The 225823-nt window shown below is 33.9% G+C and overlaps 32 protein-coding genes and 1 non-coding gene across 53 annotated transcripts; 18 read left to right on the top strand and 15 right to left on the bottom strand.

The window, feature by feature from the left end:
* Positions 1-2658: 2658 nt before the first annotated feature.
* On the top strand, positions 2659-3851 carry LOC133672643 (protein SMALL AUXIN UP-REGULATED RNA 12). Its single transcript, XM_062093116.1, has one exon. The coding sequence runs from the start codon at positions 3269-3271 to the stop codon at positions 3581-3583; it is 315 nt and encodes a 104-aa protein (XP_061949100.1). The 5' UTR covers positions 2659-3268; the 3' UTR covers positions 3584-3851.
* A 5207-nt stretch (positions 3852-9058) lies between these two features.
* LOC133672641 (peptide methionine sulfoxide reductase A5) lies at positions 9059-11724 on the bottom strand. The gene is made up of 4 exons (XM_062093113.1): positions 11328-11724; positions 10648-10760; positions 10414-10558; positions 9059-9718 (listed from the first exon to the last, which is right to left on the bottom strand). Exons 1-4 carry the CDS (start codon positions 11628-11630, stop codon positions 9521-9523), a joined length of 759 nt encoding a protein of 252 aa, XP_061949097.1. The 5' UTR covers positions 11631-11724; the 3' UTR covers positions 9059-9520.
* A 2396-nt stretch (positions 11725-14120) lies between these two features.
* Positions 14121-16945, bottom strand: LOC133672640 (large ribosomal subunit protein uL2z). The gene is made up of 3 exons (XM_062093112.1): positions 16842-16945; positions 15240-15707; positions 14121-14628 (listed from the first exon to the last, which is right to left on the bottom strand). The coding sequence occupies exons 2-3, from the start codon at positions 15677-15679 to the stop codon at positions 14286-14288; spliced, it is 783 nt and encodes a 260-aa protein (XP_061949096.1). The 5' UTR covers positions 15680-15707; positions 16842-16945; the 3' UTR covers positions 14121-14285.
* A 3837-nt stretch (positions 16946-20782) lies between these two features.
* LOC133672639 (large ribosomal subunit protein uL2z) lies at positions 20783-22777 on the bottom strand. Its single transcript, XM_062093111.1, has 2 exons — positions 22227-22777; positions 20783-21288 (listed from the first exon to the last, which is right to left on the bottom strand). The coding sequence occupies exons 1-2, from the start codon at positions 22664-22666 to the stop codon at positions 20946-20948; spliced, it is 783 nt and encodes a 260-aa protein (XP_061949095.1). The 5' UTR covers positions 22667-22777; the 3' UTR covers positions 20783-20945.
* A 3978-nt stretch (positions 22778-26755) lies between these two features.
* Positions 26756-28463, bottom strand: LOC133672636 (aminotransferase ALD1, chloroplastic-like). The gene has a single exon (XM_062093107.1). The coding sequence runs from the start codon at positions 28426-28428 to the stop codon at positions 27106-27108; it is 1323 nt and encodes a 440-aa protein (XP_061949091.1). The 5' UTR covers positions 28429-28463; the 3' UTR covers positions 26756-27105.
* A 6665-nt stretch (positions 28464-35128) lies between these two features.
* Positions 35129-35629, top strand: LOC133672644 (histone H4). Its single transcript, XM_062093117.1, has one exon. The coding sequence runs from the start codon at positions 35182-35184 to the stop codon at positions 35491-35493; it is 312 nt and encodes a 103-aa protein (XP_061949101.1). The 5' UTR covers positions 35129-35181; the 3' UTR covers positions 35494-35629.
* A 643-nt stretch (positions 35630-36272) lies between these two features.
* Positions 36273-39975, top strand: LOC133672642 (peptidyl-prolyl cis-trans isomerase Pin1). The gene is made up of 2 exons (XM_062093115.1): positions 36273-36786; positions 39560-39975. The coding sequence occupies exons 1-2, from the start codon at positions 36543-36545 to the stop codon at positions 39682-39684; spliced, it is 369 nt and encodes a 122-aa protein (XP_061949099.1). The 5' UTR covers positions 36273-36542; the 3' UTR covers positions 39685-39975.
* Positions 39976-41544: 1569 nt separating this feature from the next.
* Positions 41545-42163, top strand: LOC133672495 (histone H4). The gene has a single exon (XM_062092932.1). It carries the CDS (start codon positions 41707-41709, stop codon positions 42016-42018), a length of 312 nt encoding a protein of 103 aa, XP_061948916.1. The 5' UTR covers positions 41545-41706; the 3' UTR covers positions 42019-42163.
* Positions 42164-43497: 1334 nt separating this feature from the next.
* Positions 43498-48013, bottom strand: LOC133672489 (zinc finger CCCH domain-containing protein 6-like). Of its 4 annotated transcripts, none has more exons than XM_062092920.1 (4): positions 47594-48013; positions 45377-45586; positions 45071-45195; positions 43498-44991 (listed from the first exon to the last, which is right to left on the bottom strand). In XM_062092920.1, exons 1-4 carry the CDS (start codon positions 47651-47653, stop codon positions 43713-43715), a joined length of 1674 nt encoding a protein of 557 aa, XP_061948904.1. In that variant the 5' UTR covers positions 47654-48013; the 3' UTR covers positions 43498-43712. The 4 variants fall into 4 exon arrangements, with proteins under 4 accessions (XP_061948904.1, XP_061948905.1, XP_061948906.1 ...); XM_062092921.1 differs by having other exon boundaries at positions 45377-47429; positions 47594-48012; XM_062092922.1 differs by having other exon boundaries at positions 45377-47031; positions 47594-48012.
* A 3591-nt stretch (positions 48014-51604) lies between these two features.
* Positions 51605-53187, bottom strand: LOC133672490 (UPF0481 protein At3g47200-like). Its single transcript, XM_062092925.1, has one exon. It carries the CDS (start codon positions 53017-53019, stop codon positions 51661-51663), a length of 1359 nt encoding a protein of 452 aa, XP_061948909.1. The 5' UTR covers positions 53020-53187; the 3' UTR covers positions 51605-51660.
* A 716-nt stretch (positions 53188-53903) lies between these two features.
* Positions 53904-55326, top strand: LOC133672491 (GDP-mannose 4,6 dehydratase 1). The gene has a single exon (XM_062092926.1). The coding sequence runs from the start codon at positions 54003-54005 to the stop codon at positions 55107-55109; it is 1107 nt and encodes a 368-aa protein (XP_061948910.1). The 5' UTR covers positions 53904-54002; the 3' UTR covers positions 55110-55326.
* Positions 55327-56539: 1213 nt separating this feature from the next.
* LOC133672492 (uncharacterized) lies at positions 56540-59282 on the bottom strand. Of its 3 annotated transcripts, none has more exons than XM_062092927.1 (6): positions 59024-59280; positions 58863-58946; positions 58680-58767; positions 58094-58182; positions 57265-57376; positions 56540-57063 (listed from the first exon to the last, which is right to left on the bottom strand). In XM_062092927.1, exons 1-6 carry the CDS (start codon positions 59057-59059, stop codon positions 56843-56845), a joined length of 630 nt encoding a protein of 209 aa, XP_061948911.1. In that variant the 5' UTR covers positions 59060-59280; the 3' UTR covers positions 56540-56842. The 3 variants fall into 3 exon arrangements, with proteins under 3 accessions (XP_061948911.1, XP_061948912.1, XP_061948913.1); XM_062092929.1 differs by having other exon boundaries at positions 56862-57049; positions 59024-59282; XM_062092928.1 differs by lacking the exons at positions 58680-58767; positions 58863-58946; positions 59024-59280 and adding an exon at positions 58412-58673.
* Positions 59283-62363: 3081 nt separating this feature from the next.
* LOC133672488 (uncharacterized) lies at positions 62364-69289 on the top strand. Its single transcript, XM_062092919.1, has 11 exons — positions 62364-62660; positions 62812-63767; positions 63836-63925; positions 64005-64469; positions 64879-64993; positions 65071-65223; positions 65349-65602; positions 65729-65843; positions 65945-65997; positions 66082-66159; positions 66243-69289. Exons 1-10 carry the CDS (start codon positions 62465-62467, stop codon positions 66142-66144), a joined length of 2460 nt encoding a protein of 819 aa, XP_061948903.1. The 5' UTR covers positions 62364-62464; the 3' UTR covers positions 66145-66159; positions 66243-69289.
* Positions 69290-71031: 1742 nt separating this feature from the next.
* On the top strand, positions 71032-72027 carry LOC133672493 (histone H1-like). The gene is made up of 2 exons (XM_062092930.1): positions 71032-71285; positions 71475-72027. Exons 1-2 carry the CDS (start codon positions 71112-71114, stop codon positions 71838-71840), a joined length of 540 nt encoding a protein of 179 aa, XP_061948914.1. The 5' UTR covers positions 71032-71111; the 3' UTR covers positions 71841-72027.
* A 2628-nt stretch (positions 72028-74655) lies between these two features.
* Positions 74656-76055, top strand: LOC133672494 (histone H3.3). Its single transcript, XM_062092931.1, has 5 exons — positions 74656-74788; positions 74891-74968; positions 75360-75436; positions 75539-75629; positions 75707-76055. The coding sequence occupies exons 2-5, from the start codon at positions 74897-74899 to the stop codon at positions 75875-75877; spliced, it is 411 nt and encodes a 136-aa protein (XP_061948915.1). The 5' UTR covers positions 74656-74788; positions 74891-74896; the 3' UTR covers positions 75878-76055.
* Positions 76056-84342: 8287 nt separating this feature from the next.
* LOC133672862 (NAC domain-containing protein 37-like) lies at positions 84343-88579 on the bottom strand. 5 transcript variants are annotated; one of them, XM_062093412.1, is made up of 4 exons: positions 88426-88579; positions 86410-86592; positions 85719-86056; positions 84343-85045 (listed from the first exon to the last, which is right to left on the bottom strand). In XM_062093412.1, the coding sequence occupies exons 2-4, from the start codon at positions 86573-86575 to the stop codon at positions 84446-84448; spliced, it is 1104 nt and encodes a 367-aa protein (XP_061949396.1). In that variant the 5' UTR covers positions 86576-86592; positions 88426-88579; the 3' UTR covers positions 84343-84445. The 5 variants fall into 5 exon arrangements, with proteins under 5 accessions (XP_061949396.1, XP_061949392.1, XP_061949394.1 ...); XM_062093408.1 differs by lacking the exon at positions 88426-88579 and adding an exon at positions 87429-87583; XM_062093410.1 differs by lacking the exon at positions 88426-88579 and adding an exon at positions 87429-87580 and having other exon boundaries at positions 85785-86056.
* Positions 88580-100232: 11653 nt separating this feature from the next.
* On the top strand, positions 100233-102507 carry LOC133673539 (V-type proton ATPase subunit c2-like). The gene is made up of 3 exons (XM_062094403.1): positions 100233-100390; positions 100489-100774; positions 102082-102507. Exons 1-3 carry the CDS (start codon positions 100312-100314, stop codon positions 102212-102214), a joined length of 498 nt encoding a protein of 165 aa, XP_061950387.1. The 5' UTR covers positions 100233-100311; the 3' UTR covers positions 102215-102507.
* Positions 102508-109035: 6528 nt separating this feature from the next.
* LOC133673159 (probable LRR receptor-like serine/threonine-protein kinase At4g36180) lies at positions 109036-113535 on the bottom strand. The gene has a single exon (XM_062093838.1). The coding sequence runs from the start codon at positions 113237-113239 to the stop codon at positions 109859-109861; it is 3381 nt and encodes a 1126-aa protein (XP_061949822.1). The 5' UTR covers positions 113240-113535; the 3' UTR covers positions 109036-109858.
* Positions 113536-124996: 11461 nt separating this feature from the next.
* Positions 124997-132378, bottom strand: LOC133673181 (kinesin-like protein KIN-7G). Of its 2 annotated transcripts, XM_062093875.1 has the most exons (15): positions 132229-132378; positions 131959-132041; positions 131092-131338; positions 130534-130623; positions 130313-130413; positions 130085-130198; positions 129927-130008; positions 129661-129728; positions 129501-129566; positions 129290-129414; positions 128353-128689; positions 127509-127607; positions 126418-127365; positions 125633-126045; positions 124997-125544 (listed from the first exon to the last, which is right to left on the bottom strand). In XM_062093875.1, the coding sequence occupies exons 3-15, from the start codon at positions 131321-131323 to the stop codon at positions 125217-125219; spliced, it is 3003 nt and encodes a 1000-aa protein (XP_061949859.1). In that variant the 5' UTR covers positions 131324-131338; positions 131959-132041; positions 132229-132378; the 3' UTR covers positions 124997-125216. The 2 variants fall into 2 exon arrangements, with proteins under 2 accessions (XP_061949859.1, XP_061949860.1); XM_062093876.1 differs by lacking the exons at positions 131959-132041; positions 132229-132378 and having other exon boundaries at positions 131092-131697.
* An 8309-nt stretch (positions 132379-140687) lies between these two features.
* Positions 140688-141837, top strand: LOC133672789 (glyoxylase I 4-like). Its single transcript, XM_062093319.1, has 3 exons — positions 140688-140930; positions 141037-141151; positions 141239-141837. Exons 1-3 carry the CDS (start codon positions 140761-140763, stop codon positions 141527-141529), a joined length of 576 nt encoding a protein of 191 aa, XP_061949303.1. The 5' UTR covers positions 140688-140760; the 3' UTR covers positions 141530-141837.
* Positions 141838-142299: 462 nt separating this feature from the next.
* Positions 142300-144716, top strand: LOC133672699 (B-box zinc finger protein 18-like). Its single transcript, XM_062093190.1, has 5 exons — positions 142300-142743; positions 143201-143297; positions 143424-143539; positions 143632-143874; positions 144281-144716. The coding sequence occupies exons 1-5, from the start codon at positions 142651-142653 to the stop codon at positions 144287-144289; spliced, it is 558 nt and encodes a 185-aa protein (XP_061949174.1). The 5' UTR covers positions 142300-142650; the 3' UTR covers positions 144290-144716.
* A 1167-nt stretch (positions 144717-145883) lies between these two features.
* On the top strand, positions 145884-151920 carry LOC133673104 (probable serine protease EDA2). Its single transcript, XM_062093753.1, has 12 exons — positions 145884-146150; positions 146572-146697; positions 146925-147080; positions 147674-147856; positions 148275-148391; positions 148520-148573; positions 148721-148792; positions 149980-150185; positions 150328-150422; positions 150758-150832; positions 151304-151387; positions 151614-151920. Exons 1-12 carry the CDS (start codon positions 145977-145979, stop codon positions 151727-151729), a joined length of 1458 nt encoding a protein of 485 aa, XP_061949737.1. The 5' UTR covers positions 145884-145976; the 3' UTR covers positions 151730-151920.
* A 508-nt stretch (positions 151921-152428) lies between these two features.
* Positions 152429-157685, top strand: LOC133673103 (probable serine protease EDA2). Of its 2 annotated transcripts, XM_062093752.1 has the most exons (13): positions 152429-152768; positions 153177-153302; positions 153522-153677; positions 154371-154553; positions 154731-154847; positions 154933-154986; positions 155067-155138; positions 155869-156074; positions 156211-156305; positions 156637-156711; positions 156946-157029; positions 157306-157404; positions 157502-157685. In XM_062093752.1, exons 1-13 carry the CDS (start codon positions 152580-152582, stop codon positions 157507-157509), a joined length of 1464 nt encoding a protein of 487 aa, XP_061949736.1. In that variant the 5' UTR covers positions 152429-152579; the 3' UTR covers positions 157510-157685. The 2 variants fall into 2 exon arrangements, with proteins under 2 accessions (XP_061949736.1, XP_061949735.1); XM_062093751.1 differs by having other exon boundaries at positions 152430-152768; positions 157306-157685.
* A 1307-nt stretch (positions 157686-158992) lies between these two features.
* Positions 158993-161132, bottom strand: LOC133673105 (fructose-bisphosphate aldolase 1, chloroplastic-like). Its single transcript, XM_062093754.1, has 6 exons — positions 160865-161132; positions 160305-160574; positions 160111-160220; positions 159905-159995; positions 159544-159813; positions 158993-159440 (listed from the first exon to the last, which is right to left on the bottom strand). The coding sequence occupies exons 1-6, from the start codon at positions 161033-161035 to the stop codon at positions 159162-159164; spliced, it is 1191 nt and encodes a 396-aa protein (XP_061949738.1). The 5' UTR covers positions 161036-161132; the 3' UTR covers positions 158993-159161.
* A 948-nt stretch (positions 161133-162080) lies between these two features.
* LOC133673106 (protein CHAPERONE-LIKE PROTEIN OF POR1, chloroplastic) lies at positions 162081-165152 on the bottom strand. Of its 3 annotated transcripts, none has more exons than XM_062093755.1 (5): positions 165002-165152; positions 164422-164568; positions 164218-164324; positions 162919-163372; positions 162081-162560 (listed from the first exon to the last, which is right to left on the bottom strand). In XM_062093755.1, the coding sequence occupies exons 2-5, from the start codon at positions 164559-164561 to the stop codon at positions 162404-162406; spliced, it is 858 nt and encodes a 285-aa protein (XP_061949739.1). In that variant the 5' UTR covers positions 164562-164568; positions 165002-165152; the 3' UTR covers positions 162081-162403. The 3 variants fall into 3 exon arrangements, with proteins under 3 accessions (XP_061949739.1, XP_061949741.1, XP_061949740.1); XM_062093757.1 differs by having other exon boundaries at positions 162919-163363; XM_062093756.1 differs by having other exon boundaries at positions 164422-164667; positions 165002-165146.
* Positions 165153-165252: 100 nt separating this feature from the next.
* On the bottom strand, positions 165253-165325 carry TRNAE-CUC (transfer RNA glutamic acid (anticodon CUC)). The gene has a single exon. It is a non-coding gene; the product is annotated as a tRNA-Glu (tRNA).
* A 2118-nt stretch (positions 165326-167443) lies between these two features.
* Positions 167444-169689, top strand: LOC133673473 (probable pectinesterase 53). Its single transcript, XM_062094310.1, has 4 exons — positions 167444-168277; positions 168389-168575; positions 168780-169222; positions 169416-169689. The coding sequence occupies exons 1-4, from the start codon at positions 167976-167978 to the stop codon at positions 169564-169566; spliced, it is 1083 nt and encodes a 360-aa protein (XP_061950294.1). The 5' UTR covers positions 167444-167975; the 3' UTR covers positions 169567-169689.
* Positions 169690-169752: 63 nt separating this feature from the next.
* Positions 169753-173873, bottom strand: LOC133673472 (PHAF1 protein At3g51130). 5 transcript variants are annotated; one of them, XR_009834993.1, is made up of 16 exons: positions 173584-173873; positions 173427-173509; positions 173262-173336; positions 173101-173168; positions 172919-173024; positions 172762-172822; positions 172502-172668; positions 172198-172260; positions 171922-171969; positions 171450-171563; positions 171254-171353; positions 171101-171153; positions 170738-170842; positions 170562-170624; positions 170385-170447; positions 169753-170031 (listed from the first exon to the last, which is right to left on the bottom strand). XR_009834993.1 is itself a non-coding variant. In XM_062094308.1 (15 exons), exons 1-14 carry the CDS (start codon positions 173702-173704, stop codon positions 170577-170579), a joined length of 1212 nt encoding a protein of 403 aa, XP_061950292.1. In that variant the 5' UTR covers positions 173705-173873; the 3' UTR covers positions 169753-170031; positions 170562-170576. The 5 variants fall into 5 exon arrangements, 2 of the variants coding, with proteins under 2 accessions (XP_061950292.1, XP_061950293.1); XR_009834994.1 differs by having other exon boundaries at positions 171101-171150; XR_009834995.1 differs by having other exon boundaries at positions 171101-171150; positions 171263-171353; positions 173584-173872.
* An 8371-nt stretch (positions 173874-182244) lies between these two features.
* On the top strand, positions 182245-191641 carry LOC133673172 (zinc finger CCCH domain-containing protein 44-like). The gene is made up of 10 exons (XM_062093863.1): positions 182245-182914; positions 183157-183236; positions 184302-184489; positions 184856-185786; positions 185918-186045; positions 187364-187423; positions 187507-187557; positions 187711-187781; positions 188440-188594; positions 188694-191641. Exons 1-10 carry the CDS (start codon positions 182466-182468, stop codon positions 191441-191443), a joined length of 4863 nt encoding a protein of 1620 aa, XP_061949847.1. The 5' UTR covers positions 182245-182465; the 3' UTR covers positions 191444-191641.
* Positions 191642-192293: 652 nt separating this feature from the next.
* LOC133673385 (uncharacterized) lies at positions 192294-197909 on the top strand. Of its 3 annotated transcripts, XR_009834974.1 has the most exons (16): positions 192294-192724; positions 192812-192893; positions 193397-193900; positions 194612-194777; positions 194889-195041; positions 195140-195237; positions 195345-195436; positions 195908-195978; positions 196088-196223; positions 196434-196493; positions 196664-196746; positions 196826-196902; positions 197017-197087; positions 197196-197253; positions 197345-197534; positions 197628-197909. XR_009834974.1 is itself a non-coding variant. In XM_062094146.1 (15 exons), exons 1-15 carry the CDS (start codon positions 192462-192464, stop codon positions 197474-197476), a joined length of 2046 nt encoding a protein of 681 aa, XP_061950130.1. In that variant the 5' UTR covers positions 192294-192461; the 3' UTR covers positions 197477-197909. The 3 variants fall into 3 exon arrangements, 1 of the variants encoding a protein (XP_061950130.1); XM_062094146.1 differs by having other exon boundaries at positions 197345-197909; XR_009834975.1 differs by lacking the exons at positions 196826-196902; positions 197017-197087; positions 197196-197253; positions 197345-197534; positions 197628-197909 and having other exon boundaries at positions 196088-196248; positions 196664-196742.
* Positions 197910-198567: 658 nt separating this feature from the next.
* On the top strand, positions 198568-202535 carry LOC133673267 (uncharacterized). Its single transcript, XM_062094011.1, has 5 exons — positions 198568-198990; positions 200440-200603; positions 200982-201051; positions 201818-201914; positions 201985-202535. The coding sequence occupies exons 1-5, from the start codon at positions 198738-198740 to the stop codon at positions 202103-202105; spliced, it is 705 nt and encodes a 234-aa protein (XP_061949995.1). The 5' UTR covers positions 198568-198737; the 3' UTR covers positions 202106-202535.
* Positions 202536-203445: 910 nt separating this feature from the next.
* On the top strand, positions 203446-206339 carry LOC133673265 (protein FMP32, mitochondrial-like). Of its 2 annotated transcripts, none has more exons than XM_062094009.1 (8): positions 203446-203659; positions 203763-204009; positions 204448-204579; positions 204770-204829; positions 205593-205669; positions 205751-205807; positions 205895-205961; positions 206050-206339. In XM_062094009.1, the coding sequence occupies exons 2-8, from the start codon at positions 203809-203811 to the stop codon at positions 206167-206169; spliced, it is 714 nt and encodes a 237-aa protein (XP_061949993.1). In that variant the 5' UTR covers positions 203446-203659; positions 203763-203808; the 3' UTR covers positions 206170-206339. The 2 variants fall into 2 exon arrangements, with proteins under 2 accessions (XP_061949993.1, XP_061949992.1); XM_062094008.1 differs by having other exon boundaries at positions 203447-203659; positions 203750-204009.
* A 4542-nt stretch (positions 206340-210881) lies between these two features.
* On the bottom strand, positions 210882-213051 carry LOC133673428 (cytochrome P450 84A1-like). Its single transcript, XM_062094227.1, has 2 exons — positions 212025-213051; positions 210882-211765 (listed from the first exon to the last, which is right to left on the bottom strand). The coding sequence occupies exons 1-2, from the start codon at positions 212946-212948 to the stop codon at positions 211145-211147; spliced, it is 1545 nt and encodes a 514-aa protein (XP_061950211.1). The 5' UTR covers positions 212949-213051; the 3' UTR covers positions 210882-211144.
* Between the last annotated feature and the right edge of the window lie 12772 nt (positions 213052-225823).

The following is a 225823-nucleotide window of genomic DNA, read 5'->3' as shown; positions in this document are numbered from 1 at the left end:
AACCTCCTCTGTTACCAATTGTTGTGCAAAACCCAAGCAAACCAAATAATTAAATAAAATAAAAGGGACACAAAATATAATGTGGTTCGGCAAAGCCTGCTCTACAAAACTCCACTGTCAAATATGGGGTTTTCAAGAACAAATTAAACACGCACAACCACCTCACTAGCCAAAACCCAGTTACATCCTAGAAATCGTTCACAAGAAAAAAAATACCACGTCGCTAATTCTTTTTGGTTGCCACCACAAACCATCAATATGGGAGGCACACAAACTAGTAACTACACATTCTATTTATACTAGCAACAAAGTCCTTCATTAGAAAAAGAAGTTTTTTTTATTATTATTATTTCAAGGAAAAATGCTTCAAGTCCAACTCCAAGGAGGAAAGTCACTTTTCCTAAACAAAATATATCAACACATTCCATTCTTGTTTAGGACACTACATCATGCAATTATCAATCCATTCTAAATCAACTCATCAAGTTAAGCCCCAACTCAACAAGGCTAACTTGTCAAATGGTTCAATAGGAATTTGTTCTCGGATGATTTTCAGTGGAAAGTTGCAAATGGCTGAAGTTGTCGTAGGCAACTGGGATGGTGTTGCATCACCTTAGTCCTTACTCCTTACTGATTTGTCTGTATTAAGTGTTCTGAAGGCAGGAGTGGCACACTAACATTCGAGGTCAAAAATAAATAAATTCAAAAGACAAGAGTAACATGACCTTCACATGGTAATCATTGGACAAGGTCGCCATTCACATAAAGAAAAATGTCCTCTTTTGATCACAATGATGGTATCTGCCTTTGAGTAACTAGGAGGGGCCATTCTCTGATTTGTATTTTTCGTATGCCAACTTATTTTCAGTCACAAAGGTTGACAGTTTACTCTGTCTAATCCAACATTCTAATATCTTTCATTTTCCTTCTGTATAAAGAAGTTTTGGCAACAGTAGCATCCCTGGTTGATTTCAGAAGATTAATAAGTAGTGCCTCTTAAATTAGTTTTTCGGCATGTGATGTTGGTGATGCACTTAGCACAAGTTTCTGTTTTGGGTATTGCTTGCCGTTGTTGGAATGTAGAAGAAAACAAGAGAGATGCAGTGAGAGCAGATAGAGGTAGGCTTCGCCCTTATGATGATCCTCAGAACGAACATGGGAGAGTAACTGGTGTCCGGTATGTTTAGCATTGTGGCCAAAACGTTATTTGTTTAAAATTTAAATGTTATTTATTTAAAAAAAAAATTTTGTTTAAATTTTTTTTTGGATTATTTTGATGTGCTACGTCGAAAACTAATTTTTTTTAATAAAAAAAACTCACTATTTTAATGTATTTATAAATAAAAAAACACTTTAAAATATAATTTTAAATAAACACAAAATCTATACCACACTCTTGAATAGACACGTAATCCCAACAAAGTAGTGGTGCTCAAAGTTTGGGAGGAATATAATGTCTGCAAGCTCCATTTCATATATGTGGCTGTGTGCTTATTATTGGGGTTATGAGTTCGGCAGGACACATGGGCAGTCCTAAAATTGTGAGAAATTTGTGGTACCTGGCAAGAGAAAGAGCCCGTCATGCTAAACATGTCTAAAATTTGGCAAATTTTGAAAAGCTGAGAATGACTTTAAATTCTCTTGGAAGGCTCGTCCATGCCATGGAAAGGCAAAAGGATATGGTTAGCTTGCGGGCACTGATGAGACTCTTTTCTCACTGGACTGAGCATGCATTCTGAGGTAATCTGGATGGAAATTTGTGGTTCAAGTAATTGTCCGAACCATCCAGCAAAAAAGCTTACCTCTTGTTCCTCGTATTAGTTCAGTCACTTTCTCAAATGCTTTTGAGGAAATCAGTAAGGTTTCGAACTTAAAATATCCTTTTCAATATAAATAGAAAAACTCTTCGAAATGGTTTTGGATTTTTGTATATGCATGCATGCGAAAATCTGTAGTGGATCGATGACTAGATGTTCGAAACATCATGTTCCATGGATTCTAGTTATAAGACCTACACCTGGTAAGTCATCTCGAGTTAGGTTTTAGATTTATCTCGAATTAGGATTTAAAAAGAAACTGTTTATTTTTATTAAAATAAATTTTTAAAGTTTTTTTTGTTTTTAAAATATGGTTGACTGAAATCAACTATCAACTTAATCTTTATTTAAAATGTGAGGTTATTTTTAAATGGGATGTTTGAGAGTATAGTAATGATTGTTTTTTAAGAAAACAATTCAGAAATATATTAAAATAATATTTTTTTTATTTTTTAAAAATTATTTTTGATATCATCACATTAAAATAAAATAAAATAAGAAAAAATAAATTAATTTAAAGTAAATTAAAAAATAAAAAATATTTTTTTTCAAAAATGTTTTTAAATGCAAAAAAATAAAAGGCTAGAAGCAAACATGTATATATATATATATATATATATATATATATATATATATATATATATATATATATATATAGAGGCATTGTCGGCATTGTCTTTACTTTTAACGGAAGGCCATAAAAAAAGCCACTGTGATTTTACTGTTGAACTTGTAGCAACATTTGGGCACCAGATAAAAGAACATTAATAAACTGGGAAAAGTCCATCCCTTTAATTCAATGTGTGGGGCTTTACTTGATCTGCTTGAAGGGACTCATGATCCCTTTCAGGAGGGCTCACTGGGTCAGTCGGCGTAATTCAAGCCCAGCCAAGTTAAATACTTGACACCATGAAATTCGAAATGGTGGACAAGAATGCATGCCATGCCTTGTAGGGTTGCTCAAAAGACATGGTAGATTCGCAGGCTTTAAAGGTTAACTCTTCTGTACATGGCTCAACAAAGAAAATTATCCCCAAGAGGCTAGCATATGTCGAAAAGAAAGAAAGAAAAGGTTTTGCAATCTTCGAATAGCGTCCAAGGAGGGAAGACTTGAAAACCTTGGAGGGGAAGATGGTCCCTTGATGTCCTTAGAAGAGGCTACAAGGTAGGGTAAACCACAATGGTTTGGATACTGCATGGCCTTTCTATACAGTATTCTGAAACACCTTCGGTCTGTTCTTCGTCCCCACATCACATGACATTGTTACTAAAAAAACAGGAAACAGCCATCTCTGCTTGTAATCTCTCCATAAATACCTCTCCTTCCCTTCAGTCCTTCCCCACCACCCTCCACACTTCTCTTCTCTTTAGCCTCTTTGTTCATCGTCACCGCCTGAATTTCTTCTCATCACCCAAAAAGTTGTAAAGCACAAGCTATCTGAACTCACCAAATGGCTATAAGAAAATCGAACAAGTCTCCTCAAACATCAGCTCTCAAACAAATTGTCAAAAGATGCTCAAGTTTTGGAAAGAAAAATGGCTGTGACCAAGATGGCCTGCCGGATGATGTACCGAAAGGCCATTTTGCGGTTTATGTAGGAGAGAACAGAAGCAGATACATTATCCCAATATCATGGTTGGATCGTCCTGAGTTTCAAAGCTTACTCCAAAGAGCTGAAGAGGAGTTCGGCTTTAAACATGGCATGGGCCTCACTATTCCTTGTGAAGAAGTAGTCTTTCGGTCTCTAACAGAGATGATAAGATAAAAGGAATTAAAATATTTGTGATTATCACAAGGCCCTGTTGGAAACATACTCCAGTTAAACATGTTGCCTTTTGGCTCCTGTCAGAGTTATATTTAACCTCCAGCTGCTATAACCCTGACGAAGAGACATTGTTTGACATAGTTAGGTGTCCATATTTGTTTTCATGTTTGGAGTTTTTCCTTTCAGAACAGTTTGTGTTATGTTATAACTCTGTACTATAATGAATGCCTTCTTGGTGGGGGGGCTAACCCTAGCTACCTTTCACATCTATCTCTCTCCCGTTCTGTTGATTTATCTTCTGCTAGCTCCAAGTTAATTTCAGCTTTATAAATTTTGTTGCTTGATCACATGGAACAATCAAGCTTGCAATTAGAGCAGCTGATCGTGGTATGCCTCAAATCTGCCATAAAAGCATAGTCATTGAACAAAGGCACAGGATGAGGTTTGAGCTTACTATAGCATGACATGAAAAAACATTTTCTAGAAATTATTAATGTAAAATCTTCTTTGTGTTAGCATCAATCATCGAAGCACTGAAGTTGACTATATATTATAGGGTGGCAAAGTACTGTACAATATTCGCTAGCGATAGCCAATAAGAGATGAAAAAACAAAAAGATTGATAGTTTCCTTTGTCATGAGGGCATCGAGCGTGCATAGTGCCTAAGTCTGATCATAAGTATGGTGTCAATGGTGTTGTTGATTGAAAAGCAGCCAGAAAGGCTGCCCTGTGTAGACAATTGGTTGGTTTTCTCCTCTCATCCCACACGGCACTTCTTTATTTGATGCAGCAGACCTCATTGTACCTCATTGTTGTAATTGCAACTTCATGTAATAAATCAAGATAATGTGATTAATTCTCTCTCTCTCTCTCTCTCTCTCTCTCTCTCTCTCTATATATATATATATATATATATATATATATATATATATATATATATATATATATATCAGTGGTCGTCTCTCTTTGATGAATGTGGAGCGAGGTTCTGTTCATTTGGAAATGAGGGCAATCTTTGGGGAGAGATTTAGTATTATTAAATTCTGTCGGTCTAGAAAGTTGATTCAAAAGTAATTTGGGTTAATTTTAAAAAATATAGATAAAAGTTGAACAGGTACTCTAATGACCTCGTAGGTCAATTATCGACTCAATCAATAAGATCAAAACCCTGTATGATTTTATTTAAAAAAATTTAAATTAATATCATTTTAACTTTTTAAAAATAAAAAATAATATTACTTTAATCTCAAATCAACTCAAATTATCCCATTTAATCTTTAATTTAAATCTTGAGCTGAATCAGCAGGGTTTAATATCTTAATTCCGAGCATGGAATTTCTTGTGTTGTTGACATGCATGTGTTTTATCAACCTATGACAAGTAGCTATCAAAATTTTAGGGAAGAAAAAAGTGTAGGAGTCAGTGAAAATTAATTTATCACCAGTGACTGCGTATATGACGCAATACTGTACATTATTTCTGCAAGCATATATTTACCATCTAATAATATATATATATATATATATATATATATATATATAAAAACCCTATTAAAAGATATGGTTTTGCATGTCATAAAAACTTGAATTTCCGTAATTCCACACAACTATATCTCCAAAATCAAATAGATTACAAAATGAAAAATAAAATAAAAGAAAGAAGTTGCTTGTTCGAGGTCAAAAAAACAGGAAAGCAAGCTAATAATTGAGGACACCAGCCAATGGATTGTTGTCGTTTTGATGACTTATAGGGGCTTGTTGTTCATATTTGACTTGAATCAGTTTCAATTTAATCAAAATAAAAACATTTTAGCATGAATTGGTTGTGATGTCTATCTTAATGCATAAAATTGATGCACATGCATGTGGGACTCAAGTGTCCTCCTCCTCCTCCTCCTCCTCCAGCTGCTGCTGCTTGTTCCAAGCCATTCCTAATTTCTTGTCTTCTTAAATCACCAGTATTTGATTGCCTAACCCACCTAGAAACGAAAACTTTATCTTGTTTTTGATTGATGGGCACGATCTGAATCAGAGAATCTAGACATTTCTGCTCAAAGTAATTGTTCGTAATTAGATGGTCCAAACAATTTCTGTGGTCTAAATAGCTTGGCATGTAAATCACTCGAAAACAACAGCAAAAAATGATTGATATGTTTAAGAATAATTTTGGCTGTCTATGATCAACAGGACTAGGAGAAAAGGATTAATAACAAACTAGGGTCCATTTGTTTTGCCTAAATTTATGAAATTTTTTTAAAATTTTCTCATATTTATTTTTCTTGAAATATTTTACAAGAAAACTAGTTAATGAAAAATATTTTATAGTCAACTTTTAAAATTAATTTATTTATTGAAAAATATTTCGAACTTATAAAATTTTATAAAATATTTTACAAATAGTAATTCGCTTACAATATCATCCAACTATTTCATTCATTATTTTTTTTTTCAAGCACTATCATCTTTTCCTCTAACACCACCATCTTTTTCTTCACTATCACCTTTTTTTTCATCACTGCTATAACCATTCTATCATCATCACCATCACAATCACCACCATCATCATTTTATCTACCACTAAAAATTATTTTATGTAAAAATAATGGAACATAAAATTATGGATGGCATAGAGTGGCTAATGCAAGTGAAAACAAAGTAATTAACACTAGAAGAAGCCATTTATTTCACATTATCCTCTCTTGAAGGATGTGATTGGATTGATATTGATAAGAGATAAATTAAAACTATTCATGATAAGTCTCAAAATATTCAAGTAGCTTAGAAACAAGGCTTATATATTTGGTAATCGATTGATCTCTTAGTTTAAGTAATTTAATTTATTCTTCTTAACCAAGGTGTATTGTAGCTTGATATGAAAAGTGTAGGTGATTGGTAGTTAGTAGCTAATAGCTAGTACCTAGTGGTGCCTAGTAAGCCAAGATAACTGGTAGCTGTTACCTGTAAAATATCTATTTTTTTAGATTTGTGAACTCTCAAATGCTTAAGTAAGTATCTTTTTAGAAATAAAAAATACAATTATATTTTATAAAGATGGACTCTGAAAATATATATATCAAAAATTTTGACAATAAAGAGATTGTGAACATGAAGTTTGAAAGATTTATTATGTATTTACAACTCATGAATCCTTTTATGAAGAAGAGGGACTAGAGTCACTAGAGTATAATTTCACTCTTATAATATTTTGAGTTGTATTCTACCTAAAATAATATATATTGAATTAGTATAAAATATTAGGATACAAGTGTAGAATCTTAGAAAAATTCTCAAATAAAAGTTGGGTTCTAGCAAGTTGCACGAGTTTATTAAAAAAAAAATAGGTTTATTTATGTTATTGAAAGAGAACCCATAGAGACGGGCACTTCCTCTAAAGTGAGATCATGGAGTGGGGCTCCTCGCCACAGACATAGCCAATTACTCCTATTTAAAAATTTGATGTGTCTTGAAAGAAGATTTTTCGGTGGTAGAATTGTGGATTGATTAAATGTGAATTCAAATAATTCTTTTCTACAAAGTAAAGGAAAACATCTCTTGAAAAATGCTTCTAGAATCATTCAGTTTTATTTTATATTGCATAAACAAAGATCAAAAGTATATTTGATTGAATCTCATTTATTAATGTTCATTTACATTCTGAGCAAATGACAAGTCGTATTCAATTGTTATGTTGTTAATAGCATCAATTCAAAAGTTGCTAGCATTTTCAATGTTATATCGTTATCAATAGATTCAATACCATTGATTTAAAAGTTTATAGCATTTTCAATTAAAATTAATAATGTCATATCTTTCAATTACAAGTAGGAATCTTTTTTGACTGAAGTGACAATATCCTCCACTCTATTACCTATCATAAAATAGCTTGTAGAACCCTTTAGGTATTGGCTAACTCTTTGTATTCTCAAGTTTGAGAGTGTTATTAAACTTCGATTAATTTATTTAATAGGTCGATATAGAATTAAATTTATTTAAAACATGATCTAAATTGAGTTTTAAAAAATTAGATTAATTTATCTAATTCATGGCATGAATCTTGAATTAAATTATAAATTAAGCAGGGTTTAATAATTTTAATTTGAGTATAACATGTTGTGTTGAGAGATTTTTATGTATGAGGCAATAGGAGAGTAGATTTCTCATATAAATATAACTTCATTTTGATTTACAAAAACTAGTTGAAGATAACCAAACATATAACCAAAGAAACAGCTTATGGAGATTTGTGGCTTAGGTCTTGCTTGCTCGAGTAAGACAAGTATACCTTCAAAAAGCAAAATATTAACAAATAAAATCCCAACATGATTGAGAACAGAACAGCTGTTATCTACAGCAGATTCATTCTTAGATGTTGTAGTTATCTTTCAAGGTTGCTCTCTGCCATTAATTGGTTTGACTTGAGTTCATGTAGAGAATCACCATGTTGGAAAGTGGGCAGGCTGACTATAGTTGTAGGACAAGCATGTTTGGTTTATGTGCTTAAAGAGTACTGTTCTCGACAATCCTTAGGGCTTCCCACACCACGCAAGTATTCCAACCTAACTCAGCATCCCAACAAATTTCCAAGAAAACTATCATGAGTGTCTCCGAGAACTCGATCTATGATATGGTCTTAGCTTGGTTCTAGTTCTTCGCTTGTTTGGTAACATTTATGCCATGCTGGGTTCACATTTTGTTCATATGTTTTAAGCGTTTTTTGTCTCGCATTTTATTTCTTGCTGGGTTCCTTCCTTAGCCTCCATGTGAGGTGTATTGTAGCTGTACTCTTGACTTCGAGGCAGTTCTTTTATGGCATTTTCGAGCTTAACCTCCTAGACCAACCGACCATCAATAAATTTATTAGATACATTTCTGACTTCCATTATCTGAAAGAATGAATTGTGCTTCTTGTTGTTCCGGGAAGAAAAACGCTGGCTGTTTCGTTATGATTTCTTGCATCAATGCAGTAAAGGACACGATGAGATTGGACTTCTGCCTGTCCAGATAACCTAAATAGGATAGACTGTGACCAGGAAATAGCAACTGATTGAGTGGGTGGCAGCAGATTTAATGGTTCGTAATGAATAGTAACTGAAATTATCCAAGGGGCTCGTTTAGCGGGTCAAATCTGGCTCACAAGAGAAAAGAGGAGCTTAGAGCTTTTGGCAGTGGGATTTCCTCCCACACCAGGCACCAGCAGTTTAGTTGCTTTACAGTATGCAACATCAAAGTTGAGCAAAACAAAACTACTGAAAAAAAAGGTAATGGAGAAACGAGTGTTCTTTAACGACTAGCTAGATGGGAGTCGGTTTCTTTATTACGGGGATAGGGGTTCAGAGACCAGAGGCCAAAGTTCAAGGGGTTAGTACGATATGAATCTGCATGCTAAAAACATTTCCTCCCAAAGAGAAATATGAGTTCTACAACATTTAGCTCATTCTACTATCAGAAAGAAATCTAATATGATGGCTCTCTCTATGAAATAAACAAACATGAACGCATCCATAGCTGGAAAAAAGGTAAACAGATCACAGCAAGATCTAAGACTCTGATGACATGATTTGACCAAATGCATATAGCAGTATTTCATATTCTGGCCAAATTCTCAACCTTTTTGTTTTTGTTTTGTTTCTCAACTATCCAAATGTGAAGAATAAATGTGAAACAGTATGACTTCAATCATAGGCAGCATATAAGATAATTCCTATTGAACAACAGAATATGCCTAGAGCTATTTGGGAATGGAACATTGATATTGTTTTAGTGAATCAAGAACAGGCCATATGTAGAATTACCCTGTCTATTTGCTTGTGCCATCCACAGCTCTGGATTCTCTATGCCCTGGCATGAACCAACCCCGCAAAAAGAATGCAATAGTGCATTGAGTACAGGAGCTTGTCAGCTGAAGCATACTGACTTGAAATCTACTCCAAAAGCCAGCTATACATCTCTCAGAACAGGCCAACCTTTTCTAAGAATGTCATTGATCTTTGCATTGATCTGCTTTTGAATGCGTGGAGGGCAGAGCTCTGCTGCATAGCCATTTAATTTTGCTGCCAAACTTGAATTCTCAAGGTCCGCTTCAGGCAAGTTTCCCATCAGCTGACGAATAAATGGATTCTGCTTGAGCTCAAATTTCTGCACATATCCAAACCTTTAAAGTTCATGGATCAACACACTAACTTGGATGGAATGTTTTTCAAAACAACATAAGAATTACAAAACAGAAGTTACAACTAAGAATCAAATATGAGTGTCTTTTCTTTCTCAATATATACTCTTGAATCTTGATTTTACACTGTCAGTTGATGCTATAGAACATTTTCTCAGTATAGACCAGAAATAGGAGTTTTCTCAGGCTTGTGTCGTATCTTCTGCCCCTGAAAACAGACATACTGAAGCCTTCTGCTTCTGCATCTAAAATCCCCAAAAGCATTACAAGTTCTTATGTGAGAGTTATAGGTACCCTGTTGAACTGCATGCTTAAGCACACTATACAAAGGTTATATACTAACCACTAGCAAATGCAATTTTAGACTGTTGATTAATTGCATCCTTCTATTATGCAGCAGGCAGATATCCCTGCAGTGAGCAACAAATTCATGGCCACAATTGTGGCTCTAGCACGACAACAACCATGACACAAACCAACACTATATTGTTTATTATGTGCTGCCACTGTCCAAAAATCTTATAGTACGCTTCAAACTTTCTGCCACAAATCTTTCCAGCATTTTCTAGAACTTCAACTACTACTGTGTATATCTAAACTAACAAATGCTTCAAAGCTGTCAGGGAAACCCACACATTTCACCATTAAAATAATACAAAACCTGATGTTCTGGCTCTGCAGGATAAAATGTTCCAAGCTGTTGAATTTGAGTAACCACAACACTGCTCCTCAACTTCAACTGCTCTCTTTCTTTGCTAACACCAGCCAATCTACGTTCTTCAGTTCCATTAGTGAAAATAACAGACCTGCACATTTATATTCACAACAATTAACCAGTAAAACAGTACTAATCCCATTAAACAAGAAAATGCTAGTGATAGTCATGACCATTTACCTATATTGATTACCCACATCAGGACCTTGCCCAAACACTTGCCTTGAATCATGACTAGCCCAAAATACCTCCAAGAGTTGACTGTAACTAATCACCTTCGGGTCATACTCTACCTATATAACACATTAACAAAAACCCACATCAAACAAATCGAGAAAACACAAAATTTCTTACACAGACTTGTTCCATGCAAACCAAACTAATCACATTCGGACCTATTATGCTATCCAATCATAACAATGCGGTCCACAACACCAACCAACTAAATGCTTTATTTTACACAGAATGACTCTATATAACAATTTTTCACTTCACATAAAATTAATCAAATTATAACAAAAAAGCATAGTTCCAAATAGCCCAATAAAGAGATTCGCGAAAAAACATAGTCAAATTGCATTGTTCTACACAGACCGAGTCTAAAATCTATATAAGCATTTTAAAAAAAAATTGTCCTACGCAGAATTAAATCAAGTTCTAACAAAAACCCACGATTCTATTTGCCCAAATGAATACATTTCAACAAGAAATTCTCTCATTATCAGTATATATATCAACACATAACAAAACTGCATTAGTCTACACAGGCTGAGTTAATAAAGCATTGTTTTCAAAAGAAATTGACTGGCAAAAAAATAAATACAATCAAAAGCAGATTTCCAACGTTTTTTTAAAGAGACCTGTACGGACTCTGCATGATCACCTAAACTTCGGTATACGGGGTTCAATTTGGATCCGCCACAATAACCAACAGTGGTCCGTACAACACCATTCAAGCAACCAAACACGGCTTCAGATCTCCAAAAACAACCGAGGGCGAAAACTGCTGTTTTTAATGGGTAATCGGGTGGCGGGTTTCTAATGGCGGTGGAAACATGATCCGGTATTCGAATGGACAGCGATTTATAGGGCAGTGAAATTGTTAGTAATAGAAGGGTTAGGAGATGGAGAAGGGTGGCACTATTGCTCTCTGCGCAAGCCATTTTTGGCGGTTTGTCTCAGGTGGAAAGATGGTGTTTTTCGGGTCGGTCAAGACGGGTTATACCTCCGAGTTCTTGAACTTCTGGTTTTGGATGCGTGCACTTTTTTTTTTGTTAGCTGACCATGTGGGCTCGATTGAATGTTTGGGCTTATTATGGAGCCCATTACATAATCAATTAAAAAAACTAAAAAGTTTGGGGATTGACAATGCATAATGTATCCTCTCATGCGCGTGTAGATGTATTGTTTATATTGTTTTTTTATTATTATTTTATTCTTATTAGATCAAATTATAAGTTAATTTGTTAGAGAAGAGTAAGATTGGAAAACGAGAGATAAAAATAAAAAAAAACCACATGGAGAATGAATATTTTTGTAAAGCTTGGGCAAAATATTTATTGTAATCATAAATATTATTTTACTGCAAAAATTAACACATTTAGGCCCGTTTATTTGCTGGAAAGTAGTTTTCTTCCGAAAAAGTGAATTATTTTATGATGTTTGGTAGAGTAATGGAAAATAAGTTGGAAAACATTTTCCAGTGTTTGGTTATGTCATGGAAAATGAGCTGAAAAATAACTTATTAATGTTTTATTTTTTTAAGTTTATTAAAATAATGAGGAGCAAATCTTTCAAATTAAAAAGTTGAATGAGAATGAAATTGAAAAAAAATATTAATAAATTATCTCAAATAAAATAAATAATAATCAAAATAATAGAGATCAAATCTAAAAAATAAAAGATGAAGAAATTAAAATAATAATAATTAACATTTCATAAATTATTTCAAATAAAATAAGTAACAATCAAAAGAATAAGGATCAAATTTGATAGATAAAAAATTTTAATAAAAAAATGATAAGGAAAAAGCAAATAACAATTATAAAAATAAGGATCAAAGTTAATATAAAAATTAAATTTCAAGAGATGAAATTGAAAAATAAATATTCAAAACAAAATATATATATAGCAATTAAAAATTTGAGGACCAAATTTAATATAATCAGCAAATAATATGACATTTTTAATTTTTTTCACAACTTCCAGAAAGTGTTTTCCTCCCAGATTTTTCCAGGAAAACACTTTCCTGAAAACCAAGCCAAATTTTTCTTTGACTGGAAAGTGTTTTCCGTTGACTAATTTTCCTAAAGACAAACAAACACAGAAAAGTTTGGAAAGTAATTTCCCGAAAACCACTTTTCAGGAAACAAACATGACCTTAAAGAGAATAACATTAATCTTACATTGTAATCATATTTAATTATAATAAAGTAGAAAGTCAAGTTTATGTCAATAATTATCATTATTTCTATCTTATTTTTTTCTAGTAATTATATAAAACAATCATAAACAAATCTTGACATAAATCTTCACATGGTGTCTTGTGTTCAGATAAAAATTTATAACTTGATAGCCCATGTTATCAATTTGAGAAAAACAAATTACAAATTACCAAGCTAATAAAAGGCAATGTTGTTATTCTAAGTCTGTTTGAGAACGTGGATATAGTTGTTTTTTATTTGGAAATGTATCAAAATAATATTTTTTTATTTTTTGAAAATTATTTTTGATATTAACACATTAAAATGATTTGAAAATACCAAAAAAATATTAATTTGAAGCAAATAAAAAAATTTCAAATTTTTTTAAAAATATTTTTGAAAAGCAAAAATAAACAAATAGCATGAAAAATTATTAAAAAAAAAAGCACATTAAAGAGCGGGAATAATGATAAAAGTGGAGGTAGCATCATTCTATAGTTTAATCAGCACAAAGATTTCGAAAGGATTCCTTTACTGCTAAGAGGGGGAAAATAGCTTAGGCATGACTTTTTATCTATGTTGCAGGAGCAACAAGAAGCTACGATCCCATCCACAAACATATTTGGAGATTAATTACACGGTGACCCAGTTCTTATCGATTCAAGATTTTAGAAGGATTGTTGCCTGTTAAACGTCTAGGCGTTCCTTCGGTTACAGCCAAACTTTCTGCAGGATTTCAAGCCTTCAAGCAGAATATTGATGCTAGAATTCATCAACATGCCCATGTTTTGCACAAGTCATTTAACAAAATCGTGCAATTAAACAAATTTGGAAGAAAGGCATGAGAAAGCATATGCTCGAAAGGACCTTAAAAACAAAAAAGGAAGAAGAGGCCTTCTCTTTTTCTTGCCTTCGTTCAAAGAACTTCTCTACATCAGGTATGGCTGTGTTAGGGGTTGAAGACCATCATTACAGGGTTACTGTTACCATGCCACCTCCACCACCACCAACAGATTTCGTTACTATACAGTTTTCCCTCGCAAAGGAAACAATGTCACAGGACAATTGCCACCATCGAACATTTACCCCATCGAGATTGAACATGCACAGACCTCAAGAAAATATTGTAAACAACCTGGTTGAGTTGCAGAGTAAAACTCTAGCCATATAGATGAGATAATACAGATTTGGAATGCATTCACGCAAGGCAGAGATAATTGAAAATCCAACTAGAGCACGAATTCAGAATATCTATTTTCTTAAAACAGTCAAAAACAAAAGACATCGGATACTTGAATATCCAAACAAAACTTTCTTTAGAAACATCCCAGGAAGTGCTGAAATAATCTAACAGGCAGTGACAATAACCAAAAACAATGACGCAAATGAAAATCATTAAACCTTGTCAGCCTTGGCGGCAGAGGCAGCAGCCTGTCCTCTAAGACGACCAGTTCTCCTAGCAGCAATGAGACCAACCTTTTGACCAGGAGGAGCATCACGCCTGACTGTGCTAGCATGACCGATATGTTGATGGTTACCACCACCATGAGGATGCTCAACTGGATTCATAGCCACACCACGCACCTTAGGCCAGCAGTTCCTCTTCACTCTGAACTTGTGGTAAGCATTACCAGCCTTCAGCATGGGCTTCTCGGTCCTTCCTCCACCGGCAACCTGTCCAATCATTCCACGGCAGCCACTTGGAACGATCTTCTTGGAGCCAGATGGGAGCTTGATCCTGCAAGGAATAATCCCAACATATAATTAGCAAAACTATCTTACATACAGAGATGCAAATATGCAAAACAATTCGACTACTGGCATGGTGGCATATATATGGCACCGATCTTGTCAAATTAACAAGATAATCAAAATCATAAAAATCTACCAGCATGAAAACAAAAACATGTGCTTTGCAAGATTAAAATCAAAATCATTAAAATCTACCAGCATGAATTATTTAACTCAGACCACTGCAGAGAAATGAAACATAGGCTACCAAGAAGCAATAAAGCTGAGCCAATTAATCAAAACACAACCATTCCACTCAAACCATACTTCTCAACCCAAGTTATAACTTTTACACAAACAGCTTCTCAATTCATTACAACAAAAATAACAAAAGCCCACTTCAGATCCAAAACATATTTATTATAAAACACTCTCAAGTACCTTCACACAAACAGCTTCTCAATTCATTACAACAAAAAAAACAAAAACCCAATTCAGATCCAAAGCATATTTATTATAAAACATTGTCAAACATCGAACCCAGCAATAAAATCACAAAATGAAACAAACACACGAAATAATTTAATAAAACAACTAAAGTAAAGGGTTGGGTGATACCTGGTGGTATCATTATCAGGATTGTGACTGATAACAATAGCATAATCACCAGAAGCTCTAGCAAAAACACCACGGTCTCCAACATGATGTTCCACGTTACAAACAACAGCTCCTTCAGGAACAGATCTCAAAGGCAAGACATTCCCAACCATCAAGTTAGCCTTCTTTCCACAGTATACAAACTGTCCAGTATACATACCCTCAGCAGCGACAAAAAGCTCCTTCTGCTTCTTATACCTAAAGGGATGTCTGAACGTAACTCGGGCTAATGGGGCACCACGACCCGGGTCATGAATGATTTCGGTGACAACACCTTTCAAGTAACCATTTCTTTCACCAAAGTCCAGAGACCTGAACCTTGCCGGACCCTTGCGATGGTGGGTGTGGGATTTGAAAACAGAGCCAGCTCCCTTACGCTGGGCACGAATTACACGACCCATTTGTGGTGGTTGTGTGTGGAGCAAGTAACTGAAAATAGGTGGCGTAGAGTGAATATGAGAAGAATATATAGGATTATTTAATGATCAATAAGTAAAGTAGTCTTTTACTACAAGTCATAAAATGATTTATATATTTATAATAAGCTTGATACCTCTTCATAACCCATCATTGGAGACTAGCTGAGTAAAAAATAATTCATATTGCCAAATTAAATTCTTTAAGTTTAAGAAATAAATTAATTCTGGTTTCACAATGGAGATTAATTTTAATTAAGATAAAAGATTTAATTTCACAGAATTCAAAACAAAAGTATGATTTCATCAAATGAGCATGCCTAATTAACGATACTAATTTAATTCCAAATGTGACAAACCCCCTTAATACCTACCTTAGCAATCATATTTACAATAAAACTTCAGATTTTTACAAGAAAAGAAACCATATAAACCCACAGATTATGTTTTTTCCTTGACATGCAACAGCCAACAGAAGCAGGAAAAAATTGTCAAAAAAGAGGAAACAGAGTAGAGGATCAAGATTCCTGCTTGTTTAATTTAAAATCATATTAAATTTGTAAAATTCTTCACAAATTAGCTGGTTTACAAAGAATGAATCACATAAACATATTGATCAACAAAAAAAATAAGAATAAAGAAGACCATAAATTATCCCAAGTCAGGAATCCCCGCCAACAGTGGATATCAATTATAGTACCATAAAAGTACCATAAAAATGACTAGGACTCCTTCTGGTCCCCATTCAAGTCTCAGTTTTTCTATCTTTTTTGCTCTGCTCTCTCTTCGACATACTGTATTATGTCGACCCAACCAGTTTTAACCATTCTTCGCAGAATCTTTTACCCAATCAGTTCATCCATTTTTTTCAAACAAAACATTAGCTTCGCCAAGAGATGTAAAAAAAGCTAAGTTGGGATATTTCAAAATTTCAGCGTAGTTGTTTTATATCTGAAATTTGAATGGATGCAAACATATGCAAATGGAGTTTTGAGTTCAAACTACATTACGGTAGTTTTTACGTGGACAGTAATGCGGATCTAAAATCCTAAAATATCTGGTCTTGGGTTAGCTAGGCATGGTGAAGAGATCTATGGCACTAGAATAGGCACTGTGGGGTTAATTGACAGACAGCGCAGATGCTTACCTGAATGGTGGAGGCAAGAGCAAGCCGCCGAAGGGGAAAGAGCGGGATGGCAGCGACAAGAGCTAAGAAACCCTAAACTCTTATTGTGTGTCTATATATATATATATATATATATATATAGAGAGAGAGAGAGAGAGAGAGAGAGAGAGCTGGGTATAAATATTATATTTTCAATGAATATTAATAAAAAGTGATAAAAGAATAAAAGATAAATACTGGAGGATTGAGATGCGTTTAGAAGTGTATTATTAATTATTTTTTAAAATATTTTTTATTTAAAAATATATTAAAATAATATTTTTTATTTTTTAAATTAACACATTAAAATAATATAAAATACCATTTAGAACCTAATTCAAAATTACAGCTTTTAAAAATTCAAAAAACTGATTTACATATATTTTAAAAATGTTTAACATGTTTTTTTAAATAAAATTATTTTCTTAATCTATATTGTAGATCTACTATTAGTTTTTTTAAATAAAATGTAATTGTTTTTTCCTTCTCTCTTTCTCTCCGTGAAACACCTTCTCTTAAATTCTAATTAGAACAGGCGAAGATAACTCGTTTTTATTGTTTTTTTAGATGAGATTTTTTCATCCTTTTATTTATTTTATATTATCAAGGCCTAGTCATTTCAAGTATAATTCTCTTTTTAAATGAAATGTTTATATCAATGGGATATTAAATATTTTAAATAAAGGTCTTGAGTTTATATTTATCATTTCAAAGGGGTTGACAACAAAGGGTAGTGTTGGGAGACTAGAATCTTTTATAGATGTAAACGGTATTGCTCTCTGTTCTCCAATTGATCTATGATAGCAAGAGATTTGTTTGCAGCATCTGTGATTCCTAGCCGTTCTTCAATCAAGTGTGTTTTTTAAAATAAAAAAAAACATTTTAACATGTTAATATTAAAAATGAATTATAAAAAATATTATTTTAATATATTTTAAATAAGAGATATTTTAAAAATAATCATTACCATGATTCTAAATATTATGTGATTTATGGTAGCAAAACATGTAATTTGAAATAAAAATCTTATTTTAAAAAACCTTGGTTTTAAAAGTTTAGAGGTTTTTTTTTTTTCATCACCAAAGCTTTGAAGATTTTTTTCTCATCTTTTTTTTCTTGTTAATTATATTATATTTTAAAAGGCATAAAAAAAACATTTTGCATATATTGTTAATATAGACTCATTATACTATAAATCACACTATAAACACAAAGTATATGCATTGTAGATGATATTGTAGCGCCATGGACACGCTATCTTTTTTGTGTCAAAAGTTGTTTGGCATGACTTTCTGCTAGACTCACCGATCTTGGGTTTGGCTGGACTGCCAAATATTTTTTATTTTTGTCTCTGTAGATTTTTTTTAATGTTTTTTTATTGATTTTTTTCATATGGAAAAGAACAAATAAATTGATGAGATTTTTTTATATTATAAAAAAATTAGACGATGATAATTTATTTTTTTTAGGTTGGGCGGGGTTGGGTTGAATTGCTTTTCTTTTAGCGTTGGGTCCTGCTGCTCTAAGGACCCAATAGCACGAATCTTGCTGCCCAACAAAACCCAAGTGTCTAACTGCCAGGAAAATCCAGTAGCGTTGGGTCGTGTTGCCCAATAGAATCCAGTAAGATTGGATCAGCAACATCCAATAACATAAAATCATGCTGCCATAATCTCAAACACACTATCTGATTTAATAGAGAGGAATTTGTTTGTCTACATGATTTGAAATAAAAATCTTATTTTAGAAAACCTTGTTAATTTAGAGGTTTAGAGGTTTCTTCTTCTTCTTTTTTCATCACCAAAGCTATGAATTTTTATTTGTATTTTTTTTAATAACATATGTTAGAAGTGTATTTTGTTTTGTATTGATTTAATATTTATAACAATATTTTATATATAGAAAAAATATCCAGCACGTATTTGATTTATTTTTTAAAATACAAACACCCCCCCCCCCCCAAAAAAAAAAAAAAAAACCAGATGCCCATAAATAGAAAAATGATTTTTCACGCACACCCAATATACATATTAGCACAGTGTCAATTTAGTAGCCACGTCAGCATATTTGATAGAATCGTTAAATAAAAATAGGACATTTAAATAGAAAAAATAAGAATACACGCACTAAATATATAATAACGAGAGCACGCAAAATTGGAAGTGAAAAATGCATGCATACTCGGGATACAGGTCAACATGCCACGTGTTAATTTAGTGGCCACGTTAGCATATTTGAAAGAATTTAATAAAAGTACTCGAATATGAAAAATCTAAAAGTTCAATCACGCAGCAAAAATATAAAAGTAGGATACTTAAATAGAAAAAATAAAAAATAACATACTAAATATTTAATAATTTCAAATAAATTGATATAAACTTGTATAGTAAATATACTGAATAAATTTCAAAATAATTTTTTATAAAATACTTTTTAGAACGCAATAAAACCACAGTTAAGGATTTGAGTTTATAAATATTGTTAATTTTTTTATCAATAATTTAGAAATATCGAAGTTCACATCTAAAAAACAATAACGCTAATTTTATATTATAAATAACAAAATAAAAGGTCACAAGCAATTTTTTAACTAATTATATAAAGCAAAACAAAAATTTTGGCATTATGTCTTATATTTAGATAAGAATTTGTAACCTGATAACACAAACCTTTTAAAAATACCAACACTATTGTTTAATTAGTCTTTTACTCTAAAGAAATATAAACACTAATTATGAAAAAAATATATAAACAAACACATTAAATAAAGATAAATTAATCCTTAAAAAGTATATAAAATGATAACAGCGGAATATAAAGTGGTAGCAATATCATTCTAGAAGTGCTGAGAATGTAATAAATATTATTTTTTAAAAGTAATTTTTATTTAAAAATATATTAAAATAATATATTTTATTTTTTAAAATTTATTTTTGATATTAATATATTAAAATAATTTAAAAATACAAAAAAAACTAATTTAAAGTGAAAATAAATTAAAAATAGCAAAACAATTGTTCAACCATCACATCAAATGATCCTTATATCTTCAGCCAGCACAAAGATTTCAAAAGGATTTCTTTACAGGGAACTGTTTAAGTGTGTTTAATAATGTGATAAAAATTATTTTTTAAAATATTTTTTATTTTACAAAAAATAAGAATAAGAATTTTCAAAAGTATAATCCAAAAGCAAACTCTTCCTTACTCTACCCGTGTTTGAGATTGTCACAAAAATTATTTTTTAAAATGTTATTTTTATGAAAATATATTAAAATAATTTTTTTATTTTTAAAAATTTATTTTGACACTATTATTCCAAAAATACAGGAAAACAACTCAAAATAGATACAAGGAAAATTGTTTTTTATTAAAGTTATAGTTGGACTGTGAAAACAACCATTCTTAAATCCAAGCTTGGCTATGTTGGCTCTTATTCTACATCTCCGTTTATTCAACAACACTTTTAAAATTTTTACTTTTATTTTTAAGATTCCTTTTATTTTTTTAAATTGTTTTAACATATCAATGTTAAAAATACCTTTTTTAATAAAAAGATTTTTTTAAAAGATTTTTTTAATATATATTTATAAGTAAATATAACAATTTAAAAAACAACATTCCAAATTCCCAAATAGACCCTACATCAGGTATGGCTGTGCTGAGGGTTGATAAGAGCAAGTGATTACTGTTTTTTCCTCAGTCATTTATGCTGGGGGAACTAAAAGAGATAGAAAACCACCATCGCAGGGTTGGGGTTACAGTTACCGTGCGGCAACCACAACCCACGGATATCACCGTACAGTGTTCCCTAGATGACCAGACCTCAAGAAAAAATTCTAATCAGACTGGTTGAGTTGCAGAGTGAAACTCTAGCAATAATTACATACGATAAGGTGCAAGGAAGAGAATTTAAAATCCAACTTGAGCATAAATTCAAAATATCTATTACTTAAAAAGTGGGAAACAAATGCCGTCTGAAACTTGAATATCCAAACAAAACTTTCTTTAGAAACATCCCAGGAAGTGCTGAAATAACCTAACAGGCAGTGACAATAACCAAAAACAATGACGCAGATGAAAATCATTAAACCTTGTCAGCCTTGGCGGCAGAGGCAGCAGCCTGTCCTCTAAGACGACCAGTTCTCCTAGCAGCAATGAGACCAACCTTTTGACCAGGAGGAGCATCACGCCTGACTGTGCTAGCATGACCGATATGTTGATGGTTACCACCACCATGAGGATGCTCAACAGGATTCATAGCCACACCACGCACCTTAGGCCAGCAGTTCCTCTTCACCCTGAACTTGTGGTAAGCATTACCAGCCTTCAGCATGGGCTTCTCGGTCCTTCCTCCACCTGCAACCTGTCCAATCATTCCACGGCAGCCACTTGGAACGATCTTCTTGGAGCCAGATGGGAGCTTGATCCTGCAAGGAATAATCCCAACATATAATTAGCAAAACCATCTTACATACAGAGAGGCAAATATGCTAAAAAATTCAACTACTGGCATGGTGGCATGCATCTGTGTCACCAATCTTGTCAAATTAACAAGATAATCAAAATCATACAAATCTACAAGCTCGAAAACAAAAACATGTCCTTTGCAAACAAAGGATAGTCATCATGGCAGAATTATTTAACTCAGACCACTGCAGCGAAATGAAACATAGGCTACCACGAAGTTCAAAACAACGAAAAAACTTGACATAAAAAACATTACATGTGCATCATTCCACTGATAAAACAATTCAAAACCAGCAATCAGAATACATTATTTCAAATCAATTAGATGCTGGATCTAAAAAACAAGTCATAAAATTGCATGTGTTCATCTTTGTAAGTCTGCAAGTAAAATCAGCAAGCTAAATTTTGAGGAAAAAGGTTCACCAGCGTCATGCAAAACCCATTACACTACACATAACCACATATTCAAATCCTTATACACTCTAATCACTACACAGCAATCCACGGACCAATAACAATACAAACATAACCTTTCAAGATGTAGAATACACTAGCAGTATAGCAAAAACAAAATAAACAATGATACAGTTTCATTTCGAAACCAGACAGATACTGCAAGTTCATAGGGAAAAAAATCAATTCTATTGTCAACAAAATATCTGAGCTAATTAATCAAAACACTAAACCATTCCCACTTTAACCATCTTTCTCAACCCAAGTTATAACCTTTACACAAGCAGCTTCTCAGTTCATTACAACCAAAAACACAAAAACCCAATTCAGATCCAAAACATATTTATTATCAAACATCGTCAAACTCAAACCCGGCAATAAAATCAGAAAATGAAACGAACCCACGAAATAATTTAAAAAAACAACTAAAGAGGTTGGGTAATACCTGGTGGTATCATTATCAGGATTGTGACTGATAACAATAGCATAATCCCCGGAAGCTCTAGCAAAAACACCACGGTCTCCAACATGATGTTCCACGTTACAAACAACAGCTCCTTCAGGAACAGATCTCAGAGGCAAGACATTCCCAACCATCAAGTTAGCCTTCTTTCCACAATACACAAACTGTCCAGTATACATACCCTCAGCAGCGACAAAAAGCTCCTTCTGCTTCTTATACCTAAAGGGATGTCTGAACGTAACTCGGGCTAATGGGGCACCACGACCCGGGTCATGAATGATTTCGGTGACAACACCTTTCAAGTAACCATTTCTTTCACCGAAGTCCAGAGACCTGAACCTTGCCGGACCCTTGCGATGGTGGGTGTGGGATTTGAAAACAGAGCCAGCTCCCTTACGCTGGGCACGAATTACGCGACCCATTCGTGGTGGTTGTGTGTGAAGTGAGCGGCTGCCGAAGTGTTAGAGTTAGAGACTCAAGAAATAAGGAATAGGGTTTACCAGAGGACATATAGGAGGATGGGTTAAAGCTTTAAGGGTGGTTGTGTTAGGGTTTTGAAATTGTAGCCATGAATTTGGGTTTGTGGGTATGGAAGAAAAGCCCATTTGAGTGGATTGGTCCATGATGAAAATAATTTCTTTTTTATTCATTTATTGAGTGGAGTGATAAAATTAATTTCATTAATTTTTAACTAAAGAAAAATTATTTAGTATAACTATACACTCCTCTCCCACGTAATTTTTTTTTAATAATGGGATCCATATTTAGGTGGGAGGGAAGAGCATGATATATCTAATAATTTCTCTATAAATATAAATAGCAAGGGATAGAGATAAATATAGAATTTGAAAATCTTGAAAAATGTATCATTGGATTTACATGTATTTTAAAACTATTTTATATATTTCACAAAATTTTTATCTATACTTTTTAATGCTCAATGATATTTTTAGAAATATATTCATCTCGATGCTGGTTTGGATTAGTTTGTCTCAGTTTTTCGGTTTGGCTCGGGTTTTTTTTATTTGACTCGATTTTTTGGGTTTGGGTTCGGTTCGGTTTTTTTTCCAGACTTATAAAACCAAAACCAACCGGTTGGTTTTTTAAAATTCTAATCAGTTTAATCGGGTTTTTTTAATTGTTTAATTTTTTTAGTTATTTTTTTCTAGTTTTCTCTATTTAATTAATTTTTTGATTTTTTTATTCATCCCTGAATGCTAGTGTCAGGAAGTTAAAGGAGGATCATGTCTTCTGGTGGGGCTATTTTTTTCAAATTACTTTCATTTTTTATTATATATAATTTTTTTAAAAAAAATTATCAATTGAGTGCTTTTAATTTTAAAAGCTAACAAATATCTACCTTGCATTCTTGGATAGCTTATATTTCACAGAGAATATTAGAGATTTGAGTCATTTGACGTTCTATATTTTTTATATGTGAGTGTCTCTACAACGTGAAATTTAAAAATTTTATAATCAAATGCATCTATTATATTTCCTCGTCAACTATATATTTTTTCATTAAATTGGCATGTGAGATCGATCTAATATATACGATAAGTGTGCATGATTATTTTTTATTTTATTTATAATCGAGTTTTTGTATTTTTATTTTTTAATTTGAGAGTACGTGATTTTATTTTTTATTCGAGGATTTGTATTTTTTAAAATTTACCAATTGAATATTTATAATTATAAAAGTTAACATGTGTACACTTTACTGTCTCTACGTCCTCTGTAGGTTATACTTCATAAATAAATAAAAAATAAAACTAAAATAACTAGTTAATTAATGATATTTTCATTAAATGTCCAATTGACATTATTGTGGGAGCATAATTGAATTGATGAGAAAATCAGAATAAAAAAAGAGGAAAAACAATATTGTCATGATGATGCTCGGTATGGATTTTTTTTTAATAAACTGACTCAGCCCTATTTAATTTTGTTTTTTAAAAGTGTTTTAAAAAAATTTTAATTTTTTTATTTTAAATTAATATTTTTTAATTTTTATATCATTTTGATGTGCTGATATCAAAAATATTATTTTAAAATATTATTTTAATATATTTTCAAATAAAAAATATTTTAAAAAACAATTATAATCACTTTCCAAACACAAACGCGTGAATGATCTATATCCATGTGTGTTGAGGTGTAAAAACAAGAAAAAATACATAGCTTTGCTGTGTAATAAATTCTTATTCTATAAAAATAATTAATTATGTTATTTTTTTGGAGGTTAGAGGTGGAGATTTGTGGGGATTGTGAGAAAACGAGGAAATTAATTTAATTTGAGCCTTTTTTTTTGGACAAGTTGCTTTTATTTTACTCAATTTTAACTTAAATAAATTATTATTTTGACTTGGTTGGATATGACCTACATAAGGACAGGAAGTCTACACCTGTTACCTTTTAAAATTAGAAGCATTCAATTGATAAAGTTTTGAAAGTCCAACTTGAACAAAAAATAACAATACTGAACTTTTTTTAATTAGAAGTGATTATTTTTAGTTTGATTTAGTTTTTATTAAAAAAAATAAATAAATAATTTTTTTTTAAAAAATTAAAACCAGTTCAAACCGACTGGTTTCAATTTGGTTTGATTTTTTAGAACAAAAAGCAGTTCAAACCTGTTTGGCTCAATTTTTTTTGTTTGGCTCAGTTTTTTGGTTTGGCTGGGTTTTTTTCTGGATTTTTTCGATTCAATTTGGTTTTTTCAGTTTTTTACTTATAAAACCGAAACCGAACCGAAACGGCTGATTTTTTTAAAATTTTAATCGATTTGTTTTACGATTTAGTTTTTTAAGTTATTTTTTTTATTTTTTCAATTTAATTAGTTTTTTTTACTTACCTCTAAATTCAAGCACGTGGACAGGAAAAAAACATTCAAATAGAAGAAAATAAAAATGCATTATTGAGAATTTTAAATTAAAAAATATATTTGAATAACAATATCCACGCATTATTAAATACACATTGAGAACTCAAACCTTTAAATTAAAATGAAATGTTCTTTAAAAAATAAAAAAAAATATTCTGTGTCGATAAAGGTGGGATACCCGGGCTTTGGCTCGGTTAATATTCAAATTTACTAAAAACATTCGGTGCGAGCTGAGTTTGGGATCAGCAAATAACCGGGTCGACTATACATCCTAGTACACAAACGAAGTGACGTGTACCGAGAAATCAAACGCAATGGTGTGGAGGCCGTAGAACGTGTGGCAGCAACAGGATCCGTACACGTGTAACAGACCCTTGCAAAGAGAGTTGAAAATTGAAAAATCAGGCACCCGTGAGTAAACGGCACACGTCACGAGGAAACCAGGGCAGAAATGGAAGAAAATATAAGAAGAGGATTAAGCAACCGTACTAACCAATATTGTCATTAAACATTAAATTATGACTTTATCAACTAATTGTCATAATTAAAACCGACTAATGTTGCGAGAACGGTAGAAGATGGAGGTTTTGATCACTTTATTTAATCAAAAATAAAAAATTAAAATTTTAACCGATTTAATTAGTTTGTTTTACAATTTAGTTTTTTAAATTATTTTTTTCCAGTTTTCTTAATTTAATTAGTTTTTTTATTCACCTCTAAATTCAAGCACTTGGACAGGAAAAAAAACATTCAAATAAAAGAAAATAAAAATGCAAGCTCTTATCTAGAAATAAAGGGAAAGTTCATGCACATTGGACACACGTGTTAGAAATAATCTGCAAGCTCACACGCACTGACGATAGCAAAAATAGAAGTAAGAACATGTAAATATAAAAATAAAAAATAAAAAACTCCATACACTAAATATGAAATAATTAATCTTTATTTGAAAAGTCAAATTAAATCAATTACTTTATTATCGATCTTTTTATTAAGTGTTCAATTGACATTATTCTGTGGGCCACAGTAAACTAGGTAAGAAAATTAAAATTAATAATAAAAAAAAACAAAAAGAAAGGAAAAACTATGTGCTTTGAAATTGTATTTATAAGCAATTAAATCCAAATTGTTATGAATCCAATTTTTTTTCTCTGGCCCGGTTGCCTTAAAGACAAAAATCAAGTTGTTGTTGGATTACTGTGTTGGTATAAAAACAAAGAAAATAAAAATAAAAATATATTTAGTTAAAAAAATAAATAGAAATTATATTTACGGAGTTGACAGAACATATAAGCAATGGTCTAAGGCCTTTACTTGATAAAAAAAACCCCATAAATAAATAAAATATATTTTAAAAAATAAAAATTATCCTTACTTAACAAAAGATCTCATATGTAAAGATTGCTCACCACTTCATTTGTTAAATATATAAAAAAATATTTCTTAAATATTTTAAAAAATCTATTTATAATTTTACCTAGATTCCTATGCATTTTTATTCGAGATATTAACCAAACGTTTAGCCGAGAATTTTCACAATTCACTAAAATAAAATTAAAAAAAAATTTAAAAAAAAAAGAAGAAGAAGGAAGAAGAACAAGAAGACAGGAGTAGAAGCCTCCTAACGAGAGGAAACTGATAGCGGAGTTTTCATTTCATCAAGAACAAGGCAGTACAGCAAAGATACAAAATCACTGCAAATCCTCGAAAACAAAAGATGATTATTCAAGAACGCAACTACATTTGTATCTCTATCCACCTGCGAAGCCATGAAATGAGCTGCCTTATTAATTCCCAGTTCTACAAACAAGGTGAAAAACAAGAACATTAATCAGCTGCCTGCATGATATAAAAGACTATAGAGTCTCTATATCCCATGCAAATGGAGGATTTCCGAGCCAATAATATGGTAAACTGAAAAAAAAGTGCTTTGATATTTATAGATAGACGAGGCAGAAACCATCGAGTTTTTCCTTTCTACAAATAAAGGTTTTCCAGCCTCCTCGCGGCTTTCAGGATACTCTCTCTGTGTCCAAAAGCACTAACTCTCATGAACTCTTCACCTGCTGGACCAAAACCAGAACCTGGAACAGTTATTATATGAGTCCTCTCCAGAATCTCAGTAAATACATCCCAAGATTTTGAACCAGGAAAATGTACCCAGAGGTAAGGAGCATTTTTACCACCATATACTTTTAGACCAAGAGAAGCAAAAGTGTTGAGCAGTATTTTTGCGTTCTCCTTGTAGTAGTCAGTAATGGAACACACAGCTGCGAAACCCTCTGGGGAAAGACATGCCAGTCCACCAACCTGAGATATGCTTGATGCTCCATTGAAGCAGGTGCATACAATGCGATTGAAGTCATTTATTACGGGAAAACCATTTGAGAAGGACAGTTCTTCAGGAACAACTGTCCAGCCAAGACGAATGCCTGTGAACCCTGCGAATTTAGAGAAAGATGAAACTTCAATCGCAACCTCTCTTGCCCCAGGAATTTCAAAGATCGACCGAGGAGAATCATCAGTGATATAGGCTGCGTAGGCAGAGTCAAAAATTATGATCGATCCATTCTCCTTACCAAACTTCACAAGTTGCTCCAACTGCTGTCGCGTTGCTGCATGTCCGGTGGGATTATTCGGAGAGCAAAAGAAAATTATATCAGATCGTGAAGTTTTAGCCAAGTCAGGAAAAAAGTTAGTCTGGGGAACACATTTCATGTACTCAATGTTCCCATACATCCGAGATTTATCTTCAAAATAACCAGCTTGACCAATTATGACACTTGAATCTACATAGGCTGGAAAGGATGGATCCTGCACGGCTATTGACACATTGGAACCGAGGAGCAGCTGAAGGCGAGTAATATCACACTGTGCGCCATCCGACACGAAAACTTCTGTTTCCTTTATCTGAACATCTTTGTAAAATGTTTCTGCAATAGCTTTCCTCAAGGCTTTGTTGCCCTGTTCAGCTCCATACCCTCTATAACCTTCTGCCGTCGAAAGTGAAAGTGCATAATTTGCCATGCTTGAAGCTATGATATCCGGTAGGGGCTCTGTGGTATCCCCAATTCCAAGGCTTATCAATTTTGCATCGGGATACTTCTCAATGTGTTGAACCTCACGCTTTGAGATCTCAGGAAACAGATAGCCACTACGTAACTTCTCCATGTTGACGTTGCGGGGTACCTTTGTATTGCCAGCAATTCCCTCCTTCTGGGTTTTCAAACTGGCCTGGATAATCCTAGGCCGCATGAAATCTCTACATAACATAGAATTTCCAGTTGAAGAATTGTACATTTTGGATTTTTTCCTCAGTACCAACTCTTTCAAAGTTTTCTCTCAGATGCGAAACAAGCAGTAGCATGAATACCACCCCTGCACATCGAGAAATATATAGACGCAAGCTGCTGTCATTCAGCACTAAAAAAAATGCGTCATAATCATGTCACCCTATACCTCAATTATTTTCAAGGTGGCCAATACAGAAATTTCCGCAACATTTAGTAATTTAGAGTGTGTTTGTTTGTTTTTTTTATGGTTGTGATTTAAGAAAAATAAGTTTTTAAAAAATTAGCTATGGTAGTTGAATTTAGATATGTATTTGATAAAAATTATGGTTGAAGTTTATGTGTGGTAAAAAACATGTATAAAATGTTTGGTAAAAGTGTGGTTGCGATTGCTTTTCAAAGTGTTTTTTACTTGGAAATATATCAAAATAATAATTTTTTTATTTTTTAAAAACTATTTTTGATATCAGCGCATCAAAATGATCTAAAAATACCAAAAATATATTAATTTGAAGCAAATAAAAAAATAAAAAATTTTAATTTTTTTTAAAAGCACTTTTAAAACGTAAAAACAAATAGGACTTTACGAAACTCAGTTAAAAAAGCATGTAAAAACTGTTGCACAAAAATTGCGTTTCAAACTCAATTTTTTAGTGGCCCCGCAGTACAAAACGCAATTTGATTTGTTATCAAACACCTTGTTGCGTTTGTTTTCACCGCAAACTCAAAAGCAAAAACATATGAAACCGTTCTGTTAAATATTTTAAAGAATAATATAAATCATAACTTAAAATTTTATCTAATAGCTCAAGCTTACGGGTTGGAATGATCCTTCAATTTAATATCATAGTCTTGTGACCAAGTGGTCATATTATGTCTATTATATTTGATAAGATTTAACACAGGTTAATTTAGATTTATGCAAGTTTCAAATCCAAATATTTTCATTTAACTTTTAAATTAGGATATTTATTTGATATGATATCAAAATTTATCTTAAATATTTAAGTTAAATATTTAAGTTGAAATGATTCCGTGACAAACAAATGTTGAACTAATCCATGCATTTAATCCATAATTGTATATTATCATCATATGACTCGTATAGCTTCCACTTATCCACCCAATTTCCTCCCCGTTTCCTTTTCACACTTTCCATTTGTGTCTTCATCTTTGACTTGTGTAATGCACGGACAATTAACCAAGTTTCAGTGGTATTTCCATTGATCATATAGTCTGTTCAATAAGGACAAGAACAATACCAGTTCAAACAAGTGTTTTTAATGATCGATCGATATTCAAGTTTTCTACTTTGTGAATCAGGGTGCCCCTTGTGCTTGCTTCTCAATCAGACTCGGATCCTTTAGACTTGTAACAGAAGATTCAGCCCTTGATCTTCACAATCGTGGACACAACTTATTACCATCAATTAGGCCAGTGGTATTGAGGTATCAAAGAGCCACTCAACCTAAAAGGTTAAGCTGGCAAGAGACCTCTAGCAATACTGATGACCGAGTTCAAAATTTCAAGTGCATGAAACCAACGAAATAAGCAGTACGACCACACTTATCCCATAACCTCTTTGACAAGTGAAGAGAGTATTAATTTCCTCTCTCAGGCATTTCGTCAAACAAATTGAAAATCACGAAGCAGGATCAACGCAGTCGAAACAGGCAAGTGAAATTACTTTCTCCAAAACATCTACCCCAAAATTCCAAAATCTTCAGAAGTTTCGCAGAATTTATGAGAGAAATTAACATTCATAAATTGAAAACACATATTGACAAATCAATGTTCAAGTACCTTCCAAGCAATTAATCATAATATGCTTAAAATTGACTAAAAGCTTGTCAAAATGTTTTCAAATAGAGCTAAAACTTAGAAAGCACACTCACCCAGAGAAGAAAATGACGGGAAAGTTGAGCACCCAGAAGCTGCAAAACAAACTTCAGTGAAAATGACTTATGCTGATATGAAAGATTGAAGAAACTGAGTAACCATTACATGTTCATGTTTATTGGGCAATAAACTAAGTAAACTCCTAACACTAACAGATAAAGAACAAAACTTCAACGTCAACAAACAAAATTAGTACTTAAACTTTACAAAATCTAAAGTCTTTCAGTGAGAAGACCTGGAGCTTAAAATATAAATATTATTAGAACTTAACAAAATCTATTATATAAAACGTGGAAAAATGTAAAGTCGATGCAGACCCTTTACCAGAAGTTCCATGCAGCGACGTGTTGTAGACTCCACTAGCTACTTTACTGTGCTGTACAACGGGTAAAATATTTTTAATTTTTATAAAAAAATATATATGTTTTTTTAATGTTCTTTTTAACAAATCAAAAAGTTTATGGATGCATAAATTAAATAAACTAAGAGTTATGTGTGTTAATAAATAAATAAAAAATTATTAATGATATTTAAAAACAAAACTTGAAAAATCAAGAGATAAATGTAGAATAAGATATTTTATCTTAAAAAATAGAATATTAAATTGATTGAATAAAATAAAAGAAAAAAATAAATAACATAAGGTTACACATATAATTAAAAATATTATATGAAAATAAATATTTTTTTATTTTCAAAAACATAATTTATCTATATAAAAGATAAAAACAAAACTATAGATGAATTATAAAAACTTCTTTGAAAATTAAACGCGTAACAAAAAAATCAATATTATTTAGAAGAGGCTCTCTGAATAAAATAAAAAAGATGAGGTTTTGTCAACTTTTTCAGTTTTTAGTTTTTTAATTGGTCACGTCACTTTATCTCTTTTCAATTGCATTCTTTAAAGTTATATCTTCATGGTAACCAGATTCAAAGCGCCTGGGTCTGGCAACCATGCTAGCAACAAATGACGCATCGCCTGTTTTGCTCAGATTCAACCACTGTGGTGGCCGAAAAATCAGGATAAGTGCTTTTTTGACTCAAAAATTGTTTTGCAACCCATTTTTTTTATCCAAAACACCCTAGAAACCATGACAAACCCATTCATAACCTTAAAAAATCGCTCAAAAACCAAACTCAATTCAAAACAAAAAATCAACTCGGGCTCATATTTGTTTTTTCATGAACTTTTAAAGTACAAAAGCACCTAATATGAACTCCCCGCATCAAATGAAACAATTTAACACAAAAATCTTTCATCTGGGTGGCCTAAATTGATCTAACAATAAGTTTTTTTTTCTATCGCTGGAATCCGGTGATCCCTCTCTCTCTTCTCTCATTTAGTGACCAAAAAATAACAAAAAGAAACATCTATCAAAATGTAATTGGAACAATTTTGAAGGACCGTAATTGTATAATTTGCATTATTATTTAAGTTGGAGGATTAAAGTGAATGTTTTTAAAACTTATTGTACGTCACTTATGTTTACCGTGTTTTTCATTTCATTTCTTTCTCTTTTAATCCCATCTTTTTATAAGAATTTGAAATCATTGCTACTTAAATAGACTTGATTGTCTAACACAAGTTTGATGAACAAACTTAAAAAACAAAATTGGAAGTAGTAGTATATAAGTAATCTTTTGTAAAGGTTGAAAATTCTAAAACTGAAGAGATATCCTTTTCTTCAATCTTGAGCGGGGAGCAGAAACCAGGGAAGTCAAGACACAGAACTTTGAATATGCTCTTGTCGGGCAACAGCAATTACGTACTATTTACTAATGTTATCGTCAAACTTGGAACTGAGAGCAGAAATCCAAAACAAAAACGTCATGGAGACTAGAAGGAAGCTAACCACCCGTCTTTAATTACCATTTCCATGCTCAGTTTTTTTTTTTTTCATGGCAGCTTGCTAGCTTGAGCTTGCAGATACTTCAGGGATAGCAAATTAACCGAACAAAGCTTTGAACTCGAAAATTTGTTAGCTTGGCTGGAGTTTTAACTTGTTGAAATTGAAACATAATAAATATTAAAGAATAATATAAATTATATTCTAAAATTTTACCAATAACTTAAACTATTGAGTTGAGATGATTCTTTAACATGTTAATTTTAACTTATTAAAATTGAAACATAATAAAATTCAAGACTTGAAGTGACATCCAAGCCGTGCGGTTCTAAATATTTTTCAGACACAGTTGATCTTGACATTCAACACACTATGTATGAAAATATAATAATTATTATAATTTAAAGTGTTTTTTATTTAAAAATATATCAAAATAATATTTTTTTAGTTTTAAATTATTTTTAACAACAATACATTAAAATAATTTAAAAACATAAAATAAATTAATTTTTTTTAAAAAATAAATTTTAAAATAAATAGTTATCCAGCCTGATCAGATAATTTGGGTTGGCGCCTAACTTATTTTGATTTTTTACCAACTAAATTGAGAAATACTTGTTTGGTATTAATATATTATTGTGATATAATTCTTGGCGTATTTAAATTATTTAAGCCGGAAGCATAACAAACGGGTCTTGAACTCCGGATGCCCAGAACCAGGTTCTAATATATATATATATATATATATATATAAGAAATTAAAAGAAAGAAAGAAATATAATATGGGTATCCGAATTTTTGTTCCGTTCCTCAAAATTATCTTAAAATTTCCCTCCACTACAAGAAATTAAAAGAAAGAAAGAATGCTGAGCTCTAAATAGATGACGAGATCATAGTATTTAAACTCGGTCCGGTGACGGGTCTGGTTGATGACCTGAATTTTAAGTTTTGATAGGGTCATCAGGTCTGTCGGGTCAATTTTTATTTAAAAAAAATTCAAAACAATGTCGTTTTAATAAAAAAACAAAAATCAACAGGTTGTAATCGGGTTTTGTCGGATCAACCGGGTCACCGGGTAACTTGTCGGGTAAGTTGAGTCACACCAGATCATGATTTTTCTTATTTTTTCATTAACTCAGCCTAATTTCAACTCTAAATTAATTGGGTTTTTGATTGACCCATCAAGCCGAGCCGGATTCCATGGATGAGATGATTTGTCGAAGAAGAATAATCAAGGGAATAGAGTATATATGAGGTGGAAAAACGTCATCTTGGCAGGTATATCTAAAGGTAACGTTTATATATGCATTCTGAAGGATTTTATATTAACGTGGTTGAAGAGAATTGCAGAGATATTTAAAACCTCATCCGGGTTTCGAGGCCATTTGTCATCGATTGACGAGATTAGTCTTCGTTTATCCTAATATTTTTTTTTTATATAATAACAGCAATAATTAAAATGAGATTTTTTTTAAAAAAACCAATAAGTAAGTGACCTGATTTTAACTGGGTTATATTGAGGCGATCTTGATTAACTTGAGTTTTTTTTTCAATTTTTTTAACTCAAGTCGATCCGGTCCCTAGATTAGCAGGTTGATATGGTTTTTAAAACAATGGTTGATGGACAGGGCAAAGCACGATTGGAAATTATATTTATACAATATAATAATTAGGGGTGAACAAAAAATATCGAAAAATCATAAAAAAATAACCGAAAAAACCGAACCATGAAAAAAAATCGATTAAACTGATTATAATTTTTAAAAAACCAATCGGTTCGGTTTTATAAGTCTGAAATAAAAAAAACCGAACTGAACCCAAACCAAAAAATAAAAAAAACCAAGTCAAACTGGAAAATCAAGCCAAACCAGTTTGAACTGGTTCTTGTTCTAAAATAACCAAACCGAAACCAGTCGATTTGAACCGGTTCTAATTTGATTTCGGTTTTTTTTAATAAAAACTAATTTAATTATTTTTTTAATAAAAAATAAATCAAACCAAACCAAAAATAATTATTCATATTATAATCATCAAGACATCCTTAATTACTTAAAAAAAAAGTAAAACATCGATACTAACCAATTCCAAGAAAGAGAGAAGTTAATGGATAATCCCAATAATGGACGTTGATAATGAGTATGAATTAATGGTGCAAACCTACAAATCAATCATTTATTGAAAAATAATTATTTTTTAATTAAAGTGGATAACTGTGAAAATCATTAACTGGTCTCCTATTCATCCATTAAAAATTATATTTAATCATCTAGATGGTGATTTAATAGTAAAAACTTGAGATTAAAAGATTTGCTCTTTCTATAATTTCAGGTTCGAACTCTGTAGTTGCTCATATGATGGCCACTAGAGGCTTACATGATCGTTAACTTTAGAATCCGTGGGATTAATCAAGATGCATGCAAGCTGGCCCGAACACCTACGTTAAACTAAAAAAAAAATTATATTTCAAATGATTCGTTTTCCAGACCATACGCGGTTTTCACATTAAATTGTTCATAATATTTAGCAGAATGGCCCGATCAAGAAATAAAATCTTTTTAATGATGTAATTGATATAAAAAGTACTTTTAAGTATACAAGTAAAATTATTCCAATAACTGGGGGATGAATTTAAAGTTTGCCCATAATCTCAATGCGTGACCTAAAAACCCTCTCATGGGCTCACTCCACGGTCCAATTACAAAACCCATAACATTTTCATGGTGTCGAGATTTAAGCGCCCTTCTTAATTTTTTGACTTGCCAAACGCGGCAAAGGCTAAAAAAAATCCACTTTCACTCCCCAAGAAAACCACGATCCCGCTCTCATCGTTTCCACCAATAACATTCAAGAATTTAAATCCAACAGCCCAAAACCCAAACCCCACGCCTCACACGGATCGCTACTTGATCCAACGGCCACCCTTCCACCTATCTCTCAATAAAACAGGCCACAGATCATTGCTTCCCAGATAAAAAAAAATCAAGAAATCTAGAGTGAAAAGAGGAGAGGAAAAAATGTCAGGGAGAGGCAAAGGAGGAAAGGGACTGGGAAAGGGAGGAGCCAAGAGGCATCGCAAGGTACTTCGAGATAACATTCAGGGCATCACCAAGCCTGCGATTCGTCGACTGGCTAGGCGTGGTGGAGTCAAGCGTATCAGTGGGCTTATCTATGAAGAAACCAGAGGTGTCCTCAAGATCTTCCTGGAGAATGTGATTCGTGATGCAGTCACCTACACAGAGCATGCTCGCCGCAAGACAGTGACTGCAATGGATGTTGTATATGCTTTGAAGAGACAGGGCCGTACTTTATATGGTTTTGGTGGTTGATTTAGTGATTCATGTACTGGGCTGATTGGGTTTTAGGTCTTTTAGATTTGGGTTGTGGATAGCTGTATCTCTTGCTACCCAAGTGTCTTGTATCTATGTTTTAATGCTTGAATGAATGGCTCTAAATTTGTGTTTCTGTTTCCCTTCTGCTTCTTATGATTCGCTTCAATTCTGCGAGCCCTCAATGTCTCGAAACAAGGTCGCGAGCCGATCTGTTTGGCTTCGTGATACATATGGGGAAGGAGGTCCTGCCAAGGGAGATTAAGCATATATTGGCCCGGATAAATCAGTGTGATTGAGCCAAAAACTTGGCTGAGCTCAAAAGGACAGAGACTAGTCTGTCCAGTGTTTGCTTAGACCCTGTTTGAATTTGATATTTTTTATTCCTTTTGATTTTGGATGTTAATATTAAAAATAAATAAATAAATCTTAAAAAATAAAAAACAATTTCTATTACACTTGCAAACACCATTTAATTTTTCTTATCGGAGCCGATACCGCATATTTTTCCTTTCCAATCATGGACAAGAGAATTCTGTCGACGACAATCAAATACAATCCACGGTCCAACCTAGTCCCAACTCGACATCCAAGAAATAGTATCATCGTAGGCCCAGCCCATGTACCACTAGACGGCCCATTTCCTCATTCACTACACTAATTTTACATTAAAGGAAACCTTTTATTTTTATAATAAATTAAGCTAGCTTATCAATTTATTAATTAACAGTATTTTATTAAAGTTAACCTAATTAACGTGTCTCAAAAGACATCCCTTACATTAGGCAAAAGCTAGAAGATAACCTATGACATCAAAGCCACAAGGCACTATAAACCCAAGACGGATATAAAGAGAAAAAACCCTACAAAGAAGAAAAAGCACTGCTCTCACACACAAAATCAAACTCAAAAGAGCAGCAAAAATAGATTCAGATCGAAAGAGAAAGAAAGATTCGATCTCACAAGAAGATCGAAACCGAGCACAACCATCCAAGCCAAAGCACAAAGAAACCCACAAAGAGAGTGAAAAGCACAAAAAGAGACCTAAAATGGCATCATCTGCATCAGGGACTCAAGTTCGAGCATCACACATCCTAATAAAACACGAGGGTTCAAGAAGGAAGGCATCATGGAAAGACCCAGAAGGTCGTGTGATCAAAAACACGACAAGGGATAGTGCTATTTCTGAACTCAAAGCAATTAGAGAGGATATTGTTTCTGGCAAAGCTAAGTTTGAGGATGTCGCTTCTAGAATCTCTGATTGTAGCTCTGCTAAACGTGGCGGCGATCTCGGTTAGTTCTTTTTCGTGGTTTTTTTTTTGTTTTTTTTTGCAAGATATTTTTTTGGGTTGCTTTACTTTTAGTTATTGAATGAATTGTAATTTGGAGATTTTAGCTCTTAGGGGTGTTGTGGTTAGATTAGGAAAGATTAAGGTGAGGTTTAGTCATTGTGATTTGTTGCTGAAACCTGTGTGATGCTTGCAATTAGTGTTGGAACTGAGTGGGGATGTTTCTTTGGCTTTAAGTTTGGAATATCTGTGTGTTGTTTGATGGGATATAAAATTTTTTGTTTCTATTGGGTATGTATGAAATGGGTAGTGGTTATTTTCTTGGTTAGTGCTAGTTGGTGAATTTGATTTTACTCGAAGATTAAGTACGGTGAGGTTATAGGAATTTAGTGTTCCGAGGTGAAAATTATTTGGTGGTGACATTAGTTACCGGGACCAATTTTTGTATTCTGCAGTCAGTGAAATTAGTTACTCGGGCCAATTTTGTGCTATGCTGTTATTAAAGTGCTTAACTCCTTGCTTTTGACGGTAGAAATGTTTGATATAGAAAATCAAGTCTCTACACCACTGATGTAATAGGTGGTAATTATGGATATGTTAAATGGCTGATAGTTGAATTTTGTGCTTGTATGTACCTTTGGTAAAGGCTGGATTAAGCAAGATGATCCAACACTTGTTCACTTGTGGAGCTACTATGATTCCTTTTGAGAAATTTGTTAATCGTTTTGCTTTATGACACACTCTTTATTAAAAATGAACATAATTTGAAACAAATTGAGTCAATATTCATGCACTTTTGTTCAAAGCATCCATGGGATTGCTTTTGCATCAACATAGTTGAGATAGCTAATGATGAGGCGATCAATTTAATAGATGATAATGAGGGAAGTACTTGATGAAATGTCTGGAAAGAGTACAATGCTTTCATTGTTGACCTTTATAGCTCATGCTTCGTGATTACTTTAAGGTGTCATCAAACCTACATGCGTTCTGCAGAATAGCATGTGCTTTGTATTTTGATTCTTTCTTTGCGTGATAATGGCTTATGTTGCTTAACATACTGGATAAATTCATGAACTGGTCTCCAGAGACCTATTTCTCAACATTTGCAAGCATTCCATGTTTTCATTCTTCCTTTTTCTCAAGTATCTGAACCTGGAGTTCACCTCTTTGGTGTTTTAATTCAATTACGTTATTGTTTTTATATGATGGTTTTGGAAAAATCAGGGAAAGGATTAAGAGAGAACCTTAAAGCAAAGAATATGTACTAGGTTCTTAATATATTTCTTTCAGGACATTTGATCTACTTTCTACTAAACTAGAACTCCGCTCAATCCCAAAAGAAATCTAAGCCTTAATACCAAATTAGTTCTGCATTTGTTGTGAGATGAGTGACATTAAGCTTGTGCATATGTGACAGAACATAGTAAAATAAAATTTGTTTACACTGACACTTTATAGGAGGCTGCATAAACAATTTCAAAGAAATTGAACCAAGAAGGCTGTTCTTCTGTTTGACTTACAGCATCTATGGAATTGCTGTTGCATTAACACATTTGAGATAACTAGATATGAACTTTTAAATTCAATAAATGAGAACAAGAATTGCTTGGTAATAGAAGTCTTCAAATACTATGATGCGTTTACAATGAGAGCATACCTCTAAGCTTGTTGCTTGTAGTTGCCTTTAAATTTTATTAAATGATGTATTTTTTGGGAACACATGCTCACCTCTTGATATGTTATGTAGCTCACAGTTTTAGATTGATAGATTCCTGGTTTAGCCATGATTAGTTAGGTGTGACCATGTTTTTTTTAGCCACATTTTCTTTCTCTTTCCTGCCTTCTAGGAGCAGAACCAGAAGTTCATCTCTGTTGTGGTAATTATGTGTTACCTTGCTCTTAGTACACCGTTGCTGTTGTCAGTATTAATTTGATTAGGTTAGGTTAATAAAATTTGTGTATTTGATAAACTATCTAGTGTACAAGGGTAAATGCCTCCTTTTGCCACTATACTCTTGTTTTTTGTAAGATTTTTGCCTGTGCACAAGTTTATTTGTATGGATTCTGTCCTTTTTACTTGTGATTCTGTTAAGGACTGTCTTTTTGTCTAATTCTGTTAGTTTGAGTGCCACATGGTGGTCAATCATTCACTGAACTATGAGAAAATGATGACGTGTGGAATTTTATAAAAGAGGCAAAAAAAAAAAAAAAGCAAAAAGAAAGAAAAGAACAAAAAGAAACATGTTTTCTTAAATTATTAGAACCTAATCCATAAAAAACAATTCAGTTTCTTCTTTTTAAACCAAAGAACGACCTTTAATTAAGACAGACGAGGAGTTCTACTAGATAATCAATGCATTTCTCCTCAGTCATCCATCTTCTACCAAACTCAAAGCTTTAACTCCACCCCGCCCAATTAAGCTTTTGTTCAGGTTTATGGTGGCTAGGTAACCACCAGTGTCCAAATGGATACAAGATCATCATATCAAATTTGTTGAAACCAGCTTGATGTATTTGCGACCTTAGCAACATGTGCGTGCGGGCATGTCTGATGAGAACAAAGCTAAGAGAGTTTTATACTTTGTCGGGAAGCCGCATAATCTTCAAGATGTGATCTTTGCTATATTATTGCCTCCTGGCCTTTGTAAACATAATTGCTGATATTTTAGTTTCAACTTAGATTCTGCCTGTTTTGGTTATATATAGTTTTATCTGTATCATCTCATCATCAAATGTATTGGTCTAAATAAAACTCCATGTTAATATTTCTACAGGGCCCTTTGGTCGAGGCCAGATGCAGAAGCCTTTTGAAGAGACTACCTTCTCTCTTAAGGTTGGTGAGATAAGTGACATAGTGGATACTGACAGTGGAGTTCACATCATCTTGAGGACTGGCTAATCATGCAGGGAGATCATGGCGTGTATTGAACAAATATTCGATGTACTTTGCAAACATAATCAAGCATTTACAGGATTGGTTTTGCTTTCATTTAATTCCACAATGATCACATAGTGGTCCTACCTGTTTGGTCATTCTTATTGTGTTGAATTGGTTCTTGACTCATTAAGGCATCATACCCTGACTCAGTTCAGGCTCGTGTGCTTGGGATTGTATTCCTTCTGAATGACTTCTGGGCGTGCTTTGGGTGAAATTTAACAGACTCTCTAATAATAGCTTCATTGGAATGAATGGATCCCACAAATAATTTTATATTTAACGAGCCGTTAGTTCATGCCCTGAGTAGAGGTTCTCAACAAGAAAGACATGGATAAATAGCAGTAAAAGATTGCAGTGGTTACAATAATTCTGGTCTTGTTTCTGTCGAAGGACCGCTTGGCCTTCCAATGCTAAATTATCACTTAAACGAGTCTTATTCTGCTGGTTATACTGTGCTTGTTAATCATCCTCTTGGCCCTCTATTGCTAAATTAACAATTCAGGGGTTATTATTATCGTGTAGAGCCTCTACTTATGTTTATAATGATGTGATTTTATTTTATTTTATTTAATTTTTGCAACGAAACTTAAAAGTTGATAGTGTACTAATAAATAATAATAATTTTTTATTGATTCAAATGAAAGGCTGAGACAGAAAGCTAAATAAAGATGTATATTAAGGCATTTGATATGGGAAGCTTTCTAATTTTTTAATTTAATTATATAATAATAAATTTGTTTTTTTAATTAAAAAATAATTTAAACTCGTTGAAAAAAATTATAGTATAATTATGCTACCACTATACCATGCACTATTTAAAAAAGCTACAAATAGAAGAAAAGAAACAAACGGGCTTAGTTCTGTATTGTTCGTTAACGTTTTTTCCTTTTTTTTAGGAAGTAAGACTAGCTTTCAACGACTTGCATGTTGAACTTCTCATTAAAAAAAAAAAACTCTATTTAAAATGCTACTTAGCTGAAATCACTAATTTTTTGAGTGTAAAAATACCTTCTTTTTTTTTAACAGCACAGTACGCTAGCATATAGTAGAATAAAAAGCATAATGAAGCTGAAAAAATGAAAATTTAAATGGAGTTTTTATTTTTATTTTTTTTCCTTTCATAACATGGTTTTAAAAACTGAAATAATAGTAAAAAATTTTTGAGAGGTATGACTTAATTGGTCAGGTTTTAAATTTGCTTCTTAGAGACTATCAGTTTGAGTCTCGTAAATCTCAGGGCTGCTGGAGGCTTATATAATTGTTAACTTCAGGAGACATGAGATTAGTTGATGTGCGCGCAAGCTAACCCAAATACTCACGTTAATAAAAAAAAATAAAGAAAAAAATTAACTTGAATTGGTACAATTAAAAATTTAAATTGACTTTTAACTCAGTTAAAACCATATAAAAAAATTAGTTTTTTTTATAATTTTTTTTCTTGATATTTAAATTAATCATCTTAATAAGCAATCCAATCCTTATCCTAAATCAAGTTTTAAAACGTCTCATTTAAGTGTCGGAACAGCACAATTGAACGAGGGGATGCTTACATAGATAATCTAAGGAGGCAAAACTCCACGCTGGCAATCCTATATCCTGTTTATCCCCGTATCCGTTAGATCGATTCGAACAAACGGTTATTACAAAAGCACCCGCTTGACGCGGATTAAACCATGGATAGAACATCATCCTACGGATGTTACAAAAAGAAGGCAGCCATGCTGGCAATCTCAGGCATCCTTTAAACCTCGTTAAAACATCCGTCAGATGATAACCAACCAACGGTGGATATTAAACCACCAAAAACTCAAATCTGCTCTCCGCCAAAACAACTGCCTCTTTCTGAAGAGCTCTGCCTCGTATAAATACCCGGCCAAACCTCTCTATGAAAATCACCATTCAAGCCCATAAAAAAAGAGAAAAGGCTCTGCCCTATTTGATTTTCCGAGAAAATACTCAAGTTTTGCAGGAAAGTTTGCGAGGATGTCGGGAAGAGGAAAGGGCGGAAAGGGGCTGGGAAAGGGAGGTGCAAAGAGGCACAGGAAGGTGTTGAGAGATAACATCCAAGGAATCACAAAGCCAGCAATTAGAAGGCTAGCAAGAAGAGGAGGTGTGAAGAGAATTAGTGGGCTGATTTACGAGGAAACTAGAGGGGTTTTGAAGATCTTCCTTGAGAACGTGATTCGTGATGCTGTTACTTATACAGAGCATGCCAGAAGAAAGACTGTCACCGCAATGGATGTTGTCTATGCTCTTAAGAGGCAAGGTCGTACTTTGTATGGGTTTGGGGGTTAGGATTTATCGGGTATTCTATTTTGCTTGTATTGATTTCCTTTGCTTAGGAATTTAGATATCTTCTATGGGCTGGAATTGAAAAATAGGATCTGTAATTGAAACAATTTGTCAATCCTGATTCAGCTGTTGCCATTTTAGGCCAAAATTGCTTGCTTCATTTTAATTCTTTTTGGACTTGATGCTACAAAAAGCTCCGATAAGTGGTTTCTTTTGAGATTTGAGAAATTGGGCTCCGAGGGTTTATGAGAAAGAATCAACAATTCTTTGGCCTGACATAAAAGAGTCATTGGTGTAGTGTAGTCAAGCTGCTCGATGTTTGGTCTGTGAATGGTTTTGATTGAAGAAGGTCCGGTGTGTTTGGGCATGGAGGGATACGCCCGCACGCCTTTCATTTTTTTTTTTGGTCTTTTTTGAGAAAAAATAATAGAAAAGGGGAAAAGGCAAAGAAGAGACCAGATGTTGACTTTCAGTTTGGAGAAGATTTAAGGGTTTGTTCATTAACACAACATTTTTCATTTTCAGTTTTTTTTTTTTATAAAGAATCAGAAAACAAGTTTATTTTTAATTTTTTTAATATTTTTCCAACCAAAGAAACTGGAAAAGATGTTCATATTACACTGTTTTTTATTTGGAAATAGAAATCATGGTGGTTTTTTTTTCCCCTCCCCATCTATTTTGATTTATGGGTTTTTGTTGTTTGGTGATTTTGCTAGTTAGGTTTTAATTTGTTTAGTTTTGATTTTGAGTTTGATACTAGATTTTGTAGTACGTGTTTAGTATTATTTTAGCTTTTATATGATTTAAAAAAATAAGTTTTAGGAAAAAATTGCGGTTTTAAAAATTATATGTTTATGATTTTAAAAAATATATGTTTAGCTAAAATTATTAATTATTATGTTATGAATTTTTATAAGTAAAATAAATAAAAAATATGTTTTTATAAAAAAATAAATTATTTTAACTTTTTATAAAACTAAAGTTTGAAAAACAATTATATCTAGTATAAAAAATATAAATTATTTAAATAATTAAATAATTTTTTCTATATAGTTCAATAAAAAATAGAAACTATTACAATATTAAATTTTTTTAGTATATTAGAGTCTTATTTGTTTTATAAAAAATAATTTTCTAAATTGTTATATATTTGTTTATTATTATGAAAGTTGATCAATGAAATTTTTTTTGTTTGGAGAAAAAATTAGCTTGTTTTTTAAGAATTTTATTTTATTTTATGGAAAATATTTTTAAAAAAGTAGGTCTTATAAATATAACCTTCAAACTCGGGTGTTTTTTTTTAATTAAAAAAAATATTCTTTTAAGAATTTTTTATTTTCACCCACAACCAATGTTATTTCAACATTTAAAAAAAAAAATAAAACTCAAGTAAAAACGCTAAATCTAGGCTTTGAGCCAAGTCGATCTCTCAATAGGTCTTATACCATGTACATGTCATAGATGCAGTGGTTGATGTGAGAATTAATTGCAAAACCCATCTGATTTGATAAATAAATAAATAAAGGAAAATCCATTTGGCGATGCCAGGCCATTAGCTCATTTTCTTTTCTTGACAAAACCAATACCTCTTACACCCACCCTGTACAACATCAACAGCAAAATCGTGATCAGAATTGATTTACCGGTTTAAGTTCTCGTGTTCATAGCTCTGGTCCAAGTTAATGCGAAGGGCCAGGTCAAGTCCTCCCGGCAGTGATTTCCCCACTAAATTTCATTCTCTTTGTGACTTGGAGCTTCGAATCACCACTACCAGTCTGAAACTGGAATGACATATCATGCTGGAAATGGCAATCAGAGCCATTCCGGCATCCCTTGGGAGTTTTAAAATATATGCAAGGCTTCTGAAACTTTGGCTTCAATTCTCTGTTTTTCGAGTTTTGTATCGATTCTGGGTTTTGAGTATGATTATAATAATGACTTCCATTATGGAATAGATTTCGATCCTTCATTTCTTTCTTTGCCGTTCCATGTTCCTTTATGAGGTTCTTAATGTAGCTCACATCCTTCACAAGGTTAGTTTTCTTTCCTGCTTGAGGAACACTGACGGGCTGTTTAGGCTTCTTAACTAGAGTGGATTTCACCAAATCAAACATTGGGTTGGAATGGATGTCTTTGAAATAAGATATTTGGGGTGTTTTTGATTCTGTAGGCACAAGGCTTGGTGTAGTTTGCATTGAATTAGACGCGGAAAACAAGTTCCCAACTGGTGGCCTAGGTGCTGAGACTTTGCCAGGTTCTTGAATGGGCACAGGAACTCCTAATCCAGTCGCTGGAACAGCATCCTGATTCATAGAGGTTCTAGTTACTGTCGTTTGTACCTGACTAAGTTGATGGTGCAATCTTCCATCATAAGGCATTGATGGAAAATGCACTGCGGGTTTTGGACAGGGTATGGGAATCTGACCCATTGGCTTTGACCAGGGCAACTCCTCACTAGGTAGGTGCTGCATGTTTCCATTAGCAGGGGATGGTGCTGAAACCATGGCAGGTTTTGCATACAATGGGGACCTGGAACTGGAAACTGGCCTAGATGTAACAGGAGGTGTTTGATTGCCACTGATAAGTTTGTCAACCATTTTTGGGTCGCTAAAGATTTTAACAAGTAGATCAGTGTCAATCAAGCCTCCCTGCTCCTTGCTTTTCATGATAGCAGTAACAGCAGCAGAAGCTGCTGTGATTGGATGAGTACCTGCATCAGGTAATCTTCCAAGTTCTGGTTTTTGACTTGCAGGTGGATTTAGAGCAGGGGTGTTGCACTTTGAAGAGTTCAGGATTCCAGATGACAATAAAACTGGAGGCAATGCTGGTGACAGGGAAGTTGTGGGGTTTTTTAGTGGTTCTGTCAAAGCAGCTGGCATTTCTGCAGCTTCCTCTTCTTCAACAGGAATGAGAGGGATAATTGGAGTGAGGCTATCATCATAATTTTCCTCTTCCACGTCTAAAGAAACAGCAGGGCTACACAGAAAAGAATGTGAGGCCTAGTCAGATGAAGATGCTTTACAGAATCTTGGTCTGCAAAAATAAGAAATTTTACCTGGGAGGAACAGAAGAAGGGCGTGGATAAACTGCTTCAAGAACTCTCATTTCCCTCAGTTTTTGAGCCTCTGACTCCTGGCTTTCTTCTCCATCCATGACACGCCAGTTGTAATTCACAACAAACTGTTTTCAGACGAGAAAAGCCAGCAGTTGGGGTTTTAATAATTCAATCACTTGACACCACATTCTACATCCTAAAGGTCTAATGACATTAAGTTATCACATCACGATGTCACCACATGGTGCATAAGAAACAGCATATTTATGCAAGTAGAAGGGAAAATAACCGAGAAAATCTGCTTACGTTTGGTGGGCACTTCCATTGAACCCTAGGAATGCAGGATAATTCCTTTATACATGGATTCAAAAAGCGAGTGCCTTCAAATCCAGGGGGAAGGTCATTCGAATCCTTACTGCTTGCAATCGGCAAAAGCCGTGATGCATTTTTCTGAAGAAGATCTCGGACTTGTCCTCCAACTTCTGAAGGACAATCCTCGGATAGAAACAGCCTCACCTATTAAACATCAGAAACAGGTCCATAACAAGAAATAAATACCCAGTAACATTTAGAAACCCTTACATTAACATAAAAGGGAATCATCTAGGGGCACTCAAAAAACTGAGAGCAAGATAAACTGCTTAAAAATTAGTTAGAAGACTGCAGACAGCTATCAACTCAATCAGCACAAGTAAAAACTAGGGCACCAGTAAATTCTCAAACGACTATGATATGACCTAGAAAAGAACACTGTCATGGTGAAAATCTAATTGTCAACAAAAGCATTATGGCAGTGTGAGCAAGCAACGTTCATACAAATCCAAACTAAATGAACCACCTAATAAAATCGCATTAGCAACATTAGAGGGTGCTTGGCAGTATAGTAGCGGTTGCTTTTAAAATAACATTTTGTGCCGAAATGCATGCCAATGATTTTTTTTATTTTTTAAAAATCATTTTTGACTTCAACACATCAAAACGATCCAAAACGTACAAACCATATTAAATTTTAGCTAAAAAAAATATATATATATTTTTGGGATCGCGGTTTGCACCGCGTTCCCAAACATATTCTAACTTGGTTCACAAGATCCTAAATACACACTACAAACCTGGCCGCCTTTTCACCCAAATCAACTCCTGCTATTTTGACAAATGAGCACACTCAACTATGAAAACATAAACATAAATGACTCAATGCATCAGACAATCAATTCCAGATTATATTGTTTGCAGTTCTTCTCTCATACTATAATTGAAAAATCATAGATCAGAAATCAAATTTCCAGCAACTAATCCACTTATATATTAAGAGCATTTTAAAAAGGTTCCACACCTCCAAATATTTCCAATGGTCCTATGAAGCATCTCAATGGTGCTTGCTAATGATCTACATGAAAATTCAATTCAGATTCAAATGGTGCAAATGAGTGAGCAATTTGTAGATCAAAGAAAGGACTTTGGTTAAGGACTTCAGACACAGTGCCCAACTACATCAATAATTGATGAGAGGAACAATATTTACCCCTCCAGATGCAAAAGGTAGTCTTCATCTCCACTTGCAACCTAAAATTATTGGTTTTATGGTACACTCTTCCCATGCACTACAAACTATCAGGACAGAAAGAGATTCTGATGCAATCATGCAAAACCAATTTCTACAAGGAGAAGTTTAGGACAACTGATTCTTACAGCCTATACCAAATTACAGACATGAACTTGTACATTGGAAAGGCCCTCCAAATGTGTTGATTATAATAATTTGACATTAGCTTACAGGAAACACCAATAGAATCCATTTTGAACTCAAAACTAAAACCTTATCAAACATGCCGTGATGAATCACTAAGCAAAAGAGCTGAAACATATATTCAAACCAAAGTACAGAAAAGGAGAGCTCGAGTATTTCCACATTCTCTTTTACCATTTCATCATGTTAAAGCTGACTGGATCATTGTCATCTGTCCGTGCCGAAGTGCAGAATAAGCATTTAATTTTAGGACGGATAAACAATCTGAGAGATCAAAAAAATAAATTCTTGTCTCCTAGAACAATTATTTACCTATCATCTTTGTTTCTTCCTAATAAGTCAAGTGTGTTTTATGGCTAGCAGGATTACTTAACTAACCATCCTCTCCTTTTCCAGTTCTTATGCATTTTTCTTCATTTCTTTTCAACAAAGTTTGTATCTTTTATCACATGAAAGACTACAATTAAAGCCATTTTTTTGGATTCTGACACAAGATTGTGTACTTCAACTGAGTGCTTGAAGGGGATATAGCATCAAAGAACAGTTCTTCAAGCAACTCCCTTCCTCTAATGCTGCAATCAGATCCACTACCCTTAATTCCTTCATGGGCTGTATCATCAGATCCCCATTAAAGCAGATCATTACCTCATTAATTAATTAAGATAACACTATTACACACATCCAGATATTAATCGCTTGCTGTATCAGATTTAAATTTGGACTCTTTGAGAAATGAAGGAAGAAAAAGATTAATAAAATAATTACAGGTATACCTGACAAAGATAAAGACCTGGTGCCCACGAAACCCTGTTTGATTTCCTCGATCGCTTCATATCACTAAATCTAAAATCCTTCTCTCTTCAAATCAAATCAAATTTTATCAACTATTTTTCGATTTCAGTAATAGTAACTGAAACAGTTTAATCAGATTTTTTTTTTCAGATTTCAAAAACAAATAGTCCAACACGTCGATATTTTTTTGAACAAATTCTCTGATGATTTTCGCGAAAGAAGAAGATATATATATATATAAGGAAGCGGGAGAGGGGGAGAGGGGGAGAGGGGATGGATGTAAGGAGGAATCAACCCGCCAGAGAGGACGATGCTAATCGGTCCGGGCTTGGGGCTTGGTCTGGACTAGCTTACTTTTTTTAACCTAATTAGATGGTAGACCAAGGCAAGTCTAGGATAACGGAGCAGCCAAGTTAACATAAATTAACTCTATTTTATTTTATTTTATTTTATTTTAAAAAATTAATAGGTTTTAATTGGTTTTTCTCGAACAGAACAAATTTTAAGACCATGTTACACTAGCCCCTTTTTTTATTATTATTATTATTAAAACCCTATTTATAACTATTTTCTTTTTGAAAGATTAGACATCGCATATAAAGTTGGCAAGTGGTGATGAGTTGGTGGCTAATAATTGGTCCACCTGTCTGCTCTTATCTATTCTTTTGTTTGATTTTGACTTTCCGAATTTATTAATAATCGCCACCTATCTTTATTCTAGGCTTACCCCACACGTCGGAATTTTATTCTTGCCTTGTTAATACTCAATTATGTGAAAGCTAATTACTCTTGTTAAACTAAGTATTATGATAATAATCGTATGTGAACCCCAACTTGAAGTTATGCTCTTGAGTTGACAGTCATTAAAGTATATTTTGGAGAGTTAATTATACTTTAATCTTTGTTGTTTATCAAAAGTAATCAATTGTTTCCATTGTAGCCTTGATTTAGTATTTTTATTCTTTTTTAAAAATTATATAAGTATCCAGTGATTGATTCGAGATTTATAAAACTTAAAACGGTAATTTATAAGAAACAAACTTAAAATCTAACTAGTTGAGTTGCATCCTTTAGAGCTAATTCAATCAAATTCTTATGATTTGAATAAGTAGTTTTTTCAAATTATTTTTCTTAATATTTTCTTTTTATTTTCCTAGTATAACTTAAAATCAAAATCAATTCAACATGGAAAAGGGTCAAGAGAATCACAATTACATTTTGATAATTATTTTTATATATTTTCTTTCCAATAAAGCTCCTTGACCGACCGGGTACATGAGCATTGAGTGAGGCGTCACTTGGGGGAGAATTTTCCTTAAACAAGGTCGTAATTGGAGGCCTAATTGTGATTTCCAACTTGGACGGTTCATTTCCGAGAGCTTTCTTAGACTGAAAAAATCATGCTAGACCATCAGAAGCCCAATCCCCGAGCCTGGAAATTTAACTTCAGGCCCTGCTGTGGCTGAGTTCTTGATCGGATTTGATGCTAATTTCTTCTAAGATTGAGATAGCAACACTGAATTATGTGTTTTCCTCGCATATGGAAAAGCTTATGGATATTTGAAGACCATGATTTATCATTAATTATGTATTGGGCCAGCTAATGAGCCTGACACTATAAACTGACTCAATCATCATGAGCCTATCACTATATTAGGTACAAGCATCATGAGACTGGCGCTGTGAGACTGGCATCCTCCCAGGCGCAACAATTCCTTGAACTTTTTTTTTCTAAAAAATGTGTATAGTGCTTTGAATATTCACAATATTACATTAAACATATGGTACGGATTGAAGCAATCGAGATGTGAAAGAATCGAGGATCAAATGATTTTAGTTACCATATACATCCATGCTAATTACCATGATAAATAAAGAGGAATTTGAACGTTCTACATCCAAAGTTAAAGAATCAAGTCGATAATTTACGATCTGTCTTCCTCCACCTTGACAACCCCTCCTCCCCCTTGTACGGTCCTTATTTTGAAACGCTCAAGCTTTCGTGACAATTTTTTTATTGTTGATCCTTCAACACTGCGCCGTGAGCTTGAATCCACCTTCAAGTCTCTTGACACGTCTCTATGAACATCAAACTTCTCTAAATTCACCTTGTTTTTGAAACGCTCAAGCTTACGTGACAATTTTTCTACTGTTGATCCTTCTTCACTGCGCCGTGAGCTTGAATCCATCTTAAAGTCTCTTGACACGTCTCTGTGAACATCAAACTTCTCTAAATTCAACTGGTTTTTGATTTTCTGAGGAAGTTTTTCATACAGTTCCAAGATGGCTCCCCAGAGTTCCTCCCGTGTTTCTTTTTCTTCACGGGCCTCCATTGTGGTTGCAGGTGCATGCTGGTCTGCTGATCTCTCTTCAGGACCGCAAGTTTGTCGTCCCATAGTGTCTGAAATCACAGTACTGAATGAGGTTTGATCAGGCTGTGATGAGTAGTACTGCTGGTAGTAGCTGTTAGAGGGTCTTGCTGGCCGAGGAAAATCAATCGTCTTGTATGGTGTGATTGGAAGGTATTGGGATGGCCCTGCTAGCATATATACTGCATGGTAAGGGGTTCTGATTCCTAGTAGGACCCGGTCGGCATTTCATTGGTCAACGTTTTTAACTCTGAAATAGAGTGAAATAATCAAACAAGAAGAAATGGTCATCATATTTTTAATTCAGTTTGACTTTTAATTTTTTGAAAATAATACTTGAAACAATGAATTTTAGAGTGGCTCATAACTGAGACCGAGTCATAGACCGAACCTATTTCGTACAAAAATGAGGGATTGAAGTGGTGATCTTGCCTAAGTTTCTTCATTACATTTCTTTAGACAGTCTTTATGACTTTTCTCCTGCAGTGAAGTGGCACCGGCTTACAACGGGAATTCGTTGGGCGACAGCAGAACCTTGAAGAGTCAATGAACTTAATTGAAGACCTCCTGCCTATCACGTAACATATGATCGATCAGTACTATTTCTTTTTTTTTTTTTTTTTTTTTTGTACTATTTCTTATTTATTCATATCGATGGACCTAATTGCTAGCATTTTATCCCATGTGATTGCTGCCACGTACAGTCGAAACCATTTATTTACAAAAAGAAGTTGTTTGTGCTGATATGAAAAGTAAGATGTCTCTGATTGATTTTTTAATTCCGGCTTCAATGATTACGACACAGGTTTTGAAGATGCTGATATTGCAGTTGTGGTGGTTTTTTTTTTAAATAAAATATTTATAAATTATATTTTTAACAGTTAAAAAATATGTTTTTTATCCAAACATACACTTAACTTAATTTTATTTATTTTAATATATCACAACAACATTGTTTTTATTACATAAACAATCAATGAGCTGCAAATGATTTTTTTAATTTTTTTAAATCTAGATCCAAAATATATGTGGCCAGATTTTAATACTATGGTAAAGTAAAAAGCCATTAAAAGTAATGTGAAAAAAATAAAAGTGCACAACTCTTTAACCATGTGGGTTAAGTGCTATCTGGTTTGATTTTATGTTAAGTTATTAAATTTAATTTAATTCTTAACTCGGTTTAAGATTTTATATATAAATTAATTGAGTTATTTAAATGATATCATTTTATTTTAAAAAAAATAATTGAAACAATATTATTTGTTTTAAAAATAATTCTTAAATGTTTTATTCCAAGTTAATCTTTAAAACTTGACCGAAATATCTCTTTGAACCAAGACTAATAACTATGATTTTATATTTTTAAGTGGTGTAATTTAATTAATCAGGTTTTAAATTTACTTCTTAAAATTTATAAGTTTGAATCTCATAAATTTTAAAATTATTAAAAATTTATATAATTATTAATTTTAAATTTCATAGACACGGTAAAAAAAATTTTGATTTTATGAATTATGCTGAAAGATCAACTTGAACGTCGTGGCGGAGCCCTTGTGATCATTGACCTTTCAGTGAAATAGTTGGAATAAGAAAAAGAAAACAAAAAACTTTACAATGTATCAATTATAATAATGTATCCTCTTTAAGCTACCAGAGGATTTATGTTATACATAGAGGGTTTATGTTTTGTAAGTGCCATAAACAGTGTAGAAGGTTTGAGCCACTGTAAGGAGCAGGATAATCAAGGCAGCCATTGCTGATATAAAAGACCAAGGAGTGCTAAAATAAGTAAACTTGAAGCTTGCCCACTGCAAATGCCATCTGTTCTTGTAGTATTGGTGAACATCACTGAACATCTCGGACAAATAACACCTTTCGATATCAAATGCTACTTCCTTGCCCAAATCATTGACGAATCTTGCAACTTCTGAATCAGTGCCAAAGTAATTCTCAATAATATTGCAGTCACACAGATACTCTACGTCTTTAATGGTGTTGATCAGGCAGTCTAGAAGAGTTGCATAGGTCGTGAAATGAATGGAAGAACCACTGTGACACTGCTCGAATGCTACACAGTTAAGCAAAAAAGAACTCATGGTATCATCAATGGTTATGGTAGGCATTTCTATCACCCCGTTCTTGAATTTCACCACCAAGAAACTATCCGCAGGATACCCTTGACGGAGCTTAATTCCAGCACGGCGAAGTTTGGATACAGATTGGATCATGGGAGTCGATGTGTCCACGCAGCGTGGCTGGGCTTGCTCAGAATCTATGAAACTTGAACGAACTAAATCAAGTAGATGTTTGGCTTTGCCATTATTATGCCTAGCAATAATATAATCTGGTCTTTGCAATGCATTATTGAAGAAATCCAAAGCAAGCTTGCTCAAAGAAGGGCCAGATTCTTCTCCAGGCGTTCTTGTTATCTCAAATAAACACTCAAGAACAAAGAAAGGAATTTGGTTCTCAAGTCTAAGTAAGTCCCTGTAAAAAAATGGTATGATCCACGCCACGGTAACAATGGGATCGTCGGCCTCAAATCCAACTATTTCTCCAACTTTACGAAACAATTCTATAATAAAAACACCATCAAGAACCATCATTTCAACAAATTCACAAGTGTCAAGATGGATAATTTGCGAGTAACACTCTCTTGCCTTCATTTCTAGCGGCTGTATCGCCCTCAACAAGACTTCTAAGTCCAAACCGTTGTTCTGTGTCCTGGAGAGCATAGACCCTAAATACCCCCACTTGTGCTCTTCAATCATCCTAAGATGCGCCTCACCATGATGATAAGGCCCTATTGAGACTATATGAGGTTGGTAGGACTTACCGTTGATATCAATGAATCTTTGGGGGACTTTAAAGATGCAACATGAACTGTTAGCGGCTGCTTTTGTCAGTAACCGTGGTGGATCGGAGATTTTTTGGCGCATCAAGTTCAGGCGATACTTGTTCACCCCCCAGATTTTTGTGGCATGATTGGCTTCTTCATCTTCTACCGAGTTGCTTCCCAGTTCACTAGTCTCGATCATGATTTCCTTGGGTCAATGGTCTAGAAAGTTACAAGACATGTGCAACTGATTTCCTTTCTTGACCTTGAGAACTGAGAAGATGGAGGCAAGGCAATCACAGGCGATTGCGTGGGGACAGGCTAGCAACAGCCAGATATTGACAAATATCAATACGGATTGGGAAAACCTCAAAAATGTACCTCAGCTATTGGGTTAGTATCAATTTGGCCCCTATATAATTTATATTTAGAAAATATTGTGCTTGATAACTTTATATTTTCTATTTAATTTATGAATCTCTGTATAATTATTTATTAGGATTCTAAACTTGAATTTTTAAACTTTTGTGTGATAACCTCTTTAATAAAATTCCATGTTATTTATTTTTTTTCTTTTTATATAGTTTTTACATGTGTCATTTCTTAACCAATAAAATAACTCCTTAGAATTAAATGTGTTGAAAATAAATAGTTTTAAATGTATAATCTTTCCCCCTTTTTATTATTATTATTGTTGGTGTTATTAAAATATTTTCATACTAATTTACACAATAAGTATCCTAAATAAATATAATTATTATTTTAAAAATTATAACAATTAACAAAATACATCACAATTACTCACGGAAACATTAGTTATTTAGCAAATATATTAGGTTGTCAATGAAATATTATATTGGAAAAATACTCAGTCTTCATATAATTATATATTTTATTTAAAAAAAAAAACATTTCTTCACATCGTGCAAACCAGAACACAACACCGCATCTCACCAATAATCCCACCGCTTCCATCATCAAGCCCAAAACCGTCAATTCAGCTCAAAATATCGACACCTCACCATCCACTGCATTGGTACTCATTTTCCACCTTCCTTATATTGACCACTCTACCCTGCTCCAGCATCCTCTACCTCCCGCTATATTAAACCCCTCCATCAGCAGGCCAAATCTATAGGCTCGCATTATATCAAAAACCCATCAACTCCATCTGACCGTCCATCAATGGCATCCGAATCAAACCAACCCGGATCCGACTCCACTACTCCTGCTAACGGCGAAATCACACCCAAAATCGCCCTGATCACCGGTATAACCGGCCAAGATGGTTCTTATCTTACCGAATTCCTCCTGAACAAAGGCTATGAAGTTCACGGCTTGATCCGTCGGTCATCCAATTTCAATACGCAGCGGATTAACCATATTTATATCGATCCACACAATGCTCATAAGGCCCGAATGAAACTCCACTATGCAGATCTAAGCGACGCGTCGTCTCTCCGTCGTTGGCTCGACACCATCAACCCCGACGAAGTCTATAACCTGGCGGCCCAATCACACGTGGCTGTCTCTTTCGAAATCCCTGATTACACGGCGGATGTCGTCGCCACTGGAGCCCTCCGCCTTCTTGAGGCGGTGAGATCTCATATTGCCGCGACAGGGCGGAGCCATATCAAGTATTACCAAGCGGGATCTTCGGAGATGTTTGGATCTACGCCGCCTCCGCAATCAGAGACCACCCCGTTTCATCCAAGATCCCCATACGCGGCGTCAAAATGCGCGGCGCATTGGTATACTGTCAATTACAGGGAAGCATATGGGTTGTATGCTTGCAATGGGATTCTTTTCAACCATGAATCTCCACGTCGGGGAGAGAATTTTGTGACCCGAAAGATTACGAGAGCTGTTGGGAGAATTAAGGTGGGGTTGCAGAATAAGCTGTTTTTAGGGAATTTGCAGGCGTCGAGGGATTGGGGTTTCGCAGGGGATTACGTGGAAGCAATGTGGATGATGTTGCAGCAGGAAAAGCCTGATGATTACGTGGTTGCGACGGAGGAGTCGCATACGGTGGAGGAGTTTTTGGATGTGGCATTTGGATATGTTGGATTGAATTGGAAGGATCATGTTGTGATTGATAAGAGGTATTTTAGGCCTGCTGAAGTGGATAATTTGAAAGGGGATTCGAGTAAGACGAGGAAAGTGCTTGGTTGGAAGCCTAAAGTTGGGTTTGAGCAATTGGTGAAGATGATGGTTGATGAAGATATTGATTTAGCCAAGAGGGAGAAGGTTCTTGTTGATGCTGGCTATATGGATGCCCAGCAACAACCTTGAACTGATACATCCGGTGCTCTCCTCTGGTTCAGAAATTAAGTTATGGAGTGAATGTCCCCGCTTTGAATTGTTAGTCATAATATTTTTTTCATGCATTTCAAGTTTATAGGAGGATTTTTAATTTATGCGTTCCTTATTTTTCCTTCTTCATAATTCGTGAATTGAATGTGAGATCAAATCATATCAGAATTGAAATTGGATCTTGAGTTTTGTGCAATTAACTACAAAACGCAGAAGTCCTATTATTGCTTGCAATTACACACTTACTGCCTGTATGGTAGTGCGACCAACCGAGTGACTGGACATGCTACCAAACAATGAACATAAACTAGAGATGCAAAGTGTTTGGTTGAATAGAAATAAACAATTTGTTAATAAGCACGAAAAGATATATATCCTTTGTCTTTACTGTCTTCATTTCTTCTGCTTGAGAGATAACCAAGGTTGCAAGACTTCCATACTGGTGCTTTCTGAACTGATTGGCACTTGATGCATGTTTGGTCTTGCCATGAGGACGTGTTTGTGGTTCAAGTTCAACATGAACACTCAATGCTGATATCATTGCTCTTGTAAAGTAAAATCTTGCCTTTTTCAGGAAAATTATGTGTTATGACGAGCAGACTGTTTGATAATCTGTCAATTTTGCCTCTATAAAATGGAAATGAAAGAGAACTGGTGGTGGGGTTGGGGAATTGTTTTTAAACCCAACTCGGGTTCATCAAGGGTAAATCTCGGGTTTCGAATCGAATTATGGGCTAACTGATTCAGCTTTTTTATTGACATAATTTTGAAAATATTAATTTAAAAATCAACAAGTTTTTCTGTATCACCAGTTAATCGGGTTAGGGTTAGGTAGCTGAACTAGACACCAAGATATAGGTTTTAAAATAGTGGATTGGGGTGGCTAGTGTGCTGTCCTTTCCTTAATTATGCTCGTGATTGTGGCTTGCATTTTGAGACCTGCATTGTTCCAGTGCAAGTTCATTCTGTAACTGTTTGTGTCGGCAGGCAGCAGCTTGCACATTGCAAAGTGCAAACGTGTGTGTTGAGAAATGTAGTGTGTTTCTCAAAATTTTAAATTTATTTTTTATTTAAAATAAAAAATATATATTTTTAAATCATTTTGATGTTTTAATATTAAAAATATTTTTTTAAAATAAAAAAAAATTTATATATTTCATGCTGTCAACCATTCGGATGGAACACGCTGGCTCCTATGCCCATTGCATCACCATTAAATTAAGAGCTGTCTTGTTGCCTGTCCTCTATTTTAAAAAAATTAAGACACCAGTTCCATAATTTTATGTTTTTTTTAATGTTTTTCATAATTTTAATATACTAATCTAAAAAAATATTGTAATATATTTTCAAATAAAAAACTCATTTAAAAAAACACCCATCACCACAATTAAAAACATGTACATCGGACCTGGTTTAAAAGGAAACATCACAGGCAGCAGATCTGAACTCATGTCGGTGCGGTACAATCTTTACGTTTTACAACAATAATAAAACAAACTGTCTACTTCAGCATGTCAATACTTTCAGTAACTCGACGAGGAATCTATCTTTGATAGGATGGCATAAAAAAGAAACACAGCTTGTTGCCTGTCCTTTTCTACTACGTTGCTTGTTAGCAATGGGGGCAAATTTCGATCTCAAGGGAGATTATGGGTTAAACAATGACTAAATACAAGGGAAAGATAAAAAGGTGAAAAGAGAACGTAAAACAGTTAGTCTGACTTGGCTTCATTTGAAGGTGGATTGGATTTTAGGACAGATGATGAGCTAGATCTGATCTCTGAGTCAACTGCGGCAGTTGCAAATGGCTTAACAGATGAACGAAGAGATTCTGGCCCCTCTGTAGCAATTCTCTTGCACAACGCATCACAATTACTCATAACCTCAGTCAACCTCCCTTTCAGCTCCCCAATCTCCACCTGCAGAGAATGAACTGCATGTGTTGTCCCAAGTAAATAAAGTTGATCAAAGATGCAGTTAAAATAAGAAACTGAGATCAGTTCTAGTGGCTTCATCAAACTGTAGTGAGCAGAAAGGCAAACACTACTGAGAGACAATCAATTCTCTGATAATTTATGTATCTGGTTCCATAATCCGTCAGTAATCCATTTCCATTTGGTATGTTGTGAAGTACCTTCTGATAGATGCTGTGAAGAAGTCTTCATTGCTGACACAGAGTAGTTAAGCCTTTGAAGAAGTTTAATTGCCAAAGCATCTGCCACTTCTATCTTATTTTCCATCTCCTCCTGCAATAGTTTTCACCAAATCAAAGTTGGTAAAAGAGATAGAAGTTTTCCAGGTGAAAGCATACCCCTAAAAGGATTTGAAACATCAACATACTATGGCTGTTGTTGCACTCTAGTTCAGACAATCTGGTTAAGAATCAGTGGTTCCACATATTCATGGGCAAAAAAGGGGTAACAGTTCAAATGGTTCATCAGTTATGTCTTTTTTGATATAGAACCATGTTGTTTAAAGTCTTTGAACCTGATATATTAAAGAATCGGGTCATCCAGAATTGAGTGTATATGAAGTAAAACCAAATCATCTGGTTTCTTTTAACAGCAGATTGGACATTTCATGTTTCTATCATGTATAGCTGGCTACTTTCCACTGATGCCTCACCAAAACCTAAACATAAGCATTGAAGAGTCGCAACCACTAAGTAAAAAATTCATTTACATATGGTCCTAGCCTATAAACAAGTTTTTTACAGATCCTATATGAAATTTATCATCATCTATGGACCATGTCCATGAGGGAAGTGTACATCCTAGTAATAAAATTCAACCTGAATCTTAACTTATATCAAAAACTGCATCAGAGAAAAAACTGAAAATCAACATAGAATCCACTGAGAACCCGCGACCACAAGATCATATGATCCATCCCACGCCTTTACAATTTAACTTCATTTTATAAACTGGTCTTCTACTCATAGTAGTTCTTGATGACAGACAAACCTGTTTCTTGCTTATCTGCTGAACCTTCCCCTCTTGCCAATCACGATATATTGAGATGAGCTCCAATAACACATTTGGATTTACAGTTGCTGCATTGACCATTATAAACAACACCCATGCAAATACCAAATGAAAAGATTAGCCTTTCTCAAACAAAATTAAAAGGGATGGGAAAGAGACAACAAATAACATTGCAAAATTACACCTCTGAACAATATACATCACATTAAAAACCACATCAAACAGCTACCATTCAGCCTGGCATCGCATTAATTTCATTCTAAACAAAACGTTTAGGAGAGAAAAAAAGCACCAAACCTGCGATTCTTTTCTTTTCTCTATCTGGACCATGGATAATGAAAAGAACCCTCGAATGTTTGAAGTTAAGAACATTCACACACATTCGAAAGCTAGTTACTTTTCTGTTTCATCAGTAGATATCTTTGTTCAAATCATTCTTCACTCACTGAGTAAAGAGAGCGGATTAATTTACGTTCATCTAACATTCTAACTTCTATTCAAAGCTTCAACGCAGAAAGTCTACTGCAAGAAGGAAATAGAGAGATAAAGCAAGTCCAAGACTCACCAGGAGCTGAAGAAGACGATGCCTTCCTCACCAAAATGTCATTCAAGCTACCCTCTTCCTTTGGAGTTGAAGTTAATATTGGCCTTGTCTGAAGTTTTTTTAAAAAAAAAACTAATTTTTTTGAACAAAAAGATAGTGTATGTCTCCAAATTGGGATTATTTAAAGGATAATAAAAAGCTTACAATTTTGAGGGATTTGAGCTTCTCCAAAATGGGATCCAAAGCTTCTGATCTCTCAGTGACAGTAGTGATTTCGTCTGTCATTTTCTTTACACCGTACAACAAGCAAATTATTCAACAGTGACAAATTTATTGTAAACGATTACTGAAATTAGAAAAATTACCTGTGAACTTGAAAGACTAGATTCTGAGGCACCCATGTTACTTTACTTCTTCAATTCTTTTCTTCAGAAGAACGTTTGCGCGTGTATTTCAATCGCCACCGAGCACTAATGGTTCGACACGGCCGGGGAATCGCAGAAGGGGCCGGTACTCGTCAGTCTGGGACTCCTGGTTGTCGTTGCGGGTTGAAATGACGGATTTTAGTTTAGTAGCATTTCGATCTCTCAGGTACGATAAGTTTTTCATATTAAGGTTGTTTAGATATTAAAATATCATATAGGGGTTAATTTAGAGGGTGATCGGAAGCGTAGGATTAATTATTTCTTAAAGTATTTTTTATTTTAAAATATATTAAAATAATATATTTTTATTTTAAAAAAATTATTTTTAATATTAACACATCAAAATAATCTAAAAATATTAATAAAATATTAATTATAAATAAAATAAAAATTAAAAAAATTCAATTTTTATTTTAAAACACTTCGAAATATAATACCAAACACATCTTTAATGATTAAGGTATGTGTTTTATCAATTATTATAATTTTAATCTCAAGTGAAATTATGAAAAATAAAATTAGTATAAAATTTTTAAGCCCTACCTGGATTGAATAAATAAATGGATTTACAGTGCACGAAAATTAATTTATAATATACCCCCAACACCTAAATAAAAACAATATCAAGCATTAATATTACTTTCATATTTGGAATCATTACCCAGCTTGACTAAAGGTTTTGTTTTTTTTAATTTAGCCTCTCAGTTTTTTCCACTTCCTCATATTTTTTTTTAATTTCATTTTTATATTTATTTTAATAACAGGTTATCTTTATACAAATTAAGTTAATTGAATGACAATAGTGTCGAGGCAATTTCTATATTATTTAATTTTAAACTTAAGTTAAGTAAATAGTTGGAGTAAAAAGTTATTTTCTATCAATTTTATTTTTATTTTCTTAATTTTATTTGCAAATCTTTTTTACTGGTTTGTTAGGTTACTTTTAAATCGGTTAAGTTGACTGGATTATGTCGCGACAATTCTCATAAATTTTAATTTTAAATTTATCCTAAGCAATAAGTCGAGTCAAAATGTTTTTTTATGTCAATTTCATTATTTTTTCTCATCTTATTCTTGTATGTGTTTTTATTGAAGTATGCTTTTAAACTATTTATATCGATTGAGTTGCGTTAAAGCAACTCCAACACTATCTAATTTAAAACCTGATCTAAATAAAGAGTCGGATGGTAAGATTTTAAAGTTAATCTATTAAACAAAGTTTAATAAAAATAACATATAATTTTTTACAAATATTTTTTTGTTGCATTTAAAAAGATTTTAGTTTGATCCATAACATAGCAGGGGCTAAGCTAATATATATACATATGGGAATGGGTATGCAAGTATATGCTCGTGCATGGTAATTTTTTTCATTTCACCTTGTAACATTAAATTTTGAATGACAAACACAATTATTAATTAGATGATAATTAGCTCTCTAACCCGCACCATGTTGTAGTCCAATTTTTTTTTCTAATTGTAAAAAATATAAAGATGCTAGGAAAGCTAAAATCCGATGCATACTAGACAATATATTTTTAAAAATATTAAGATAATAACATACCATATGACATATATTTTTAAAAAATAAAACAATGATATACTGAATCGACTTACAACTCAGTTTATAAGACTATGATAATTTCATATAACATAAATCGAACCAAATTAGAAAGCTGGATCTTAATCAATCAAATATTAAACGATAAAAATTAAAAAAATATTCAATTTTTTTTAAAAAAACTCAAAAAAACAACTCAAGTAAACTTAAAAAAAGGGTCAAACTCACAACTCAAGTTGTGAAAACGGGATCTCCTCATTGAAAACAAAAAAAAATACAAAGACCAGTTACTAACCAACCCATTATTCAAGTATAAATTAAAAAAAAAACAACAAAAAAATTCGAGCTAGACTAATTTGTTAATTCACAACTTGAATAATGAATTACGATAACTTTTTTTTAAAAAATTAAGCAAAAATTTATTTTATCATGCCATAATCTTTTAAAAAAATTATTGATGTATATTTTTTTTTAAAAAAAATATTTGGCTTTAATTTCATTAAAATGAAGTAAAAAAAAATGAAGGAAAACCCCTAAAAAAGGAACCAAGATTGTAGGCCTAGTGAGCCAATTCTTGGGCCTAATGCAAGGATATAGACATTTGGACTTGAAGGCATACACATTCTGGCTTGTAAGGGCAGACCCACACATCTCCCATTTAAATCTTCTCATTTGCCTAACCATTTTTTTTTATATATAAACGATGTAAATAGTTTACATCTCCAGGGTTACTAGAAAATCAAGGATAGAGTTTTTCAACCTTGAAAATTTATTTTTAATTTTTTTTTATCTAAAAACACATTCAAAACAATTTAGATACGCATATAAACTCCTTAATGCCTTGAAACAAAGCAAAATATTTGTTCGAAAACAAAAACTTAAGTTAAAATCCGAAATATTCAAAATATTCAAGAGGTGATGTTTATTTCTTCCAATAATTTTTAAGGTGAAATAACATTAAAATTAAATTTTTATTGTCAAATAGAACATATGGACACCAAGATCAACTTTTTTTTATGATTAGAATCGATAATAATATCAATTTTCTCTCTTTATTATTGGAACCCAACTAATTTTTTTTCTCTTTTTTTTTTTACTAGGAACTAAAAAATAAAAATAAAAATGAAGCTTTCACCAAAGTTAAATCTCAATAATTTTAGGGACTTAAAAAGACATCACTGAAAAATTATAAGAATTAAAATGAATTTTTTTATGCGAACTATAAACCTTCCATCCATTTCAACTGTAATTTTCACTTCAATCATCTCTTATAATATTCATGTATAATGTACAAAGGTTAGCATAATGCAAGAATTAAAACAGCCCAGACCCACCACAAATCCAGGCCATTATTCTTCATTTTTATCCTTGTCATGGCTAAAAATAGTGTTTTATATTATAGTAATTGTTATTTTTTAAAATACTTTTATTTAAAAATATATTAAAAATATATTTTTATTTTTTTAATATTAACATATTAAAATGATTTAAAACACAAAATTAATTAAAATAATACTTTTTTTAAAAAAACCTTTCTGAACAATAAAAACAAAGACACAGCAAACTTAAAAGTCAACCCGGTGTAGAAAAAAAAATTTACTGTAACCAAGCTTGATTTTAAATATACCGCTGCCAAATTGAACGTCAAGGCCGGGCCGGGTTTTGTAAGTGATCTATCTACCTGTCTAATATAATTCCTCAAGCCCCTAATTTTTATTTTTAAGAAAATTGTAAAATCAATCAAATGAAGAAAATTAACCAATCTTAATATTCATAAATTCAAAGCCGATATTCTCCTTCCTCTCACAGGGTGTGTCAACATGAAAACTACAAAACCAGCCGCAATTAAAAAGACGCCGGTGGGAAGGAAACCTGCCGCTGTCAAAGCCGCTCCTGATTCTGCCACCGAGGAATCACCGGTTCCAAAAACCCCACCCAACGCCAAGCAGACACAAAATAGCGACATGACACCGTCGCCAATTGCCGGTTCTGCATCAAAACTTGAACAATCATCAGGTAACAATAACTATTCCATTCTTTCATGCAAATAAATAATTAATTGTAGTGTTATTTTTATGCAACCAGCTTGATATTCTTAATTAGGTTTTTTGAAGTTTCTTGTCTTGTGATGTGATTTATTGAGGTTTGCTATTTTCTTTATTATTAGTTGATGGAACAAATATAGAAACGGATGTGAGTATGGTAACACTGGAAACTACAAAACCTCTTCCGATTAAAAAGAAGGTTGTGAGGAGAGTGGTGAAGGTAGTGAAGAAAACCCCTGCTAATGCAAAAGCTCTTTTGGAGCAAACCCCGACAACTGTGGTTGCTGCGAAGTCTAAGGTTGAAGAAAGGGAAAAGGAGGAGGAACTTGCTGCTGATAATGTTGGAGAATCTATAAAGAAGAAAGGAGTTGCAATGGGAGTGGAAGAATCTAAGGTTGAAAGTGTTGCTGTTTCTGTAAAGGAGGAGGAAAGTGTGGAAGAACCTGTGGTCGATTCTAGGAAGGAGGTTGAAGCGGTTAATGATAGGGTTGGGGAGTCTGTTAAAAGGGAACGAACTGTGGTGGATATTCCTGCTGATGAGGTTGTGGAAGTATCTAAGAATGAAGAACCTAACAGAGTGGGGAAGGGGGTTAATGAGGGTGAGAAGAAAGACGTGGACGATGAAGTGGAGGCCAGAAATGAGGCTGTTATGATGGAAGGAAGTATGGAGGAACAAGTTCGAAGAGAAGAGACTCAACATGAGCAAGATGAGTATGGTGGTGATGACGGGTATGAGGAGTATGGAGATAGAGTGGACTTTGAAGATCCTGTTGAGGATGACTTTGAAGATCCAGATGAGCCTGTTGAAGAAGCTGATGCAATGGAAGAGGAACGCAGGGAACTAACAGCTGTTGCAAAGGAGCGTAAGATTAAGAAAGAATATGAGATATTTGTTGGTGGATTGGATAGGGATGCTACAGAGGAGGATTTGAGAAAGGTTTTTGAGAAGATTGGTGAAGTAGTTGAAGTTCGATTGCACAAAAATCTTTCAACAAATAGGAATAAGGGATATGCATTTGTGAAATTTGCAAACAAGGGGCATGTTAAACGCGCTTTGTCTGAAATGAAAAACCCTGTGGTATGTATCACCCCATAGTTTTGGCTTATATTTTATGAGTATCATATTAACTCCTCAACTGTTCACAGATTCGTGGAAAGCGATGTGGGACAGCACCAAGCGAGGACAATGATACATTGTTCTTGGGCAATATATGCAACACATGGACAAAGGAAGCTGTGAGCATCTAATAATTAATTGTAATTGCTGCTTGTTTTTAGATTTTTTCAATGATTTATATATAACGTGGGTTGGCAGATAAGACAAAAGTTGAAGGATTATGGCGTTGAAGGTGTTGAGAACATCACTGTTGTACCCGATGCTCAACATGAAGGGAGAAGTCGTGGTTTTGCATTTCTTGAGTTTGCTTGTCATACTGATGCAATGCTTGCTTACAAGCGGCTTCAGAAGCCTGATGTTGTATTTGGTCATCCAGAGAGAACTGCCAAAGTGGCATTTTCTGAACCTATACGTGAGCCTGACCCTGAAATTATGGCCCAGGTGAAGACTATATTTCTTGATGGCCTTCCTCCTCACTGGGATGAAGATCATGTTAGGGAGTGCGTGAAAGGTTATGGGGAGATTGTACGAATTGTCCTGGCACGGAATATGTCAACTGCCAAGAGAAAGGATTTTGGATTCGTCGACTTCTCTACGCATGAAGCTGCGGTTGCTTGTATTGAAGGAATAAATAATAGAGAATTTGGCAATGGTAACACAAAGGTAATATAAGTTCCTTTCATACTTCATCTGCTAATATGTATGTTACTTTGCAGCTGTTTCTTTTCCTTTTTTTTTTTTGTGTTTGTAGCAAAATTACTTTATCTAGAAAGCTATTTCTAGGTTTCATTAAATTATTTTGGCATTTTCCTACTTGAAACAAAAATAAGGATTGAGGCGTGGAGGAAATGTGTTTAAAGTAACCTACATCTTCTTTTCAATTTGCTACTTTCATCAGTTTTAGTTTTATTTTCATATCCTTTCCTGGTAGACTTTGATCATTCCAGATTGATGCCTGTGAAATGCATGCATTTAGTTGCATGGTGTACAATAAAGTTTTACCCCTTTTTGTATCTAATATGGTAAGAGATGATGTATGAACTGACATCATGATGTTGTCATGTGCTGGCAGATGAGAGTTAAAGCGAGGCTGTCAAATCCATTGCCAAAAACTCAGGCTGTGAAGGGTGGAATGTGTGGTGGCTTTCGAATTGGTCATTCTGGAAGTGGAAATTATTTAAGATTTGGTAACCTTTGATCCTGAGGATTTGAATATTTCTTAAAATGCATTTGTCTCCATTTGATTTAGGCAACTATGTTACAGGAAGGGGTTTTGGGCGGGGCGGGCATCATTCAAACTGGGCAAATTTTCAACGTGGTAGGGGTTTCTATCAACGAGAACGTGGTCAAACTAGTAGAATGGGTCCCCGTGAGTATGACTATAATGATCGATATGACATGCTTCCTGGGAGGCAAGGTATTCAGTGGCCTCTTTCTTTTTGAGTGAGCGCACATACACACAAGCACACCCTTCCTTTCCAATATGCAGATCTTTCACGCAGCCACAATTAAAAATCTAACTCACATTAATGTATTGAGTAGGAGGAAGAAGGGGTTCTTTCAGAGGAGGTTATCAAACAGCTAGTAGAGGTATGGCTGCTGGGCCATCAAGATCTAATATCAATCGAGCTTGGCACGAGACCCCTGAGCGAGGACATAGGGGCTATGTTTCTTCAAGGAGGCAACCATTTTCTCCTGAAGAATCCTTTGACAGACGTTTCAATGGAAGGCACTTTGATGAACCCTATTTTTATGATGATGGTTCACATGGGATGAAACGATCATTTTATATGACTGTAAGGATTTCGTTTTGTGGCCTAAAAGTTGGAATTTGGTTGTTTGTTCTTTTAATTTTTAAGCTTCTGTTGTTGTTTGTGCATCCTTTATATTCTTTAGAGTTTGAAGTTTTCCCATGCTTTTAGGACCAAGATCCTGATTACATGGAACCCAGTAGGCTCCGACCCCGGTTAGATTTCGCTGATCCCCGAGTAGATTATGCTGATCCGGCAGCTTCATTTCGTGGGACACATTATCGTGGTATGGATTATGCTGTCCCCTGATATTTTCATTTTGTGACATGATTATTTTATTTGCTTTATTGTTTTTGATATTATCATCCTCATGGCTTTATGTTTCAGATACCTATGGAGCAGGCAGTGATCCCTACTTTCATGAATATCGTGGTTCTGATGTGAGCAATTAATCTGTAGCTTATCCTGAGTCAAATTTTAATTACTAACAGTTTCATTGTATTCCTTTTCTGTTTGTGTTGCAGTACGATCCATATCCACCTTATTATGGGAGGGACCACTCATATGGAGGTGGTTACCAGTATTAGGCACAAGCAAATCTGGTAATTCCAATTGCCTTGTGATTTTAAATACTATATTGGATGTGATTCTTGAAGTTAAAGGTTTTAACTTCAATTGTGTCTAGGTGGGCTTGGAAAAGCAGGATGCTAATCATTGGTGATAGGCAAATGGCTTGCTGTTCTGAAACTAGTTGAAGCTGCCTTTCATTTATCTTTTTGATGTCTTGTATTTTTCCTCGTGATTCCCTTACTCCAATATTCTCTCCCTATGAAATTTTGGGTGCAGTGTCCAGAGAGTTTGTGTCTAGTTTAGGGTATGTCTTCAAAGGACATAGATTAAGCAAGTGAATTCTCTCTATATTTTGGAGATTGGAATAGGCATTTTCCCCTTTGATCTAGGTATGAACTACTTGAGGACTTACATCATGGATTGCATTATGGATTATTCTAAAGTAAAGTTTTTGGTTATGTGTTTATGTTCCTGAATCATGGATTGAATATTGATGTTGATGGAAGCCAAAACATAACAGATTGGTGACAATGGTTTATGGAAGTGCAAAGATTCAAGTCAAAGTTTTTCTTATAGTCATGGAGGTGAAGTTAATACTGAGCATACTGGTTCTGGCTTTGTGGAGATTCCTTGAAAATTTTGCAAGAGAAACGGAAGGTTTAGACCTTCTATGCCCAAAGAATGGGAATTATAAATCCGAAATGCACCATCTTGTGCGAGTTTATTTTGAATTGGATGGATTTTCACTCTATTAAAATTAATGGTTACTTTAGTATGCATATGACTGGACCACCTGGATATGTTTTGGCTGGTCATTCAAAATTTATGCACCTATTGCTAAAGCACAACTGTTGGGAATTGCATTTTATTTGATGGTGCATTGCCCCCAGATGAAATTGAGATTTTGAACACCTTTCATTTATTTCTCATGAGGAGAACTAGCAATTGGCTTGGTCCATAACATATTTTGATTCTTCAGTAGCATTAGTTTTTATGTACTTTGAGAGTGATCTTTATGGCATCATTACATAACAGAATCATTTGGCTTGGGTTGAGATTGAAACTGACAGATTTTGTGGTGAGAGTGAGATGGATCTGTCTTTCTAGGTGAATTGATTCTTAGGTAAAAATGGTCTCTTATTCTGATTTTTACTTTGTAATAGCATTGGATTGATGGAGAAATGACATTGGTGTGCCTGCAAGGAAAATATATGTATGCCCTTTAAACTTCAGTAGTTGAATTGCTTTTCAAAGCTTTCAAGCATTTTTCGATGGTGGTAATGGCCTACAGTTCACTGTATCATAAGGATACATGGCATAGAATCCTAAAAATTGTGGTTTTAAAGGTAAAAGGTTCTCATATAGTACTCAATCACATTTTAGCCTATGCTACAGTTGATTTATATCCCTGATAATCTAAATATTTGTCGTTTGTTTATGCTCCTCCATGTACTTGGAAGGTGGTAGATGTCAATTGCAACGTGGTGTCCTGACTTGAAACATTGATCAAGTCTCGAATCTCCTGTTGGGGCATTGTGATAGTGATGAGGTTGATTGCACATGTTGAGAGTATACTACCTTTTAGCTACTTTTTCGTCAAATTGCAGGACATAATATTTTGAATCATACAGATCGCCTAGATTTTAGTGGGGTTGTGGGGTTGATTTAGGTTTGTTATCAATTGATTTGCTGCAGAGAACCATGTTATAATTTGTGTTTACCTTGGAATTTCCTTTACTTGAAACAAAAATATTAAGTATTTCCTCAATGATATTTTCCTTTTTTGCCTCAAATTGTTCTTGTCGGGGGATCTGTAAATCATTCTTTTGTATGATAAATAAATACTTGATGGTCGCATGGTGGTTAGGATTTTGGATTTCTATGCAAGAAGATAAGGTGCTCCATGCTATAAAATGAATCCATTTTTAAAAACTCTACCTGCAGTAGACACAGTGGTTCTACCAAACAATGGCAGTAGCTTTTTATTTTAGTTGTGTAGGTATGTTAATGACTGGTTAAATTTTGCATATTTAATTCTTCTTCTCGGTGCATGGTGTTTTCTTGTTGGTCAACAATACTTCTAGTCGATACATTGCAAGCAATCATAATGAGGGGGACTTGGAGCTCATAAAGATGAATGCAGTTAGGGCCCAATTAATCTGTTGAACCATGAGTGACATAATCAGGTTTCTATACATGAGATTTAAAGTGTTTGTCAAATGTAGTGATAAGCATCCACCATATTAGTGGTTGGAATCTCTTATCTAGTATGTGTATTTTTGAATAATTCGTTAGATCTGTAGTGTACCTTGGAGATTGTTTTGACATTGTGATACGGCTTTTAAATCTGCATTTGTACCTTGGAGATTGTTTTGACCTCATGACAGTTTATAATCTTTAATTGATTCTGGCATGCTGTTCTAGGAGCAGTAAATGTTTTCTTGTTAATAATAATCTACAAACGCTTTGTTTAGGGACTAGGGAGCATTTTAGAATACTGCGTAGGTGCTTTCCAAAGTGGTTTTTGGGTACACTAGCGTGTCGGAGTTTTGTTGCTGAATTTATGTATCCTCACGGTTGTGTGCCTTTTTGTTTGTCCCAGCTCCTCCTTTCTCTTCCCTCGTATTTCCTGAGTTCTCTCTTTCCATTTCTAGATAATCAATTTTTTTTTCTCATTTATGTATATTTGAGTTGAGGATATTTTATCACTGCAGTGAACATTAATTTGAGCATTGATACATCCTTAATATGTTTTTCTATTATCTGTTTCTCATAATGTATCTTCAAACTGGATGCTTTGTATCGCTTCCAGTCACTGTTGCATCATTGTGCTCCGAAAAGGTGAGAGACTGGGTTCCCCCCCCAGCTTCAAGGGCTGGCGTGTGCCCCAGGTAAATGGAGTTTTTGCAACATTTCAAGTGTTGGCCATGTGCCCCCAGGTCAGAGGATGTGTTTCCCTCATCTTAGCTGGGAAATTTGTGGGTTCTTTTTGGTTCCTGGGTTATTGTAATACACAGGGTTCTGTCATTCTGGTTTTACATGTGAACGAACCGAACAAGACTCTTGATCTGTTTGAATCACCATGGATTGATGCTGTTTCGATCAACTATCTGAACAGTAACCATCTTAGTTTGGGTTATGAAATTTTGTGATTTGATGTGTGATCTGTTATTAATTGGTATAATCCCAACTTGTTTTGGTCATATGATGCAGAGCCTGTGTTCTTTCGAGCTATGGCCAGCGTTGTGGTCAAAAGTTTAGAGATACTAATTGTTTGTCTGCTCCTATCAATGACTTGAAAATCACCAAATTACCACCCCGGCCTTTTTCTATCCGTTGTAACACTGAATTTAATTCAAGATAGCATAACAGATATTCATTTGGATCTCTAAACCTCTCGTCTCTATTTGCCGAAATCCCCCATTTATAGGCGAGTCCCACTTGCATGCCAGACCTCAAAGCATGGAGAAGGATGGGGTTTCAGAATTGAAGCTCACCCCCTTGTCCTAGAAAGATGAGGTTTCCGATTAATCTGTAAAAATTCTTATATTATTAAATGATGGGTGGTGTTAATTTTACCTTTATATTGAACAAAATAGTTTTACTTTTAATTTTATTCGAGGCTGGTCATTATCCCTGTCAAAAAAAGGAAATTTAAATATGCTCACCCACCAGCTCTGAATATTAGCTTGTTAATCATCTAAGTTGTGGCTAGTGATAAGAGCTTAAGACTAAGAGTTTTATTTTTTCTGTGGTTTCAGGTTCAAATTTTATGGTTGCTTATATGATGGCCACCGGAGGTTTATATAATTGTTAATTTTAGAGCCCGTGATATTAGTTGAAGTGCACGCAAATTGATTCAAACATCCCTATCAAACTTTAAAAAAAAGATTATGTGCTAGTTGCTTAAAATAGCTAGTATGGGAAGGCGAGAGCGCAGTGAGCGGAGCAATATTGTTTTTTTTTTAATGAAAGTTTTGTAATCAGTTATCTTTAATTTTCCTTTGTGTAATTAAATGAGTGATCTTTTCTTTTTCTGATAGTTAATTAGTCTTTTCCTTCTTTCTGTTTCTTTTTACTACGGTGATACAAGTTGAATTTATTTTTTGGTGAGAAGGACGGTGCTGGAGGTTGATTCTTGAATTCAAATGTTTCTTTAGGGCTTGCTAGAATATTAATATTAGATACAATATCATTTTAATATTTTTTTTTGAAGATAATGTTGTATCAAATTTTTTTAATTAAATTATATTTTTTTTTGCTGTTTGGATTTTATTTTTGAATTTACTAAGTTGATTAGGGCTATCAAATCAATTTCTATACTGTTTTAATTTATTTTTTTTATATGAAAATCATTTTAGTAATAGCTTGATATTTTTAAAAAAAGTGATCAGAGCCGCAGTATAATATTAATAGCCACCTACATGGTCTACTTAATAGGATCTCAGGTCTTAATTATGAACCAAAAGAAGGAAAGAAATATTGCTGTTTCTTCGATAGCTTAAAATCAAGCACCAAAATGCCAACCATTTTACTCGATCCAAACAACACTGTGATCAGCACTTTCCAGGCTTCAATCTCAGAAAAATTTCACAGAAAAAAACCTAAGAAGGCAGGAGAATTTTGATCCCAAATCTAACCGAAAAACACACCGTTTTTTAATCATCCCTGCAAAGAAAACCAAAAACCAAGTGCCCTCATTGTTCCTATCCACAACAATCCAAATCCTCCTACCATTTTACTCCCTGATAAAAAGGAATATAAACAGCCATTAGATTCCTCTCCACGTGTACGTTCTAGATCTCTCCTTATCCACGTCACCAATCTCCTAGACTCCAAATGGACTAATCAAAACCCAGTCTCTTTTCTTGTCCCCTTCCTATAAATGCCTTTCAAAGATGACAGGGGAAAATCATATCAGCAACTACTATATTCACCCCTCCTTGATCCTTTTGTTGTGTGTTTTCTACTCTGCCTGATCACCATGACAGCCACCGAAGAAGCTGAAACAGAGGCTCCAGTCGTGGAGCAACCAACTGCTACGGAGGAGCCTAAGGTGGAGGAGAATCCCGTTAAAGGAAAGAGGCCAAGGACTCCCAGAGAAAAGAAGCCTAGACAAACTAAACCAAAACCTGCCGCTCATCCTCCTTATTTTCAGGTATTTCAATGTTTCTTCATGTTCCTGGTTTTTATTACAAGCATGCACTAACCAAAAACCTGCTGCTCATCCTCCTTATTTTTAGGTATTTCTATGTTTCTTCGTGTTCCTGGTTTTTATTTCTTACACGCATGCGCTGTTTCTTTTATTTGTGTTGATGTTTAATTTAAGCTGGGATTATTATTGCAGATGATTAAGGAGGCTATATTGGCTTTGAATGATGAGAGTGGGTCGAGTCCATATGCCATAGCAAAGTACATGGAAGAGAAGCACAAAGCAGTACTCCCAGCAAATTTCAAGAAAATTTTAGGTCTTCAACTGAAAAACTCCGCAACAGGAGGAAAGTTAATCAAGATCAGGGCATCTTACAAGCTTCCAGAGGCGAAAAAGACTAGAGAGGTTAAACCTACAACAAGAAAGACTAGGTCTGTGAATAAAGCCGAGGCTTCTGCAAAGAAAGTTGCTGGGGCTAAGAAGGCCAAGAAATCAGCAGCTGCTAAACCTAAACAGCCCAAGTCTATCAAGTCTCCTGCTGCCAAAAGGGCCAAGAAATAGAGACTTAGTCCTGGCAGTAGTTAGTTTCTGATGTATGATGTTGGGTCGATGTGAATATGTGATGTACTATGCCGTCTAGTTTATGTCGGTGGGGTGTTTTCTGCCACTTTTTGGACATGAGTGTTCTTCTCTTTTGTATATAATCTTGTAAGTTCAGAGGTTAATGGAACTCAGCCGTGTTCTTTTATCTTTTCCGAATCATTTGTGATTGTGGTTCTGATTTTTCCCTTCGATCTCGATTTCCTTTTGTTTTGCAAAATCTAATTGATGCATGGTTGGGCAGCCGAGAATTAGAGACGGTTCGGGATGTTGACGAGTGACTTGGATTTTGCGCTGGCGAGGTAGGGGACGCTATGGGAGGAGGCTCCTCCATGTTAGTGGCCTTTTGATCACTCTTTTTTAGTCAAAGTAAAATTAGAATTGGTTTTAGGTGGAAAATATAAACGAAAATGGTGAAAAATTTAAAAATATTATGTTATTTATTAATTATATTATATTAAGTTTTTAAATTTATTATTATTTTATATATATATATATATATATATATATATATTTTATTTTAAATATATATTTTTATTTTTTATAATTTAATTTTTATATTAATTTTAATTTTAATTTTTATAATTGTTATTTGTTTTTTTATTAATTTTTTATTGAATTTTTTTATGTATTAAATTTGATTTTTATTTTTTTATTATTATTTATTTTATTTAAAATAATTTATAAAATGTTAATTATTATTATTTTTATTTTATTTTTATTTTTTTAGATTTGATTTTTATTATTTATTTTATTTAAAATAATTTATAAAATAATTTTTTTTAATTTCATTTTCATTCAACTTTTTAATTTGTAAGATTTATTTTTTATTAATATATTATTTTCTATAACATATCAAATACTGAAAAATATTTTTCAATTAATTTTTTATTATATCATCAAATATAAAAAAATAATTTACTTTCTTGAAATTTAATTTTTTAAAATTTATATTTCTAAAAAAATTACTTTTCAATAAATAAATACCTCAAATTCTTTATATAAACAAAATATTAAAAACGAGTGGACGCTAGATAGATCTTTGATGCAGGAGATTTTTGACTCGTAGTTCATGGCAAGGAGCATAAATTTGTGACTCATAGTTTATGAGATGTATCTTTATATTTCTTGTTTTAAAAATATGATTATTTTTATTTTTTAATTAAATATATTTATGTTTATGCATTTATTTTTTATGTTCCCAAACTCTAAACTAAACTTTATAATTATATTTAGTAATATAGTACTAGTTGTTTTTTAAATAACTTTTTATATGTAAATAATTTTTTTTTAAAAAAATTATTTTTAATATTAATATATTAAAATGATTCAAAACATATAAATTGTATTAAATTTTATCAAAAAACAAATAAAATTTTTTAAAACCACGGTGCCCAAACGTTTTCTAACCTTATACTCGGTTAAATTTGTTAGCTCTCTTCTGGGCACCCTTGTCTAGGTTCTATAAAAACGGAAATCGCAACTAGTGGCCCTGTAAAAAGGAAATTGCAACTAGTGGCCCTATAAAAAGGAAATTGCAACTAGTGACCCATGTAACGAAGCCTACGTTCACAGTGACGTTGAATTTTATTTTTATTTTTATATTCTATTTATTATCAATAATAATAATAAAAATTAGATACTTGTAAATTATTTATTAGGATGTAGGTATCCAATGAATATGTATTATTTATTATTATTTATCAATGAAAAATAAAATAATATATATATTAAATAATAAATATTATCATATATTATTTATATCAATATTAAAGTGTGTGTGTGTGTATATATATATTGTATTACAAAAATTAAATATTCTATAAATATATTTATATAATATAAATATATATTTTGAGTTAGATTCCTGCTAGTTTCGGTTGCTGTCCCTATGATTCCAAATTTGGAGTATATTCTCCAATAGATTCCAAATTTGTTTAATGTTCAAGGACGCTTATAATTTGTTTGATGGATATATCTAAATCATCCATTCCAAATCTACCCTTGTCTATCTATAAGCTAAAGCAATGCCGTAGCCAATGTTTACAAAAAGAAAATGTCACGTAATTTAGTAAACCTATCAAAATCCACCTATGATTTGGTTTAGCTACTCGGTAGATTTACTTATTCTATTTTAATTTTTTGTCTTAGAATTCAAAGAAAACTTACGAGAGGATAATCTTTTTGTGCATACATAAATTTTTAATCATCTATTTAAAATTTAATAAAAGAATTTAAAAAGCTAAGTTTTAAATTTTTTTTTAAAAAAATTAACAGGATTTTGATAGGTTTTTACTTGATCGACTATATTACAGGTTAATTTGAATTTTTAACCAGGCTCTCATTATTTATTGTGAAACCCAATCTGAACTTGATTCCAAATCAACTTATTATGTCAAGTTTAATAACCATGGTTAAAATCAAAAGATATTTTTCAAGATTATCATCCAAGTTTGTAAGGATAGATAATGGTATATTTTTTTTATTTTTAATATTGTGGTGCATAGTATTTTTTACTTGAAAATATATCAAATTTTTTTTAAATCTTTTTTAATTTTTTAACATCAACAAATTAAAAAAATCAATTTAATATTATTTTTCAAGATAACATTCTTTTAAAATGCTTCCAATGTAGGTGAAAACAATACAAACAAGTAAACTTTTAAAAGAGAGAGAAATGCTGGTGGCATGCAAAGAAAAAAGAAAAGGGGTCGAGACTTGTAATAAATCGTAAAGGTCATAAGAGTAATTCTCTTTGCCAATAATTTGTTCCTACGCCGTCGTTTAGAGACTTATTACTTCTCCCTATAAAAACTAAACCTCCCCAAATCTCCCTCACGCTCAAAAATTCGAAACAATAAAACTGAAAACCCCTCGCTGCTGCTCTTCCTCCTCCTCCATCCCGACAGGTAACCGCAAACCCTAACCCTAATTCCTTGAATTTTCTCTTCAATCCCAGTTTATAATAATCCGATTTAAGCCTAAATACTCTTCTTCGCTTCCAATTTCAGGTCTAAATGGCTCGTACTAAGCAAACCGCTCGCAAATCCACCGGTGGCAAAGCTCCTCGCAAACAACTCGCCACCAAGGCACGCCCTTCTCCTTCTCTCATATAGACAGATAAAGGGAAAATATACAATGTCAATTTATAGGATATTTTATTAATATATGTTTGATTTCATGATATCTGAAACCTTGCTTGAATATACAAAGCAATCGAGGTTTACAATATTCATTGTTGGGTGGTTACTTGTATTTCCGATATATGAAAGTAGTGCAACGAGAATGAATTGTTCTCAATTAGTAGTGTGAATTTTTATGATTTATGGTTTTTGTTACCTCTCCAAAAGCTATGGTGGTAGACATTGATTGGACCCAATCGGTGACCTGCCTCCTGACATATCAATTGCTTAGAGAGGCTAGTTGTTTTTGTAATGTTGCTATGAATTTAACTCTTTATCGTTTATTTTGAATTCGAAGGCTGCAAGAAAGTCTGCTCCCACCACTGGCGGTGTCAAGAAGCCTCATCGTTACCGTCCTGGAACTGTAGCTCTCCGGTAAGGGTTTCATTCCTTCTCTAAACATTATTTCCTAGTTACGATTTTATTGTGTTTGTTCTTATGATGGTTTATGCTTGCAAATCCATTTCTTTTCAACAGTGAGATCCGCAAGTACCAGAAAAGTACTGAACTCTTGATCAGGAAGTTACCTTTCCAACGTCTTGTCCGTGAAATTGCACAAGATTTCAAGGTAATGATGACTGCAGTTTCTCCCTATTCATGTTTAATTCTATAAGGATCATTCTGATTTTTCTTTCTTTGTTTTAGACGGATTTGAGGTTTCAAAGCCATGCTGTTCTTGCGCTTCAGGAGGCTGCAGAGGCCTATCTTGTTGGTTTGTTTGAGGATACTAATCTTTGTGCTATCCATGCCAAGAGGGTCACCATCATGCCTAAGGATATCCAACTTGCCAGGAGAATTCGTGGAGAAAGGGCCTAAAGGTTGATGTTTTATCGTTTTGGTTCTGTTTGTTTGCGTAGGTGGTCATTAATGTGTTTCTACTATCAGGTCTACTGTGCTATTCTAATATGAACTGATGTATTCTAGTAATTTAAAATTTGCATTCCGTGTGATTTCACTTTATGTTTAATATGAAGCTATGGTATTATGTTTTTAACCCTAGTCTTGACCCTTGTTTTAATTCTCAATCTGAGTTCCTGTTTGTGTTGCCTGAAGCCTTGGTCTCCTACCCTTTCTTGTTTCTTTTTCTTCCCCTGCGGACAATTTTTTTTGGCTGGGAACTTGATGGATTTTATGCTCGTTTGATACCAAAAAGAGGTCCTGCAGAAACCCTAATGTTATTTTCCTACAAACTCACCCATACCAATAATAAATATATTTTCTAGTGTCTTTGTTTGGCCAGGGATGCTAGCATGTCAATGATGGGAAATTGTGTTTCAGATTGAATAGATAGGTGATATCTTGTTAAACATCACTACAGAAAGTTGTGTAATTTCCTTACAGTATGCCTTTGTTCCTGAGATCTATCCGAGGGCTGGTTAGGATGGCTTTTGCAGGCAAGATCATGTACTTGAAATCTGTCTTTTCGGGTCCTAATCGTTTCTTCCATTCATGGCATTGGCTTGAATTTTCAAAGTGCAATCAAAATCAATTCCGTACTTGCAAGCTTTAACAGTTTTAGAAGTTCAACCTATTCCATCTTGACTTGTAATGCAGAACAATTCGATTGGAAGGGGAGGCTGTGCCAATTGAGAATGAAGTTGATAGGGTTTCAGCAGTATATGGATTAGGTTGCATGATCTTCAAATTGCTCCGTGTCTTGTTTTATTAACACATTGACATTGTTTTTGTTATAGCTTACAGCTTACCCTTGAATAAAACCCGCACCCAGCTATCGTAATTTCTAAAGGCGCAGAAGAAGGGCCGCAAGAGAGTACGGGCTCTATAAGGGGCGCTACCCATATGTGACGTCAACGTGTAAAAGAGCTTTGGTCATCTAAAATGGCATGTTTGCCTACGATGGGCCTGCATTTTTAAAGAAATGGCTGGCTCGGTTTCTTTTTGAGCTTCCAAAACAAGCTCAGATAAGCTTTGCAAGTTCATAGCGATCAAAATCAAGGAGGGGTTGATATCTCTTTATCATGGCCCCCTCAAAATCTTAAAATATGATGAAAATCTCAAATTGCCCAGCTTTATTTATGCTCGACACACAGGATTGTGCTTCAAGCCGAAAAGAAAGCATGAGCTAAGTTAAGCTAATCATATTCTTTGTTAGCATAAGTCAAGTGGAATGTTGTCATTTCTCGTGTCGTATTAGGTTCAAGTGCGAGTCTTGTCGTAAAAGAAAAGGAAAAAAAAACTAAGAAAACAAAATAGTAAAATTATATTTTTTTAATTGATGTTTGTTTTTCTGTGCATCCAGCTTTACAAGAAATTTTATGATATTAAGAAACTGATTATCAATACTGATTCAATAAGAGAGAAAAACACATGATAAAGAAATAAAAATAATATTTTTATGTCTAGATAAAAATATTCTTATTATTTTTTTATCAACTCATTTCTCTCTCTCTCTCTCTCTCTCTCTCTCTTCAAAGTGAACTTATTGAGTAAGCATTGGTATTTGCTCCATGAGTATTTTAAAATTTGAGTTAATTTAATTTTATCTCTCTTAGAAGTGTGTGAGTATCAAATTATCAATTTTATTTTCTCAAAAGTTTATGTTGAATTTAAAAGGGGCGCGAGACAAGAAATCTAGAAGAGCCTGGGAGAGAAGAAGGGCCAAGCCCATAAGGATAAGTCTACATGAAGGTGAAAGGGCCAAGCCTAGAATGCCTAACTCATCGAAAAAGGAAAGCCCTACGAGATGGGAATTTCCAAGGGCTTATAACGAGCTTTAACATTGGTATTTGTTTTCCAAGTGGGATTCTAACTTCCTTCCTCACACAAAGCGGGGATGGAGGAATGAGGCAGCGGAGATGAAGAAAAAAGAGGCTTATGCTTTTATATTATATTGAATTTAAGAGACAAGAAGCCCAAAAAAGCTTGACACAAAATAGTAAGGAACGACTATAAACAAGAGTGAGTAAAGGATAGAAAAGCCAAGTCTACAAAAAAGCAGATTGATATAATTAACACCCAATTTTAGATTTGGGTGGGATTATTAGATCATGCGTAGTTAATGCGTGCTTGATTTGGTCTTTAGTCCACCCATATTTTTTCTATTTTGTTTTTTTAAAGTAGGGCGTGGATCATAAATTCATGATGTCAATGAAGGTTCTCATGTCGTTCCAATCAAACTTTACAAGAATTAGAAACTGCCTCACTCTAAATTTAATGCTGGTCAATTGATTTGAGCCATGTCAATATAGCATCTTGGACCTAGCTAGCCCCCCTTTCACATTCTCTTTGAACATTGTTTTCTATGATCCTAATTATCTTCTCTCTGCTTACAGCTTCAATAAAACTTCTCAACTCTCATGCTTTATTTTTAGCCATGACTATAAACAATGTTGTGTTAAATCTAGCTTAGATCACGTTAAAAATATAAATAGAAATTAACTGGGTTAAATAATCTAAATAGTTCAGTTAAAATCCAAGTTTAATAACAATATTGCTTTTTTTAACCCAATCCATGATCTTAATCTTGATTGGGTCATGAAGCAAGCAATCTGGGGAAAACCCGAGCTTAATAACAATATTGTTTTATTTAACGCAATCCATGACCTTAATCTTGGTTAGACGATGAACCAAGTAGAAGGCCGAGTTTAATAACTTTTCATGAATGTATATGTATATAGGAATGATGCTTTCATCCACAGTGTGCAAGATTTTAATTGCAGTAATTCTTTGAAGTGGAGCACGACACGGGGGAGGGAGGGTTGTTTCGTTCTTTGCTCACCTTTTTAGGATTTCTATCTTATCTTTGCTTGAAAAAAAACAAACAGATAAAAAGATGGGGTTACGATGGTTTTGTTGGGTGCCATCATTGGAATCATTGGTCTATAAAAAGGGAGCTTGTTCTGGTCAACCATTATACTAATTGCTCATCTTCTAAAAAGCTTCAAGAACACTTATCGTGGAGGCTCTTGATTGGCCCAGAAGCTTGTATCTTACACTCCCCGACCAAAACCCAGACAACATGTGTTTCTCCTTCTTCATATTTCTTCTCGATCAAGAGTAGTGACAACCACAAGGATCATCATTCCTTTTGTTCTGCCTATTATTCAAACAATGTCTCATTGACACTCATTTTGTAGGACGTGATTGGCCCAAACCTCTATGGCGAAGCAGTTGAACTGAACGTGCCCTAGCCCCCCTTCAATCAATATTAATATAATATACCACTGATCAATGAAAAAAAAGTTTGCAACATTGTTCAGAATTATGTTTTTAAAACTGAAAACCCTAGTTTTTATTCATATTACACGTTACAACAACACTAAAGCTCGACTGAAATTCATATACATTTAACGATTAATAATATATATTTTGAAGGATTTCTTTAACATAAAGTTTAATAAATAAAGAAAAAGAACAAACTCAGTTTTTTTTATTTATTAAAGTGGGTGTCCAGGCTAGTTAATTTGCGCGTACCTCGACTAATCCCACGGACCCTAAAGTTAACAACTATATAAACCTCCAGTGGCTATCATATTAGCAACCACAAGGCTCGAACCTAAAATCACAAGGAAAGCAAATCTGTTAATCCTAAACTCTTACCACTGTACCACCTATTAAATGGTTACAAACTCAGTTTCTTATAAGCAGTATGAGGTGGTTCAATAATCTATTCACACTGAACTTTGCAATTTCAAAAAAGTAATTTGATTCTTGATATATTTTAGATTTGAGACAGTGCTAATTAATTCCTCCTTTAATTTTTCCGTTACAAATTTCTATTAAAACCAAGATTATTAACTCATTAAGGACATGTAACCTATACTAATTTACCAAGATCTTGGTTAAGTTTAACTGTAGATCAAATTAGACCATTGCCGATGAACTCCAACAGAAATTAGTAAAGTAATTAGATATGAACTTAATCACTTTGTTTTAAAGTTCAAATCTCACGAACCCGATATTTTTTTTTAACCCAATTGTTTTTTCAAACTATACTAGATGATTAAATGAGACTGATCAACTTTTAATCCACATGAACCCCGCTGCCCAAATATGAGAACAACTATCCTTATTGAAGCAAGTATTGGTAGCTTGAGTCAAGTTACAGGTCCTGTGGAGGTGTCTGCGGCATGGCACCATGACTTTGAAGCAGACAGCAGTGATTATTTCTGGGTGCAAGGTCTATTTTGCTGTTAGATTATCAATCACCTCACACCATTTAATGAAAAAACGAAGAATACAACAAGAATAATTAGGAAGACTAAAGTGCAGTGATCATACCTAATTAATCAAGGGCAAAAAACCAAATTAATATTGTTTTGGCAATAAAGATGATACGTGCAATCACTGAAATGTATGTGATTTGGCCATTGAATTTGGCGAAGGAAATGAAATATTTGAGCATGGAGGAGATGGAGTCGTCGTCCATGTTGAAAGTGAGTTATTTCTTTGACTGTATATTTTTATCATTTGACACTGATGCACCAGTAGGTCCTTCTTGTGGACCGCTTCTTTTCAATTTGCTCTAATTACGTTTAGGACTTTTACACACATCAATTAGTTGGTGATTCTCATGTAGATTTGAAATCATTGAAAGCTTCTCAAACTTTGCTTTCTAGAAGGAGCTAGCTAATATATAAGACATATGTGGTACTCAGGAAATTTAATTACCTAAATAATTAAGCCTACAAGTTAATTAGAGGTGTGTTTATATATATATTGCAAGCCAACAATCTATAATTTCATGCTATAGAACTTAATTAGTTGATTTCCATTTGGATTAATTAAGTTATTGTATAGTTTCCTTTTCTTTTTTAAACCTAGTAGTATGATAATTTTCATGTATTTAAATCAAATTTTTATTTGATCAAATTTTAAGTAAACTATTTATATACAAACTCGTGTTTTTTTTAAGAATTTCTTTCTTACAATCTTAATTTTTTCAAATCGAATATGCAATGATAGTGTATGTATAATTCATTTATATATTGCCATAAAAAGACTAAATCAAATTAACAAGCTGTGTTAATTTTCTTAATTTTGTTGGTGATAGAAAAAAATAAAAATTAAATTAGTATAAATAAATTCTAATTATAAAATTTAGTTTGATTTCATGAATGAAACCGATAAAATATAAAATTAGAGCTTAGATTGAACTGGATTAATAAAAAATTCTTATTATTTTTCTTAAAAAAATTATTTTAAAAGATTTTTTATATAAAAGAATCAAAGTTGAAATTAAATCCGGTCATTCCCTATGATAAAAACACATAGTATATGACAAGAAATTAACATCAACCTTAGCACATTAAGTGGACCCATATAAAAATGTTAATCAGGACCGTCTGGGAATCTTCTCCACCTAATGTGTGAAAAGGCAACGTACCTGTTTGTCCAATCAAGGAATCATTTTTGGACACAAACAGACACCTAATACAGAAGAAAAGGTAGTAGTATATGTATTTATTTATTATATAATTATTTTTTAAAATATTTCTAGTTTGGAATTATATTAAAATAATATATTTTTATTTTTTAAAATTTATTTTCCACATCAGGATATTAAATATCCAAGAATACTATATATATATATATTTAAAAATATAATTATATTACAATATATCAAACACAAAAAAAAAAAAACTAAAATAGCAACACAGCCAAGAGGGATCAAAATGTTGATAAAGACAAAGCATGCCCAATGGGATAACGCATGCTAGACAAACCCTAGGCCCACCAAGCCCACACTTAGATGTTCCCTTCCTTGACCATCTTCCTCTTCATACAAATCAACCTCAGCTCTCTCTTCCTCATTTCTCTTCCGCTGCAAAAGATAAAAATCCCATGATTTTCTTTCTCTTACAGTCTGTTTGGTCAGCAAGAAAACAGAATAGAATCCCATGATTTTCTTTCTCTAACACCTGTTTAAGCATTTTACTATTTGAGGAGAAGAAGCTTATAATTCCTCATAATTCGCTTGCATGAACTCTATCCATTTCTTGAAAATATGTATTCAATATTCTTTTCCCCTTCTTGAAATCCTACTCTAAGCTCATGGCTTCATATCTAGATATTAATTGAGGTAATTAACCTAAGATTATGAGTTTAATTTGTTTATTAAACAAATTTATCGCATTATATATATATATATGTATATATATTTTTCCATAGCAGAGCTGTTATTCAAGAAGGTGGTCCTGATCATGCCTCTATCGAGCCAACCAAAATCTCAAAATTTGTCTTTCATAATTGCATGTGCACTGGTCGCTTCAACATGTATTGGTCCATGGCTTTTTCTGAAGCTTCTCCAAGGATATTGACTATATATATCCTTTTCTTTTCTTTAAGTATTTTATTTTCTGAACACGCATTATACCTAAATAAAGCATTATATAACATGGATATGTTTTTTCAATCTTTAAAAGTTCTATAGCATTAAAATATATATATATAGAGAAAAACTAATGTTCTCAAATTTAAGGTTAATATCCTTAATTGTAAGAAAACTCTAAAAAATTTAATAGTTTTTTTAAAAAATTTATTTCATAAATTCTCTTTTAAAAAAATTATTGGCACGTTTAAATATAAGAAAAACATTATAATTATTAAAATCCTAAATAATTAAAAGTTATTGTCTAAAAAAATAAAAAAATCCAAAACAATAGCTTTTAATCCGGCAAGCTAGCTAGCTTCCATATATAATTAGGTATTAAGCAAAATTTTAATGGGTCAAACAATCAGATAAAAAATTATGTATATTTTCATCAGATTGCTTGTTGGACTCATTCGTAACTCCTTGAAATCTAAAAAATATTAACAATTAAAAAACTATGTATTTTAGTTTAACACATATCTAAACCCTAAGATTAAAGTTGTAAAAGTATGTAATTTTTAACTCAACAAAAAGTAAAGATAAACTTAAATACCCTAAATATATATAATAACTAAACTAAAATACCCTAAATATCTATAGTAACTAGGAAACAACCATTAAAAAAACAATACAGATAAAATCCAAAATTGACAAAGGAAAAAACCCTAAAATGCCAACTAAAACTTCTAATGCAATTTTTAGGACCTTCGGAATGGAATTTGACGAATCTGAGTAATCTAAATGCTTGGTGCGAGAACATAATCTACTTGTAAAATTTGAGTTCAATTCAATATTTGGATAAAAAATTATAATTATTTTAAGTTAGATTGCTCATTTGGACAACTTGTTGAACCATTTTTATTCGTCAATCTGATCATTAAAATCTTGGACTAATTGTTCTACATCAAATATTGACAATTGAGTAAGTAATATAATAAAAACAATTACACCAAAAAAAAATAATACCCCACATTATGTACTAACTAGATGATAAAAAAAATTCAAATCATAGTAAATTAAAAAAAATAAAAATGATTGTTTTAATGTCAACTTGAGAATATATATACTCATTTATCAACTAGAATAAGCTTTCAAATTAATATACTTTGCTAGACGAAGATAATTTTGAAGATCATGCATGGAAACAGCTTATATCTGATAACTGAGTATCCGCAAACTACAGTACTGTCCATTTGAAGAATGGAAAAAAAGGCTAGCTAGGCTTGCGGTTGTGTTTAATTATTTTCAGGAAATAATTTTCCAATTTCCATCTCTTCTTAATTTTATCTCCATTCTAAAATAGATTATTTCCCGATTAAGAACACTACAAAAAGAATGTACAAATGTTTTGTAAATTTCCTCTCTTTTTTTTCCACTTATATATTCTCGAGAAAATAGTATGTTTGATAGAACAGCTTTTCACCTGTTTCTAGCTAGTTTTCTATGAAAATAATCGTATTAATTTATATTGTTTCATGATTATAAAACTCCGTCTAGCCTGGATTATAGATTGGATAAATTAATCTAAAATATTTTAGTTTTAATTTTGTTTTAAAAAAGTTAAAAGAAATTTACCAAAAATAAAAAATCAAATTTGATAGAAAAACGAGCTTTCCACATGTTTATGGCTAAATTCGAAAAATAAACAAAAACGATAGTTGAGAATCGGTTCAGATTAATGAATCGCAAGAAGGAATACCTTTTCATAACCATGAAGAAAATGACTGTTTACTACTAACTATAGCTTGAATTGATCTCTCTTCCCAAGTAAGGCACGCTTCAGAAAGTGTACTTTAAAGTTCTTCCTCACTTTTCCTTCTTGTTACTTTTGTCTCTCATGATCACTGAACAATTAAATTATAAGTGCCAATATATATATATATATATATATATATATATTCACATTTAGACAGGGGGGGTTAGTTTTTCATTCATGAAAAACCATATATATTTTAACAGAAATATATATATATAAAATAAATTTCATCAGATTCATCATACATTAGAGTAGTGATACTACAAGTAAGAAAAAGCTATTAAAATCCCCAGATTCATTTCTCAAATATGCATATTCCAATATCACAGTCAGGACTTGAATTTAAGAATCCATTAAATTTGTTGTTCCCTTCGTCTCTTCCACTCTGCAATAACAGCAATGACATATCTGATGAGTTATTTTCCGCTCCAACAAAGCTTGAAACACCATCACCGTCGTATCTATCTTCTTGACTCAACTGAGAAGCAACAAACTTGTCAAGGGCTCTCCAGTCAGTTACCTTCTGGGTGCTGTTGTTGGACAACATTCTATTTTGCTCTTCCACTTCATTGTTACTGTTGTTATTCTCTGATATCAAAGATACTGATGAGGTTGGCCTCTTTATTAATGGCAGGGATGGGCTCTCTAACTGAGGAAGCTGTACAAAATTTTCCGAGTGCATAAAACTTAAGTTATCTCCTTCTATCTCCTGCTTACACAAGAAATTCTGAGCCAAAAAGTTTTGTGGTTGCCTTGTTATATAATCCATAGGATCCACCACTGAGCTAACCCCACTTGATTCCTCATAGAAGTAGCTTGAGTCCCATCCTTCAATGCTCTTGTTTTGGCCAGTAGTTCGCTTCTTGAATGCACGACAAACTACCCATCCTTCTTCCTGCAGTTGCTTAACAAAAAATTTAAGAGATCATGAGTTCTTTTTATCTTTTAATTAATTGATTCAAACTTTTTTCTATAGCATAAAAGAAGCTAATGAGCACAAAGAAAAAGCAATTTTTTTTAAAATTTCTGTTGGCTTTTTGAGTCATCTTTTTGTTTGATAAAGAGAGGTAGTAGTCAAAGATGATGAACAAGATGGGAATTAGAATTTTTCTTTTGACAAAATGAACACAGAAAGGCAGCCCATACCAGAAAAAGGAATCGGAAGAAAGCTATTTCACATGCTTTAAAATCTCTAATGACCTTTTTGACTTAAGTGATGGTGGAGGTCTTCTTTCCAGAGAACATACACAGTGAAACTACAGTTAGTGGCCTATGCATGCAAAAGTAAAGAGTGATTCTGTTTCTCATAAGTTGAAAAGTTAGATGATAGGAAATTAAATGATATCTATATATTTTTCACTAAAAGTTAGGTAATATAAAGAATTTATGAAGCACTAATGATCTTGTCCAAGAGAAAGAACTCTCTGATGAAACTCAAAGTAATGGATTCCCCAACCCTCTTTATAATTAATAAACTCTAAATGTCGAACAGCATACTAGGTCAATATGTAGAGCCTGTTCAAAGTTAGTCAGTATGTTGGAAGACAATGAAGACATTTTGCTTTCACCTTTATTGTATGACATATCAATTGAGGAGGGGAGGGGGGTAGAGTGACATAAGTTGATAAGCTTGCCTGTGGAGGACCATTTTCATCGGATTCAAGCCGGTATTCATGCATGATCCAGTCAGTTTTCTGCCCATTTGGGGCTCTTCCTTTGTAGAAGACAAGGGTTTTCCTCATGCCAATGAGTTTTGTTTTGTCATAAACTGACTTGTCTCTCCCGGTCGCCTTCCAAAAGCCCGCCATGGTTGCTCTATTAGTCCTTGTCCCTGTTGGATACTTCTTATCCTTGTGGCTAAAGAAATACCACTCATTCTGCTCTTCATATCCGATCCGGCATCTCTCTGTACATCATTAACAATATTGCACATTAAAAAGTTTTAGCAAGGTTGATTCAAGTTTGTTCTTAGGAATTCTGGCTAACGTAACTAATGATGTCAGCATGACCTAAATAAATCACTGTAACCCTATTTGACCCACTAAAATCAGTAGAACGTACACCGGGTTGTAGTTTAAATGTTGCATACAGAAACTTGTTGATACACAAGATCAAGGGATAGTCAAAACTAATCCTAACCAAGATCAAACCCTAACTAACATGCATGTTGATCCTTATGAAAACTGAACTCAACGATATCCATATGATCTATTAACCCTAAAAAGAGAAAAAAGATCAAGGAATACAACTTCGATATACCTTGTAGATCCCATGGTTCAATTCTGTAAAGATCGATTTCTCTAATAACATCAAGATCGATCTTTTGCGATGCAACTTTTTTCCTTAGATAATAGCCAACAAGCTCTTCATCGGTCGGATGAAACCTGAATCCAGGTGGGACACACGACTCCATTGACTCCATCATAACAACCGTTGATGATGCTGCATAAAATTCACCAACACCACCGTTACCATCAATAATAATGTTCTCTAATTCATCATCTTTAAATCATAACAAAATGTGATCAGTGAGTGAATGGATGAACTTATATAAAGACACCAAAGAGATCACAGAAAACCAGAGAATAAAAAGCTAAAAAGGGGAAGCTAGGTAGAGTTATAGTAGAGTAATACATAGGAAAGAAAAGAAAAAAAAAGGGACCCTCCAAACGAAAAGGTGACAAGCGTTATCAGGTATAATCATCAACTCATTTGGTGGTGAGCAACACTCACCATACATACATATATCTAAGATAGGAAAATAAGGGCGTGTTAATTATAAAACAAAACACCCCATAATTAATTGTTTCACATAAAATTATTTTTTATGATGAAGGCTAGAAGAGGAAAGAAGGTGAGGAGGAAAAGGGAACAAAATCATGAGAAAGTTGTGTTTTTTTTGATAAAAACCAAGAGATAGTTGGAGCTTAGCTAGCTAGGTAGTCCTCTATTTTGTACAGGGTCCATCAAGAAATTTGGACAGCTAAAGGGTTGCACTAATGATGTTGTCTTGTGTTAGTGAATGGTAGAAATGATGCATCAAGAACGGGGTTTCCCTTATAAACAAGCATGATTAAAAATTTAAGTATTAATTAGTGTGGTTTAATATTTAATTTGTTTAGAGAGCAGAAAACTTCCAATTGGACAAGGAGGATGACGTTATCACAGATTTTAAAGCATGCGTTTCTGGAAAGAGAAAAAAAGGTCAAGAGAAGGCAAAAAGAGAGACACAGTTTCTTATTGGATCAAGCCTGCAAGAAAGGAGAGAAGAAAAGCACTCTTAAGGGCGCTCTTGCTGCTGCAGAGTGTGTGTCTCATTAATGCAGAAACGGGGCCTGACCATTTTGTCTGCTTGTCGAGATTTTTCATGGCAGAAACTGACCCTCTTTCTTTTAGTAAAACTCCAAGAAAAAAAATGCAGAAGAGCCCCACAAGAGAAGAAAATGTCTGTGGTTATATAAGGTAATGCCTCTTTATCCTAGCATTTGAATGGATCAAGAAAGGGGTAAACGACCAACTACAAGATTGGTGAGGTTAAGGAGTTAGTGTTAATACAATAGTCAAGAATATTTGGGTGGGCTTACTTTGTCAAGGTGTTAGTGACTTGGTAGTTTTCATGAGAGACGGAGAGGGAGAGATCAGCTGTCTCTTTGAACGTATGGCTAGTGATCTGTAGAAGGATCGATGAGGGAAAGATCCTATATGCAATAAAGTTAGGAGAGAATGGTGAGTTTGAGGGTTTACCTATATTAATAGCAAGGAAATGAACTTTCTAACAATCTTTTTACCCAAATCTTGGTCTTCTCCAGGTGTGTTCTTTGACTCGTTTCCTCTTCTGATTGATGCCAAAGTTAATTCGGACAAAATGGATTTTGACGTGAAGAAATATATCTAGGCAATTAGGGATGTGCTACCTCTCTCTAATACGTGGTAGAGAAAGACGGATAGGGAGAGGTTATCAGAAAGGTTTTCAATTAGAAAGCAACCCCTAATTAATTTCAAAATGAATCTCATGAAATTCAAGGAACCTCTTGAGTACTTCTAGCTAGGAGAGATGCTGCAAAATGCACCTTCCTTAGTTTCCCGTATGAAAGCTAGCTTAAACTGTCGAGAAAGAAGAAATCTAGCTACCTATAGCTAGCTTCTATATATACATATACATATACATATATATATGTATACACACACATGAAAATGATCATTTTGTAATGAAATATAATAATGTTTGTAGTATTGGGGGATGGATTGAGTTCCATGCAAGTACAAAAAGCTTACCTTAAGATCAGTTTGTATGGACAAGCTAGCTTGGTGTATTGTATTCAAATTAAACAACTTAAAGACTGAAGGAGTGAAGAAGAAGGAGACAAAAGGAAGAAGGAGGAGGAGGAGCAGAGATGAAGATGTACTGAAGGAAGAAAAAAATTCCTTTAGGAGTGAAAGATGGGAGAGACTATAAAAGGGTGGGAAGAGGGGGAGGACCGCTTCATTGCGCGTGGTTGATGGTTGTCCCCAGTCCCTTACGTCACTCCTCGCTTCCTACACGAACCCCTTCAATTCTATTTCTCTTTGTCTCGCAATATTGTAATTAAGCTTTGCTTTCTTCGTGTATGCTTGTTATTAAATATTAAATAATATTTTTTTTTACAATTTTAATTTGCTGATATAAAAATTAAAAAAAAATACTTTAAAAATATTTTTAAACAAAAAATACCCTACATCACAATACAAAATATATATACACACGGAATGTAATTGAAACTATGTTTTGTTTCAATCACTGTTTTGAAAGCATTAATTGATTAATTAACATAAATTATAATTTTATAGAAATTTTAATAAAAATTCTATATTAAAAAAATTATATTATATATAGTTTAAAAAAATTATTTTTTAAAATCTCAATCGTAAAAATTACAACAATTTCAAACAAATACTTAAAAGAAATTAAACTTTTTATTCAAATGTTACACTGCCAGCACCCAACAATCCACCCCAAAAAAAAATATATAACAAGAAAAAAAATGCCACCAGACATTGTACTTGAATTGAATTATTCTAATGTCAGCATGTTTAATTCGTGCTCAAGTTGGGTTAGGTAGGTTCGTGATAAAAAAAAAAAAAAAAAAAAAAACTGTTTAAAGGAAAAGGAAGGTGTGGGTTTGGTTCGGAGGAATAAAAAGGAGCAGCACTTTTGAGGACAGCCAAATTGGGTTTATTTTAAAATAATTTTTGTTTTAAAATTTATTAAAAAAATTTTATTTAAAAAAATTATTTTTAACTTTAACATATTAAAAAATAAATTTTAGATATATATAAAAAATAAATTGAATTGTAGCTAATTTCTATTTGGGCGGCAATCGGAACCGGGAGCTTAATATGTAACCTAATTTTTGACCAAATCTACCCCGGATCGGGTAATTTATAACTAGGCCGGAAAGGATAGGAAAGGAAAGACAGGCAAAGGTAACTCGTTCTCTATAAGATAAGGGAAGGCTACGTTATTTTATCCTGTTCTGTCTCGACAACTACCATCCAAAACAAACTTATCATGTCGTCTTCAATTTATCTTCAAAATATCATCTCCATAACTTTTGCTTTCTCTCTCACGTTTCGTTATCAAACTTTCTGCCACACCTGCCACGACGGCACAACTCGACAACCTGCCGCCAAAATGACCGCCCGTCCATGCCGAGCTGTTCACCTCCGATACTCCCACCTCACATAGCTTTGTCTTAATTTAAATTACCAAAAAACACCACCACCCTACCAGGTGAAGATTGGGCCGACCCCTACAGTGTTTTTGAATTTACGATAGGATTTTTTTAAAAAATATTTTTTATTTAAAAATATAAAAAAATAATTTTTTTATTTTTTATAATTTATTTTTAATATCAGAAGATTAAATTGATTTAAAAACACTAAAATATTTTAATTTTAAGTAAAAATAAATTTAGATTTTTTAGAAATAACATTTTTGTAGCAAAAACAAATAAGATGTTTGGAAGAATAGTAATAATAGTTTTTAAAAGTATTTTTTACTTAAAAATAGATTAAAATATTTTTTTTTCAAATAAAATATAAAATGATAATATAAAAAGCAAATAATTAGAGTTGGGAGCTAACCGATTAACAGAAGGAGGCGTTTTATTTTTTCACTCGTGGTCGGTCCAAAACATAAAAACCAACGGTTTTGCAGGAACGAACCCCAATCTGACTGACAAGACACGTTGACATCATCAATTCATGGGGTTTGTCTCAAGTCGCTTTCAAGGGCGTTCTGGTCATTTGGACTTAAAAATTTATGGCCTGCAAATGATTTACCGACAAGTATTTTGTAGAAGGCAGGAGTAGAAAAGCGGGGAAAACGTACGCTTAGGAGAACAGTTGGGAGACGTGTCAGTCAGTGGTTGGCGGATGACCATTGTACTTTACGTAGATGATAAACAAAGCAAAAGACAAAAATTTATGTCCTCAGGCCACGAGGACCTCCTCCTCCTCCTCCTCCTCCGCTCCCATCAAAATATATATTCTCCCTTGTTAGCATCAGATTTGATATATAACTTGATGCCCAAATGTCCCCTTCATTTCATATATGAAAGACCAGGCCAATTTGGACTTGAATTTGAAAACTGGAGCAATGATTTCTGGTTGATTTTACCTTACTAAATTATCTTTTTCTCGTTTAATTAATGTCTTAGAACAGAAAAAACACATTAAAAAAATCGTTTTTTTTTAAAATATCATTACTACCATATCTATCGTAGTATATGTAACAAAAGGCTATGGTCGGCCTGAGATATCCTTGAGAATATTACAGTGTTCTTGGAATCCCACTTAATTTAATAACTGTGATCATTCTTAATGGTCATGCTATAAGATAAACATTAAAAGCGTAATCAGCTTTTTTTCCTTCCAAAAATGACATCCTGTTCATAAAAGTTTTTATGATCATGATATATTCCCCTGTAGTTCTTTCTATTGCTTTAGTAAAATTTAGAATATTGATTTTTGTCTGGTTGGACGGATGATACGTTCCTGCAGCTGGTGATTTTATCTTCTAAATTACAATTCATTTGATTTTTAGCTAGCTATAAGATGATACCTGCAGCTGGTGATTCTATCTTATTGCTTAATGCTCGTTCCTATTCAAGGATCGGGAAAGAGAAATGAATATTGTTTTAGATGATCTTGATTAAAGTGGGCTAGCTAGTTCTGAGCAACACCCAGCGTGGCCACCCACTTTAGTTCCTTCAAAAAAATAAAAATCATATGAGATGCTTATGGGTTTATCCACATCCTTGTAGAAACCATGGATGTTTAGGCTTTGAACTTCGATGTTGTGTTAATGGCTATATTTAAGAAGATTTCGAAGTTTAGCGTTGTTCAAATCTCAGATCATGAAATTTAAAGTCATTGCAAGTCTTTAGTTCGAGCATAGTTTGCATTTTATCGAACTAAAACTTTGAATTTTCAGCTTAGGTATGATAAAATCAATCATAAAATCACTATATATGAGCATAGATTCAAGGTGTTCATATGGCTCAATAAAACAACACCCAATAGAAAGCTTACTTAGTTCCATGAATAATATGTTAGAGAATAAATCGTATATTAAGATCTCACCTAACAATTTAAGTTATTAAGTTGAGATGGTTCTTTAACATAGTATTATAGTCTTACTGACTAAATGATCGAGTTTGAATTTCACCATCCTTATTTATTTGATAAAAAATTAAGTAAAATGTAAAATGAGCATGTACAAGTTTCAAGTCTAAAGAGTTTTCACTTGAAGAAACGTGTTAAAAAATAATATAAATCATATTCTAGAATCTTATCTAATAGTTTAAATTATTAAATTAAAATGATTTTTTGAGATGATTCTTTCACGGATCGAACAAAGTGAATACACATCTTGAAACAAACTAATACAGAAAACTAAACATAGCCATAGAGGCTTAGCAATCTCTTCGCTATCTAACTTACAGAAAAGAAAACATAACTTAGCCTTTATGAAATGTCAAGTATGGGGCAGGCATATAGAAACAAGGGAATATATAGGTTCGTATAAAGCATCCACCAAGAAACGAATTAAAGAGATGCTGCGGCCATTCAACTTCCTTTTGTTCTACAATTGGGACCTGGAGGCTGAAAGTTTGTTAGTTTGCTAGTGGCTATAGTCATCAATGGTCACTGTTAAAAATGGCAGTGGCAGCTTGTCATATTGAAAAAATGTTAGAATTGAAAGGGGGAGAAAATGGCGATTCAAATTCTAGTTCAATGGTTATTGTTTGTTTTTATATTTTAAAAATATTTTAAAAAAAATTGAAATTTTTTTATTTTTTTTACTTCAAATTAATATTTTTTTAATATTTTTATATCATTTTAATACATTAATATTAAAAATAATTTTTAAAAATAATAATAAAATATTATTTTAATATATTTTTAAATAAAAAAAATATTTTAAAAAACAATCTCAATCATACCCCAAAACAAACCCACAATCCAAAAATAAGATTTACTTGAATATCATGATCTTTAAGGGAGCATTGCATGCTATATATCGTACTGTAAAAAGATCGAGGTTTGCGTGCCATGGAAAGGCCGCATGGGTCTGTGCCTTGAGAATCTGTTGACTTTAGGCAAAATCATGAGTAATTTTTTGATCAAGCATGGTGCACGTGTCGTGTAAATGCCAGATTTAGCTAAAAATTACTTTAACTCCTTACTTTCCCTCTTATATTAATTAACTAATTAGTTATTATAAGGCTTTACCATCCAATAATTAGTTTTTTAAAAAAAAATTCTTTAATTTTCTTGAATACTATATAATGTAATCCCTATAATTTCTCGAGTTTCAATTTAATTCTTACCGAGTATAGCAATGTTTCCCTTGAAATTCACCAGCCAAATACCCTTTGGAGGGAGGGAGGGAGGGAGGGAGGGAGGGAGGGATGTCTCTGACCGATGCTATGTCTGGTAAAATCATCTGTCTTACGTACAGAATCCTTATTCATGCAAGATCACTAGGCTAAAAAATGTTTTCATTGTGCTATTAAAATTATATGACTGGCAAAAATTGCATATATACTGCAGCTACCAGAAAACAATGGCCATGAGAGTTGTATACATAACAGGGTGGGCGTTGTGGAAATGCCTGTCAAGATAGAACAGAAGCTGGGTACTTTAGAGGGACTTGCAGCTAGATGGCTAGAGATGTGGATTCTTGGTACACGTAGGACGGTGGTGGTCGGCCTTGGCCACCCAATCATGCGGCGGACTGCATCATTGAACTCATTAGAACCCCCCAATGCGGTCCCCACCACCACTATACCTCTGAAAGCTGGGGCGGTGAGAGCTAAGCATCAAGCCCCCTTTCTTACATGTTAAAATAATAAAAATATGTACAGTATTCTCAACCAAATTAAAAAGAAAAAGCTATGAATGAGAGGCAAAAAAAAAAAATGTGGAGACACATAGAGTTTGCGTAACTAGCAAAAGGAGATCCTTTGGGGGTCCTATTTGGATATCTTAACACTTTTTGACATCGACCCTCCTCCAAACTCCCTTTTATAATATCACCTTGGCCTTACCTTTGGAAATTATATTGGTTAAAGGAGTTTTAAGCTTCTGGTTGATCCATGGTGGTTGCTGAGCAGAGAAGAAATTAGTCCACCATGAATATATATATATATATATATATATATATATATATATGCAAACTCTTCGACTTCACTCTTGTCTATATTGCTCTGCTACTGATTTTGATCTGTATACTACAATCACTCTATAGCAAGGTGTGAAGCACAAGCTTCTTTCTGCTACTATCATTGCCCCCCTTGTAGGTACTAATTCTAACATCTCTAGATGTATTGAAAAGAAATTAAATACTAATTATATTTTCTAGAGCCCCTCTACCATTTGATCACTGGGGAGAGTAGTATGATTGAAAACAAATTTTTTGGACCAATTTGATGCTTTTCTTTTGTTCTTTTTGTAGATTAATGGGATACAAAAAAAAAAAAGGGTTTTACAAGTAATGTGTCGTTGTATGAGATGATGATTGATCATCATGTAATTAGAAGTGGATATCCCGTGGCCAATTTCTCTTGTATGGATCATGTTTTGCAAGAGGTGAGTTAATTATATTGATTGAAAACTACCCCAATATATTTTTATTCTCTCATCAAAATAGTTACATTGTAGCTAGTAGTAATTAACTAGGGTTTGATATTAAATCAATATTATTGTAAACAGGAGGTCGAGTAAAAGAAAGTGTGGTGGAGGTACAGCTTTTCATTTCTTTCTCGATTAAAAAACCCAGAAAAAGAGAGCGTCCTATCATTTATGAGCGAGAGACAATGCCAAAGTATCTAAATTCATGAATTCGAAGCAAATATTATTTTTAGTGGGCTTTCATGGTCGTGTTTACATGTTCATAAACAATGCCGAAGACATCAAATTCTCTACATTAAACCATGGCACTCCAAGAGACAACAGCGAATATTAAGTGGGTTTTTTTCCAAATCTTCTTGTTTTATTTATCATGAATTTGAGTAAAATAATCTTTATATAAAAAGACTTAATTTATGTATCCAGTTTTATTTAATTATCGTTTAATGGAAGAGAACCATCGTATCATATAGCTCTAAACCTAACAAGATTATTTTTTCATGAAAAGATTTATTATAAATATACGTTTAGAAATGGATAGATTGACTGTGTGCAGGTTGGTTTGAGATTATTAATTATTAAGTTAAAAGAGAGAACCTCAGAGAGTCCCGTTGCATTCGTTCAGACCAGCTTTAAGTGGACCAAATGGGCACATGCTACAATTCGTGTAAGTTGTTCATTGGCCTGCCGCCTACAGAAGCCAGTGCAAGAAAAAGGAGGATTACCAGCATGATTTTGATGGGCATGGTGTTGCTGAGCATAACAGGAACTCTCTAGCCATGATGTTCACAGGCTAGCTAAAGGTTACTGCAGGCCACGGCAATGGTGAACTCCAATGAGTTGGCTCCGACTCTGTCCCGCCGTGTTGATGAGAGCTTTCTAAGGTTTTCAGTGGTGGGTCCAATTCTCATCAATTATAACGCGTTCGAATTGACTTGATAGATCTCTCTGTTGCACAGAATTTTTGGTTCTAGACACACAACATTTCGTTTGATTTGGGCTAGCTAGGTTTGTCAAAAAGCTAATATCATTTTTCTTGTAGCTCTACTTTTTTCCTAGTTCTTCTCCGTTCTTTATGAAATCTCAGGTCGAGGAACTTTCTTAGCAAAGTAAACTGTGATTAGAATTCTACGTGTGCACTCAAGTGTTTAGTTAGTGTAAACATAGACAATTAAGATAAATAAGATATTTGCATCTAATATTTTAAAAGAAGAAGAATTTACTTCAAAAATATCATAAACACATATTTATTTTATATATTTTTTATTTTCTTTTCAACTAAACATTGTTTTATCCCTTTATATAATTGATATTAATCTTTTTTTTTACACCGGCCTACATTGGTAAGGATTTTTAATCTAGTGGTACAAATTTCAAATTCAGTTTTATTTTCGTCAAGAAAGGAAAGCTAATTAAAAGGATCTTGTTCCAAGATCTCTATCTATGATCTTGAAAATATATTCTGAAAGCATTCAATCTAGCTATTTTATAACCTAACCATAGGGTTTTTGGATTCTAAGACAATCAATCCTATCTCTTACACAGAGTTGTCTCATTCCAAATGCTATGTGGGAAAGAAAAAAAATCATCATAAAAGTGATAAAAACACAATAAAATATAGAACCACCACTCCTCCATATTGGAGTCCTCTCCACATCCCCTTGCAATTATTTCTATGGATTTCCCACCCATTTCTATTGGCCCCAACATCTACAAACTGGCTTGAATTTGTAAGCTTTTCGTAATGAACGCGTGCATGGTCATACATCCACAAGCATGTATTAACTCTCTTTTTTATTTTATTTTTCTGAAAAGGGTCATGAGATTAATGATCTCCGATCCATTATAACCGAATCCTTGATGAGCATAATCAATTTGAAAAAGGAAAAATTCAACTGCTGGGGCTTTGAGAACGATCCATTTGTGTGTACCGTCCGTTTAATTTGGTGATACAATGATGAAAGTAACAAAATCATGTAAATGTCTTTTTATCTACAACTTAATCACTTTGTATTAACGATGAAGCATTCGCACGTCTGTCTAGCTAGTCCATTGAAATGGTTGCTAGCAGAAATTGGGTGTGAGCCATAATTAATCTACGTTGTTTATGCTTCATGAATTCTCTTACACCTTTTAGGTTAAGTTAGAAATTAAACAATCAAGAACAAGAAGATGGAAATAGCTAGAAACTTGCTGCATAAGCACCACATCCTCCTCATTATAGCTTAAAGATACGCAACTAGATGGAATGCTTGCATGAATGTATAGGTGTGATTTACTAGTCATCGAGGGACAAATATATAACAATTCTTGAAAGAATTAGATCATCATTGTTACTTTTTGTGCAATGAAAAAAAAGAGGTGTTTTCACCTTATGGGTAATTAATTACTCTAGAGATCCATACCAAAACTCTAGTGTTTGTAGACTCTATGTGTCAATAAAATTCCCGCAATCAAAATTCATCAACAAACTTTGGTGCTTGATATATAGTAAAGAAGAAAATTATTTCTTGGGCCCAAGAAAAAAAAACAAGGTCTTGGAAAAATTCCTGCATGAAACCACCGTGCACCAAAGAGGCCCGAAGCTTCTTGCTCAAACTGACCCATTACGGTCACCTTTTGGGTTAGGCCTACAAGTTTCGGCTCCTTCTAATGATTAATGGGCCTGTATTACTAAGGTATGAATTCAATTTATTAGTTTGCTTGAAGAGGGACAGGATACATGACAATTTGGAAAGAATTAGATCACCAAGGTCACTTTGTGAAAGGGAAATTAGGGTTACCAATCCAAATTTTACCAACAAACCTTGTAATTTAGTGGTATTTCCTTCTTTTCGCATGAGTCTTAAAAAGAATTATTGATAGGGTCTTGCTTGGGTTTTGATAATATCACCTGTATTTCACTAATCTCAACATGTCTGGCCATATGAAAAGCTATTCAGCCAAATTGGGCTGAGCTAGCCACTTTAATTAGGCTCAGGGCTTAAAAAATTTGGGACCATTGGCTCGAAGGACACCTTAATTAAAGAGTTTCATGGTTAGGCCAATAATGGGCCTACAGGATTAAACAAGCAAACCCCAACCAACAACCATGAAGATCCCGTAACTGTCAGCTTCACTCCTTATGTCTGCTCATTCATTAAATCATGAAATTGATAAACACGAGACAGACAAAGCCACCAATTATTTTTAATGAGATAGAGGAAAGATTCCACGTTTGATCGAAGGCGACTGCAAGACTATGGAAAAGAGTCTTGATTGCTTACTAGGCTTAGCATGGATTGCTGCAATTTTGCAGAACTATCTCAGCGCTGTAGTTTAATGCTAAGAATTCTACAGTGTGGCCGTTGAGACCTTTGCTGGAATCCCATGTAGTATCATAACTTTGTTTGAAGAAATAGATATCAGTTTGAATCTTATTCATTTTATTTTATTTGATAAAAATTAAAAATAATATAATATAAATTTATATCACTTTCAAATTTAAAAACTTTCACTTAAAAAAATATATTAAAAGAATCTTATTTAACCATTTATATTATTAAGTTAAGATGATTATTTGATATGGTATTAAAGTTCAAATCAAATAATCATAAGTTTTAATCTCATCATTTTAATTTTAATTAATAAAAATTAAATATAAATTATTGTAAGCTTGTGTAAATTTTAATATGAAAGAGTTTAAATTATTTTTATCACCAAATCTAACACCTTAAACATTGAATGAAATTATTCTTCGATAGTTGCTTCACTCCCTTCTTCTCGTTTTAAATCTGTTCATCAACATGTTATGAGATTTGCTGGGCGACGCAAGATTACACAATCATTTTTGAATTAATCACAAAGTAGTCGTTTAGTCTGATACGAATTATGTATTGATAGCATCGAAATGTGAAAATTATTTATTTTTTTTATTCAAGAAAACCTCATTTTCTGGAAAGTGTATTTTGTGGGCTCAGGTGAGCGAGTAAAACTCCGGTTGTTCCAGGCTCTTACAAGAGGTGCACGCTCTAACTCGAACTCAAAAACTACTGTGCAGATTTGAAGTTCTTTGCCATCACGTTACACCACTTGGAGACAAAAATATGGATTAATATTTTGCTAGTTTAGAAGTTCACAGTGTTCCTCAAGGATTCTTCTTGCAGTTTTACGTGTGGGCTGTGATGCGGACAACCTTTTTGCTCATGACAAATCGGAACTCTGCTTGTAAAATGGCTCCATTGGGTTCTGACTCAAAGGATCACCCCACAGCTGCTACTCATTTGACTGGAGGTTCGCATACGTTGTCTGCCCCTGTCTCTCATTTCCTTACAGCAGAGCATAGACACAAGGTTTGGTTGTCTGTGTTTTTGCTTTTATTGATGAGAACACAAGTCTTGATGCGCCTGCAATGCACATTTCTGGCTATCGGGCTGGGTTTAAGTGAGTTTCTTAACATTCAAGTACTTTAGACTGTAAGTTTCTATGTGCTTCTGTTTTTCTTTGGCAATTAGAAATGCAGCAATGTTGATTCTCTTTTGCTTAGGATGTTTTTTGTTTCTTTTCTGCTTGAAATATCCTCTCATGATTATACTGTAAAGGATTGATTATTTATTTATTTATATTAATATGGATATTTGGACCACTTAGCACCTCGACTAATTATATGAGTTCTGAAATTAACTAATCATATGAGTTCTGAAATTAACAATCATGTAAATCTTCAACAATTATTAATATTAATATTAACAATTATAAGGTTTAAATCTAAAATCAAGAGGAAATCAACTTTTAATTTTAAATTCTTATCATTAAACTACTTATCTACCAGATGGTTTTCATTTTTTACTTTTTCTCTATAATGTTCCTTGGGCAGTTCCTGTACATTAGCACCCTTGTGCCTGCCAGTGGGCATCTCATCGACGCCATTTTGGGGGTGGGTGGGTGCATCAACGCCGAGATCATGCCATTTTGGTATTTCATCGATGCTTTTACGGACTAGAAAATGAAGAAATTCAGACGCATCAAGCTTCAAACATGTAGTTTGACAAATAATAATAATAATAACGGTAGATATGATTATTGTATTGAGTTTTAATTCAACCAAGAAATCCTACAAATCTAGTCTTATATCCAGTTTATTATTTGTAACTAGATGAGATTGGAAAGGCTCTTAAATTATCATAAAGTTTTTGTTTTGATTATTTTTCTAATTAATTTTGAATTCTTATTATTTTTCTACTTATCTTTTTTATTCTTTTGGTTAAATGGTTTTTATCTCTATTTAAATAGTTTGTGTTTTATTTTTTTAATTAAATTATTGAATTAAAGGTTTTTTAGAATATATTAAAGATTTCCTCTATTATTTTCTCTACAATTTACTATTATAATCTTAGACTTTGAGAACTTTGGTTCTTATTCACGATGTATCTTTTTCTGATTCGGTAGTGAGAAATCATATGCTATTTCAAATTAATATTTTTATGAGTTTTTCAAACACATTAACAGTCAAATTAATATTTTTATGTGTTTTTCAAAGATTTTGATAAACTAATATAAAAAATAAAGAAAATAATTTGAAAAAAATATAATTTTAATTAAAAATCACTTTTAAAAACTTATTTACACTGAATTACCCTAAAAAATTTAGTCCAACTTATCCAGCAAAATATAAGTGGGGATTTTTCGCATATACTATAATATTTCTATACAAATTAGAGTTAGAGTTAGAATGCTTAAGTATAAGCACTCCTCGGCACGATGGGCTCATTACAACTGACCAGCAGAAGAAAAATCTAACCTTTGACAAGTGATAACTGAACTCTATCTCCAGCCCAAGAGTCCAATAAAAGGTCTTTGTTCCAAATTAGGCCCATTACATACAATGTGGGCCACGCAACGAAGCTTCCTTCCAGATCGCATGCTGTCACCATCAACGGTGGTTCCCTTACCTGTCTAAAAAAATCAATCTCCAAATCTCACTTCCCTCTCCGTTTCAATCAATCAAAAATGGTTTCTACATTCAGCGGCGATGAAACAGCACCGTTCTTCGGCTTCCTCGGCGCCGCTGCTGCTCTCGTCTTTTCATGTGAGCACCACCGCCACTATGATCAACTAAGCAATCAAATCAAATCCTCTTAAACGACGTTGTTTCTGATTCTTTTTGTTGTATGATTTGATTGGTAGGTATGGGAGCAGCGTATGGGACAGCGAAGAGCGGAGTAGGAGTAGCTTCGATGGGAGTGATGAGACCGGAACTAGTAATGAAATCAATAGTTCCGGTTGTGATGGCTGGTGTGCTTGGGATTTACGGTTTGATTATTGCAGTTATAATTAGTACTGGAATTAATCCTAAAGCCAAATCTTATTATTTGTTTGATGGTTACGCTCATTTATCTTCTGGTCTTGCTTGTGGCCTTGCTGGTCTTTCTGCTGGTATGGCTATTGGTATTGTTGGCGATGCTGGTGTTAGGTAATTAAAAAAAAATTGCTTCATTTATTCTGTATTTATTTATTTATTTATTTATGTGGGTGCTGTTTGTTTCCTTGTTTTGATGGAAATTGAGTTTTGTGTGTAATTCTCTGTAGTATTTCTGAGCTATATTCAACCAAACTTGTTTGCTTTCTATGATAAGCAATTATTTAGTGCCAACGGAGTTTGCACTTCCTCTCTAACGTGCATGTGGAGTCTACGGTTGCTCTTATAGTGGTTCCACATGTATGTGAGAAAGGGAATGCCATCTCAAGGATTACTAAGCGATTTCTAGTTACTATATTTGATGTGGTTGGTTCAGCTTCAGTACATTATGGGATGTCAAACTTCTGTCAGTAGTGATTGAACAGTAGTTAAAATTGATTTTTTGAATGCTTTGAAGAAATTTTAGTACTCCCTCCCTTTCCCACAAAATAAATAAAGAAAAGAGTAGTAATTATAGTTGTTATGGATGTATGAAACACACCACAAAGAATGTGCATACTATTATATAAAATAACATTTCATGCGACATTTCTTAAAATTATACTGTTAGCTTATTTCCTGTTGATGTCCTTCATTCTAGAAGTTTGATGCTTTTTTTTATTCTTTATTGCCAAAAGTGCATTTGCACTGCCTGGTCTGTGATGTATTGTTGAATTGGAATTAGGGACAATTCAAGGGTAACGTGACCTTTGAGTTTTCTCATCTGCTAACTTCGTTGACATCTACCAAAAAACAGGGAAAAAAAAGGAAAAAGAAAACCTCTGTTGACATTGATATTTACATTGCTCTCATTGGTTTTGGTAAAGAAATTTCTTTGTTTTGTGTCTTTATCTTGTTTTTCCAGTTATTGAATTATTGAAAATTTGGTTGTTTTTAGCTACGTCATGGTGTTAGTGAAATAAGAATGGTGTTGCAGTATCTTTCCCTTTGTTAGGTAGATGTTACCATGTCTTGGAACTTCCTGCAGTTTAAAATCCAAGCGAAGGTACTGAAGAAGAAAATTTCTTAGACAATATTGGAACTGATTCCTTAGATATTTGCTAGATTGTGGCAGGGATTTTATGCAGGGTTGGGTGAAGTTTCTTTTGATTGATACTATGTCAATTTTTTAATAACTTTTGGAGGCAATATTGGAGTTGATGCTACCATTTTATAATCTCATGGTTAGTTATAATTAGACGTGCTTTACTGCTAGATGCTTTAACCTCTGTGTAGTGAGAAGATTGTACTTGGCATTATACACACATGGATGCATTTTTATCATGACAAAGTGTCTCTGAATTTGATTATTTCTTTCGTAGAGCTAACGCACAACAGCCAAAACTATTTGTTGGAATGATTCTGATTCTCATCTTCGCCGAGGCGTTGGCTCTATATGGACTTATTGTCGGCATCATCCTCTCTTCTCGTGCTGGCCAATCCAGAGCAGAGTAGAAAACTGGTTTTTGGCATGGCTTTGCTGTTTTCAGGTTGGTGATGCTAGTGAAGAGTGCGCTGGTGTTAAATCAAACATTTTGTCATGCATGTGATTTCTCCAAATGTATTTCCGGGTGCTAACATACTGGTTTTGAATCTGAGGGCAAGTTTCCCCTTGAAATAAGCTGTCTTTATGTTTCATTACCCTTCTTCTTTCTATTGTATTGTTCGTCTGTTGGTTCAATGTAATATTCAAAACCTAGCTTGCACATGGTTATCTATTGCAAAGTTGTCCGTATGTTTTTTTATCATCAACTGGTGTACTGGTATGTTTAATTAATTGAACCCCGCTAATCCCCCCCTCCCCACCACCACCCGCTTATAAATGTTTTTATGATTTCTGCGCTGCATTCATTACTTATGTGCAAAATTTATTGCTTGATTTAGCTGAGAATAGGGCATCAAGATTTCTTCTTTGCAATTTGAGATAGGTAAAGGTTATTTAAGCTTGAAAGTCATGGCTTACAACGAGCATTCATGATCTGAATCTCTGTAATGTCTTGCTGACACTTGGGTCATCTGTTTGAGGGTCTTTTAAAGAAATAACCAGTGGGAGTTTGAACAATCATGATTTTACCGGTTCTTTTTAACACAGATCTCCAGAGCATTTGGCTTCATAGCCATTCTATTATCAGGTAATGATTTTGCTAGATGCAGAATCTACATGCTTAGGTTACATGATGCTGGAAATCTAGGGCCGAGATATCTCAGCTTCATGATTACTCATGTACTCTTAATATTTTTGTTGTATTCTGGAGCTATTTCTCGAGAGAGAGAGAGAGAGAGAGAGAGAGCGCTTAAAAAATAACAAATAAAGATAAACCTTTCAGGAATTTATGGGTGGAATCAATGATCATATTTAGCCAAACTTTGTCAGATAAGATAGATTTATAGGAGAATAATTATGTTCTATGGATGTTCACATTCATCCGAGTACAATTATTTTATTTTTTTTTCAAATTTAAAAGTACAGAAAAGAAAATAGTTTTTTTAACATAAAGAGAGGTATAAGAGCTATCACTAAGGGCCTGTTTGTTTCTGCGTTTCAAAAGCGCTTTTAACATAAAAAAATAGTTTTTTTAAATCCCGAATGCTCAATCCGAAAAACCATAATCCACTTTTCTCCCGATCTGCGATTCTCCTGTTAGCAACTAGGCACATGTGTCTCCAAGGAGTGTAGCGTGGTGGCAAAGGGCTTGAGATCTGCACAGCAGGTCTCGAGTTCGAGTCAGGGTGTGCATCTCTTGTAAGAGCCTGGGACAGCCGGGGTTTTACTCACTCACCTGGGCCCACAAAGTGCGCTTTCCGGAGGGTGGGGTTTCCTCGAATCCAAAAAAAAAAAACTAGGCAAATGCGTGTATTTGAAAGTGTGGCTGTCTTATTAAAAAAAAATTGAATTTTTTTAAAAATTATTTTTTATGTGATTTTAAATTGTTTTAATATATTGATATTAAAAATAAAAAAATATTATTTAAATATATTTTTGAATAAAAATCATTTTGAAATATAATATCTGCCGCATTTCTAAACAAGATTTTGTTTGGGGAAAGATCACTTCAAGTCGCTAATATGTATATTAATAAAGTTGTGTTCTAGGCTATAAAATATTGCGAAGATAGCATGAAATTAACAATAAAAAGAAAGAAAAAAAATAAGTAAAAGATGACGGTTCGCCTGCGGTCATTTGATGAGAAAATCACCGGCAACTGTCCAGAGTTTTTTCTTAAAAAAAAAAAAAGAAAGAAAGAAAAGAGGGGTGAACATTTTAAATAGTTTGGGATTAAGTACTAATTATTTTTCAAAACAAAATTATTTAAAAATATATTAAAATAATTTTTTTTATTTTAATTTTAATATCAACACATAAAAACTATCTAAAATACAAAAAAATCATTTAAAATTTTAAAAAAATCATTTTTTTCAAAAGTATGGTATCATCAATGTTTTGGTGTGTCTTTTTACTTAGATTGTGTTTGGTAATATAACGCAAATTGTTTTTAAAATTGAAAATATATTAAAATAATATTTTATTTTATTTTATTTATATCAACATATCAAAATTATAAAAAAAATATTTTTAAAAAATATTTTTTGATGCAAAAATAATTTGAAAAGCAAATTTAAATATAAAATCAAAGACGTAAAATCAAACACATGCTTAATAGTCAAGATTCCAAAACAAACAATGTTTTGGTGTGTTTTTTTATTTAGATTGTGTTTGGTAATATAACTTAGATTATTTTTAAATTGAAAATATATTAAAATGATAATAATAATTTATTATTATTATTAACACATCAAAATTATAAAAATATTAATTTAATATTTTGAATGTAAAAATAATTTGAAAGGTGAATTGAAATATAAAATCAAACACATAAAATCAAACACATGCTTAATAGTCAAGATTCCAACCTATACGCATGTGAGGGTGTCAATAATATATAAAATTCTAATGATGTGTTTTACACTCATTGAATGAAGGATATCAATAATATATTAAGTCTCAAATTTTACAATAAGCTCTAAACCTTTTGGTGTTTTTCTTGATGACGTTGCTCTCATGTAGGATATATAAGTTTTTTAATTGATAACATCAAAGTTAGACAAGTTAGTATTTATATTTGATAGAAATTCAAATTAGTCACATACAAAATATCCAACTAACAAAATAGGGTTAGTATTAGTATTTGGTTAGAAATCCAATTAATCACATAAGTATTATTTTCAAACCTTTTATGATAGTGGCTATGTTCTTTCTTGAAAAAGAAAAAAGAAAAAAGATACAGGCTACATTTTAAGTAGTGTGTGATATTATGATAGTGGTTATTTTTTAAAGTAATTTTTTTATTTGAAAATATATTAAAATAATTTTTTTATTTTTTTAAATTTATTTTTGATATCACATCACACCAAAACATCAAAAACAAAAAAAAACAATTAATTCAAAGCCAAAAAAACTATTTTTTTTCCAAAAACATGGTGCCACTGCAAAAACAAACAGTTTTAATGTGTCTTTTACTTAGATTGTGTTCGGTAATGTAATGCAAAGTATTTTTTTAATCGAAAATACATTAAAATAATATTTTTATATACACACGTCAGAATCATTAAAAAAAAAAACTTTACGTTTCGCAATTCGGTGCACCACGTTGTTGCTGTGTTTTTAGCTGATTTTGTTTGATTTGAGATTTTGCCGACTCTTGAAGGGGGCAGGAAAAATGGCCTGTAGTGCGGCTAAATAGCAAAGTTGGGGCCAAGTACACTTTGAAAAGGTGTGAAGCTCCTAGCCACATTTGACCCCTTTGGTAGATCATGGGTCAATAGTGCTCATCTTTAGTTGCTTTTGGGTCGATTCTGTGGAGTAAAGTTTGGAGCTTATCATCTTTCGGTTCGGGAAAGGAATGTTTTTGGAGTAAATGCAGCTCCCAACATGACAACTTAGCTGACAAAACTCTTGAAATTGATTGCCCTTTTATGGCAGTGAAAGAATCACGGTGAGGTGATCATCATTATAAGAATAAAAGCAAGACAAGACTGTGGATTTGACGGGGCGATGGACGTGCTTTGGCATATGTTCAGTTGGGCTGGCTTTTGCCGTTCATTCAAGCTCTGTGCCGGCTTCTGCCTCGACAATTCACCACCTCCGTGCAAACATCCCCTCTTGCATTTCCATGTGGGTCTCTTCTTGGCTGCCAAGTGGAAAAGACCACGCCCTGCTTTCTTCGTGTAAATATTCTCCATGATGGGATGCAAGATATTTTTCACAAGTAATTTTTAATTAAAATTATTTTTTAAAAAAAATTTAACTTTAGTATATTGAAATTATATAAAAAAAATTATATATATTAATTTAATACTCTTTCAAATAAAAAACACTTTAAAAATCAAATTTAATCATAAAAATACACTCGTACATAACATGTGATGCAAAGATGGGGTTGTAATATTGCATGTAAAGTATTATTAAACCTGATTTGATTTAGTGGGTTGATCTAAAATCTATCTAGTCGGGACTAGGTTTTTTTAAAAAATACCTAGATAGAAATTAACTAGAAAACTCAGTTTGTGACTTAATCGATCAAGTCAAAATTCAATTTGACTTGAAAAAAGTTTTAAAACTACATTGTTTTAATTTTTTTAGAAAAAATCTTGAAACAATATCTTTTGAATTGAACTAAATCAACCCATTCAATCCATGATATAAACCTTGGGTCATGGCTGTTTTAATAACCTTGCTCGTGCACTGCATTGATTTTTGCTGATGAATGCGAGCGAGGGCAGTAAATTTTTGTTTGGTCAAAGTAATCAAAGAGGCCATCTAAATGGCAGAAGTATAAATAGCGTAGTTGAGTTTAGAGAGACGATTAACAAGCCCAGACAGGCACCACCAGGAAACTAGTCATCTCAGATTCGCACGTGGACTGTTTGGACGGATTTTAAAAAAAATTATCTCAGTTTTGGTTGAATAATAATATTTAAAAAAATTAAGTAAAATATCATATTTTCATCTTGTAGCGTTTTTAAAAAAGCAGTTATTTTTAAGCTTGATATAAGATAATTATTATATTTTAGAATAAAAATATTTAAACATATCGATACTTTAATTTTCAGATCTTTAAATTTTAAAAATATCACCCCGAAACCCTATTTTAAGCAATTTTGTGATTTTTTGTTGTTGCTTTCAAATCCGTTAGTCAATTAGTCTTGAATTTAATTAATGTTATAATTATAAAGCATGATCTCAATTAAAATTTTATCACGGTTCCTAACCACGACATTAATTGATGTCGCGATTCAGGACATGACATCCAAAAGTGTACTATTTTTCCAAAATATTTTGGTGTTGTGTTAGGTAGTATTTGACATTGAGTTTCAACTTGCTTTTCATCCAAATGTAAATTTTTTTTGCTTCAAATTAATTTTTTTAATGTTTTTGGATCGTTTTGATGTACTGATGTCAAAAATAAGCTTTTAAAAATAAAAATATTATTTTGATGTATTTTCGAGCAAAAAACACTTTGAAAAGCAATCACTACCATATTCTCAAACACCCTTTTAATTCGTTCTTTTTTTTTTAATCTTTGGATGTTAATTAACTAATTTATCCTTGAAATCCCTTGATCGGATTAGAAAAGATACGGCCATGATTAGAATAGACCTCGTTTGTTTTTGCGTTTCAAAAGCGTTTTTGAAAAAATTAATTTTTTATTTTATTTTTTTATTTACTTCAAATTAATATGTTTTTTATGTTTTTATATTATTTTGATGCGCTGATATAAAAAATAATTTAAAAATTATTATTTTAATATATTTTATTTTATTTTTTTATTTTATTTTTATTCTCCCCGTATATGCCTCTGGGATTTTGTTCAAAGACATTGAAGGGAATATATATATATATAGGTTGTTAAGCACCTTGTGCTGAAGTTTTCAGTGACATCACATCACAACTCCCATGACTTTTCTTTATTGGTATATAAAATGGAAAAACATATAGAAATTGTTCACGACTTTTCTTTATTTAAAAAACATGTAAAGAAAAACGATGAAGAGCTTGTAAAATATGTTTTTCGACCACAATATAAATTTGAAAAATTAAATTTTAGGATGAAAAAATATTGCATTTGATCAGAATATTTTAGTTTTTTCTTTATTTTTTTTATATAAATTGAAGCATTGACTTGTTTGAGATCTACCCACCCTTACAAAAAAAAAATTAAAAAAAATTCTCTGACGTGGAGGTGGAAGGGACAAGAGAGAGTTAACGAATTCAACAAGAATTTAGAAAACCCAGGAGAAAGATCAGAAGACATTGGGAAGAATAAAGTAGTAAAAAAGACAGCGAGGATGAATCAATGTTGAACGTGGTGTTCTAACCAAGAACAATAAAAAAAACAATTAAGAAAATAAAATAGTACAAATACATAACGGTCACTGCATCGTATTTGACACTTCACTGTCCCCTTTTCAACGCCGTTGAAACAGTCAAGATACACAATCCTACCCGTCCATTCAACTCTTGCATTGCTTTGTTTATTCGCGCAGTCCGCGATTTTCAATCTTTTTTCAATTTAATTTTAGCTTTAAATTATTGTTTTTTTTTTGTGTTTTTAAATACATTTCATAATTAAAAAATACAATATTTTTAAAATTAGTGAAATGAATTGTACATTAAAAGAGCATGTAAAGAAGAGAGAGAAAAAATAAAAATTAAACCTAAGAATCTAATTATGATATTATTAAAAAGATTCTAAGGTCATATTTAATGTCGAAAACATCTAAGTCACCTATTATCTTTAGATAGTAAATATGGTACAATTCATATTTATCATTATTGATAACTTTTTTAATATTATTAAATTTGTTTTGTCAAGATTTTTCAAATTGATAAATACTTTTAAGTTTTTTTCTCTTTTTTTATCTATGAATGTCGTATTTTTCAATTATGTAGAAATTGTTGTGTTATTTCAAAAAACAAAATTCAACTATGTTATATCGTTAATATTTTAAAAAGAAAAAACCTGCTGATAGGCAAAAATAACCTGCTGAAAGTTAATCAAAAGGAAAAGGATTAAATGGGCATCCAAAAGCTTGAACTAGAGAGAAGAAATGTCTGAAATTTGTCAGCCCTAGTTTTTTTACGAAACTTCTGTAGCCATAGCATCTCTGATTATTTTAACATTTTACAGCTATTGAGAGGACAATCTTTATGGTTGTTGGGTTTGCAGCTACCCCATTTGCGTAAATGCAGAAAAAGCAAGAACGAACAAGGAAGATAGATAGAGAGCTTCTCCTTTTCTGAAAAACTAACATGGAAGACAAGGAAAGGTGGTACTTGGTGCTAGTACTTTTCACTCCTACGACTACGTCTGTACTGAAAAAATACAGATTAAATGACAAAAATCAGCGTGCAACAATTCAAAAAGAAATTCATCACAGATAAAAAAGTCATCATGACCCACTAAAAAATTTGAAAAAAGTTCAAAATTAATTGAAGATGTTGAGCCATCGTTTTCTTCCCCTTTCTCTCCTCTACTGTAGCTTTCCCATCCCCTTCTTGATGATGATCCAGTGGGGTCCTAAGATTTTGAGTCCCTGACCCCATCGCTTGCCCTCTACCAGGAAAAAAAAATAAAACTGAAGGGCAACAGAAGATCCTCTCATGGCTTTGGCTGAGCCTGAGATCATCTTGAAGCTGTGCCCCAACTTGCACTACCAAACCCCAACGCTTTACTTTACTGCTACAATATTATCAATGCCTCCGTTTTTTTTGTTGTTTTTTTAATAGAAAACGACACTTCTTTTTCAGTTTTTTGCCAGCTTCTCCTCGGAGCCCACAACATTAACGGCTACTTTTTCACTCTGCTGCCACGTGACTCCCTTTGGCGCCAAAAAGACAAAAGAGGGCTAGTGGTCCCCGCCTTGTCCCCGTCGTTGACTGCAATTTATCAACCTGTGGGCCCCGATCTTTTCTCTCAGGCCGGCATCAGAGACCGAAGTGGCAAAAGGGTAAAAAAGAAACAACACAATAGAAAAGGTTCTAAAGGAAATGGTCAAACTTTATCGGGTTTTCGGGTTATTTGGAATTCGGGTGGGTCATCAAGCAGGGGATGGTTGAGAGGTTGGATCAGCTGAAGATGGGATATCAGGGCCCACACGGCAACCTTCAAGCATGAAAACAATATCAGGCATTGTGGGTCTATCAAGAGGGTCCGGTGCGGTGCAAAGTAACCCAACCTTAACACCTAACAAGAACTCTTCCCATTCTGATGATTCAGGGTCAAGTTCAAGCAAACCAGGCTCCAAAAGTTCTGTTATTTGACCCTTCTGAAGTTGCTTCTTGACCCACTTGACAATATCTTCATCTTGTGTAAACATCACTGGCCTTTTCCCTGTTAGTAGCTCAAGTAATACTATGCCAAAGCTGTAAACATCTGCTTCTTTTGAAACCTCTCCTGTCAAAACAGCTTCTGGTGATACATAACCCAATGTGCCAACTGTTGCTGAGGTTGAAGGTTCTGCTGGGGTTGCAATGGTTAATCTGTCTAGCCCGAAGTCAGAGAGATGGGCTTCGAAATCTGCATCAAAGAGGACGCTTTGTGGCTTGACATCCCCGTGAACAATGTTGGATGTGTGAAGGAATGCAAGGCCACGGGCAATTCCGAGAGCTATCAAGTGACGCATTGGCCAATTTAGGACATGACCATCTTGGTGGGATGCTTCTTGGAGGAGAGTGGCAAGGTTTCCATTAGGCATGTAGTCGTAGACCAGGAGTCTCATATCTGGTGCTCCAGCATAGTAGCCACGAAGAACTGTTAGGTTTCGATGCTTCACTTTGCTTAGAAATTCAGCTTCTTTCCTGAACATGTTTTCATCTAGTGATCCATCCGGGAGTCTTCGGATTGAGAGCACCATTCCATCACTATAACAAGCTTTAAAAACTAGGCCATATCGAGTTCTGCTAAGCACATTCTCTTCATCGAATTGCCTAGTTGCTTCAGTTGTTTCTGCAAGTGTGATCTTGTTATTAAACATAACAAGTTTCGGCCCTCCATTATCTGTACTGCCACGACCACCACTTCCATTTGAGCTAGGCCTTGCTGGGCTCCGTTTCTTCTCACCCGCAGCACCTTGTTTTAGTCTCTTGCGCCACCTCAAGAGGCTGTATGTATAGAAGCAGCAACATAATGCCAACATGCAAGCCCCACTTACAACCACAACAATCAACAGAATCAACCTTTTCCTTCGATTGCTTGCTTCTACATCCACACAATTTCTAGGCAATGGCTTTCCACATAGCCTTGGATTATCTGCAAATGCTGATGGGTTGTTAAATCTAGAACCCAGCAATGTTGGAATCCCACCTTCAAGGTTATTTCTTGAAACATTCAGGTATACCAGGCCAGAGATTTGTGCAAGACTGACAGGAATCTGCCCACTCAAGTTGTTAGTAGAGAGATCCAAAGATGTCAAGTTGGATAAATTGGATAATGAATCCGGTATGCTACCTGAAAGATGATTGCTATCCAACGACAATGAGGATAACGACGAGCATTTGGAGATTTCATTTGGGATTTCACCTGATAAATTGTTCCTACCTAAATCAAGCACTTTCAAGTGCAAAAGGCGAGAGAGATCACCTGGAATATTGCCAGTCAAAGAATTTGACTCTAACTCAAGGGTTTCAAGATCCGAGCAGTTGCCAAGCTCTGGTGGAATCAACCCTGAAATGTGATTCTTAGACAACGACAAAACAACCAATGACTTGAGAAACCCAAAAGTCAACGGAATCTGACCGGAGAAGCCATTGGAGCTGAGGTTCAAGTAACGCAAACCCAACAAACTACTGAACCCTTCATGAACATCCCCAGACAGCATATTCTCCTGCAAAGCAATCACCTGAAGATTCGGCAAGCCAGCAAGCTCAGACGGCAACTCTCCAGACAAACTCTGTCTGCTCAAATCAAGAGAACTTAACCTCAATAGATTTCCAAAACTAGACGGTATCCTTCCTGAAAAACCATTTCCACTCAGATTCAGGAGCATTACCCTGTTCAAATTCCCAATAGTAGCAGGAATTTCACCTGAGAATCCATTTCCACTGAGGTCCAGCGTAGTCAAATTACTCAACCCCATAACCTCATCTGGCAAGCTTCCATTCAAACCATTACCACCCAAATTCAAGGTCTCTAGCCCTGTAAGATTCCTAAAACTCCCAGGAACCGAGCCCGATAACTGATTTTCACCAAGAGACAACACCTTCAACCCCCTTAGATCACCCAAAACCTCAGGGATTTCCCCTGATAAATCATTCCCATGAAGATCAAGAACCTGAAGTGACCTACATTGCTGAATCTCCACTGGAACCACCTCTCTAAAACCATTACCACCCATCTTCAACTCCTCCAACCTCGACAAATTCCCAATCTCAGCCGGAACAACACCAGAAAACAAATTCCTCGAAACATCCAACATTGTCAAAGTAACCACACGTGTCAACCACAGAGGAAACACTCCACGTATGTGATTCTCTTGAAGATCCAGAACTTGCAAAACACTAAAACAACCGCCTGACTCCGGCCCTACAACACCACTAAACCCATTAAACCCCAACTGAACAATCCGCAACGACGGCGGATAAACCGAGACATTACAAAACATTGAAGTCGGAACAGCCCCAACAAACTTATTTTCCGAAAGCGAAACAACTTGCAATTTCGGAAGCTCGCCAATGGCAGCCGGGATCAAACCTCCAAGACGATTACCATTAGCACTAAAGTGCACAAGCGAAGAGCAATTCGCAATGGCAGAAGGTAAAGTCCCTTCTAAAATATTATAATCAAGCCACAGGTATTCAAGACTCTGAAGCTGGCCAAAACTCGCCGGAATAGAACCGGAAAACTGATTGTAAGACAGGTTAATAAGCTGCAACTGCGCCAAGTCAGAAACACTTGAAGGGATAGAGCCTGAAAATGTATTTGATGATAAATCAAGATACTTCAAACTCACAGGCAGAGATCTAGGAATCTCTCCAGAAAACCTATTTTGCGCGATGTTCAAGACTTGAAGATTAGTTAAGTTACTAATCTCCGGCGGAAGGTTGCCGGAAAATGAGTTGTATTGCAAAAACAAAGCGCGTAAGAGCGTGCATTTTGCAAGAGAATGAGGCAATGTTCCATTTAAGAAATTTGATCTAAGGCTGATTTTACGTAAAGATGTTAAAGAAGCAAACTGGTCACTGAGTTGGCCACGGAGTTGGAGACGAGGTAAACGAAGTTCAGTAACTCGGTTGTTTGTGCAAAAGACACCACGCCAGTCACATGGAGCTAATGGGGTTGTTGGATCCCAGCCGGTTAAAGCTCCAAGCGGGTCGTGGAGGTTTTGCTTGATGGATGTCAGGGCTTGGGTTTGTGGGTTTTGCTGGGATTTGCAGGCCAAGAAGGATGTGAACAGTAAGAGAAAGAAAAAGAAAGGACTCATTTTGATAGGATTTATGAAATGGGTTTTGGTGTTTTTCTGTCAATTGGGAGGAGGATGAAGAAGAGCCATATGGGAAGAGGCAGATGCAGAGAGGGGGGAAGAGAAGAGAGAGGACTGTCGTTTGTGCACACACTGCTAGCCTAAAACACAAAATGGAGAGGAGGACAGAGAAATACAGAAGCGAGACTCTCTCTCTCTCTCTCTCACTCTCTCACCAAGACAAAAATCAATTTTTTTTAGCTTTTCTCTCCTCTATTTCTTGGATGGTAATGGCGTCTGGGGTAAAGTGTAGTGTAGGGTTCCCTCTTCCCAAAAGGTTTTGAACAGACTTTTTCAATGGGGTGGGGTGGGGTGGGGTGGTGTGGGGTTAGGGATAGACCTTTTTAACCTCATATGATATGATATGGGTTGAATCATTGAGCCTTGTGTGTGATCTTATCTTATGCAATATACAATATTTTCTCATTCTTTTTCTATTATTATGAAATATTATTGGGTTTTAAATCTTTCATGGTGAGAATTTATTTTAGATTCAGACAACCTAGGACTCTATAGTCATGTGACCATGAAAACTATGGCTCCATTTGCGGTAAGTTGGGCAACTAGCATATAAATTTTTAAAAATAGGCAGATTAATACATAAAAAAAATCTTGTAAAATAATATATTTTTACTCATCACCGGTCAGAATCGCGATATCAATCATTTTATAAGTAGAACCAACCAAACTACACCAAGAACTTAAGTTACGAGAACCCAGCTAAGAATTATAGCATAAACGTAGACAAATAAAGATTTAATGTGTGTTTGATATTGTGTTAGTTTTTGTAATTATGATTTAAAAAAACAAGTTTAAACTTTTAGATATAATTTTAAAACAATATATGTTTTGTTAAAATTAGCATAAGATGATTTTTTGCATTTAGAATAAATGAAAAGCTTAATAAATAAAAAACATGTTATTTTATTTTATATAAAATCAAGTTTTGAAACGCGGTATTATACAAGGCATGGTAAAAAAAAATTAGCTTCCATATGGTTAAACTAAGGCGGCTTATGATTGTGGACCTTTTATTTAACAAAACTCCAAATCGCATGGTGAATTTACTGTAGCAATAGATATAATTTATGGCAGATTGCTATGGTGAATTTAACTTTGTGCCCCTCGATAGACAAGTTGAAAGGCTAAGATGTGGGGGTATTTTAGTATATTATGCTTACCTATTTGTCATTAAAAGATTGAAGATGATATTATTGTCTTTTTAGATTATTTTATATAGTAAAAATACTATTCTACTCTCAAGTTCAATGAAATTTAAACATACCAAGAGATTTTTTTTACTTTGCACAAACTTTAAAATAAGTAAAATATTTCTCTACCCATGGATAAGATAAAAAAAACTTTTATGCATCAGGAGTGTTTTGTTACTTTCATACTGGATTATTTTTATTTTCAAGGTTATGAAGGGCTTTTTAGTAATTTAATATTTATTTTTAATATTAAATTTAGAAATGTTGTTGGCACGTGTTTTTCACACACCAGTGTGTCGGTGGCGTCCGCGCTATTTTGACGACGCATGCAACGCCATTATTTGTCACTAAAAACGCTGTTGTGTGATTTTACTCTTGGTGTGAAGCGTGTCAATGGTGGACCGACGGTTTGTTAGCGATGGTCATTTCTTCTTTTTTCTTCATGCTTTTATCTCTCTTCAAGTTAAAGTACATGTTTATCCTATTTTCTTTTTGTTTCTCAACTTCACTCCTTATGTTTTTTATTGCTTATTTTTGTTATTGACCATTTAAAAAAAAGTTTTTTATGTCTTCAATTCAATCTTGAAATTATAATTTATCATGTATTATTTTCTCCAATTCAGTCCTTGTTTTTTTTATTTGTCATTTTTCCCCTTTGATCTTTTGTTAGAGTTTTATTGGTATTCAAATTTATCATTTAATCAAAGTTTATGTTGTTGTTTTTTCAATTTAGCTTTTATTCTTTTGATTTTTTTTCCTTTTGTTGATTGTTTTTTCTTTTCAATTTAACCCTGCAATTTAATTTTTAAATACCCTCAAATTTATTTATTTTTATTTTAGTTTCCACCATGTTTTTTTATGTGGTTGATTTTTTTCCCGGTTACATACTTCGGTGTTTGATTTATTTGGGATTAAATTCCATAATTTTTTTATTTGTCATGCTTTTAATTTAATGACATTGGTCATAAGTTTTGAGTGTTAATATGGTTAATATTTTTTTCCTCGTTTTATTTTGTAATTTTATCGTTCTACATTGTTTTTTAAAAAAATTGTTTATGATTACTTTCATATTCTTTTATATTAGTTTGTTTTGATCTCGTTATTTAAATCATGAGTTTTGCAAGCTGTTTTTGGATAAAAGTTTTGTTTTTTGAAAAATTTGTTTTGTTTTGTGTTTAATTTCTGCTGATTTTTTATTTTACTTTATACATGTAGGTTTTGTTCTGCACAAAAAGTAGTTATTTTGAAATAATATTTCTTACATATTCAACTATGCATATTTTTTTTTATTCTGTTTCATATGTGTTTTTATTTATATTATCTTTTATTGATTTTAATGAAAAAATTTAGTGGATACAAATGAATAAATATCTCATTTTACGAGATCAAATATCTTGATCTACGCCCATCTCTTAATTTTTTTATTTTCTCTTTTAGTTATTGTTAACAATTTATTTTTATTTATTTACTTGGATGATTATTAGATGCTTGGATAAACTTTTTGATTTACATTTAGAATTTTTATTATATCAAAAAAGTCTGTATACTCAAAGTTTTTTTTAGAAAGAAGAATTACGACCGGTTTTGGAGCACATGTCAGGTCAACTTTTTAGTTACCCTTCAATTAATGTTTTTTTTCACCTTTATTTTTTAGATCATTTTGTGTAATTTTTTTCTTGATTTCATCTTTCAGCATTTGATTTGTTGAAGATTCGACTCATATGATCTTATCACTCTACATTTGTTTTTCTTTTTTAAAAAAACAAGATATTAGTTTTGTAATTATTTTTCATTCCTTTTCTATGAATTTATACCTTTTTCATAATACAGGTCACAGGTTTTATATGACATTTTTTCAAGAAGTTTTTTTAGAGTTGTTCTGTTTATGTTTGTTTTTTCAAGATGTGATGTTAATTTATTTAGATTTTTTTTGGGTTTTATACAAATAAAGTTTATTTAAAAAAATAAAAAATATTTATTTTTAAATAATATTGCTGATGTGTTTGGCCTTGCATAATATATTTTTAGAACATTAGTTTATGTAGTAAGTCATGAGTTTTTTTTATTGTTGATTTATTTTTTATTAATTTTAATAAATAAATTCATTAAATACAATCAGACGAATACTTTATTTTGTGTAGTTGAATATCTTAATTTACATTCATTTCTTAATTTTATCAATTTTTTTTAGTCATTATTAACTATTTTTTTCTCGTATATTCATAAATAATTATTAATTTATTTGATGAGATATTTTTATAGATTTATTAATTTATATTTTAAATTTTTTATGTTGAAAAATACATTATAATCAATATTTAAAAAAAAACAAACTATAACCCGCGACAAATCACATGTTTTATACTCATGCTTGTAGGAATCATCTCTCTGTTTTTTTTTTTGTTAGCTTCTTGTTTTAATTTCAATTTTTTTCCGGTCATAAGAATAATAAAGGGTTTGCTATCATGCTAGAATAACCTTTATGCTTTCACTGCATTATTTTGTTTGCTTTTTCTCTTGTGATTTGACTAAAGTTCTGTTTCCCTCGCAATTCTTTTCCCTGTTTTTCTGACTTTTATATCACATCTTGGACTTTTTTATATATATATATATATATATATAAACTTTTTCCTATTTAATTCAATGGTCAAAATGCAAAACAGTGATAGATTAAGGGGGGAAGGATATCATTAAACTTTCTTTTTAGGGTGATTATGAAGGGAAAGTACACAAGGGCAAAACCTAACAAGGGTGGTTTAGTTTAAAGCCAACCAACTAGATAAAAAAAAAAAAAAAAAGTTTGATTAACCAAGATGGGCTGCCACGTCATCTGGTGATGCAAAAGAAGGCACTCATCGCCCGTCATCCAACAGGAGCAATCAATGCTTGTGCGGGCAGCAGGAGAAGAATTTATTGGTGGCAAATTTGAATTGATTTATCTTAGCGGGAGCTTGTTTCACTTCTAAAATATATATATATTTTTTAAAATGTCCAGACACTTGTTCAATTTCTTTTTATTTTTTTAAAAAGATTTGCAGCAGAAATTATTGATATATGCTATTGCTATAATTACATGTCGAATACTTTATATTATACACTCATTACCACTATTGGACCTACCATCCACCACCATGCAATGAAGCATATTCATTGTTGGGATGTGTTAATGCTAGACTTTCAAATATAATTTCAAAATCAAATCTTTCATGTGACCATCCTGCTTCTACGTGCTATTTGCTATGTACTGAGTCTTAATTTAATTCCATTGTATTTTATAATATTGTTAGTTCTTTAATGAAGAAGGACGGTAAATTATCCTTTTAAACACATATTTAATTTAGTCTCTAACAGATGAGATTGGAAATTCAAATTAAAAAATGAAGAACATTTTTTTAAAAAATTATCATTAAATATTAATGGAAAAGGCTTGTTTTTGTGTTTGTGTGTGTTTACTTGAAAAAATAATTAAATTCATGTTTTTTATAGTGTTTTTTAATGGTTTTGATGAGCTAATGTTACAAATAAAAAAAATATTCAATAAATTTTTAAACGAGAAATGTATGAACCGGATATTAATTTTTTAAAACAGAGGGATTGGCTAATTATTTTACTAAAATCATAAAAAACAAATAATAATTTACTCTCTGATACACAAACAATACAAGGCTTTTAATGCATTGCTGTCTACCATGTATTTATAGCTGCACGGGTCTCTCTCCCGGGCCAGTTGCCGACCCTCGAACCACCAAGTTGGGTTGGTATTAGGCAATATAATTGCAAGACCTTATGATTACGTTACAAAGCTATGCCACTTTAATGAGTTTGATAGACAGCCTTGATTAAGACTTTTATCAAAAGGTCAGAGAAAAAAATAAAAAATAAATTAGCTGCCATGTGAGAAATGGGATGTCCATGCTTCTTCAGCACTGTTTTGAAATCGTATTTTAAACAATATTTTTTAAATTTTATTTTTTTATGTATTTAAATTGTTTTAATATTTTGATATAAAAAATAATTTTTTAAAATAAAAAATATTATTTTAATATAATTCTGAGTAAAAATTACTTTAAAAAATAACTATTATCCGCTCTTGTCTAGAAAGCTTTACTAGGAATAGTTGGAAAATACATTCAAGACATTCTTGATTACTTATTGGGGCATTAAAGCATAGGAATGGATTGTTATGAGAATTGACATTTTGTGGAGATTTATTGGATGATAAATGGATTATTTGTCTTTTGAGTTATTATTCAAAATTAAAAATCTTAAAGTAAGTAATTTGAGAAATAAATATTTTATTCGCAAAATTAAATTAAAGAACATCTAAAACCGAATCCCTTGCAAAATTAAGGGCATAGGAATTATTTGAGTGCCTTGCATTGGCCAGACTTCATTTTCTATGACCTCTGGATAAAATACTGCTGCTGGTAATGATAATAATAAGAATAAAAAGAGAAAGAAATTTGCTCATTCTGAGATTTCAGGTTCGAATCCTGTGGTTACTTATATGATGACCATTGAAAATTTACATGGTCGTTAACTTTAGGGCCTGTGGGATTAGTCGAGGTATACGCAAGCTGGTCCGAACACCCATATTAAACTAAAAAAAATAAAAAGAAGAAGAAGATTATTGTTATCCTACACAAGAGGACGGCCATTGTGATTTATTGAAAAAGAAAAGCGCCAAAAGATGAACATGGAAGGTTTATTGAGGAGTTAATTATATTTAGTTCATGTTGTTCAATGAAACTATTCACTAATCATGGAAGGAAGCACATATAATTCCTAATCTCAATATATTATACAATAAACTTACCATTTATAACTCATCACTGCATTTCATTCAAGGTTAGAAATAGACAATTTTATACATTCCATTGGAGTTAGTAAGAAGAAGATGAGGGAAAAATAGGTTTTTGTGCATGGAAGGGATGAGAAAAACTATTACGGATTTTGGTTTGAAGACTTTCATCCTCAATGAAGTGTTGCGACAAAGGGATACACGTATTTATACATAAGTATGTTGTATAATAAATTTGCCATTTATTCTCTTTTCGTTATATTCCATTTAGGATAAGGAATATACACCTTTATACATTCTATTTAAGTATATGTTTCATAATACATTAGTTATTATTTTTTAAAGGGTTTTTTTATTTAAAATTATATCAAAATAATATATATTTTTTAAAAATTATTTTTCACATCAACACATCAAAACGATATGAAAATATAAAAAAATTAAATTAAAATTAATTTTTTTTCAAAATCTTATGAAACGCGCCTAAACATGATGGATCTGGAGGAAAAAAAATGAGTTTTTTTGTGTATAAAATGGAGGGGAGAAAAAACAACATGGATTTTGGTTTGAAAATTTGCATTATATAATCTCCTATTTGCCTTTCTATAATACAAATCTTCAAACCAAAACGCATATTCTCTTCTCTCCTCTTTTCTACACATGAAAACTCATTTTCCCTCCTTTCATTCTTTTTTTTTGTATTAATATAAGTGTTTCAACTAGTTTGTATGTACCTTAACTAATCATACGGGCCCTGAAGTTAACGACTATATAAATCTTCAATGACTATTATATTAGTAACCACAATGCTCGAACTTAAAACTACAAAAAAATAAACTCCTTGATTTCAAGCTATTATCACTACAACACCTACTAAATTATTCCTTCTCTCATTCTTACTCACCCCACCCCAGTGGGATGTTTAAAAGCATTTATTTCTAATCATAAGTTAAATGTACCTGCAATGACAGGGATAAATAAAAAACTTATCATGCAATATACTATTTATATATGGATCCTCATCGCTACATTATATTAAATCAAGAAATATGCCGAGTTGTCTATATTTTTTATATAATAAATGAATAGCTGTTTTGGTTCAAAAATTTAAATCATCCATATAATTTCATTGTTAAAGTTTGTCATGTATCAAAAAGTTATTGGTGAGCAAATGTTAAAACTTTGCAAATATATACAATTCGTCATGGCCCATATGGGCAACATTCATAAACACCATTCAATTAGTCACATCATCACGCTCATCTATTTTCCACCCTTTTATTATTTTGACGAACTTTAATTTTACGCTAATAGATTAATTTGGTGTCTCGTTAAATCAATTTTTAATATAAATTAAATTAAATAAAAATTAATTTAATATAACCTGATCAATATCTTAAAATAAAACATATGAAACTTGGACAAGATTAGTAAAAAACAAAAATTATAATGCTTATTGCATTGATTTATACATGTGAAATTAATAAAAATTTATCTTAACCATCTAGTAGCTAACTCGATGGTAAAAGTTTGAAATCAAGAGGTTTGCACTTTCTATGGTTTTAAGTTTGAGCTCTGTAGTTGTTAATTAATATGATGACCACTGGAAACTTACATGGTCGTTAATTTTAGGATCCATGAGATTAGTTGAGGTGCGTGTAAATTGACTCGAATACCCAAATTAATTAAAAAATAAAATATTTATCTTATTAGATGAACAACAAAGCCAAGATGTCTCAGTCAAATATTTAGATGATTAATCTATTTCCTATCCATCACATAATCAAGTTTTCAACACTGATAGAATGAGTATCTCAATGCACTTACTTTTGAATTCCATCTCCTTTATAAATTTGCATCTAAATACCAAGGAGATCAAGACGTCCGAGGCATCTCAATAAAGTGTAGAGAATTTTGTATGTCTTATGCAGACCACAACTTATTGTTTATCTTTGCCCAAACCAAACCTCAACCTGTCAATACCCCCTCAATCCTCCACAGTATTTAAGCCTTGACCATGGTATACAAGATTGGTCTTGTAGGGAGTCGGGTTTATTTTTTATTTTTTATTGTGCTGTTCTTTTCTAGAAAAACTAGACAGAGCAGTAAAGAGAGAGAGAGCAAGGGAAGATCTATCTGTCTGTCTCTAGAACAGAGAAAAATCTACGCAGCTCACAGGGATGGATCGTTTTCAACGTCCTCACAAAAAAGAAAAAATCAATTTACCACAATATATGCCAGATAAAAAAAAAATAGAATGGAAAATGTCATAATTTATGCCAGAAACAGGAAGGGAGATGAAAAATAATGAACAAGACCCACGGTCCGCCAGACACGGATCATGGTCTAAAGTCTCATGGGCTGTATCCATAGCTAGGGCCACATTTAAGAGTGGCAAGCACCTTCCACACAAAGATCCATCTCTTCTCGATGTGACCGGTTACGTGTTTTCTCAAGAAGAGAAAAAGTTTACGCCATTTAGATATTAATTTGATGTGACGTGATAAGTTTTAAGGTAATTTGTAGAATAAAAAATATATAGATTGGTTAAGAAAATTTTAAAATAATATTTTTTTAAAAATATTGAGATGATATTATATTGAATTGATTTAAATTGATTAGGTAAATGTAGAAAATTTATTATTTGAGTTATGAGATCGTGATAATTTTATAGAAGTAAATAAAAAAACATGTTGAAACCTAATTTTCAATCAATCTAATGTTGAAGAATAAAATTAAAAAAAATTAATTAAAAAATAATAAAAAACTCAAGTAAACTCAGGTTAATCTATCAAATTTAGATAATAAAACCGAGATAATCTAAAAAATATAAATTAAAATAAATTATAAAACTCAATTCCTAATCAATTTATGATAAAATTGAAAAAAATAATTAAAAAAAATTTAAATCAACTAGTTTTAAAATATCAAACCCTTAATTTGAATCACAACATTAAAATAATTTCATAAATAAATCAAAATTAATATTTTTTTAAACCAAATATATTTTTAAAATAAATCTAAATATAATTATCAATACAAAAACAAACAGTGCATGACTAGTAACCGTTAACACTAACGTTAATTCCCTGCCTAACCATTGATTGTACGTTCCACGTCCTGTCAATGATAAAAAAAAAAAAAACAATAAAGGATAAAGGAAAGAAAAATGGAAAAAGATTTTCAAGATTTGCTGACATTTAAATTTCGTGATATGATTTTATTTGAACCAATGAGAGCCCTTCTCCAAAAATAATAATTTCTTAAATTAAGATCCCTAATGATTAGATTTTAATGACGAAAAGATTTCTTAATTACCTATAATTACTCATGAGAATCTCTGTCTTAACAATGTAAATCTTGAAGAATCTCTAAGAATGTAGCTCAATTAACTCTCTTGCGCCTATATAACTCAACTCTGCAGCTTACATATTCTGCACTCTAAAAAAACAAAAGATAAAAACATTTAGCAGGCAAAAAGGGATTGTTTCATGTTTCAGTGAGGCTATAAAACCACATCTCCAAGCATGTTTGTGAGAGAGGAGAAAACAACAATTATAACCCTCGAAAGATTGTTGTTCATGGCATTTCAGACAAATACGATCACATCTCTCTCTCCCTTACAACGTAAGAAGATAAGATATACTCTCTTTTTTTCCCTTAACTAATCGATCATGTTCATATGTTTTCGTAACCTAGGCGCCATTAACGTTTTGTTGTTCATGCTCAACTTGTTCTCCACTTCTCCTTATTATATTGCACACACATCCTACTGCATATATTGGCGCTTCCCCTTTGCTCTTATGAACTGAAAAGTTGTATGATCATGGCTTCAACAGCAGGTGGAGCAGGGAAAGCTGGACGAAAATCCAGAAGAGAGCGGTGAAGAAATGAAGTGACAAGGCCAATGAGCAGCCAGAAGAGAGGGTGTCCGCCGGTCATTTTCTTGTCACAAATCTTTCGTTAACATGGGGTTTGGGAACGTCAAAAAAGCCCCAGAACTTATATTATTTAGTGAATTTGATCTGTTTTCCATGGTTGGTGATACAAAAGAAGGAACTACAAATGATGGAGCCAGTCAATCGCGCGGATGCTGGAACCTAGCCCAGAAGCTAGAAGACTAAAATGGCAGTGGCACATAATTTGATTTTGAGCATATTTAACTAAATCACTCTTATCCTTTATCTGTAAGTAGATTGCTTAATAGATTTATAATATACCATTCGAGAATTATATTTTACAATTTAAAAGAAAACGAAATTAATCACAGTACTCTTGATTGTAAAAGCACATTGATAGGCATAGTTAAAGTTGTTTGGATGACTCAGTTTTTTTTTTCTGTTAAATTTGAATGACTCAGATTAGACTACTGCTGTATAAAAAAATCATAAATATAGAAGCTGAATGATGAATTATTTAATTTTTTTCAACTCGCTGTTCACTTGTTATTAGCTGCCACTGTTCACCAGCAAATTAATTAAGTATAAAGCTAAAAGTTGCAGGAAAATATTACAAAGTTAAATATTATTATATAATAAAATAAATAATTATTAAAAAAGACAAGTTATTTTTAGGTTTATGTTCAATTGTACAGGCATATATTTTTATCATATAATTAAAAATTTTATTAAATTTAATATAGGCCATGATAGGTATTGCTGAGAAACTAAGATCAATCTAATATATCATTGTCTTAATAATTTTTTTTTAAAAGTTTTGTTAAAAGCAAGACCATGTTTTTACCGGTCATCAATATTATATTTGAATCAATGACATCAATCAATTTAATTCAATTCAAGTTAACTCTTATATAATTTAATTAAAAATTTAACTTATATAAAAAATTAAGTCATAGGATCTTAAAATTGATCCATTAAACCAAGTTGAATAACACAATCAAATTCTTCTTAAAATTAACTCATTAAACCAAGTTTAATGGAGTAGTACCCGTAACATGGAAAATTAACTAGTATTTTTACCATGTCATGCCTGTGTACGAAAAGTTTTTTTTTTTTTTTTTTACTTTACTGGGAAAACAAGTTTTGATAAAAAAACTGGGAATTTCTCAGCTGGTTAGCCGACCAAAATCCGGTGACTAGTTGGGTCAAAGTTGTTGTATATGGCTGGGCTAAGCCATTTTGCTTGGTGTTTGGTTCAGGGCACCTCTTTACTCATCTAATAAATTGTAACCTTTGTTCTTGGTTCATGAATTATTGTTCATAATCAAATGTTACTATAAAAATATAGAATTAATTTCTAAATAAATTATCCAATGCACTAAATTCTTAAACAAAATTTAAGAGAATATGTATAAAAGTTATATTGTTAATTATTTTTTATATTAGATTTATAATAAAATTTAAATATATAAAACTAACTAAATATGAAATTAAAAAAATATTTTTAATCTAAAAAGGGCTTACATATAAAAGAAAAAAAAATTGTTCATGTTTTCGCTTCATTTAGAAAACAGTGAAAAACCTATTTTAAAAAACCATGTACAAATTTAGAAAACAGAGAGAATGGAAAAAACATTGCATTTAAACAAAAAAACTTCATTTTTTTTCTTAGTTTGATTTTTAGAATATTACCCTGTTTAGAAACAGCCAAACCAGTGGCTGTCCAAATTCTTTAGCTGTTGGCATGAGATCAAATCCCTCTCACATGCGACCCAAGACGCCACCATTAATTCTATTAGAGGTCCAGTTTACGCCCAAGAAGATGAGAAGATAGATAAAAGGGAAGCATCAGCATTACAATTTTACATCAGATTTACAAGCTTTCTCACAAGTCACAATCAATGCAGCTAGGATTAGAGAATACAGAGAGCTGAAACTTACACTCAGAAAGCTATATATGTGTGATAGAATCGTGGAGATCATCAATTAGCCACAAAATTTTACGTCAAGGTGCACTATAGCAAAGCTTACAAGAAAGATAATCCACTGCGCTTCCAAATAGAAGGTTTCCTCCTGCTTGGATGTGTTGGTGTGAAATTGAGCAGCCCAAACATCTCCTTCAAAGCCTGCTCTTGCTCGTCAAAGCCAACTAGCTTTGCAACAAGAGTGGCACTTTCTGTGATGTGGTCCATATCTGTAGGCTTGGTCCATAAGCGATGGACCAGCTGCAACCTTCTATTGGTTCCATTCAATCGAATACCCCACTTTAGGAAAAGATTCTCTCTTTCTTCTCTAGTGAGCCTCTTCTGCATTTGCCTTGCCAGCATCTGCCTCTCTTGAATCAAAGCCTTCTTGCTGCTCACAGAGGAAATATTTTATCTTGGAATGCTTGCAGAATATACATATATGAATATGACTTGATGCGGAAATGAAGGTAATATACCTTGAGGTGGATGTTAGAACTTGTCCTTGAACAATAGTACCGCTGCCCCTGGATAACGTGTCCTTTAGAAGGGAAATCCGTCTGATCTCTACTTCCATGTAAAAAGAATCTGCAGGATCACCTTTAAAGAGCAGGAAGAAGTAGGTCCTGTGAACTAGTGAGACATCGCAGGCATGCCAAAGTTCGATGATCTTGCTTTGCTTCCTTTTAAATTCTAATGGCCATTTAGAAGCACTTTCTGCATCCTCTTGAATAGGATCCAGGGCAACATCTTTTACTTTCTTTTCTGACACGTCATATTGAATTGGATCCAAGCCAACATCTCTCACCTTCTTTGCAGACACATTATCTCGCATTGCATCCAAATCGTCATCTTCCACATCCTCCATGGTCTCTGCTGTTGTTTCTTGTGCCTATCAACCATTGCAAACCATAAAAAACATTAAAGAAAAATGACTGGTCTAATTGAACCAGAACTCTCCGCAGCTTCCAAGAAATGAATAAAAAATGGAAGAAGAAGACAATGGAGTGGGGGAAGAAGCTGGTCTACTACATCCTAAGACATTGCAGACTTTTTATATTCCTGCTAGATTCGGCAGGGACATATTCAGTTATTGATGCATTAGCAAAACATTCAATTATTCCACCATTATCTTGCAAAGGCTTCGTCCTTGGCAGATAAATAAGATGGTAAGGAGCTCATTCGTTTAATATTTAATTTAGCATCCCATTGCCTGAATATGAGCTAGTAAAAGGAATGACGATGAAAGAAAATAAACACTCACCAAATCATCAGCCATGTACATCAATCCCGCATCTGAGTTACCAACACTGGCAGTCCTCCAATCAGGTGAAGTTCCAACACTTCCCTCTTTGAGCTCATTAACAGCAAAACTGCTCATAGAATTCTCTGAGACATTTCTTGATAACCTATTGATGTCAAGATCATACTTCAAAGCAAGAAGTTTCTTTTGAAAACCCTCAGGTCTCCCAGGGAAATCTTTCTCAAACCCATTTGATGGTGTGCTCTCATTATCTTCTACCTTCTCGAAATGGGAACTCGGTGAGTTATTCATAAGCCTTGCTCTACAGCTTCTACTCCTGATAAAAAATCTCCTTGATTCAGACAGGCTTTCTTTCAGCAGCCATGGAGAGGGCTTTTCAGGAGATGGTATAATAAAAGTGGCATGCAAACCATTCAACTCTTTCTGTTCCTTCAATGGGGGAGACTTTAATTCTTGATTTGCTCTTTCTTCATTGCCGATCTTTGTTAAACCTAAGGTATCGGTTTTTATATCTGGAGAAGGCCCATTAGATTCTTCAAATCTGTATGGCCTAGACTCAGACATCTTCGAATTTGAATATTGGTTTATGCTTGGCTCTTCCACTTCAACGCATTGAACTTCCTTCCAATGACCATCAAAGTTTTGACTAGTTCGTTCTTCGGCATCCTTTTTCTCATGTAGACCGTTTCCTACAAAGTCAGTGGTTGTATCTGAGTCCTCCGGGGATAAACTTTCTGGAAGAAAATTCTCTTCAAACTCTGGGAATTGGATGAAGGTTGCTTCAGAACTTCTGCTACTTCGCTCATCCGAACATTGAGATGCATCAAAAGATCTGGCAGCAAGGTCTAGGGAGGGAGGATCTTCCGAAATGAGTGAATATGATACTGAATTGTCAGATCTGAATGAATTCCGCACTCGCAATTTAGGGTAGTGATGATCTTGATCTGGCTGTATGAGGACATAGAGGAATCAGATTTGGATAGTAAAGGCACATTGAGATAGAGTTCGAAGCTTGATCTAGAAATTTTCTTTTTTATTTCTATAGTACCAGATAAAATGCTAAGAGTAAAAAAAAGAATGCATAGCCATACCGTTGAAGCTCTGTCACCTTCAGACGATTGCAGTAGATTCTCGACCTGAGACTGAGCAAGATCAAGTTGCCGAGTCAGCTCTGCGACCTCTTTCATTAGCTGCAAGAAAAGGGGTGTTAAAATTCAAAATTTAGCGAGTACATACATCAACAAATTTCTCTATGAAAATGCATCTAATGATGCTTAGCATATGCTTGGGATATGAACTGATGCTTGAATTTCAAAAAGCCAAAGATTACCAATATTTGTTACAAGTCACATGAGAAAATTTGTTGGAAAACAAGAAAGACTGATTGGAAAGTGGGGCGATTACAGGCATACTCCCGTGTAAAGCTCAATGGAGCAGCAAACTACTTTCTGCTCTAGTTAAACTCTCCACAAATGTTCACAAGAATTAAGAATATAAGATGATGTCATGCAACAGAGAACATAAATCGGAACCTGAATTTCTGAGGTTTAAATCCACATTGCATTCTATGAGTTTATGATGCATAAATAATATATCTGGATGGAGGTTTCAAATGATAGGTCTCTCATTCATGTAATTTGCAGAAGATGATGGACATATTGAGAGCCTAAATGTGAGGCGACTGAGGTTTTGATACTTCAAGAACTTTCCCTTCATCAGTCTAAAAAAGGCTCACTGCGTATTTGTTTGTTAGTCATCGTTTATTCATTATGACCCGGCTCAGTGAGGCACGGCGCTTCGTCTATACAATAGTCTTGATATGCACTTCCATTTCTAATGAAAGTTGGAGTACTGCCTTGATATTAATATGTAGGAGCAGGACTCTAATTGTGATGTTAAAGGTGTTCAAATGTGATACTTAGAGACTGTACCTACCTTTTCAATCTGAAGGTCTTTTTCTCTCAGTACTGCCGTGGAATCTGGTGCTACAGAATCTGGTCGAGTATTTTTTAACTCGCTCTCCAATCTAGCCAATTCTCTTTGCAGTTGCTTTACCAGTGTTTTATCAGAGACAACTACATTGACCTGTGCATTGGTTGTCACTTCTTTAGCACAACTTGCAAAAAGAAGTGTGTTTCTAGATTGTTCAACATGGATTCGAGCAGGGCTCATGGTACAGATGATGGCAGTCCTAGCATTTCCTCCTAAAGAGGACTGCAATATTCGCGTCAGCTTTGAATCTCTAAAAGGAATATGCCCATTTCTTCCTTTGCTGCATCAATCATAAAGTTGGATGAATTAGAAAAAGCATTGGCAATTCAGTTTATTTTAGGTCAAGACTCATGCACAACCTAAAGAATTAAAGGAAGAATTGAATAGGAAGTCATAAAAAGAATAGAAGATTACGCACACGGATTCTATGAAAAAATTAAAAGAGGTGCTTCTGGAAAGACCATGACAACTGATATGTCTATAATATTCCACAATAGCAATATATTTACTGCACAAAACACACATATTGACTGTTCTATGGAATGCCAAGTTACTGGAGTATATTATTTGCAACTTCATGTACTAGTAGGGAAACGATATAGTTGCAATTTTATTTTGTAAACTTATGTTATACAGCATCAAGGAACGTTCTGTAGCGCAGAAAAAATTACCAGTGGAAGAACATAACACTGTTTTGTAATGAATTCATAAAGTATAGCCCCAAGATCTGACGTCTAGAAAAATAATATAGACCATATTGGCTTAACTCAGACGCTTGCGGTACTAATTCCATCTCAATAGTAACTAAATGAAGATGCTGTCAACAGTAATTCTGAGTATCACTGAAATTCTAAAATTGAAATAAGCTACACGTCCTAACCTTAGCTTACGGATAACAGTTCCCAATGTCAGTAGACTACGGTTTATGTGGCAACCTTCTTTCAACCTCATGCCAGCTGATAATGACTGAGAAGCACGCTCACTTCCTGCTAGATCAACGAAGTTCTGCGCAGAAAATAATGATATTTACACATTGTTGAGCCAGTATTACCAGATAAACCGGAGATCCAGAAACTTTTCACAACGCATACCACAGTGGAAGCAAGAGTGCTGGACTTGTAATGGCCTACAAACTCACGTGCGGAACTTTCAATTGTCTGGCATATGCACATAAACAGTAAACTTTTTAATAAATGATTGTCAAGTAGTGATGACTTGAAATTTCACATTGAAATGAATATCCAGTTATACCAGCCTCAGAATCTGATGAGATCTAGAGCTTGCTTCATTAAGGGAGGTCTCCCCTATTTGTCTCTGAGCTGCAAAATCACCAGGATGCTTGAGTATGCAATTACGAGTTTTGCAGTGAAAGCAACGTTAAACTCAGGAGCATGCCTTCCAACGAGCTTTTTTAGCTCCACAGGCATCCATGCTCCCCTCTCCTCAAGAGGTCTTGGATTCAAGCCTCACCCTTGGAAACCAAGAGAAAAAAAAATAACCTCAAGAGCATGACTTACCTTCACAGACAGATAGAAGTTCTTTAAAATGATTCCAGTCCCTTATAGTTTCCTCCGTGAGCCTCTCCACAACAGTGCCTCTCTGTTAATAAAGTTAAATGTTACTGATATGAAGGAAAAAAAACATACAGCTGTTCTTCATCTAAAATGAAAATCACCTCTGGATCATCTAGAAGTCGGAGAGGAGTTGTATCTGTACTTAGGAGGTCTCTGACGGATTCGTTGTAAATCTCCATGGCAGAGAACTTCAAAGTAAACTCTCTTTCCTTATGCTATAAAGGGAGGAAAACAATAAAATATTTTCATTGATCAGGGAACATCTAAGGAATACAATAAATACAGGATTTAGAGTAATGAAAGCAAACTGCATCAAGTATTTTGATTACCTTATCTACGTAGTCATATATATCTGCTACAGTGTACTCAGTAATTCCACTCATAGTGTAGGTTTTTCCACTACTTGTTTGTCCATATGCAAATACACTTGCTGAAGAAATTCATCATTATAAGCCAAAAAAAAAAGTTAAGAAACACAAATATGAAGTTCAAGATGAATTTAATGAGAAATGAAATAATGAACAAGTGAAAAAAGGGAGGTTGTGCTTACAGTTTATGCCACTGACAACCGAAAGAGCGACTTCCTTGGCTCCTTCTCCATAGACTTGCCTTGTCGAGCAACCAGGCCCAAATACTCTATCTAGAGCCAACAAATTAAAGAAACAAGATGGATGGGATGAGTATTTGAAAACATTCCGTGATGCAAAAAGTAGACGTCCATAAATATGCTCCTAAAGACAACAGCAGTGAACACGTAAAACAAATGCATTAATATAAACCAGCAACGTTACACCATTGTTGTAGAAGCGAAAGAGAAAAGGTGAAGGCCAAAACTCAGGAAAGAGTCAGCATTAAGATCTGTATGAATTAAGAAACAGGAACACATAAAAAGAGAAAAACCATATTGCAATTTCCAAAATCACGAGAAGGTGCAAGCAAAACGTTTCTTATACAGCTGAATAGATGACAGCAGATGTGATGAAGATATATCCAACCATGACAGCCTTATTAATCATCTGTGATATCAACAGAACTGCAGAAGTGCAGATGCAATTTACCAAGAAAATCAAATCAAATCAAACTAAAAATGCGATAATCAATTTCTCACCAAATTTGTAAGCTGTTGGGTACATGGACCGCTCCGACACTGAAAGGCTATTCCTGTATATGACAGTGTCATCATTGATGCATTCCCAATCTGACACGTCATTCTTTGCGATTTCCTTCTCATTCAAAGGCCGCAGCCGAACTGAAACCAAAATTTTCTCCTCACCACCACCACCACCACCACCCAGCCCCTGCATTGGCCCATCCGCGTCAGCCACCCCAATCTCTCCCATTCTCTCTAAACAAAACTGAAAATCATATCATATGTAAAGAAGTCAATCTATCACCAATTGTCATATTCATATAGACCACAAATAATCATTCTGTCTCTCTTCTCTCCAGCTCTCGCACAACCATTCCCTTTCTTGTTCGGTTAATGACATATGCTTTGAATTTGCTTGATAACACAATTTTGTATGGCTCCCAGATAACATAAGGGCCACCATCAAAACTCAACAGCCACAATCATCTTAAATCTGACAAACTAATCATGGGTCATCGCTAAAATCACCGACATTTCGGGTCAGTTCCTTGTCTGAAGCAAAGAAATCCCATTTCTTTAATCTCCTATGTTTCTCATTTAACAAAGAAAGCATGGTCAAATACGTAAAGCCAATTCATCATCTATTACATTATTCATTTTGAGTCAGACAAATATTTTCTTATCTAATTAAAATACAAACATATTTGGAGTTTTCTTCTCCGGTCCCCTATTACAGTCTGTCAAAAGCCTCCTCTCATGTTCTATCACACAACATTCTCATTAAAAAACAAAACAAAAAATACCCTTTTAAAATAAAAACAAAATGCACTGGAACAGAGAACTTAGGATTTAACCTTGGAAATTGAGAAAGATAAATTGACTTACAGCTTTCTTTCAAGGAATGTTTTTGAGCTTTCTGAGGATCTTCAATGACTCCATAAATTGTCACTGAACCCTCAGATTGATCCCTGCAACATCAAAAACTCCAAACTTATCAACCAAAACCCACCAAAGATAGAATCTTTGAAAAAGAACTCTAGAATTTAACTCCAAAAAACCAAACTCCTTGCATCAAACAATCTTTTCATTGCTGCATTGGCTTGAAACAATTCAAAACACAACGAAAAAGATCTCAAAATGTTAACATTCTCTCACCTTGTGAATTTTGAAGGAAATGTAGAGAGAGAGAGAAAGAGAGAGATCAAGAGGACATAAAGATTGTGTCTTTACTTTATTTTCTCTTTAAGGGCTATATTTGTGGCCTTAAATGCCAGATCTTTGAAGGCAAATGAATGGATTTTTTGATTGGTGGTTATGGAGTCTAACTGGGGTGGTTAGTTGCTTTCATAAGTCGCTCTGTTGGATTTTATTATTAGCCTTTGATTTAAAACTACCGCGCTAAAAAAAAAAAAAAAACACACCAAACTCCCAATTAATTTTGATCTGTTAACATGACTAATTCAGACATCTTAGGATGTTTTACCTAATTTGCTTAGTTATTAAGCCTTAATTAGGTGATTAGTTATTGCCAATCACTCCATCGGACAACTCTTCTTCTTTTCATTTTTATATATATCTTTCTCTTACAGGTCTGAAATGAAATGGCTTGAATACGTATATTGTTTGATAAGCTTTTATGAGACAAGAAGCTTCTTATTGGCTGGATATTTCTCACACTTTTTCTTTGAATTCAAATCCCAGATGAGAGGATGAAAACCGCTTAACATACCGTATACCATCCAACAGAGAAACGAAGATAAATCTGTCGCTATATATATCCGATATTCTAACTAATTTCATCTTCTTCTTTTTTTCTTATCTCGAGACTATCACCTTAATATGTTATGTTTCTGTTGAGGTAAAAGTGTGTGCAAAAGCTATCCGTTCTACTTGTTTTCCAAAATACTATATATATAAAAAAACTACTATATATATATATAAAGAACTTAATTCCACCGTCCTAATGATAAAAAAATAGTATGTCAATGATAAAGCATTGCTTTTGAAAATAGTTAAGACAGATGCTTTTCAGATTGTGTAGTTATGTTGACATGGATAGGCATTTCATGCTTTTAGGTTTGTTAGTTCGTTAGTATCAAAGATCAAGTCATTATGTTAAGAATAATTGAGGTAATATCAGGATATAATCATGAGAATGAATCAGTTTTGTGATATAATCTTGTTTGTTCTTTAGATGTTTGGATGTCAATACATCAATGATTTTGAGTTAAAATAGATCATGTTTCTTTTCTAATGAAAAGCATTTCAACAATTATATTTTCATTTGAAACAGGCATGGATCCAAGAGATCAGGGGAGGGACCATTCCATTAAGAAATATATTGAAAGAGTATTAATTTTTCAATTTCCATTGTTATGAGGTTTGGTTACAAAGAACTCGACCCACAAACATGCTTGCAGTCCTCTGGATGTATCAGTCAGCATTGAATTTCTTGCGTTCCACAGTGAGACAAAGAAAAAGCTGCAAAAGGAGGAAAGTGGGGACTGTTTTGACTAAAAGAAATGAGATAGCGTAGCACCCCATGTGTTGAGAGAGAAGAAAATTGCTTCATATTCGTCCCGTGCTTGCATGTGTCTGGAAAAATGTCCACGAAACAACTTTTGATAAAGAAAAGCAAAATTATAAAAACCAATCTATGACTGTGGGGCTACTCATATATATTATTTGCTTTGCTATTCTTCTTTCTTTTCCAAAAATCTCACCCAATTATTTTTTTAATAATAGATCACTATAATTAACTCCATTATTTATAATTATTGTCAAAATTATTTTTTAAAATATTTTTTGCTTGAAAATACATTAAAATAATATATATTTTTTATTTTTTAAAATTTATTTTTGGCATTAGCATATCAAAACAAAACAATCCAAAATATATATATATAAAAATTAAAGCTATAAAAATTTCAAATATTTTCAAAAATATAATTATATCATAATATCAAATAAGATCTTAGTTTATCGTTATATAACTCAACAATTATTATACTCGTTTAACATTTCCTTTCTTTTTTGGATTTATAGCAAGAGAGGGTGTTGAAATTCAGCCTCTCAATTTTCATTATTTTTTTTAATTAATAAGTGCTACTAATTACATAAATAAGGGAAATTTATATATAGAATTTCTTGTGTTTTTTTTTGAAAACAAATATAATTTATTATTGCCATTTTGCAAATTGGTGCTATATATCTCCATGCATGATGTTCTTCCCGGTGATTATTATTATTATTTTTATTATAGACCAGCTTGTCTATAATAAAAAAAAGAAGAAGGTCATGCTCATAAATCATGTGATTATAATTAACTCCTCGTCTCATATGTATGAGCATAAATTAATATCAGTAGAATACTATATAAGGTGTATTTCAAAATCATTTTCTCCCTCGAGCAAGGAACAAGATGAAGAATATATATTTAATGTTGCTTTGAATTTTGACTTTACAGACAATTATCATAAAGAAAACATCATAAAGATCTGTATACTATAGAGTGAGTTCCCCATAATTCTATCAATTAATAATAATATTTTTTTATTAATCTAGAGAAAGGTGCCTCGTCTCCAGCTCTCACACCATGTGAAAAGGGTCAAGAAAGGGAGCTTTTAGACGAATTTCTAAAGCAAAAGGAAGGTATAAATCCATGCATACGAGAACAGACGGATGAAGAATAGCCTGGAGCACATGAGAGAGACTTTTCCATGATGACTCGTGGTAGCAACTAGCAACCAAACTATCCATCTCGCCATAAATTCCCCTATTCCTTAAAAATTCAAGCACTTAATTCAATATATATTTGTCAAGATGATGATTAATATGGTCCTGTGCTAGGTGTGTGATCGATCATGCCTCATAATTGAAAATCCAACTAACTTGAACTTTGTGGTAGATATATTTCTGTGTCTAATTTACAGTGGTCATCTCAAGGTCCATTATTTATAAAAAAAAAGATTGAAATGAGTGATCAACAAATAATTTGACGTGACTGACCGAGTATGTAGATAGAAATTAGGGTCATTAGATTTTAATATTATAGTTTTAGACTATAGAGAAATAGTATAGAGAGAGAAATCAGTGAAAAAAACTCTGATATTTTTTAAAAATTTTATAATTTGAGAAAAAATAACACACCAACTATTTTACGTATCGATTTAACTAAAAGAATCCATGACTAAATAAAAAATAATTAAAATTTAAAATTAACTAAAAAAATTAAAACTGTAAAAGCATGGTGTTTTGATCATAATTTTAAAGCATTTTTAGAACACGAAAATCACTTTATAAAAATAAACATATAAAATCTCAGATTAAATTTGAACCAAATCTTGAAATACATATTTGAGACGTTCGGTTTTCTCCATGCAATTTATTTTATCTATTTGATTCATAAATGCATCCACACTACGTCATAATTGGATCCCTCTCTGAATCATGCACAAATTAAGTAGGTCTCAGTATTTTTGAATCTTTGCTATGTGAATGGCATCGCCATCTTACTTGCCCGTCGAGGTGAGTCCAACTCAAGGGGAAGACTGGAAACAAAACAGGCGATTCTGAGAACATCAGGGCACATACCAAATGGGCTGTTTGGCCTCTCTGCTTGGCATAGCCTCTGTAGCAGTCTTTAGCTTTCTAGGACCCGCGTATGAATCTATGCCTTGGGACAATTCGATGCATACGAAGCTTTGTTTTCTTTTCCTTTTCATTTTCAAAGTAGATAGTTATTTATCATAGATTGCCAAAGTTAGATGAATGTTTACCGTGTTAGTTTTATGATGATGCTTATTAAGTATTAGCCTTAGCTCTGTTTGATATTACATTTCAACGAGATTATTTTGATGCTAATATCAAAAATAATTTTTAAAAAATATATTAAAATATTATTTTAATATATTTTTAAATAAAATTAATTTCAAAACATCATGTTTAATTATTTTTATGGTGCACCGCACAAATAAGAAAGCCTTGAAGAGTTATCATTATCAGTAGGGTATACGAGCCCAGAAACGGACATGAAACATGATGCAGATTCGGGGGCAATCAATTTGTTTAATGGAGCCATCTTTAACTGGCAACCACCTGGGAAGTGGAACAGGTAGCCATAGATTTGCACATGCAAAGAAAGTGCCAGGTAAGCAGGCCAGTTTATGTCTGAAAATAACCAAACAAGTACATTAAAAAAAAAAAAGGTTAGGTAACATGACAAGTATTGCTATGCGCAATTTACATTATCAATTGTCCTTAAATATTCTTTCTAAAATATTATATATGAAAGATTAAAAAAAAAAAAAAAATTCAAATTCAAAGCCTGCATGAACATCAATTATGGTTACACATTATCACCATGTAATCTTCTAATTCTTCTCTAGATAAGCATGGTGAATAAAATGCTAGCCAACTCGTTTCCATTTTAAAGGAAGAAGGCCTAGGTTCCATCGGATGATATCCCTTTCACTGCCCACGAAGGGAGGTCCCAAATCAACATGGATTTACGTAGAAAGATACCTATAACTCAGGGCTGGAAATTAGGTTATTTCTTTCTTTTTTTTCAGCCCCATTAGCAGTTGTTTAAGTGCATTCTACCCTTATGAATAAGACATGTATTTTGCAGGTTTTTGGGCTCGGTGCAGCTTATACACTTTGTAGCATAATTAAGTAAAGAAACCTGTACCGGGAGAGACTTTTCTGTGTTAACCTACTCCCGTGCCGAATATTTGTTGCTGAGATGTGATCCCCTCCTTACGTCCACTTACCTTCCATTGTGTCTATTCCCTCTAGTTCGAGCATGGACACCAACATTATGGTTAGCAATTTGTGGATTTGTCCTCGAGCTTCGCCCATTCTGTTCCTGCCTGGTGCATGACATGGTTGTAAAATTTCTTAGCCCACCAATGAATGCAATCTAGTTTGTATCCTCATCCAAAAAGGAAAAAAAAAAAAAATCTGTGCTCTTGAAGATTTTATGGCACGGACTCTCTTGTTGTCATGTAGTTATAAGTAGGCTGCCGCACGAAAGAAACAAGTGATGCAATGAAGGAGAGTTCTATAGAGAAGGGAAATATATATATATATATATATATATATATATATATATATATATATATATATATATATATATATATATATATATATATATATATATATATATATAAAGAATAAATTTTGATTATAGGAGGGAAGAAGAAAATTTGAGGTTTTGGGCATCTCATCTGGGGCCTTAAATGAATCATCGACGCTTTTTGGTGACAGTCTCTATGTTGGATGTCTGCAATGGTGATATTGAAAATACGGAATTGTATTGTTTAAACCTCAGGAAGAGGGAAGGGCATGCATGTCCTCATCCAAGACCTGATATAATTCAAAATCGGCTTGACACCAGCATTATGCTCAGACTATCTATGGATCGTGATGAAGTCCTGAACACTTCACGAATTAATTGGGCTTTCCATGATTGCAATCTTGGACTGGTGTTGTGACTGGACTGACACTGGTGACTTCCACAAAATCAGGCTGAACAAGATGAGGAAAAAGTACCAGAATTCAAACAGAGCATGATTGCATTTTTAACTGTTCGAATTGACCTTGGTTCCCACAACGTAGCTAGTCCCTTGCTGGATGTTGAGTGTATTGATGTTCATCCTTTTATCGAGGGTCTTGCCGTTTGTTTGTTCGATCTCAATTCCAAGATAGAATGGTCCATAGAAGACTTAAAATGTATTGTCCATGGATTGGATGAGGCTATGCGTGGATTGCCTCTTGATGATGACTTCACCATTTCATACACGTCTCTTTTGGATGAGAAAAGCAACACATTTTGCCTGATTTTCACCTTCGCGCGACGTTGAGCACTTCGTGAAAACTCAAACTTCAGGTATTTTTCTCGCCTGTGCACATTCAAGTTGGACTACGACAACTTAAGTACCTGTGACAGTCACTCAAACACCGCAGCCTTCCCCTTCTGCGCTGAAAATGTGAGGTACAGAATCTTCAACCTTGGTCGTCAACCAGTGGGTTAGTCCCACTGTTTATTTGGCTTGGAATGATTAGATTCGGATGTGGGGGTCAATTTTTAAGAGGCAGAATTTGGGAAGGTGAACTACAAGATCTCGCTTCTATACATGCTAGGGTGGAAATCGAGTTGCTTATATTGCATGGTACTTTGGCTGAAAATCTCAGTACTGTCAATGATGTATTATTTTGTCAAGAGGGTATTTATCTATGGTAGAAAAACTTGTATTATGTTATGCCATTTCAGTTTAAGGATTTTCTCCTAACCATTCTGTCATAAGGGTATGTGTTAATCTATAATTCTGTTCTCGTGAGTAAGATCTTGAAGAGCAATTAGCAAAGATAGTGATCATGTTGTTTTCGTTCTTTTTTGTTGATTAAGTTTTAACGGAGCCAGCTCTTTCTCAAGAACCATCTTTGGCGTTATGTTGAATTCTGCATCCTATTTTGTTTGCATGAATTCAATTTGCAAGTCAGGGAAGCATCAAATTTTCTCTCAGTAGGATTCGAACATGGATGAAGTTCTGACCATCTGTCAGAGAAAAAAGAACGAATGGATCTTGTAGGATTCCCAAGAATTTCTTCGATTTCTTCCAGAAGCAGATGATTATTCGAAATATCTTGATGGCTTTATCAGCAGGACTGCTCTGACCCTTTTTTCTTCTTCTTTTGGTGTTATGCAAGCTAATTGTTATGTTTAAATTGGTTTTATTTCCAAGCTCTCTATTCCTAGCCAATATGAGATCCTGTTATTCACTATTTTGAGTTTCTGTTACATGTTATTCAAAACATTTTAAGTACCACGAGAGCTTTGTAATCTGATCTGGTAATTTGAAAACAAATCTGTTCCCTGTCCAAGCTTTGAGATGTGAACTTGCAGTGAAAGCGTCAGCATTGGAAGGTAGCTTAGTTTGCTCTGGCTACAGTTATTTGTCAATGGACTTTCCAGTGTACTAACTGATCATGTGCTGTCTCTTATTCCATTTTTTATTTAGTTTAGCTGGATCCATGCTCTTAAAACTACTTGTTCTGGTATTACTTAAAGCAGTGTTCAATAATGGGCTCAGATCCTTGTGTTTCTTTGGATATGATTAATTCTATCTGCAGAACTTTGTTAGGATTGTGATTTTGAGAAAGCTTTACTGGTGTGTGACATTCCCAATTTATGGATTGTGGTGGTAAGGCCAAGTTGGCTGGCTCTGTCTATGAAGCAAATAGTTGGGCTTAAACGAAGAGCCTTCCTCCAATTATTTTGCTTCTGAATTGGAATTAGTGGGGTAAGATTGAGAGATTTTAATCCATGAAGGTAAAAGTAGAACATTAGTAAATCTACAAAGGGCAGAAATATAGCTCACCCAACAAAAAAATCTCCAAGATATTTTGCTAGTTCACTATATCAACCATTCAGTAACACTGAAATCGTCTGCTATAAGGAGCTAGCCTCCATTTGAATGAGGAAATCATGCCAAATGTTTGTGGAGTATAGCTACTAGCCTCCAATGTCACCGCCCTTTCCAGTTGCGTGATGGATTTTTTGCACCGAATGTTAAAAATGACAAGGTAATTTGGTGAGAGGAAACATCAAAGAAATTTCTAGTTTTTTGGAAGCTAGTAGTTTCGGTCCCGACAAGGTTTGAAGGGCTAAAGCATTGTTCCATCCACAAGTCATCGCTTCATGGAGAAAGAAGCTCCTCAAGAGCACATTTGGCTCTTGCTCACCTTGCGTAAAGAACATCAAGTAAGCCAAAGTTAATATTCCAGCTTCCAAAAAGGAGAGTCCTGAACGAGGGATCGCCTTGTTTAAAGCCTTATTCAAATTTTCACCCTTTAAACAGCAGAGTAAAAGCCATAGTCACCTCACAAAAATGGATGGTATATTGGTTATCACTGATCAGAAAAAAAGCATCAAACGGTATTGTAATTGGTCCCCATATTCATTGAGGTATCAATTTCAATCCCTACTGCTCCGAAGCCAATAAGATACCCTATGATTTGAAACGAACTTACCCAGTATACATAAAGAGCTTGGCCATTGCTTTCAATAATCACTTCTGTTGGAGGATAGTAATCCCAAAATATCTAGCATGTAACTGGCATGAATTTTGTTGTAGGAAATCCAAGTTGAGTTCTGAATGACAATTAGCCAGCAAATAGCATACCAGTTGAATAATTTTGTTGAAAGGAAATAAAATACTAATAACCGCCATGAGATATTGGTATAATCGAATTCCAAGTTGAGGGATCCGTTTGGTACTGCGGCCAACGAGAGCACGTAAATCATATTTGCATAAGCGATGACAGTGAATGGCGTTGGCTCAAATTCGCTAGCATACATGTTAAGTTGAGCAACCTCCAAGGTGTTTCCATTTTGTTTAATTGAGTAACTAATATGGATTACAGTTTACGCCATATTTAGTTGTCATGGTGGCTAGATTATCACCGCATGGTGCTGGTCTGAATGTTGATTGGGGAGAATCTGCCAGGAAAGTTCCTCCCCCATCAAGGACAGAACAATCCAGCGTAAATCTGAATTCAAAGTAAATAGATATCTCCACAATGTTGCTTTATAAAAGGAGCTTTGCTGGTTATGTGTTCATGCATACAAAGAGAGTAACGAAGCCTGAGTAAGCAAGTTAAGAGCAATAAAAAACAAAGGCAGAGATGACAATTGAGATTGAGGAAGCAAGCAGCCATGAGGCACTTCCCCTCCTCTCACTGAATCATGTATCATTGTTGTGCAGATCAGTGTGGGCTTCAGCAAGGTTTTATGAGCATGTTTTGGGCTTTGTTCACATCAAACGCCCCTCTTCTTTCAATTTCAACGGAGCTTGGTTAGTTTATTTACTCACTCTACATTTTTAGGCATTAAATATACCTTCACAACTTCGTTTAAACTTCGTTTAAAAAGAACTGACTGGCTTTTCTGATTCAATGCAGGTTGTACAATTATGGCATTGGCATACATTTGATTGAGAACCCATCAATTGATGAGTTTGACACCATCGTCGAACCGCGTCCGATTAATCCCAAGGATAATCATATGTCCTTCCAAGTAAGATTTGTGAATTCAAAACTTAAGAACACAAATTGTGCAATCATAATGGTGGTGGTACTAATGATAGTGTTTTGTTTTCAATAGTGTACTGATGTTGGCCTTGTTAAGAGGAAGCTGCAAGAAATGGGAATGAGGTATGTGACAGCAGTGGTGGAAGAAGATGGGATCAAGGTGGATCAGGTGTTCTTTCATGACCCAGATGGGTACATGGTTGAAATCTGCAACTGTGACAACATCCCAATCCTTCCTCTGTCATCCTGCCCATTCAAGCCAAGAACGGGAAGTTTCAAGAAAGCAACACCAAGTAACTGTGGATTCATGGAGAATGTGATGATGGAGAGCTTGAGCATGGATATGATGAACATCTCATTTTGAGTTGCAAAAGGAGTGATCACTGATCACAAGTTCAACTGGTTTTTGTCTGTTCAAAAATATTATTCTTATTTTGCAAATGTATTTTATTGTAGGTCCTGAATGTTAAAGGGTCTAGTGTCTTGGGTGATGATGAGTGAGTATTTTGGTTATTTGGTACTTAATGTGTAATAATTAAAACTGTCAGATTGAACAATATGTAATCTGTCTGTGAAAAAACTGAGCCAAGATGTGGCTTTTGCATTTGGAAGTGCATATATATGTTGTAATCAAAAGTTTTTTCAATGAAAATTCCTGCAATCTGTTCTGTATTGGATTCTGTTTGTAGAGCTAGACAGAGCTTCTATATTAAATTAATATTTTTTTAGATGTTTTTTTAATGATTTTAAAATGTTAATATTGAAAAAATATGTAAAAAAAATCCATTAAAGTTTGCACGTAATACCAACCCACTCCAGATCACCCCAGTCCAATGTTCACCGTCAAAGCCTAGGAAATCCATTGAAGTTCTTCCTTGACTTCATCACATCCTTAAACTTTTAATTTTTAGGCTACTGAAAATCTAGAACCACCTAACGAACGACGGAATCTACAGAACCTATTAGGTACAAGATTTTGATAGGAGATGTCGTTGCCTTCTGAACGGCTAGGTTTCAAAGAAAAACAAAAACTACTTAAAGAGATGGACCCCATGTTGGATATCAAACTGGTGGGCAAGAATAAACACAGAGGCACTATCATCCTCAAAAAAAATACCCCACTGCCTGTGAAGTTTGTGGCCACAGAGACTGAAACAAAGTTTGACAAAACATAAACTAGGAAAAAAGAGAAAACCCTCCATTTCTTTAGGTGTGCACTTATTAAAACCACATGTATCATCTCTTGTTAGAATCTCCCCAGGCCCCTCTTTATCCCCAGTTTATGTCCCTCTCTTTCTATAACAACCAGCAACTAAAACATTAACGTTTGATAGACAACATAAAAATCAAATATTCCATTATTTTGCACGTAGATTTAGTGAAGCTGTGTCTTGTTGCGATGTTTGATATCTTTATTAAAGGAAACTGTACTTGAATCCTTTTTCTTGTTGCTTGATTTTGGAGAAATGAGAGTGAGAGAAAATTATGCGTACCCTTTGCGACGCCTGTGAGAGTGCTGCTGCTATTGTCTTCTGTGCTGCTGATGAGGCTGCACTTTGCCTTGCCTGCGATGAGAAGGTATACATGCTTGACTTGCTTTTTAACTATTCTTTATTGTGACTGCAATGGTTTTAATCTTGATATTGAAACATGAAAGTCATTTATCTTTCTAGACTCGTAGTAGGTTTGGGGGTGTTCTATTTTGTTGGGTCAATTGATTATTTTTTGTCTTGCTTTTGATATGGAGAGCTTCAATTTCACTTAAGACCATTAAAAGAAGTGTGAAAAGATAGGATTTCAAGAAGTGTGATTTATGCCTTGTGATTGTAAGTGCTTACAGATAGGAATTTTTTGATCCTGACACTGTTGTTACTAAGTTAGCTAAGAAAGTGTATAAAGCTTCCCCTAGAGTTTGAATTTGAACTTGGCAGTGTTACTTCCCCAACTCATATAGAGGCTTTTGGAATTTGACATTGGTCAAGATTGCTGGTGAACATCTACTGTTGAAGCTTTAATCTGTTAATTGGATTGACAGGTCCATATGTGCAACAAACTTGCTAGCAGGCATGTGCGAGTGGGTCTGGCAAATCCCAGTGACGTTCCTCGCTGTGACATATGTGAAAATGCCCCTGGTATGCAGGCTCTTTTTCATTTATTCTCCTCTTATTGTAGGCTGAATCACTCACTAATTTGGTATTTTGGAGAAGGTTTGGAACTTTGTGCTTATGTTCTCTGCTTCCAAACATGCATACATGCAGCTTTCTTTTATTGTGAGACAGATGGAAGTTCCCTTTGTTTGCAATGTGATATGACTGTTCATGTTGGAGGTAAAAGGACACATGGGAGATATCTTTTGTTGAGACAAAGAGTTGAGGTTTGTTATTGGTACCTGTGGAAAATTCTAACAATTCTCTTCCTGCTATGTGAAATTCCTCTAAAATTTGAATTTTTTTGGTTGCTCAATAGTTTCCAGGGGATAAACCTCAGCCTGATGACCTGCATTCGCAGCCTATGCATTCAGGGGAGACAAGGAAAGGACAGAATCAGCCACCAAAGGCAACAGCAGAAGAGAAGCGACAGAATCGCCAGGTTTCTCCAGCTCCAATGTCACTCTCTAATTCTGATGGACATGACAAAGTGGATAAAAAGATGATTGATTTGAATATGAAGCCTCAACGAACTGATCACGAACAAGCTTCTACTAATCAGGTTACTGTATTTTCTCATCCCTGTGCCTGAATTTCATCCTGTACTCTATATGATATATTAGGGATAAGAGTGTGAAGCTAGCTGGCACCAATTGGTGCAGCTAAGTCAACAAAATGGGCACCAATTCAGTGCCACTTGCAGCACCAATTGGTGCCACTTGCCTTGCTTTGTCTTGTCAAGTTTGCATGCCAGTATCCTAACAAAGAGCACATTTTCCATCGAATGAAATGGTTGTTAAGTATTGCTCACGAAATTATCACAATCAGCTTCTTAGTATTCATCAACAACACCACTTGTTTAGTTGCACTAATTAACCTGACAATTTTTGGCTTAAGAATATGACGTTACCTAATAATGTGTTCTATTCTCCAAGAATTCTACCTGAGTTTTCTTAACCTCTTTACAGGAACTGTGACATTATTATGTTAATGGAGTGATCGCAAAGCTGAAAGCACGGTTCCTATGCCCTCAGAGAGCTGGACAGGAGCAGGGTTTCTTCTATGCTTCTCTTACGTAGTAGTTAGCATGTCATGTGTCAATATTTCATGTTCTTCTCCCCTGTTTTTCTTTCGACATGGATGATGTGCTTCTAAGGCTTGGGGAATGTGTTTTCACCAATAATGTAGCTTAGCTGTTTAGACTAGCAGTGGACAGTATCCACATCTTCAATTGCAAAGAAAAGGTATAGAATCAAGTGCAATTGGTTGCTTTGTGGTTGTGTTCGAGATATTTTTCTTCCCATGCATCCCTTATTTCCAAGTGTCTGATATTCGCAGAAGTGGCACTGTAAGAAATTTCTTTAAAGTCTAGAGAATTCGGTATACTATTTCAGATTACTGCAAGAGCAAGTTTCCAGCTGTTCTTTGTCTTGATTTCGGATGGCGACACGTTGTTTTTGAAAGCAGACTTCTGATCCATATCACAACGTTTCCAACGCAAGTCGATAGAATCGTTCCATTTGCATGCATGGGCCATGGATCTAAGCTCGCTGGATTTCAAGACCAGTGGCATTTCCCATTTTTCTGTGAACGCAACGTGGACACCTCCTGTCTTCTGTGTATGTGTTGAAGAACAATAATCAGTTTATTAATCATGGTTTTAATGAAAAGAATTCATTAATCATGGAAAAACCATTTTCTTTCTACAACCCATTTAATATACAAAAAGCTACCATTAACATAATTAAAGCAAGTCTAAAGTTAATAAAGCAAGTCTAATGTTAATAGCCATGTTAATAGCCTCATTATAAAACCCGGCTCCTGTCATGCATCAACCTAACCCAGGCGGATCCTATTAACCTAAGATCTAAGGTAATAACTTGGGTAAAACCCATTGGCATTTAAAAAAAAAAATTATGATGTTATTTTTCAAAAAAAGAAAAATTAATTTGACCCGAGGACATCCAACAAAGCTAATTTTATAATCATTGTTAATAATAAAAAAATCAATCAGATTATTTATTATATAACTTAGATTATGTTTGATTTTAAACCAATTTAAAGATTAATCCAATTAAACTTGGATTGAAAAATCAAATATTATTAATTTAATTAATCTGATCAAATCTAGATAAGATTTTTCCTCATTAAATCTAGATAAGATTTAACTAGTTGATTTTAAGTATTTTTGTTTTAATTATTTTTGTCTATAATAATATTATTTCAATTTTTTTATTTAAAAAGATCTTGTTTCACTTTTTAACAATATTTTTTTGGGTTTAATTTGGGTTGGCCTTTTAGATTTATTAATTTATTTTGACTTATTAAATTCATAAATTGATTGATATAATTATTATAAATAAAGTAGAATATAAGAAGAAATAAAGTAGAAAATAAGGTGCGTGTTTAGAATGTAATAGATGTTGTTTTTAAAATATTTTTTATTTAGAAATATATTAAAATAATATATAATTTTTATTTTTAATAAGATATTTTAAAACATATAAAAATATATAAAAAAAAGTTTAATTTAAAACTAAAAAAAAATCTATATAATTAGAAACCAATGACAAACACCGCCGGTCTGGATGAACATCAACGATAACAAACCAAGCCTTAAATATTCTCCATGTTTCAAAGAAACAACACCAACAACAGGAAGCAATGACGACGATGAAGCTAGTGTTTATTTCTTTGCTGCTCTTGTCAACAGCACCTTATGCCTCTCTCGCTATTAGAACGCAGCTTCACAGCTTGTCTGAAAGCAGCAACAGCAAGAATTACTTGACCACTCAAGAACTCTGGTTCAATCAGACCCTCGATCACTTTTCTCCATTCGTATTTCCTCTCTCTCTTGTTTTCTTTTGATTTTGGTGTTTCGGCTGAAATAGAAACTGGGCTTCTTGTTTATTGTTAAAAAGTTCCTTTCTTTATTGAATATTTCAAGTTTGATCGTTGTTGCCATATTTTCATAATCTAAGTTTACTTAAGAAAATGTGATAATTGGGTTCTTATAATTGATGAATGTGTAAACTAATTAATAGTCTAGTGATGTTAATACGTGATTAAATGATTTATGGTGTGGAATTGATTTATGGTGTGGAATTGTAAGAATTAGTTGAAGTGATGTTAGTGTGTAATTGATGATTTTGTTCAATTAAAGTTGAAGTTTTGGATAAAATTCTGTGTGGTTTTGAAGAATATGAAATGGGTTTTGAAGGATTGGCATTGAGTGTTAGGTTTGGTTTGGTATTTGCAGGACCATCATAAGTTTCCGCAAAGATACTACGAGTTTCTTGACTACTTCAGGATTTCTGATGGTCCCATATTTTTGGAAATTTGTGGGGAGTCTTCTTGTAACGGGATAGTCAATGACTACATCAGTGTAAGTTTATAGTAGTTCTTAAGTAGCATTAAAGGATGTTTTGGTTGTTAGTGCTTGATTGTGTTTATAGGCAATTTTTAAAGTTCATTGCAAAATAAATGAAGAAAAAATTATGGGTGTTTGTCGATGTTCTCACCATGATAAGATTTGGTTTGAAAACTCAACTTGTAGTGTTCTTGGTATACTAAGTCATGAAAACTTAAACTAGACCTTGTTACATTGTATAGGTTTTGGCAAAGAAGTTTGGAGCAGCTGTGGTTTCACTTGAGCATCGTTACTATGGGAGAAGTTTGCCTTTTAAATCAACAACAACAGAGAATTTGAGATTTCTTTCGTCTAAACAGGCGCTATTCGACTTGGCTGTTTTCCGTCAGTATTATCAGGCAAGTTGTCAAGCAATGTCCTCAAGATTTTCTTCACATCAAATTTTAGTTATTGGTGAATGAAACCTGTATTGAGTTCAACCGTTTGAGATGCCTCATTTTCCTTTGATAACTGTCAATCCAATGCTAAGAAAAAGTACAGAGTCGTAGTTGTGGGATTTATCTAGTCCTGTGTTTTCCTTACACTGTGATCAAAATGTAATATGCAACGCTGCATTCTGTTCTAGATATTGATAGCCTTAAGTTATCTTTCAAATTCTCTTTTTAACAATACACAATAGCAAGCATGCAGACAAACCCACATGTAAAAAAAATATAAATATGCATGTGTCTGGATACATGAATCTGGTATTGTCATGTCTATATGAAGTTGTTTGGAAGTATGTTGAAGCAAAAGCCTGAAATGTAGAGAAATAATGCTATTTCTTTCTGATGGAAATTTCCTTGTGACAGGGAAACACTTTCCTGTATTTGTAGGTTAAATCTGTCCCAGTAGTTGTCATAATGGCTCTTCATATACGTTGAAGTTTGAAGTTGGTATTATTATTTTCTGATTCTTTGAGGTGCACAGTGATAGTACTATTCATATGCAGGAATCATTAAACCTGAAGCTCAATAGAACAAGTGTTGAAAATCCTTGGTTTGTTTTTGGTGGTTCATATGCTGGAGCACTCAGTGCATGGTTTCGTCTTAAATTTCCACATTTAACATGCGGGAGTCTTGCAAGTTCTGCAGTTGTTCTTGCTATTCACAACTTCACTGAATTTGATCAGCAGGTAAACACATTGTTGATTGTAATCCTGTAAACATGTCCTAATCCATGCTTGTGCTTTTAGTTTGATTCTCTGCAGTGTGTGGAGTTTTGGATAATGCTAGGGGTACTTAAATTTTTTGCAAAACCTTTTTTACTAAGTGATGTGGAATCTGTTACAAGGAAAGGTTCTCAAATCATGGGATGTGAATCTTATCAAATTTATTGATGCAATGATAATTATAAAATGTATTAACTAATGAATCACCGATCATGCACTGCCATATCTTTTAGTAAAACAATCTTGGTAATAAATTAATTATCTCAAGCATTATCGTTGAGTTTTAATTCTTTCTGTTTGGATATGTTTCCTCATTTTGAGAATTTTGTCCTGGTGAGATCTTTGATAAAAGACCTTTCTTGTCCCTGTCAATTTTATTTAGATTGGTGAGTCAGCCGGTGCTGAATGTAAAGCTACACTGCAAGAAACTACTCAACTTGTTGAAGAAAGGCTTGCGTCAAATAAACAAGCAGTGAAGGCATTGTTTGATGCAGCTGAGGTTTATTGTATCTATCCATATAATAATTCATTATGTGAAAATCTGGAACAATGAGATGAACTACATAATTTATGAGGCTCTGTTTACATTTATCATTTTGAATGTTCACATTTTGCCTGTATTTGCAGCTGGAGATTGATGGTGACTTCCTGTATTTTCTGGCAGATGCAGCTGTTATAGCAGTGTGTGTGATTTCCTTTTTAGTTTTGCTGACTCATACTAATTTCCATATTAATAACATCTACTTTGTGCCAATCCCAACTAGTTTGGATTGGGGCTTGGTGGTAGTTGTTTTTTTTTATAATGACATCTGCATTGTACTTTCTCAGTTTCAATACGGGAATCCGGATATAGTATGCTCCACTCTTGTTAAAGCAAAGAACAATGGAGATGATTTGGTGGTAAGATCCAGTTGTTTTCTTGCAATCTATCTTCACATATACATGTATGGAGCCATTATTTTAATTGAAATAAAGAATATACCAGTTTAGGATAGAGTAATTGGTACCCTCATTGGTCAAAGCCTGTTACTCCTTGCTTGTTCACTGATGACCTTTCTAGTTTTCAGCCATAGCTTTTTTGGATATTTGCTTTTTCTTAGTACATAGAAGTTGAGAACTTTATCAATCTTGGTACCTGGAAATGACAAGACTGAACTTTGAAATGATGATTGCATTTTGTTGTTCAGAAATTCTTTTGATATTATAGCAATTTCCTCACCATTCAGTAACTAAATGGCAAATTAGACCATGCAGTTTGAGTAATTTAATTGACCATGCTATGGCGATGGTGAGACTGATTGGTTTTAAGTCCAGCAGATTGCTCATCACACTTCTTTGTCTATGGAGTTTTAACTATTTGCCATTGATAATTTCCAATCAATTCTACCCAAACACCAAGTATCTCCCTTCATGTAGATTCCAATAACATAACAAAATTATTGGACCATTCTTGTAGGAACTACGATGCTACCCCTGCTGAAAATGTTTTCAAGACTCCCTGTCCATTGGCTGCTGTGGTAAAGGGGTGTGGTGACATTAGACTTATCTTGTTATTGTTATGGGGATTGCTTGACTCTAACATCAGGTTATGACAAATTACTATTGCTAGAAACATAAAATTTATCCTATTGACCAAGCAACAGTAATTCCTCTAACATGCTGCCAAAATGTGAGAAATATTAATTGTCACGCAAATAATTAGTAAAATATCATGGCTCTCCTCCCCCCCCCCCCCCCCCCCCATTTCCATTGCAACACCCTCTTCTTCTTTTTTAATCATGGCAACCTAAATTTTGACTAAATTGTTAATGATTCCACAAGTGGCAGCATGCCTAACTCCCATGTATCACTTTGGATGAATTCCTGCTGCCTTAGGCGGTGGGAAATTTTTGTTCATATGCTGCTTCTGTTTTTTGTTACTATAACTATTATTATAATGTTTTCTACCTTCTATGTTCAGTGTGATAATAATTTATTTCCCTATTTTCTTAGAATGGATAATAATTTAATTCTAATCATGATGCTGTTGAGACCAAATGGTTTAATATGTTTCTAATGGAAGTTTTATATTGACAAAAATAATGCAGGAGGCATATGCAAAATATGTTAAAGAGTATTATCTTGGAACTTTTGGCTCCAGTGTTCAGACATATAATCAGAAGTATTTGAAAGACACTTCTCTTAACAAACATACTGGTGATCGATTGTGGTGGTTCCAAGTTTGCACTGAAGTAGCATATTTTCAAGTGGCACCCTCAAATGATAGTATTCGCTCTTCAAAAGTCGACACAAGGCATGCTTTAAATTATCTTCCATACACGAATATGTTGTTCCAAGTGTCTTTAGACTCTCCATATGCTTCTTGTGTTGAGTTTATTATGTTTTTTTCCTGTGTTACCTCACTCTACATGATTTGGTGGCCGTATATGTTGCAGATACCATTTGGACCTTTGCAAGAATGTCTTTGGAGAGGGTATCTATCCTGAAGTTGATGTAACGAATATATATTATGGAGGCACCAATATTTCAGGTCCAGAATTCACCTTTATTTTTATTCTTAAAAGCTTAATTTGGATAGAAAATCTATTAATATAGGCATATTTCTATCCATAAGTATTTCAAATTTGAAATAAAGATTAAAATGTCTAATTTTCTTTTTCAATATTCTTACACTGAATCTCTGCACAAGGATTATTCATCTCTTGGAGATAGAGTGCTTGTTTTCACACAAACGCCGAGTATCTAGTCCATAAGTAAAGGTCATATGTACTGGATAGTATGCTAAGTAGAAACTACAGGTCATTGATGGGGTTGATTGTCAAGAAAATTGCCATTGACTGTGTTCATAAACTTTGTATCTTGCAGGTTCAAAAATTGTTTTTGCAAATGGGTCTCAAGATCCCTGGCGCCATGCGTCGAAACAGACCTCGTCCCCGGATAGTGAGTTTCCAACTGTTTGTTTGAGAATTTGATCTTGGAAAATGGGGGAAAGAGCAATTGCTTTGGTGGGAAATCATTTTTTTCCAAGTGGAACTTTTAGAAATGTCAAAAACTCCTTGAAATAATTTTTAATCAGTTCTGGAGCCATCTGCTAGCACTTGATAAATTTCTGAATGGCAATCAGCATCATCCTTCTGCCTGAACCTGATTGTATTTGGATTTCCACCCTTGAGATCCTAAATTTGGTGTGATTGTTGTCTTTCTTTTTCAATCATCTTTGCTGGTCTGGAGTGTCTGGATGTCTGGTATTACTGCTCTTTTGGTTTTTAGATTAGTCATTCATACTCAAATTGCTTAGTAACCCTTGTTATGCATAACCACCACTTAATGTTACATGTCAAAGCATTTGGGAAATGTATTTATTTGAATGCCTTTTCTTGCTCACTGAAATGCTTCTTTTAAACTTTTCAGTGCCTTCCTTTTTAATCTCTTGTCACAACTGTGGTCATTGTACTGATATAAGAGGATGTCCACAGACTCCTTTGAGCCTTGAAGGTACGTGTTAGTTTGTACTTGCTATTATCCCAAGCAATTCGGAATTTCTGATAGCTGTTAAAAGCCATCGATATGGACCATAAAAAAATTTAGACAGTTGTCAATAAACTGTACATCCGATAACTTTCCTTCAAATTATGCTGGAATACATATCCTTGGCTCTTGTCCTATTCGCTGCCAATTGTTTTCTGGTTCAACTTTCTGACACATTCATTTTATGTAACAGGTAATGCTCAGAACTGCAGCTCCCCTGAAGCAGTTGAAAAGGTTAGGCATCAGATCACAGAAAAGATGGACCTGTGGCTCTCTGAGTGTCGTGCTGGTAGTTGGAGCTCCATGTGATGCTATTTACAGCACAAACACTTGTTTTACTTTTATTTTTCCAAGTTTTTTTTTCCATATCATTGCGATCGCAAGTAAAAGTTGTAAGAAATAGATTACTGCAAATAAAATTTCAGTAAGTAAATACTGAAATGTTTGTGTTTAGAATATTGAAAACTTATGCTCAGTCACTAACCATTAATTTCTCCCAAGTGAAGTATCTCTGAAACCGACAAGTGAATTACAACGTTGGATGTTTTGTGCCTACAAAATCATGCATGGCTGAGAGTAGAAAAGAGTTTCAATTTTTCAAAACTTTTTTAATTCAATGAACTGCTTACGAGCTTACCAAATCCAAAAGTGATTCATGCATTTTTATACCTTCCAATCTCCCCCATGATAAAAATTAAAAATAAACGGGCTTTACATGACGATGAAAGTTTAAAGTAGCTCTGCTAGAAACTTAGATTGAATTTAATTAATATTCCAGAAAAAAAACAAAAACAAAAACATGGTTGATTAAGGTTTTATAAATAAAAACATAAGAATAAATTATATTTCTCGAAGGGAAAAAAACTGAAAAAACATAAATCAAAGAGGCACAAACTTGTTTAGTTGGACAAAAACGAATGAATTTTTATATTTTTAAAATAGAAAGAATATGAAACATTAATTGTACACGACTTTGACCTGCATAAATTGTCTGCCTGCGCAATCTTACACTAGGAGACAAACCATATATATAGATATATAGTCTGACTAATCGTAAACTAGCAGACACAAAGACACCTACCTGACTTGTTGCTAGAGTTAAGACGCGAAGGACAGGAAGAGAAGACAGCAAGAAGAAGAAGAAGAAGAAGAAGAAGCAATGGAAATGATGAAACTGGCTTTGATGTCCACGTTTCTCTTTTTCCTGCTTTTCTCAACAGCATCTCATGCCTATCTCGCACCTCGTACGTTGCTTTACAGCTTCTCTAAAAGCAGCACCAACAGCAACCGCTCCTTGACCACTAAAGAACTCTGGTTTAATCAGACGCTTGATCACTACTCTCCATTTGTATCTTTCTCTCCCCCCCCTCTTGTTTTCTTTTAATTTTAATGTTTTTCTTGAAATCAAATTATGGGTTTCCTGTTTAGAATTGAAAGCTTTTTTCTCCTTAAAAATGGGTTATTTTAAAGTTTGTTTCTTGAATAAATCCTTGAAGTTTACTGAAGAAAATTGGGTTCTTGTAATTTTTATAAAATGCATATGCTAATTGATTGGTTGGTGATGTTAAAGTGCAGTTAAATGGTTCATTTAGTGTGGAATTCTAAGAATTAGTTGAAAATTGAAATGATGTTAATATGTGATTGAGTGATTCTCTTAAAGCTTAGGTTTTGAATAAAATTCAGTGGTTTTAAAGAAATCTGAAATTGGTTTTGAAGGATTGGCATTGAGTGTAAGGTTTGTTTTGGTATTTTGCAGGATCACCATAAGTTTCAACAACGGTATTATGAGTTTCTTGACTACTTCAGAGTGCCTGATGGACCCATCTTTTTGAAAATTTGTGGGGAATCTTCATGCGATGGGATAGCCAATGACTATATCGGCGTAAGTCTTTGGTAGTTTTTGAGTGGTATTAAGGGTCTTCTGGTTGTTAGTACTAGAGTCAATTTTTAATAAAGTGCATTGCCTATTGAATGGGGAGCAAATGACGGTTTTTGTCGACGTCTTATCACTGTAAGAGGGCATTGATGATTTACAACCCGGCAGTGTACTAGGTGTGCTCGATTGATGATAAATTAAATTAGACCTTGTTGTTTTATATAGGTTTTGGCGAAGAAGTTTGGAGCAGCTGTGGTCTCACTTGAGCATCGTTACTATGGAAAAAGTTCACCCTTCAAATCAACAACAACAGAGAATTTGAGATATCTTTCATCTAAACAGGCACTCTTTGACTTGGCTGTTTTTCGTCAGTATTATCAGGCAAGTTGCCGTGCAATTTCCTGAAATTTTTCTTTTTCACATCAAGATTATTTGAAGGTAGAGGCGTTCTGTATTGAATCTGACCATGTGCTATATGTCATTGTCCTTCAAATATAATCTATCCACTCCAATGAAGAAGTTCAGAGTTGTGGTTTTGGAATTATTCTAGCCCTGCATTTTCATTTTGCTCAATCAAAATGTAAATTTCAATTCTCCATTTTTTTTTCTAGACCTTGATTGGCTTCAGCTATCTTTCTACTTCATTGTGTAACAATATACAAGAATGTGCTTGAAGATAGGAATGAATCCAGAATGTGGCATTTGTTGGGGGGGGGGGGGGCACTGACCCCCATTAAATTTGTTGCTGCTTGCGGACAAACTCATGTGTTAAAATATAAGTATGCATGTGCAGGGATACTTGAATGTAGTATGGTTGTGCAAAAGCATGCCTAAGAAAAAGCCTGAGATGTAGAGAGACATTATTATTTATTTGGAATGTTAATTAATTCCCATATGCGTAACAGGGAAACTTAGCCTTGTCTACAGGTTTAAATTTGTCCCAGAAGGTGTCATAATGGCCTTTCATATGCATTGAAGTTGATGTTAATATTTTTCTGTTCTTTTGAGGTGCATGGTGATAGTTCTGTTCTTTTTGCACCCAACTCTTATTTTTTTGTATGCTTTCTAATGCAGGAATCCCTAAACCTGAAGCTCAATAGAACAGGCGTTGAAAATCCTTGGTTTGTTTTTGGTGTTTCATACTCTGGAGCTCTTAGTGCATGGTTTCGTCTTAAGTTTCCACATTTAACATGTGGGAGTCTTGCAAGTTCTGCTGTTGTTCTTGCTGTTTATAACTACACTGAATTTGATCAGCAGGTAAACACAATAGTTATTATACATCCTGTAACCATGTCCTGATGCATGTTTGTGTGTTTATTTTGATTGTCTTCCATACATTGATTTTTAGTACTTTGTTTTTTGGATATGCTTCTTCCACATCATGAAATGTTTGTCATGATGAAAGACCTTTCTGTCCCTTGCCATTTTATTTAGATTGGTGAGTCTGCCGGGGCTGAATGTAAAGCTGCACTACAAGAAACTACTCAACTTGTAGAAGAAAGGCTTGCATCTAATAAAAAAGCAGTGAAGACCTTGTTTGATGCAGCTGAGGTTTGTTTTATCAATCCTTTAATAATACACAAAATAATGAGATGAAATTCACACTTCATGAGACTTTCTTTACACTGATTTGCAGCTTGAGATTGATGGTGACTTCCTGTATTTTCTGGCAGATGCAGCTGCTACAGCGGTGTGTGTGATTTTCTTTTTATTTTTGTTGCCTAGTATGAGGTCTTCATATTAATGATATTCACCGCCCTACCTTTTCAGTTTCAATATGGAAATCCAGATAAACTATGTCCCCCTCTTGTTCAAGCAAAGAAGGATGGAGAAGATCTGGTGGTAAGCTCCAGTTTATTTTCATCTATCTCCATGGTCAAAGCCTGTTACTCCTTGCTTATTCACTAATGATCCATCTAATTCTTGATCCTGGCTTTCTTGGATGTTGCCTTTTCTTTTTTTTTGGATGTCATCATGTCGAGAACTTTATCAATTTCGGTGTTGGCAAGTTCAAACTATGAGATGTGATGATTGCATTTTTTTGTTTAGAAATTATTTTGATAACGTTGATTGTACATGGCATCCTATTCAGTGACTAAATGATGAATTAAGCTATCCAGTTTGAGCAGTAGTTGGCCATGCTGCAGCTTTGGCAAGTCTAATGGATTCCAAGTTCAGTAGATTGATCATCATGCTTCATCTTATATGCTGTATAAAAAGGTCACCCATGATAATCTCCAATCAGTTCTACCTGGACATCAAGTATTTCCCATCATGTAGATTCCAATGCCTGAAATAGAATTGTTGGGTTAACAATCCCCTAGGAAGTTCATCTGCTAAAAATGTTTTCAAGACTGCCCTTGTGCATTAGCTACAGTGGTAAAGGGGTGTGGTGGCTTTAGGATTGGTTAATATATGTGATTATTCGTTTCCTTTTTATAATGATTCTACCTTTTCTGTTCAACATAATGTATTGGTGATGATTAAATTTATTGGCGAATCATGAAGCCATCTCACCTTAGTCTCTGGTTGTTTAATATGCTTTTAATGGAACTTCAAAATGCAAACACAGGAGGCATATGCAAAATATGTTAAAGAAGATTACGTTGGAAGTTTTGGTGTCAGCGTTCAAACATATGATCAAAGGCATTTGAAAGACACTACTCTTAATGAGAATTCTGGTGATCGGTTGTGGTGGTTCCAAGTATGTACAGAAGTAGCATATTTTCAAGTGGCACCTGCAAATGATAGTATTCGCTCCTCACAAGTTGACACAAGGTATGTTTTTTTTTGTATGCATTAATACGATTAGTGTGTGTTTAGACTCTCTGTTCACTTGTTATGTTGTTTGGTTTATGATGCTCCTTTTGTGCACAATCTCACTCTGCATAATTGTTTGTCATATATGTTGCAGATATCATTTAGATCTTTGTAAGAAGGTCTTTGGAGAAGGCATCTATCCTGAGGTTGACAAAACTAATATATATTATGGGGGCACAAATATCGCAGGTCTGGGCATTGACCTCTCTTTTCTTGAATATTTTTAATTCTTATCTCTGTACGAGGATCATTTCTCTGGGAGATGGAGGTGCTTGTTTTGCACTTGATCTCTGAGTAGACCCAGAAGCAAGGCCACGTGTACTAAATAAAAAAGCAAGTTCTGAAGAGATAGGCGTTTGATTTCTGAAATGATTACTTCCATTCAAGGATGGATTTAGCCCCCCAACACACTCACACACACAAAAGAAAGAAAAGAAACACACTGAAACAAAAAGCCTTAAATGCACTCCTGAAAAACTTGCCTATTAAATTGTTTTTTCATAGCTTTTGTATCTTGCAGGTTCAAAGATTGTTTTTACAAATGGGTCTCAAGATCCCTGGCGCCATGCATCAAAGCAGATTTCATCTCCAGATAGTAAGTTTCCAACTACTTAATCTCTTTTGCGTGGTTTATTTTTCATCACCTTTCCAAGTCTGGTGTCTGAATGCTTGGTACTAGTATTACTGCTACTAGGCATATGTTCATAAATGGCTTAATGACTCAATACGCAGAACTACCATGCAAACATTACATGTAATATATTTTGGGAAATATATTCATAATCATACGCTTACTTGTTCCACTGAAATGCTTCTTTTAACATTCCAGTGCCCTCCTTTGTGATGTCTTGTCATAATTGTGGTCATGGAACTGATATGCGAGGATGTCCACAATCTCCCTTCAACATTGAAGGTATGTTCTAGTCTGTGCTGCCTATTATCGTATAAGATTATGGCACTGTATATTGATCTAGTTTCATTGTCATCTCAAGCAATTCAGATAGTTTTAGAAGCCATTAATACGGACCTTAACAAAATTTGGACTGCTGTTCAACAATAAAATGTATATCTGACAGCATTTTTAATAGCATTCCTTCAAATTATGCTGGAAATCATATCCTTGTTCCTTGTACTGTTTGCTGGGAATTGCTTGCTGCTCATCAACTGACATTGTTATTTTCAATTACAGGTAATGCTCGGAATTGTGGTTCCCCTGATGCAGTTGAAAAAGTAAGGCATCAGATCATAGAAAAGATGGACTTGTGGCTCTCTGAGTGCCATGCTAGCGGTAGGAGTTCCATGTGATGCTATTTATAGCAGAGACGCATATATTTATAACACGGCTGATTAACTAACCTTTATCTCATGTATTACCTTCTTAACAGATGTTTAGTTCCTCATCTATGAAATGTATTGCCCGCATGATTGTGATCTTGTCTTCCCTGGAACCCAAGTGTGTAGCAAATGGCAGTTATGATCAAACTTGTTTTATTTATTCTCCAAATGTTACTTTCTCCTTAAATGCGACAGCCAACTATAATGAAGAGCAGGAGGAATTACAACTGTTAACATCTTCAACCTCTCCTGATGTCAATCTTTTGTACTGTCGCTCTGTTTCTGGTCTCTAGCTTTTCCTGCAGTTTTCCTGCTCTAATCTGATTGTGGAGCTAAGTGTAGTAACGGTTATTTTTCAAAGTGTTTTCTCAGAAATTTATCAAAATAATATTTTTTTTATTTTTAAAAAATTTATTTTTGACATTAGCATATCAAAACAATCTAAAAACAATCTAAAAATACAAAGAAAAGAAAATCAAATTCTGATGAAAAACAGTTTGAAACTCAATTTCGAACATCCCTATTCTCGCTGGCCTTTTTGCTGTCTTTTGGTTCTCCTTGGTTTGTGTCTCGCAGCTATTTTTGGCTAATCCTCCTAGTTTCCTATGTTGCTTCTGTTGTCTCTGACCCTCAAGAGTGCGTTTCTGCTGATGTAGCCTTTTTGCATGGTGCTTTGATACTTTTTCTAGGCCCAGGTGCTGATTTGTTGGCTTTGGCAGCTGAAGGGCGTTTTCTCCGCCAAGTCTTTTTTCCCTCGTTGGTTCTGGTCTCTCCTCTCCTACCTGGCTGGCGCATTTTGCCTCTTGGAGGTTTTTTTCGATAATACTGTCTCTCCGCTTATTAAAAAAAAAAAAAAACCAGAAGATTCTTCAATCTTTCACTACTCCCTAGATTGAAACCAAAATTAGGCAAGTACGATGTAAAACTGGTGAAAACACAAAAGTGTTGATGTTGTAAATTGAAAGGAAAGAAAAGGAAGAAAAAAGAGGACCAGTAATGGTTAATGTTTTCTTGGACACCAGTGACTTCTGTTGAAACTTCATTGCTCCTTTATATTACGTTTCTTTGCCCAACATTTGTCAACATGATGTGTTCTTTGGATGCCACTCTCAAAAATCTCTTGAAGCCCCCGTGTGTTTACTTCTCTCTGGAGGAATATGGAGTTCATTGAATCCCATTGAGCCCTTATTTTCAAGTTCTTACAAAGTTTTAGGTCTCTAAGTTGATTTGCATTTTCAGGTTTCGTTAGCCGTGTTGTTGGCGTGGATAACTCAAATGGCATGTTATAATTCCCATCTTCTGAATCTGCAAGGCTTAGGTTTGAGCCTCTTGTAAACCAAAAAAACATTCCATCGGCAGAAAACTCTGCAGCAACAGCATAAAAAGGCTGCGATCCAGATTTATTGGTTTTGGATCCAGTTTTTTTACATAACTGGATCTTGTGTGCCTAATGTTCACCTTTACCATGCCTAAGCTTAATGATCCAGATTTAAGAGATCAGAACTCTCAGTCTAGCAATCCATCGGCATTTAGACTCCACATTACAAAGATTAAATTTTGCTTTAAGCATATAATGCCTCCACGAATTCTCCATATCATGAATTACAAGTCACATGAAGTACGAGTTATGAACAAAAAAGGCTCCTCCAAGGATAAGATAGAGAAGGGGTTTATCATCACCGTGTCTACTTTAGAATTGGTTCCAACAATTTAATAGGAATAGTTTTTGACATACATTCCTTTCTTGGCTTCATCAGACTCTCCTTCGCCTGTGTATTTGCCAAGCTGAGCAATAGAGTTGGCCTTTGCTCTAACAAGCAGAGCATCTTGAGCTGCCTTCACATTCTCCGGTCTGCCTCCCCATGTCTTGAGGCAAGTGTTTTGAAGAGCTCTTGCATATGAGAATGATACATGCCATGGGTTGGGAGCTTGGTTCATTGCATTCAAGTTCAAGGTAGCCTCCACTTCAGATTGCCCACCGGACAAAAACTGACAACAAGAACAATTCAACAATTTAGCAACTAAATCAGTGGCTAGTGTGTGTATGAATGTTTATGTCTGTGCATGTTTGAGATAGTTTTCAGTCACATACCATGATTCCAGGAACAGCTGGTGGGACTCTTCGTTGGAGAAGCTTGAGAGTGTATTCAGCAACCTGCTCTGGTGTGGCCTTGTCCTTGCACTCTGCACCAGGAGTGACCATGCTGGGTTTGAGGAGGATACCTTCGAACATGACATTGTTCTCGGCAAGGTAGAAGAACACCTCAGCCCAAACTTTCTGAGCCACTTCGAAATTTCTGTCAATCCCATGTTCACCATCAAGCAAAATCTCAGGTTCCACAATTGGGACCAGCCCATTGTCCTGCAAAAAAAAAGGACCAACTTAATCGCATAAACACCACCAAACAACCAGATGATGATCATGTCAATAATATATCTGATATTGTTATTACCTGAGAAATGGCAGCATAGCGAGCTAGCCCCCAGGCAGCTTCCTTCACGGCAAGCGCGGATGGACCATTGGGAATGCTCACCACAGTGCGCCTGTTATATCATATCAAAACATTCTAATTTAGCAGTGATTGTAGTTAAAGCAATCATGATGTTACAGAAATGAAAGAGTTCAACAGAACATGATAGATGAAACCAGGATGCATACCATTTGGCAAAACGAGCACCTTGTTGGTAGTAAGCAGCAGATCGAGAGGCAAGGCCATCAAGACCTTGGCACCATGACTCGTCGTTAGAGCCAGCTAAAGGAACCAAACCCTGTAGTTTCCAGCTCTCAATTGTTACCGAAATCATAATTTTTTACTCTCTAGACATAAACCATTGAAAAGGAGTGGATCTCACCTTGTCAACCTTGATACCAGGAACAATATTTTGCTCAACAAGCACATCAACTATTTTCCTGCCATCAGTGGTTGATTGGTAGAGAGTCTCCTCAAAGAGAATAGCACCTGAAATGCACTCGCCAAGGCCAGGAACAGTAACAAGCAGTGTCCTATATGCCTGGCGATTAGCCTCAGTGTTCTCAAGACCGATTGAGGCTAGACGCTTTCCGCAAGTGGCATTAGACTCATCCATGGCCAATATTCCACGGCCAGGAGATGCAACAGTTTTCTGCACATAATTCCACAATCTCATAATCATGTAAAAGCCCATTTCCTGAATTCTGATATATTGTTTTTGACAAAAGCTGAAATCTAAAGCTTAGTTTTCCTGTCAGGACTGAAAATATGACTCATCTCTAGTTACATTCATAAATGAAATTTTATAAGCTTATAAATCTGTTAACTAGAAAGCCTAAAGTAAACTTCTTAAGAGTTGTGCAGTGTGCTTTCCTCTCAGCTTTTAAATATGTAAGGTAATGGAAGCGGCAAGACTATAATGGATGGTGTGTTAACACATACCGCAGTCTTGACAAGCTCATCAGCATATGAGCCAGCACGAACTGAGAGTGCAGAGGGTGCAACTGAGTGGCATCTAACCAAAGAGACTGAAGGTTGGCGAATGGTCTGACCCTTGACCCATTCTGACCTGTCTAGAACTGGGGAAATCTTGAGGAGAGAAGCGGAGGCCATTTTCTATCAAGGTTGTAAGAACGAAGTTCTAATGTACTCTCCTCCTCCCTTTCCCTCAAGCTCCCCAGTGCTCTCTTTAACACAAACAACTTGGTCTACTTCATACTATTTATAGTTCTACTCTGGTATCCCATTTGAGGTTGTAATGCAATGGCCAATCAGTGGCTGCCAAGTCGGGTGATAATAGTTTTATTTGTCTAGGTGTTTATGTGGCTGATGTGGGACGTCTTCGTTCTTGTGGTACAACATCGGCCTGCAAAATCAACGGTTTTGTCTTCTCAAATTTGTAAAAGCAGAATAATTTGAATCCCTAATAAGCCATAAGGAAAATTAGGATCTTTCGAGGATTGATTGATGACTTCAAGGTTAGTGAAGTATGAAACGATTGCTTCTTACTTTTGACCATTCTGCTAGCTAGCGAGTCTCCTAGTCCTAAAAGGCAAGATTTACAGTACATGGCTTTTAACGCTACAAATTGTGTTGAGATCACTCACACTGGCAAAAATACAGGAAAAATATGACATGCCGCAGCACGTATTGATACAAAAACTTTATAGCAAGGGTGGTTATGAGTTCATAAGTCTTACAGGTTAATCATAATCCTGCAATCTGCACACAAATATTTTCGCCTACAGAAAAAATCATTTACAGATCGGTTATAACCATGCGTGCAAATGCCAAGTTGCAGATATTCGCAAGATGGACCACTGAAGCCATGAAAACTGCTGCTACGAATCAAATCTCTACCATCTAATCAGTCTATGAGAAAACAAGTGACTGGTTTAGATTCTTCCCAGAAAAGCAAATGTATCGCCACTCCTTTGAGTCCACAGAGCAGAGAGCAAATCACATAACAAGACATGGCAGGAGCCTGTCAAGAGACCAACGATGGTCCATAAAGATCCTCGTGATCAGGGCTACAAAAAACGAAATTAGACCACCCTCAACCACCAATTGCAGGAGCACCTTAAGTGAACAAGTCGACAAAAACTCTTACATCGATAAAAAAATTTAAGCCCCCAACACGAATTTTCCACAGGCATGCTTAGGGGAGAAAGATTCCTCATATTCCACAACGATTCCATAACAAATGCAGAGAAAGAACACGAAATGTAATACTTGTCCATATGATGGATACACCTCCATTTACATTGATAGCAAAACAACAGAACAGTCATACACACCTTCTCTTCCTGTTTTGGGAGGCTCATTGAAAAAAACTAACACTCACTATAAGCATCATTGCTATGGTTAGAAAGACGATCTGGCTTAAAGCAAAAATGCACAATTGATGACCCACTTATCAATTACACCCATTCCAACAAAATTGCAGCCTTGAATTGGGAGCTTTTACTATAGAATCTGGCACTACTTCAAGTAAGTAGATGAAACCCAAAGTAACACATAAGTTATCAATGATGTAATCACTTCAAAACTCCTTGGTCCTTTAACCAATGGCAACGGTGGAATCACAGATACCATCAAGAAGGTTCCCAACAGCCATGCGAAAATAAAAGATCCAACCCTGCACCACAGCAGTGAATGATCCATGACATAGTTACTTTTTGAGGAATTCAGGTTTGAACAGTAGAGAAGATCAACAATGAATTAAGAAAAGAGAATAAGGGTACTTTGGTGTTCTGAAACTATTGAGCAGAATTCTGGACAAACTCATGATTGAAAAATAATTAGAAATGAAATTTTGTTTTAATTTGTACACCAGCTTTGGTGTCAATGAAAAAGATGGGTTTGTTTCGAAAATTTCCCTAGAATGAGAATGGTAAAAAAAAAACTACCTTAAAAAAAAAGACAAGTATCCAACAGATGAGTGAGCGCAGATTTAACGAGGAGAAGAAAAGAAATGAAAGACATTGTCCACGTACCCGTAAAGAGAAGCCCACAATTTGCTTTTCAGCCGATCATGTAAAAAATATATAGTAGCGATCAAGGAAATGGCTACCTGAAGGGTTGGACCTTCTTCAGTTGGAAAGAGAAAAGTCAGAGCACCCAGTACTAAAAATGCAATTGCTGATTTAATAATAACATTTGTTGATGGAGTCTGGAACCTGCTTATGACAAACTGCATAAAACGAGACTGCTTCATTTCCCTAGCTTTTTTCTTGAAGTCTATTTTTGGGTTCTTCCTATCGTAAAACTTCTGCATGATTATTTTGTCATGAGCTGATTCAATCGCATCCACACTTGGTTTGTGCCCACCATATTGATTAATAAGGAATTTCCTTGCAGCTTGAATTTCATCTTCAGAAGCCTCCCTGCTTATTCCAAGTCGTTTGTATGGATCCCTTACATGGATTCTTGGGAAAACAACTGAACTTGCTGAGATGATTGTAAACAAAGATTTAGGGAGTGAATGGTGCTAAATTCTTACAATTTCTAATGAACCACATCAATTAACTTAGGGCACAGAAATCAAACAAACTAGTAACTAAAACAGAAAAGGAGTGGAAACTTCAACAAGCCTTTATTGACCCACAACACAAGCATGAGCACGAACTAACTAGTATCTATGAATGAATAGTACATCCATTTCTTACTTTCTGGAAGTGCAAGCAAGCATAATATCTCAAACAGTCATTTTGTTTTCATACACTTTCTAGCATTTGGTATAAGATAAGTTAACAATGTGAAAGAACACTCCAGGCATGGTTATTCACGACTCAAATAAGCCATGCAATGCAAGACACTGACTCCACTTAGCTAAAACCAAACTGTTCATCACAGGTGCAAACTCATATTGTCTCCAGACATCTGGAATGTTCTGAAGTTTTTCCTTGTAAGTATTCTTCGTGCCTGTTTCCAGGGATAACATGATTTCATAAGTATGGGCTAAGCAAATGCCTCCACCAGTTAGTGTGTTAAGCAAATTGTGATTTTCTAACTCATTCTAACAAAATTGCTGAACACAAAATCAGCTAAGATATCACTCTATTCTGTCGGAAAGACAAACATCAAGCTTTTCACCAAATCCATTTTCTCTTTCAGACATAAGTTAGGATGACCATCATAAATGTTAACATGACCCATCTTCAGACAAGAAGGTTCTCCAGTTAACAAGCACTCACCATGAAAACCCTTTGATCTAACAACCAGCAGTTAAATTTAAGTCCAAAAGCCAACGTACAGATTATAAAAGTTCAAATGATCAAGAAAGAAAATATTACCTGATCGATCATTGGTCATATCACCACCATAGGAAGCATCCATTGCACATTTAACCAAGTAAGTTTCCTTTACATTACATCTCTGTACAGAACCAGCCAAATAACTTCTGCGCAATTGCAACAAGCAGAAAAAAAAAAAACAAGTATCAGAGTGTACAAAATCTTCTGAATGAAGTATAATGCTTGATAATAACCCATAGATACCTTTTGGGACCAAGCAATTTAACATTGTCTATAGGTTTCTCAGCATTCAGAAACGCTGAATCTCGTCTAGACGGAGTCCTCGGGCCATGTAATGGTATCCGTAGACAGCATGGATTACCGGTGAGTCCAGACACAAACATCTTTACACTGCCACGCCGAGCTCACAATAAAGGAACCACCATATCAAATATGACACCACCAGTCACCACTCACCAAAGTCATCTTTTTTTATCTCATTTTTTGTTTCTGGGTCACCAATTTGAATCAAGATAAAGCACTTCTCGTGATTTTTTTATAACAAAAACCTCGCAAAGACCCACAATTATCCCCTATAAAAATCAAACTATCTTATGACTACACATAATTTAATTCTTTATAAAAAAAAGATAAAAACCCATTTCCATTTCTACATTTTTGGGTATAAAGCAAACAAATAAATAGCATTACAGTAACTAAGACTAACAAAAAGCAAAACAAAGAAAGGAGAAAAGGCTTTAATTGCAGTTATGCTCACAATCTTTGCTTGGAAAGCAAAATCCTTGACTTTGAAAGATTGAGGATAAGGTTAAGGTTAAGTTACCTGAATTCGGGATTATAGAGGAGTGAAAAAATTAATCTTGTATCGTCTGAGCTGCCGCTGCAACGGATACGGAGAGAAGCGAGAAGAAGATAGGTCCTAAAACCCTGCTCAATTGGAGTGAGTTAAAAAGAAGTTAATAATTAGCGTGTGATACTGTGATTAGCCTTTTAAGCATCTTCTCACTTGGAGAGGTTTTAATTCAACGATGTCGTTTTCGTATTGCTTACGTAAGATATTGGAAAAGTAAAAAATTCCGTTGCCGGGACTTGAACCCGGGTCGCTCGGGTGAGAGCCGAGTATCCTAACCAACTAGACTACAACGGATTTGTTGGTAATTTATAAATATATTATTATATAAAGGTTTTTTCAGGATTAAGGTGACGTTCCCAGCTGAGATGCCCTGGTATGCAGTACAATTGCAGGTCCTTTCCAGAGTTTTCCACTCGAAGCTGTTGTGGGCTTGTGGCCCATTAACCCATCGTTCCGGCCGAAGCTGCTTCATACGAGGTTCACCATTCGGCTTATGCTGGTGCAACTGCATTCGAGAAACGAAAGGCACACAAAATAGATTTGCTTCATGTAGCAGAGAAGGGCATGTTTATTTTTATATTTTAAAATTGTTTCAGTGGTATTTTAAAATCTTTTTAAAATTTTATTTTTTAAAATTAATATTTTTTAATATGTTTAAATTATTTTGATGTGTTGATATTAAAAATAATTTTTAAAAATTAAAAAAATATTATTTTAATATATTTTTAAATAAAAAATATTTTAAAAAATAATTCAATCATACCTGTAAAGCTTTACTCTTCTTCGGACAGTTCCAGTTTCCAGACATGAGGGTGCTCGAAATTAGAAACACTTCAGGGTTCAGACAGCACCTTTCCTTTTTACAATGACGACTTTTTCATGCTTTTCACCATATGTCATCCCTCTACTCTCTGGACATATTTCGAATAAAATCTGTTGTTGCCTATGCCCATCCAAAGAATCTCATCGTTCAGTTTTGTAATTCTGTTCTTTCTCGTTGTAACAAAACAATTTCCCTGAACTTCTTTTCCTTCATTTTCTTTGCTATTCCATGTTTTGATTGACCATATGATTTAACATAAAAAAAATAATAGGAATAATTTATACAGATTGCCCTGATGGCACACATATTGACCTAATGAACTAAACCTTTTTTCCAAATCAGTTTTCATGTCATAACAACTATGATTAGAAGCATTTTTTTATGTTTTTTTTTTTGTGATATTAGGTATTTTGTTCATTTATTTAAATTAATTATTCACACCGATTATAGAACATAATTTTTATCCTTGCATTTTGAAAAAGACCACAAGGTTTTATAACCTTAACTCTTTGCTTAAAAATATAGATGCGAGATTAAGAAAAGTAAGTCATATTTTTTAAAAATAAATACTTTTTTGTTAAATTACTAAAAAAAAAAACACTTTAAAATCAACCATTTTATAAATAACAAACCAACCATACCTCACATGGGTGCTCAAATGATTGCTTTCCCTACAGTTGAATTAAAACGGTGCCATGCTTTTCAATATGCTTATGTAGGATACCCATTAGGACCATAATTTATGAGGAACATACTTTTGTCATCTTCCACCACGCCCTCTGCCCAAGACATGCCCTTTCCCTTGTCCTTTCTCAGACCACATTCGCAGCAAGCTAGTCCACCCCTACAAATAGAAGGTGATTTTTTAAAAAAAGGACCACGCTAGCATCCTGTCTGCCCAATTGCACCGTTCTCTATTCATTCTTAGATTTACTGATTGCCACCATTCTCTAACACCTAACTCATTAAATCAAGCATTTGATTCGATTCTTTTATTTATTTTAGTTTTATATCTCTTTGATTCTTCGTAACAAAGAAAAGAGAGGGATTAAAGTTACGTTTTTCTACTAAGTTGTTAAAACTATTTATCTTTTCAAGAAAAATTAATTCAAAACGTTGCGTTGCTGCATGAATAAACGAATCTTTATTAATGTATGTTTAGTATTGTGAGTTAGTGTGATTTTTAAAGGTGTTTGTTATTTATAAATATATTAAAATGATTTGTTTTTTAATTTTTAAAATTTTTCATGTTAATATATTAATACATAATGTGAGGCTAAGAAAAAACTCTAATGTCTCAAGGTAAACTAATTAAGGAATAAAATTGGAAAAAAAAAAACCTGATAATACTAAATTTATGGTTTTCACACCCATCAGCAAAAAGGGGACCTCGAAAAACGTGCCTGAAGTTGCTCACAAAAGTGTGTTGAATCCAATCCAATCCCAGCTCCAGTTGTTTACTTTAGGCCACTTTGATTACCAAAAACAAAACATATTTACCTGGAGGCTTTTAGGCTTGTCGTGAGCATTTGTTAATAGTGACAATCGTCTCGGTTTATGATAAAATATTACCACTACAGGGCAGACTTGTAGACTCAATTTTTATCGCTTAAAGAAATCAAGACACCAAAAATACTAGGAGGGGGAGGGGAGCCAAGGAATAACTGGCAGCTTACCAGCTTTTTGTGTTATTTTCATTCTTGCAATCTCTCTGGCTTTGCAAAAACCTGAGTTAAATGGAAACCAAGTACAAACACAAAGTCATGTGATGAGGAATAGCTGTGGAGCAGCAACACTCTATCACCTTTCATGCCATGTAAGGTTAACATTATGCAATTTTCAACCTCTCATGACTTTCCTGACAAGTCGAAACAGACAAGAAGAAGTAACACAGGACTAAAGGCCACTGCTAGGTCTAATGGGTGTGATTAGAAGAGACAGTGTAGATATAGTCACGTTCTGGCAGATTCCTCTGCCATTCCCTCTCCTCTAGGTTTTCAACCCCTTATCTTTCTTCGTCTCTGCTGTGGTTTCAGCCTTTCAGCTAGAGGGACTGAAAAGCTTTGCTTGTTTACTCCTCATTCTTTCTTGCCAAAACTTGTGCGAAACATCTACTCCACGATGGTGTTGAAGCTACTGTTGTTGATGGTATTGTTTGTAAATGCAAATTCTTTGTCGATGCCAGAAACGCTCAATGGGTTCTTGGTGCCTGAAGAGGATTACTTCAAATGGTTAAAACACATGGGTTCTTTCAAGCATTCTCTCTTTCAGAAAGCAAAGAACAAGTTCAAGCCTTGTTTAACCATAGAGGTAAGCAAGAAACCAAGGTCTGGAGCATTTCCTACAGTGCAAAAGGCCATCAATTCATTACCAGTTATTAATAACTGCAGAGTTGTCATCTCCATTAGTGCAGGGACTTACAGGTAACATGCAAGACCAAGAATCCGATCTTCTCTTCATTGCTGACAGGGTTTTAGGAGACCACGAATTGTTAGCTAAAATGCTTTTTCTCTTTATGTTTAATTACAACGCAGGGAGAAGGTTGAGATTCCAGCTACCATGGCTTACATTACCCTGCAAGGTGCTGGTGCCGACAGGACCATCATTGAGTGGGATGACACAGCCGACCGAATGGAGAATGGACGGCCATTGGGTACCTTTGGTTCTGCAACATTTGCTGTCAATTCCCCCTACTTCATTGCAAAAGACATCACCTTCAAGGTCTGTTATACAGCTTGAATTGATTGCAATTATCTTCTGTTCGGCATGTGGTTCTTTTGTTAACTACTGTTTGTCTTCCCACTAACCCAATTTCTAGTAAGAGCTACTGCAGTGAATCTTATACATTGATCCAATTACTGGATTATTTAACCTGGATCAAAGCTCTAGACTCTTGCGAGTAAAAGTTTTACTGCTTCATGACAGAACAAGGCACCTTTGCCACCATCAGGAGCTCTACGAAAGCAAGCAGTGGCGCTGCGAATATCAGCAGACACAGCAGCCTTTATAAGTTGCAAGTTCATTGGAGCACAAGACACCCTGTATGATCACATTGGGAGGCACTACTTCAAGAAATGCTACATTGAAGGTTCCGTGGATTTCATATTCGGAAATGGGCTCTCTCTCTATGAGGATTGCCATTTGCATGCTGTAACAACTAGCTTTGGAGCCTTGACTGCGCAGAAGAGGCAGAGCTTCCTTGAGGAAACAGGCTTCTCCTTTGTCAGCTGCAAGGTCACCGGTTCAGGTGCCCTCTTCTTGGGCAGAGCATGGGGCAATTTCTCCAGGGTGGTCTTTGCTTACACTTTCATGGACAAGATCATCACCCCTAGAGGATGGTATGACTGGGGGGACAAGAGCAGACAGATGTACGTGCTTCTCCCAACACTAAAATCAACTATGATTAGGCATAACCAACACTCATAGTTAATCAATCTTTAATCAACTAACCAATTAATTAAAAGCAGTTATTTATCCTATTTGAGTTGATTTTTGCCATGTTGCCAGACCACAATATGCTCCACGCTTGGATAACTTATTTGCTCTGTAAATGTCTTGCAGGACTGTGTTTTTTGGCCAGTACAAGTGCTCAGGACCAGGAGCTGATTTTGGAGGAAGAGTCGCATGGTCCAGGGAGCTAACTGATCAACAGGCCAAGCCATTCATTTCAATTGGCTTCATTGACGGCCATGAATGGCTTCTTAATTCATAACTATCTTTTAGTGTGTACTCATCAGGCCAACAATAAAATAAAACTATAAAAAAATTGTAAAAGATCTCTATAAGCTGTTATTACTGGAAATTTGAAAAGACGTTCATTTGTTGCTCCTGAAAAGTGAACTTTATGGTTTCAATTCTTCCAAAGTTCATTTGGAAAACAATTACAGACATCAGAGACTGAGGGGAAAAAGATTAAAGTAAAGATGAGGAAACAAGTTGTCCAGCTTTCATACATGCAACCTGAATTATTGAATGCAGAGCTTGCAGTTCTTTTTAAGTAAACAGAAGGTAACCCCCCAGTAGCAATACTAATCTACTATACTGTACAGATCATATGTACAATTTTCAAATTTAACTTCCCCCGAGATGATGCTTCCACTAAAAACAGTATATGCAGCTTTCTGTTCAGTAGACTGTACAGTATCCAGTTGCACCAGGCAACGTCACAGCATCCAACCTAGGTCAAACAAACAAAGAACAGAAACAAGGAAAACAAAGAAGATGTTATCAAAAGCAATAACGAGCCTTTGTACAAAATATTGAAGTTGAGATTTCAAGAATTACATTGAGCATTGCTATGCAGCAAGAACTCATAAATAAACAGTGACAATGGAGTATTTAAGACTAATTCAAGGAAAAAACTTGCCAAAATCAATGTCCTAATAATGATTGAGGACAGGATTTTGCGTGAGTCAGCCCAGTTGGCTCTCATGCAAAAGCTAATCTTACAGCGAAATGATAACAGACAAATTTCCAACATAAAAGCACATGTTATATTGCCAAAGAAAAGGATTTGTAGGCAAACCATACCAGAGATGATAAACATCATGACTGGAAGAGAGTTACAGTTGCAATATAATCATTCTTCATCACCTGGTAACATCAGCATAGTCAGAATTGCACCAAATACCAAAATCCGATTTCAAAAGGTAAAAAAAACCTTTGGCAAGTGCACAAAATTGATCGTGAATTTATCCAAAACCATACCAGAGAAGATAAACATCATGACTGGAAGAGAGTTACAGTTGCAATATAATCATTCTTCATCACCTGGTAACATCCGCATAGTCAGAATTGCACCAATACCAAAATCCGATTTCAAAAGGGAAAAAAAACCTTTGGCAAGTGCACAAAATTGATCGTGAATTTATCCTAAAGCTCACCTCAAAGGCAACGTTCTGATAACCATATACAAAAGTGGATCCAAAAGGATTATCTGTAGAACCCTGTGTTTGAATAGCTGCACGACCACAGTCCCCAAGGATCTCCTAGAATATTGACTTGCTCTTTAGTGACAACCATGATTTACTCATGAAGGTCAAATAAAAAAGAATCATGTCTGATGCTAAGACTGAAATTTACACTAAGGGCATGTACAAGTAATGAATCTAACTACATGCAAATACAAAAAGGTACCACCATATCTATATGAAGCTGGTTTCATTTATGAACACAGTTAGAGTGCCATTAGATTTTCTAAAGTAAATTAGAGAAGAAAAAAAAGAAGAATAGTTTTAAAAACTTACCTTCACCTGGTCCCATTTTGTGCTTGGGGTAATACTCTGTTTGGAGTTATCTACTTCATCAAAGGACCACACATGATCAACAAGGAGAAAGAGTTTATTAGTTTCTACATTAACAACATCAACAAAACCTTTCAAAATCAGAAAAGAACTTACAGTCAGAACCTTGGATGACAAAATTGCACTTTATGTACGAATTGAAATCTGCATGACCAGGATAGTTTGTGTGCAAAAAAAACTTCTTGATTCTATGAGTCTGAAAAAAAAAAAGATTATCTCCACACTTCCAAGCACAAAGATGTTTAAACAGAGTCATGGATAGAGATCCTTTTGAACAGAGAGAGATTAATACCTGTCCATCAAATAAGATATCCAGACCACGAGTAAAGTAATTGTAGAAGTAATCTCCACAAAGGGTTGTCCTTGGGCGAGGGTCAGAAGCAGAGTGAATGACCATTTGGTCAACCTGTACAGCTACCAAAATTAGTATGGGCACCAATAGTAGTGTGTTTATGCGAATGACACAGCTAAATAACAATGATTTGAAAAAAAAAAGGATAAAGGTCCAGCAGTTACGGTGTCCTTTCAATTGAGAAAGGTATCCCGTGTGTGTACACTGCCATGATCCAGCCTTACATGTGTGGAATTTTTCCCATCTCCATCCCAATGTAGTTGTAATCATTGAGTCCACTTCAGAAGCAGTCACTCAATCAAATTCCTATTTTGTCTATTAAGTTATAAGAGTCCTATTTCTCTCCATTAAACTAGCATTGCTTATAAAAAAGCCTTAAAATTGCAATTCCATGATAGTAACTCTAAACCACCTGCTTTTGGTGAATCCCACATGGATGGCCTAATTCTGTCCATACATCCTGCAAATATAAGGAAACTGTGAGAGACACACAAGATAAGTGGTTTACAGCATTATAATCCCACATAAGAGGGCACGCCCTGAGAAAATATTGTGAAAGCCATACATGGTATCTGTCCTGATTTTTTCCTTCAAAGCCCCTGGGGCATATACTAGCACAAGGCAGCAACAAAATGATTTTGTGCAGAGTATCAAACTCAAGCTAAACAGCATAAAACCCAAAATTTACCTGTGGTGATGCACCAAAAGGAATATGCTGTCCTCCAATAGAGAAATATAATTCTTCCCCGAGCTGCAGAGATAAACATTGCATTATAAAAGATACAAGAGAGACTAGCATCACCAAAAAAAATTTAACCTCTCAGAGATTAAAAACAAATGATGCTAATTCTCAAATCTGCATGCCATAGTCCTCTAAGGTTGATTCTAATATGTTGACAGTCGAGCACATGCGATACCCAGAAGTCATTAATCAACTAACTGATTGAACAGCTTAATAAAAGAAATGGAGGGGTCAAAGAAAGAAGTCAAACCTTGACATGCACCTCTTCCATATACAGGTTACCAGGAAGTAATGGGGGAGCAGAAGCCTTGTGCATTAAAGATCCAACACCCACTTTTTTGTCTGCGGAACCATCATATATAGAGACTCGGCATGTAACTGGTGTTGTGCCATCTGGAAACTCTAGTGGTAGTTCCGCTGACAAAAAAATGAAAATAAAAGAAACTAGTTAGGATGCTAAAAAGCTTGATAAAACAGTTATATTCACCAGTCTGAAATGCAATACATTACCTTCTCTATCATGACAGCAATCTGTATACTGGCTGGGAATCGGAAAAGCAAATGACAAACCCTGAGCAAAACAAATGCAGAACAAATCTGATCACGCAAGACAAACATGCATTGCAGGGAAAAAAATATTACAGTAATTGCATTTTCATGTACATACGGGGTAAAACAGAGTGTACACGCCTCTATCTTTGTCACAAATCCCAGGAAATGTTGGTCCAAAGAGTGCATAGACAGCAACAAAAGTAGCTAAATTTGATGGTCCCCTAGATATAAGAGCAACAATAAAAACATAATCTAACGTAAATATAAACAGAAATCATCAATAAGCCATGAGAATACCCAATAAGAGAGGTCGCGTAGCGCATTTGAAGTCGTTTCACATCAAAAATCTCAATCAGTCGTAACCTCTAGCAAAATCAAAGTTAAAACACAAAATGCATTAAAAAACAATGCAATTAACGGGGGGAAAGTCAAAATTGAAGGAGAAAAAAAAGTATTACTTGTGACCACGGATCGAATCGAAGGTGAAACCCGTGATCAGGAAAGCTAATAACAATATCGAGTTTTAATGGTTCCTACACATAAAAAAATAAAAATCGTAAACGCAAACTAGAAGAAAATTAATATATATATATATAATTAAAATTCTAAAAATCAATCAAGACCTCGTCGAAATGCTTCACATGGACGACGTCGTATATGTTGGGTTGTTGTTCAATCTGAGCAAACGCTTCACATATTGGCATCCCTAGCCACCAAAAAAAAATCAATTCATAATTTCTCAAAAAACGCTGTCGTTTAGGTGGGGAGTTGATTACTTACCGAGAGAGAAAGGGCCGATGCCGTTACCAGGACGAAGATCGAGAACGATAACACCCATAGCAGTGCCTTCACAGCGGCGTCGCGGTCTCTGTAGCTGCTGCTGGTGATGGTGGTGTAACATGTTTGCTAGTTTGGGTGGTTGTTCGGTTTGGTTTGGTTTTTGCTTTGGCCGGTGGTTACAAAAGTCCGTTAATTTCGCGAGAGGCTCTATCGTTCGTTCGTTGAATGCTTTTATACCAAGTATTTGTCCACACGCATCGTTCTGCCTTCTATTATTTCATTCAATGTACGAAATGACATCATTGTGGTGTCGTTATAACTTGTAAGAAGAGGCCCGGGACATGATAAAACCCAGATCATAGGTAACGAGACAGTGAACCCAAGCTTTAAATTATTTAAAAAAAAAAAACCAAACAACTTTTTAAAAAATATATTATTTTAATAAAAAAACAAAAAATTTTCACCGAATGGAACCATGAGTTGACTCATGGATCCCTCTACCATTGTTGTGCTATGCAGATTACAACTTCTAATCAACTCGGTTTTTAAGTGAGACCGTGAAACTGAAAGGTCAACTTGCTCCTCTTCTCTGCATTCACTGCATGTTGGATTTAAATTTAATATTTATTGTGGACGTAGAAAATAATATTATATTAATAGGAATATGAACAGGGTTTGCAATTGCATGCTGTATTTTAAACATTTCATGTGTTATATTTTGATGTAAAAAAAAGAGGTGAAATTAATCTCAAGTATTATTTCTTTTTTATAAAAAAAAAAAAAGTAAAGGATACGACAGAACTGGACGAAATTCAAGTTGTAGATGAGAAATAAGTGTAATTTGATAGCAATTAGCTTCGAACATGATCTTGATTTCAGTGAAGAAAAGTTAGGCTGGTGGATCCCAGTCATTAACAAAATAAAAAAGATTCAACGAGCGATCGTGTACTTAGAGAACTCTTCCTTAGCTTTTTAAAAATTTTAATCTGGAGATTAATATTCAGTAGAATTTAGAATTTATTTCACTTAATGTGTAAAATCTTATATGAAATGTGTGTTCATGTGATCCTAAAAAAAAAAAATCTCGATTAAAAAAACAGAAAAAGTTTCTTTAGTGTCTGGTTGTTTTTTTAGTAGTAGTTTTGATTCGGGATTTTGATTGTAATTTGATTATAATCTAGAAAGGGGGTTGGTGAGATGACGGGAGAATGAATGAATCAAGATTAAGGTGTCTTTCACAACCTCCATAAAAACTGTGTTTTTTTAAAAAAAATTATTTAAAATAAAAATATTGTTATGTTTTTAGATTATTTTGATGTATTAATATTAAAAATAATTTTTAAAAAATAAAAAATATTATTTTGATATATTTCTAAATAAAAAATACTTTAAACTGCTACCATAATCTCAAACAAACCCTGGGTCAGGTAATGAAAATGTATTTGTTTTTTTGGTTACATTTTGTTTTTTAAGTTTTTTTTATTTGAAAAATTATTAAATTAATATTTTTATAGTTTTTAAATAGTTTTAATATGATAAAGTTATAGATAAAAAATATTGTAATACATATTTAATTTAAAAATACTTTAAAAAAATAGTGTATTATAATATTGAACACACGGTGTTACTTGGCTGTGATTATTGTGATTGGACAATAATTTGGAAAGGGGTTAATGACATTATTGAAGGAGATACGAGAAAGATGGATTTGGATAATAATCCGTGAATTAATTGTGATTAGACAATAATTTGAAAAGGGGCGATGAATGAAGAGAAAGATGAAGTTGGACGAAGATTCATGATTCTATGATAACAATTTGTCTTGTTTGGTTTGTGTTTGAATCTTGAAGGCAGTAAAAATGATGACTCTTGAATGGAATAAAAGGTCATCTATCTCTTTCTTTTTTCTTGTTTTGCTGCTTTTTATTGTAGAAGTTAAGTTTGAACTCGAAAAGCACGTTGAAAATTAGTGTAGATGTTATTTTTAAAAGTTTTTTTTTAATAATATATTAAATTAATATTTTTTTTATTTTTAAAATTTATTTTTTATAACAACAAATCAAAACAATAAAACTAAAAAATATAAAATATATTTTAAAATCACAACCTAACGCAAAAACAATGGAGATCTCTTAATTATAGAAATAACAATAATATTAGTTAATTATAACTTATTGACAATTTCTTAACTGTTTAAAATTAAGAGTCTATTTGTTTTTGTATTTTTAAAAAAAATTAAAAATTTTTATTTTTTTCTTTGCTTCAAAATATTTTTTTTTGTGTTTTCAAATTATTTTGATGTACTGAAATCAAAAATATTTTTTAAAAAAATATATTATTTTAAAGCATTTCTAAAAAAAAAATACACTTTAAAAATCAATATTTAACCCACTCTAAAACATACCCTAAAAATATCCTTCCCCAGTATCCTTCCCTTCTGCTCTCTTCCTCTTGCATGGAGCCATGGAGACATTAAAGGCATTCAAATAAAATCACTGTATATTTTATAGCACATTTAAATTCCAGTAGTTTCAATAAAATAAAGGGTTGTGTTTCTGTGTATTTGATAATGTAATATAAGATATTTGTTTATTAAAAAATCATTAAAATAATATTTTTATTTTCTTATACCTGAAAATTCAGTTTAATATTTTTCCCATACAAAAAAAATAAAAAACAAATTCAAAAAAGGTTGGATCACATTTCTAAACACTTCTCACTTCTCCACGTCAAGTAGTAAGTGTGGACATTTTTTTACAGCCACCACCTTTATGACCTCAGTGGATCGACATGATAGTCAAGGACTCAAGGAGGTCTTTTCCTTTTACTGACTTTCTAAATTCGAATCTTGAAACTAACGTCCAAAATATTTATTAAATTTCTATGAACGCACTAACCTAACATGAAAAGTATATTCATAAGATACTGGAGAGAGAAAAAGCTTCTTGAAATAAATATTTTTCAAATACATTATTACATTACATGTATTGTCTTTTAACTCGAGCGTGTGTGTGTGTATATTATTTCTTTTCTAGTGATCCATATGATTTAAAGCATTTCACTTGAAAATGATTAAATTAATATTTTTTCATTGTTTTAATAACTTTTTAAATAAAAATACTTTATACCACAATATTAAAAACATATCTAGAGCCCGTCTGGATATTTATTATAGTAGTGATTTTTAAAATATTTTTTATCTAGAATATATTAAAATAATATTTTTTTATTCTAGCATACCAAAACAATTAAAAAAAAAAACATTATTTACAAAAAAGAATTTTTAATTTTTTTTTAAAAAAAATATAATAACAAACAAGCTCTTTGCCGCAAAGCTGAACAGGAATACCATTCCTTATCCTTACATAGTCGGCACGCGTTGTAACAAACAGAAATATATCAATTCAAGAGAGGAAAGACAGAGAGCATTATTCGTAGCTGGAAATTCAAAGAGTAATTCACATTATTTTTTATCTTAAGAATAAAAAAAAATTGAATTAATTTTTATACAGTGAGATTTGACCTTTACCTCACCACCACGACTCTCACATGCTTTGTTGTTCAAATCGTTTCAATAAATACCATAACTAGAGAAGGTTTTGTTAAATATCAACGTTCAAAAAAAAGGGGGACCAAATTGTCAAAGAAAACGGAGTAACAGTGAAGGTCTCCAGTCTCCACCTCGCATGTACCAAGACAGACCAACGTTTTACAGGGACAGCTTGCAAGACATTGTAATGTAATGTGATGGTGGCACGGTGCCCTGCCGCATTGAATTCCTAGGCTTGAAAATTTATAGGTCCGTCTCGAACGAAAAGGACACGGCTAGATCATCTGCTGTCACTCTCACCGTCCAGGCCAAGTGATCCAGGGGTGTTTTGCAGGTAAAAATGTTATTTGTTTAAAAATAATTTTTAAAAAATCAAAATATTATTATTTTAATATATTTTTAAACAAAAACTTTATTTTTGTAACATGCTTAGTTGGCAAAAAAGAAAAACATAATGTGATATTTTTTTTAATTTTTGTTTGGTGATGTAGTGTAGAGTATTTTTAACAATAATTTTTAAAAATATATATTAAAATAATTAGTTTTTAAAGATACGGATACATCAAAACTATTGAAAACACACAAGCTCTTTTTTAAATGAAATGTACTTTAAAAATATAATTAAAAATAGAAGTTATTACACTCTCAAACACTTATCTAGTAGATTATTTTATTCATGTGAAATTTTAGGAGTGGAGGAAGGATTTAAAAGAAAAACATTTCACAACGACTTTAAATATGAAATCGATAATATAGTAGAAAGTGTTTTTAAACTGAAAATAATCAATTTATATATTTGACAACTAATAAATGACTGATAGATTTTTATTTAAATTAAAACAAAATTAACTCAAGTAAGTAATATCTCTTTCTCGACAGAAATATGATTTTTTAAATAATATTAAGATTAAAAACAACAACCATAAGACTTTTCTCATCGAATCAATAAAAAAAATGATAAAGAAATCTAAGTCATCTCAAGTTAATCTACCGAACCTTGATTGCAAAACTGAAACAACCTAATAGAAAGCAAGTCAAAACAAATTTTAAAACTCAATTATCAATCAATATAATATTGAATGATTTTGAAAAAAAAAACCTGAATTAATTTGGTTTAATCCACCAAACTCTTTACTCGGAGATCGGGATAACCCTGTATAAAATAATTTAAAATAAATTATAAAACTCAATATCTAATAAATCTAATATTAAAAGATAATATTAACAAAATAAAAATAAAAATACCATTCTATTAAACAATAATTTAGAAGGAGGGGAACAATGATTCCCCCCTCCTCAACTAATTCTTGTAGTTTTAAGTTTTTTATATTTTGGTTCTAACATTCAGTTTCCTCGTGTTCTAGCATGCATGCTGTTTCACCGGTCATTGAATCACTATGCATTCTTGGCATAAGAAAAAACATTCTTGTCCCTTGATTTTTCAAAATTATTATAGTTGTTTTTTTGTAGTTTCAAGTTTTTATATTTCAGTCTTAAAATTAATTTTCCTCGCATTCCTGTGTGCATACTGGTTCACTGAACAGTATGCATTACTGGCCAAAAAAAACAAAAATTCTTGGTCCATCAATTTTTTTCAAAATTTTTATATTTGATCCTTTCTTGTTTCGAGTTCTTACATTGTCGTCCTAAAATTTATTTTCCTCGCGTTTCGGTTCTTGTGAGCCGGCAAAGAAGCGAGAGAGTCATCAAGACAAGGGAGGACTGAGAAAATTACACAAACAAGCCACATTCTAGCCATAAAAATTAATTTGATTTTTTTTATTTTTATTTGCAGACCAATCAAAAGATATTCTAAGGTTGAAAACATAACTATTGAGGTTCTTAAAAGTTTATTAGGCCTTTTAAAATAAGATTATTCCTTGTAAAGTTTTTTTTTTTTATCAACCATGTGAACCTTATTTTTTATATTTAAAAGTGTGAGTGTGGTTATTTTTTAAAATATTTTTTAACTTGAAGATGTATCAAAATAATATATTTTTTTATTTTTAAAAAATTATTTTTAACATCAGCGTATCAAAATAATAAAAAAATATAAAAAAATATATTTTTAAAACACAAAAAAAAGTTCCGGGAATTAATCATTTCCATATGCAAAACTCATATGCATTTACAAGTTCGTCATCATGGAGATCCGAGAGAGTGAATTTCATTAATAATAGCCAACAAGTGTGAGGACTCTGGACAAGTGCATATTTGAAAAAGATATAAAAAAAAGGAAAAATTTAAACAAGTGTTTGCACATTCACTCAAAAATGTTTTTAGCCTTGTTGTAGAGAAAAATAATTTATTTTATTATTTCTTATCAAAGGAAAAAAAGAGTAAAAAAAAGTGATGTTTTCGTCCAGACGAACAATAAATAAAAAAACAAAAAATTCCACCATATAAAAAGTTTTAAAATAGAAGGTTATTCTTGGTTTCTAGAAGATTAAAAACAAAATCAGTGAAATAACACAATTAATTTTTTATTTTATAAAATAACACGATTTATACCTATTAAGATTAAAAAACATAATTTCTTATAATTTATCACTATTTAGAATAATGATATTTAATAAAAATTATTAAACAGACAACAATGAGATTAGAGAGACAAATAAATAAATAAATAAAATTTCATAAACATACTAAAATTCTAATTATTACACTGCTGATATCTTTAAAATATTTTAATAATATATATTTAACGCATCAAGAAAAATTACCAACAATAATTCGGGTGGATTATAATTGCCATTAAAAATATTATTAATGATTTTTTTTATTATTGTTAAATTCACCTCGTTAAAGTCTATCAATAATATTATAATTAAAGTTTAAGTATGTTTTCAATATTTTTTCCCCTCTTATCTCAACTTGTCTGTTTATTTATTTATTTATTATTTTTTATTGAAAATCAATATTTTAAATAGCAAAAGGTGCACGACCTGTATAAACTCTACTATCTATCTGGTTTTTTTTTTTTTTACCGTGACTGTGCTAATTTGTTTTAAAAATCTAAAATAGAAAGGAAAAAAACTGTATCGGTCCATGTTTTTAGCATTTAAACACAGACATGTCCAAAAAGGATGGGTCCCAACCCAACCAAGCCTCCCTTTTCTTTCTAGGTACTCGCCAACACTGCCTCTTCCCACGTGGTGCTTGCTCACAAGACCCCCTCACAGTCCAAGAGAATAATTAAAGCGCCGCGTTTGACGCTTCCCTCGATGGCCACGGAACCCTCATTTTCAATATTTATTTTCTTTTTTTGGAACTACGAAGTATACATGCGTGGACCCCGGGGACCCGATTCACTACTTTGAACTCGTATTCTTGTTTTAATAAATACTTGTATGTTTCACGTTGCCTTGGTATTTCAATGGAGTTTTTTTTTTTTCTCTTTTCAAAATCCAAGTAAATTGTACACGTAAATAGAGTATGTTTTTAATAAGTTTTTTTTTAGTCACTTGTATTCTTAGAAATATTAGATGATAATAATAACTATAACGGTACACTTTTAACCTGTTTTTTAAAGTTCTTTTGGAGCTGTTTTTCATTTTAAAAAATATAAAATTAATGTTTTCAGATAATTTTAGTGTGATATTATTTAATAAATAATTTTTATTTAAAAAATTAAAAATACAATATAAACTACCTTATTTGTTTTTTTTTTAATTAAAAACAAAAATACATGCTTCAATTGAAGCAATACAATTTTTTTAAAAATATTTTAAAGTAACATAAAAAAAAAAAAAACACCAAACCAACAACAGCTATACTCAGGGGCGGAACTAGGTGAAATTTACAGGGGAGGCCAAAATTAATATAATAATATATATTATTAAAAAGCTTATTTATTTAAATTAAAAATATTAAATAATAGAAAATTTTAAAATATTTTGCAGGGGCCCGGGCCCCTGCTTGCCACCCCCTGGCTCCGTCCCTGGCTATACTAATTGCGGTAAAAGCTAGCAATGTTAAACAAGCAATAAGCCTACAAATATCAAAATTAATTAATTAATATGATTTTTTTAAAAAATACTAAAATATATAATCAAATCATTATTGCTACATCTATAGAATATTGTTTTGTGGAATAATATTTTTTATTTTTTTTATTTAATCCTTTAATAACATTTTTTTTAGTTTTTTTTTTTCAATTTCAACTACTCAATATCCAGTGAAATGCTTATTTAATGGAAGCCTTGATTTTTTCAGCTTATAAGTTACAACCAACAAAGTTGCAGAATTTAAACTAAATCAGTGACTACATATATGTTCTAGTCAATTATTTAAAGGGTATTCAGAAGACTTTTTAAAATATTTTTTATTTGAAAATATATTAAAATATTTTTTAAAAAATATTTTTAATATTATAATATTAAAATATCTAAAAACATCAAAATATATTAATTTTAAGTAAATAATTTTTATTTTTTTTTATTTTTTTTTAAAACATAATAACAAACAAAGTGATAGCATGTAGTATATATTTTTAGAGTTATAAGACTCGAGTTGAGATCAATCCTGCTAAAAGCTTATATCATGGATTAGATGGGTTGTTTGCAGTAAATCTTTGACTATCTTAAAAAAAAACTTTAAAACAATGTTCAAAGTTTCTTTTATTTTATCTAAAAAGTTATTTTAAGATTTTTTTTGTGAGATGAATTAAAAATATATTTATTTATTTTTAAATATAAATAAAAATATTAATTTAATATTTTTAAAATAAAAAATAATTTTAAAAACATTTTAGGTTGTTTGTTTGTGTGACTGCCAAGTTTTTCAAAAAATCTGAATTTTTTTGTGTTAATTATTTTTTTGATTTTTTAATATACTTATAATTATAAATAAATTTTAAAAAATAAAAAAATATTTTCAAAATAAAAACACTCCAAAAACTACTTCTATCACGGTACACTACCTGCGAAAACAGTTTAGACACGATACCGAACAAGACAGACTTATAAACAGGGCTTTGAGCTGCTATGCTATGCTATGCATGTGAAATAAAATAATAATAAAAAAAATTAGTAAAAGAAGTCATCGTCCTTTTACCCAATCCCAAGTGTCCGTCTCAGACAGTTTCGTCCTCCTCTTTAATTACCCTCTCTTTCTCTCTCTCTCACAAAAAAAAAAGAGGAAATGCCCTGTCACATCTTCACCCAAGTCCTAGAGAGAGACCACCACCCTCTCCCCCCTCCCCTCTCCTCTTCTCCCAACCCGCTCCGAAAATCCCAAAATCAAAACCTAGGGTTTCCATCTTTTCACAACTGACCAACACAACCATCAATCCCTCTCTCTCTCTAGATTTTCTATTCAATTGATTCTCCACATGCGCCAGCAGCAAGAAGACTATAGACCTTCTATTCCAGATGCGACCAAAGAAGAAGCGCCGCTAACTTTTGACAATTCGGTACCAACTTCTGATCCTATGAGCACCGATCAATGCCAAACGATTCCAGAAATGGAGGATTCTCAGCTCGTTGGAGCTACAGTCTCGATTGTTACTGCTGACGTGGACTCGTCTCAGAGAGAATCAGTACATATCGTGCCTGCTGTAGAGGTTAGTAATCATGTCAGAATTGCCGAAAACAGTAATCATGTCAGAATTGCCGAAAACAGTACGGGCAAGCGAAAGCGAGGCCGCCCGCCTAGAACTCAAGGGAAATTAGGGCCACCACAAGCTCCTCCTGCTTCGTCTTCACAGAGGAAGAAGAGAGATGAAGAAGATGTTTGTTTTATTTGTTTTGATGGTGGTAGTCTTGTTCTTTGTGATCGTAGGTGAGCTTGTCAATTTTGATTTTTTTTTCCTGTTTGGTTTTATACGAAATTTGAACTTGATTAGTCGAGAAAGTAGAAAAAAGTTTGGTTTTCATCTATTGTGTTAGATTTTGTTTTGATTTAGGTGATAAAAATAGAAAGTTTGCGAGGTTTGGGACTAAATGGTGGTTTAGGGTTTTTAATATTTGTGCGGGTTTGGTTCAGTGATTGGCTTGTTTTACTTGTTTTTGGTTTATACGTAGGGGTTGTCCGAAGGCATACCATCCGGCTTGTATCAAAAGGGACGAGGCATTCTTTCGATCAAAGGCTAAATGGAATTGCGGTATGTTTTAGCAAATGTAGTGAGTATGTTCTGAAATCATGTCTCTTGTGTTTGAAAGTTTGTTCTTGTGTTAACGCACGTTGCATTAATTTATGGAAATCAATATTATCGAAGTGCAAAGTATGGGGCAGTGTGTGTGTGGGGCTAATCCCTTTTCAGTTAAGGCGGTTTTCTAAGTTTTTGATGTAGTATGCTTGCTTGCAAGCAAGGTTCTACAATAAAATAACTCTGTTTTTTTTTTTAATTGAATCAGCTATCTTAGGTTAGTAAACTTATTTGGTTTAACTTTTTTTGGGTAAGAAAGTAGTCCTGCCATGAAATTCATACCCTCTTCAAGTAAAGCCATTGCACCAGCCAGTTCACCTTGTAGACAGAGGAGATATAGAAAGTGTGCGTCACACCATTTAGCGGGATGTGGTTTTAGTTTTAGACGTGGACTTAATTTTGCATGTGCATGTGATGTGCGGGTTTTTATTGGCAGGAATGGTGTTTTAGTTTACAAGCAAGAATTTAGGTTTGCCTACACATGCAAAATTATTATTGTAGTTTTAATGTCTGCAGTAACGGCACTATCCAACCCAGCCTTGATGTTTGAAGCCCAAGTTACTAAAATTGTTAGTTAATGAATGGGCATGTTGATTTGCTCTTTGTAGTTGTATATAGTAAGAAACGTGTCAGTAAATGTGGTATGTCTTCCATATTTTTATCAGATTCATGTTTTTTCTAAAGTAGTCTTGGTTCATAAACGTGCCAATTGATGCCTTATGCACTCAATATTTGGCTGAATTCTTGTTTTTTCTATAGTAGAAATGGTTAGTAAATGTGTCCATCAATGCCTTATTCAACTCCATATGCAGTTGGATCCTCGTGTCTCTAGATCAATCATGGTTAATGAACATGCCAGACATTGTCATATACATAATATATTCACTTGTCTGTCTATAGTGGTCATGATTGCAGTCCATCTTTGACAAAATTACCATCTCTGATTTCCACTGTTAACTTAGTTCCTCCAATATTGAGCCTTATCAGTTATCTCATGCTTTCATTATGGCATATTTTCAGGGTGGCATATCTGTAGCAGTTGTCAGAAGGCTTCTCATTATATGTGCTATACATGTCCATACTCTTTGTGCAAAGGTTGCACAAAAGATGCTGATTATTTGTGTGTAAGAGGGAATAAAGGATTTTGTGGTACATGCATGAGAACTATAATGCTGATTGAAAATATTGCAACAGTGAATCAGGAGAAGGTATGTTAATTGTTAGATGCTATATCTTATTCTAGTTGAACTAGCTTTCTTGGCTTAATTACATTGTGAAAGAGCATCGATGATAAGATTATTGGACTCTTCGGTGTCTTTGGGCACCTCGCTTTCCTTTGTTTTGGATTGATACCGTTTCCTTTGTCAAGCTTTTATATTGTCTATGGCTTCAGTTCAGGTTTACATTCTGCTGCAAAGCTGTCAATGAAATCTCTTATTCACTTCTGTGCTGTTAAAGTTTGGTTGTTGATGCCTCTGGGGCAGGGAGAGACATGTGTCATTAGCTAATAGTTTTTCTTTTGCTGTCTGATTCTGTCAATTTCAGATATTTTCTCTTGTGTGTAACCTGTGCAGGTTCAAGTGGATTTTGATGACACAACTAGCTGGGAGTATCTCTTCAAGGTCTACTGGATTTACTTGAAAGCAAAGCTATCTTTAACAATAGACGAGCTAACTAAAGCTAAAAATCCTTGGAAAGGAGATGACCTAACCAAAGTCAAAAGTCCTTGGAAAGGAGCTGGTGCGATGGCTCCTAAGCAGGAGCATTCAGGTGAATTTTGTCCTAGCAATGATAATAATGGCTCCTTTTCAGACAGCTTATGTGGAAACCTGGAAATACATGCTAAGAGAAGAAAAATGGAGGACCGACCAAAATTGCACATTGAGGAGAACTCTCTTGTTATGGAAAAATCATGCATTGACCAACTTATGCATCTGCCTGACAGCACATTGTGGGCAACAAAGGAGCTCTTGGATTTTGTTTCACACATGAAAAATGGGGACATGTCTGTGCTATCACAGTTTGATGTTCAGAGTCTTCTGCTAGAATACATAAAAAGAAACGATCTTCGTGATCCTCACCAGAAAAGTCATATTTTTTGTGATTCAAGGCTTATAAAGCTCTTTGGAAAAGAACGTGTGGGTCATTTTGAAATGCTGAAGCTTCTTGAATATCACTTTCTTGTAAAAGAAAATTCTAATGCTGGTGGTGGCCAGGTTGAGGTGGCTGGAAATAGTGACAGTCAGTTGGTGACAGGTAGTGATCGAAGGCGTAAAACACGTAAAAAAATAGATGAGAGAGGACCACAGATTAATTGTAATCCAGAGGAATATGCAGCAATTGATGTTCACAATATTAGTTTGCTCTACTTAAAGCGTAGTTTGATGGAGAACTTAATGGATGATGCTGGAAAGTTTCATGAAAAGGTTGTTGGCTCATTTGTGCGAATCAGGATTTCTGGTGGTGATCAAAAACAAGATATGTATAGGCTTGTCCAAGTTGTAGGTATTATTCACATCACTAGTGCCCCCCAAATTATATATCAAGAGGAGGAAAAAGAAACGCCTCAGTGTTTTCTTCCAACACTATATTATATGTTTAATAGATTAGCAAGTTACTGATGATTTCTTCTGCAGGTATTGGCAAGGCCGCTGAATCATATAAAGTTGGCACAAAAACAACTGATGACATGCTTGAAATATTAAATTTAGATAAGAAGGAGGTCATATCAATTGATGGGATTTCAAACCAGGACTTCTCAGAGGTGACTAAGACACCATCCTAAATACATGTTTCCTTTCCTTTTTCAAAATATTCATTTTCCTTTTTTTGAATGCTTACAGTTTGTAGAAACTTTCTTAACCATTTCGAGTTTTTTCTTGATGTGTTATGCTTGATGATGAGATTGTTATAATGAATTTTATGGATGATACAATTCTAAGTTTGACACCAGAATTTTGAATTTACATAACTAAGGATCTAATTCTTTAGTGTTATCTCTACATACTAGAAATGGGTATTTTTGGAAACATGGCACAGATGCCTGGGGGCATAACAAATTGTGGATTACTGTAGGTGTGTGTGTGGAGTTTTTGATTGTCAATTGCTGTAGAATTGGCTGAATATGAATGTGGGGATCGTTAAGGGGTCAGTGATGATTATTTAAAGGCTAGAATAATGAAGTTTCATTGCTGGAATTTGCGAGTAAGGTTCAAGGAAGGGTTTCTAGGAATCACATCTGGGAGGAGGAAAGACTAAGCATCTGATCTAGGGTAGAAGTTACAAATGTAATCATAAAACTTTATAGATTTCTTTAAAATCTTGATTTGAATAATGGAAAGACTACATGACTTATCTTTGTAGTGTTCCTAATCCTATTAAAACTTAATACTCCTAGCAAGAAAGCATAATTAAATTTTTCTTGGAATAGGAAAAACCCCACAGACACAGCTACAGCCATTTTAGGACCACTAAGATACCAAATATAAAATGAAACCCAAATTTATAAATTCTCAGCTAACTTGGAAATTTGGAATATCCATGAAGATTTTAGAACACAGAAATGCTCCTAAATTCTAGAACTGAATAAAATACATAAGAACCGATCATTTTCTGGTCGTTGCATTCAATTGTTCTTCAAGCATGGACAGATGTGTGAAGGCCTAGTTCCATGCTTGTGTTCTCTGGATTATCTTGTGATCTGTGAAGAATGGTTCTTTCTGATCTTTACCTATCATGAATGCTGCATCATTTACTTTCCTCTTTTGATTTTCAATGACATGGTAAATTCCAGTTTAATCAGACAAGATATTTGTTTCGGTTGATAAAGTGTTTTTTTGGAATTGAGTTGTGGAAACCGTGGTCTGAAACAATAATTTTGTGTGTTTTTATTGTTCATATAAGTCTAAAAGTTTGATTAGAAAAGGTACCCAAACACTTTTTAATTTTTAGACCTGCTTTTGTTGACTTCACCACAGACACAGCTACAGCCATTTAAAGGTATCAGGTGAAGGTTTAGCAATTTGAACCAAAAGAAATGTACAAGTTTTCCTTCATTTTTGACGTGTTAACTATGTTTCCAGGGTGAATGCAAACGTTTGCGTCAAAGTATAAAATGTGGGCTTATCAAACGGTTAACAGTGGTGAGTGTTTCTGTCATTTTCACTTCTATATCTCAGCTTAAGCATATGTGCCCCTTTGTCACAAACTACTCTATTGGTTATAGGGTGAGATACAGAAGAGAGCAATGGCGATCCAGGATGCCAAAGTTAGGGATGTAAGTTTCATCCTGATAGTTGTGTGTATAAGTAAAACCCAGATTTCATTTTTCGTTAAGTGTTATATGGTTTTACATTGTCTTTCTTGTTACTGCAAGTGTAATTACTGATCCTGATCATCTCTTGTATATGGCCATACTCTTTTGACCCAGCGTTTGGAGGAAGATATATTAAGGCTTAATCATCTTCGTGACCGAGCAAGTGAAAAAGGACTTAGGAAAGAATATCCTTTGCTGTATGAAACTCTGGTTCCTTTTGGGGTTCTCGTTTTTACCATGCTTGCTCAGCTTATTTGCTGGTTTTCATCAACCATATTCTGTCTCAATGCTACAATTGAAAATACACTCAAGCAAAATCTTTTGCTCGTATTTCATGGATGATGAGAATATTGCAACTAGGTGTGAGGGTGATGAGCACCATTAGTGGGTATGTACTTGATGCCAAGGTGGACGACAAAGGACCCGTCACATTTTCCTGAAAATTCAACGAGCTTGTTCTTTACTCCTTTTTTTTTGCAACATCATCTATCTCAACATTTTACGTGTTGCTAGTCTTGTTTATGAAGTTTGCTGCTTGGCCTGGTTGTTTGATATCATTTTCCTTCAACACTTAGTTTGATTGTTAGAGGTTCTTAGGGAGAAATAGAATTTCTACTGTTGTTGGTGTTGCATTAATTTTAACAAAAGCCTTCCCTACTTATTGTCCCTTTTCTTTTCTACTGTCTCCTTGGTGATCGAACATAGAACTGGATAGCATATTCAACATTAGCAACTTAGAGTGTTGTAGAAGGTTTCAATTGATTGCCAGTGCACCATTTTCTAGATATTTCATATATATAATAGAACTTCATTAAGTATTGCTGTTCCTTGACTATGTTGCACGCTTAGAGAATGTGTGGAGAAATTAGAGCTTCTCAAGTCACCTGAAGAACGTCAGCGCAGGCTGCTTGAGATTCCCGATGTACATGCTGATCCAAATATGAATCCAAGTTATGATTCTGAAGAAGATTCTGGAGAATCACACAAGAAGAAACAAGGTCCCTAGCTATGATTTTGAACAATTTGTGATCAGTAGTTATGCTTGAAGTTGTCTGTAGAAAGTTTAGTTGGTGATTACTTTACTGCCATATATGCAGGTGACCATGCAAGACCAAGAAATTCTAGCGCTGCTAGAAATGGGGCAGCACTCAACTCTTCAATGGGAGGAGGGGATGTCTTGAGTGATAGAGGAAACATGGGACAGAATTTAGCTACTGCTTCTGAGCAGAGTAGAGATACGTGCACAACATCATATGTGGATAGAGATGGTACTAATATGGTTCATGAGAGAGCGAGCGAGTCAATGCAGACTCAGGGAGGAGAACAAACTGGGCTAAATAGTCAGAATGCACCAAAGAACTGGGTAGCTTCTACCGGTTCAATGACTGATGGTTGGAAAAGTCAATCAATTGTACAATGTGGATCGTATTCCGGGGTTGTATCACCGAATTTACCACCACCACTTTCTATAGGAAGAGAGCAATTGGTTGATGATATGGAGATGGACAAACTGTGGCACTATCAGGATCCAACTGGAAAAACTCAAGGGCCATTTGCTATGGCCCAACTGCGTAAATGGAGTACAAGTGGGCTTTTCCCTCAAGATTTGAGAGTGTGGAAGATAAATGAGAAGCCTGATGACTCTACTCTTTTGACGGATGCATTGGTTGGGCGATTCCATAAAGGGCCAGCATTGCCTGACAACAGCTACTTGCTGGCTCAAGAAGCAATAGCTGCTTCTGATAAAGATAAAAGGCATGAATTTGATTTGCATCAAAGTACTGATGCCTCTCTGGTAGACAAGAAAAATATGGATCACTGGAAGTCGGTGCAAAACAATGCAAGTGTCAATTGCAATGATAATGATGCACTTCTAAAAAGCAATGCACTGGGCACCCATTCTTCAAGTTGGACTACAGGTGCGGATGCCATCATTCCTAACAATGGATCGGCTCAACTTGCTCTACAACTCTTGGAATTGTCGAAGGGCTGCAAGTCTTGGTCTGATCAATCCCAGATGTGCAGTTCACTTTCCTCACTTCCATCTTCTGGAAAGATTGGTGAAATTCCACTACCTCAGGCAAAGGAAGAACACAAAGATGAAAAACGGAGTTATGTAAATGGGAATGCACTCAAGACACCTGAAGGTAAAAATAACATTGGCAAAAGTGAGGATAAACAGGCTGATAGTGAGAGTTATTCAAACCAATCTTCTGGACAGAACTGGAGACCACCCATTAAAAGTTCAAGCGGATGGGATTCCAAGCCGGCTTTTGTTTCTGGAGATAAGTCTGTTGAAACATCTCAGAAGAATGAGGAAATTGATTTCTTTGATTTGCCCAGTCCAACACCAAAGCAGCACCTCAAGGACTTGAAAGGTCATACTGCTGAAAACAATCACTCCATTTCTTCGAAGCTTCCTGTTCTGGATTCAGGATGTAGCTGGAGTACTGATTCCAGTTTAGTGGTTGGTGGAGCAACGCTAGCTCGAGTAGCTGGTGAATGGGGTGGCTATTCCCCTGCTCCTGTCAAACCTGTTGAGGAATGGGACTCCAATCATGTGTCTGCCTCTTCACTGAAACCTACAGATGGGGGCAGTGATCATGCTTCTACACAGACTCCAGATAGTGGCCCATTGACACATTCTCCCTCCACTCACCCAGTGATTGATGCATCTGATTGGCAACGCATCATTCCTGAACCTACTGAGTTCTGCTCTTTAGTTGATGAATCTGTTTCAGATCTGTTGGCAGAAGTTGAAGCGATGGAGTCTCTTGGTGGTTTGCCTTCTCCTACTTCAAAACTGCGGTCTGCTGAGGAATTGACACGAGGTTATGATGATGATTGCTTCAGTCCTGTTGATGGGTTTAGCCCAGCACCTGATCCAGGCAAAAGTGATGCATTCAGTTCGACTGCTGATATACAAATACCTCCTTCTCACTTGACTGTAGCGAGCGAAACACTGCTGTCATGTCACATGCCTTCTGAGCCCACTGTCATAGATAAACCACTTGCTGTATCTCCAATGCCTTCTCAGTTGACTGCAGTCAATGAATCACTGAGGATATCTTGCACGCCTTCTCAGTCCACTATCACAGACGAACCACTAGAGAGATCCCAAAAGCCTTCTCAGTCCACTATCACAGACGAACCACTAGAGAGATCCCAAAAGCCTTCTCAGTCGACTTTGATAGATGAGCCACTTGGTTTATCGCAGATTGATGTTCCCAACCCTCAAAAGAGCTTCAGTGAACATTCTTCCACAAGTCCTGAAGTGGAAGGTAATACCAAGCCCAATGATGTTCCAGTTAACGAATGGGAAAAAGGTTCAGAAATACAGCCTCTTGCGTCATTAGCTGGTAACCAGGGAGAATCAGGTGCAGACATCCAATCCACAACTCCATCCACGGCCAGTCAATTGGAAGCAGGTTCAGATGTTCAACAACCCACACCATCCCACGGAGATGCTGGTCAGGGAACCATAAATGAAAGAGAAGCACAAGGAAGCACGAACATGGTTTGGGGAAACGGTCATGGCGGCACAGGTCAGCAACATGCTAGGATGAATGGAGCCAATTCTGCAGGGAACCCAGGCAGTTGGGGAAGCCAACCAAGGTATGGCGGGGACAGATTTTCTGGTGCAAGAGACCACCGTAACAATTTTCAAGGCAGAGATAGAGATTCTGGTTTTGGTAGGGATAGGTCATCATGGAACAAGCAGCCGTTACATGGTGGTGGAAATGGAGCTAGTACATATAGACCTCCGCCCAAAGGGCAGCGAGTATGTAAATTTTACGAAAGCGGACACTGCAAGAAGGGGGCATCATGTAGTTATTGGCACCCATGATATTTAGGTTCCACTTTTCCATAGGAAAATTGTGTGCATTTAATTCTGTAATCATTATTTGTATCAGCAATTCTGCCCCCTTGTCAATGTTCTAATTTAACTCGTGTATTGAGGTGGCATGAATACATATATATTCTTTGGATAGTCCAGCACAGAGCTGATTGTTCAACGAACTCAAAAAATCCCTCATTTCCATAATTTTACCAAGGGTATGGGTGGAGCTCTAATCATGGAATAGGGTTTTCTTTGGCTCTTGGATACTGCAAAGTGCGGTGTGTAAGAGCATTTACGACAAATACACGAACAGGATCTTCAAGAGACCCAAGCCAGGTTTAGCATCCTTTCTAATCTAGTGTGGTGTCTTTCTGAATGTTGCTGCATTTTGAATTAATCCATTTATTCTGTGACCAAAAAGCTATCGACTAGCCTTCATGGTCACCGACTGGAGATGTATCCATCAATCAATTCACTGCCGTTGCGTAAATGGCCTGTTTGAATCTAAAATCCGATCACATTAGGAGTCAATGGCTAGGTGAGAACCGATCGGAGTATACCTTGCCGTTTGGAAAAGAATAAAATTTAAACAAGAATCTTGTGCAATGTACATCCTTGTAAGAAGAGGGAGGAACAATTAATATTTGTTTTTAAAGATTTAACCATGGACATGATATATATAGTTATAACATCTATCCGAAATCGACCCAGCGGGTTGACTTATTGGTTAACAAACCAATCAAATCTTAATTTTTTTTAAAAGGATTATCAAAACAATATTGTTTTAAGATTTCTTTTTTAAAAATAAATTATAATTATAAGATCTGATTTTGACATAGTTTAAAATCTAAAGTATAAATAACAGAATCAGCGACCCGCGTTTGGATACGTAAGCTTCAACTTCAACACGAAAAGAGGAAGAGAAGACCGTTTCAAACTATCACCGTTTTAAACCATCACTGATCGCCCAAAAAATGCTTTCTGCGACGATACGAATCCTTTAAAACGACAACAAAATCCAGTCATGTCAACCACAAGCTCAACCACGGCGACGTCGTTTCTATCACCGACGCAGAGATACGCAGCCGGAGCATTATTTGCAATCGCTCTTCACCAAGCACAGATCCACCAAACCCGTCCGCTTGGCTTATCCCACTATGATTCGGAACAAGAGGAACGAACCAGTTGCAGCAGTAGTCATAGTAATGGCAGCAGCAGTGATTCCGTTTCTGAAGACCCTGACCTTTGGATCCACGAAAATTCGGGCCTCCTTCGACCCGTATTCAGGTACAATTCTTCTGTAATTGATGAAATTGTGACTTTTTTTTAAAAAATTAAATCAGAATTGATTTTTTCCTCTTTAACGTGGATTAGGTTTTTAGAGGTTGAGTCAGTAGCATGGACTGGACTTGAAGAGACAGCTGGTGGTTCTCCTGCTAAGCATCATGTTGGAGCAGTATGTCGTTTTTCTTTATTTTTTCCTTTTTTTGTAAGCTAATTTTTCATGTGTTTGATTTTGATAGAAATCAGGAAAATTTTACCAATCTTTACCTTGGTTGCTTATTTAGCATGTAAAGCTCATGAGTTGTTACTTCACTGAAATGTTGTTTTCCCGTTTTCTGATTCGTAGGAAAATTGAAAAAAAAAGAAGGAAAGATAGAGTGAGGAGAAATTGTGTTAACTTCACCTTATTTTTTCTCATTTGCTTTTTTGTTTCCTTTTTGAAAAGAAAAGGAAAATCTGTGAAACTACTGTTACATTTTCCTGTCAGGTTTCGGCATTTGTGGTCCCATGTGGATTCTAAATGATGGACTCACAAATGCTGAAATTCGAATGACAAGATGTGTGTACAACAGGAGTAGAAAAATTCATATTTGACTTGGTGCTGGTGGATTTATGATGTTAACTGATTTGTTGTTACTATATTTGTAACTGCGTTGTGTTTTGATTATGTCTTAGTTCTTGAGGTTATTATCAGAAGAAAGTGGCGATGCATCTTCTTCTTCTTCTCAAATTTCGGATCAAGAAGTTGCTTTGTCAAAGGCTGTTGATGTTATGGAAGAAACCATGGGAGCGAATCCTGTGTCTTCCCAGTCTAAGAAGGAGAAGCATAAGGAGTATGAGACTCAATGTCGTGAAAAGTTATCTGCTGGCAGTGAGGTGAAATCAACCTCTGAGGTGGAAAATGATCCACCAAAAACTGCAAAGGATGATCATTCTGATGATGTTAGTGATGCACCTCGAGACTTTGGACATAATGTTGATGAGGAACCCGTTGAAGAGGAGAAGATGCTAAGTAATCAGAGGAAAGTGACAGTGCTGTATGAAATTCTTTCAGCTTGTCTGGCTGATAGACGAGAAGAAAATAAAAAATGCACCCGAAAAAGAAATGGCTATGATGCTCGACATCGTGTGGCTCTGAGATTGCTGGCAACTTGGCTTGATATTAAGTGGACAAAAATGGTTTGTGCACTCCTTTTGTCATTCTCATTGGCAGCTTTCGTGGTTATTCTTCCTTGTTTTTATAGCTAAAAAGATTAAATTGTTCCATACACTTGGTGGTTGTGTGCTATCTCCCCTGCTTTCCATGACTTTGTACTTGGGCAAATTCCTAGGGATTTTTTATTTAGCTTTTGTTTGGTATGAGGTGAAAAATCAGGAGGTAAAATGTTAAGGTGTTAGTAAGATTTAATGGTAAAGTAGGGTGTAAAATGTGTGAAGGGTGTTAATAGGATTACAAAAGTTTGTGGGTATTGGAGGTGCCAACAGCAGTGAAACCAAATTTCAAATTAAATGTGATTATAAATAAAATTAAGATTTTATACATTTATGGTTTCCAAATGCAAGGTGTATGCAAAAGAGAAAAAGTATGGGTGAAAAAGCATAAAAGACAAATACAAATTTTTCCCTTGAAACAACCCTGTCCCCACCCCCCAAAACCCCAAATGGGGTTAGATGTTAAACCCCTTGACACTCCCCTCTCCTAGTTTACCCAACACAATCAAGGATGGGACTCTTAATCCTCATAACAAACACAACCTAGTGAATTTAATTTTTTTTTTTAATTACAAACATTTCCTTCAGCTGTGTATTTTGCATCTAAAAAAATTTAATAAGTCTTGTAGTAATTTATATCTTATGTATTTCTGGGGTAAAAAAATATTTTCTTTGCAGGAAGCCATTGAGTTGATGGTTGCGTGCTCTGCCATGGCTGTAGCAAAAGAGGAAGCATCCAAGGAAGAAACCAAATCGCCTAAAAGCAAATGGGCTAAATGGAAGCGTGGTGGCATCATTGGTGCGGCTGCAATAACTGGAGGAACCTTATTGGCCATTACTGGTGGTATGAAAATCTAGTCGTGTTTCCTTTCTTGGGATTAATTTTATCAGATATTGAAATTGAAATGAGAATGTTATCGCTTTGGTTTCTTACTTTGTAATTCACATTTTACAGGATTAGCTGCCCCTGCAATTGCTGCAGGATTTGGTGCTCTAGCTCCAACACTGGGCACTATTATCCCTGTAATTGGAGCTAGTGGATTTGCAGCTGCTGCAAGTGCTGCAGGAACTGTTGCTGGCTCTGTTGCTGTTGCTGCATCATTTGGAGGTGAACACCCCCGCAGAGGAACCTGCCCTAAAGTTTTATATGATTGCTTGGTAATGGATAATTCATTTGTCTTCCTGTTGACATCTTTGTTCAATCAGCTGCTGGAGCTGGACTTGCGGGGACCAAGATGGCTAGGAGAACTGGAAGTGTTGATGAATTTGAATTCAAAGCTGTAGGAGATAACCATAACCAAGGCGTAAGTTTATGCTTTATCCGTTTTTCTCACTTAGCTCACCCTCTCTGTAGGCTATCTTCATAATGTACAAGGCCAACCTTATATTTCTATTTGAAATTTTCCATCAGCGACTAGCAGTTGGGATTATGGTCTCAGGATGCGTGTTTGATGAGGAAGATTTTATCAAGCCCTGGGAAGGACAAAATGACAACTTGGAGAGGTAAGACATCTGTATGCTCCAAGTTTCTCTTTGTTGCACCTCTTCTCCATATGAATTTATCAATGTTTGATTCTTTTATAATTAAATAGCAAATGCACATGTACTTAAGTTGCAATTCTCGTTACTTCCTAGGATGTATCTTAAAAAAATGATTCTTTGGAAAAATCTGAATCAGAACAATGCTTTTTATTCATGTACCATGTATCCAAAGTAATTACTCGTCGCTATAATGACTTTGTCAATCTTGCAATTTTCCTTCTGTTTGTTCTGCTTTTATTGACTGGAGTTTTGTAAAATCTTCGTTGAGCATGCATCCAAAACATTTTCTTACATTTTCCTCTGTTTGCTATGATCTGATCTTATGTTGACTGGTTTTTGTAATTTTTGTTCCAAAACAAAACTAAATTTCTCTAGTTTTTTCGTGCTAAAAATGGATCACAAGTCACATCTCTTGACTAATGATTTTTTTAGGTATGCGCTGCACTGGGAACCTAAGAATCTAATTGCAGTGAGCACTGCCATTCAGGATTGGCTTACTTCAAGTAATTGGTTTGCCCCTGATGGGAGTACTTTGTTTTTCAAACTAGTATTTCTATCTAATGTAATGATTACAGTTTTGTCTGCTGTTGACATTGGTGATCCCTGCTGTAGGAATTGCAATGGAGTTTATGAGGCAAGGTGCAATGCTGACCGTGTTAAGCACACTTTTGGTAGCATTGGCCTGGCCAGCAACATTACTTGCCGCTACTGATTTTATAGACAGCAAATGGACAATTGCTATCGACAGGTCAGCTTTCCTTCATTAACTATAGGTGAGATACTTAGATGAAAATAGGAAAAAAATGCCTTTCCATTGCATCAACTCTCTTTATCACAAATCTGGCACCTTAAATTAAAGTCTTCAGGGGAAATTGGTAATTAGTAATAGAGAGTAACTTGCTTCCATAGAATTTTTCAATGTGATTTTTCAACAATTGAATTTTCTGCCATTTTCTAGGTCTGACAAAGCTGGGAAGCTGTTGGCAGAAGTGTTACTAAAAGGACTGCAAGGGAACAGGTAGGTCAAATTTGATTGAAACCATAGGCATCATTTTTAGTTGACAACGTTACCTGTAGTGTTGTATTCTCGATTAATTTCTATCTTGAAGTCTTTTCTTAGTTAACAGTGTCATCTCTAGTGATTTATTTTCTATTAATTCCTATCTTGGGCTTTACATGACTCTTCAGGCCTGTAACCCTTGTGGGTTACTCACTTGGTGCACGTGTAATTTTCAAGTGTCTTGAGACTTTGGCCGAGACAGAGCATAGTGGTAAATATCACTGATCATTTTTAAAGCGAGTTTTTGGAATTTTTGACTGATCTTCAATGCGGTCCTTCTGAACTGACAGCTGAAGTTGTAGAAAGAGTCGTTCTTCTTGGAGCACCCATCTCTATCAAGGACCAGAAGTGGGAAGCTGCAAGAAAGGTGACTGAAGATCTTTCCTTGAAAGCGTTTTCTCTGCTGTTCCTTGGTCAATATTTGTTTTAGCTACTTACTTTACTGTCCAGGAAACTCTTCTTACATCGTACTGTTTTGCAGATGGTGGCTGGAAGATTTGTGAATGCTTACTCCACCGGTGACTGGACCCTTGGAGTTGCTTTTCGTGCAAGGTATGCCTGTTGCACCATGCTCATGTGTGGACATTACTTGATGCTTTTGATCTGCCTAGACAAATAATTATCCGACTTGGAAAACTAATGTCCAGTTTTTACTAATAGCCTACTCACTCAAGGATTAGCTGGAATTCAACCAGTAGATGTTCCAGGGATTGAGAATGTAATCTTCTATTTACTTTCCCTACTTCCCTTCCATCACAATTTTGATTCTCGTTACAATCTCAGTTTATCCATGATGGAACATTTTGCAGGTAGACGTAACTGATCTAGTTGACGGCCACTCTTCCTACCTATGGGCAACACAACAGATATTAGAACAGCTTGAACTGGATGCTTATTATCATGTTTTCAGGAGCCCTAATCCTCCCGAACACACAGACTGACTTTTCCTCTCGAGGAGCTAATGCCATGGCATCAAGCTCATTCACCCCATAGCTTCATGTCTTGATTTTTGTTATTCTTCCTCTCTCTCTCTCTCTATATATATGTTACCACCCAGCAGAAACATTAAAATATGGGTTGAATTTTTGTCAGATGATCAAAATAAAATCGGCCGTTCCTCGAAGAAAAGGGCAAAAAGAAGAAGAAAGAAATAGTGGACAAGGCTATGTATTCACAAGCATTACTAATGGCCCAGTTCACGTTAAGGGAGGGAGAGGCCCCGAGTTCCAAAGTGAACCAAACGTGGCTGCCTGCTTGTATGCTTAATTGCTTTATTTGTATTGTAAATGCTGTCTATTTATAAAATCCTAACACTATTATCTTCTAAGCTTTATCCATTCTCTGGATGATAAAAGTTCCGGCAGTACCATAGAATAGTTGCTTCTGCTGTTAGTACCATCGCTCCAGCTCATGTCCCCACCACAACGAAGGTACGCAAATCTTTATGCAGTATCTTATTACTGCACCAAAAACATTAGCAAACAAATTCATCAAATATAAAAACAGTACCTTAATCCATTGTTATTAAGCACAGACCGCCTTTATAAGTTAAGCCGGCACTTAACTCGAGCTATGTTTTTAACAAAATAGAGGTGATAATTCATCTGGTATGATTAAACTGACATGATATATCAATCTATAATTTAATCAATTTGATAGGGTTAATTAAATTTGATTTCATTTTTTTTTTAAATATTATTTGTTTTTAATTAATTTAAGTTAATTTGTTTAACTTGTGATTTAGTTATTGAATCGAATCATAAATAACCGGTTGAGTTTAATAATTTTTTTAAATTTAATTGTTGATAACATAATAATAATAATAATAATAATAATAATAATAATAATAATAACTATCATTGTATAATTTATTTTTCTTTGGGATTGTGGTAAAAAAAAGAGAAGAGAATCTTAAAACACCTAAATAACAAACTAGCTTGTATAATTATAAAAACGACGTCACTCTAGATCGTGTAATTTCGATGACCATATCCACATTCTTATTTCAGTATTTCTTCCTCGTCTCGTAAATATCACGAATAGACACAAAACAAAGACCCTAAACGTTCAATTCAATTACCAATGGTGCCATCTTCGTGCTGCAAATTTCGTTATGCATTGGCGTAATTCCGATAATAATGACCGACACACATCACCGGGCGAACAAATAAGAGAGACGGGCGAACAAATAAGAGAGACGGCATGACAGAAACAGGAAAACACAAAGAAGAGAGAGAGGCGGCCCTAGGCGTAGGCATGGAGGGTAATAAAGTAGAAGGAGAAGAGAAAGAGCGAGAAAACGAGAAACTAAAACAAATCCAAAATCAAGGTGGTGGTGGTGGTGGTTCTAATTTGAAAGGGAAATCATGCAAAGGGTATCTTTATTATTCTTCAACTCTCAAATCTAACGTCACTAATCCTCGCTGTATTGGCATCCCCCGTACTCTCCGCCAAAGTTAGTCTCTCAATTCCAATTCCAATTCCCAATCTTTATTCAAGATTTTTTTTTTGTGATTTATAGAGGGGAAGGGATGTTTAGGTCTGGATTTTTTTGGGTTCTTGAAAAGAATGAGAGAAAAGGGAAGGCGGGTTCTTTTTTGTAAGGCTAGATTTCAGGTTCAAAATTTGAGAGGTGTAGTGTCTGTCTGTCCGTCTCTCTATACATTTGAAGAAATTAGGGGAAAGAAACTTGCCTTTTTTGCCAGTCATTATGGCATAAAGTTAAACAAGAAAATGCTTTTCTTAGATTAGCTTCTTTCTTTTGAAAGATATATGGTCTTTGTTACTTGAATGAATAAGGGTTAGGAATAGCAATGCACAATTTCTTGATTAGCTTGAGTAAATCTGATCCAGTTGTAGGAAGGCAAATAACTAATATGATAGCTGTCCATTCAATTTGATAAATAGTGGCTGGAAACAGAGACATTGGAAATTAATCGTCGAAAAAGGAGTGCAGGAAAGAATATCGTTGCTGAGCTTATTTACTGGTTTTCATCAACCGTATCGAGCCTCGATACTACATTATTGCCAACATTTGTTTCACTAGGGATTTGGGAATAGGATTTCGATTCTGTTCCAAATAGAAACACGCTTTGATTTTATCTGAATTCATATCAACTTGTACTGCAGTTTTAATATTATTACTAAAGAAAGGAAGTGATTTATCCCTTTGCAATACAATTTCTTGTCTCTTGTGAAATCGTAATCCTTGTTTTTGGTTGAACCAAACAAAGTTGCTGAGGATCCAAAGTGACCAAATGTGGCCTATATGCTTAGTGCTTCAATTGTGGTGCATTGTTCTATCTGTTCTGTTTTATGTTCTGCACTCGTTATGAAATTCTGAGTGCTGGGAGAGCTAATTGTTTTGGGGATATTGGAGAAAATAACTTCATGTTGATGGTTTCTAATTACATCTATACATGGCAGGAATTCCTACACTGCCATTGCTATTTATGTTGAAAACTGAGTGTTGTGTGTTTGTGATCTTTGTTTGATGTAACAAAAGTAACACGTGTTCTGGTTTGGATTTACAATGTAACTTTTATTCTTGATTAGTTGAGTGTAAAATTTAATTCAGTTGTAGAAAGGCATGTAATGAATATGATGGGGGTCGGATTATGCAAGAGACTATATGCTTAATGCATGGAATGTGGTGCATTGTTTTATATCTACTGTAAATGGCAACTGTTTCTCAGTTGTTCACCACGACATACTGTTGTTAGGAGATCTATTTGTTTCCAAGTGCAACTGTGTATGGCAGGAATTCCTACACTGCCATTGCTAATTATGTAGTTTTTACTTGGTCGATTTCCGTGATGTTATAATTTCAGTAGTTATATGCATGTTGTTGCTGTTGAATATTGGTGCCTTTTGATAAGTGCTGATATCTGAGTTTTATGGCCAGTTCCTAATTATGTTGGACAATCTGAGGTAGAAGCTTCAAAAGATGGAAGGGTTCTTACAGATTTTTATTATGGTTGTGCTGGGTACTCTCTTTATTCCAATAAAGACCACTCAACTGATAAGCAAGTGGCAAAAAAAGAACTTCCAGTCTGTGTGGGTCTTGAGGTATGCTCCCTCACTCTCTTTCTCTGTGTGTGTGCCTGTGCTTGATTTTGTTTAATTATTAGTGGCTTATGCCTTTTAACTTTCATGGATGTTATTGTTTTCAAATAATTTTGAAGTTGTATAGCAGTTTTTGTGATCATACTCCCCCAATAACTTAGTGCAAATAATTAGTAACTGCACTCTCGCAGTAACTTTCGTTATGATTACTTTTACCTGTTGTATATGGGCTTTGTCATTTGTGAACCTTTGATGTGACTTGGTTCTTTGGATTTGTCTGTCCAAGTGACAAGTTGCTTGAATGGGCAAGGAATAGTAAAACCATTACCTCTCGTGTTTTATCCTTTCTTTTGGTGATCTGACTAACACGAATTTTTTCAGCTTTTGGTGGATAGAAGAGTTGCTACTGCAGAAAGTGCTTCTGCTCCGGCTCATATCCACCATAAAGAAGGTAAGCAAATAGTTATGGTTATGCTGCATGTTATTGCATGCTCATTTTAGTGAAGTCAGGTTCTCCAGGCACATCTCCTGATTTGCAAATTGTAGGGTCTAACTGTTTGATTCTGTCCCAAGTTATTTCAGACATACAAATCTGATTTTTCAGTTCTCGTGTAAGGTCAAAACAAGGGCTATTCTTGTCATTGTCTTCTTATTATATATTTAAACAGATTGTTCCCACCATCATTGAAACTCTATTAGACGATGATCCCATTCTCTCTTTATTACATGAATCTTCATATATGTTACATTCTGATAAAGTTATTTATTTTTGGTTTTTTTTTTTTACTACTTGTCTTTACAACAAGATATTGAAGCACAAAAATGCAAAATGCTTCAATAAGCTCTTGATCCCAACAATGAATAAGTTTCCATGCTACTCATTGGCCAGGACCCTGCCAGTGGTCTTTGGTTTGGGATCAAGATTTGTCAAATCCCGGTCTTGAACAGCAGTGCTTCATGCGGAATTGTCTGATTCTTCTTAGGAACCATTTTGGTGGAATTGTAATTGTATAAGGGCCTTTTTTATGGTAAACTCGGACAACAAAAAATGAAAGAGAATCCTCCAAGCAAAATCTCAAATGGTCTCAAAATTGGTGCATTCTTTGATATTTCCTAAAGACATCAATTACATTTTTGTAGTTCAAGCATTTTCTGGAATGTTAAATCACTTCACTGTTCATATCTCACCATAACTTTTGGCAATTGTTTTCTTGAAGATGGTCGTGAATTGCCTCAGCCTCAGCCTACACGTGAATTGCCTCAGCTCCGAGCACAGAAACCAGCGAGTTCCCCAGCGGATGATTTCTTCAGCAGGCAAGCAAACAGTGTTGATTGTTTGTGAATAATGATTGTCAATATACTAATGACACTTGCAAAACTGCAGGTATATGAGGAATTCAGGCCTGGTTGCATCAGGGGTGGCCAGGAACATGCGAAGAGTGGGGATTTACATAAAAGACAGTGTGGATGATATTTTGTACCCTTACAGAAGGCGACCGAAGTAGGTCATACACACTTGAATTGATGCATGGAGGAGGAGAGTTGGCCTGGTGATGTAAAAACATGCTTTATCCTAAACTGTGCAGTCCGCTTTCTGATCAGCGCTCACTTTTACTCCTTTTGAAACCCCTCAACGCCCTTCCCTCGTATCAATAAAACAGTGTTGCAGGCAGTCGATGAAGATGCTGTTATCCATTCACCTGGACACGATTTTTATAGTTAATGTCATCATTGTATTTAAAGCCCGGGCTGGGGTAAGTGAGGGTGACAAAAAGCTCTTTTTGTGTGATACAGTGAGCTGATCTTAAAATTCTTGGTGATAATGTTGTTCATTTCCTAATGACTGTACTACACATTTCTATGCCTGTAATTTAAAAAACAAACGGTTTCATTTTGAATTACTTGACATGATAAATAAAGATAAGATTGCAAGCCTTTTCTTCTGAATGTACAATGACCTAATTTTCGTCTGAAAATTAGGTCCTAAACTTTGATTTTTGAAGATGAAAGATGCAATGTTTTCTTCTGAGTTTTTTCTTCACACGCAAATTCTATCTACCAAAAAAACAAGTTAACAATACTTATCTGAAAAAACTTTCGAGTTTTGAAGATGACAACCTCGGCTTGCTGAGGTTGGTTAAGGTTTCAACTCAAAGCTTAGACGAAGCCCGTTCAAACTTTCAACCATAAAGAAGGCTTATCGTGTTATCCTTTCAACCTTTTCCTCTTCATTATTTAGAACGTGGATCCTTCTCTTTTAAATAACGTGCCTATAATTGAAGGATCTGTTTGTTTACTATATTATTACTTTTTCCATGTTTCAGTCTCACACACACACACACAGTCACGAGACTCGATCCAGAAGCTGATCCTATATGAGGCTTGAATTACTTAGGTTACAGGGTCAACTGTCATCTAGATTAACTGTTTTATTTCATTTTCTTGAGGAAAACAATTATTTTTTTCATTTTGATCTGGTCCGATTTGAAATAGATTTAACTAGGTCATAAACAACCAAACACAACTAATTATGTTTTATCAAATTAATATTTATTCTGGTTCGATTAAAACTGAACCAATCATAGCTGTCTTTGTTACCAAATGTTAGCTGTCTTAAAATTCTGACACAGTTGGCATTGTTATCGATTGCAAGCTAAATCCCGAAAATTTCCACTAATTTTACTCAAAACTCTCTCTAAAATCACCACAAAAAAAATTCATCACAATTCATTAAATTAAATATTTTAAGAAGCTTAGGATATGACTTTCCTTAATTTAGAAAATAGAAACTACTATAATTTAATTAAAAAAATAAAATAAAATAAATTCTTGAAGCACAAATTCTTTAGTTAAAGAAATGGACGTTGGAAGGAAAGCAAGCAATTAGTAACATTTAAAAAACTTTAACTTCCCTTCCCATCCCTTCTCGTTCTCCATTCCTTGAAAGAACCAACCGCCAACTCTCTCCCTCTCTGCCTTTTATTATCAACAACGAAGGAAAAAAAAGTTATATAATAATTCTGTCTCTTTGCAAATTTTTTTCGGTCTTGCACAAGCAGGTAAAGTAAAAGATAATTTTCTGAATATAATTAGCGCTTGAAGTATTTTGTTTTATCTTTTTGACTACTTTTCTTTGATCCCTCTTGAAGAGGAATTTTATAGAGCTTGGAAGACCAATTTTTTAAGGATTTGGTTTTCAAATATTCGAATGGCCGCTGCTGCTTCTGCTGCTTGTAGGCGTGTTGTGGGTTATCAATTTGGAAGCAATTCAGGAGGTATAGGTTTTGGTAGGGGAGGATCTGGTGCTGTTTCTCCTTCAAATTTGGGTTTGATTTCTCAAAATAGGAATATTTCTCAGCTTGTCAACTCTAATGGCAGGAGATTATTTCTTGTTGATACATTAGCCCTCGTAAGTTGTTATTTACAACAAACCCTTTTCCTTTTTCTTATTTACATTAATGGGTTGCATTTGTTTCCATGTTAATTTCTCATTTTCTTATAAAATTGCGGCAAGGAAATTTAATAGTAATGTAACTCAAAAAACACCATTGCTGAATTTATTATTGAACTGGGAAAAAAAAAACTGCAGGGAGTTTTAATTGCTATAATTTGTTTCATATTATAAATAATTCGCGTGCATATTTCTTGGTTGGTGGGTTGGTACAACGTGGGGCCTACGAGATGATTGATCGAAGAATACTACAATTTGAGTACTGGAGATGAATGGTACAATGAGAAAACTGAAAGTTTAATGCTTGGAAGCCGAATGTGGTTTTGTAAGCTTTTTTTTTTTTGTGATGAAAGGTTGAATGTTTGTCAAATGATGTGGTGTGTTGTTTGGGTTTAGGTTAGAAGATTGGAGTCGCAGGGTGTGCCTTTGAAGCAAGCTGAGGCGATAACAGCTACTATAACTGGAGTTTTGAATGATAGCTTGGAGAATGTGTCTCATTCAGTTGTCTCAAAGGAAGAGATGCAGAAGGTAGGTTCTTTACGTGGTAGTTTTACGTTTGCTCTTTTCTGTTATGTTGACATGGATCAATTGATATTTGATGTAGCTCGATTTCAAATGAGCTATTTGTGCAAGGAGTTTGTTTATGCTATAACTGTATTTTCATTTCATTTTTTTTGTTGAACCTGTGTAATTATTTTATGTCTGGTTTTGTTGGTAGAATGCATTGATTCAAGAAACCAGCTTGTCAAAATTCAAATCTGAAGTCCAAAGCTCGCAGGTACTGACTAGCTTTTTAATGTCGTTTTCAGATGTGAATTTGTTGAGATTTTAGCTGGATATGAAATTTGTTGGGTTCAATTGAGCAATTGCAAGTCTGGCATTATTTTGTTGATGTTCTGCAGCTGGACTTTATAAATATTGCTGATTGATGCTAATAGTGTCAGTATTATGAGTAGTTTGCTTATATGAAGACCGTGGAAAATTCAATGAGTGCTCAAGTATGTTAATTCAGTTGCTCAATCTTTGGCATTCGTGTTCTGATGTATAATTGGCTCTTCTGTCTCTTGGAAACATTGGTAAAATGTAACTAGGAGTTGTCTCTTCCCTATTATAGTAGTTATACTTATTTTCTTCATGAAGAATGAGTGCTAGAAGAACTTCATTTGGATTCTGATACCTTCTAATACAATTGATTAATTCCATGTTGAACAGGATAGCCCTTCTTTGTGCATTCAATCAATTGGGTGTCCCTAAAAATTGAACTGCGCTGTGTTAAAAGAAAAAAAATCCAAAGAGCATTGAGAATCTTTTTTTCCATTCCTCTTAAAATGCAATGATTACGTTTGAAAGATAACTTTGTGAGACTCCCTAAAGTGGAGGCATGTTTGGTGTTAACCTTATTTTCTTGCTAGTTGTCTGGTCCAATCTTTGAGAAAAAATTAAAAAATATCCTAACATCAGTTCCTATGTTAAGCAGGGTGCAATCTAACTAGAGTTTCCATGCCTTTTTGTTTATGTTATCTGAACAATATTTATTGCAGGAACACCATTTTTCTTTGTTGCAACATGAGACTGAAAAACTCCGGCATGATATCGAGAAGATGCGCAGTGAATTGAGGTCAGGTTTATGTATTTACCCTGCATGCTGGATTCGCTTGTTACCAATCTTCTTCATGCTAAGTCATTGATTGTGATTCAGGCATGAAATTGACAAGCTCAGTGCTGGTCAACGGTTGGATCTGAATCTTGAAAGAGGGTAAGAAATGTACTGCAGAAATTTCTTTTCTCCAACAACTAAATTACCGACATGAGTTATTTTCTCGTGGTTGTACATCCTTTCCAGGCGGATAAGGGAGGAGCTAGCAAACCAGAATGCTGAAACCACTAACCTCACTAACAAACTTGATGGCGTGAGTACTCCGACTGAAATTGATATAGATAATGCGGTTCGGTCAATTTGCAACTTTAACATGCTCCCTTTCTATGTCATAATTTCAGGAAATTCATGGTTTAAGGGCCCAATTGGAAGCAGGAAAATATGAAGTGATAAAGTATTGCCTGGGTACTCTTGTTTCCATCTCTGCTGTTGGTCTTGCCGCAGTCCGCATCTTGATGTAAACATTTATAACTCAAAGCAGTTGCTGCATAAAAAGAAGGGGGCAAGTAATAGCTTGTTTTTTGAAAGCTATTATTTGCATGAAAAACATGAAAACAAAGTTCAATTAACAATTCAAGTTTTTTTCCTTGTTTGTATCTGTATAATAAAAACAAGAACAAAGCTTTCGTTATCCAGCAACCTCAGAATCCTCAGTGGTTTCATGTAAGAGAAGTGGTGTTGGTGGATGGAGTCTTTAAGTTTTCTTTCAGGGTGCATTTTAAGAATGTTATCTTGTCGAAGTCATTCTCCTCATGCACCGCTCTAGACCCGCCACACCGGACCCATTAAATCCACCGATGTCTACTCAATAGCTGATCCCACTGTCTCCGTTCCACCAAACATCACATCCTGCCACATATATGCGTGCCGTTATAAATTCTTTTATTACAACAACGAAAATGTATGCAAAATTGGATTTCAAGAATATTTTCTGCACTTCATATTTTTTAAACTAAACACTTTCAAACTTTTAGATTCATGACGCAGAGCTTACGCATCTGGCGCTAGATTGGACCACAGGAGGCAAAGGCAATGTCAGAATGATCATATGTTAAATATTTGGCAGCTATGTTGGCTGGTCTATTAGAGAAAATGTTATCTCGGACTTGCAAAATTTGACGAACTACATATCTCCGGCGATGGAAACAGCCACCACATGCAAGTACCCCATTCGGAGAAGAAACATTGCACCATTTTGTCGCTAGTTTAGCTAGACCAATTTCAGTTTTTGGTCCATCAAGAGCATGTTACCTATAGTTGGTACCCTCTGCAGATGGATATGGTACCCTTCGGTAAAGGCTGCAAACTAGCCGGAAAAGAAGTAAAGGGACTATAGAGAGGAGGAAGAGACTGGTGTTAATATTGGTGGGTGAAGGGTGGCATCCAGCATAGTCATTACCTATTAATGTTTCCTTGAGTTTTTCATATGATCACTAACAAAACCTGGAACCAAACATGCGCCAAGATCTACCCAGAAAGATAACATGAATCAATAGATTTAACCCATCTTCAATTCTTTCAAGTCATGCGCACATTAGCTTTTGACACGGCATGCATAAAAAAAATTTTAGTTCAAAAAGAATTTGAGTGAAACAATTTTTCTCACAAAAATATGCCATAACTTTTAATTTGAAAATTAAAGAGAAAATTTTTTACCATAATATTCTAAAGAATCCACAAAAAAGTAAAAGATAATTTCATCTGAGTTTGAAAATATGACTAAATTCTAATTTAAAGTTTTACATGGTTATCATGGCCTTTTAACTAGGTCTGGTATTTGGTTTGTTGACTCGAGTGAACTCTAGTTAATTATTTTTTATAATTTTTAAAATTGAATTTTTTAAACAATTTTTTCCTTCAATATTTGATTTGCGATGAATTGAACTTCATATATTTTTTTTATTTTACTTTATATAAGATTATCATGTTTTCATTTAACTTTTTATTTTAATTGAGAATTTTTAAGAATACTAGGGGATATATTTCCATAATATTGATAATTGATCCTTATTTGCAATTAATTGTTGCCAATTTTTTTAGTTTGAATTATTTATTAATTATTTATTATATTATTAAATTAACTAAACTTATTAAACCAAATCGAGTTCATAGCTCGAGCTTTAATTTTTTTTACTTCTTTAAAATACTAGTGTCATTTGGGCATTTTTTTTTATATTAAAAAAAAATTAATCCAACTAAAAACATAACACGCATCATCAATCTAGTTATTAACTAAAACACTAAAAATTTAAGTTTTCTCAACTACTTCACTATTCATATAAAGTGAAGCAATTTCCCTTATTTTTTTCATTTCCATCCATGTTCACGCTTCACATGACTATACCAATTCAAAATTTGTCTTGCATTGCAAGTTGATTAAGCGTTGAAATCTTGGCCTAACTTTCTATCCTGGACTAAGTGAAATATGGAGGAACATATTTAATGATGTTTTTTAAATGTATTTTTTAATTAAAAATATATTAAAATAATATTGTTTTTAGATTTTTTTTTATATTTGGTATTAACACCATTAAAAATAGAAAAATATTAATTTAATATTTTTCAAGACAGAATAATTAATGATCACTAATTAGATTCCACAACGTCTTTCCATCTTTTTGGATAAAATTACATGATTAAACACACATTAGGGTAATCAAAACCATGCTCATTCTTGTTTTGGAATTTCAATTAAAGAGAAACGATGAGAAACATAAACCTCTTGCTTTGGAAGGGGTGGGGTGGGGGGTTTGCTACAATCTAAATTAACAAATCATTTATTAAAAGGTTATAAGAACCTTATTTTTTTTAGTTTGATTTTTTTATTGTTTTTTTCTTATCATATTATTAAATTAATCAAATATATTAAACCAACTCAAGTCAATAGCTCAAGACTTATTTTGTTTTTTTACTTCTTTAAAATGCTAGTGTTAGTTGAGCATTTTCTTTTTTATGTTAGAAAAAAATTAGTTGGACTAAAGGCATAACACGAGCCACCAATCTAGTTATTAACTAAAATACTAAAGAATTAAATTTTCCCAGCTACTTCACGATTGATCATATGAATAGTAAAGTAGTTGACCTTATTTTTCTCATTTTCATCTTTATTTTTAATTTTTTTCCTTAGAATTTTTCTTTCCTTTTGATTTAATCCTTATATGACTGAATTCCATGAGATAAAGTTTTAAATTGTAGTAGAAAGATAAGATTTAAATTGAAAGGACTGCATTGTAAAACACAGAGATCTCAAAATTTTTAGAATTTTCATCTAAGTCTAAAAGTTTACTTATTTATTTTTTAGTCATTAAATCTAAAAGAAAAGAGAGAAACTCATCAGAAAATAATAAAATTACCGGTTGGCCACATTTAGACTATAAACAATGATGAGTTTTGTATTAATGAGTTTATTTTCTCAAAAAAAGTTCAATAAAAATGGGTTTGCCTCTAAATACGGTGAAAAAGTAGTAAAGAGGTTCATTTGGTTTGTTTTAATTAAATTGATTTTTATTTTTGAGAGTAATTTTTAAATGTTTTGGGGTTGCCTCTACATATGGTAAAAACAAGTTGAAATATGAAATTTTAGGGTTAAAAAACATATGCCCCGATTTTCATCTACATGCTGTCTTTCACATGTCTCTGGCCTTTTAAAAAATATTGGAATGGATGAAAAAAATAAAAATAAAAAGCCAGGTACACTTATGTTTTTATTTATTTATTATTTATTAAGACCAATCACGCGTACGTAGCCTATCAATCTATCTTCTCATATGTGGGTTTCACAAGCTTGTAAGAATATTTGAAGTACCCAGTTGATATTTCAGATTTGGAAAAACATGCTATTTGGAATCTTTAAATTCTAGCCATTGGGAATCTGCCCTATTTGTCTTATAATAGCCCTGCACCTAATGCCAGCAAAGATATCAAAAAGCGTAGCTAATAAAAGCTGATGTGACTTTCAATTCCTCAAAGATATGGCTAAACATTACTAGAGCATGGATCATGTAAAGCTGCAAGCGAGGTCCTGGGCTTATTGCAACGACCTCAAGAAACGAAAAGATCGAGCTCTCACATCAATGTTCATCGGTGTTGCAAGTTGTTACATGCCTATCTCGGCATTTGATCCCTTTTGTTTGCAGTATGAACTCTAAAGCAACGTTTTCACCATTGTTATACGTACGATTCCACTATTCAAACCCTTTCACTTTCCCTACCCTCGTCACCATACCAATCCAAAACATTTTGTCTTGCATTGCAAGTTGATTATGGCATGAATAGTAGTACTATTTTCATGCTTGGGAGATAGGCAAGGTAGATAATTCAGGTGTGTGACTGAGAGGTGCTAGCTATCAATTGAAGAGGAAAGGGAAGGGAAGTGAGTGGTAAGCCCTTGGAGGTGTAGGAAATATGAACATCCATGCCAAAAACTGTTTGGAACACATGATGCTTGATTAAGCAGCATCACCTCTAATTTCATCAAGCTCACGGTCCCGATTAATTAATTAATTAATTAAGAGAGACAAATACAGGCGATGTGGAGTTATACTAGATCTATACATGTCTTGATAATGACACTAACGCCTGAACTTAGTCTTTCAAATGGTTGAGTTACAATTCTCTTTTCTCCAATTGGTTTCTTTCTCGAAATCGTACATAAATTTCCCTGGGATGATACCACATATAGGATTTTGGATTAGTTTATTCTGATATTAATTAACATAGGTTAATTAAAATTAAATTTGTTTTAAAACATTTCACACATCATCGGTCACATTTCAAGCTATAATATCATGCAAATTACATAAAAAACAATGCTTATTTTCAACTCACCGCAATTTCAAACATATAGTTAAGCATTAAAAAATATCAAAAATCTAAAAAAATTATTTTAATAAATCTAAAAAAAACATTCTCCACCACGTATCAAACATCAATATCATTAAACTAAGCACCTCTTAATTATTTTATTAATGCTGGAGCTGTTTTCGACTTTTTTTTTTAGCTGTATACAAGAAAGGAATCGTTTGCTTGCTTGGAGGCACGCGTACATGTCTTTTCAATATTAAAGTAGCTGGGATGGTAAGATCATCTCCTTTCTTTAATATCTTTTGACTGGATCATGTTATAACCCAGCACAATTTCTCATGGACAAGAAGAGGTGGGAAAGACCAAAGAATAAAAAGGCACGAACACTTTCTCATTTGGAAGCTCTTCTTCTTCTTCTTCTTTCAATTGATCAAAATAAAATTTCTTTTACAAGCTTTATTTGAATGGTACAAAGTAAAAAGTAAAGATAATCTTTTTAACCCAGTTATATATAAAAAAAAGTAAAAAAAAAACCCTGCGAATTGACCCTTTGTCACCATGGCCTCAATTATGTATAGAATCCACGAATGAAGGGAATCCCATTCATTTCCATCCCTTACCTTTTTCCCTTCCTTAGAGAGGGCAGAGCACACGCTTGCTCGGAACGGCAACGAGTCGAGTTGCTCTTGGCGCGGTGAGTCCAAACATATCAGTCATGTCAAGTTCACTTGGTTTCATGCCATCAGGCAATTCCCATGTAAAACAATGAAGCAAGTGAGCAACAGCCAAATCAAGTGTGTATAACCCAAGCTGCATACCGGGGCAAGACCTCCGACCAGACCCGAAAGGAATAAATTCGAAGTGATTCCCTTTAAAATCAGGCACCCCTGGTTTCAAAAACCTTGAAGGCTTGAAAGCATCAGGATCTTCCCATGAATTCTTGTCTCTCCCAATAGCATAAGCATTGATCATCACCCTTGTTTGCTTTGGAATGAAATAACCAGCTACCTCAGCATCTTCAGATGTTTCATGTAAGAGAAGTGGGATTGGTGGGTGCATCCTTAAGGTTTCTTTGAGGGCGCATTTCAAGAATGTTAGTTTGTCAATATCACTTTCCTCCACGCGCCGCTCTAAACCCACCACGTCTGCGAGCTCTTGCTGGACTCTTTTTTGATCCTCTGGACTCTTCATTAGCTCCGCCATGACCCACTCTATTGCCGACGCCACCGTCTCTGTCCCACCAAACATCACATCCTGCCAGAATCAACTTAGATTGATGAGTAATTCCTTCAATTTCATCTACCCACAAATGAGAGATATGTGTAGATTTGCACGTTATTGATTTTTTGTTTCATTGGAATTGAAACGACAAAAAACTGGACTGCAATACTGAGATCATATATTAAATAAAAAGTTTTATAGGTGTGTGTGAGTACCTTACACCTATATTTATATATAAAATGTTCTTTTGTGGGATGATTGGATATTGTAAGAAAAGAGTATCAGTACTTACCATGATTATGGCTTTGATGTTGTCTTTAGTAAGGCTGATGGCTTTTTGTAAATCATCTGATTCATCTACTTTCCTTGCTTCTTCACTATAAAAGGCTAGCATGTCATCGACCATATCGGTTTCAGCATCTTCAGAGAAGTTATTCTGTTTTCTTTTTTGGATATGATCATCGATGATAGAGTCGATGAATTTATCAAGAGCCTTGCGAGCCTTGACAAGTCTAGCGCTGAGCCCTTGTGGGTCAATCCAGCCTAGCCAGGGAATGAAATCAGACATGTTGAATGCTCCAAAAAGCTTAGAGAACTCCTGCAAAATCTTGATGAACTCATCCTGTCCTTCATTTTTAGCCCCGAAAGCTGCTCTGTAAGTGATATTCATGGTCAACGTAAAAATCAATTCTCCAAGATTCACAGGCTTGCCTATATTGGCTTCAACTGTCTTAAGCATTGAGTCCACCTCATCCCTCACAGACTCCCATGATTCAGCCCTTTTCCGGCTAAATAGCTTCATGACGCAGAGCTTACGCATCTGGCGCCAGAAAGGACCATAGTGAGCAAAGGCCATATCGGCACGATCATAGGTTAAGTAACTTATGGCTATGTTGGCTGGTCTGTTGGAGAAAATGTTATCCTGGACTTGCAAAACTTGGCGAGCTATTTCAGGAGACGAAACAGTTACCATATGCAAGTACCCCATACGCATGTGAAATAGCCCACCATACTGCTTAGCTAGTTTAGCTAACCCACGGTGAGTTATTTGGTCCATCATGTGCATGCTACCTACAAGTGGCAACCCTTTAGGCCCTGGTGGATATGGCAATCTTCGGCGAAGGCGAGAGAGTAGACCTAAGAAGAAAAGTGAAGTGATAGCGATCAAGAAGAAAGACATGGGTGAAGCTTGCAAAGATTGGACAAGAGAATCCATGGATGGTTTATGTGTTGGTGCCTATGGATGTTTTCAGTCTGTATTTTGTGTATTCCACAAGACTTTACTCCTCGCAACTTTCCGATGTTGCTAAGTTGAGAAGGATGTCATGGGGCTTTATATAGATTTTTTTCGTGGCCTGTCTCGAATATTTCACAAGTTGGCCACTTTTTATTTATTTAATTATCTTAAATTATCTTGGAAGGTTTCGTCTCCAATTTGTAAAAAAATTTGTTTACTTATTCAATGTTGAAATCAAATAAGTTTATATTTTCTCTTGTGAAAGGTTGAAAACAAGTGTAGACTTTCTATAAATGAGTAGAGAAGGTAGGCCCATTAATTAATGACTTTCCTAATATTCTTTTTTTCGATATTTTTGGATCAGGCACATGGAGGCCATCCAAATATACCTCCTATCGAATATATTTGAATCGGCATAGTTCTAATTGCAAAATTCACAAAAAACATGTATGATTTTTGTTACAAAATAGCAACTATGATTTGATATAAGCTCTCATACAAAATCCGGATGGAGAACAATTTCACCTATATATAGTGAACCAGCTCACATGTTGAGGTCAAAATAACCACTACCGACCAAATTTTCTGTCATATTTATACTTTTAGTATATTGATATGAATGGATAAAAATGTTCTATAAAAAAAAACTCTCATTGATCATTTGTGGTTTGTCGGTGAGTTTGTTGATAATAATTTTATTGATGGATTTACGGACTACAAAAGCCCGCTAAAAAAAAATTACCTGCTTCATTTCGTTGATATTTTCATCGATAAATATAACATATTACCAACAAAAAAATTATATATGATTCCATCAATGATTTTTTTTTTATTGTCAGTATTTTCATTGGTGAATCTAACATATAACCAATAAAAAGACCATATGCAATTCTGTCGGTGATTAAATAGTGGGAGTGACATTTACAATAATTATTTTTCAACTCTCTAAAATATACCAACAAACTTAATCATTCAATAAAACCATCAATAATATATATATATTAAAAAAAGTACATAATAATTAAAATAAAATAAATTAATATAAAAATACAATATTTATTATAAATTTAAACATTTATAAGTTCAAATACAATTAATTTAAAATAGAGGCGCTGGAGGATGAAGAGGGTTTCCACCAACACCATGGAGCCAATAAAAGAGGGCACATATACCACCCATCTGTGATCTCATCTTCATTACCAATCAGCGGAGTTCGGCCATCTCAACATTGATTTGCTCACTATAAAAAACAAGATTGGTCGTTCAAGCTTGAACTTGTTGGTCTAAAATCGCCTTGAACTTAGGAGTTTGAGTGCTCCAAATCGATTACTAGCATCCAGCTTGCATGTTGTCCACAAGTCCTCGACCATAGTGTTAGAGAAACTGTACACCTGATTTCTATCAGGTCCATTGGATGAATATGCCTTCAATCATAAATTTAGATCGAGATTTGGATGGATCGAAGAATTGTCCTCATATCTCTCCTTTAATCGGGTGTTATATGTATATTGAAAAAAAAATTTAGCAAATTCAAAAAAATAATAACTTAAAAAATGGTTGAAAACCAACATTTCACAAAATATTGAGCTTGACTATCCACGAGCTACTGCACATGGTTTTGGATGTCATCACCTTGCACGTGCGTTTCCATAAAAAGCTCCATCGGGCTTGACTCACGTCCAAGAACTGTAGCCAACAAGAGAAAATTGTTGTAAGTTAAATATATTTATAAAAAAACAATTAATAAAAAATATATGTTATTAAAAATAATTTTACCATCCGCTTCGCATGCGAAACTAACAGAGCCACTAATGTGTGTGGCAACAAAATTATGTTTCCTTGATATATCATAAGTCAAAGCCTCGAATAATCAAAACTACTTCAACTCATCGATTAACAGTCAAAGACAACCATCTATATTCTGACCTAAACTCTTAGGACTAAGTATGACCATAGATAAAAACATGAACTTCAACCTCATACACATATCGATGGCAAGTTGTAAATCATGAGAATCACTTGCCAACAAGAATAAAGAGCAACAAATAACCCGAATGGATTGAATCCGTCTGTATATAACCTAAGACACACATTCGTTGATTCTATTAAAAATTAAAGATGCACTCTATTAAAATGTTTACAGGCCTCACCATTAGAAGAGTGCATTATCACTCCATCCATCACATCATGTGAATGATATCATGTCATGTGCTCAACAGTCTTTGGTGACATGAATATTATTTGAAGTCTAGGTGTGATTGAAAAGTATTTAAGTTTTATATGTGCAAAAAGAGTTCTTTCCCTGCTAATTTTGGGTTTATAACGAGCATGCTCACATATTCTACATTCGTTTAACTCTATATTTTAAAGGTAGTACAATATACAGAAGTTTGGACACATATTAATTTTTTTGTATCCTAGGTCGGAGGGTTTCATTATGGATTTAGCAGCATAAAAATTTTTTTTAGCCTATTCCTTTCAGGTAAAATACTTCTCGCCTATTCGATAATTTTTTCATAATTAGTCTCACTCAACCCATGATATGACTTGATGATGAATACTTGTGCAAGGATCGATAATTTACTATAACTTATATACCCATTCTATAATGGTTCATTGGAGTTTTTCAAAAGATCAAAAAGCTTGGTCGCATCTGGATTAGGTTTTTCATCTACGATTGAATATTGATTAGCATAACACATCTAATTCACATTGCATCCTTGTGACCATATTCATATAAGGATTACTATTATCATTTACAACTCTATGCACTTTGTTAGAACTCGAAGTTAGCCATCATTTCTACCATGATTTCGTAAGGAACATATGGTTCTTTATGTGTAAACCAACACATGTATCTTTTCATGAACCCTTTTTTTGTAGAAGATGCATTGTTACAACATCTGTATCGAGAAACTTTATATTTTTACATCTTTTACATGAACATCTAATACCACCTCCATTAATATTTCTCGGATTAAATAGTGTGTAATTAATAAAACCCCGAACTCCATTACAATAATCCATCATACACAACCTTTTGGGTGAATCTCGATATATTCATGAATGATGATCCATTATTTATATCAAACTCATATAGAATATTGATGATAACATGCATTAATTAATTACATAAACTAAATAAATTTAAAAATATTAGTTTAACTTAAACTTATTCAATCTATTTTAATAGTATTATTAATTCATTATCAATTATCTACATAAATTCAAATTTCTATACATTTACCAAAAATCTTAACTTAATAATAAAATTGACAAAATATAAAATGGACCCATTAACTGAGCCATTATTTATTTTATCACAAAACACTTAAGTCATAAATTCAAAATAAATCTCATCAATTTATAAAAGAAAATGTAATTTTACAAAATCTCAAACAAACCTTAACATGTACAAATCATATATTTATACAATAAATTTCTATGGGAAAAATCTATAAAACAAGGAAATACCTAAAAAAATATATATACAACAAAATTATATAATAAAAATTAACATTTTAAAATTGAGTTAAAATAAAAAATGGATAGTTTTGTTTACTTGAAGTGGGGGAATCCTCAATAAAATTTGACTTGTCATTGTAGTTTTTGCTTTTTTTTTCATTTTTTATTTTCTTACTGTACTTCCCTCGGTATATATAAGAGAATATTTCCGTCGGTCCTTATCGATGGATACAACGAGTAAATATTCTGTTGGTAAAATTCACTCTGTTTTTGCTTTTTTTTTTCATTCTCTCTTTTCCCATTCTAATTCTCTAGGAATATACCAAGGGGATATTTCTGTCGGTGTTTTTCGATGGATACAATGAGGGAATATTCTGTCGGTAAAATTCATTATAATTTATTGATGAAAAAATTCTATTAATGTTTTTGTTGGTATTTATCAATTTTCTGATAGTAAAACACAATCATTTTTTTTTTCATAAATAAGAAGGGGGTAGTGCGTATATAATGAGAGAGAGAGAGAGGAAACAGGAAGGACATGTCTTCCTATACCTTTTATTTTAAAATATAAAAATTTATTTTAAAATTATTCAAAAAATAAATTTATTATATGCTTCTATTCTTATACTTTAACCGAATATATTTCTGTTTCATTATCACTATTTTTTTAATTTTAAAATAATAACCAAATGCTACTGTAAATGGTCGGATATACAAAGAAGAGTATCATTCTTTTTCAAATCTTTAAATCCACACCTCATTTTTCCCAATATTTAAATCTAAATTCTGTTAGTTAAAATCCCAAATTCAAACACCACAGGCATTAAATCACGAAACTAAATGATCCGCGATTCATATCCTCTCCTAGCTCCGTTACTCTATGTAATTTAATTATAAAATGAATGATATGGAAGAGTCTATACACAAATCTTGAACTCAATTATAATTAAAAGATAGTTTACATCGTAATTAAGAGATAATATATAGAAGTGGATGATTAATTCATAGACAAATATCTCATAATTGTATTGAATTCATTAAACCAGCTTTTAAAAACTACAAACCCATATCAAATATAATGACAGCTCATTGAAAAATTCCCAAGTGTTTCTGATCTGTTTCTCACAGATAAGGATAGACGACTAAATTGTTCATATTATATCTCAACTTGAGTACGTACGTTGTATATAATATCACCGTTCAGACTTGCATAATTAAATGGATTTGGATATTAATTTGAATACACATTCAAACCCAATTAAAAAAAAATAATACATTCTATATATTCCAATCCCTATCTGTATATTAGCGTGCACATAATAATTGCAGTGGCTTGTTTTCTATATATTAAAAAAAGTATAGTAAATGTAGAAAATAATGACTTTTATAAAACGCAAAAAGAAATATATAGTGCTAATAATTAATTCGAACTCATTTGACCTTAATTAATATATTTATTTATTTATTATTGATGATGGAAAGCACGCGCTTTGCCTGTATTGAAGCACTAATTAACACTTGTGAACTATGGATTGAATTGGTCAGTTAATAGAGCATATTACAATTTGAAGGGTAAAATGTGACAAATATACTGCTTGTGGATTGTATGTGAATCTAATTTCTTCATCTCATAATTGCCATGAAGACCCCTGGTGATATTGGTGAAAATTACACGTGCCTCATGATGTTGGTTTAGTCCACCAGAGCTCAATTTTTCTCCCCCCACTAACACATTTTAATTAACAAAAAAAACCGAAGAAAGAAAAGAAAAGGTATGTAAATACTGTTGAAACGAGCTAGCCATGCATATTCCGAACCTTGAACAAGCTTGATTTGCATGATTACAACTTCGATTGGTCCTGACCCGACCATCTCTTTTGTTGTTTATTCTAAATATACGCGTGTCTAATTAAGAAATCTACAGTTAAGGACATCAAGACCGTCGTCATATTAGAACGAGACCGACCTCCTCAACCAGTTTTATGTTGTCTAAATATATACACATTAATTTTAATAGGACAAGGTCTTGGTTGTTGAAAACTTCACAAAGATTATGATCTTCTTAAAGTTGTTTTTCGAAGTTATGATGTGCTTCAATGCGTAAAAGACTGGACTTAAACATTGAAAAATATGCAAAATTAACAAGTCTTTTGGGGGTTTGAAAGAAACCTTCCACGCTCAAGTTAACACTAGTGGTCGAGAAAACGAGCTTTAGATGGCTGTATTATGTCTAGTTATAGACTAAAACTTAAAGATCAAAGCTTAGAAAGGAAGATGTAGTTTTTCTATGGAGATTAAGATTTTGAAAGAGAGGAAGATGCACTACCTTGATGTTCAAAGCTATATATTTATATAACCTTGAACTCATGTGAGTGTGTCAATAAAAATAACATAGGATCGATGATTAATGTGTTTATTTTCTATAATTTTAAACTACATGGAGATAAAAACCGAGTGTGACAAGAAGCTCTACCAAAGCTTTCCTCGCTATGGGTTTTATTGTTGAACTTTATGGACACATCGGGTCCAATATAATGGTGAGTGTGTTAGCTTTTAGATTTCTAAATCGATGATCTCCATTCTAGAAGAGCATTGAGCCATGTGATATGCTTGTATTCCGAAAAATATGAACTCTTTTTAAACCATGAATATCTGAGTGAGTTTAATGACCTATCACAATTTTAAGATTGTCCCCAACAAGCAATATTCCGAGCACTATGCATTATTATTGGTGAAAACAAAATGCAAGTTTCCTTCTGATCATAAAAAAGAAAAAGAAAAAAAGAGAAGAGAATACGTTGATGCATGATTTCTAGCTAGGCCAAGGTATATAAATTTTCAAGGTTCTCTTTTCTTAAGAGTTATTAGCCTAAACATTTTATGTTAATTTTCATAATAATAATAATAATAATAATAATAATAATAATAAGAGAATGATCATAATTAACCTAGCTAGTAGTTGTCATATGTGCTATCTTTCATTTTCTTAAATGCTTGCAATTAAATTTCTTACCTAGTGTAATTAATATGGTTGCAATGGAGCCAACCACCTCCTTCAACAAATTTCCAAATACTTAGTATTGCGTAAATTAATTTTGTTGTTTACTCGGTGTTATCCTTTATAATTATAGCATAATTAATATCTAAATCTGCCACGCACTCATGCAATGTGACTCTTACTTGTGTAACATGAGGTCCCATGCAAGTACTAGCTAGTGATCTTTGAGAGATTTTGATGCCCGACCTTATTATTATTGCTTGATAACCTTCAGTATAATTATAACCTTTACAAGTCATTTTCGTGGTAAGACATTGGAACCATTGATGGTTTCATTCTACCATTCAATATGGTTAAATATATGCAAGTTAATTAAATTATTTTTCTTAATTATAAGATTTAATTAAATTTAAGATATATTATTAATTTTAATAAAACATGAGATTTATAGATTTAAACGCCAAACTTTCACAACAAACTAGAAAAGGAGCCTGTGAAACATTTCATGAAAGTAAGTTTAGTTAATAGTAAGAGATAAAGATTGTAAAAAATAGTAAATTTCTTTATAAATACTATTCTAATTATTAAAAAATAATATAAATTATATCTTGGGATCTTACTTAACAACTTAAGCTTTTGAATTGAATTGGTTCTTAAACAAGGTATTAGAGTCTTAATGATAAAATGATCACGAGTTTGAATTTCATTATCTCTATTTATTCAAAGGGTTTCACTTGAAAGAATGTATTAGAAAATAATATAAATCTTAACTTAAAGAGATATATTAAAGAATAATATAAATATACATGATAACTTGATTAGTTTTGATATGATAAAATTAACTTAAAAACCATGAAAAATCGATAATTATACTTATTATCCATGATATATATAATATAGTTAGGTTGCAAACATTAGCATCACAGTAACGTCATGTTGTACGTAGGGTGTGATATCTCAACACTCGTCTCTGTTTACAGCGAAATATGTATACATCAATGTGAAAGCCACCTTGATCAAAGCTTCAAGGCACATCATTACACAATGGAAGTGAATTTTAATATTGATTGCAAGACTGAATTGTTGTAAGAACTCCTTGAGATTTTATTGGACCAGCAGAAGCTACTGAACAACCCAGCGGTTGCCATATCACATCACAAAATGATGATTTAGCCCTAGTTGATCGATCGATCCTTGTTGGTATTCATGGCAGCTTCGCTGAACCTATCAGATGCAGTGGAAAATGAGATCAGGAGAGGAGGAATCCCCGTCCATAATGTAATTAAGTGAAGTAGACAATAATCAACATAGGGCTGCAGTCAAGGTCTGCAACCGAAACCTTTCATTTCAACTATTTTTTATCCTCTTCTTCTCAAGAAGCTACAACTTTTGCCTTTTCGACTGCCCATTTAAGAGATGATGTCCGTGTGATCTGGATTATCACATGCTACAATTCATCAATCCACCTTTTTCAGCGGTATAATAAGAGATTGTGCATAATTTTCATTTCTATATATACCAGCACTGTTTCCGAGCTTCACATACGTTTTCAATTATGTTATTGGTGCCATTTCCTTCCAAAACGGGCATATGGGAAGTTGAAAGAGAAATGATGATGGCCAATGAATAATTAATCATGAAAATTAATTACGAACATAGCGGTTGATTACAGTATCTTAAGGACCATGGTTGGTGGTCATGTTTGAGACAGACAAAGAAGGCTGTGGTAGGTTAAGTAATCTAGAAAGACGCAAGAGACAAAACCATTCGAGATGAAGAACGTGACATTGCTTGTGCTCATTCCAATGGCCATCAAACACAAAATCAAGACATGACTCATTCTTAAAAATAACTGGGCAGATTGGTTTTAGATTTGTTTTTTTAGATATTATTAATTTAAATTTTATAAATTTTAAAACTATTAAAGATTTATATGGCTATTAATTTTAAAATTTATAGTATTAATTAAGGTAAGCTGATCTTGACATCCATAATAATAATAATAATAATAATAATAATAGTAGTAGTAGTAGTAGTAGTAAAAAAACATAACTCAATCTCTAAAGCAATGCTAAGAAGTTTTTAGCCCTTTGATTAGCATGCTGCTTGGTTCTTTCTCTCGATTGAATTCTACACATCTTTTGTACGTTATAATCTTGTTTTTCAATCTTTTAATTAAGTGTCACCGTTTAGATAGTTAGAGAACAATCACGAGAGAATTCATTTAAATCGATTCAGTTTCACAACACCTTTAATTTATTCCAATTGCATTCTCTGAAGCTACAGCTAAAAGAAACGTTGATAGCATGGAAAATATATATCAGCTTGACATTGCGATATAGTGGCGGTTCTTAGGTCACTGTTTTCCACAATGATGATTTGTGATCCTATATATCGTACTAAAAGCAAGATTGGCACTAAAAAATCATGGAGGATTGATCGATCGAGGCATGCATCTTCCTACCAATGCAGTCTCTAGCTTTACATGTGCTTTCCAGAGAGTGTTTCCACACGCAAACTAGTACACTTGTAAAAAATCTGAATGTTGTTCAACAGTTATAATTACTCTTTCATCCGCATTTTATTCTAAGTAATAGATTTCGCGCCAATAAGCTATGGTTTGTATTATTTCTTCAATAAAAAAAAAAAATCGGGCCAATTTTCTAGTGTAAAAATTAAATATTACCCTTGGCATATTTCAGATAAATAATCACCACCAAATTAATTAATACTACAATTAATCCTAGTGTGAGCTAGCTAGGAATGCTGACTGCTGAGCACCCAAGACTCTTAAAATAAAATCGTTTTGGTGAGAAAAATGAGATGACAAAACAATTAAATATTTTTAACATTAGCATATTAAAATAATTTAAAAATATTAAAAATATAATTTAAAATAAATATAAACATGACCACACCGCTAAAACTAATGAAAAAGAAGAAAAGAAAAAAAGAGGAGAAATCTCAACATAGATGTCACTATATATGCTCTCTCATCTTCTGACTTCTACCTATTTACATCGGTCAATTTCCAATCTAGACGTTGGTGGGTTGGACTCTAAAATAAAAAAAATAAATCAAATCTTTACTATTTGATTCACGTAACTATTATACTTAATAAATTATTTTTGTTATGTAATTGCTTTAAAGAGAATGCTGAGAAGGGGAAACCCATAGCATTAGCCTTCATATTTCTAAAAAATGTTTAATTAAGACAGAAATTGATTTTTCACATTTTGGGTATTAGTTTTTCATAAAAAAAACTTGTTCTTTAATGCTGAATCAAATATTTATATATTAAAAAAAAATTAATTTGTGGTGTAAGGATACAAAGAACAGGCTTTTTATTACCAGGTGTTTCTTTTGTGATATCGGTGGAGACATAAGAAAAAAAAACAAAACAGCAACATCATCATATTGCTGCTCTGTCTGCTAGGTCATGAACGTGTGTGATTTTTTCAACATTTAGAATTTTCAAGAAACTAAATAAAGTAAAAGCTGCAACACTAGTGTGAAATCGCCGCGCTTAGAATTCGTGATCGGGTACTGACGTTCGGTCATTGCCATGAATAAACAGAGTCTTCAACCCCCACTTTGCTGGATCGTGACCAGAACACCGTACACGGATGCTCCATGTCCAGTTGCGGTTGCAGTGGAGGAACCGGCATTTATTCAAGGGCCGACGATCATGACAGATCCAATGGCGTACAAGTTAAATATATTTGGTTACTAAATGTGGACGGAAAGTTTGATCGTTGAAAAAAGGCCATATTGACCGTTTCCACATATTCAAAGAATAGTTTGAATCTGATCTCCATTGATATATGCGTTGCAGAACTGCCGTTAAATGTTTTTGATAAATTAACATTTTTTTAAAAAATAATTAGAAAATAGCAGAGTTAGAGAGAATGCGTTCCTCCAAGAGAGAAGAGATGAGAAAAAAAAAACAAAGGAGATTTATTTTATGGAGGTCACCCTTCCAATTTTGTACCGGGAGCACAACCTCTTAAACAAAATGTTAAATGCATCTGCGACTCGGAGGAGTTCAATGCATTCATCATAATATATTGACTATTTTATAAGTTTAGGGATTTGAATGAAAGATTATTCAAAAATCCCTTGTTATTTGGGAAGCGAATTTATTTTAGCTATTTACGAAGTGTTTGTTTTTATATTACAACCTGTTTTTTAAAGTGTTTGGTTTTTTAAAAATATTAAATTAATTTATTTTTAGATGTTTTTAATGCCTTGATGTTAAGAATTAAAAAAATATTTTTTTTATATATATGTTTTTTATTAAAAACATTTTAAAAAATCACTTTATTAAACATACAATTAGCTATAATCCTATTTATAGGAACTGTTGAATTAATTACAAGCTGAGTGAAAAGTCGCCGCTCCACTTTAATATGTCGGGAAACACGTGGTTTTGGCTTCAAAATTTCTCCATAGACGTAATTTTAAAAGTGTGGTCGTAATTATATATTTTTTTATTTTAAAATATATTAAAATAGTATTTATTTATTTTTTAAATTTTATTTTAATACAATCACATCAAAATAATATAAAAACATAAAAAAATATTAATTTAAAAAAATAAAAAAATTTCAAATGTCAAACACATTGCCATAATTTATTTTGGGGATGTAATTGATATATATAAACCACCATTAATTTATGTAAAGATCTAGTTATTTTATTTTTATTCAAACATAGTGACGAGTCTTACCTACTTCTTTATATAATCTTGCTTACCTGAATCTTCAAGGGACCTAGATGATGTTACTCGCGTATCAACAGTCAAGCAAACCATCTCAGCAAGAACATAAAGAACAAGACAGTAAACACTCACCTACCACCCTTCCTCAGCCACAATTTTAAATCAAAATAACGAAATTGAAGTAAATTGTAGAAAGGAACGGCTACATTATTTTTACGATTCTATCATTTTCATGTCGGTAGTTTATAAGTGAATAAAAAAAATATCTCGCGATAAAATAAAATATTTTACCCTAGATATTTATATTTATAAGTTTAAGTTATTACTATGCATGTTATTATATAAATATTTATAATATAAAAAAATATTTTCAACTTAATATATATATCAATAAGATTAATTTTTATAAATAATTTTGTTATTTGTGAGTATTAGAATAAAATTAAATATCAACTATTTATTTTAATTCAAAATATAATCATTTAATTAACAATCATATGGTTTTATTAATAGTTATAATATTTCAAGTCTATATAATTATATTACCACACATAGAAAAATATATAAAAAAACATTTTTTTCCTTTATCTTTTTTATTTTTTATTGTTTCGTAGATTTAGATGGTTTAATTATATCTTAAAAGTATTATCTTTTTATAAAATAAATAAACACTTTAAAAACGATATTTTTATACCTCTAAACAAACTATATTTGATTACTCACCCAAACAGTTTAACTAACAACTAATACATGATTCCATCATCGTATTACTATATCTCAATTTCTTTATACCCAAGATAAATTATAAATATTTAAGGTTGTCCTTAATGAAAGGCATTGACGAAGCCTAAGTTAAACTATATGTTATTATACAATGAAAGGCATTGACCAAGCCTAAGTTAATCTATATGTTATTACACAAAGAAAAATATAAAATAAAAAACATATTTTTTCCTTTATCTTATCTTTTTATTTTTTAATAAGTTTAAATAGTTTAGTTATATTTTATATGTGTTGTCTTTTTATAAAACAAATAAATATCTTAAAAATAATATTTTCACGTCTCTAAACTAATTTTTTATTTGTTTTCTTGCCCAAACAGTTTATCTAACATGTCATTCATGCATGCATCCATCATCTTATGACTCTATCTCAATTTATTTATACCATGATAAATCATAAATATTTAAGGTTATCCTTGTAATAAAAGACATGGACGAGGCGTAATTAAGTTAATCTATAACAACAAGCTTATATATATATTCTTTATTAACTTCAATAAACTGACATAATTATACGTGTCAAAGTAAGTAAGAGTGATAGCAAGACAGATTATTTACCTAATACTTGAATTTACGTATGAGACAGGGACTCGAAACAATATCAATTTCTGCATTTGAAGCTATATATCCCGATTGGTCGGTCTAGAGTTTAATGTGTAGATATTTTCTCGATGGAGATATATATCCAAATGGTTGCCATGCGCGCGACTCGTTCTCCAGAAAGAAAATAAGTTGCACGTGTACGCACATGCATCTGTTCTAGGAAGTACTATATATAAAATTAAAATCTTCGAGATTCCTGTTGACTTAAATTGGCAATTAATGTTAAACTGAAATTATAGAAACTAAAGCCTTCATTTCCACAATTTTTTCTTTCATTTATGATTTC

The sequence above is a fragment of the Populus nigra genome, chromosome 14 (assembly GCF_951802175.1).
Source record: "Populus nigra chromosome 14, ddPopNigr1.1, whole genome shotgun sequence".
Lineage (NCBI taxonomy): Eukaryota > Viridiplantae > Streptophyta > Magnoliopsida > Malpighiales > Salicaceae > Populus > Populus nigra.
Note: the sequence above shows the minus strand (reverse complement) of the source record. Positions and strands in the feature narration are given on the sequence as shown.

Coding starts and splice junctions, on each gene's coding strand:
- LOC133672641 (XM_062093113.1), bottom strand. CDS start 11,630: ATGGCTTGCGCAGAGAGCAATAGTGCCACCCTTCTCCATCTCCTAACC. Junction 10,761..11,327: donor ATCATGCAGAGTCCGTACAG/GTCTCTTTAAAA, acceptor TGTGTTATATAG/GTAGAGTATGACCCGAAGGT. Junction 9,719..10,413: donor CTGCAGAGCCAGAACATCAG/GTTTTGTATTAT, acceptor GGATATGTGCAG/AAATTTGAGCTCAAGCAGAA.
- LOC133672640 (XM_062093112.1), bottom strand. CDS start 15,679: ATGGGTCGTGTAATTCGTGCCCAGCGTAAGGGAGCTGGCTCTGTTTTC. Junction 14,629..15,239: donor CCTGATAATGATACCACCAG/GTATCACCCAAC, acceptor TATTCCTTGCAG/GATCAAGCTCCCATCTGGCT.
- LOC133672492 (XM_062092927.1), bottom strand. CDS start 59,059: ATGGGTGCCTCAGAATCTAGTCTTTCAAGTTCACAG. Junction 58,768..58,862: donor AGCTCAAATCCCTCAAAATT/GTAAGCTTTTTA, acceptor AAAAAACTTCAG/ACAAGGCCAATATTAACTTC. Junction 57,064..57,264: donor TTCACAGCATCTATCAGAAG/GTACTTCACAAC, acceptor CAACACATGCAG/TTCATTCTCTGCAGGTGGAG.
- LOC133672643 (XM_062093116.1), top strand. CDS start 3,269: ATGGCTATAAGAAAATCGAACAAGTCTCCTCAAACATCAGCTCTCAAA.
- LOC133673267 (XM_062094011.1), top strand. CDS start 198,738: ATGACAGAAACAGGAAAACACAAAGAAGAGAGAGAGGCGGCCCTAGGC. Junction 198,991..200,439: donor CCCCCGTACTCTCCGCCAAA/GTTAGTCTCTCA, acceptor TTTTATGGCCAG/TTCCTAATTATGTTGGACAA. Junction 200,604..200,981: donor CAGTCTGTGTGGGTCTTGAG/GTATGCTCCCTC, acceptor GAATTTTTTCAG/CTTTTGGTGGATAGAAGAGT.
- LOC133673472 (XM_062094308.1), bottom strand. CDS start 173,704: ATGTTACACCACCATCACCAGCAGCAGCTACAGAGACCGCGACGCCGC. Junction 173,337..173,426: donor ATGTGAAGCATTTCGACGAG/GTCTTGATTGAT, acceptor TTTTATGTGTAG/GAACCATTAAAACTCGATAT. Junction 173,025..173,100: donor TACGCGACCTCTCTTATTGG/GTATTCTCATGG, acceptor TCTTATATCTAG/GGGACCATCAAATTTAGCTA.
- LOC133672636 (XM_062093107.1), bottom strand. CDS start 28,428: ATGTACAATTCTTCAACTGGAAATTCTATGTTATGTAGAGATTTCATG.
- LOC133672644 (XM_062093117.1), top strand. CDS start 35,182: ATGTCAGGGAGAGGCAAAGGAGGAAAGGGACTGGGAAAGGGAGGAGCC.
- LOC133673385 (XM_062094146.1), top strand. CDS start 192,462: ATGTCAACCACAAGCTCAACCACGGCGACGTCGTTTCTATCACCGACG. Junction 195,979..196,087: donor TCAGGATTGGCTTACTTCAA/GTAATTGGTTTG, acceptor TCCCTGCTGTAG/GAATTGCAATGGAGTTTATG. Junction 197,088..197,195: donor GGAGTTGCTTTTCGTGCAAG/GTATGCCTGTTG, acceptor TTTTACTAATAG/CCTACTCACTCAAGGATTAG.
- LOC133672642 (XM_062093115.1), top strand. CDS start 36,543: ATGGCATCATCTGCATCAGGGACTCAAGTTCGAGCATCACACATCCTA. Junction 36,787..39,559: donor TAAACGTGGCGGCGATCTCG/GTTAGTTCTTTT, acceptor ATATTTCTACAG/GGCCCTTTGGTCGAGGCCAG.
- LOC133673265 (XM_062094009.1), top strand. CDS start 203,809: ATGGCCGCTGCTGCTTCTGCTGCTTGTAGGCGTGTTGTGGGTTATCAA. Junction 204,830..205,592: donor CTGAAGTCCAAAGCTCGCAG/GTACTGACTAGC, acceptor TATTTATTGCAG/GAACACCATTTTTCTTTGTT. Junction 205,962..206,049: donor TCACTAACAAACTTGATGGC/GTGAGTACTCCG, acceptor TCATAATTTCAG/GAAATTCATGGTTTAAGGGC.
- LOC133673428 (XM_062094227.1), bottom strand. CDS start 212,948: ATGGATTCTCTTGTCCAATCTTTGCAAGCTTCACCCATGTCTTTCTTC. Junction 211,766..212,024: donor ACATCAAAGCCATAATCATG/GTAAGTACTGAT, acceptor TGATTCTGGCAG/GATGTGATGTTTGGTGGGAC.
- LOC133672491 (XM_062092926.1), top strand. CDS start 54,003: ATGGCATCCGAATCAAACCAACCCGGATCCGACTCCACTACTCCTGCT.
- LOC133673473 (XM_062094310.1), top strand. CDS start 167,976: ATGGTGTTGAAGCTACTGTTGTTGATGGTATTGTTTGTAAATGCAAAT. Junction 168,278..168,388: donor ATTAGTGCAGGGACTTACAG/GTAACATGCAAG, acceptor ATTACAACGCAG/GGAGAAGGTTGAGATTCCAG. Junction 168,576..168,779: donor CAAAAGACATCACCTTCAAG/GTCTGTTATACA, acceptor GCTTCATGACAG/AACAAGGCACCTTTGCCACC.
- LOC133672494 (XM_062092931.1), top strand. CDS start 74,897: ATGGCTCGTACTAAGCAAACCGCTCGCAAATCCACCGGTGGCAAAGCT. Junction 74,969..75,359: donor GCAAACAACTCGCCACCAAG/GCACGCCCTTCT, acceptor TTGAATTCGAAG/GCTGCAAGAAAGTCTGCTCC. Junction 75,630..75,706: donor AAATTGCACAAGATTTCAAG/GTAATGATGACT, acceptor TCTTTGTTTTAG/ACGGATTTGAGGTTTCAAAG.
- LOC133673104 (XM_062093753.1), top strand. CDS start 145,977: ATGACGACGATGAAGCTAGTGTTTATTTCTTTGCTGCTCTTGTCAACA. Junction 147,857..148,274: donor TCACTGAATTTGATCAGCAG/GTAAACACATTG, acceptor AATTTTATTTAG/ATTGGTGAGTCAGCCGGTGC. Junction 150,186..150,327: donor TCTTCAAAAGTCGACACAAG/GCATGCTTTAAA, acceptor TATATGTTGCAG/ATACCATTTGGACCTTTGCA.
- LOC133672639 (XM_062093111.1), bottom strand. CDS start 22,666: ATGGGTCGCGTAATTCGTGCCCAGCGTAAGGGAGCTGGCTCTGTTTTC. Junction 21,289..22,226: donor CCTGATAATGATACCACCAG/GTATTACCCAAC, acceptor TATTCCTTGCAG/GATCAAGCTCCCATCTGGCT.
- LOC133673181 (XM_062093875.1), bottom strand. CDS start 131,323: ATGGGAGAGATTGGGGTGGCTGACGCGGATGGGCCAATGCAGGGGCTG. Junction 130,414..130,533: donor GGTTGTCAGTGGCATAAACT/GTAAGCACAACC, acceptor GAATTTCTTCAG/CAAGTGTATTTGCATATGGA. Junction 129,415..129,500: donor GCACTCTTGCTTCCACTGTG/GTATGCGTTGTG, acceptor TTTTCTGCGCAG/AACTTCGTTGATCTAGCAGG.
- LOC133672862 (XM_062093408.1), bottom strand. CDS start 87,519: ATGAAAAATCTCGACAAGCAGACAAAATGGTCAGGCCCCGTTTCTGCA. Junction 86,057..86,409: donor TGAACCATGGGATCTACAAG/GTATATCGAAGT, acceptor AATGATGTACAG/AGAGATGCCGGATCGGATAT. Junction 85,046..85,718: donor TGATATGTCATACAATAAAG/GTGAAAGCAAAA, acceptor AAGCAACTGCAG/GAAGAAGGATGGGTAGTTTG.
- LOC133672699 (XM_062093190.1), top strand. CDS start 142,651: ATGCGTACCCTTTGCGACGCCTGTGAGAGTGCTGCTGCTATTGTCTTC. Junction 143,298..143,423: donor CATATGTGAAAATGCCCCTG/GTATGCAGGCTC, acceptor GCATACATGCAG/CTTTCTTTTATTGTGAGACA. Junction 143,540..143,631: donor TGTTGAGACAAAGAGTTGAG/GTTTGTTATTGG, acceptor GTTGCTCAATAG/TTTCCAGGGGATAAACCTCA.
- LOC133673539 (XM_062094403.1), top strand. CDS start 100,312: ATGGTTTCTACATTCAGCGGCGATGAAACAGCACCGTTCTTCGGCTTC. Junction 100,391..100,488: donor TGCTGCTCTCGTCTTTTCAT/GTGAGCACCACC, acceptor TTTGATTGGTAG/GTATGGGAGCAGCGTATGGG. Junction 100,775..102,081: donor GTTGGCGATGCTGGTGTTAG/GTAATTAAAAAA, acceptor TTTCTTTCGTAG/AGCTAACGCACAACAGCCAA.
- LOC133672789 (XM_062093319.1), top strand. CDS start 140,761: ATGACAATTGAGATTGAGGAAGCAAGCAGCCATGAGGCACTTCCCCTC. Junction 140,931..141,036: donor TTCAATTTCAACGGAGCTTG/GTTAGTTTATTT, acceptor GATTCAATGCAG/GTTGTACAATTATGGCATTG. Junction 141,152..141,238: donor ATAATCATATGTCCTTCCAA/GTAAGATTTGTG, acceptor TGTTTTCAATAG/TGTACTGATGTTGGCCTTGT.
- LOC133672489 (XM_062092920.1), bottom strand. CDS start 47,653: ATGAAGCGATCGAGGAAATCAAACAGGGTTTCGTGGGCACCAGGTCTT. Junction 45,587..47,593: donor CAGGTCTTTATCTTTGTCAG/GTATACCTGTAA, acceptor GATGTTTAATAG/GTGAGGCTGTTTCTATCCGA. Junction 44,992..45,070: donor CCTTCTTCTGTTCCTCCCAG/GTAAAATTTCTT, acceptor TTTTCTGTGTAG/CCCTGCTGTTTCTTTAGACG.
- LOC133672488 (XM_062092919.1), top strand. CDS start 62,465: ATGAAAACTACAAAACCAGCCGCAATTAAAAAGACGCCGGTGGGAAGG. Junction 65,603..65,728: donor AACGATCATTTTATATGACT/GTAAGGATTTCG, acceptor CCATGCTTTTAG/GACCAAGATCCTGATTACAT. Junction 65,844..65,944: donor TCGTGGGACACATTATCGTG/GTATGGATTATG, acceptor TTTATGTTTCAG/ATACCTATGGAGCAGGCAGT.
- LOC133673103 (XM_062093751.1), top strand. CDS start 152,580: ATGGAAATGATGAAACTGGCTTTGATGTCCACGTTTCTCTTTTTCCTG. Junction 153,303..153,521: donor TAGCCAATGACTATATCGGC/GTAAGTCTTTGG, acceptor TGTTTTATATAG/GTTTTGGCGAAGAAGTTTGG. Junction 156,712..156,945: donor GCAGATTTCATCTCCAGATA/GTAAGTTTCCAA, acceptor TTAACATTCCAG/TGCCCTCCTTTGTGATGTCT.
- LOC133672495 (XM_062092932.1), top strand. CDS start 41,707: ATGTCGGGAAGAGGAAAGGGCGGAAAGGGGCTGGGAAAGGGAGGTGCA.
- LOC133673159 (XM_062093838.1), bottom strand. CDS start 113,239: ATGAGTCCTTTCTTTTTCTTTCTCTTACTGTTCACATCCTTCTTGGCC.
- LOC133673105 (XM_062093754.1), bottom strand. CDS start 161,035: ATGGCCTCCGCTTCTCTCCTCAAGATTTCCCCAGTTCTAGACAGGTCA. Junction 159,996..160,110: donor GGTGCTCGTTTTGCCAAATG/GTATGCATCCTG, acceptor ATGATATAACAG/GCGCACTGTGGTGAGCATTC. Junction 159,441..159,543: donor CAGCTGTTCCTGGAATCATG/GTATGTGACTGA, acceptor TCTTGTTGTCAG/TTTTTGTCCGGTGGGCAATC.
- LOC133672490 (XM_062092925.1), bottom strand. CDS start 53,019: ATGATCGAGACTAGTGAACTGGGAAGCAACTCGGTAGAAGATGAAGAA.
- LOC133672493 (XM_062092930.1), top strand. CDS start 71,112: ATGACAGCCACCGAAGAAGCTGAAACAGAGGCTCCAGTCGTGGAGCAA. Junction 71,286..71,474: donor CTCATCCTCCTTATTTTCAG/GTATTTCAATGT, acceptor TTATTATTGCAG/ATGATTAAGGAGGCTATATT.
- LOC133673172 (XM_062093863.1), top strand. CDS start 182,466: ATGCGCCAGCAGCAAGAAGACTATAGACCTTCTATTCCAGATGCGACC. Junction 183,237..184,301: donor AAAGGCTAAATGGAATTGCG/GTATGTTTTAGC, acceptor GCATATTTTCAG/GGTGGCATATCTGTAGCAGT. Junction 187,782..188,439: donor GAAAAAGGACTTAGGAAAGA/ATATCCTTTGCT, acceptor ACTATGTTGCAC/GCTTAGAGAATGTGTGGAGA.
- LOC133673106 (XM_062093755.1), bottom strand. CDS start 164,561: ATGTTTGTGTCTGGACTCACCGGTAATCCATGCTGTCTACGGATACCA. Junction 163,373..164,217: donor TATGACCAATGATCGATCAG/GTAATATTTTCT, acceptor CAATCATCTCAG/CAAGTTCAGTTGTTTTCCCA. Junction 162,561..162,918: donor TTGTGGGCTTCTCTTTACGG/GTACGTGGACAA, acceptor GCTGTGGTGCAG/GGTTGGATCTTTTATTTTCG.